This window comes from Vanellus vanellus (assembly GCF_965231255.1).
Source record: "Vanellus vanellus genome assembly, chromosome: 1".
Taxonomy (NCBI): Eukaryota; Metazoa; Chordata; class Aves; order Charadriiformes; family Charadriidae; genus Vanellus; species Vanellus vanellus.
The window spans coordinates 104,100,577-104,387,453 of record NC_138905.1 but is presented as its reverse complement, the minus strand read 5'-3'; the positions used below and the strand labels follow the sequence as shown (position 1 = coordinate 104,387,453).

Sequence of the window (286,877 nt, the reverse complement as noted above, 5' to 3'; positions counted from 1 at the left end):
AAATGTGCACAACGGTGTGTTATCCTCTATTTACCAGTTCAACACCTGTAACACCTCACTGTAGACAGCAATCGGGCATTACAGCCCCTGATATAAAGCAGGAGAGAGGTAAACAAAAAGACGACAGGAATAAAGCTGTTTAGGTATGTTAACTCCCCCGTTCCATACCCTGTGATTTTTTTTTTATTATTTGATTTTATGTAATGCCTTGCCTAGCTTTCCAACACTTGTTTTTGTAATATTTTGAGCAATCACTGACCAAATATTGTTTTCCAACAAAACAGAAGAAAAAAAAAAATCTACATCACTTTTCTTTCCTCCTGCTTTTAAAGCTTGATAAATTTAAGCATGCTTCAGAGCATCCTAAGATGTCTGTGTAGGCTTTTCATGGAGAAATTGAGGACAAAATACTTTCAAGGAAAATAAAAATGTTACCGGAACCCCTCAAACTGGAAAAACTGTCTCCCCTGATTCCTCCAACTGTATTGTGACAGTAAATCAACTAGTCACCAACAGGGAAGCTTAATGAGACAATCTTGACTTGGCGTAACCTTTTCTTCTCTGCCCTAAAGTCAGTGAGGCTAATGCCAAAACTAAGGAGATGGTACTTTACAAGGTAGGAGCTACAACACTTGATACGCCTCTCCCAGAAAGTGAGGCTCATGGTTATTTCCAGACCAGTTTCAGATGCAAGTTATGTTCAGCATCATGAGAATGAAAACATATTCCCTCTCACATTGGTGGGCTTTGAACTGTTCCACAATCAGGTCCCTACTGCCACTTACTATTTCATGTTTCCTTTCTTTGCTGCATGACAATTTCCCGATTTCTCTTTTTGTTTACTATTAAACTATAACATAATGATCCCACCTTAGTATTTTATACTCAAGTAACAACCCACAATTGACTGCCACATCAAATTCTTCCCATCTGTGTCCTCATGCTTTGTCTGCCCTCCCAGAGTTACGTCCACCTTCCACATCCCAAATATTCAATTGTCAGAGAGAGGCCTTTCTAGCCCCATCATCCCATCACCTACGCAATGGCCTCAGGACAGAAAGTCAGACAGCAGAGAAATACAGGATGCTCTCTCTCATTCTAGAAGCGGAGCCTTGCTGCTTGCATGTATCCACGTGTCCCATCATTTCCCAAAGCATTTGGGGTCTTCAGTGTCAGGTTTTCCCCCCCCATCATACAACCCCTAACCTCGTGAACTTGCAGCATCTCTACAGATTTAGCCTCTCATCCTATTAACAGCCTCACATACACCCCTTTGCAGTAGGTGAGGGCACATACTCTCTCCTGCACACACGCACACTGTTTCTTCTCTACCTAGCAGAAACTCCCAAATAAACACATTTCCCCTGCCTTCTTAGACAGTGCTCTTCCCTGTGATCCCTATACACAAGATCCCCTCCCACACTCTTTGTATCTCACAAACTCCTCTTGCACAACTATCCCACACATCAGTTTGACACTACATGCTTAGCTTCCCTGGATTCCTGCTTCCCTGAACCATCTACATTGCTTCCCAGCTCTGGACAATTCCCTTTACAACTCCATGCATCACTTCATTCCTGCTGAAAGCACTTCTTACCGTATATTCTAGCTCCCAGTGCTTCCCCATCCCACAATCCCACTCCCATATCCCTTTCCCACAATCCTATCACTACATCCATCCCCTCACGTATCAACTTATTTCTCCCCAGCATACCTCATACTCCACATTTCTTCATCCACCTCTCCACATCCTGTAGATACCTGTATTTCAGTTCTTACCGCAACAAAGCACTTCCTCACAGCACATTCCAGATGATCAAAGGCTCCAGGGAGACCTTATAGCAGCCTTTCAGTATTTAAAGGGGGCCTACAGGAAAGATGGGGAGGGACTCTACCAGAGGCTGTAGTGTTAAGATGAGGAGTAACAGTTTTAAACTGAAAGAAGGTAGATTTAGATTAGATATTTGGAAGAAATTCTTCACTATGAGGGTGGTGAGGCACTGGAACAGGTTGCCCAGAGAAGCTGTGGACGCTCCACCCCTGGCAGTGTTCAATGCCCAGCTGGATGGGGCTTTGAGCACCCTAGTCTAGCGGAAGATGTCCCTGCCTGTGGCAGGGGGGGTGGAACTAGATGATCTTTAAGGTCCCCTTCCAACTCTAAACTTCCTATGATCTAGTGTCCCGCGTACCATCTCCCACCCCCTCACTTCATGCTTCACCTCGCACCTCACTCCCTACATCCCTACCATAGACTTTTGTGCCCAGTCCCTCACTTCAACTCCACCCCAGAGCCCACACACCCAGCTCTCGCTTCACTTGCGCCAGCTTCCTTCTCCTAGGACAACCCGCACCCCCAACAGCCTAGCCCTGGCATTGCAGACCCTCCTATGGATCCTATCCCCTCACTGGGATTAAAACCTCAGAACTACCTCTCTAGTCCACCAACACCGTCCTCTCCATACAGCACACCCCAAGCACATCAGTGCACCTCAGCGCAGCACGGAGCGCACCACACACTTACTCACACAGCATGGCCTCCAGAGCACCCTAGTGCTGCAACCCCTCCACACAGCACAGACACCTGGGCACCCGGTGCCCCCGGCACAGCCCTAGGGCACCCCATGCAGCACAGCCACATGGCTATCCCATGCACCCCAGTGCAACCTAGAGCACCCCACACATCCCTCCACACAGCAGAGGCCCTAGGGCATCCCCTGCACCACAGAGCATCGCACACAGCCCTCCATGTCGCACAGCTCTTCAGGCATCCCATGCGCCACAGTGCAACCCAGGACACCCCATTCATCCCTCCACACGGCATCCCCTGCAAGCCAGAGCAACCCATACACCCCTCCATACAGCACAGCCCCCGGGGCAACCCCTGCACCACAGGGCAATGCAAAGCACCCCATATGTCCCTCCATGCAGCACAACTTCCACAGCTTCCCGTGCACCTCAAAGCACCCCACACATCCCCCCACAGAGCACAGCCCCTGGGGCACCCCCTGCACGCCGGAGCACCCCACACATCCTTCCACAGAGCGCAGCCCCAGGGCACCCCACGCACCTCAGAGCATCCTTACTCCTCCCCTCACTCCCCCCCCCCTCCCCCCCGCAGCACACCCCCAGGGCACCCCACACCCCTCCATGCAGCGCAGCTAAGCCCCCGGGGGTCACGCCACGGAGCACAGCAGAGCCCCGGGGCCGCCAGCAGAGCCGCCGGGGCGCCCCCGTCCCCGGGGCAGCGCTCCCCTCAGCCGCCGCCAGCGGCGGCCCCTCCCCGCGGCCCTCACCAACCGCCCCCCCCCTGCCCCCCGCCGACCCCGGGCCTCCCCCAACTCTCAAACTTTGGGCGGGCGGCGGCGGCCGGTGCCGGTGGTCGCCCGGTGCCCGCCGCGCCGCCTCCCCCCCCTCACTCACTCACTCACCGCCGGGCCGTGGGGGAGGGGCGGGGGCCGAGGCTCCTCTCAGCCCCGGGCGGGAGGGGGCGGCGCAGCGTCTCCCCCCGGCGACGGCGGGTCCTTCCCCCTCCCGCAAACACACACAGGCTCCATTGTCCGCCAGCGCCTCCCCCCCCCCCCTTCCCGCACACATGGTACCGCCCATCGCAGCCCCTCTCGCCCGCTCCCCCCGCCCGCTTCCCCCACCCCCGTTCCCCACACCGCTACCCCCCCACCCACACCCCCCCCGCCGCCTCTCCTCCCCCCTCCCGCCGCGTCCCGCAACCCGCAAAGAGGAATGGTACCGCCCGTCGCGCGCGCCCCGCCCCGGGAATGGTACTGTCCCCTACTCACTCCGCCGCGACGGGACCGCCTCTTACTCCCCGTTCCGGGCAGTGGTCTCGCCCGGCGCCCCCCCTCCGCCCCCCCGCTGCCGCCCCTCCCCAGCGAGAGGGGGGCGGAGACTGTACCCTCCCCCTCCCACACCCCCCCCCCCCCCCCCCCCCCCGCACGCGTTCTCCTCCCGCCTTCCCCGGCACGGCGGCAGCAGCCGCGCTCTTAAAGGGACAGGGCTGGCCGCGGCGCGCGCGCCCCGCGGGAAGCACCACCCCTCCCTCCCCGCGGCACCGCCCCCTCCATTAACATAGCCTGCCCCCACCCCTGGGGGGGCCCCCCCCCCTTTTAAAGAGACCGCGCGCCCACGGCGCTTCTTAAAGGGGCCGCCCCTCCCAACACCGCGGAGCCGAGAGTATGCCCCGCTCCCCGGGCGCGGCCGCACCGCTGTGGCGGCAGCGGCGGGGGCTCCGCCTGCCCCGGTGCCCGCAGCCGCAGGGGAGGCACCCGGTGCGCCGGGGAGGCGCGGCCGCAGGTTCCCCCCCTCCGCTCCGCTCCGCCCCGCCCCGCCCGGCGGCGCGCAAGCAAAGCACCTCGCGCTCCCTCGAGGCGGCGCGCGGGGCTCGCCCCCTAACGGAAACGGCGCGGGCCCCGCGGAGAGAGGGGGTCGCCCGCCGGCCGCTAAGCCCTGAGGTCTCGCACGGCCCCCGCGGAGGGGGGGGCACGGCGGGGCCGGGGGCGCTGCGGGAGGTCGGCCGCCTGGTCCGGAGCGGGTGCCCTGGCAGCCCCCTCACCGCCACCCCCCCCGCAGCACCGTCCTGCCCAGAGCAGCCCGAGCAATCGTCACCTTGGCCGGGCGCCGCCTCGGCCTCAGGGCAGGCACCCGTTGCCTGCGGAGGGGCTTCCACACGCTTGGGCGTTTGGAGGCAGCCGTCATCCCGAACCGGGCATGGCCCAGAGGTGGCGGGTAGGCAGGACCGTCATGGAGCAGCACGCTCGCGTGGCATTTCCCTTCCACATCCTTCTGGAGAAGGAAGGGGACGGCTGGCCATCGGCTAGGCAGGAGGACAAGCAGGAGGGAACTTCTGGAGGAGAAGCACGTTTCTCCTACCTGGTGGCTGAGCGACTTGACTCTGCCCACCAGCTGCCTGCGGGTTGATGGAGCTGCTCTGAGAGATCTGGGGGCCCTTTTCTGATGGGAGAAAGCACTGGGTTAAGCAGCAGCTTGCGACTAAACAGGGAGGAACCAGACAGTAATGACAAACAGACACAACCTATCAACTCCTAAATATGCTCAAGGGCCCTATCCTGAACAAATGTTCCATGTTTGGGAGATTAAACACCAGTGTAGTTTGAAACCAGCTGGCAGTTAAGAGTTTTGAAGATTTGTAGCAATCCCCCGCCCTTTTCAGTCTGCGACTTACTCTGTGAAAAGAGCGCTTTCAACATCCACTAGTCCTTCTTCACCTTCACAAAATGTTCTTAAAATGGGTGATCTTGTGGGTTGTAAGGAAGTTTTCCAAGCTACCAGTGGCACACGGATGCACAGCACCGCTGCAGTCTAACAAGAGAAAGCAAGCTGATCATTTTTGCATATCCAAGGTGCCTGAATAACCTGTTTTGCCAATACAAGAGAATTGAATAGAAATGCAGAGTGTGATCTCTCTCTCTCCCTTTAGCCTCAAATGACCCGCTCTTTACCCTGTCCAACTCCCACTTTTAAATAACCTGAGTCTTTGGAGGAAGACCCTTTCAGCACTGAGCATTCACACTGGGTGTCTGCTCTGGCAGATAAAACCACCTCCTCTCTCTGCTCAGCCCTCAACCCCTAAGGGGCTTTTCCTCTTCTTGTCCCTCTCTTCTCCTTCCCTGGTCCATGCCCACTGGGTAACATCTTTAAAGAACTCCTTACAATTTCCTCAGCACTGCAACAGTAGCTGATTCACACTCCTTACCCTAGATAGATACTCTTCCTTGAGTGGGATACTTCCTACCAGTGGGTTTCAATCCCTTCTGATTTGCAGACCAGAGCCCCAAAACATTACCCCACTGGACTGACTTTCAGCCCACTGATGCCTCTTGCCTCTGTTACCTTTTCCAGATGAGTCCCTCAGGTTAAAAGTTCCCAGGATCCTTGACCCGGAGGTGGAAACCCATTGGTCTCTGGCCAGTCCTTCAAACTCGTCCACTGATGCTAGCCCTACCTGTACCTTTCCACGGATCACGGCAGCACTTTCTAAAGCTGATGTGTTGGTGAAACCTGACTGATCAGCTCCACTTGAACCACCACCTTTGTTGCCATCGGTTCAGCCCGCTCCTTTAACTGACGTACAAACCTTCTCTATTTTTACAGTGGTATGGGTCTGTCTTTATCTAAGACCTACAATTCCTCCTCTCCTTTACACATCCCACACCAGAGAGGGCTCAGTGGACTGAGCTCAGGAAAGGCTGCAACAGCAGTAGCTGCATGGAGTAGACCAGCCAGGCAGCAAAACACAGTGTAAGGAACAGATATGCCTTGCAGTTCTTTAGACAGAAGACCCAATCCCACTCTCACTGACACCATGGACCCATCATTGCTTAAAAGGAAATTTGTTGCCCCTGGGCAGCAAAAGCTGGCATTTTCCTAAGGAGCCTAAGGAAGCCAGGCACCCAGCTTCCGTTTCCTGAAAGTACCTTTGAAAATCCAACCCTGTGCTTCAATCCTGACACATGCAACAGCAGCAGTAAAATATGAGGTGTTAGCGGACTGCCTTTTTTGTTCTCCACCTTCCTCTGACCCAGTACTTTGCTGTCTTGTCCCTTGCGGAGTTAGACCAGGGAAAAGGAGCATAAAATGCTACCAGTTCGCAGATGCTGTGGTTGCTCCAACTCCCCTCCCATCCCCCCGACCCCATCCCCCCACATTTCAAACAGTTATAAATGACTGTGCAACTCTGCAGGCAGCGGTCTCAAATAACCACACCAAGCCTCTCCCCTCCAACGGCTTTATGTCTCTTCCTTCCTCTCCTTGGGGCTCCGGATAGCAACTATCAAGGTGTTTTGCTTTACTCTCAAGAGTTAAGTTGCTACTTCACCCATCACCTTTGGGAATCTGCCACAGCAAACTGCCACCAGCAGTGAATTCCCAAGGCAGCGATTCTCAGCTGAGAAATCCCTCCTGCTGTCCTTGAAGGGTTTTACCATGGGAACTGACAACAACAGGCTCCCAAATGATCTTAACTGCGATGACAGGTTGTAAGGCAGGATTTCAGGTAGCAGAGCCCCAGACCACAGGACTGCCACTGCCAACCTTGAGAGTATCCCCCCATATTGGGGCCTTGTCCTCCCTCAGCCAAGCTCGTAAAACTTGCCCCACAGAAGCCAGCTGTCCTGGCTCTTTAGAGCACTCTGGCAAATTCAAGAACATCTTGGAAACATTACAGCTCTCACCACACTGCAGACACTCTCCTTACAATTCCCTGGCTGCAGCAGGGGCAGAAGATGAGCCTTTCTCTTCAAAAGCAGGGTGCTCTTCCGTTAGAGAGAACCAAACCTAAGGAAAGCTGCCACAGGAGCTCCAGTTCTGCAGAGCAGACAGATCAGACAGGATAGGCCAGCCAGCAAAATACATTTGCATTACACTTTCTATACATGGTTCAGAGCATGGCACAGCCCAATGGCGGCTTTTATTCTCTTTAAGGGCCCAGCCCTGCAAACACTTAATTTTACATGTGTAAGTAGAGTCCCACTGAAACACAATGGAGCTACTCATGCAAATAACATTAAGAGCGTGTAGGGCTGTGGCTCTGTTTCACTATTCCATCTGCAGCAGACCCAGTTTAAGAGGATCCTGCCATGCTCCCTCACAGTTTTTGCCGCTCACTTGTGCCAGTTAAACTATTTATGTAGCCACACTCATAGGTGAGCTGTCTAAATGATCCAACTTTTTTTTTTTAAAAGCCCTACTAACAAGAACGAATCCTTAATGCCAGACCAGCTCCGATGCAGATTTCATCCCCACAAGCGGCTGAACTGGCACAACTGGAGGAGGTGGAAACATCTGAGGAACAGGAACTTTTGAAGATGGGATTGAGGGCAGGTGAAATGGCGACATGGAGCCTTAGCATGTGAAGACTGGAGGCATTACTGTCTTCAAAAGTTACACCCTGCTCCTGACCATCCACTCTCTGAAGCGGAACCTCTTCTCCAACCACGCAGTTGTTCCACATGGAACAAGTTTCACCTCAAATGCTACAGCAGATTGAGCCTTTTCAGTCATTAATGCTCAAAAACCTTCCCTCAAGAAAATCTGTCACCATTAAGAAGAATCTGCCAACAGCTACTACACCCAGGATCAGGGATGTGCGCTCCTACTTGCAGGTGAAGGATGTAGTCACCGTACGCATCTGTAGCCAGTACACTGCTTCTTCTACAGTCAAAAGATTCCCTCGCTATTAGCTTTGACATGGCACATTTGGGCCATGCAAAGTGTTCTCTACAGTTTTTTTTTTCAGTCTATGGGCTATTTTATCTCTAGCAACTCTGTGCTGGAATTGCATCACATATTTCCTGTCTGCTGAGGCAAGATTTCCCTCTTTCAACGTGATTATAACCTTCCAACAGGGAAGCTCCACTAACTCCTTAAGAGCTTTGCTCTCTATACTGCCTCCTGACTCCTGCATTCATGTATATCTGCGCAAAGTGGGTGTAAAACGCTATCACTGTTGGAAGTGAAGAACACACACCATTAAGAAGATGTTTTGCTTTGTTTGTTTGCTTTAGGTTTGGGGTTTTTTTGCCCTCTTTTTGCTCTGGTGTAAATGATCAGAGGAGCTGCAGGACGAGAGAGATCAGGCTCTATGAAATCCTTTTCTTACCAGCTTTGAGTTTTACATGGCTGCCTGCTCTAATGAGCCTTCTCGAAAGGAAACAACCCATTTCTGTAAGGAATCCAGGTGATTATGGTTCACATACCACCGTGATCTCTCTGCATGGGCACAGGGGAGCTGCCTTCATCAATCTTGCTGCAGGATGAAGTCTAAAGCTGGACAATGGGAAAGACATGAGAAAGGACCACAGGGAAGGGTAGTCGAACATCCACTGTTAACTTGGAAAAAAACCCAACCCTTCTTTCAGAAAGTCTTTTATTTATTGTAAATCATTCCTAAAAGATTAGGAAATCAGGCCTGGGGGAGGGGGAGAGATTGTTGTGGCTTTCTTTCCAGTTCAGTGTCTTCTGGTATTAGTGGTATTAGATATTACCCTGAGTCTCCCCAGTTTTGCTGAACCTCAGTACTGCCAACACCAGAGAACATTCGTAACTTCGTTGGGGTGAACAGTCCCTCTGCACCCTGACTTGTGTGGGACTTTGTGGACTCACAAAGAAGGGAAATGCATGTATATCCGTATCAATGTCAGTATCCGCACACACGTCCCCCCTAGCAAAACAACATACACAGACCCCTACCTCTGTCCCCACTGCTGGCATAACACCACCTGTAGCTCTCCCATAAGGTTTACTACTGCCTCACTGGCTGCACAGAGCTCTGCTAGGAAGGAGACTGGCTGATGGATCTGAGCAGTGCTGGCTGCACAACATCACCCTATGGCAATAGCGTACAGGTGATGGCAAATTCAGCTGGGGAAGAAAGGCCTTGCTCTCACTTTTCTTATCTACACTGAAAAGAGAGAAACGTTTGATCTTGTGTTTTCCTATTCACACATGAACATCCAAATAATCTGAGCCTTAATCAAGTTTGGGTTGGAGCATGGGTCTATGGTTAAAATACTCTTCTGGATCTCCAGAGAGCCTTCTGGTTGATCTGCCCCCCTTCAAGACATTATCCCATACCATAACTCTGATGTGATGAATAAATCTCATGTATTATAACATTCCAATTGTGGGAAGCTCTTGCCCTATTTAGAAAGTCATCTCTCAAGTCAATAAGGAGGTATGAGGCAAATACTACGCAGCCATAGAGATAAATGCTCAGCTTTATCTCCTATGATTAAAAAAAAAAAGAAGAGGAGAGAGAAGAGATACTGAATCAGAAGGGAAATCAGGTAAACAGAATCTGGGGAAACATATGCTCATGCAATACATGAAAAATATGAATTCATACTAAAAAAAGGTGAGAAATTTTGGCACACAGGAGCCTCCAAAATTAATGTTTGCCCAGGAACGCTGCTCCCATTACACTGACCCCATGTTTTACAGGGAACTGCTGACACACAGCAAGTGCTGTGGTGCCACCAGGAGAATCTGGCTGTGGAATTGCCTGACCCTTCAGCCTTTCAAGATTCTCAGCCATGACTTTACGCTCCCTTTGTATGTGTCTGACCATCTTTGACCTCAACAAGAAAAGACAGAGCAGCAGCTCAAAAAATTGCCAAACTCACCTCCTGCTTCCATGCAGCCACCTACTGAGCCTAATCCAAGACAGCAAGCCCCCTTGCACAGCCACACAGCTACGTTCTCTTTAATGCCTGCCCCACAGTGCCAGGGCACACACCTGTGCACTTTAATGGTGTAAAACCAACCAAGCGAAATTTCATTCCCAAAGGAATATTTCTGAGAAAGCCATGACCAGCTGAAGAAAGCATCTTTCATGAGGAGCATCCTTCTCACAGGATACATAGAAGGAGGCTAAGTCTGCCCTCAGACAGACAGAAGTAGTCATCTGTCGCCAACACATACAACAGCCCTCTTGGCATAACAGGCTTTTTGTATCTTCCAGTGCTGCTCCTCCAGCATCCGGCTGTTCAGGGTATCCGCCTGCTGCGCAACAGGGCAGCAGTGCAGACGGGTCACACTCACGGACTACAGCTGCCCCTACAGTCAGTGCACAGGTGTTTGAGGGTAAAATTTTGCTCACATCCACCTGCAAGGCAACAATAAAATAAATATAACTTCAGCATGATTTCCCCTCTAGACTGCACATGAAAAAGAAACCAAGCCCCCACTGTACTGCAGACTGGCCCATTAAAGCGAATGGTTAAATTCTTGCTATGAAAAAGTAGGCGTTGTTGTCTGTTTTGTGAGGCAGAAATCAATATTCCCGCCTCTTCTCCTTCTGTTATTTCACCTTGAGATACTCATGCTTAGATAGATGAGATCTGAATCTTACACACTGTTACTGCAACTTTTCTCTCTCCAGCATTTCACAGGGTCAGGAGATGTTCTTGGAGTCCTAACCTGCCAGTAATTTACCACTCAGCTCCCTAAACTGAACACCACTGGTGACTGAAGTAGTGACTGATTTTCCTTCCAAACCACACCACTGCATCTATTTCTAACTATTTATCTACACCCTCTATCTCAGTCATTTTGTTCTCTGCGTGCTCCAATAACAACCCTCTCTCTGCTACAGCCGCTTTCTGCTCTGGACCCCTATAATTCACTTCCTGGTGCTAGCCTCTTCCATACCACAGCCATCTCATATAAACGATGTTTTATTGTGAAATGCCCCTTCTGCTCTCTGTCTCCCTTTAATTTAGCTGTGGGGGGTAGCTTGGTTAAGTCTATGAATTTGGGGGTGGGGAAAAAGGAGGGAAGGACCTGGGTGACTGATGCTCAGCCCAGGCAAGTCTGAAGCAATGTTGGCCGGGGAGAGATAAGCAGGGTAAAATAAGCTAGCACCGTACCTCAACAGCTGTCCCTTCGAGTAGCTTTCCCTTCGGCAGTTCAGATTCAGGGGCCTGGACTGATTCCCGCAGATCAGGTAGCAATAATGCCAGGCTGACTGGGCTGTTCTGATGAGTCCTCTTGGATGCAGCTCTGTCTACTATCATGCCTGCCTCTGTCACCTAAGGATTAGACAACTGCAATATGCTCTGTTTGGCACCATGCTTTAAATCCATTCATAAACTGAAGGCAGTGAAGAATTCAGCACTCTCTTAGATAAGCCGTGTCTCTCACCCACGATCGTTCTCACACTTGTGCTCCACTTTTATGCCATCTGACCACTGGTTTCCAGACAGATTTTAACATGTTTCTGTTGACCTCCTGTGCCTCACATACAAGAACCCTTCCCACCTGAGAAATCACCTCTTATATTTCCTAGAAGCTGTAGAAAAGACACTGGGTATTTTCACACAGGTACCTAGGAGAGCAGAGTTGAGGGTTGTTCAGTCTTTAATTTGCCATTGTTTGCTGGTGACAGTCTGATGAAATTGCTTGAGTTATAATGAAGACAGTTTTCATTATCTGTCATTTAAAAATGTCAAGGGAGCTTAGACTGAATGGATAGGTGCTACCTGTTGTTTCAAATAGCTTTTGATGAAGGAAATACATTTCAAAAGTACCAGTCACTGATTTACAGGTGCTGTACAAAGATTACATAAAACAGTGCAATCCCTCCAAAGAAAACAAGCAGATTTCCCCACTTGTTCTTTAGCATAGACATTGGCTTATCATCAGTATGGTGCTGACTTTCTTCTGCAGTAATCATGGGCAGCCTTCAGATCTGCAAGATCGTAGATGACAGAGGACTAAACCAACAAAAACAGGATTCTTCATTATCAGAGGACACTCAAGAGTTTTAGCTTAGCTACATAAATGCTTCACTCTCATTCTTCCGCATTTTCACTTGTGCACTTTTATGGTGCAAACTCTGGACCACTTTAGCAACAGATGTCATGACCGGACATACTTCTGCCCAAACATTTAGCTATTCCCTCTCTGCTGAAGGTGTTGGCCTCTCACAGCTGAACTGCAATAACAGACTGCATGAATGTTCCTACTCCATCTGAGCACAAAATCTGCCAGCTTATTTTAAATCATATCTGTTTATTCCCTAGCATCAATACATCTGCTTACAATACCTGCCTTGCAGGTCCTGAGAGACACCTACGACAGCATGTTTCTTTTCTGTCTATATCCTTACATCTTAGAGCATCCATTTAACATGTGAGATGGTGCTGCACAGGGAACCTGCCTTGGTAATGTAACTCTGACGGCATACACTCCGTGCCTCAGCTTCCTTACAAAATGGGCTGCTCCTACACACAACCTGTACCTTTTGCCTGTCCTTTCTGTCAAATCAAGACAAAATAAATGCCAGCAGTCAGCCAGCATGCAAAGAATGCAGGTAATACTCTGGCTACAGTGTCTTTAAGAACCACTTGCATTTTTGGTAACTGCTTTTATATGAGTATCCAGCATCAAAGACTGTAGCACAAATCTCTTGTAAACATTTAAATGCTGAAGCACAGGTGCCTTCCACTTACGAGTCAGATAACAAAGATTGCTGCTGCTTTGCCCAGTTAACACCACGTCAGCCTGCCTGGGTCCCACGGAAGTCAGCTGGCTTCCTCACCCAGGTCCCCATTTCCCCCCTGTGTCCCCCATGGTGTCCCAGCTGTTGGTGGTGTATATGATGTTCAAAACTAAGATTTGATGGTAATGAGGAAGGAGAGAAGGACTGAGCCTTAAGATGGTGGACTCTGAAGTCACAGATGTGGGGAAGAAATAGCAGCTGTTCTGAGACCCTACCATTTCCACATCTTGTTTCCATTAGGACAATGTTTCCCAGGCACTTACTTGAGCCATCCTTACAGAGCATCTCCCAAAGAAAAACGTTTATGTTCCTGGCAAGACATTCCAAAAAAACATGTCCCCATCTCCCTGCTGCCATAAGCAAGCACAGCTCCAATGATTTTAATAAAGCTGCACTTTCTGTGGCCCTAAGGCTACAACACTACAGTAAACAAAGCCAAATACCGTAAGCCAGATGCTTTAAGATCTAAATCCAAGTCTTCAACATCTTACACATGTGATCCACCAAAAGATGGCTGAACCCACACCTTCAGCTGGCTGACACAGAGCCCTTTCACCCACTAGCAGAACATGGATCCCAGGGCCTCATCCCGAGACAGAGCAATGGCTGGTGGACCACAGCCCACTCCTCACGGGCGCTTCCCCTTAAAAGGGCAGTGGTACCTTGCTCCTCTAGGCTCTGTGCTGCACCAATGCTCCCAGCCTCCCTGCCGAGTCCTCTGCCCTCTCCAAAAAGAAACCCCCCACCCCACTCTAATAGCCACAAAGATGAGTTTGAGCAATAAAATGCTGATATGAAACCCAAATGACCTTAGAATTTCAGCTGCTTACCACTCCAGTTTCTTCACTTCCCCATCATACAGCTTGTTTTCCCTTTCTAAAACATCCAAACAAACACCACTCGCTCCAAGGGACAGCTCGAGGCTGTTGCCAAACTAGGTGTGCAATCCAGTGGCACACCCTGAAAGCAGAGCCACGGCTCAGTTAGACGACGGCATACATCCTGGAGTAAGAAGGATGTAATGCTGGATAGTTGCTCAGGACTGAGTGAAAACAGCAAATGAATGGTCTTTTCAGCTTCAAAAGTGGTCCCTGAAGGCCAGCAGTAAGGGTCCTTGGATTGATAGTGTAGTCTGGGGAACATACTGCACACAGATCCAGTAAGTAATGTTGAAAATCCATAGACAAAGGAAATGTTTTAAAACAGAAGAGGAAAATCTACTTGAAATCAATACCGTGAAGGTCTCTAAAAGGAAACACTCTGCAAAAAAGGACACATTTGCCACACATAAATCTTTAATGATATCTTGTAGTTCTAACAAAGCCTTTAAAAAAAAACCCAAACCAAAACCAAAAACCTCAGATACTGTAATACACCTGATAGAGCAATCATCCTCACATGGCAAAATATGATTTTCACACCTGGTAAATGAAATGACTCTACTGCATCCCGAGGCCAGGGTTAGGGGCTAAGGTGAGCTGTTAATGGAAGGTTAGAGACCACATAACAGCTCTTCAGGGAGCACCTTTCAGATGCTCTTTTCATGTACAGTAGCGCACAGTGATCAGAAGGCACTGGCAGCACATACTCAAGTCACTGTCACTGACAGTGGTTCTAACTGTGCCGTCGCCAGTTGATAGCTTGGGTTAAGATAGCCAGCTTGCATGCCAGCGCTCCTCAGACTCAGAAGAAGGCTTGCTCTCTTGTAAGAGCAACCCTGTATTCTCTCATCTCCCTCCTGGCATGCCTTCTGCAGCACACCAGGGTTAACCACTCACTCTCTCCTCGCAGACAAAGAGTGAGCCTACAGAGCCGAGACAGCAAAACTTTTCGACCACATACAGCTAGAGCCTCTGAGCCATTAAAAGAAAAGCAGGCAGTGAAAATCAAGGAAAAAAAATGATCACAGGCCGTGCCGGTAGAAGCCCAGTGGCATTCAGGATCTGCCCTGTATCAGCACACCAGACTGCTAGATCCAGGCAGGATGGCTACGCAATTTGCCAATCACTCGGGAACAAGAGAGAAGCAAGACCTGTGGGGAGCCAGCAGGCCCCGGAGGTGCGGATATTTACAACAAAAAACCCAAGTGGAATCAGCAAGAGGAAGATGTACGGAGAAATACACTACGTGCTCTAGCACCGAACAAGACACATTGCTTAACAAGACACTTTAGAATATCTGACTCCATAAATTAGACTGCGATTCCCTGCTCTCTAGCTCCCAGCTCCTGCTGATTTCTGTGGATAAAGGGGATGTTTGTCACTCCCAAGATCAGACGCCAGATCGAATGCTTTTCAAGAAGTACGCAGACGAGCATGTTCCTAGGGAAGAATGAGCTAGAGCTAAGCCTTCAAATAAGCACAAGGAGAACCTCCTGCCCACAGACAGGAAAGTGGTAACCTCCTTCACTTCCTTTGTGGCTTTAACCTAAACCACAACTCCTCCCTTTGGGTTAGGAGTCTCTTCCACTCATTCAGATGTTTGTCAGCTTGTCTCTCTCTAATACCCAGCATCCGTTGCTGCCACATCGGAAAAATAAGCTCTCCTTTTTTGCTCTCTCCCACACCCCTTTTGCAGTTTCTTTTCTAAACAAGAATGGCTTCAGTGCATGGCAAAGCAAGTCTAAACTACAGCCTTCAGGCACAGGCACAGAAATCAGCAATTGCAACAGGAGCGAGCAGGGAGAGAGGATGCGATGGCATACAGGCTACATGAACATTTGGGAATGCTGGCAGTGAGGAAATGTTGCTGCCAGCAGGGTGATGTCAAACCAACTCACAGGGCTTTTCCATGAGTGCGAGCACTCCTTCCCATCCCGAGGCGCAACATCCCTCCTTCTCCTCCAAAGAACTTCAGAGCATGGACAAGGTGCCGAAAGCGGGGGCACAGCAGGGCGAGTGCAGGGAAGAGCTGTGCTGCCACACAGGAGGCTCTTTGCCCATGGATACGGAGGCAAGAAGGACAGGTCCCATCATCCCTAGTGTGGGACATCCATTAGGGAGAGGTGGCGGCTCCCCCTTCACTGAGATCCCATTATCTGCTGAAGAGAGGTTTAACAATGTGAGACCCAAAACTCTCCTGGTCCAAAGGCTTAACCTTATGATACCCAGGTGATATTGGTTGGGGTTTTTTTTGAGATAATTTGGCCTTGTAAAAGATTTGAGCAGTACTGCACAGGCATTTTTTTTCTACCTGACAACTGCCTATATACCAGGTAGGCAGAGAGGTACTCGGAGGGTAGCCTCTCCCACCGCAGCACACAGGGCAGCCACACATGGTGTCAAGTGATGCAGTCGCTCCCTTGTCACCCCAGGACAGTTCGGGACTATTTAAGGTGAAGGGGAATGCTTTTTATTCCTTCAAGGTTTTCAGAGATTTCAAATCATTGTTCTATATCTGATCAGGGAAAAAAAAAAAAAAGAAAATATTTTCACAGCTTATACCTAGAAACTATGACCAAGTGAATGAAACACGAGATTTCATTTTACCTCCTTGAGGCACTTTACTTCACTTTGAAAGCTTCAAAACTTTTCTCCACTTTTTTTTTTCAAGATGGGACATAAAACTGGAATCAACTTTTCCCGAAAATAGCAACAGTTTTGGCAAATCAGCAATTTTCTAAGAAAAATGTATCACTGGAGAAAAATTCTAACAAAACCTAGTTCTATTATTTCCTCCCAGCATTACACAAGAATATGCCTCTGTGGTGTAATTCAGCCTTAAGTTTCATAGCAACTCTGATTCAGACATATTGCACACACAGATATTAGAATATGCCTTTGACATCATGCGAGTAATGCAAAATAGTGTATATACAATATGGCCAAGCAGCACTGCTATGGAAACCCTTGCTTTGAATTCCTGTATATGGGGTGTTTAAATTCTTAGCCCTAATATTGCTCTTACAGCATTTTGTGTATTTTATTCCCTTGCTCAAGACATCTCCCTCCTTCTGGACTCTCCCCCTTGGAAAAGATGGTTTTGTGGGTGAAGCAGAAGGTGACGAAATCTGCACCGCATTCCTGGTGCTGCCATACACACCAGCTCCATAAGCTACAGCAAGAGAAGTAACTGATTTGTGCCTCAGTTTCTGCAGCTGTAAAATGGAAATAAGCTGACGTCTTACTTCGGATATGACTCGAGTGTGCTTTGAAACCTTTTGTGACAGCCAGAAGATGCATGCATCGTTAATCCTATTTGTTACTTTCTGTAGGCGAGGAGTTACTGTCCTCTACAGACCTATGCTGATGATCTCTCTATATTGAAGAACCAAATCAGGAAGTACAGTCGCCCACTCATGTAGCGAACAGATAAGTAATAAAGCAGTGCACTTGCCAACTTCTAAGGAGGTGGTTTCTTAAAAAGACATAGGAAGCTTTCATGTTTTGAAGCTGACTAATTTCAGAAAGTTCCCATTTTGCTCTCTTTTTCATAAACTTCTTCAAAAAACGTCTGTTTACCTGCTCTTCTGAAGCATCTTCTGCTAGGGAGGGTCAGACTGGCCAGATTAAAGGTAACAACGCTGGAAGAGAAAAGGACACTTTATCTGTCCATCTCCTCCATTTCCAAGGTGATCCAGGCGACCCCAGCCGTACCTTTGGGGTCTCACCCCGACAAGGGGATGATGCAGCGGCCACCTGAAACTCTGCTGACTGCTTCGGGGTGCAGCGCATCCCGGGAAACATGGTACCACCTCCTGCAACATTTGAGCAGAATGTGCAATCTAATAACCATCACCCAGCAGCCAAACAAACTCAACCGTGCAATCCAGTGATCGCAAATGCAGATTAAGTTACTTGCATTTGTCTGATAGTGTAATTGCCAGACTGCACATTCAAATGAGTATTTGTTTAACTGTGTGATATACAGATAGAACTTATGCACTTGAGGCCAAATTCACCCCTGTTGTAATTTCCCTAACTCCAGTAGCAATTACTCAAAGGATTAATTTGGCCCACAGTGTTTCCTAGTATATGTGATTCATCATTTCTTTCCTATAACAAAGAATAATACACTGTTTCAATCAGCGGTGATGTCCTGGCCTCCTTGAGGCTGCCGGACTCCCTGTTTAATCAGACATAAAACAAATCACTTGCAGAGGCAGAGGCGTATAAGCATGCTTTAATTACAATATTGTAACACCAATTAGAGATCTATCTAATCGAGGACTCAGTACTTCCTACTCGGGTATTACTCCCATGTTGGGATAATTAGTGCTAATTAAGCTTGGAACTAATTAGGCCAAATGATCTCATTTATACCAACATAGATGACTTCTAGGAGTTCACACACACAAGAAATCCAAGGGTGATTTTATCATTCCTGGACTCATCAGCACCGCTTTTGAAATGAACTGTCCCTCCCCAATGGGTAAACCCTGTTAAAACTCAAGTCCCAGATCTCAGATTCTTCCAAGGTAGAGAAACACACTCTGAAGGCATTTCAGTTGGTTGGCCCAAGCCACCAATAGACACAGTGGATTAACAGACCCGTGTCCCATCACGCTCTGGTTCATTCAAAACCTGCAGGCCACTCTTCACACAGTTATGGTTACAACTTCTCCGTGCACTTAGCACTACCTATACCACCACGATCGCTGCACAGAATAAGGAGGTTTGCTGTAGGGCGCTGTGCAGTGTTAAGATTTACAATAACTTAAAAAAAAAAAAGTCTTACACACACCAATAGCCATGTGTACTTGTTGCACGATTTGCATCAATGCTGCCTATAATTAGAGGTTACATCCCAACACTGTTTAGTAGCGGTAGCTCAGCTGTGCTGTAGGTGACGGCTGAAGGGAGAGGCTCACTCTAGCTAATGGAGCTCCTTGCAAAGCCCGTCTGTGCTACAAGACTCCCCACGTTCGTAGTCTGTATCTAACAAAGTTGGCTTTACACTGTAGTCAGAAAAATGAAGGACAGCCCATGACGCTCTGTTTATGTTGCAGCTTCTCCTCCTCCCCTCCAACCCCAAAATTTCTGCAACAGCTCAGCACTGAGATTCTCAGGCAGAAGAGACACCAAGACAACTACCCTTGGCTTATGGGAACAGTCGCAGGCAGTAGGGTGTTCCCCGCCTAACATTGACATGGCTGAACGGGTGGGTAAAACAAAACTTAAAAACAAAACCTCTGAGCACTGCATTTTTGTCTAGGTATTTCCAGGACTACGCATCGGCCAGGCTTTCAACTGTTGCTTCTCATCCAAAGATGGTTTGCACCAGTAGTGCAATGTCCTCCTGCAATATTTGCTGAGTGAAAGAACAATGCCACCTACCAAAATACCAGTCCCACCTCTCGAAGTGAATGGACATCTTTCAAATGCAAGGGAGAACTCGTACCCAAGAACTGGCTGGGAGCACCCATCCTGGCACCCATCCATCTGCAGGACAAACTTTACAAACCTATATGGCTCCCTGTCCCTGGGTGGTCAGAGCACCTCAACACCTCTGCTTAGCCTGTCACGTCTGACGGGACTGCAAACCAGCAGGTCTGTGCTATCAGATGGTACAGGTAAGTCAAGAATAGTTCCCTCATGTTCACTGCACAGGCCATCTCTTTCTGTACATCACTTCTTCCAAGTCCTGCCTCAATTTCAAGCCTTCCAGGATCCACTTCAAGGCGCAGCATGTAGTAAAACCTGCTTTCTCTTTACTTTTGGCTTTCTCTCACCAGCTGCCTTTATTACTCCTAAAGCTTCCTCCTAAACACTTCATTTTCTTACACTTTCTCATACTTCAGGCTGGAATCCTGAAGCTGCTGAAACCAGGAATTCAACATTGTCTGTAGGTCTTCTTCCCTTTATCCTCACAGCAATCATTGTTCCCCGGTGAGTCACAGTCAGCCCCCCTTCTCCCCTCCAAATGCCTCCTGAACAATCTTCTCTTTTCCAAAGCCTGTCAAAACTGAGCCCAGCAGGATTCCCTACACCAACCTGACCTGGTTACAATACCTCCTGGAACTGATCCTCCACCTGTCTGTGAAATCTCTGTAGAAGTGCCACTTCTTTATGCAGTACCATTAGCAGAAGATTAATAAATAATGCACAGAATAAAACAATCCCCAATAAACAATGCACTACTACTTCTATTTTCTTAAGTGAGCAACATGGATCCTAAATCTGATCTCCCCCTCCAGTTGTTACCCAATTCTCATCTCAGCTACCAAACTCTCTCCTCCCTCCCCTGGCAAGCCTGTCATTCCTTTCTTCCCAGCTGCCAAGGCCTTCGCTGCTACCTCCTCCAGCCCAAATACACCAGCAGACGTGAATGCAAGCATCCATGTGCGTATCAGGTTGCATGTTCAAAATGCACACGCTTCCATATGCAGCAACACTGTAGCCCACAGCCCACTGAATCGTATTTATTTAGGTATCTGCTGGAACCCTTGCAGGAAGAGGTGAGTTGGAGGAGATCTTCGAACAGAAACAAAATCACTGAACCTGAAGCCTAAGCAAGACAGCGGTAGACAGATGATCAGGGCAGTGTTCAGCAGAAGCACACAGTGGGCCCAGGGGGGCTCTCTGAATGGCATCTTCAGTGTTAAAAGGGAGGAATACAGGAGCTTTAGATCAGAAGTGCATCCCAGCTGGGCATTAGACTCTAATAAATAAGATGCTTTACACTGACAGAGTGCCAGAAACCTCCTAACGTCCCCCCCAAGCTCTGCATACAGGCGTCTCTTCAGTCGACGGTGGTTTGGATCACAGAAACCGAGCAAACAAACTCCCTACGTAACAGAGGAGGGAAGGGAAGCAATGTCCTGGTGTAGGAACGTCAAGTCATAACCACGACAGAAAGCACCATGAAGGCCCTAATCTGGGACTACAATGAGTCCTTCAGGACAGGGACTGTCTCTTTCCGGTGTCTGCACAGCACACTGCACAATGGGTCCCCAGTCCTGTATCAGCACTTCAGTATGCAGTGGACAAATATTTACTGTCACCAGTGGCCTGCAAAGAGAGGCCATCTCAGAAGGACCTCCCCAGGGGCATCTGCAGGGGACGATGGAGGTCTGAGTCAGTGACCTGAGACCCAGTCCTGGGGAGCACACTGTGAGTCACAGTTCAATATGTCACCTTTCCAGCTGGGTTTCCTCAGTTATTTTCAAACACCCACCAATCTGGGGGGAGGGGGGGTTAACACACTTTTGCAGAGCAAATCCCATACTCCCATTCAGGGTCTGCCTACATGCAGAGGTCCAGTTGGTGGCCAGTCCTGTATGTCCCTGTATAACCAACCCTATACGTGAAAAGATGAGGCTGAAAGTGCAAGGAAACAGAGACAGGCCAGAAATAATCAAACTCTTGTTCTCCTGGAGTGCTAGCCACAGGAGAACATCCAGGGTCCCAGCAGCAAGATGGCAGGAGAGTGGGGACACTGCCCCTGTCCCCTCCCATCCTGAACAACTGGGTTGGTACCAGCTGCGTTTCCAAAAGGAAAGCCCCTTTGGCTGTTGCTTACCGCAGGCAGCTGCCAGGTTCGGGTCCTCAACCCTCCCAGGAGCTCTGGCTCAGGCTCTTGTTGCATAAGGCAGCGACGTATCCCTAAGCCTGAGGTTTAGAAACAAGATGTATTTATTTGTTATTATTTTCAGTTATCTGAGTGCAGTAAAGGTCAGGACACTTATCTGCTGGGGTTGGTTCCTGCTCCCACTCATGTGATTCAAAACCAATTGAATAATTTTTTTTCCGTACTTCTCAGACAGAAAAAAAATCCAGTTGGAATGAAAGCTAACACAGGGCATTTTCTAAAGAGGATCTGTGGGAAAGAGGATCCACCGCAATGGGAGGAAGGCGAGGCTTGTGGGCATTCCTGGGTACCTCCTCTCTAGTCCCCATTAGATGCAATGAAACATCAATAAAGATGGGTGGGGATGCCACAGCTTTTCACCTAAGTTTTAAACTAAGCTGATGTCGAGGACTGGAGTGGGCACTATCACCTACGTGATACTCCCAGAGCTGCATTTGAGTGAGAAGACTCAAGGACGTAGCTGCGTGTCCTGTGCCCTGTACACGGGCTGGTCCGTAATCTCCAAGATTAATTTATGCAAAACACAGGAAGACGTGCTTTTTCCTTTTGCAGTGAATGATTTCATTAACCTTTCAGGAGCTTGCCAACAGTAAAGTAGAAGCAATGGGAAAATCACTCTCCTCGGGGAAGGGGACTTCTGCCATGTTGCTAACAGCACATACCTGGCAGAGGTCAAAGACACCAGCAAACGATGGACACTGATCTAGTCATACTCTGCCTTCCCGCTCTGCTCTCTGACACCCTCTGGTCTCTGCCCTGCTCTTACAATGTTCCTTCTCCCCTGGCTGCTGACAGCTCACGGCACAACCAAAGAGACAAGGAAGCCAGGTGGGAAGGCAAACGAGGCAGAGGAACACGATTTTGGAAAGAGTCTGGAGAGAGAGACCTAGCCCCAAGGCAGAGCAGGAGGGAAAGAGCAGGTAAAACAGGTGAAGCAGGCATGGAGAGGGAGAGAAATGGCTGTGGGAAAAATGTGAAAAGCTGTATGGCACCTTGCACGGCACACACGGGATACCATCTCAGTGTGCTAAGGAAGGGTCGGTCTGTTGCAGAGGCAGAAGGGAACTGTCTGGTTAGGAGAGCTGAGGCTCGTGACATTTATGAGCCTGGGGGCGAGTCATGCCTGGCAGGGGCAAATGTGGTGCTAACCCAGAAATGGAGCTAAATTCCACTGGAGGCCAGAAAGTCACCATAGCCTGTCCTGTAGGACACTGGATGAGCTTCAACACACAGCCAACTGTGTAACTTGTTCATTCCTTGCTGTCAGGAACACATGATGAGCCCTGATTTGGTCAGCTCTCCCATCAGCCTAGCGGCAACCACTGCTCCCTGCCCTGGGGAAAGGACTTCTCCATGCCACATGTCCCCATTGTGGGAGGCAAAACAGAGTCCATGAAGGGATATCCAAAAAACCATCACATTTCAACTGTCGCTGCTGGCGAGGCTCACTGCAGCCAAAATCCCGTCCCCGCAGGGAGGTGGTTAAAGAGGCTGCATCCACTCTGGCTGACTTGGAGGAAATTCTATCCCACGTCAGCTAGTGGGACAGCCTCTGCGTGGGGTCAGGTGGCTCCCTCGGGCAGATGGGAGAGGAGTTCTCCCTAACACGGTTACCCTGCTGCCCCTGTCCCATTCAAAGAGCAGCTCTCGTCCCCTGCTAAGCACAGGTCTCCCAGGAAGAGAGTGCAGCTGTCCTGACCTGCTGGGCACTGGCTTGTGGGCTCAATGCAACTCTCCAACAAGATGCAGAGGCCCCCCCAAAGTGTTTGGTGCTAGTCCTCTCCCCCTTCCATCACGGCTTTTCCTGGCAAAGCACGGGACCCTGAACTTAGCTGGAAATGACGCAGGGGGACAATCACCCTCCTCTTGACAACGGCAGATGTCTCCAAGCAGCCAGGCAGAACACAATCCACATTTTCAGGGCAGTGTCTAGTGCCAGGGGGATGTTGGGGGAATGGGAGTAGGACAATGAGCCAGGACCAGAACAAGTCATGAGGCCGTATCCAAGGAGGTAAGGTGATGTCCGGAAACAAAATTTGAGACTACAGACTTAATCAGGCTCCCAGGCAGAAATAAAGTACTTGGACATTGAAGTGACAACCATGCTGCAGCTCAGAACAAGACCCGAGGCAGCCCCGTCCAAAGCCGGTGGCACACAAGCAGAGGGAATCTCACCTTGCTCCGTCAGAGGGCAAGCTCCATCCTGCCTGGCCGGTGACCGGGCCACGACCGCAGCAGGGGGCTGCCCGGCCGATCCCATGCCCTGTCCTTCTTGCTCGGGCCCTGGCCAGCCAGCCCCACCAGCACCTCCCATGCGGCCGGGCTGCAGGGACACATAGCCGGGGACAACAAAAAGGGGTCCAGAGCGGAGAGACATGCAAGGCAGGAATTTGGGGAATAAACTAGAGAGAGGCAATAGGAAAAGTGTGCGGCGCATGAATAGTGGGGGAGGGTAGAAGATACAGGGTGAGAGAAGAAAATGACATGAACAGAAGGAAGGGAGCTGCAAATAGAAGGGGATGTGGAAACAGCAGAGAGAGACAGATTGCAAGAGCGGTAGAAGTAGAGGAGACCTAGAGGGACAGAATATAATAAGAACTCTTAAAATGATGAGGAGAGACGAGAGATTTATGGTCTCTCTGAGAAGGAGGAAGAAAACCCTGCACTTTCTTCTCCTTAGCTTTCAAAGGTTTTGCAAAAGCAGAGTGAAGAGTTGTCATCCTCAGTTCAAGAAGGGAGAAACTAAGGTGCAGAGACTGAGAGAGGCAGTGAACGAGATGGTAGACAGGAGCTTAGCTCCCTACTTCAAGTCTTCTGTCAAAGATACAGGTGAAGAACAGTCTTGACTTTCTTCTCCTGAGCACGCCAGAGAGAGCCCACTACCCAAGATGGTAGGAAGAGTAAAATAAACTAGAACACACCAAAACAAGCAATGTCTGAGTGCTTACATAGAGAATTACCCACGGGGAGAAGACGTTGCAGTGTGGGTTCAGGTACTTGCCAACCCTACCAGCTTACAGCCAGCTGCAAGGAACATAGAAGTGGGGTGCGTGGGAGGGAGGCTGTGCAACGGGGGCTCTGCTCCTGCAACACTCACTAACACCTTTCATTTGCAGCTTTTTTTTATTTTAAGTGTCTAATACTTATCCCGTTCAATTTGTACCACCTTTATGTTTCAACTGCCACTATGGAAAACAGGAGTTTTGTGCGCACAAACGAACACCAAGCCCCCAACGCCACGTACACCAGAGCCAAATATAGTCTGTAAGAGCCCTGAATAAACCAAATACCTGGTGCCTGTTTGCACTCCTGTACACACATGGGCAAACAGAGCTTCCCATTTACTCACTGCACACAGGAACCTAAAGGATCTGGTACTTTCCTAACCTCTGACAACACTACTTTACAGCTTGCTAGCACAGGAATTGTCTAGGATTCCCTCATCAATGAGTGACGGAGGTCCCTCTGCTATAAACTGATGTTAATGGCAGGTTGTGTACCTTGTTTGTTTATTGCCGAGGAGGAATGTTTGTCGTGGCTGTCAAGCTTATAAAAATATTTCCATGACTTCAGACAGCTTGGCATTTTTACATGCAGCTGAGAGAGTGGGTGAATGTACAGATGAAAAATTTAAGAAACATTATTAAGGGAGGAAAGCGAATATCTCCTAGCACCATCAAGACGGCTAGAAAGGCCAGGGAGGTCAGAGACATTTCTGAATAAAATGGTGGGGTTTTTTTCCCCAGGGGTTTTCTGAAGAGCTGGCAATAATTAAGCATTACAACACCTTTCAGGAGTAGATAAGTCAGCTGAGGTCATCTGAGGTTAAAGGACTTGCCCGTGATCACACATAGCAAATCAGTGGCAGAGAGGAGAATAAAACCCAACAGACTTAGCTTCCATTACCCAGGTCCTACACACCTGGCTGACATTCAGATCAAAGGATGGGAGCCGCACACTGTGGACCTGACTGCCAAGCACAGGTCTTCCAAGACAGTACAGCAATCAGGCAAAAAGCTGAGCGGCAGGCATCCACCCGAACTTAAAGATGGTAATTGTGAAAACAAGTGACAGAAGGCTGGGAAGCAGTGCCTAGTTACGAACCGTGGTGCCAAGTGGATTAAATATACATCGATAGATTCAATTACAAAGAACAGCATGCAAAATGGAAGTGACTGCAGTCAAGGACCCAGGATGGCAAGAAATAACCCCAAAATATAATCAGAGTTTTCAGCAGGAAGAAATCCATGCTTCCAGACCTCATGGAGAAGGTGCTGTCTCCAGGAGGACTGTCCCAGGCCACCCCAGGCAGTGAGCGGACAGTGACACCCAAGCCCCGAGGGCTAGCAAGAAGCCTGCAGGACTCAGGTTTAGCGGGCTGAGAGAGATCCGTATCACCTAATGCCAATCAGCCCTTTGTTTTTGCTGTCACCAGAGAAGCTGCCGGGAGAGTGAAGTGGTGGAGAAAGTGAGCTATTCCCTGTCCCCCCCCCCCCCCCCGGCTGCCCCCACCTTGCCAGGGCAGGGCACCCACTGAATGAAGAGGAGGAGGAAACCTGTTCCACACTTCGCTCCGCACTGCCCTGGGCTGGAATATCCAAAACCACCCTCACCGGTGTCAATATTCAGCCCTTTATCCATCTGTGCCCAAATGCACACTCTGTTTTGGGGGGGCCTGAAAGTACCGGATTTGGGAGAAAGTGAGGCCGGATCCTGACACCATCGACCAACTCAACGGTTCAATACTCCTCATCTGTAGCGGGAACAGAAGCTCACCTCTTCGCTCTCCTTCTCTGTCCATCCATTTCCCCAGGATTTCAAAGAGTTATGAAATTAGCATTGCGACTCCCCGCCCAAACTTCATCCTGCGCTTACCATGACACATGTACTACTCCAATCGCTAGTAATGATTTAATTTCCTCCTTCTTCCTGGAGCAAAAATAGCAAGGATAATCATTCAGCACTCCATACACACAGCTGCCACCTGAAAAATGCAGGTGAACGCAGTTTAATGGAAAGACGAATACAACCTCAGACCATTTTTTGTACCTGGAGAACTAGACCGGCAGTATTTTGCATGCAAGATTACAGGTCTGTGTGTAGTTGCATTTTCACATTCCATTACTGCAGTTGCACACAGCCAGTTACGTGCCTCAGCAGCAGCTTAGAAAAGCAATTGCTGCTAAACATACAAAATCCAGCCCCCAGATGCACACGCACAAGACTAAAAAACTGGCCCTTATTTTTCTGCTACAGAAAAAACATGTATTTGCTAGCTGCCTGCCCCCTGCGCAAACACCACACCAGTGTATTTCCTTGCACTTGTACTCGCATGTTGATCCGCATATTCATTCAAGCCTTGCAATAACCTAAAATACTACAGCATTTTGCAATTAGAAGCGTTCCAAAAATGCAAAAAAGCCCCAGTTTTTGCATAAAAAAAATCTTCTCCCAGCAAGCAACTGTAATCACCTCTCCAGCTAGAATGTACTGTCTGTTTAAAGCTCCAGAGAAACACAGTGCTAACGCTTTAAGACAGTAAGGGATGAATACTTTTTTTCATTTAAACTATAGGGGAGTTTTACCTAGATAGACTGCAATTTCCTGAGCTCGAGTCTGGCAAAGTGCCCAGGGCTAAGACCACCACCCCCCCCCTCCCCGCTTCTTTTGGCAAAAATTACCATGGCGTCTTTAATAGTCAGAAGTAGGTTTTAGGGGTTTTGTTTTTACAAAAGATGTCGAGACAAAACTCAGTTGTAAGCAAGCCCGGGGAACTGCAGAACTTCTTCCAAGAACTAAACTGATGCGGGACGTCCTGAGCGTACTATCCCCAAATACCCTACCAAGGGATGGTTCGGTACTGAGTCAGAGGGAAGCAGGCTGAATCACAAATAGCCATTCCTGCAAACTACTTCCCCCCCCCACCCCAAGTTTACAATCCGAGCAGTCACCAGGTTGTGGTTAGCTTGGGAAAGCTGATGAGATCACAGTCTGGGGAGATACAGCCTCAGACAGCCTCGAGTTTTTCTTAATCGCCTCCTTGTTTTGCGCAGAGACACGGACAGCAGTTGTTATACCAGGTTTACCATATGTTTATAATATTGTTGTTATGGGAATACATGTACAGTCCGTGTCACTGGCAAGTTGCGCTGTTTTCTGCTGGAAGGACAAAACAGAATTCACTGTCCAAGAGAGCGCCGAGTGTGCGCATACTTCGAGCAAAATTTATCGTACCATGAGTCACGCTCAGTGCAAAACCGCACACTTTGTTTGTGCGACGGTGTGCGAGCCTGCCATCGTGCCCGTGCTGAACCGCGCAGCCCTTCACAACCCCACACAAGCAATCTGGTGTGCTGCTCCTTCCCTGGGTAGCGGGCAAGCATTACCCCCATTTTACAGATTTCAGCAGGAAGATCGATCCGAGCTTTAAAGACATTTGCCTAAGGCTGCCCATCAAATCAGTGTCATGATCTCAAGTTCTGCGAGACCTCTGTGTTTGAGACCTCCATGCCCGAGACCACCAATTCTCAAGTGGGACAAGTGAAGGATAAAGCAGGGGTGGTGTTAACTCAAACAGTTAGGTACGTAACTCTGCATCACATAGCAAAAATATTTGCTTCCCCGTGTGTCTCAAAATGGCGTTTAGGGCAGTGAGTTTGCTTACAGGACACAGAAATAATTGGTTTTTTGGGTGCGAGACCATCACAAAAACTGTGATGCCCGAGATGCCCGCACCCTTAGGTGTAGGGCAGGGAGCATCATGGGTGCTTGCATCTCCAGCGGGTCAGAGCAATGTTGCTGGCTCAAGTGGCTCTGCCACAAAGGAGCAGCACTGAATAACTGCTGAGAAGAAATCTTCTTGTCTGACAGCCCCCAAACACCACAAATTCCAGACTGAAGGAGCGAAACACGTTTTGTTCACTGCCACCCTCACCAGCTCCTGAGCTGCCGCTGAAGATCCGGGAGGCAAGAGCAGCTGACCAGAGCAACGCACAACCAGTTCAAAGGGAAACCCATGTACCCGTTTAGGCTCCTTCTAGACATCAGCAAACAGCGTAAGAAATGGCCAACTCCCCTCCCCCCTCTCTCTCCACCAGCCCCCCCCCCCCCCCCGGCCCTGACACGTTGCCATTTTCTGTCCCCGTCTCCATGCAGCTAGTCACATCCCATGCCATAGTTGAGGAGCAGCGCGCAGGGTTTAATTGTGCACAGGCTCTCCGGGGAAGGGCGGCATGGGATGGAGCCGACTGCCCACAAAGGAGTGGAGGCAGGAGGCCAAGGCTGGTTACTGGCCTCCCCAGTCATACTCTCTGGTCGGCACGTCGAGGATTTTAAAGCGCATAGGGGATTGGATCAGCAGCTTGTCCTAGAAGGAGGAAAGCGACATAAAATACGCGCAAGCCTTCCTTCTGTCCTGGCAGCAAGGTTGAGTTTTCAGATGATGTGGAAACAGCAGCCTGCTCTCCTCCCCCCAACATGGTCTCCTCTGGCGCCTTTGCTGCAGCGCTGCCGTCTTGTTCCTGACTCCGGAGACTCCGCTCCCTCCCAGCCTTCACGCCGGGGCTCGGGCTCTGGCCGGGGGGGACTCCACGCCACCATTTTTATGCCCGCTCGGCCCTTAGCCTTTCTTCTCAGCATGCCAAGTGGGGGCTCATTAGTGTTGCCTGTTGTTAAGCTTTTGTGGCTCAAGCCCCGTCCAGCGCCAAGCTGGAACAGAAAGGGCATCAAATCGCCATCCGAGGGGGGGGAGGGGGAGAAGAAAACTTCCCTGCACTGCCAGCCCAGCAGGAATTCAAACAGGTGATCTTGCAGAGGAAAGGTGGAGCGCGCACGCATGTGATCTGCGTGTGCGGGAGCAGCGTGCGAGCTCTGTCCGTAGCAGGCAGGCGCTGCTTCAGCTTCTTCCAAAAGAGAGCAACTTGGAGGACGTTTGACCCGCGATCAGTCCCCTGTGTGTGTGCGTGCATAACATTTTTATGGCGTCGCTTGTGCGTGCGATGTCTGTGGTATGTGCCTGCTTCGTCACAGAAACACTGCTGTGGACGGAAAAGCTAAAACATGGCACACACTGGTTTTAAGTCTTAGCTGCCTCACGTCGTGATTTGTGCTATTGCGAAGTTGGCTGTCAAATACTACCGCTACCAGGCTGATAGAATAAGCTATTATGTAAACTGAGGAAAACACAAGAACTGGGCCATGTCCGTGCAGGAACCACGCTTACAACGTGTGCACGTTGCCCCTCAGGAGGAAGAATGTGCTACACAAGCAGGCATGTGCGCACCAACTTGCTGTTCGGTGCACGTGGAGGGGCTGGGGGCATGGCAGCATTCATGATAAAGCTTTATTTCATCCCCACACATATTTGCACAAGAGAGGGATGTTTTGCCCTTGCTGTTGCCAGATTCCAACGGAACTAACAGACATTTACAAAGACATTTTAACAGAAGGTCCCCCTACCAGAGAAACCACCTATGGAAAAGGCAAGCCACACGCTCTCTCCCCATCCCCTCAGCCGCAGTCCTTGCCCAAGTCGCCATCACCCCTTGAGCTGGCTACAAAGATCTTTTCCCCATGCCAACTCCCCCAAACTCCACTGAGTCAGAAAACTCAACCTCTGTATTATTCCATGCCGAAAAGTCCTGCTACATTACATTCAGCTTCACTACGTTCCACCCTTGCTCGTGTCCTGATTCAGTTCAAGATTCCCCCTCTTTTTAAAGCCCTCCAAGGAGCCGGTCCAAGGTCTTCCTTGGACATCCTTCTTCTCTGCTCCCCCATCTGTCTAAATGCTCTCTCCACAGGTTTTCCACCCAGCATCAGAACCGTAGGTGCTGGAGCTGCCTCCTCTTCCCCAGGTCCAGCTGCCTGGAACAGGCATTTTTTTCTCCCCACCTCACTGCCTGGTGAATCTCCTTTCAAACATGACCTGATACTTCTCCCCCTCCTGTGACGATAAACCTGAGTCTTTCTCCCTGCTTCTCACATACCTCCATCGCTGGACTCTCTGACTGTAAAGCATGCGGGATAAAGGTATTGTGGAAAACGTTACAGCAAATCATGGGGTTTTGCTTTGATTCTTTTCCTGCTTATTTATTTATTTTTTGAAGGGAGGTAACAAGTCAGAGAGAAGCTGGCTGAGATTTCTGCTGTACAATTTTTTTTTTTGCAGCAGCAGCAGCAGCAAGATCCTCCATCTTCCTTGCTGGATTGAATAGGGTCTCAGGACAATTTAGACTCCCTCCCCCATCTCCCATTCCTGCTCATATTCTTTAACACATGATGCTCTCCTCCCAGCCTTGACTGGGAAAGCACAGATCCTCACTCTCTCCCTCTCTTTCGGCTCCTGCCTCGCATAGGTTGTGTCAGGACATTAGGATGACAAACATTTGTGCCGCTCAGATTCTTGTAGCTTATTTTTTAACAAAACAACTAGAATCAATGAAACCTGAACAACGGCAGATGACAAACTTAAAAGACCTCCGAGGATGCACCCAGCGTACCGGGAGGCTTTCTGCGTTTCACGCCAAAAGGAAGAAAATAACCCTCCAAATTTTAACCAACCCCAGTGCCGATGCTGTAACGAGGCCGGGCATGAGGATCAGGGTTTCTCTCCCTTCTGGCTTTTATTTTTCTTTATTATTTTTATTTTCCCCCCACCCCGTTCTTGCACGTTAGCACCTCCCCACCGGCAGGTTAACAACCACAAAACCCCCCAGCAACCAAGAAGGGAGCGGGCAGGCTTCCCGCTGCTGCTCTCCCGCCGAGCCATAGATATTTACTCGCTGATAACCGGCAATCGTAAATACATCTCGTTTCATCTCCCAACATCCGGGGGGGGGGGAGAAAAAAAAAAAACAAAAAAAATAAAAAACGAAAACAAAACCCCCAAACCCCACCATCTCCCACCCTCGCCGCAGACTTCCCGGGGCTGCCCGGCTCATGGGGGGGGGGGCGGGGAGCAGAGGGAGGGAGGGCTGACAAAAGACCCCCGGCCCTCCACCCTCCCCCCGGGGCCACCCCACCGCCGGGGCAGCGGGAAGGGCCTCTCCCCCTCCTTCTCTCCCCCCCCACCCCCAAAACAAAAAACCCGCCGGGACAGCAGCCAACAGGTGGAAGGCGCTTTTTGTCCCTTTCCGCGCTCGGTCCCGGGTCTCCCCTCTTCAAGTTGATCCCGGGATCCCTCCGGCCGCCGCCGCCGGGGAGGGGGGAAACTGAGGCACTGCGCCGGGGAGGGGGGACACGGCCGCCCACCCACCGACGGCTGCAAAACTTTCCGCCCCCCCCCTCCCCCCGAGCCGGGCCGGGGGAGCCGGGGGGCAGTGGGGCCGGGGCTCAGTGCGGCACAGGCAGCCGCGCCCCCCCCCCCCGCCGCTCGCACACATACCGGCGCGCACACACCGCCCCCCCCCCCCCTTCCCGCTGCTGCTGGCAGCCCAACGGAGCCGGCGGCGGGGAGGCGGCCCCGGGGGCGGCGGCGCCAGCCATCCGCCCCCTCCCCCCCACCCCGCTTCTTTCCTCCTCCGCCGGCAGCGCGGCGCGCAGGCTGCCCGCAGGCGGCGGGGCCGGGGCCGGGCCCAGCCGAGCCGAGCCGGGGTTGGGGCGGCGGGGCCGGCGCTTACCTGCCTCAGGCGGCGAAGGCGCGGAGCGGCATGTCGGGGGGCGGCGGCGGGGAGCGGGACCCTTGCCGGCGGCGCGGCCTGGGCTGGCCGGGCGCTAGGGCAGCATCAAGGCAACTTAAGGGGAACCCTTGCGGGGCCTATTGTCTGCGCGGGGCGGCGGGGCGGCGGGGCGGCCTCCCCCCGCGGGCGCCGCGGCGCTTGGTACGGCCCAGGCATTCATGCCAAGCGGCTTTCACACATGGAGGCTTGTCTCCAGCGGCTGCTGACAAGCCACAAACAAGACGTCCCCCTCCCTCCCTCCTCCTCCTCCTCCTCCTCCTCCTCCTCCTCCTCCTCCTCCTCCTCCTCCTCCTGCTGCCTCCTCCCTCCTCCTCCTCCTCCATGCGAACTCCGACTCCGGTGACAGGCGGGCGGGCGGGCCGCGCCTCGCCGCCGCCTCTCCTCGCAGCCGGGGCAGGGAGAAGGCCGCCCGCCGCCTCGCCGGCAACATGGCAGGCGGACGGCCCCGCTTCACCCCCCACCCGCCCACCCCACGACGCCGAGCCGGCCCCGGAGGGGTGATGGTGATGGTGATGGTGATGGGGGGGGCGGGGGGGCGGCTTCCACGCGTGCCGGCCTCCAGCAGAAAGGGGAGCGGTAAAACCCGCGAAGGGAATGGTACGGCAGCCCCGCCGCATCCCATCCTGCCGCTGAGGGTGTCCTCCAGCCCTCCCGCTCCTCCAGGGCCGCCACCAGCACAAGAGGATTTGCCCGATTCCGTCTGTCCCTGCCAAGGTCACGCCAATAACGGCGGGCGCCAAATGGTGGAGACCCATCCCCGGGGTTGGGAGTGGGGGTGGTGGTGTGCTCGGGGTCAGCATCACCCCGCTAGCCAGCAGCCCTCCTTGCAGCAGGGGTGAAGAGAGGAATCACAAAAAAACAAGCCCTTGTGGGCCCCCGAAAATTTTGGCAGCCCCCCGGCACTGTAAAGGGGGGTGAGGGAGCCTAGTTCTCCAAGTGGGAGAGTCTGGGTGTCTCCAGGCATGGCCAGCGCTGACAGCCCGAGACACCCAAGAAGGGTCTCTCACCCAACAGCAGGTCTGGGCTCGCCGAGGTTTAGGCAAAGTTTTTTCAGTGACTTCAGCTGAGAGGGTTCCCTGGGCATTTGGGTTTGTACACCCTCCGTCCGGCAAAAGCCAAACCAAAACATCGCCGGCGTGAATCATTAAACTCTGTGCTGCCTTACGTATGGGTTCAGCAGGGTTCAGTCGGCCCAGAAAGCAAACCGCATGACCAGCTGTCATACGTTTCATAACGAAACCACAAAACTCAATCTCAAAAAAACACATCCCTGTCCAGGGACAACAAAAGTTTTTTGGTTTGGTTTTTTTTTTTTTTCTGTGAATCTCAGCAGAAAAGGTCTGCGGAGCCCAGAAGAGTGTTGCACAAGCATCAGCTGGTTTCATTTAATAAAAATAATTGCAATAATCATAATAATCACCACTTGGATAGCTTTTTTTTGTCCAATGATCTCAAAGACATTTTACTAACCCAGGCAAATATTTTTATCTAAATTTAACAAGTGGTAAAACAGATTCAGGCAGATGAAGTGACCTACCCAAGGTCATCTTCTGAACCTGTAGCAGAAGGGAGAATGAATATTTTTGAACTCAAGTGTTCAATAGAAAAGCCACTTCCCAAAAATAGAGCTCCTACTATCCCCCCAAACTCAAAAGTTTTATACGAGTCAGGGTTTCACTGTGAGAAATGTTAACCAGGTCTAATTTGTAGCTTGGATACTAGGACAGATGCAAATGAGGTGCAACCCAGGAAAGAGAATTAGAGGTCAAGCGGGGAAGGATGACTGCAACCAAGAGTCACTGGGGAAGAAGGGAGAAGGAGAAGAGCAAAGCCAGGAGAGAAGGCTAGAAAATGCACCATTGTACAAATTTCCCAGCTGGAAGAGCAGGGTAGCACCAAGAGGTATGAGTGAAAGGACTGAAGTCAACATGGATAATATAAAAAGGTGGGAGAAGGTACAGGCTAGAATTGCACAGGCAGGAAAACCAAATCAGACAGTTTGCAATCGGGCACTTGAGAGTTGGTAGAGCACCCTCTCACCAAAGCCTTGGTGTCAGTCAACCCCCCTGAGCCCACTGCGGGAAGCAGCAGGGACAGACACAGAGTCCTCAACAGGACTCTCACCTTGGCAAACGCTGGGAGCATGGCACTACAAGTCCTTAGAAGAGGATGGCTGCCACATTACTCCTATTGAAAGCAAAGACAGATTATGCGCAGAGTGGTCACCACATCCAGCTTCACCTCCCGCAGTCTCCGCAATGGGACGTAGGGCAGCAGGGTCTGCAGCCGTGCTTGCTCTCCGCAGTGGAGGCTCTGATGCATCTCCTGAGCCTAACATCCAGCTCAGTATTTCCGAGTCTTTTAAGAGAGAACAAAAGCCTCTCCGGGTTTTCACAGGTTGGAGCCTGATTATTTCAAGTACCCAGCTTCTACTAATGGGGAAAGACAACCCAGGGCTAAACTTACCTTCTCTGGAAATGGTTGTGCCCAATAGATGGCCCTTCTCCACTGCTCCAAGTCTCACTCCTTCAGGTCTTTTTAGAACCTTGATGTCTTGGTCTTCTTCTCCAGCCCCTGGACTTCCTACTGCCTAATCAGCTCTGGGTGAGGCCATATCTTCTTGCAACCGATCAGAGCGGCTGCTCCTTTTGGCAGGGTGGATTTTCCCTCTTCCTTCATTTCCATAACGTTTCTCTTCTGTTTACTTTCCCATTGCTCTCCTCATGGCCCCAATTCAGGACAGCATGTAAGCACATGCTTAATCTCATTGATCTCATGGCACTCCACGTACGAAGGAAAACATGAGTCCCTTTGCCCAGCGCCTGTTTATGTATTTTACGTTAAAGAGGCATGAGGTAGGAGTCAGAAGTGGTCGGTCGAGAGTGGATTGGAGCGTGGGCTTTCCCCTCCTCCCCACTGAAACTCCAAACAGCCAGGCTGGTGATTCCTGCGGATGCTTCCTCTCCGGTGTGTATGTGAGCCCAGGGAAGCCACAACTCTTTTAAGAAAATCATAATGCCTTTGGCAGAAGAGGTGAGCATGCCCTCTCTCCGAAACAGCCGGCAGCTCGGGAGCTGGAGCACATCCATGGGAGATGCAGACAGGAAAGCCCTGGGGCAGAAGAGGCAGCCCAGGCTGGGTCTTCCATATCCTCCATGGGTGCTTTAACCCCTTTGGACACTGCATCTCAAAAAAGAAGCATCAGCCTCTGTGGGGGCTTGCACAGAGCCCATCTGGAGGCATGCTCCGTTAGGCGAAGAGGAGTTCCATGTCCGGCTCCTCCTGCTGCTGCTGTTGTGCTTAGCCTTGCCAAGCGGGAGGCTTTCCCAGGTAGGTGCGAAGCAGAGCTGCTGAAGCTGTGGGGCCTCATTGTCAAATCTGATGGGCCTGAGAGGTCTGGGCATCCCCAGCACCAGGCATCAGCTGAACAAGGGTTTGCAGGATCATCATTGGGCTCAGATGTCTAAAATTCACCTGCGTCCTGCTTTAGGAGACAAAGAGCTTCCTTTTATTTGACTCACCTCTGGCTGGGATTCATTTCCCTGTGTGTCAATGCCCCCGTCTTGCACTAATATTAATTTAGATTATATGGCAGAGTATTTGGGGGGGGTCGGGGGGTGGAGGGGGTGAGGGGGGTGGGGGAAATAGCACCTTTTCACTCTGCGCATGTACAATGTCTTGTATAATAGGACCGTGACCCCGGTTATATTGTTTAGGTGGCTGCTGTAAAACAAGCAGCATGTAATAGGATAGCCTAGCTTCCATGCATATGAATATACCTAAGGTTCCTTGTCTACTGCACTGAAGCATTCAGCTCTTCCCTCCTCTACAAATATATCAAGGATGTGTAAAACCCTGATGTTTATCCTGGTTCCCAAGCAGGAATACACACACCTGCACCATCTAGATGTTCTGCGCATGCAGGGTAGACCAGACACCTTTACAGCGCGCTGGGCATACTGTACATATGCTGATCATCTGCACAGCATATGCACAGCAGGTCTGACAATTTTTGGATTCGTTAGACGTAGTGCGTGCATGCTATACAGTTCACCTCCCCAGTGTGCAGTCGACCTATCCTGAATTTCCGGATGTTCAGCAGCCCGACTATCTGCAAGGCCTGATGGGCATGTGGAAATTCTGGATAAACGCACACAGTATTCAGATTTCATCCCAACAAAATTCCCAGGTGGAGAAAGACGAGATGTCCAGGGAAATGCGCACACGTGGAAGCTCAGGATGCTGAAAAAGAAGGGGTGGTTCATCTGTACCTGTGCAGCAACCATCCATATCTCTTCTGATCTATGCTGCTCTGCCTCGCCTGGTGCTCATTCTGCTCAGGCAAGTGGCCAGGCTGTTCTGAAAGCTGGAAGTTTTGTGTCTGCTACTGTGAACTTGCATGACTCTCTGTGGTTGCCTGTACACATGCATCCCGTCTCACAATCTGTAGGCTGGTGGTGATTGCTCCCTGTCCCTCTGTCCCTGGGAGTAGATGTTCTGAAATGCTGTGCTTAGTCACATTTTGCAGCACTTTGGAGAGTCTTTTGCTCAGCCCCATTAGTTTTTCCCATTGTCAATACAGCCCATCTATTTCCATTGCTGTAGATGCTTCATTCCCAGTCAGACCTCAGACGATATATCCTTAAGAAAATCTTGGGCATCCCATTATTGCCAATTTTCAAGACATCTGTTACTTTTCTTAAAGTCCCTGATCTCGGATTCATGGGGTTGTGCAAGAATCTCAGCCTTCACTACAGAAGGAAAAGTAACTTTTCTAGCTCATTAAAGGCTCCAACACTGGACTAGCAGAAAAGGACCCTGAAGTGATCATGCATTTATTTTCAAGCCAGATTTCCGAGCTCATGCCCTGATTTGCAGGTCCCGCCTGTCAGAGTTGCTTCCTGGGGGTGACAGTGCACAGTTCATCTGGCTTTAGACCTTTCTGCTGGAGGCAGAGGATGCGCCGTGGAGTGTGGTTGAGAGGAGGAGAAGGAGGGCTCTGGAGCGGTGCACAGCAGAGGTCCCCTGAAGTCTTCTCAGCCGGAGGGGGGACTGTTCCTCTTGCAGTTGCATTGTTTTATGGTGGTGTCATGCAATGAGATGGTGCCGGTTGTGGTTGTAACCAGCAGGCGGAGCTGAGCTGAATAAACAAGAGTGAGCTATTCATAGCCATGAAGAGGGCAGAGCACTCCTCTCCTAGCAACACAAGCAGAAGAAGAGCAGAAGAGCTCTGCCCAACTGGTGAAGAACTGTGTGCACGAAATGTTGATGTTCCTCCCTTCCCGAGCCATTCCCGCTCCATCGCTATGCGATGCTGGAGACCTCTCACCTGCCCTGCTCCCTCACTCCAAAACCTCTGTTTGATAGAAGCGATGCGCTCCTGCAGGCAGTGGCAAGGTCCGTTTTCTGGGGTTTGATAACTGAAAATGTCCTTTTTTGGTTTAAAAAGGCAAACAGATGAGAGGTGAGAAGCGGGGTGCAAACCTGTGCCATGGGCTGCAGCAGCCCGGAGCTCCTCGCAAGGGTTAGGAGGAGCAAGGACACACACTGCCCTGATGTCTGTCCCAGGGTGGGTGCTGGACCATCCTTGGTCTGGAATACCCAAACTAGTGAGAGGGCTGCTCTATCATTTGAGGGTGACAGAGCACTGGAAGAGGCTGCCCAGAGAGGCTGTGGGGTCTCCTTCTCTGGAGATATTCAAAAGCTGCTGTAGGTGAACCTGCTTTGTCAGGGGGGTTGGACTAGATGATCTCTGAAGGTCCCTTCCAACCCCTACCATTCTGTGATTCATTCCTCTACCCACTTCTTATCTGAAGGCCAGTTGCGTCAACAGCTGCACATAGAGTCTGCTTGGGGTTTTTTGGGGGTGGGGGGAAATCCTAGGGCATAGCTCTGGAAGCTTTGGGTGGGGGAATGTGATGAAGCCCACAGCAGGGGAATAATACCAGGTAAATGTGCAGGGCCGTTTTGCAAAGGAAGCTAGCACTCCCAGCCGTTTGAAAATTTAGGCATGTAGTAGCAAGGTACTGACAAGTGTTCCACACACCTGTAACACCGCCAGTAAATCAGGCAAAAGCATTTGTCAGCTCGTCATTAGGAGAGTAATGAGGTAAGTACAACAGAATTTAGGGCGAGCAAAGAGGCCAGCATCTGTCTGCAGGAGATATCGCCAGAGACAAAGAGTCAACGTTTAAAAGAAAACTTATAGACTCCAAACAGAGGGAACCCAGTCGCTAATGAAGAGCGTCCCTTGCTCTGACCTCTGCATGGTGAAGACATACAGCCTCTGGAAGGACTGAGTCTGCCTTCGTCCTGCTACTGCCACGTAATGATAGGCACAGAGTCCTTAGCCCTCAGGACCACGCACTTTCTGATTTCACCAGTCCATACGTGTAACAAATGCCCCCAAATCAGCGTAACAGGTATTTTGATCTCTGGCACGCCATGATGAGCAGATTGTTGACAGACATCGTAGTTTTCCAGCAAGTTTTCAATGTGCGAATTTAATAAATCGTTGGGAACAAAAAAGGAGGGGGGGGGGGAATAATCATAAGCACAATTACAACGTCTATCTGAAAGCTGCATACTAGGCTTCCAGATCTCTCGCAAAACATGCCACCACTTGAACTCCAGGAGTAATTATCTTTTATGGAGTTTGGCGAGGAGAGAGGGCCTCGACTCACAGTTTGCCATTTGGTTACAAACTATTTGCTAAATAGCAGGAGAATGATCAAATCCAGGAATTCTGGGTTCTGCTCCTAGCTATAGGACCTAGGGGTAAAAATAGCAGAAGGGCCAAGCGAGTCACATAGATTTAGCCCATGCAGATGAAAGGCAGATTAGCTGAAGGGTTATGAGAACTGTATTCTAGTCTCAATGCCGTACTGTGCAGCTTTTTTCTTTAATTTTGAGTTGCAGGAGGTTTAGGTGTGCAAGGGGTCACAGACTGAAGCCTTGGCCAGCAAATAAGGTTAGCAAGTGCCCTGAAATGTAAGTGAAATAGCAGTAGGGAAAAGCCAGCAATGTAAGGTGGGCTTCCTCAGTGCAGCCTCCCTGAGTCTGCAGGAAATTCAGCCTGGGATTGTCACTTAGTGTACTGGATTCAGCTGGAAAAAAGCAAAAGCCGGGTACAGCTAGGAGTACGTGATAGAAACAATGATAAGATGGGAGAGCAAAGAAAAAGGAACAATTGATTTAATGCCTTTTTCATTTGTATTTAAATAAATAAAGATGCCAATAGAAGGCTCTAGGCACCTTACCACACAATTAACACAACCAAAGAGAAACCAAACTACGCACCACTCCCAAGCAGCATGAAATGATTATCCAGAATGTGCTCTGCCACCTCCCAGAGGAAAAAAAAAGACTTGTTCCAGCCCTCCCAATCTCTCTCTCTAAAGGGTGCCATTTGCAGCACGCTTTCCCTGTGGACTTCTGCTGGGAAAGAGAGACAGCACGCCCCCAAGAGCCACTGCTGCCCCGCCAGAGACTCCCCTGCACCCTCCACCTGCCCATGAACCGAGGAGGCAGGCGATGCTCCTAGTGGCTAACACATGGGAAGGAGATACAACATGCTGCTCTTCTTTCTCTGGTAGTGCTTAGCAGGAAAAATGTTGGCTCGCCCAAGACCCTGTTGACACTAAAGAGTATTGTTGGCCCTGGTGTAACAAGCTGGAAGATTTCTTTGTCCTAATGAAAAAAAAAAAAAGAAAAGGAAGAAAAAAGTTATTTCACCGGCAGTTATTTCACTAGCAGGACTGTTACAAGCTCCAAGCTCATAATGTTGTTAGTGTTTCCCCCACCGCCATGCAGTTTGAATTGTTTCTGTTTTCCATTAGCATCTCTTGCCCAATGCTGCAGCTCCACATACACCCCTCTCCCCTCCGGCAGGGCTGGGGATGGAGCTGGGGATGGAGTCCTCCTGCTCCCGTCCCTCAGCTCAGCGGGGACCATCGTCCACCTTCCCCCTGCCTGCGCCCAACACCTGCAGTGGGCAACCAGCACTGACACCACTGCTGGCGCCGAGCTCCATGAGGCAGGGCCATGCCTGGCACCAGGGGTTCGGGCAGGGCTGTGAGTGTTTTGGGTGCAGCACCTGGGTGCTCTCAGCGTGCCGGGTGCTTATCCCACCAGCAGGAGTTACACAACGGGCAGAGGTCAGCGCTCAGGTCCAGGTGGATGAGCCTACATTACAGCTGTTAACCAGAGACAGGTTTACCAGCAATCATGCTCCAGCGCTAAGCAGATTGCCGAGTCGCTCTCAGAGCCAGGGCAGAGTGCTCCAAAGTCACCTGTGAGTGAACAGTTTGTCCTGGAGGAGGGTCCCTCGTGTCCCCCTCTCGCCAGCCCCAATGATCCCCAGCCCAGCCTTTCACCCAGGAGCTCCTGAGATGATACAGTGCTGCAGGGTGAGCTAAGGGGCATGCATCAGGCCAGGGCAACAGATCAGGGACTGATGGGATGAGGCAGAGAAGTGGCATGTACCTCTGTGTGTGATGGTCCAAAGAAACCTAGCGAAGCTGGGACCCAGAGTAAGAGGGCACAGAGACTGGGTGCCACGAATGGGGACAGTGGGGGAGTTAAAACTTCAGGCTGCTAACTACTGTTTTATTGCTGATTTTTTTCCTGCTTAAATATCTGTTGCTATTATCAGGCAAATTAACAACCACAGTTGCTGGAAAAAAATCTCTGCTGCAGTAATGGCTCTCTGCTGTCATTAGCCTGAGCTACCTGCTCCGGATTCAGCATGACCTGGTATCTAGACCATCTACTGACTGCAGAGGTGCTGGGGGACAAGCCCAGACTGGCATAACGCATGGCGCTGAGCACTATCAGGTCAAATGAAAGAGCCTACCAGTGTGGGCATAGTAAGGACCAGAGCAGTAGCTAGTTCTCCAGACCTCTGGTGGATCTGGTGTGAAAAGGAGCACAGCCTCTAAGTCATGTGTGAGCTGGGTGCAGGAGACTGACGTCATCTCCAGCCTCAATAGCCTGGCAGAACTTGAAAGCACAAGTGGTCTTGAATCACAGATAGTGGTTTTGCTAGGTTAATCCTTACATCTCCTCATCTCTGGCTCTGCCCTCGTAGTTGACCTCCGACCATCTGCTCTGACAAACACGTAAAGTCCTGCAGGATGAAATTACAAAGAGGCTTTCAACACTGCAGTTACTTCCATTTGTCTTTGGGTTCTCTACAGGTTCACAGTCACCAACCATAGCAATAACCGGAGATGATCCTTATGAAGCAAGGCAGGGTTGCCAAACCAGGGGCAGGTCCGAAGGCACTTGGAAATCACAGCTAGATACATCTCTGCAGTGATGGGAATTATACCTGGTGACAAGGCAATCCTTATGAAAGCTACACCTCACACATCTGGCAGGTCAGCCAACACCCTGAAGAGCCAATCTCCGTGGTGCCTCAGTGTTTGCCACCTTGATGACGCTGACACCTATGCACTACAGAGAGTTATCTCTGCTGCTGCTAACTGTATCAGACCATATTAGCATAGCAGAGCTGATGGGACATGAGTTGTCATGGGCCCAGTACTAGTCCTGCTTCCCCAGTTCAGCAGTGTGCCTTCTGCAACAAGCCTCACCCTTATTACTTTGTGCACGGCTTCAAAAGGGTGCCATGGCTCCATGGGATCAAGGGCAGAGCTTAGAAGTCCACAGGGCTTTGTGGTGCTGCGTGGGCATAGTGACTTGGGTCTTCACTGGCACAGACATCCTTGCACCACCTCTTGTGTCATGGTGTCGAGCTATTTGCAGTATGCAAGGGGAGCAAAAGGAGGAATGAGTGACATCAGGAGATTTGTTTCTGATGGGGCAATCCAGGGGGCTCATCCCAAAGTGATCTCAGGTACGCTTTGTCACCTGCCCCTGTGCCAGGTATGCATCAGGATGCACACTCACACACTCCCAGCCTGGCAGCCATTGTCGTGCATCCCCATAGTGAGCACTGCCCGGCTCTCAGCCTTCTCCTCGAGTTTCCGTCAACTGCCAGAAAAGCTCCTGCTCTGTTGTCCCTGGTGGCCAGAGCTCACATTCGGCAAGCACAGCCTGGCAATCCTGCAGGAAGACATACTTAAGTCGAGGAGCTGAATATATATCCTCCCTCATCCAGCAATTATTTTTCCTTCCTCTCCTCGTTCTAGGTCCCCAGCCTGAGCGCTTCTGCCTCCTCGCACACTGGATGAGGTCCCAGCAGTGCTCAGCCCTGTGTGTCAGCTGGGAGCGCATGCAGCCGCAACGTCAGGCACGATCCCTGATCCCAAACAGCACCAGCTGTCACCACCTCAACCCGCTGGGACTTGCTGGAATGGGGTTTTTCTAGTTCACGCGTTCTGGCCACCCCGAGCCTCAGAAACCCATCCGAGCTGTGCATTACTCAGCAAGCCCCAGTCCTAACCACCGTCCCAGCAAGGACAAGCCACAGTTACTGTGCTGCCTGCTTGGGGGCAGGCGGTGAGCAGAAGGAAGGGGTGACCCTCCCATGGGTCGTGGAAGCTCCTGGCAGTCTCTCAGCAGGCTCCTGGGCAGTGGGCTCACCCCGTCCATGTGCTACCAGCGATGGCCACACAGGTGCCAGGCAGAGCTCTCTGGGGAGCTCCAGAGGCACACATGGAAGGGAGAGTGAGCCAGGGTGGGTAGTGTGAATGTACCGAACCTCCGTGGGACCATGCATGGGGGGAAACCTCTCCTATCAAACAACTAACCTTGAAATAGTATGGGCGACCTCGCCTGGCTCCCAGTGTACTCTAAACACTGGCGGGTTGATGTCAAAACTATGCTGCTTAGGGTGGAAGAGCCTGGTCCACTTCCAATGTATTTCCCCAGGAAGCTCTTCACTGACTCCAGGGAGGACTGTGTTGGGGTCTGAGGGAAGACGAAGAGACAGGATGCAGTGCTGTCACGGAGTAACCAACCTGCCCTTGTCAAAGCCATACAGCCGTTCTGGAGGCAGAGATAGCAAAGGAAAAAAAAATCTAGAAAGAGCCAAACAGACATCTGGAGCTATCTGGCTCCATAATTCTTTGTCTCTCCAGTATTTATGGTTTGTACAACAGTGGCGATTAGTGCCCCCGCCAATGTCAAGGCCTCCTCATACAAGGCACTGAATAGGCGTAATGAGAAACAGCTCCTGCTCTGAGCAGCTCGGCTGAAGAAGGGAGCGAGGGCACAGGTAAGGGGGACGGGGATGGGAACCGACTTGCTTAGCGTGGCAGGGGCCAGGGGAAGAGCTGGGATTGGGGACACAGGTCTCCCCACCTGCCTTCTCTCCCTCTCCCCCAGCCCAGTGCCCTCGGCCATGAAACCACGCTGACACTCCTCCACAGCTCTGTGCGGTTGCAGAGTTAATTAGTTAGGTCTGTGAATTAGTTAATTTCCAGGAGCAGTTCTTTCATTACAAACACCACGCAGCAGGCATTTTACATCTACAGCTACAAGAGCAGCCTTTAAGCCCACAACCCTTTGTCAAGAGTAAAAATAGAAACCAGTCACAGTAGATGGGAAGAGAGTCGGGAATAAGGCGAGGGCAGGGAAGATGGGAGCACTACCAGTTCTGCAGAAGAATGGAGGCTTTGAAAATCTGCAATTATTTCCAGAGCCTGAGTGTGCTGCACACTTGTTTTGGCACAACAAGATGGCGAAGAGAGTAGCTCAGGGCTATACAGAGCCATTTCTAACAGTTATTTGGATTCAAGCATCTTAGACTCATTCCTAAGTAATTAGGGAGCCCATCCTACCCCAGAAGTCATGTCTTTCCACGTGAAATTAAGCTGAACAAGGCCCTTGCCATTTCCATCCCACCAGGGTCCAGAGGTCCAGCGTAGTGGGGACCTATATCAGGGCCCGGGGTCATAGAATCATGGAATCGTCTAGGTTGGAAAAGACCTCTACAATCATTGAGTATAACCATCAGCCTAACACTGACAAAACCACCACTAAACCATGTGCCTAAGTACCACGTCTACCTGTCTTTTAAATACCTCCAGGCATGGTGACTCCACCACTTCCCTGGGCAGCCTGTTCCAATGCTTGATAACCCTTTTGGTGAAGAAATTTTTCCTAATACCCAGTCTAAACCTCCCCTGGTGTAACTTGAGGCCATTTCCTCTTGTCCTGTCGCTTGTTGTAGAGGGCGACAAGGTCTCCCCTGAGCCTCCTTTTCTCCAGACTAAACAACCTCAGTTCCCTCAGCTCCTCATAAGATTTGTTCCCAGCGGCGAGGGGCAGGCCAGGCAGGGGAAGGCAGCTGTGGGCAGGGGCAGTGGAGAGGAGCAACAACTGCCAGCCCCCCAAGAGCCCCTAGGAGGAGCGATGGGGAATGCTGAGGCAAATACATCCTTAGGGAAGGACTCCTCTGGGGGATGAGGGGCTGCAGGAGGGACACTCGAAGAAGGGGGCAGCTCCACCAGTAAGCACAGCTGTGCTGGGCCAGGTCAAAGCTCGGGGCAGCCTGGTACCCTGCCTCCGACTGCTGCCAGAAGGAGATGCTGGAGGAGAAGCAAGTACCAGGTTGGGCGAGAGGCCTCCGCACTGCCCATCCTCCCAGCCTGAGCCATGGCTGTTCACCTGTGATGGGGGTGGCAGCGGGTGTGCAGCCTGGTCACGCAGGGCACTGGATGGATGTGTGCAGGGCTGGAGTGGTGCGAAAGGCAGCGTTGCTGCGCAGTCGTGGCATATGACAGGCGTGGAGCGATGGCAAGGATGGGGCCGGGGGGGAGTGTTCCGTGGTGGGGAGCTGGGGAGGGATGGGTGAGGCACGGGCAAGTGTTGGGTGGCGGGAAAGAGGGAGACAGAGAAGGTGTTTTAGAAAATAATGGAAGGGGGAGATGAAGAATGGAGAAAAAGGAGATCAATAGGTCTCTGGGAGGTAACGCGGTAGGGAAGGAAGAGGCTTTGGTGAAAGGTGGTGGTGGAAGAACAAAGCAGAATAAAAGAGAGGCGGTGCGGGAAAGAGAGCATGAACGGAGTCAGGCTGAAATGAGAGACTGAAATAACGGTGGGGAGAGCACCCCTCAGACAGTCTTCAGAAAGGAAGTGACAAAGAGAAGAAAATGAAGAATCCCCCATAAAACGCAAGGGAAAAAATTGTATATAATTTTATTATCGAGTGTAAGGTGATGCTGGTGTGCAGAAACCCAGTGACTGAGAACCACAGGCGGAACAGCGAAATTCCCCAACATGTGCTTGCACACCACGGACACAAATAACCAGGGGATGCAAGGACTGCATGTTAAATCCGGGTGACCTCCAGAAGCATGGCCCACCATCTTTTATACGTGTTTCTGTGCTGGGCCTGGAGCTCAGGCAGGGATCCACCCCAGGCAAGAAACTCCGTTTTGGTGCCCCCCCAGCTCTGCCACCTGCTGGTGGGGGATGCTGCTGCCCTGCGGCCGTGGATGCTGACCTTGGAAGCGCAACTATCCTTCCTGCGGGGAGCCAGGATGCTGAAAACATTGGACTGCTTTGAACAGCGAGGAGCTTTGTCTCCTCGCCTTGGGTGCTCTGCCTTCCACCTACGCTGAAGGCTTAAACCAGCTGCAGGGAGATGACACGAACGCCCCTCAGGGTCTGCCTGGGCTCCCCAGGATAAGCGCGAGGCTGGCCTCAACGCATAAAGGCAGGAATCCCAGCACCACGTCTGTGGTCCCTGCTCCAATGCTCCTGAGAAGGTACTAAGATCAATTTCCCCCTATAACTTCCTTTTTAATATTGCTAGCTGTTTGGGATGGAAAACGTGGATCAGGAAGCCTGTGGACATCTCACTGAGCAGAGACAAGAGCACTGAACATCAGAGAACAGAAATCACGTCCCTTGTCATACAGACACCACCCAGGAAGGCCAGCCCTGCGGCTGCTTGGGAGGAGGGCTTGGGCAGAGGAGGGTTTGTATGCTCTGCCACATGCAGTGGGTTTCTTCACTGAGGGGATCAAACGCATCATTTACAGCTGTGATTATCAAAGCCAATCTTTCGGTTTCATTGGTCAAACTGAGGAAATCTCCCAAGTACTTGTACTGCTAAAATAAGATCTTGTTCCCTGGAGATTATGCAGAGCCATCTCTTTCCAGGCATATTTTGTTAGCAAGGGATTAACTAGGAATGTTGACATTTAAGTTGTTGTCACTGTGTATTTGAGGCTGAGTGTACATTAATTACAGGGCAGTACAGCTCCCAGTCTCAAAGCTCCTTTTTTTAGCAGGGGGAGGGACGCAGGACTGTGCATCCCCCATGGGTGAGAGGGGTCGGACCTACAGGGTGCTCCAGGAGGGATTTCAAGGTGGCTGATCAGGGAACGAGAGGAGAGAGTCCTGTGCTACAGAGGCAGCCTCAGCTAACACCATATTAAGGTGAATGGAGCAGTGCACACCGATCACAGCGGCTGTCGTTTCAGGTACCCTGCAGACATAAGCAGGCATCACCTTTTCATATTTAAGGAATTGAGCAATTACTAGAGGTTCTTTGATTGCAGAACCGTATCTATCTCCAAAACAAAAGGTTAAAAAAAAAAAAAAAAGAAGAAGAAAGGATGATGCCGCTTGATATGTCCTCTTGATGCTGGATGCTGAGGTGGCAGGTAACATTTGGGGGGGTGCTCTCCTTTCCTCCTGAAAGATCCCCCCATCAGTACCTGGCCTGGGCATCTCAGATGATTGTGAACTAAAACCAGCTCAAAATATCAGCACGACCATCCATCAACTCTCATTCACGCCGGATTTCAAATCTCATCACGATCCAAAAAGACACAGGCAGAAATTCACAGTTGCGTTATTGTCCTAGCCTTTCCGGCACGGATGCATTCAAAAAATACCGCAAGAGAAATGGTGCCTCGGCACGGGGACATATGGCAGCTACAGCAAAAGCTGCTCGGGTGCAATTGTTCAGCTCCATTTCATGGCGAGAGCTGCGCAGAGGGAGGGCTGCGCGGCGGGGAGAGAAACAGAGAAACACGCCAGGCTACACAGAGCTGACAGAGGGAGCCGGGGAGGGGGAATGGAAGAGGCAGGCGGGGAGGACAGCCAGAGGCGAATGCAACTCTGGGGGAGAGGCAGCAACAACGACACCCCTTCTTCCTCAAAGGGGGGGGGGGGGGGAATAAAATAAAAAATAAAAGGGGAAAATGGGGAGGGGGGGGGAGAAAAACAAAGGAAGAAAAAAGGGGGGAAGGGAAAAAAAGAGAGGGGAAAAAAAGGGGGGGAGGGGAAGGGGGAAGCCCGGTGCCTGCATCCCGCCCCAGCCCCGGGCTCGCTCGGCCGCCCCGGCCCTGCCGCCGCGCTGGAGGCGGGACGGCGCCCGGTCCCCGCCGGCCCCGCGCGGAGGGAAGGGGCGCCCCCTGCCGGCTCCGGGTGCCCCCCCCACCCCCCTCCGCGCCCGCCCCCCCGCCGGCACCCACCGAGCTTCCCCCCTCCCGCCAGCCGTGGTGAGGGGCCCGTCTTCTGGCCACCACTGCCCGCTGCTTTTTCGGAAAGCAGTAGCTGCAAAGCGCTGCCCAAATCTGGGAAGTATGAGGAGCACTGGTTTACCCAGTAAGAGGAACTGGATGGGTACCGGGGCCCTGGTTACCCAGTAAGGGGAACTGGATGGGTACCGGAGCCCTGGTAAGGGGAACTTTTTGAATAGGTAAGACCCTTCTCAAGGGCAGTGAAACAGGAAAACAGCTTTTCTGGAGGGGCTCAGAGAGCGCTAATGTGTCCTTGTCACCATGCAGGAAACGTAGCACCACCACCACCCAAGAGTGAGGAAGGGGTTGCCCGAGGAAGGCAGACACAAGCAGCAGCCCACAGCAGTGGCAGACCTCAGCCTGCCCTGTACCTTTGCTGCCAGCACATCTAACGCAAGGACGATCCATGGGATCATCCCGTGGAATAAAGGCCATGAAGCCCCAGCAGGGTACTTGGGCACTGCGATGAGAAAGGCCACCAGAACTGAACAGGTATTACTCCTACTGTGGTGGCGAGGGGCATCTTCACTTACAGGGATAACATGAGGTGGCCAAGGCATCTTGAATCATTAACCAAGTAGTACAAGCTTTGTGCATTTTATTTTCCTTTTTTTTTTTTTTCTTCCCTACATAAGGGATTCCCTCACTCCTCCTTCTCCTCCTCCTCCTCCTCAATTGCCCTCGCCCAGGTGCTGGTAGCCCATGTGCTGAGCGCCAGGTGCAGCAGTAGCAGCAGCAGTGTGGGTCACTGCCTCCCCAGGCCCTCCCACCTGGGCGCGAAGTGGAGACGTGAAGAAGGCAACTGCCTGTTTACAGTGAGAGGGTGCAAATTAACCTTCTGGAGAGCTACCCTGCTAATTTCTCTGCAGCTTGAGGTTGGGGGGGGGGGAAGGGGAGGGAAGAAAGGGGAAAAGACCTCCAGCTGAGGAAAACAACCAGGAAGGCGAGTATCTGCCATTTCCTAGGGGGAAAAGATTCAGAGGAGAACTGTCTGAGTCTATTAAGTGATGCTGGTTCCTGTGGAGAGATGGTGGCACACCGGTTTACTTCAGATAGTCTGTTTCCATCTCTAATACCACCTTCAAGCATTCAAACCCAGCCGCGTAAAGCTCCCTTCCTGCTACCTTCTACAGCATGTCGTGTCGCTTGCTGATGATTTTCCTTTCATAACGGGAGACCCGAAGCGGGGTTTGCAGTAAAAGAAAAGAACCGTGTCCATTTGCATGGTTGCATAATCACGTTATACAGGGATCTTTCAGACGCCGGAGAGCAGAGCGAGAGAGAGAGAGAGAGAGAGAGAGAGAGAAGTGGGACGTCACGAGCGGGAGCTAAAAGCCAGATCTTTCGATGAGATCAAGGAATAGATGTAAAGTCAGTCAGATGGAGAAATGTCTGGATAGCTCTTCCGAACAGCCAGAGTCGCAGGCTTAGCTCGGAACATAAACAAAGCAAGATGTTTCTGGGGGTTGGGCTAGGTTTTGTATAAACTCCGTTTCCTCTTCCATCATTGAAACCGGATGAGAAGAACAGCCTGTAGCCAGGATCCTTTGCCTCTCTGCCACGGGCTTCCACAGGGCTCGATTCCCAGGGCAGTCAGGCCGGGACCTTTCACCAACATCATGTTCACTGCAGAGTGAAAGAAAAATCGCTCGCCCCCGTGCTGCTGAATGAGAAGCTGAAGCTGAGCATGGCTGAGGAGCAGTATTATGTATTCCAGAATGCACATTTGCCTCTTACTAAATGGTAATTCACCAGCCCTGGCAATTTTCCCTTTCGGATTCCCCGGTGACCGTCGGTTAGCCCGAGCCTCAGCCCGGGGTCACCAGAACCGCAGCCCGCTGAGACGGAAAGCATCACTGGAAACATAAATGCTGTTAAACTGAAATGGCAAATTTTCACAGAAATGAAATATTCTCTGAAATAGGGAAACCAAAACCAGGCAAGTATAGCATGTCCTTTTTAAGGATGGGAAATTAATTTTGAAACCTAGCATCCCCCGTTCACTTTCCCGTTACCCTAAAATTCCCGCCTCCCCTCCCTTACCCTGTTATTTGTTCTGGTGTCAGTAGCAGGAGGGTAAGAACATCCCCACAAATATCTTGTGGTCCACTCTGTAACTCAGGCGCTTCTGCAAAATTTTTTAAATCTAGGACATTTACCCATCCAAACCATTTGAAATGTTTAACCATCTGAAGGGTTTCTCAGCTGCTTCCTCAAGTGTGAAGGCAAACATCGCCTATCCTGTGGAAAAGGGAGAGTGGGAGGACATGTTTTTTACATGTTGTACCTCCTTGCCTCCTTTGCACAGTCTGATTTCTTGCTCGATGAGTAGGTAACGAATACAGTATTTCAAGGAGATCTCTCCTCAGCCATAGAGGACAAGGGAGCAACAGGTGCCCGATCTAAATTAACCATCTTACCCCTAGGTGCAAAGCTGTCATCACCAGCCCCGAACTTGTTATGCGGAATAAAAGGCTAACGTGAGAGGCACAAGAGAGAGCCTTCCCTCCCCGAGCCACCTGCAGCATATGGCAGCGGGAGCCCGCAGGATTTCCAGCGGCACGAAGCACGGCTGCCGGGGGCCGCCTTCCCTTTTGACGCTTGGGCCTTTTTGCAGCATTTGGGAAGTGTGAGGAGGCAACAGGCAAAATGCAAACCTGGCCCGCTGTGCTTCGTGTTAAATTCCTCGACATGCAGTGTTTCATGCGAGTGGGATAGCTGTCAGACATTGGCGCCTGAGGACACGTTCCTCAGTGGGCTCGGGCTGCTCAGAAAATCCTGGATTCCTCCCCCAGGCCAGGCAGAAAATCCTGGATTCCTCCCCCTGGTTACCTGTCTCTGCACCGCTGCGCCAGGTTCTGCCTGTTGTAACTGCACAGTGACAACTGGGGCGTTTCTCTGTACCTCTGCGCCCAACGTGGACACAGCTCAGCTAAGTGCATCTCCTTTCACACCCTCACCACAGCTGCAGGCTCCCAAGGGAAGCAGCTAAACCTCCCAGGGAACATGAATGGCCCCGAGAACTGTACTGAAAAATAAGGTGAGAGGGGTATGTCCACAGTGTCCGCACTGCTGTGGAGGGAAGGGATACCTGAGTCACTACAAATGAATCTGGAAGCAGACGAGGAGCTCTGGAAGCAGACTAGGAGGTACGTACAGATGCCGCTTGCAGCTGCAAGCCATTTGACATGAAACGTGATGCAGTTGGCACTAAAAAGGATGGGTAAAACTGTCTTACAGATTTTGCAGGAAGTAATATACTGCAAACCCACTGCTTGAAATGTGAGGGGCCAAGTTATCTGCGACACAAAGACAAACAGGACCTTTGCATTGAATTTCTGACTCGTTTTCTGGCTGGGATGTCAAGAGGAGGAAAGAGACAGTATTTTTTCATTATATGAATCTTCCTTTTTGGCCCAGGCTGTGCCACATACACCTTATACACCGAAACAGGGATCTGGTACTAAGTAGGGGAAAGCTCTGAGCAGGACTTGGTGAGAGACCTTTGAAGGTGCTACAAAGAGCGAACATCCCAGCAAGCTCATACCATGCCCCAGGCAAAGGGGTTAGCCTGAAGCTGCGAGGGCGCAGAAGTGGGGAGGGAAGGTGACTTACTTTGCCTCTGCATTGCTCAGAGGCTTCTGCTCCACTTGTGGCTGAGCACATCTTCTGGATGGTGCCCATGAAACCAGTACAGAAGAGCACAAGGAACAGGCTCACTGCAATCAAAGCACGATCCACGTGGAGAACAGCTTCTGCTGCAGCAGCAGTCGGAGCAGGAGATCTTTTGTGGGAGTGGGACACCCCAGACGTGCTGAGCCGTTGGGAGTTGCTGATGGCTAAGGTTGACACTAGGAGAGCACGTACCAAGGCGCTCACCAAACCACGCAGCCATAGAAATCGCCCCCACTGCAAACTAGCCATCCTGGTTCATGACACGAGTACTGTAAACACCAGCAGAGAGCTACCAAAGCCACACAAGCCACGACAGCCAGCAGGACAGACTCCATGCCAGGATAAGTCACAGTGAATCAGAGCTGCATGATGCAGCCAGCGTAGGAAACGGTTTTCCTGTTTCGATAACGTTTGCCAGTGTAGCTGGAACAGAGGTAGGTAAATAGCAAATGTCTATGAGACAAACTGCCAAGGGAGTAACACTTGGGTGTACTGGATCAGCTCTAAAATTGAGCACTTTCCTCATCAGCGTCACTGCAAAGATGACCAAAACCACCGGGAGGAGTAACACTTGAGGGGACAGGTGGTGTGGAAAGCCTAGGAAAATTAATACCATTGTCAAGGTTTGATTTCCCATTTATGCAATGATTATTTTTTAAGCTACTGGCAAAACAGATGCAAAAAAACCCAATCAGTGTGTAGACAGTGGGAATATCCTGTGGAAAAAAACCTTAGCTTTTCTAAAGAAGTTTCCAAACAATGGGCCAGATCTCCTTCAAAGACATTTCATCAGAAGAAAGAAATGGAGCTACTCAGATTTAGTAAGGAAGTGATCCTATTGTTCTAATGTTATTTTGTTTTACTAATGTTATGAGAAATTGGCTCCCTTTGGTTTGGATTTTTCCAGACTGGCACAGGACAGATACAACAAATGAAGAACGCCAGTAGGACTATAAATGGAATACAACTGCAGTTTCTACAGTTAATTATGCCTGTATCTCACATACCAAAAAAAAAAAAAAAAGGCGAGGGGGTGAGCTATGTTGACATGGAGTTAGGGCTGAGAGTATGTGTTAGTAAATTCAGGGTGAGATATGTCCCAGATCACTGTAAACCCTCAGAGCTTAGCATTAACTTGAAAAAAAAAACAACAACCAAACACCAAAACAAACCCCCAAAACAAAATACTATAGCTCTGGAAATGGAGAGCTATGGGCACCTAAAAAGATGTGATTTTGTTGTACAGTGCCACTGTTGACCAAAAGCATGATTATAGTTACGGCATGTTGACTTTTGAAACCAAGGACCTTCCCCTCTCCTGCCAGCCACCTCAGTAATTCCCCACGGCAGTGGGAATCTGTCTCTGCACCTGCAGAAATCTCCATCTTTGGTTTAACCTTGAGCCTGAATTGCAAAATATCTATTCGTAGCACATCAAATGGTTACTTCTATCCACCCACAACAGTTTTCTATGAAGTTTACATTTCCATCTTCATCAATATATTTTCCAAATCTCTTGCATAATTCAAATGTTTGAATATTCCCGAAGATGTGCATTTCATACGAGATGAGTTCTGCCACGTCAAAGATCTCATGCTCACCGATTCCAACCTGTCTCAATAAATACTCACATGGGTATTTATTTTACTTAACCTTAAAGCAAAGCAGCTCAGCTTTGTTGTGTAGATGATCCTTATATTTTCTTGTTTTTGTGAATTTGTATACAGATAAACAACATTCAGGATCTGACATTTCACTTTGATTGCAAGTTGCTGTAATTAAGAACCAAAGCTTTATGAATTTTAATCATCAGCTGTAAGTGGTACATTATCTCTAGTTCACAATGAAAGCAATCAAGTGGACAAGATATTTTTAGAGACATTACTGTGGTAATATTACATTAAGTAGCGGTTAGTACACTATTTTCACACCCAGTGATTTCACACATTAATGCGGCTATAGATCAGCGTTAATGACAAGAGAAAGTTATTTTTCAAGTAGTATGAGAAGGGTGGTTAAAAGAGCTACTGGGGATTTACACTTCAGCAGCAGGAGGGGCACCTCAGCGGGGCTGCAGCTTGAAGACACTCCAGCAGCAGGAGCTGCTTCCACTTCTCCTGCATGCAGAGGCAGAAGCCCCGGTTGTCCCAAGTGAATGTGGGTTAACAACAGGGGCAGCGTTTTCTCCCTGCTTCTTGGGAGCGAAAGAAGGACAGGAGGGGAGAGCAAGACAAAGTCCCCCAATACTGGCACTTAACCCCAAAGCTGACAAGAGAAATCACATACCACATCTTGCCCAAGCCTGCCACTCAAGGAGCAACACAACACTCCCCCCTTTCGAGGAGAGCACAGTAAAGAGAAAAATCAGAAACACCCTGCGGCTTGAAGGAAAAAAAGGCAGGGAATCTGGCACATTTTAAAGTTTCAGTGTACTCTAGATGGATATGACAACACTGTTTAGATAAACCTGTAAATACAGACATCTCTGCTTTCAAGGCAGGAGGGCTTAATCCACGAAGTACACAGCCCCGAAAGGAGTGCATTTCAGGTTCAGTTGTCTTGCTGAAGGATACCAGTTCATCCAAAAATTGTTTGTCTGAAACTAAGGCTAATGAGAAATACTGCTTTGGGAAGGAGAAATTCTTCCTTCTTCCTGGAGTCTCAGATCTGGGATAACAGGAGAAGCTCCAGAAGCCTCACCCCAGACCTACAGACCATTTTATTTTACTGCAGAGGTCCTACAAGGATGGCAGGGCTGCGATTTGGAGAGCTCAGCAGCTAGTTGTACCAGACAGAGAGTATGCTACGTTGTCTGGGTGTCACGGTGGCAGATAGCTGTTGTCACGGTATCTTGTATTGGAAAAGCCCTCACAGAAAGCCAGTTCAGCTCTACAGAGGGTGGCACTAAGGGGCTGACACCTCTGCAGCCAGAACTTGCTGGTACCAGCATCATGGCAGCACTTTGCAACTCCAATTCAACCCACCTGATTACGTAGGACAGCTGTTGATAACAGGTCATTCAGAAAATTTATATGGCACCCAGATGTAGTAATATAATGGCCTCTTTTGCTACTTTCCCTCACACAGCACCAGCTACATTCCAGTAAGGGGCCTGCCTTGAAATTCAGTCCAGAATTATTGAACATTAGTATAGAAAGGTTGGATCACTACTGGTCTGTGATACAGAGAAGCAGTATGGAAATACTGATCAAACTTTACATATACATCAAAATGTCCCTTACGATGTTTGCTTGACTTGTGCTATAGGGTAACCCAAGCAGCTCTGCCACAGAACAAACTGCAGAGCTCCAGGTTCTGCACCCCAAAGTAAGAGAAGAATCCTACATTTGAGCAATAGGCAGTGCTGTCTGACCTACTTGAAAACTAAAGAATTATTTTTCCCTCGGGATCCTATAGGTGCCTTCAGAAAGCAGCATTTAACTACATATCGGGGACCTATCAGACAGATATTCACAGAAGTGTCACTGCAGTGCACACAAAGACTTTACAGCTTGGAAAAAAAGGATGTTGAAATAAGAAATAGACAGAACAGGAAAAGGTCTACCTGAGAACATGAAAAAAATACACACTGTTAATATACCTATACAGAAAAATCCAATACGCTGTTTGCTTATTCCCTAGCTTTTGAGGCTCTGGTGGGTTGTTTCCATGTGGAGAAGAAATCAGTTGCATCAGCAAAGCGTTTCTTGACACACAGCCTCTGTCTTTTGTTCCAGTCCCGTTTCCCTACATGCTGTGGAAACGCACAAAGACAGGCAGTTTCCCTATGCAGAAATTGGAGTATGCCTTTGGAGCAAGCACTGCCTCTTGCCCCTCACCAGTCCATGCTCCCAGCAGTTCCCACGGCCTTTCCCAGCAGCAGCTCCCCAGCTCCCCATCCCCTGTTTTTCAAACAGGTCATTTGAAACTAATGGGACCTTGTGCTCGGGGCTGTGGCTTGGGGCACTGGCTTCATCTGCTTCTTCTCCCACTACAGGAAAGAAAATGCAATTGCTTCATCATTAGGTCAGACTGAGGATGATTTGCATATCCATCTATGCCTGTAATTAAAAACAGATAATGATAGGAAAACATCAGCTATAATAATAAGGTGTATAACGGAGTGAGAGCATTCTTAATTATGTATCCAGACCTGTACATATAGAAAGATCTGCACTTACATCACACTGCCTCCTTTTGCCTTTCCAGAGTTGGTTATATGTAAAATGCTAATTTGGCATCAGTTGGCACATATAGAGGTGTCTTTGCTAAGTGTGAGAGACACAGGCAACCGACACCTTTCTCTCATTCCCTTAGATCAAAATGCAAATTCCTCCTTTGGACTTCTGTGCAAACTGGGACTCAAGTCAGTACCCTGTTTATGATGGTGCCACACATGGATGCTTCGGAGGAACATGTAAGAGTGTCCTCAAGAATCACGAAACCATTGAGGTGGGAAGGGGCCTTTGAAAATTGCCTAGTCCTACCCTGGTCAAAGCAGGGTCAACTAGAGCAGCTAGCTTAGGGCTGTATCCAGATTTTTAATATCTTCATGGACAGATGCTCTGCAAGCTCTCTGGACAACCTGTTCCAACCTGTTTAACCCCTTGCCCCCTCCCCACCCCCCCCCAAAAAAAAAAAAAAAGGGAAAAAAAGCGTTTCCTTATGTTCAGACAGAACTTCTTGTGTTTCAGTTTGTGCCTGTTGCCTCTTATCCTTTCACTATATACCATGGAGAAGAGTCTGGCTCGGTCTTCTTTACTGGTCATCCCCCTATATGGCATTTATACACATTGATATGAGCCTTTCCTTCTCCAGGCTGGACAGTCCCAGCCCTCTCAGCCTTTCCCCATATAAGAAACACTCCAAGTCCTTAATCATCTTTCTAGCCCTTTGCTGGACTTGTTCCAGTAGCCCATGTCTGTCTTATACTGGGGTTCCCAGAACTGGATACCACTGCAGATGTGTCTCACCAGCGCTGAGCAGAGGGGAAGGATCACCTCCCTTGACCTGCTGGTGATGCTCCTCCTAATGCAACCCAGGAGCTGTTGGCCGCCTTTGCCACAAGGGCATGTTGCTCGCTCATGTTCAACTTGGTGTCCACCAGGAACCACAGGTCCTTCTTTGCAAAGCTGTTCTCCAGCCTCTCAGCCCCTGTACTGGTGGCCTGGGGTTATTCCTGCCCAGGTAAAAAGCTTGGCATTTCCCTTTGTTGAACTTCATGAGACTCCCTTTGGCCCATTTTCTCCAGCCTCTTGAGAACCCTTTGAATGGCAACACAACCATTTGGAATAATCATCTGCTTTCTGCAGAGACCTCTTCCTGATACCAAAAAGTTAGAGGTTGTCTTATATCTTGAAGGTACAAAACATCATTACCTTGCAAAATTCAATCACTCCTTTTGGCCATTTGAATGTCTCAGCATCCTTAAGAAGTATGTCTGAAAAGTACTTAGCTACATGCAGATCAATGTACCATCACTGTGAGATCACTGTATGACTCAAAAGTCAAATGTAGCAAACCATGAGAGCTTTTTCAAAGAAATAAAACCTTTAAGGAATTGCCAGGCTTTCTATAGAGGTCATACCTGTTCCAAAAGACTTAAATTCATGGGTTTTTTTTCAACAATCTGCTGAGACTGTTTCTGTAACACTCTAGCTTTAAGGCCAGGAGGCTTCTTGGCCTGGTAGCTGTCTGGCAGGGTGCCATAAATACTTAAAGAATTTCCTTGAGCATATCGTCTCCCTTTAAATGTTTATGGATTTTACAGCTAAAGCATGGATCTTCTACAATATATGTGTAAATTCTGCTGTTAGGCGTATTCTACATGTCCCCAGCCTTCAGAGACTTTTCTTCATAACAGATTTTACGCTTGGAACATTTCACAATCTGTGAAAGCAAATTGTTCTTGACTGTCAGTTGGGGGAAGGGGGAAATTTCATACTCAGTGAAGTTACTACTACTTCTCCATCAAACTGGAGAGATGCATCAAGCTAGATTTTTGTAGAGAACACTCCTGGAACTTGTATTATTCAATATTTTCATTAATGACAAGAATGAAGGAACAGAGACTGAGCTTATTAAACTTTTAGATGGCACCTTGCTGGGAGGGGCTGCAAATACGCTGGAAAACAGACTTAGTATTCAAACCAGCTTTGATTATCTGAGAAGGCCTGGGAAAAAAATACAGATGATATTCAAAAAAGATGTGCAAAATTCTACAGTTACTTCAGAAAAATCAGCATTCAAATGTAGTAGACAAGGGTAGGACTAGCTACATGGGAGCTACAATACCAGCATTGGAAGACAGGATTTGTACTTACCATAGAAGCAAGCCCAAAATGAGCCAAAAATTCCTATTAGTCTGAGCAGGCTCCATCACTGCATGTCTTTAAGGGCAAATTTTGGTGAAGAATGACAGATACAGCTAGTCATGCTATCAGAGGGATGGACTAGAAGGCATCCCAATGCACGTTTCAGTCCTATTTTTTGAGTTTTCAGTGATACAGTATTTGACAAGAAGAAAAGTTTCAGTGCTTATTTCAGACTGGTGGGTGCCTCTAAGCCATGCCTTATCATCACTGACAGACTGCCTCAGTACCACTTTTAAGATAGATCTAGCCCTATGACAGTAGGAAGTAACAATACAACCAATAATAAATACTTCTTTTGGAAGTCTCTTCCAGAAGCTCTGCTCTCTGATCAGTAAAAGCCTTTCACAGATTTTCTATCTAAATAGGGTCAACATCAGTTTCTACCTTTTCTCTTTCATGCCTTTGCTTTAATTAGCATTTTTCCCCAAACTTCCTACTTCTCTTCTAGTCTTTTCAATATATTGCAGTAACCACCAGTGCTATCAGGCTCAGGATTTACCTTGCTTTGAGGTCCGAGTAAGCCAAGTGCTTTTAGCCTTGTGGGTACTCTATACAACACAGCTGCTTGCAGCACATGGTCCAAGGGCCTGGATTCCTAGCCCAAGAATATTTTTTCCAGTCCTGTTACAAGAAGATGTCCCAGGTTGCTGTAGAGGAGTACAAGCCGTCTGTTGAGTTCTGTGCCAATTGTTTCAAATCTCTTCTGGATGCATGCATCTCTTGCTCCTCAGATCTTCAATAGCTGGTAATTATTTACCCTTTATAAACTGTAGGGTTTACCTGATAGGTAAAATACAACTATTATTTTTGTAGCACAGGCAGTGCAGGGGGTACTCTGAGGTCATGTGCTTGAGTTGCTGGCTTAGGGCCCGCTACAGATTGAGGATTAGTCTACAGAAAAAAAAAAAAAAAAAGACAATAAAGAATGTAGTTTATGGTCTACAATGGCCTTGACAGCTTTTGAAGTCTCTGGTGTCTCTGATGACCCTTCTATGATTTCCTTATCCTTTCCCAATCTCCCTCCATGTGTCTCACCTTTTATTTTTCCAAATGCAGATAGAGACTGACCTACCTTTTCTACAACCATCCCCTTTCCTGTTGGTGATAGCTCATTCAAGATGGCCAAGTCCCTGAACTGCTCTCTAACCATCTGCTCTATAAGAACATCAAAGTAAGATGTGATGCTCTGACATTACAGCCAATGTAATATTCATTTAAATAGTGTAGTGGGATGCAAAGTTGCAGTGGAAGAGTCAATCTTTAAAACAAAACTCCAGCTCTGATAACTGTTGAAGTCAATGGCACAGCAATAGGGATTAAGTTAGCCTAAAGACTTTCCTCATGGCAAATTGTTCTCAGAAAGTAGGTTGTTGTCTCTCCCCTCAACTCACATAGACACAAGTACTGAAGAACCCAGCTGGTTCAAGACCAAAAGGTGCGCCAGACCTGAAAGAAGCCTACCACAAGCAAGAGGCTTAGTGAGAGAAAGGATTTTTTAAACCCTGGAGAAGTTCTGATTTGAATTTGCTTCTCCCTGTTTTTAATACAAGCTTGAGCTGAACCAGAAAGAACATTTTGTATGTCCAGCTAAGAAGCATATCACCGTGAAGGGAAAACCCTACTCCTGGGAAGACATGAACTAGTAATGCTTTGGAGACCTTCCTATCCTATTAGATACAGAATAAGAAATTGTCCATCTTACTGCCACTTGAGACCCAGCTCTTATAAAGTTTGAGGAAAGTAAACTAATCACCATTAGAAAACAAGGGTCAGTAAGTGATAATTAAGTAGCTTGGGGATCTATTAAAAAAACTTTAGAAATCAATGTTTACACTATGTTGTTACAAATTAGCTGCAATGGGCATTGTTAAGAAACCATTTTTATAAGACAAACACTGAACGTGTGCACATTAGAAGAGTTCTCCCATGATTAGAAATCACAACACAACTCATTTTATCCTGTCCCTAAATTAGAAACTTAATGTCTCAGTTTATTAGCAGAAGGAAGTTCTATTACATTCAAGCAATGTTAAGATACAAAAAAGCACAATTTTTGTGCAGCTCTGCAAAAAAAAGTAGTTGGAACAAAGCTGCTCACAATTACAGTTCAATGCTTCAGTGATTTAACAACTTGAATGAATTAATGTCTAAGGGGTCACAAACATCTAGGAATTCTCCAGCGATTACGGTCTTCAGGAAACAAAGTATTTGAAGCAATGACACTGGTAGTGACAAGCGCTGGGACCTTAGGAGGGACTAGAGCCCCCTCAACACTCAGCACTTCGTACATGACCACACCATTTTTTGCCAGTTTAATCAGTGTGCAAGAGCTCCCATATTCCATGTTGTTCAGGAATTACGCCTAACCAGGAACCCCAAAGAATTTGCATTAATCACTGTCTGAGCTCAAGCTGATTGGTGCTGTTCAGCTTGAGCCTCTGTGCAACGGCACCTCCTCTGAGAGCTTCTGAGAGAGGCGGGCGTAGGTCCCCAGAGCTTCCTTGGGGAGCCGAGTTCAGCTAACGGACAATGGCAAGTACATACAAGCTGTCTGCTCCCTAATAAATGTCCCATTGTCCCGGGTGTCCCATGTTGTCACCTGTGTTCTCCGGAAAACCCATATACCATGGTTAGTTAGCACAAAGCCCACTACTTCCAGCTGCTCAGCTTTCTGGACTACAGCTGCTCTAACCTGACACTACCATCACGAAAGGCAGCAATTTACGCTCTCCCGCTGCCTTCTGGAATTTGGGAAACGTGAATCTGTTTCTCCACAGCATGCACTGCCTACAACAACCACTTCACATGATCATGAATTCTCCACAGAGCACAACCCATCTGTAATTGTTTCTTGCTGTTACTATGCATCTATATCACTTGTGAAACACTGCCAACCCCAGACTACAAAATCATACCACGTTTTTGTTCCACTTTTTCTGTTTACTTATCTCAAACAACCAACCCACTCGTATATGATATAGGTTTCTGCTAGCACAGATGTGACAATCCACTGCAAATGAGTAGTGCCAGAAGTGCAACAGATTGACACTGCCCCCTTTCTGGCAGTATTTCGACATCGTTTTCCACCGGCGTGGTAGGCTTAGGCACTGGGGATTAGCTGCGATACACATAAACTTGTGCTAAACTGTAGTTCATTGAGAGACATTATTGTTATGTATATGAAATCCACTGTTAGCAGATACAAGCGACCTGCTCCTTTCTAATGCTGTAGTGCCTTCTCGTAAATACTACCCGGTGATACAAAAATGGCTGCTCAAGACTCCCACATCAAGCTGATGCAAGCCTACCTCATTAACTCCCTTCTAGAGGGTGAGTGTTTTCCACCAGCATGCGCTCCTCCATTTAACATCACTTGTATTTCTGACTATTGAGGGAGGCAGAGATGTCTCGCGCTGCCTTCAGGCTCTAAATGGCTTTCTGTATCTTTATTTTCCTGCAACACTTCAAGGATCAGTTTTCTTCATGCCTCAGAGAAGTGGTATCTAAATCGTTTTAAACTGAAACAGGGACAGAATAAGCTGTGCAAATCATTTTCTAGTAGAACCTTAATTACATCCTGCAGTGTCTCGTCCTCAGCAAACCACTAGCAATAAAAGTCTGCATTTCATTTGAGAACCGACAGGGCTGGGTTTTTCTGTTTTGTTTTCCCCAATTGACATATACATAATCTAGCCTGGGACTTTGTTCCACAGCATTTTTGTCAAAGGCACTAGAGAGTATGCCTGCAACTACTAAATCTTTCTCAGGTTCGCATTCAATTTGCAAGTTATACAACTGTAGCTAAAGAAAGAGACGTTCTGTTTGCAGGAAGGTGTTTGCCAGATCCCCACTGGCAATGGCAAAAAGTGATTTATGATCAGTTTTAGTTAACATGGCCTCTCAAACAGATTTTAAAAAGTCTTTACAGCCATGGCCTAATGCCAAGGCCTTTTCTATAGGAATATACTGAATTTTAGCTTGTGTTGGTGCCCTGTGACTCAAATGCAAAGGCAAATGGGTACAAATATTGAATACATCCTCCTGATGAGACAAAGGGCTTTTTACCTCCCAAATCTACCAGATCCTCCCATGCTCCACCATTACAAGTCTGTGCCTCTTCCAGTTTGTTGTTTGTGCGGGGGTGTTGATGACTTTTAATTCTTCAGTTCATCCTTCTGTGCAAAAGTCCTAAATTTTCTTAATTCCTCCCAGAAAGGTGGATTTGCCTGTTCCCTTTTTTAGGGGTACAAATAAAAAGACTTAAATGTATCCCTGGCCCCATGTTTATATGTGCACTTATACATACAGTTCACAATAAACAGGAGCCCTTCTTCCCTTTTGGGGCTGTTATACTGTGTTGCCATTGTGAAAAATTCTTTATAATACTGTCATCACTGTCATGAGCACAGGCATCCCCTGGCACACACAAATTCCTCAAGGGATGAAACCACTGTAGTTCTTGCATCTTCTCTCAGGCACCAGATGTAGTTGGCTTGTGTTGCTCCCACAGCATGCAGAAGTACTTAAACTTTGACCTCGGGCTTGAGCTACAGATGCCTTGCCCACTTTTTCTTGGATCCTGCATTGTTCCCATTGCCTTCACAAACCCTCAGGCTGGAAGGAGTTAATGACTTCCTTCATTGGTAGACTTAGATAGGGTTTCATCAAGACCAAACTCTGGGATCTCCTGCACTTGTTTTGCCCAGTCCAACGCAGCAGTTCTTCAGGCCCTGCAGAGTCTTAGTCTGAGTCTTAGTTCATGACCTTAATGGGTCATACCATGTTCTGGTACTACACTTCTCATGCGGTGTTCCTGTTGCTTGAACAGTTTCAAAGCCTCCTTTGCATAAAATAATTGAATATTCAATACCAAACATCCCCAAGCCAGGTACTGAAGATGTGGACAGCTTTCCTAAATCCTGCCAGCCACAGTCTAACACCTCCACAGGGCTGCATGTTACAGGACACAGCTCAGAGCCAAAGAGAAAAGAAGCTCTACAAGGAGCTCACCCACAGGAAACAGCCTTGACTCTCTAGAAGCCCCGTGGCTTCTTATGGGAAAGACTGGGCTCAGCCGCAGAAGCCCTGGTTATGTCAATCACATGTTTTGAACCTCAGCAGCCCGTACAGCTTCCTTCCTCCCTCCTCTGAGCTTTGAGACTACCTATGCCTTTTGCAGCAGCCTAGCTCCACTGACAATCAAGCGTGAAAGCTATATGAAGAGCCACACATCAGCTAGCTCACAACTACTGGAAGCTTCATTTATAGTGTTGGGATATTTTCCCTTTTACTAGCACTACCTTTTCCAGCTGCACATAAACCTTCTCTAGTTGTCCATGCTTCTGGAGGACTTCAGTGCAGGTAGGGTGGCCATTCTTCATATGAAAAATTCACCATTCGTTGAGAAGTTTGGTCTAGTGGAAGGTGTCCCTGCCCATGGCAGGGCAGTTGGAACTAGATGATCTTTAAGGTCCCTTCCAACCTAAACCATTCTATGATTCTATGAGTTCAGAAAACCGAGGACTTCCATTTAGCACAAAAGGATGAATTAAAGGAGAAAAGCCCCCATCAGCACCCCTGCACAAGCAGACGGCAGCCATTATAAAAGCCAGACCACAGCTGAGAGAAATGCAAGATCTAGAAAGCATGTTTTCTTTAGCTCAGTCCTATAACCAGCTTAGAGAACCAAACTCTTTCCCAAGCACGCTTCTTCTAACCTATGTTGAATATGTAAAGCAAGGACACTAGACTTACAGCCAAGTCATTTTCCACTCCAGGCATATGGAACATGATGAAAGTAAATTTGTGGGTGTTTGTGCTTGATTTGGCAGAGAAAAAAAATGAGGGAGGGACTGCATTTGAGGGAGGGTATCAAAGATCAGAGCCAGATGCTCTTGCACAGAGCTCTGGATTTGCAGGAAATTAAGAAGGTAGAGAAGGTGAGGCAAAGGCTGTGTTTGAAGTGAGAGTCAAGGGGTTCTGAAGCTTACAACCATCCAAGGTGCTTGGGGGGAAATACAACGCATGCCAAAACCACACCACAGTGGCCCCGGGTGCTTTCATTATACAAAGCCTGGGAGAGCAGAGGCTGTAAATGTAGCTTCAAAAGGAGCTTCATCTTAAAGTCTTAGCTCTCAGGGCCTATTAAACATTTATGCTGACTACCACTCCTACTCTTTGCCTCAGAGAAAGCACCCGAAATAACCTTTGCTACAGAGTGAACTACTACAGCTCTACCAGCTGTGTAGGAGACTAGTGGGGAGCTGTGAGAAACAACCAGAATTGGTGTTGGAACAGCCTGCTGTTGTCTCTATTCAGTCTGCCAGGAAAGAAGCATGAAAATCTGATCTGGAACCTGAGGTGGAAGACAGAAAACTGTGTGAGAAATAATGGGTGGATTAGCCATGTACAGATAGCTGAGACTGAGGGAGGCCATTGGAGGCAAATATAGATGTATAAGAGTATCAGCAATTTTTGCTTTTACCTTACTTAAAGTTCACACTTTTGGGGGAGCCTTCAGACCAGCTTCCAGTTTTGGATCTATGACTACTGCAGCTATGAAAGACTGTAGATGAAAAGGAAGAAAGCAGACTCTATGCAGAAATCAAAAGGAAGACAGAGGGACTACAGGAGAAGATGGAAAGAAAGGATTAATTCCCCTGATTTGCTCAAAAATTCTTTGGCTGTGCAATGGGAGTTTAGGATGAGACAGCCAGAAGCACTCAGTGTTTTCACTCTATGAAGCTGTTACTACTTATAGCAGATAATACACACAACATTCACTTATTCCCTCATAGTTCACTCATACAATCACCCAGTTACCCAGTTGGAGGACAACCCCAGCTGTATGCTCTGTAGATGACATACTAGCAGCTTCCAAGTAGGTGTTCAGAAAGTCCCCTTAAAGTCATTTATTTCAACGGATGTACACATAATCTGGTAGTCTTTGTCTGCACATAAGAGCCCCTGCCCTACAGTCACACAACCCACAGTTGATACCAGCAGTCACTTGTGGCCTTGCACAGATTGAGCAGAAACTTTGTGCCCAGAGTTTATCAGCTCTTGCAGATTCAGCAGGACTTCCAGTCTCTAGAATTTATCAGTCCTCAAGAAACCCTCACACTCCTTCTCAGAACATGCTTTTTCTCTTTGGTCTCTATTCTGGTAGCTATTTTTCCATCCAAACCTATGGACGGCTACAGGACCAATTCAGTTTCACACACAAGAGGCCTTTATGACAAGTTCAGTTGGTGGCTTTTGTTGGTGTCTGGGGAAAAACACTCCAAAGGGAGCGAGGGCCACCTGGCACACAAGATTTGCGTAAGGCTTGTGGGACTCCTGAGGGGCACACGAGTGGAGCTCGGAGGTTATGTGGAGGGACTATCACAGATGCACACTCAGATCCACTCTGGGCAGTGGATGTTTTTGCAGTACAGTCCCCATTTACTGTACACCCCCACACGAGTGCCTTTATTTACGTAAGCTACAAACGCTGCCTGCGGTCACGATGTAGCCCCCGCCGAGGACGGGGTGGGGGAGTGGGTCTCCACACGCAGCTCGTTGAGTAGGGGAGGGACAACGCCGCCACTAAGCCGCCGCGGGAACTACAGCTACCATCAAGCGCCGCCATCTTTGTGTGGGGCTGGTGGCGACCGCCATCTTTGGTCGGGGCTTCACCCCTCGCCGGCGCCTGGCGCATGCGCGGGCCGGTGCCGGCGGCGGCGACAATGGGGCGGGCGGTGCTGGTCCTGTGGGCTCTGGTGGTGGTGGCCGTGTGGCCGGTGGAACCCGCCGCGGCAGGTAAGTGGCTCATCGGGGGGTCCTTCGCGTCGTCTGACCGTAAGGGTGTTTGCTGGGGGTTGACGGGACGGGACGGGGCGGGACGCGGCTTCGCGGCCGGCGGGGGGTCCGGGCGGGAGCCTCTGAGGGCGCTCGCCGCCGCCGCCGCCGCCGCCGCCGCCGCCGCCGCCGCCGCCGCCCCGGCTGGGTTGCACCGGTAGCTTAATGGCTTCGTTCCTTTGCCTTCCCCCCCCTTCCCACCCCCCCACCCCCCCCCCCCCCCGTTTTAGATGCCAAGTGGGAAAGAATAACGGACCAAATTGAGAAAGCTGTGGAAGGCTACGAGCCGTGTGTGAAGGAGAATTGCAGCTGCCACCGAAGGTGAGAGGCTAGTATGGTTTCCTTTTGACTGCACACAGGCCTCTGGCCGTGAGGGAGAATACTTTTGCCAGCACCGATGGATGGGAGTTAGCTGTAGAATATCTGGGCTCTAAAGTGTCACGTCTGTCTAAAGTGTCACATCTGCTGCCATCATAGGTCATGGTGCTTCTTGCAAGAGAGAGGTTGTTAATTATTAGGAAGTTATTATTTTCGTTTGGACACAAGAGGAAAATTTTTAACAGTCAGAACAAGCATTTGGAATAATCTCCCCAGGGAAGTGGTGGATTCCCCATCATTGAACACTTTCAAGATTCACTGGACAGGGTGCTGGGCCTTCTTGTCTAATCCGTGCTTTTGCCAAGAAAGCTTGGACCAGATTATCCTCAAGGCCCCTTCCAACCTGGTATTCTATGATTAATGGCACTGTGTGAAACAGGTTGCTCTCTGTAGTTCTAACAGAGAGTGTGTCCACCTGCAAACTGGTCACTCTCCTTGTTGTCCTTTGTGATTGAACAACAGACAGTATGCAAGTGTTTCATATATGATCACACAACAAACCCATATGCTGTTTGTGATATTTCTGTGTTAATAATCCACTTCTACTTTCTCTCTCAGTGCAGTGTTGCTCACAAGTCATTCTGTATGTGCAAAATATTTTAAAATAGCTAGATTAAGAAAGGTTGTTACAGAACACAGATTCATTTGGTGTGATAGTGTGTTGTACTTTGCTCACTCCCTGGGCTTGGAGAGGGCTTCCAATGGAGGGGAGGTAGAATTGGAGGAGTGTTCTTTCTAGACAGTTTAGCTCATTACTTGTGAGAATTGGAGTGGCAGCGGGTATATAACTACTTGATTTTCACATAACTAAAATATGATCCAAGAAGAGCTCATTCAGGAAGACACAGGTCCTGTTTATTTTTTTTTTAAACTATGGAGCATTATGCAAAATGCCAGCACTCTGCCTAATCTTCCTACAGTGATCTAGTGCAGAGAGCTAGAGGCTTATAGGCGGATGCAAGACCACTGTAGGCAGTACAAGTGTAGACACAGCCAAACCAAACTTCCCTTCTGGTCCCACTGGTAGAGCATGACTTCGGCATGGAGAATATTACAGGTGTGTAGGTCATCACTGTTATGTGGGTAGGGACTGTAGGACTGTTTTTTTCTGATCTCTTTAAGCAGTATTTTTATTTAAAGGGGAAGAGGCAATACAGGGAACAGTCCAAATATCCTTTTGTCCTTAGGATTTGGATTCTAAATGCAGAAACAGAGATGCCCAACTTTAAGCCTCCTGTTTTAAAAACACCAGATGTGCTCATTCATTTTGGGGGTGAGATGGGTGCTATGTCAGCTTTTAATATCAGTTGAGTCATATTGGCCAACTGTTTATATGCTCTGGAGTATTTGATCTTCATCGCTCTTGAAATATTGATGAGGAAAAGTCTCTTCTAGTTTAGCCTACCAGTCTTTTTCTTCAGTTCCAATTCGGATACAGCCCTAAGACATCTCCTGATCTTTAAACATACACTCCACCGTCTGCTGCCCACCTTTGGGAAGAGCACCTTCCCAAGTGGTTACAACCTCCAAACCTGCTTCAGAATATGGTAGACAATAGTAACATGAGGTTACAGTTACTGTGCTTCTCCAAACCTAGTTTTCAATACAGCAGAAGTTCATTTAAGGGTTGTTAAGGAGCACTGCTATAGTGATGGGCATTACAAAGCAATCCAGGAAGATAATACAGCATGTACACTGTGTGACACTTAAGAAACTCAAATCATTTTGACAGCTGATTTGGAGGTCTGTAAATATGCCGCAGAATGCTGAAAGCTAGTACTTTTCCCCATATAACATATTCATTCTACTTGTGTATAGTCTTCTGTGACTCGATGGCCAAGGACTGAAGGTCCTAACTTACTCGTTACTACCTTTCAATTGTCACTTAGGTTGCAATGACATGGATGTGCCATAAAACTGCAGCTTTCTTCCTGTTCTCAAGCTCACTACACTTGTGTCCCTTCCAGACTGTATATCCTGTGGTCAGCCCATCATTTCAGTGGCAATTCTTTATGTAGTTTAATAATTTTCCACCTGATTACAAAATAGCAGAGTCCTGGAGGTTGGAGGGGACCTCTTGAGATCATGAAGTCCAACACCTCTGCTCAAGCAGGGTTGCCAGAACTATGTCCAGCTGGGTTTTGAATATGTCAAAGAACAGACATAGAGACTCCGCCACTGCTCTAGGCAGCCTGTGCCAGTGTTTGACCACCTTCACAGCAGGATTACCCCTACAGTGTTGTATTAAATCAAGGCATTGATGCAGTGTCTACCAAAAAGTGGGGAGGACGTCTCCGTGGCTGTTAAATCTGACAGTGTTAACTGCTCCGAGCGGGTAGATCTGAGGACCTTTGGACTAAATTAATATAAACTGTATCCTCCCTCTGTGTTTTCTTATATATGTTAGGTTTATGTTTTCATACTGTATTCCTGGAGCTCACTGGTGATGTGCAGATGTCACAGAACACATGCTGCATAGGCCTCTCCTCTGGGGCTGGCTTTCACTGCGCACACAGCATTATTTGGTGATGCTGCTCCTTGTGACTAGATTCTTGCCTTCTTTTTTTAATGTCTAAATTGCATGACATTGCTTGAGGAATTTGGTCTCGGTGTGGCCCATCATTCCTGAAAGGCCAGAGCACAAGCTTTGCAACTCAAAGGTGAAGTGAGCTGAAGGCTTTTACCCATTACTTGCCAGGATTTGTAATGTGCTTTCTGGGAGAGTGCCTAGAGCTGTCCATGTTGATTTAGCCACAGAGTCCTGCCTGGGGCTTTCTGTTTGGGCAAACAGCACACAGATAGCCAAAGAGTCAAGCTCGGACCTTTGAGTCTCTGAGTAACAGCTCTTCCAAGTGACGTAAATTAAATTCTCCATTATGCCACAGGGAGCACACCTCCTGGAAGCTACACGGAGCTTGTTTTAGCTAGAAGTCTGTTCTGTGTATTGCAGTAATTTAATGCACAGTATCCTCCCTATTGTACATAATAATGGCTGATTGTTTTGTTTCAGTGTTTGGAAGCAGGACCTGGCTCCTTTTCTAGGTGGCATTTCCAAGGAGATTATATCGGATGTGGTGAGCCGGAAGCTCGGGACACATTACCAAATCATTAAGAACAAATTGTACCGTGAGCAGGACTGCTTGTTCCCTGCAAGGTAAGAGCTGTGCAGAAGATCTCGTTTCCCTAGCTGGGATACAGGAGTACTTCCTAATCTGCCAAGTTGAAAATCACTGAGCACAATGATACTTCAGAGGTCTGAATTCCTTATCAGAGCAGGAGCCTAGAAAATTAGGTTTGAGGCTTAAATGTAGCAAGCGGTAAGTATCATTGTTGCACTTCAGTGTACAAAGGGCTGGTTGGTTGTGGGATCCCAGAGAAAGCTGCAGGTCAGGCCAGATATAACAGGATGGGTTGTTTCATTGGTGTCTGTGCTGCATTGTGGCTTAGTGCTGCATTGTGGCTTAGGGACTGCTGTAGGCAGTTCCCAGCCTGCATCGTGGTGTGGCTCAGGCTCACAATCTCTTCTGCTCCTGCACGGAGAGGAAGGCCTGCAAGAGACTGCAGGTTTCTGCCTTTTCCTTATAGATCTTTGCCATATGTCATTTCTCCACAGATGCAGTGGAGTTGAGCACTTCCTTCTGGGGATCATCAACCGCCTCCCTGACATGGAAATGGTGATCAATGTGCGAGACTACCCTCAGGTCCCCAAGTGGATGAAACCTATTATCCCAGTCTTCTCCTTCAGTAAGGTGTGTGCACCTTTAAAAGCTGAGCATTTTTGAGACATGCATGTCTTCCTTTCTCTTGGGAATGTATTTTTGAGGATGGTTCTCCACAGTTTTTCTGTGTGTTAAAATTCCTTTCTCTTTTTTGCTCTTTATGTTTCCTTTCACTTCCAGTTTTCTGGCAGACAGACTTGCAGATTTATTCAATAGAACAGTTTTTCCCCTCATTGGCTCCTCTTCCAGGTCAAAAAATGTACCTCTGCCACAGTGGAATGATGCACAGCTGGATGGGATATGTGCCAGCATCGCTGTCATTTGCTACAATGCCTCTGTTAAAATTGTAACCATAGTTTATCAGCGTTATTAAGGATTCTTGATCATCAGTCAGCTGTCATACAGTTAATCTCATTTAATATGAATATTTTAGTCCTCTTTTTTGGTACTACAGATATGCGTTTCTTATCTTCTCTTCTGTAATATTGCTGTCTCCTCTGAACCCTTTTCCCCTGGATTCCCTTTTCCATCTGCAAACATGTATGCACATGCAGAGGTGCGCAAACACGTAGAGACATTCGCTCTCTGCTTCTCTGTTCCCAGACTCGAGAGCCCTCCCGTATATTTTCCTACTTCTCCCATTGCTAAACCTGACTGTAGCATAGTGTCTCATCCTTTCCAACAAAATATCATTACACCTCAAGCTTCAGCTAATCTTGCTTTGCCTTAGTGTATATCCAATATGCCTAATTCCTGCACCCTTGCTACCTTACTCTGATCACGATCCTGTCCTTGGCTGGAGCCCAGCAGACAGTAAGACGCAAAAAGTAGCAATATACCATTTGCTGTTGCTACTTCAGGCCCTATTCTGTCTCTGCTAACTTCTAGCATCTTACTCTGAACCTGAGTCTTCAGCTTGTGCAGTTTGAACAATAATATGATCCATAACTATTGCCTAGTCCCCAGTCATCCTAAAGCTCGCTTTAGAATTTCAGTACAGCACTGCAAGCGCTGTCATTCAAGAACCATGTTTGCTGCCAGATGTAGTAGTAAAGCTGTCTGTCTTGCCCCTTGACCATTGCACAGCCTTAACTCTAGCCAGCAAAAACTCTAGCCACAAATTGATGCAGAGCAGGTTGCAGGAGTTTAATCTTTGCAGCCGTACTCATCATCTTGCCCCTGGGTGCCTCACAGGATCCTATGAGAAACTGAGTTCTCCAGTCACCGTTGTCCAATATCTCAGCTGTAACCTCAGTCCTATCCTTAGGTGAAACCCAGTGACCCAGGCACAGCTCACATTTAACCAGCCAGTGTTAGGAAGGCTCCAGGATGCTGGTCCAGGGTGCTTTCTGAGGCTGAAAGCATAAGGGATTGCAGGATTGTCCTATTCTGCATCTCAGAAGGCTGACCTAAGGGTGGTGGTGGAGCTGTCATGGTTTGTTATCAATGCCTGTTTATAGTAAGACTGAGAAGGAGCAGATCATAGAAGCACAAGCTTATTTAAGTTGGAAGGGATCTCAGGAGGTCGCCCAGTCCAGTACCTCGCTCAGAGCAGGACCAACTAGATCAGGGTACTCTAGGCTGTGTTCTGTGCAGTTCTGAGCATCCCCAAGAACAGGGTGTTCACAGCCAGCATTTGACCTCCCTCAGAATGAAGACACGTTTCCCAATATCTAATTGGAATTTGCCTTCTTGCAATCAAAGCCTGTTGCCTCTCATTCTGCCTCTGCGCTTCTGAAAAGAGTCTGCCTCCATATTCTCTGAACTCTCCTGTTAGGTAGTAGAAGACAGCATTTAGATTCCCCCAAGCCTCTTCTTCCCATGCATGAAGAAACCCATTTTTTAGCCCCTGTTTATATGTCATGTGCACCAACCTCCTAACTACCTTGGTGGCCTTGGACTCTCTCCAGTATCTCCAGCTGGCAGATGGATAATTGTATAGCAAGTTTATTACTAGTGCAAGGAGGTGGCCTATAGTCTGGTTTTATGAAAGGATTTGGTCTTACTTAAGTGCTGGTCTTCCCTCTGATTAAGTGGGGATTTAAGCATCCAAATAGGAGTGAGGAACTGAAATTCTTACATGACCTGGATATTTGTTACAGTGAATTGTTAAGTGATCTCTGGGAAGGCTGGGATGAACTGAAGTGTTGGAAACCTAAATATCAAAGTGTCTGTAAGTGTTTCTATCTCTGAGGAGGTAATAATGCATCTTAACTTACAATCAGTAGAAAACATTTGTAGAGACACAGAGGCACAAGTTTTTAGAAAGGTAAGTGGAGCTCAGGTCTTCTGCTATTTACAAATCAGCTATACCATGGATCTCTCTTTTTTTTTTTTTTTTTTTTTTTTTTTTAACACGAAAGTCCCATGTTGTCGTGCAGCAAGACAGCCTTTTTTAAATCACTGAAACATTTCAATATTGGGTTGTCTTCATATGAACCTCAGCAACGCTGTGGTGACCGCAGACCTCTCGTGGCTGCTTATGCAACAGTAATGGAGAAAGCTGACAGAGCTCCCTGAAGGGGCATTCATTACTGGCAGGCTCAGTTAGTAAACTGAAGTAGATACTACTCTTATTCTTACATTGCTCTCCTTTTTCTTAAGACACCTGAATACAATGATATCATGTATCCTGCCTGGACATTTTGGGAAGGAGGACCAGCTGTTTGGCCAATTTACCCAACAGGTCTAGGGCGCTGGGACCTCATGAGAGAAGACCTCAGAAGGTATGTTTTGGAAATGGGTATGTAGAGGGGGGGAGGTTTAATGGCAGATAAACTCACAGTAAAAGCCATCAAGCACTAGGCAGCACTAGGGAAACGTCGAAGTCTAAGACCATAAGTTTGTTGGCCTGTGATCTGTCCTGGTACCTCTCATTAACTACATACAGCCTAACTGATGTATCGGAGTTCTCCATGGAAACCTTAGATGATGTAACTAGAAGTTATAATTAGCTTCTGTTTCCAGCACTTTAGTAAGGAATGCAGAGGACAAAGTATGCACATTCTTCTTGCTGTCAGGGTCAGATAACTATCATTTTTGCTAGGATAGGGTTTGTCAATAAAGCAGCAGTTATCTTTTGCCTGCGGAAATCTCCCTTGACACATGGAAATATTTTCCTTTGTTTCCAACTACTTCTCTAAGAGTGGTGTTTTTTTCACTGCGGGGATGATCCAGGATGTTTGTATAAGCTTCTGGAAGGGTAAAGGAAAGCCTTCTTTAGATCTGCTTTTACTTGAGTATTTTGCAATAGAGGAACCTGGAATCGTTCCCAAGAATCAAGAGCCATTACTGGGCTGAGAGTGAGGCAGAAGACATTTCTGACTGGGAATCTTTCTTTTGGCAGAATCTTTGACTATTAGCAGAATAAGGGGCTGTTTCCCATGGAGAGTGACAAACAAAGTATGCAACAGTGAGTGAACATGGAAACATAACAAGAAAAAAAACAAACACCTTGATGTCAATCACTTGACATCAGAATGCAGTTGAATGTTTCCCTCTTCAAAATCTGAAGATCTTTGGGACTAATCGTAGCAGGAGCCTAATATGATATAACATAATGAAGGTCCAAAGCGTTTACTTATCCTGGCTTTCCCAGTGAACCCCACTTGTGTCAATGGATTACATGCAGATGCAAAGCTTGACATGCGCAGATCACTTTTGGGATCAGTACCTACATGTCAAGCCAGGTGCAACAAAAAAGTACAACAAAGAGTTCCCCAGAGGGAGGCAGGTGACTGCACTGGCACAAACAAAACATCTGAACAGCTATTTTGAAGGACTCACTTAGATTTAAAATGGAAGTTATTTGGGAAAACAATGAAACTTTGTGCTTTAAATACAAAAAAAAACAGGAGGAAGGCTTTTTTGTTGCTGTTGTCTGTTTTTTGTTCTTTTGTTTTTTTAAGGGGAAATGACAGTGATTAGAAACTCTAGGTATTTTGCACTGTCCGTGTTTGGTGAAGTACAGAAAGAAAGCAACAATGCAAAAAGTGGATTCAAATTTTAGGTAAATTTTAATACTCTTCAAGGTTTTCTGAGGGAGTTGTATGCAATTCATTGTTTTGACTGAAAGTTATTCTGAAAAGTAGCCTATATCACGTTGCTTTAAACACAATATTCACAGGAAAACCTGTTTCATTGGACCTGGCTGAGAGTTTTTTCTACTATAATGAAGAAAGTGATTTCCATCAAAAATGAAGAATAATAGAAAGAGATCATGCTGTGAAAACTCATGAGAGCGCTGTTCATGGTTTTATTAAATCATTTATTGCCATGTATAAACAATATTTTCAGATCTGCAGAAAGATGGCCATGGATGAAAAAAATCTCTAAAGGATATTTCCGAGGATCCAGGTGAGCATATTTTCCTATAGTAGGAAATTCTGCCAACATATGCTGTGACCAGCTGTCTGTATGCAGAAATGTCTACATCTCCAAGACCTAAACAAGTGTAACCCAGAAGGTATTTTTTAAAAGTAAGGAAAGCGAGATATTTTGTACAGCAACATTTCACTATTAGTGATTCTCCATAAGAATTGCCATTTGCAACTAGTTTATTATAGTAAGTATAATATTGGAAACAGAAGTTGTGATGGATTTGCTATGTTAGTTCTTAAGAAGTAAAACTGTCACAGTAGGAACCAGCATGTTTTCTTCTGTGAGGGGATCTGCAGGTGCATGATACAAATGTAAAGATTTTATATTAATGTGTGTGCTTCTTCTCAATGTGAATACTTTATTCAGTATGCAAGTGCTTGACAGTGAATCAAGTATTTTTGGATTAAGTTACTTGATTGGTGGGGGATAAGAGAGTAGATCATTTTTGCCCTTTCTTCAGTGACAGTTTGAAAACAGTGTTATCCCCTACTCCTTTTTGTTCCCCAACACTTTGTTCCTCCTCCATCCCCAACAGGGATGGATATGGTATCTTACTAGGTAGGCTCAGGAGATGATGGAGGAGTGAGTCTCGGGGATCTCATAACCTTGTTTATCAGTAGTGTTTTAAATCAGCGTCAGGGAATCAAGTGCTGAAGATGCTTAGCATCTTTAGCATCTCTTAGCTCTCTCTGACTTAGAAGGCAGTTAAATATTTGGTGCCCATCAAGATAAGGCCTGAAGGAAACAACATCTCTGCTGATTTGTTCTGGGAATTGCTTAAATAATACTATTAAATATTTAGTAAGTGAAATAAAGAAATAGAGCCTCAGATCATTTCGATACACATTAATGTTCTCTTTTGCCAATATGCCCTTAGACAGAAATACACTGTATGATAGGCACTTAATAATCTTTTTGGGGTTCACATGGAGGTCAGCCTCATAAAGAGGTAGGGTCTTGAGTCCTGTAGTTTGTTAGCTGTGTTGAGTCAGGTGGATTGGCAATGACTAATAGCATTTCTTTTTCAGAACGAGCCCTGAGAGAGATCCCCTCATTCTGCTGTCCCGAGAAAACCCAGAACTTGTTGATGCTGAGTACACTAAAAACCAGGCTTGGAAGTCTGAGAAGGTGTGTGGGTGTTGTCTTGTCTCCTGAGTGTGAAGGCCAGAAAGAGTAGCGTTGCAAGATGGCTTTGATGATTGAGAAGCGTCTTGTTGGAGAGTTGTGGGTTATCCTCTGGAGTGGGGGAGGCTTTTAGTTTCCTTGATGGTCACATCTGACAGATGAAAGGAAGGATCCTTGAGAGCCTGGCAGGCCAAACGTTTTTCTTCCATCTACACTTTTTGTTCAAGGAAACCAACACACATAAGAAAACTAACCCATGCCAATCCCCTTCTCTTCCATTACTACAAAAGCAGCCAACTCCTTCCCTTCTAGCCCTGAGCTGCCTGTGTGGTGTTGTCAGTCTTTTTTAAACCTTTTTCTGTCATCTCTGTTGCTTGGTCTTGTTCTTGGTAACCTTCTGATAACTGTTGCTGATAACTTTTTAGTTCCATACTTAGTTTACAGTCCAGGTCTCTCCAGACAGTCTTGGCTAATCCAGTTACACTTGGCTTCACATAGTCTGTTGTCCCAAGCTGTTTTCCACTCTGTAGCTGCCAACTAAACATTATCATTTAATGTGTTTGTGCTGGCATTTGCTTACAGGCAATGTGTAATTTACAGAACTTTTTTTCTTGTTTGAAGGGCTGCTTATTATTATTTTTCTTGTTGAAGGGCTGCTTATTATCTTCATAATAATTCAAAAAGCCCACCAGAGAAGATTTTTCTCAGAAGTGGGAATGGAAGGTTTTGAGACTTCAGCTTTATTTCTGACTGAGAAGGAAAACAAATATGAGATTGCCGTATAAAACTTCCTGATTTTTTTTTTTTTTTAATTCTCTTTATTTTAAGGACACCTTAGGGAAGCCTCCTGCAAAGGAAATTCCACTGGTTGATCACTGCAAATACAAGTAAGAGTTTTGATTAGTAAAGCTGTTAAAGGGCTGTGGGTTATTTCTTTCCTTGCATGGTGCAAGGTCTCATTTTATTTTAAGACCTGACTCCAGCAGCCAGCTCCATGCAGACAGAAAAGCTTGAGAACAAGCATAAGGCAGTTGAAAATTTGAGAGCTTAGCATGGCCTCTTTCAGTGTCAGCTTTCCCCTGTCATGTCAGGAGAAACAAAGTGCCTTAGGGAAAGTAAAGGTCTTAGATCACTAATAAACATATAGATTGAAAATTTTATTTTTTTAATCAAAAAGGCCTTCTATCATTTTTTCTTTATATTCCTGTACCAAGCTGTGTGTTCAAAATTATTTTTTCAGTGCTACAGTGATACCGTTACTGTCTTCAAAGACATACGGAACTAAGGAATCATGTCCTTATATGCGTACTGGGGCAAGTGTTGCCATTGGATTTATATAGTAAAAGAGAGAAGCTGAAATATGGTTAAGCAGATACAGTATTGATTCATACTTTGTATGTAGTTTGGGAGAATGTGGTTTTGATTTACAAAGGATTTTATTTTTTAACTACTTTAGGGAGGGTATTTTTGTGTAATATTATTCTGGGTTTCTGTGTAAAAATTATAAACTCGGTAGTGTGTACGCCCTTGCACGTCTGATGTTTTGCGTTTTGTTTTGCTTTAAAATTACCTAGTTATGATTCTACCAGCTAGAATCTACTGATATGAGAACTCAGTCGTTTGGCTGGATCTGTGTTTTTGTGCAAATGTGATTGACTTGTCTCATTTTGTATTTCACTGAACTGTTGCCCAGATTTCTCCCTTCTGTTCCACATAGACTTCCCAACTCCTCATGCCTCCCAAGCCCCTCATATTGAATGGTCTGAGACGTTCTCACATGCTTTTGTCATAGCCCAGTTTGGTAGGGTCAACATGAACTTCTCACTGCTTCCTTCAGTGTAGGTGCTACGGCAGGCTGTCTGAGAGCAGCCATCAGTGACGTGGCTGATGTCATGGATGGTGAGAGCTGTGTCTGGAATTGGACAGAGACATTTCCTCGCTTCCAGACTACTGTTCTTGTTACATCTCTACATGTACTTGTTCAGTTCCTAATATGATGAGCTCCTCATCCCTAACTTGAACTCCTAGGTAATGACAAAGAATGCAAAATAATTTCGGATTTACTCCTTGTCGCTTACTGCTGAACTAAGTTTAGCTATAATTCCCATCTCAGCCTGAATATATATAATATATAATCCCCATCTCACCCAAAATAGATTCATTAAAGGAAGAACTCCCTTCCCCCAGCCCAAAATGTTCAAAGATAGTTATATGTACTGAGGGGTTTTACCCACAGGAAAAACAGCTTTCCATGTAATGGGAGAAATGTGGGTTTAAAAAGCAAGTAAGCAAACAAACATCCCTCTGAGATACAGTTTGCTAAGAGAAATCCTCCCCCAGTCAAGTCCGCTTTCCTAACTTGGCAGAAAATAGTAAAAACAAAATTGTGGATTCTTTGTTATCTGCAAAGTCCATCTGTTGTGTGCTAGCCTGTTTAACCTCCTAGGGTTGCATTCCCAAGTTAATATGAAACAATTAGATTCAGATTAAAGCAGAATCCCAGAGAAAAAAAAAAAACAAACAACAACCAAAACCTCAACTGAGATAGGTGTGGCAAAGTGGAACAATGAATAAAAAAAGCTCACTGCAAGACAACAGAGAATTGGGAAAAAGCTCCTCATGGTAACAGTCTGAAGTGAAGAGTCACAGGATCTGCATCCATGTTGTGACCTTCTGTGCCTTGTTGGCAGTTGTCCGTGGTTTGTCGTGGTCAGGTAAAGCAGCACGCCGTGATTTTCAACCTCAGTTTTGACAGGCAGCAGAAGCTCACTTAGGTCACCTTTACTGTGAGGAGCTTCAGATAAATGTCTTCCCCGTGTTTCAGCAGCAGGTGCTTGGCTTGATGTGAGGGAGACCTCCCCAGCTGCTACCCATGAGGGAGGGCTGGCTGCTACTCCAAGCCCCATTTCTTAGTGTATTTCCTCACACAATGCCAGGTGTAATCAGGTCCCTCTCTTTGCTTCTCGTTTTAAAGGTATCTGTTTAATTTCCGAGGAGTGGCTGCAAGTTTCCGGTTGAAACACCTTTTCTTATGTGGTTCGCTCGTCTTTCATGTTGGAGAAGAGTGGCTGGAGTTCTTCTACCCCCAGCTGAAGCCTTGGGTCCACTACATCCCAGTCCAATCAGACCTCTCCGATGTCAGGTGTGAGACCTCGATTGTGCTCAGCGGAGCATTGCATGCCATGGAAAAAACACTGCTGTGTTTGGGAGGGCAGTTTGGTTTGTATTGTGCTAAGAAGTGCCTCTGCTCCTAGGCATCAGACAAATGCTGGTGGAGGTCGTGTTCTTTCCTCTTTATTACTGTCCCCAAAGAATACTTTGCTCTTATTACTTAGTCCAGTTTCACTGGGATATGGAGGTCTGTCACTCTCACTGAAAGCAGCAGGCATTAGGCACTTAAATTTGCAGCACAGATGAGGGGAAGAGGAATGTATTGATGGGCAAAAAAAGTGTTAGCTCCCAGATTTCAGCATGCCGTCCAGAACCAATATGGAACCACTGAGAATGGCAGGTTTATTCTGTGCTCTGAAATGAGGAGCACTTGTCTCTTGCTCAGTTGTAGATCCTTAATCTCATCCTCCAAAATACTTTAGCTAAGGGACAATGTTCTCCATTGAATTAGTTGTTTCATAGCAGGTTTTTTTCTTCATTTTAGGGAGCTGTTGCAATTTGTAAAGGAAAATGATGCCATAGCACAAGAAATTGCGGATAGGTAAGTTGTGTGTCCTTTCTGGCTATCAGGCACTCTTCTTCCAAAGCATTTTCTTATGCAGCTTTTGAAGGGGTTACCTATCAAAGACAACCTAGTATTAATAGGGTGCGATACAACTGGTCTTCTGCAATAACAGCAGGAGGGTTGGGGAACTTGTACCAAGCTGGGGGAACTGGAGAACAAGATTATATGCTCAGGTCTGGTTCAGATGTGACCCATGTCAGGAACCCCACTGAAAGCTATCAGAAGTTGGGAGCTTTCATCTCGGTATGAGGTGAGTTGACCCCTGGGAACTGTGTCTGCGTTACATATCCAGGCTGGCAGCGCCTGGCTTCTGAAGCAGCATGCGTCGGTGCTGCTCAGGCTGTATCTGATGTGAAATCTGATATTTATTATCCCAGATAACAAATACCATCTTGAGGATAACAAAAGCACTGTAACTGTCAGAGCTGTGAGCGTGAATGAAAATTGTGAAATTAAAATAAATGGTACAGAGCGGTGCATGTTGTTTCTCATTTGAAACACGGAAGAGTGAAAGTTGATATACATATAAAACAAAACCAAAGACTCTTGTAGGAACTGGAAATTGGTTCTGACTGTGCCTTGTGTGTCTCTAGGGGACGCCAATTCATCACCGAGCACTTGCAGATGGAGGATGTCTCTTGCTACTGGGAGCATCTGCTGTCTGAATATTCCCAAGCCTTGACTTACAAAGTGAAAAGGAGGAAGAGCTACAGCGAGATCACTTCTGAATGGCTGAAAACAGAACTGTAGAGACTTCTCTGTTTTTTCTCTTCAGCTCAAACTGATCTCTGTGGAAATCTGAAGATCAGTGTATCTTCTTTCTTGTTCTCTCAGACTTCTTATCCTTTACGCTAGAACTACGGACACCAGCGATAGGCCAACTTTGAAATTGTTCCCATACGGTGGGACTGTTGCCATAAGAACATTCAGTAGATTGTTGGATTATGGCTATTTAATGAGGTGGTTATGCTCGTGTCTGGAAGAGGGTTGTTAGCATTTGGGACTTAGTACCTGTCTCGGAATGATCCTAAATCCCATTCAGTCAATGAGAAGACTTACTGTTAATGTTACTGGACTTTTTACCAAGTCCCCTGTACTCGTGGGCAAGGTACACAGACTGTCAGCTACACTCAGCTGAGAGATACACGCCCCTTTTTTTTGGCAAACATTCAGTGTTTTCTCACCTGTGTGACAGCACTTGGGATATTAGGTGTTCCCTGACAGAAGCAGGTACTGGGATTTGGGGTAACCTTTCTAGATAGCTTAGACCTTAGTTTTCTGATGTTTATGTCAGTTTTTTGAAGAGGTTGATGGTAAGGCCTTGATGTGCCACTAAAAGGACAAATGATCCTCGCACAGTTAAACTACCTACCTCATTGGGGAGACGTCGGTGATGATGATGTTGCCGTAGTGAGTAGCAGACAGCCAAGCAGTTGGCAACCAAGATAAAGTCGGTTCATCCTCCAACAGATGAGCTGGGTGCCCACACAGCCTCACAGAATTGGGCCCCTGTTAACAAGCTGTCCCTGCTCAGATGGCCAGACATCCTTAATAACCCAGAGAAAGTATACGCAGAGGTAGAGTCAGGTCTTCTTTTTTCCAGATGTTCACAGATTTTCTGCTCTGATCCCCTTCTGTAATCTTTCTAGAGTTGTTTTTTTTGTTGGGGTTTGTGTTTTTTTTTTTTTTGAGGCTGTTTTTTTTGAGAGCCTTTTTTGAGGCTCTGCTCACTTCAGTATTTGCTTTTCTTTCCCACTGCTGTTACACTCCTTTTCTCATCTCTTTCAGTCTGGCTGAGGGAATGTCTTCAGCCACACAGCGGCAGCTACTCCTCACGTTGCTTGTTTTGAGTTCAATCACAGGGTGCTTGCCCCTCACTGTATTTATGCCCACTATGGGCTGCTCGGCCCAGAGGGAGTGCAATTTCCAAAATGCTCTAAGGCCCCTGAGTCGAGAGAGTCCTGGTTGGAAGCAGCATCTTCCTGGGCAGGAGGTCAGAAGAGCGTGAGGGCAGCAGCACAGGACCCCAGGGGGGCTGCTGCTTGCCAGGGGAGCACCCTTGATTGTAAAGTGTCCTCAAGGCATAGGAAGCAGCACACTAATGGCAGAGAATGATAGCAACAGCTCCTGGTCTCCTCTGCGGTCAAGTTTGGACCAGAGAACAAGAAAACACTATGAGGAGCAATACTGCTAAGTCCACCTCCACAGGCGTGTGTGTGGGTGCCAGGCACGGCTGCAGGAATGTGGCTGCCAGAGTTCTTCCAGCCTGCAAAGGAAGGGAAGCCAGGTGTTAAAATAGCCCGGTTCCTGGGGAAAAGAACTGTGCATGAGTGGGTTTTCTGATTTTTGTATTTTTAGTCAATGGGGAGACAGCACTCTGAGAAACTGAAACAGCTGTGTATAGTATTTTTAAACCGTTTTTAATGAAGTGCTTTTGGAATAAAACAAACAAAAATGCCGTTCTGTTGGATGCCTCGTTGGTTAGAAATGTAATAAAAGACCTGGATGGCCCTCAGCTCTTTGGTAAAGATGGCAAAGTCCATCTTTTCTGGGTTTGATCTGGCACAGAGATATTTAGGGCGTCTCCGCTTCCAGTCTTGAGTGGGGGTGCCTGGTGACTTCCTCCGGTCAATGGCCTGCCTGGACCAGGGGCCTTTCCCTCCGCCCGAGACCCTTTCCTCCTCTCCCAGAACCGGCCCTGACCCGCTGCTCTCACCGGAGCAGACCAGTTACACACACATAGCCCCCGCCCCGCCCCGCCTCCATCCGCGGGGAAGCCGCTCCCGGGAGGGGCAGGGCGGCCCGGCCCGCTCCCTGCCGTGCCCCGCCGGGGGGGCAGGGGGCGCTGTCGCCGCCGCCGCCGCTGGGAGGGCCATGGCGGAGGAGGTCGGGGCTCCGCCGCAGTTCGGCCGCCCCGCGCCGCCGCCGCAGACGGGCTGGGAGCGCCTCAGAGAGCTCTGGCGGCGGGAGTGAGGACCGGGGCGGGGCGGGGCGGGGCGGGGAGGGCTGGTCTGGGCCGGGGCGGGCCGCGCCGCTGCGGGCATCCGCGGGTGTCCCGTGGCCGGCGCCCAGCCCTGCCCTTCCCTTGCAGCGAGCGGCAGCGGTACCCGGAGGAGACGGTGAACATCATTAAGTCGGCCTTCACAGGGGGAGTCGTCGGCTGGGTGTACGGCGGGCTGCCGGCCTTCTACCAGGCCCGGAAGGCCTTCATCGAGGGCAGCCAGGGGGAGCTCTTCCAGAACCGCGCCGATGCCGTGGTACGAGCTCTACAGGCCCGGCCCGGCTGAGCCCAGCCGCGCAGGCGGGAGCCCCCCCGCCTCTGTGTGTGCGTGTATGTGTGGAGGGGGGACAGGGGGTTACATGGGGGGGTGTGTGGGGGAGCGAGGGCGGCGAGGCGTCCCCGGGCCGGGCCGGTGAGGCGGTCACCTCAGACAGGCCCCCGTGTTGCGGATTAAGTTGCGGGTTGGGGCCCCGCAGTTTGCGGTGGCACCGGAGGGCCGGGGAGGGCGGGCGGCCGTGGCTTGGTGAGATGGGTGACAGGCGGCTGCCGGCGGGGGGGGACTACTGCTGGTACCGTTTGGGGCAAACAGCGGCGGGGTGTTTCGCTGTAGGTGGGTACATAAGGTACAGGCTGCTGCGCTGGTTGTTGGGAAAGCGAGCTGCGCCCCGACACCCAAATTCTGCTGGGTTAACTTGAAAGAAGTCGTCCTTAGAGGAAAAAGTTGATGACAACGTTCACCGTTCTGTGCCATGGCTAATTAATATGTCTTGAAAAGCCTCCTGGCATTTAAATTTTAGTATGTTGGTAAGAGACTTCACTGCATAGTGTCGCACCGGTGCTGTCCTCTTATTAATGTGAGTTATTTAAGACCATTTAAAGTTGTCTTAGCTTATTACTACAGCTCATGACGCATTTGTAACATTTTATAGATGTAGTTGACCTTTTAAGGGGTTGCTATTCAATTAAAGTGTTGGTTACCTGGATTATTAGGGGGAAAAAACCCCAACCCATCCCTTAAATCTGCCTAATTTTACATAATTCACTATTTAGAGCAGCCTGCAGAGTACCGGTGCCCGGCTGCACTCTGTCCTGCTGCTGGCTCTCTTGTGTATCTGCCCCTGGGCTGAGCGCTTACAGGCACTGGAAAAGAGAATTTATTTTCTTTCATGGTATTAACTGGAAGATTTTTGTTTTTTATGAAGCTTCTGTTTACCACGTCTTTTTAAAAGCTGCCTGCTGCCAAACTTGTGAGCGCCAGTGCTAAACTGCGGAGCTCGATAAGTCTCTTAACGTTTAAAGTAGGTGGTTATTATTTACTTACTATGGTTATTTTTTATTAATGATTGTTATTTATTAATACTTATGAACTTGTAATAGCGAAGAACTAGTTTCTAGTTTGTCCCCCATTTCTTCTCCTCTGCTGCTTTCCTGTACTGTCCTCAGAATGCTCCCCCTGTCCCACCAGATGTATTTCAGCAGCAGGACTAGAAAGACCAGTTGACGTTACAAACTGGAATCAATTCTTGGTTTTCCAGTTGGTGGCTGGTGCAAACACAAGCAGCTTTTTCTCTGCAGATAACCAGCTTGATCCCTAAGGGTTGGGGCGTCATTCCCAAGTGACGCCAGTCCCACAAGCCATTCTGAATACACCAGATCACAGTGGACTGGTGGCGCTGGCGAGGGAGAGCAGGGCTGTGGTCTGTAATGTGTCTCCTCTCTCCCCCTAGCAATCCGCGCATCGGGCTGGTCTCAGGAGTTTCATCCGCTATGGCTGGCGCTGGAGCTGGAGAGTGGCCGCTTTTGTGACAGTATTCAAGTAAGTGTTTCCCAGTGGCAGTGGGAGAAGAGCTGGCTTAAACTTAAGCGCTCGTGGCAAGGAGCCCTTCCTCCCGGCAGCGCTCGCAGCTTCTTGAGAGGCTGCTGGTGACTGTGAGGCTCAAAGCATTGAGTTCACAGTGGGTCTGATTGATAAGACATGAGCGTGAAGAGGATTTAACTTTTTATAATTATCCCAGATTTCATGGAATCACGGAGTTTTCAAAGTTGGAAGGGATGTCTAGAGATCATCTAGTCCCACTCCCCTGCTAAAGCAGGATTGCCTAGAGCACATTACTCAGGACTGCATCCAGGCGGGTCTTGAAAATCTCCAGAGAAGGGGACTCCACAACCTCCCTGGGCAGCCTGTGCCAGTGCTCTGTCACCCTCACCGTAAAGAAGTTTTTCCGTGTATTTGAACGGAACTTCCTGTGTTCTAACTTGTGCCCATTGCCCCTCGTCCTGTCACTGGGAACCATTGACAAGAGTCTGGCTCCATCCTCCTTCAACCCACCCTTTAGATACTTGTAAGTATTAATAAGGTCTCCCCTCAGCCTTCTCTTCTCCAGGCTAGAGCCCCAGCTCTCTCAGCCTTTCCTCATAAGGGAGATGCTCCAGTCCCTTAATCATCTTAGATGCACTTCGCTGGGCTTGCTCCAGCAGTTCCCTGTCCCTCTTGAACTGGGGAGCCCAAAATTGGACACAGTATTCCAGTTGTGGCCTCACCAGTGCAGAGTAGAGGGGGAGAATGACCACCTTTGACCTACTGGCCACAGTCTTCCCTATGCAGCCCAGGATTCCACTGGCCTTTTTGGCGACAAGGGCACATTGCTGGGCCATGGATAATTTACTGTCTACTAGGACCCCCAGATCCTTCTCCTCAGAGCTACTTCCCATCGGGTCCGCCCCTAACCTATACTGGTGCTTTGCATTCTTCCTCCCCAGGTGCAGGACCTTGCACTTGCTTTTGTTGAACCTCATTAGATTCTTCTCTGCCCAGCTCTCCAGCCTGTCCAGGTCACGCTGGATGGCAGCACGGCCCTCTGGGGTGTCAGCCACCCCACCCAGTTTGGTATCATCGGCAAACTTGCTGAGGATACACTCTGTCCCCTCATCCAGGTCATTAATGAATATATTAAACAAGATTGGACCAAGTATTGACCCCTGGGGGACACCACTGGTTACAGGCCTCCAACTAGACTCTGTGCCGCTGATCACAACCCTCTGAGTTCTCTCCCGCAGCCAACTCTCAATCCACCTCACTGTCACCTCATCTAGCCCATACTTCCTCAGCTTCCTGATGAGGATGTTAAGGGAGACAGTGTCAAAAGCCTTGCTAAAGTCAAGGTAGATGACATCTACGAATCTCCCCTCATCCAGCCAACCAGTTATAACATCATAGAAAGCTATCAGATTGGTCAACACGATTTACCCTTGGTAAATCCATGTTGACCACTTCCAATAACTTCCTGTTCCTCAACGTGTTTGGAGATGACATCCAGAATGAGTCGCTCCATTACCTTCCCAGGGACAGAGGTGAGACTAACCGGTCTGTAGTTCCCTGGGTCCTCCTTCTTGCCTTTTTGAAGATCGGAGTGATGTCAGCCTTCCTCCAGTCCTCAGGCACCTCTCCTGTTCTCCATGACCGTTCAAAGACGATGGAGAGTGGTCTAGCAATAACATCTGCCAGCTTTCTCAGCACTCGCGGATGCGTGCCATCAGGGCCCATGGACTTGTGAATGTCCAGCTTGGCCAAGTGGTCTCTGACACGGTCCTCCTCAACTGAGGGAAAATCTTCCTCTCTCCAGGCCTTCCCCTTTGCCTTCAGAGTATGGGATTTGTGAGGGACAGCTTTAGCAGTGAAGACCGAAGAAAATAAGACATTCAGTTACTCTGCCTTCTCTGTCTTCCACCACTAGGGCACCTGTCTCATTCACCAGTGGGCCTACATTTTCCCTAGTCTTCCTTTTTCTATTGATATACTGAAAGAATCTCTTCTTATTGTCTTTAACTGCAGTGGCCAAGCTGAGTTCTGATTGAGCTTTGGCCCTTCTCATTTTCCCCCTACATAGCTTTGTTATATCTTGATAGTCCTCGTAAGTTGCCAATCCCCTTTTCCAGAGAATGTAAACTTTCCTTTTCTTCCTGAGGTCCAGCCAAAGCTCTCTATTTAGCCAGGCTGGTCTTCTTCCCCGTCTGCTCATTTTTCGAGACACAGGGATGGCCTTCTCCTGTGCTTCTAAGAGCACCTGCTTGAAGTATGCCCAGCCTTACTGGGCACCTTTGCTCTTCAAAACTGCCTCCCAAGGGACACTCTCAACCATGCTCCTAAACAGGCTAAAATATTCTTCTAATGAACTGACACAAAAACTAAAACCAGAAAAGCGCTGTTCTTTACATCTAATCTTTTCTGTTATTGACTTGAATACTGTTCTTCCCTGTACTTGATGGCTTCTTTCTGCTTTTGCTTCATCTCTCTTTTTTTTTTTTTTTTTTCATTTTTCTCTGGGAGGGTGTTACAGTGTTGTGGAAGAGCTTTCTTTCCCCGGCTATTTTTTCTCCTTTTTGTTATGTCTCATTACTCCTAGTTTGTATACACTGGCATTACTCACTCACTATTCTTTTTTCTTGTCCTCAAATGCTTGCAGATGGTCCTCTTGTTATACAGGAGTCACTGAACATCAGATCTACCGGTTGTGTATACCTCTTTAGGCCTTCAGATTTTTCCTACACACCCAACCAACGCTGAGATAGTGTTCCGCTTCCCTCATTTTCTCCCCTGGATGTGTCAGTGCATTTCCCACAACATAGCATCAAACCAAGCATGCTCTTCCAAATAAAGCCCTTTTAAACTAGGAATATCTCCTTCCCTGATGTTCAAAATGGTAAATTTATGTGTAGTCCTAAACCTGCATTGACTATATCTGCAGGTATGTTCTGTTTAAATTCCCCTTCTGCTTTTAAGATACCAGCAGTATTGAGTAGTGTTATTTTATATTTCTGTCACCCTCATTTTTTTGTTCCTTTCTGAACTTATTCCTCGATCTGTCTTGATTTCTTTGGTTCCTTTTGGTTTAGCATCTGTTCTTAGGCTTAGTTAGCGTACTGTTTGCTTTCTCTCCTGGAGTTTTGGATTTCTTTAGATTTTCCTGGGCATGACATGCAGCCTCGTCGTCTTCCACCAGATGTCTCTCCTGCAGTCACATCACTGCCCTTTTTCACCACCCCTTTGGAAAAGGCTTTGAAAGAAGATACCTGCCACTCCCTCTCAATTGTTTCTGTGAAGTCCGGGTTGAAGATTTTGTCCTGCGGTTTTGTGAATTTTGAGTTTTGCAATTTGAAACCAAATTGTTTAGTTTTTTTTAGGCGAGGGTGAGGTTACAGCGGTGGGATGGAGAGGAAGGTCATTGTTGACTTGCCGGTGTCATGCAGGAGGCTCGCTAAAGTGCTGGGGAGGATGTGGCTGCTGAACTGAGAACAGAGAGCATTTTGGAGCTTAATTGATGTTTTTGGAGGAGATGGTGCACGCACCCTGGTGGGAAATGTCATGCCACAAGAGTAGGTGACCCTGATGGTGTCATGAGTGTGACTTAGCTCTAGGGGTGGGGGGGACTGTTTATCAGGCAAGATCTTCCTGACACATGGATTCATCTTTTGGGCGTAAAGTTACTACATCAGGACTGACTGACAACAGGACCTTTTAATTGCTCAGTTCCTTTTGTCCTTGAATATCCAATGGAAAAAAAAAATATCCTTGAGTAAAAAGAAAAAGAGAGAATATCCCAGATGCAGGCTGGGAATGCTGGTATTCCCCGGCCCCTGGCTGCGCAGCTGCCTGCAGTAAAGCCCCAGAAATCAAGGCACTTGTGGCTGGCGCATGTGTGCTCTGGACAGATGGGCAACGAGGCAGTTAGAGGCAACCTGAGGGTTGGCTTAATGAAATCCAGCTTTATTTCAGGCTGTGTCTTGCTACCTGTCTTTTTCCACGTGCAGCTGCTGACTTCTTCTGTGCCTTATCTTTGCAGCACGGTGAGCACGGGTCTGTCTGTGTACCGCAATAAAACCACCATCAGTAATTTTGCTTCGGCAGGAGGTAAGACTGCTGTATCTTTGCAGACTTTTCTCTTTACGAGCAAGGGTCGTAAACGGAAAAGCATAAGCAGAAACCTGTCTCTTGGATTTGAGCAGGTCTCTAGCTTCCTTGCTCCTGGGTTTTGTTTCCTGTTCTACCGACTGCCACTGTGACTTTGCTCCGTTGTTTGACTGCTGCATACTTTTATTTGTAACACAGAGATATCGATGCACTTCTGAAACCGTTGGGGAGTTTTGTGGTTATCAGTTCATCTTCAAAGTACTTGCTGGAGTTTTTTTGGGTGAAAAATGCTTGTGTAGGGTAAAGGCAGCATTTAGTGTTTAACCTGCTCTCATAACCACCTGCTTAGCAGGGAAAGCATTTCTTATTTCCACTCTGTATAACAGTTCAGTGGCTGTTTATAAACTACCCTTTTTGTGCTAAGTTTTGCATGGCCGCTTTTGTAAACAGGGCTCTGGGTAAATGATCTGCGTGTTCAGTTTTACAGGCTTTGTAGCCCATGCAGTTGGATATGTGTTTTACTGATCTTTTCTACCTTACATGGAAGCTACTATTATTAGCTGCTGTTGAATAGAAAAAAAGAGAGGGGGGAGGGATCACGCTCCAGCCTGGAGAGAGCTCGGTTTTACCTTCATAGATACTTTTACTTCTTAGTGTTTCTTGGGGAGTTTTCCTGAAGCAGAAGGGGCTTTGTGCAATGTTTTAGTGCAGAGACCATGGTGACTGTATGGTGAGGGTCCCTCCCACTGGCCACAGGTTTCTCCTCTCTTAAGAAGCAAATGTCAGCTCACGGAGAGGAGAAACGCAGCAAAGCAGCTCCCTCTGTCTGTATGTGATGGCTGGTGGGGGGCTGTTTGTGGTTTCAGTGGGGTTTTGGTTTTGTTTTTTTTTTTAGCCTTCACAGGAGCCCTTTTCAGAATGCACTTGGGCCTGCAGGGACTGGCAGGCGGCTTCGTGTTCGGAACAGCGTTTGGGTGAGTTGCGACTGCTGCCAATGAGTGATGGAGGCGCAGCTACTCTTTAAGGGAGTTGGCTAGATGATAGCCTCACACACCAAGCCATGAATTATAGGTGGAGCCACAGAAGCTTCCCTTCCTCTCTTGCCTTGAGGGATTTTCTGTATTTCTCTTGGGACCTCATGATGATGACTTTTCTTCCAAACTTTAAACTGGTTTGGTTTTTTTCTTCTTTTTTTTTTCTTGATTTGTGTTTTGCTGCTTCCTCAGTGATAAGAACTCAGTGCTCTCAATAGAGCTTCTTACTTGCTGCTATTTGCTTATTAGAGGAGACACTAACTCCTGTTAAATAGGAAATTACGCTGATGGGTTATAGACATGTCTCCTGTCCCCCTTCCTTGGCGTGGTCATTGATGAGCTCAAGTGGTCATGCACAGAACCATTGGACATCTGTTCTAAGGAACTGTGTTGTCTGGGGGTAAAGGCAGGAGTGTAAGACACAGCTTCTGGGCTCTCTTCTCAGCTTCATCAGCAGCTGCTCCTGTAGGAGCTCGGAATCCAGACAGCGCACAAGGGGTGTTGGATGTCATGATGACACCTTTTGAAGAAGGGGGCACCCTGGGAACTGCCAGCCCCCAGGTTAGGAATTTGTGTAAAAGTGATTTTTTTACAAAATAGGCCCCATCAAAGCCAAAAGGCAGAGCAGCAGCCGTTAGGAAATGCTGAGGAAGAAACTGCGTGGTTGAGTTGCACAACCCAAGGCTGTAAGGTGGCACATCTCTTCATGTACGCCTTGCAGTCGTGTATCTCCAAAAGTATCTCCTAAAGCTCCCTGGGGCATGGTGGAACCCAAAGTTCTCTCTCGAGGGCTCTGTCCATCAGGACAGTGACCTCTTAACTCAGGAGAAGTCTGACATTTCAAGCAGAATTGGGATATCATCTCAAAGTACTGACTTGTGAATATCCTCACAAGTGAATTTGGGGATCCTGCCTGGACAAGAGAATGAGCTTTATATGTGCTACTGAGCACCATCAGGATGGTGTCAGCTGTGGGCATGCCTGGAAGCAGCCTACAGAGCTTTACTGATGAAAACACAGGTACTGGACAGAGCTGGACAGAAGCAGGGGTGTGACTGTCTGAATTATGGATTAGGTGATCTAGAGGGGTTATTTGGGCATCTTAAATCCTTCCACCCTTTTTACCTATGTGTGCCTGTCAATGAGTAAATTCAAAATATGTTTTCGAAGGGGCTACAGTGAGTCACAGCTGAAGACGGGCTGTGTTTGGTGGCTGACAGTAGAATAGGACTACCTTAGTTTGTGATGTGATGTGAGTATTGGGGAACGTTACGCTCCACTGATGTGGTGGCTGGCCCCCGCATGCTCCTTTTGGTGATGCCAGTAAGTTATTACTCTTGTGTGTCCCCTGGGTGACTTGTGACTTTTCTGCTTCTTCCTCTAGGATCCCTGCAGGGGGCCTCTTCATGATAATGCAGAAGCTTGCTGGCGAGACCCTGCAGGAGAAGAGAAATCGTGAGCGCAGGGAGCTGTATGAACAGAAGTTAGCAGAGTGGTAAGGAACAGGTCTGCCTGTTTGAGTCTTTGACTAGAAATATGTCCAGGTCTGTGTGGTTCAAACGTTTAAAGAAACCGTGACACACTAGGTTTTCTAAACATCGGTTCTTCTGCTCTTCAGTTTTTGGTGTGTTTCACATACCAGTCTGAGAACTGCTGATTTAGTCTTCCCAGCCTTAGATGTTGCTGCTTGTTTTGTAACTAGGTATTTTGTTAAAAATTCATGCCCCCTCCAGCCCAGTAACTGCATCAGTTTTTCACTTTTGCTGTGGCTGAGAAGACAAGCAGGACAAGCACATTAGTATTTCTTTACTGAGAGAGTCCAGAACTCCGTCTTTTTCTTCATTGCTGCCTTCTTTCCGCTCCTGTTAAAGAGAGGAAAGAAGAAGGACAGCTGGAGGCTTTGGCAAGAAAAGGCTATGACACTGGTTGCATGACGTGCTAAAACTCACAAATAGCGCCGGTTCTAGAAGAAACTTTTCAAGAGTAGGGATTTTGCAGCGATGCCTTTGTCAGAAGGATACAGGCATAAAATTACTTTGCACTCTCTGTTCTCTCGTTAGGCAATCCAGGCTCAGTGTGATGGAGGTCTTAGGCCAAACGGAAAGCAATGCCCAGGGAGGACCAGAGACAGAGCGAGCAAGAGAATCTACAAGCTACTGAGTCTTCCCCAGATCTTTGTTGTAAGCAGCTACAAAGTGTTTTGATTCTGCTGGTGAAAGGCTTCAGTGAAGGGGTCATGGAAGTCTTCTGTGAACACAGTTATATCCTGTGCACTTGTGAAAAAGCATTTTGCTGAAAACATTGTTCATGGATGCATATCACTGCACAAGAGCTTGAAGGGCCAAAGCTGTTCCACCTCAGAAGGTGGAAATGCAGACTAGGAAGTGTCATCTAGGTTTGGCAGGGCGTGAGAGCAGCCCCAGTGCCTCTTCTAGAACCCATTTCACTGCTGAAAATGTCCAAACCACTAGTGACGTAGAAATAATCAAAGTAAAGGAACCTATGAATAGTTTGGATGCTAACGGTACCCTGATTCCAAAAGCTGATTATGCTCTGGTGAAAGCTGCTCTCCAGACAGCGCCTGAAGACTTGCTGTCGAAGTGCGATACAGGCAGCACTGGAGCGAGCGGTTCTCTTCCTCTCACCGTCCCCCTCCCACAGCTTGACTTGGCCTGGCTGGGACCAGAGCTGTTTTGCTGACAGTGGTTTCTTCAGGCTTTTTGCAGAAAAAGACACTTGGTTCCTACAGTACTTGGGGTATTTTGCAATCAATGTTGAGGAAGGGTAGAGGAGCCGGGAATGATATGGAAATGCCCTGAAAAGGACATGCTTTGAGTTCCTCAATAGAAATGTGGCTGAGGGGGCCACAAGAAGGATGAGTTGTTTCTGGTGGTGGTGGTGGAAGAATTGGCACTGTGGGCAGTTTTAACAGCAATCATTTAATTTGAAGGTTGGAAATCAGGGGATTACCTTCGGGGGAAATGTGGTTCAAGATCCTCAATAAAGCCATCGAGCAGTGGTGATTGTGTCCATAAGATCTTTATGTTAGTACAGTATGTACTTTATGTTAATACAGTATTTACATTAGAGAAATGTACTTGAGCAATATCCCACGAGAAGAACTCTATCTGAGATCCTACCAGCGAGGCGTGAAGTCTCGTGGCAGTGTCAGACATTCCTCTGTCCGGATAGTAACAAAGACAAGAGCCAGAAAAGTGCCTGTTCTGTTTATTATTTTGTACCAGAGATCAACTGTTAAGTCATAGCTGTTACCTATGAGTAAGGCTGAAGTTAATGTCATAGTGGTGTGTACCCAGAAGGGCCAGTTGGCCTATCACCCTTTCCCTCGAAGCAGAAGGTCAGAATTCTGGTTCGCTTTCTTTGTTGGGGCTTTTCTCCTATTAAAGGGAATTATATCTAGGCAGGGGGTTCAGATCGCTGTCCCACAAGAAGAGAGTACTCAGTCTGTTCTGGTTGAATGCTTTCCTCTGTTACAGCTGATTGCTGTTGATTGAAATATGAACAGTCGATTCCACAGAGCGTATTCCACCCACCCAAAGCAGAATTTTGGCACAGCTTGCTTCCAAGAAGGTGGTGTGTTTTCTGACTTCTGAAATGAGCATTTTATTTTTTTAAACACCTCAGTGTAGTTCATTTTTCCATTGAAGAAATGTGTGTGTTTCAGGGTTGTCATCAACCGGCTTTGATTTTCCTTTTCTATGTCTAAATGAAGGATCTAAATAAGCAGAGCTATGTCTCTCCCCCTTCCAGTTTTAAGCTCTGCATTTATTGGTGATCGTAGTGTTATTGTCCTCTGCCCCCTCAAAAAACAAAATAGCAGGCATTTCTGAGTCAGGTTTTTGCCACATTGTGGTTACACACAGTGTTGTCTTTTTTTTCTTTTTTTTTTTTTTCTGTTACATCCCCACCCAATATCATAGAATCATAGAATGGGGTAGGTTGGAAGGGACCTCAAAGATCATCTAGTTTCAACCCCCTGCCATGGGCAAGGACACCTCCCACTAGACCAGGCTGCTCAAAGCCCCATCCAGCCTGGCCTTGAACACCTCCAGAGATGGAGCTTCCACAACTTCTCTGGGCAACCTGTTCCAGTGCCTCACCACCCTCACAGTGAAGAATTTCTTCCTAATATCTAATCTAAATCTACCCTCTTCTGGTTTGAAGCAGTTCCCCCTCGTCCTATCACTACATGCCCTTGTAAAAAGTCCCTCCCCATCTTTTCTGTAGGCCCCTTTAGGTACTGGAAGGCTGCTGTAAGGTCTCCCTGGAGTCTTCTCCAGGCTAAACAACCCCAACTGTCTCAGCCAGTCTTCATAGGAGAGGTGCTCCAGCCCTCTGATCATCTTTGTGGCCCTCCTCCAGACCTGCTCCAAAAGGTCCGTGTCCTTCTTGTGCTGAGGACTCCGGAGCTGGATGCAGTACTCCAGGTGGGGTCTCACCCGAGCAGAGTAGAGGGGCAGAATCGCCTCCCTCAGCCTGCTGGCCACGCAACTTTTGATGCAGCCCAGGATGTGGCTGGCCCTCTGGGCTGCAAGCACACGTTGCTAGCTCATGTTGAGCTTCTCATCAACCAACAGCCCGCAGTCCTTCTCCTCAGGGCTGCTCTCAATCCATTCTCTGCCCTGCCTGTATTTGTGCTTGGGATTGCGCTGGCCCACGTGCAGGACCTTGCACTTGGCCTTGTTGCACTTGATGAGGTTTGCACAGGCCCACCTCTCAAGCCTGCGCAGGTCCCTCTGGATGGCGTCTCTTCCCTCCAGTGTGATGACTGCACCACACAGCTTGGTGTCGTCTGCAAACTTGCTGAGGGTGCACTCAATCCCACTGTCCATGTCACCAACAAAGATGTTAAACAGCGCTGGTCCCACAATTTTATCTGTACAGCAGTTCTGATGACATTTAGCTGTGTCATTGCTCAGTCTTTCTCTATTCCTATTTTAATGGTATTTGACGTGATGTCTAAAGAATACTAATTTTCTTTTGTCTATGACCATCGATGCAAGGATGTTCTTCCATGGGAGAGTAGGAAGAGCCAAGATGTAGCAGTTGTGTGAATTTTCTCTCCATGTAAGGAAGGAAGGGCTGCTAGATATCCTTACGCTGCACATTAGCAAGGGGCAGCAGAGACTTCCATCTGTGCTCAACTCAAGATTAGCAGCCAGCCATTTTTTGCTCCATTTCCTGCTGAATTTAGTTCCCTGCACTTCCTCATTTCTTGTATTCACTGTCCAAATGGGGAGTGAAGAGTTGGTTCAGAGCTTATTTTTTAAATGCGAAGGTAAGGGATTCTTCACACCTCCATTCTGCCCCCCTCCCAGCAGAAGCGCAGCACTGAAGTTACTGGTCCACTTTCAGAGTAGGCAACACAAGTAGCGGGGATACAGTAAGAACATCTTACGCTGGATTTTGCTTTTGCAGAGAACCTCCCTTTTTGATAAGGAGAAGGAAGACCCGCTGCAAACAGTGTGGAACACCATAGCTACACTGCTCAGTTAATCCCTGACACATATTGACAGACGTGAGATACGTGGAAGTTACACTCGGGACGGTACCCGAGTGCCATTTTGTCATTGCCGTAGAGCACACCAAACAGAGCTGTTCAGCTGCATCACGTACCTTGATGCTGCACAGTCTACATTTTTAGCAGCTGCAAAATGGTGGCTGGGGCTCACGTGAGTAACTGAAAGGCTCTATCCCAGCATATAGAACAGACATCTTTTATTACTGAGGAAAGAAAACTGAGATTACCTTTTATTTTTTAATACAATTACAGGAGGAACCCCAGCAAAAAATTGTTATATACAAAATACTTGTGATAAACAAAGCAGCTCACCTGGTACAAAGCCCCAGATATTAAGCTGAAAAGGTCTCACAGAAACCATTTGTGTGCAATTCACTGAATACAGCATAAGGCAATAGAAAACATGATTCATAGTATTAAGTGCTTAAGGAAAAAATAAACCGAATAAGCTGCCCATCAAGAACATAAAACCAAACTGACGCTAAACATATTTTGTTTCCTTTAGAAAGACTTACTTAAAGCGTCACAGGAGTCTGCGGTGATGTAGAAAGGTTTGGCACAGTGCAAAAGACAAACCTTTCTACAGGATGCTGCGCAGTCATCAGTCAGGAGCAGAAGCAGAGCACGGGATAGAGGGGAAAACGTGCGGGTACAACTGTCAGAGCTGCGGCGTGGTGTGTAAGGTGGAAATGCATCGTCGTTATAGCAGGGAAGGAAGCACAATGTTGAAAACAAGCAAAGTAAAGACAAAAGAAGGGTGTTCAGCCTGCAAGAAGCCAGTAGTTTGTGCTGGAAAGGACAAGCGTCAACTGAAAGAAAAGGAAACATGAAAAGTATGAGGCACCATTGCCCATACACCAAGTCTTGCTATCAGGTCAGGCTGCCTTTTGGTAAAACTGCTTTCTGCGTCACCTGTGTTCCGCTTACAACCAGAACGCACAAGTGCAAAGGGTATTGTTTCCTTATCACCCACCTTACCACCTTTTCTCTGACAAAAAGCCCTCTGCAAGAATGTTCTGAAGTTCGCGTTTCACTTCATACAATGGAAAAGCAGTAAAAAAGCTGATGGGGCAGCATGACTCTGCAGGAGTAGAAAGGGAGCAGCACCTTATTTTTCACTAGCGACTTGATCCCTTAGCCTCTCATATCTCAATCCTCTATAAACTTCTTTTAGTGCTCCTACTTCCTCCAGCAATTTCTCTCTCAATATGTACCTGCTAAAAAAAAGGGAAATGGATGGAACATTTCTGTGCTGTGTCCTAGCAAGATAAACAGCTCAAGCAACAAAACATCCCGCAAAGGAGACAGCATGGTGCTTTCAGGCTTTGGTCTGCCCTGCTAACCACATGCATGGACAGCGCAGTAGGGGAATGGGTACAGCTTGCAGTGAGACAGAGCAAAAGAGAAAACCAAACTCGTCAAACTCAGGGCAGGGTTGAGTTAGGTTAGTATGCAGAGTCGCTTAGGAAGCTTGTTGGGGCTTGGGGCTTTTTCCTCTTTTTCCCCTCAAAATGAGAAACCACTTTTTCCTACACAGTAGGCAAGAATATCACCCAGATCAGATGAGTCCTATCCAGTGTTAGCATCCGGTAGGGAACTTCCGTTCTTCCAGTCCTGGCTGGGTAGAGAAAATGCTGGCAGAAAGCAGCAGTCTTCAATGCAATGTAAATCCCTATGTCTCTGTGAGAGACTCCCAAGAATCTGGGGAGCCTACCCTAACAAGCATTCCTAGGCAAAGCTACAAACAAAAGCAGACCTATATTTACGAAGCAAGGCCCTGAGTTACATTTCATTACAGTAGATACATGTGAGAGAACCAGTGAATGTTACAGAAATTTAAACGGGGCTTTACAAGTGCGGGTAGGGAGGAATGTGTGTAAAAGCTTGTACGTGTATGTGCAAAGGGGTGCACGTGCGTGTGCCACCACCAGTGGGCTGCGCTCTGTCAGATGTGCTCCTGTACGACTGAGTAATTTAATGGAGGAGCTGTACTTTGGTACCTGGGTTGGCGAGGCCATCCTTTCAGGAGAGAAGGGTTATGAGAACTTCTGCCACTGCAGTAGATAAGCAATATTAGTTAGCTGTTAGGTGTGCCGTCAGTAAGTATCATTCCCTAAAACATCCAATAGCACAGAATATAAGCATGAGGCATATAGTCCCACTTCAAGGTGCTTTTTCATGAAAAGTGTGTGCATTATTGCCTCTTTAGGGGAGAAGGGACACGTATCTCTAATAGTCAAGTCCAAATCAAGTCCTCCAGCACAAAGAAGAGTACTGGCAGATACCCACGCGAGGCTGAATATAAAAGAAGTTTTAGATGCTCCCAGTTGCAACATGGAGGCACAGCCTGACATGACAGTGTGTCGGGGTCTGGGGCCTCCCAAAGGCCAGCTCTACATTACTAAAGGGGTAGGTAGGCATGGGCTACCAGCTAGGGCTCTGCAGGCCCCCTGATTTTCATAGAGGCAGCATCAAAGCAAGAGGATCCCAAACTCTTGAACTGGTATGCTGAAGCAGCACCATGCCGATGACTTTCTTCTGCCCCGTTGCGGGAACACAGAGGGTTGTCCCAGTTGGAATTCCAGTGACCCCATTGTAATGAGACCACCCCACAGCTTCTGTGGCGTAGGTGGGGGTTTTGTATTCATTCATGCAAGATTACATTGTCAGTCTTCTTGAACAGTTTTCTACTGCTGTCATCCACATTCAGAGAGCCAGAGGGTCAACGCAATAAGCATTGCTGTACAACGAACGGTGGGGACTGCAGTGCAGAATACACAGGATGAGAAACCTGAGGGACACAAAGAAAAGGTTTTACTTATTTCCCCTTCCCTTCTTCTTAACCCTAAATGTAAGGCAGAACGTTGCAGAGCTGAGACAAACAGGGATCACTTGCAATAGCCCTCCACAAGAGGGCTCCTACTACAGTAAAGACAGAGCTGTTCAGACCTAGACAGCTCAAGATAGGCACGACAGCGAGCTACAGGCTGGCTCAACGCGTGCTGTGAAACTCTTTGGACCGCACAGAGGTGCCATTCCTCTGCGACGGGAGGATGACTAACGAATGCGCTACCCTATTTAAGCAGCAATAGGGCATGGCTCAGCGCATCCCACAGTTGCGAGATGACAGTCAGCTACTAAGGAAGCAATACTTTGTCCTAACTCACAGCTTCCACCCCTGTCCACAGGCAGCAGCCATTCCAGACACTGGAGCTGGTAAATACCAGCCACTTACAGAAAGAGCCTGGCAAATTTTTACAACAAAAGAGGAATGTGGCAGAATGGATTTATGCAGTAGGTGAACTCCCGCCACTCCCATCACAACCCCCCCCAGAATTCATGCTAACCAGGGCTCTAGTATCTGTTCCAGATAGGGCCTTTCCCAGAGGAAAACATGAGTGGGTGGTCTAGTTTGGAAATGAGATGAGTGGCCTGAATGATAGTTTCCCCTCTTTTCCATCTCAAAAATGTTAAGCTTTTAGATTACTGCAACGCACAGTGTGATAAATTCATGACTTCTAGGACTCTACAGCTGTTACTCTATGGCATTACCCTGGCAATTCAGCATGCTATGGTGAAAGCAGGAAATGCAGTCACCTGGATAATGATGTGAATAAGAACAGTTAGCTGCTAATCTTTCCTTAAGTCCCTTGACTTGAAAAATGTCTTTTTGGAGGACGCAGCCCTGAACACAGCTGAGCTTTCAAGCCCAAATGAATATAATGCTTTGTAGTCACAAAAGCATGGTAAGCCAGACTTTTCCCCAGCCCATCCTTCACACCACCTCATTATTGAAAGTAGCTCCTTTTAAAATACGAGTGTTTCCTGGGCACGTCTTGGAGGGGAAACTTTTCCTTCTCCATTTCTCCAGCTGCTGAAGGGAATGCAAGTATCTCAGAAGCGGGCTGGAATTGCTAATCTTCCTGGGAAAATTGGAATCATTGGCTCATCGTTCACTTCTGCCTCACGGTCATTTAGTCAATCCTTTATTTCTATCATCAGTGATATTCCCACGTTTATGCATCAGATCAGACATGTGGCTCATGCCATCCGTGCAGGGCCCATTCTATGGAGAAAGCAGCTTAGCAGCCCAGGAAATGTGGTCCTCTAACATTTTTCACTAGATTCACCTCTAGAAATTTGAAATAACCCAAACAAAGCAGTGGCCCACAAGCAATACGAGCATCATTCCTGTAGTTACCTGGCTGAGAAACACCACGCATCTGAGTTGGCAACAGGGCCCTACCGCTTTTATTTACCCTAAAGGACAGCACACACTCATATTAAAAGTCATACATGTGAGCTAACATCGCACAAGAATATAATAGTATTTGAGAAGCTATTTTGCCAAGAGAAGAATGGCGAAGAAAATTACCTGCAAATGGGATCTGGTCATACAGATGATGTTTCAGATGTCACTTTAGAGCTCAAGGGTGTCTTTGTACATTCTTTCACACCCTCTTCCACTGAATCCTGAGTCTTACAACAGTGAGAACAGACTGAAAAAGAAAATCCCTCATTAGTATCTGGAATTCCAGAAGACACGAAAGTGCTGAATCCAAATGTCTTCTTCAACAAAATAAAGTATAGCTGACAGTGGGGAGAGAGGAGAGCAGAAATTAAAGAAAAAGAAATCTTTTAGGTCTAGTTACTTCTGGTTTTCCTTGGCGAGACTCATCCCTGTGGTACATCTGAATACGACTGGCCCACAGCCATAGTCTGATCTGACAGAAAGCTCTGTTATATATAAATTTTATCTATATAGATTCATACGGATAAAAGAGTTCTTATTAGCACAGGGTTAGGACCTCAGCCTGGCACAAAGACAGGTTGCTACATGCTAATATAATGTCATAAGGGAAATAATGGTAAAAGTTACATGTCACTAAATGCACTTTACCAAGCAAATGAAAGAATGCCGGTGGTAGAACTCTTTCAGGGCTTTAAAAGTAGTTCAGATTAAACAGGTCCCTTTAGTATCTCAGTATCTATGAACAACTTTTGTTTTAACAATTCAAGCTGAATGCTTCTGTACTATTACAGTAAATGGTACTTTCACAAACTTTACAACATGGGTCCTAAGCTATTCTATAAGTGACCACAATCTTGGTCTAATCTTGGTGCTTTGTGTTAAATTAATTGAAAAGCCATTAAAAAAAATCTAGAGAGTTTTCATTCTTAAATTACTGCAAAGATAAGCAAGTTAGGCTGTGAGCTCCTCAAAGCAGGGCATTGTGAACCTCAACAAAGCATCTACATGTTTTGGTCACCACCACAATCACACATCTGAGAACCCTTATTTCCGTTTTGCGCTATCTTTCTATTCTTCCCTCCCACACTTCAGCTCTTTGAAGCATAGCTTTCTGAGCTCAGAAACCACTCTTAGCATCAATGCAGCTCCCAACACAGCTTTCCATACACCAGCACAACAGAGGTACGCTCAGACCTACTCTGAGCTCCCACAATAGCTCTTGAAAGGTCACCTGTAGCAACACCAGCAGCAAGCACTCTCAGGACAGATATTTCCCTTCCCAGCCAGGTGGCAATACACAGCAGCACCGAAATGCGACAACCATACAAACTGGGAAGTTGGATTGAAAGTCTAGCTTCGGTTTCTTACAGTTATGCCTGGTCTGGAAAGTGGCTGTACAAGATAGCACCACCTGACTCAATAAATCTACTCCCTCTGCATATTAGGAAAATAGGACTGAAAGGGAAATTCCAGTTTATGCAGCTATGTCCCATGCAGTTGCAGGTGAGCGCATTCTGCCACATTGGTATGCTTTTCACATCTACTTTAAAAGCAATTTGTTTTCTGTATAAAAGGTTATCTCAGAATGCTCCAGAATCTTACTAATTTAATGGTAAGGAACCTTTTCATTTCTAGCCTGTATTTATTTAGAACGAAATCCTCCAATTCCAGTTCATTTTTTCCTATAATTAGAAGTTCATTATCCATACAGCTAATAGCACAGGCTGTGGGTCAGCTGTGATTTTCTTGGTTTCAACCTGCTTGCTGCTTTCCCATTGACATAGCCCCAGGGAACAGCAGGGGAGAAATAGCACTGGTGTCATAGGGACACATGAGTGAAAAATAAGGATGTGCACAGGTGTAGCCAAGAGTCACTGCCTTCCAGAAGCTTCCTTTATTTGTGATAAAGCACCAAAACGAAAATTAGCCCAGGCTGACTCAGTGGTCACATTGGTTTTTGAAAAGCTGTGGTTGGTGTGGAGAGGAAATAAAAACAGTAATTCTACCTCCACACTTCTAACTTGGGAGTGAAGTTGTCTGAAGTTGGAATAGAGGTAGCAGAAGACACAAGCGTGACAAACTTACAAGTGTTCCTAAGTGAACCGAGTCCCTGCTGCCTAACAAATAACCTCTTTCCAATGGGGGATACTACTGTGACCGGGATGAGCTAAGACGCTCAGACTGGTGGCTTCTAGTTTAAGTCAGCTGAACATAGAGCACTCTCAGTCTGGGGTTCTTGTCTCCAGACTTGACTTCCCCAGTGACCTGACAGAACTTGATTGGGTGATATTTATAATGTGTTGCAAGGCCTGCTGTCTTTCTCCAGGACTGCTTTTCAAAGCTGCTAACAGGATGTGGATAGGACATCTACTGCTGTTGCCTTTCAATACTGGCTGGATGTCCAGCTGCCTTTATAAATCCATTAGCTGTCTACCCACATCTTCAAGGACTTTCTGGCTAGGTCATCTTAGACGTGATTAGGAGCAAGTGCTAACAGATGAGATTTTGGGTTTTTTTGAGCCACCAAAAAAAAAAAATCTACTCAGCTGCCAGCTAACTCTGAGATGCTCGAGGTCCTCTTTGGCACTGAAAAACTCCTGGAGACATATCTGGAATAACTGAAGACTTCATAGGGTGGGACAGGGCACCTCACTTGTACCATTTTTGGCCACACAAAAAACACAAATCCATCTCTCCTGATTGAGGTTCTCCTAAAAGTGGGACATTGCTATGCTTAAGTCCCTTTTGTGGCCATATATATTTTTGTAACTTTGGCTCTGTGACTTTTCTGAGGGATTGTCTAAGGAGGGTGCGTAGAGAGATCCCATTTTGAAATTGTCACTGCTCAGCTGTATCTATCATGATCATCAAGATTCTTGGCATCTTCAAGCATCTTAGTACATAAAAATGGACCTTTGTAAATCTCTTCAATTCTGTATACCTTTGATTTCGGAAATATTCTGCTGTCAAAACACCCCATCACCCCTTCACTCTCAAACCTGAACCTTAGTGCTGCCTGCACACAAAATGTAGGAAAGTCCTGAGCTGGACTTAGATTTTGTCACAGTAGATGCTGCATGAACTAAAAAAAAAAAAGGAAATGAGAAGACGGTACAAAAATACCTAGTGTGTCAGTATAGTTTCTATTAATGCATATTTTACATAGAAACTCCATAATCAGTAAAAGACTGTTTCTTGAAAAAGGAGCTACACTTACCATGCCTTGGGAGGTATCTTGCTGCTAGGGTGATAGCCAAAAGGAAGATGATAATGATGATACTTGAAGCAGTAATGACATTATAAGATGGAGGCACAGTAGGGACAATACAATCATTTGTTTTTTCTGAGACAGAAAAAAATAAAACATAAATAAAGGGCCCAATGACACATTGGCATTTTCATGTAAGAGCAGGTATCTGAATTTTGGTGGTTCTGGCCAAATTCTAACTCAGATATTCAACCTGAAATTTTACCTATTCAATAAACAAACTGACAAAGCTGGCACATTCTTCCATTCCCCCACATTTGCTATGTGCTGAACTTTTTAATACATCCACAAAATCTGAAATGCTGGATCTTTGTCCAGAACAGGACTGAGGCAATATTTAAACACACATAAGCTGGTTTTAAAGAAACTGGTTAGGAGAGGTGAAAAAGTCTGAATCCATTTCTGGAAAACTTCCATTCTCAAATGTACTCTGCTGTTCTTCTTACTGTTTTCACTAGATTTGTGCCTATTTTTTTTTCTTTCTGAATGCACAGTTGATGGAGAATGATGCATTAAATAGACTAGAATAGACATTTTTCTTCATGGCAGGAAAAGAGTTGTGGCAGAGTTCGCTTTCAGAGGGGGTTTTGTGACTGCTGTTGTCACTGTTGATTACACCCTCCTCTGAGAATCTGTGTGATAAGAGTGTATTACTATTATTACTTTTTTTGTTGCTCTCCTTTTCTATGTAGTATGATATTCATAACCTTCTTCCATTACCATCTGTAGGGGCATTATGCACTACATCCACCAATAAGCAATATTCATATAGCACTAATTTCTGGAATTCGTCCTGAAGCTGAATGGCACCTCTCCTCACGAGCCCCTTTAATTTTAGTAAGACTGATGAATAAGGTACCTTGATGAATAAAGTACAATTCCCTAAGAACAGTAGCGTTTTTCTAGCTTCCCTTGAAGGTGCCCTTACATCTCCAGTGAAAACATCAGACTCAGAGACATTTCAGAATAATTTTTTGGTAACAACATTAAAAAAAATTCTTTTGGTTTTAAGAATTTTCTTGCAAATCCCCTTCGACTACAAAACATCTGGACTGGAGTGTATTGCCTTCCCTCATGCTGTTTCCACTTGCGCCTCAGGCTTTTCAAAGCACAGACTTATCTATTATGTTATCACTTTTAAGCCACGCACAGTGATGGAATTTTTTCTGTATGAGTTAACCCTATATTAAATATGTGTATGAAAGCAGAATATTTTCTAGACCCCAGCTGACAGCGTCTGTCACTGAAGCAGGAACAAACATGCTTGTTAAATGAGGAAATTATTTTTAAATGCAACCTGTGGCTTTTAAGGCACACGCATTTCTCAAGGCCTTCCATTCGAATATCAGGTCTGTGTCACCCAACTGGCAGCAAGACTGTGCTGGTACAGAGGGGCACCCAATGGTGGCCACCGAGGCTGACATCACCAGATCACAACAGGATCCAGCTGCCCCGTCAGCCCAGCTGTGACTCACAAGAGAGCGGCAGGAAGCCAGAGCCATCTCTGCTTGTCAGTCACTGTTGTAACTCTCCTCTCCCACCCCTGCTGCTTTACAGCCTTTGAAATATTTTGGTGAGCAGCTCACAGGTGGAATCCTTGCATGAACTGATTCACAAAACCTACCACCTTCTCAGAGAGGCAACTCAGCAGGTTCAACAAAATAGTTTAGTTGTTACACAAACTATTAACAAAACCTACTCAGAAGCAAACTGGTGGACTTGGCAAAGCCATTGTATTCAACGGAGCAAGTGATGCTGACGTCTTTGGTCACGTTGAGCTGCAGTTTGCCAGTGACGTTGTACGGGCTGAAGCTGGACTCGGGCACCCAACTGACGTTCCACACCACGGACATGTTGTTGAGGGCTCCAGATATTTTGGGTTTGGGGAAACCTCCATGAGAAGAACAGCTTACCACCATCTCAGTTGATTCACAAGACTTAGCGGTTACTTCTGCTGTTATGCTCGGCTTACTGAAATCAGCTGAAGCAAGAAAGATTTAGTTACCATTCGGTCAGATTACAGTGAGGGCTGCAGTCCTGATCACCCACAGTCAAAGCAAAGACTCCCCCACAGGGCATTCTTCCTCTGTCATAATCTGTTTGGTCTTTCTTGTGCCTTAGCATTCTTCCCACAGCCTTGACTGGATACGGTCTTGGCCTTTGCTTCTGCTCCTCCCTGGGCAGTACACAGGCTTCATGACCCCACCTCTCCAATGCCAATGTTTCTTTCTACATACAGTAGTTTGTGGAACAACAGAAAGAATCATAAAACAGGTAGGAAAAATACAGGCCTGATTAGAAATCCATATTACAGGCAACGGTAGACAATTTCCTTTTCCCTCCCTCATTAGTCCCTTCCCAGCCAGAAGCTCACAAAGGGTCCATCTCTGGTGGGAGAGGAGATGAGTCACATGTTGGTCTCTCAGGCAGGATGGCCAGCAAGAGACTGAATTACATTTTCTGCATGACAGCCCCTCCAGAAAGCCCAGCTGGGAGGAAGACCCAGTTATACTAGTCTTTGCAGAAATGCATAGCAAACACAGGTCCTCCCAGACCATGTTTGCACTGGACCTTTTTCTCATCGCCAAAGCCTATTTTCAGAGATTTCCCACCCAGCCAGCTTGTTCTATGCCCTCCCTTCTGGTCAGATGTATTGCTGTGTTTGCAAGGCTGCATGGTGAAATGGATGAGAGGACTAATATGAGTGAAGAAGAAGAAAGGTGGTGTCATTTTTAGCCCACTTCCCTTTGCCAATCTGCTTCACTGTGTTACTGTAAACAGTTGCATTGGTACAACTGAGGATTGCAATTGGACAGCCCGGGGTGAGGAGGAGGAGGCAAGGGGTGGCAAAGGAACTATTTAAGGCAAGTCTCCCACTGGAAAAATCTCCATGCCACCACATGTTTAGCAAGAGAGGCACCAGTCGGAAAAAGAAACCTAGTGTGTGGCTTCCTGGTGGGCGTAAGTCACACCACCGCTGCTGCTAAAGGGACCAAACACTCCCTCCCACCCCTGCCAGCTGTAGGTCCGTAGCCTGCACACCCCCTCAGGCACTAGTCCCACCCACGGCAAGGCCAGGCAGAGGGCTGTAGCAGCTTGCTCAACTCACTGCAAAATGACCCTTTTTGGAGTAGCTAAGGTTTTGTCTGCCATTGCTCCCCGCCTGCCTCACCATTTGACCACATGACTGGTGGGATCTGTGCAAGGCAGATAGCCTTGCGGTCATAGTGTGTCTTCTATGGCTTCTGCTGACCATGAACCCATGGTCTAGGCTACCAAGTAACTAGTGAAATAAACATTGCATGCCCAACCAGTGGTGGACAAGGAGAGACACAGATTTCCTTCCAGGGCCACTATCTGTTGAGCAATACAGCATTGACATCCAGTCCGGAAAGGCCCTTCAAACCTCCCAGACAGCTTCACCAAGGCTTCCTGATCAGTCGTCGGGGAGTAACACCTTTTCACCTCTCTCAGGATAGCCAGATTCCAGCAGGGGCAAGGGGACCTCTCCCTTTCCTGATAGTCACAATAACTGATCCCACTTTTCCAAAGGGAGCAGAAGTCTACCACAGTTACAACTGGCCTATTAAGACAGCAAGGGGATTTCTGGGAGGAAAGAAACTGGAGTATTTGCAAGGAGGAAAAGAGAGCCATTATTTCATGTTTTTCATGCAGTTGACTCCTCAGCTCTCCTGGTTAGAGAGGGTGCTGGCTGTTCACTTCCCTTTTTTTCATATTGGTTCCCAGAAAGATCACTAAATTTGTCTCCTTGCACATATGCCCACCATGCCCTCAGACAGGCAGGCAATAGCCAAACTTCCGGAGCTTGGTTTTGTTTGCTGACAAATCTCATTCCAAATGGGGAATGCTCATTCACTGGCTTGTCTGGAAGATTCCTGGAACTCTCTGCTGCTAAAGGTATTCAAATGCATGGATATATTTATATATGTTACCAGTATCTCTGCCTTTGGTTGAAACCAACTGCCACAAAACCAGTGGTGGAAATGGAAAATAATGTCAATGGAACTTTTTGTAGCCTCCAAGAAAAGATTCAGATTCGTTTTGAGCAAAGGAACTCGGGTTGTTTTTTTAAGGTAAAAAGTCTCAAATCTCCAGCTGAGTTCAGCCTTTGGTTGTAGAGCTGCAGTGTAGCCAGCGAGCTGGTCAGCCCCCTGGAGACCCTGGGCTCCCAAGGGATTGGATGCAGGGCTGGGATGCTGCTGTGATCACAGAGGAGCAATGTCAGCCCATTCCTTTTTCGGCTTGGATGCTTCCCATGCACTAAGGGCTTGGTCTCTGCTTTGCCCAAAAGACAGCAAGGGGCAGAGGTGGCCTAGGGCACCTACCAGCAGTGGTACCTGGAGAGGTGTCCTGGGAGAGGTCCTTGCTCAAGAGGGAGGCATCAAGGGGAGGATGGTAGGCTGGTGGTGGGTAAGGTGAATTTTCTGTACCTAGGGTAGCTTTGGAAAGATAAGGAGGGAAGCTGCTAGAATGGAAATACATGGGCCTTAACACACCTTCCAGCACTCTTTTAGGCTTCCCGATGAAAGTCTATCTGCTACACTACGACTAAAGCTTGGAGGAGTGTCTCTTACCCCCAGAAGTTGGCATGGTAAAGCCTCAGGTGTTGGGAGGCAATCCACCTACCTGTAACAAAGAGGGTGACAGTCTCATCACACAAAACAAATGAGTTCTGTGAAGATCTGAGGTGCTGAACTACACACTGGTAAGGGCCATTGTCCAGGATTTCCACAGGGGAGATCCACAAGGTGAAGTTCCTGGAGTCCATCTCTGTCCGGTTCTCATACCGTTTGTGCTTGGAGATCTCCTTCCCCTCTGCGTAAGCAAGCACTACCTCTGTGGTATTCATCTGCCAGTAGACCCGGTAATTATGTAGGCTTTCCGAGCTGGGAATTTCATGACAACAAGGCAGGCCGACTTTTTCTCCCAGTTTGCTTTTGACTACTTTCTTCTCCAGTGCATAGCCTGTAGGTGGGGGGCAAACAAAAGTCAGTGAGACAGTGGCATAGCCTTGTCCCAGAACCTGCTGCATAGAGATCACCTTTTTCAGCTCTGTCTGCACCCACTAACGTCCCTCATCACCCACTGAGCTGTTTACAACTTCAGATCTGCACTGAGGGAGGGCTACCTTGGCAATGCCTTTCACGTGATGCTCCAGTGCTAATTAGGATGCCGAGCTAGCGGGTACACAACAATTTCTGCATGAACTACTGAAGGCAAAGGCAGGAGAGTTACCTGCCTGAACAGAAATTTTGCTGGCCCCTTAAAAAAAAACATACCTCAGAGTAAAGAATTGCCATTATTAATGTAAAGGGATAAAAACATACATGCCCAAACTGCTGTATCCTCTGGTCTCCCTTTTCAGAGCTCAGGGTTTGGAAAGTCTGTGTCACCCTCCAGTGGGTTCCCTGCATGCCACACAGGGCCTCAGTTTGGGGGTTTGGGATTTTTTTGGAAGGGTTTTTTTGGTAAAAGAAAAAAAAAAGCCAAATCTTTTAAGATTCTAGAAGCTAGAAGCAACCCTAATAATAAACAATTTACAGCCACACTGTTGTCAGCCTCCTAGTACTAGCAAATGAACAATTTTGCAAAGTGTAGATAAAACAAATTTATATTTGTGAAGGCCCAGGGGCCTCCCTTGGGATTACTTGCAAACCAGCACAGGCATTCCCCAACTCCTGCCCAGCAACCATGTCGCTGCCATACTTAGTATACAGGCATGTGCCTACAATAACAAGCTGAGGCCCTTGCAAGGAGGAAATTAGGTACAACTTTCACTAGGTTAGCAGTAATCCCCTTGCTTCGCAGCGTGACTTCTATGCACGCCGCTCCTGTGATCAGCCCTGCTTTCCCACTCCCCTTCCTCTTTCCAGGGGGTAGGCACTCGTAGGGGCCAGGACCTAAAATGGGAGGGAGCAGCCTAGCAAGGACCTCCTGCTGTTGCTGGAAGAGCAACACAGTACTGACGCGCAGTCCTGTGCTATAGCAGGGCCAGGGCAGACGGTTGGGCTTTTGCTTGGGTTTGTGCAACCTTCAGGACAATGCTTATCCCTGTGCACTCTGCTTTTTTATTCCAGAAGGTCGGGTTGCTTTACGTTGCTTTACGTTTGCCCTGCTTGCCTCAGCCTCACTACCTTAGCACCCATCTCCAGTAGTGAAAGGGGGATAACCAATCTGTTGCACTCCATTGATTGAGAGCAGAAAACCAAGAAAATCGCTGCCCTCAGGACAGAGAAGATTCAAGTTCCCTCTTCCCTCCCTGCAGAACAGATCTCAGTAAACCTGTCTGAGAGAGAAAGTGGGAAAGTCCTGACTAGGCAGTGTGTCACTGATGGGGAGAGTGCAGCATCACCAGTCAGTGGAGGTGGGATCCCATGTGCAAAGCCTCTGCCTGAAGTGTGAACTGAACACTTGACAAAGCTGAGCCTAAGAACTGCCACCCACCCACAGCAAAGTCTGGCTGATGCTGGCTCACACATTATTGTCACAGCTAATGTCTAACCACAGCCACACCGTACGCAGGCACAGAGCGCAGCGCTTAAGGTGTGAGTGGGGTGGTGTGACATTCAGATTCAGCTGAAGTGTCCAAAACAGCCACAAGCTTGTTGCCTGACAGGAATCGTTTGCTTTGCGGTGACTCACAGACCCTTGGGATGCCATCACACAGCCGGCAGCGAGACCCCTGTGGTGTGTTGACTTGTGCCCAGTGGCACACCCTGATGAAGTGGTTTGCAGTCCTCCAGATGCTGATGCTGGAGGGAGACAAGCAGATGCTCAGCCAGTGCCCTGGCACAGACAGGTCTTGGGGCAGCATCGGGGGCCACTTGCTGAAGTTAATCCCAGACAGAGAGCCTGGGACACAACATGAAATAAGCTTTCACCCCCCTTCCCTGTGGCACACCTACCCCTGTCCCACTTGCATGCTTTACATTAAATTTGTAGGAAACGCACAGAAAAATACTGGGGAGGTCCTGGCAACACTATGGCAAGTTTTAATCTTAATTTAATAAAATAGAAAATGTAATTAAATGAGCAGTTTCTCATTTAATTGGGTTCCCTCCACTCAACCACTTCACTGGTCTTCCAAAGGTAAAAGATTCAAATACATTTTTTTCCCCCCAGTACCTGTACTTCCCCTTATAATGCATCGCAGACTCTGAGCACCCAGAGTGGGGCAGACCAGGAGCCCACTCAGCCTGCTGACCTGTGTCAGCCAGCAACTGGTAGCAAAATGGTAGAAAAAACAGTTCTTACACACCACAGGGATAAGGATTGCCATACTTTGGCAGCCAGGAATTCAGGGATTTCTTGACATCAGCAGTTTAATTGCTACTGCTAAACCTACTCTTCAGGAATAGTTCTTGCCCCTTCAGGAATGCATGTATATTTTTGGTTTCCACAACATCCCGTGATGATGAGTTGCACAGTTCGATTACATATTGTGTGAAAAAGCATTTCCTTCTGTTCACCTTAAAAGCAGCCCACTTTAAGCTGTGATGCTTGAAGTTCCTCCTCCTGTGTGTCTGCATGCATTTCTGTTTTTTTCCTTGACCACATTTTTGCTTGTTCTCACAGTTCAGCTTTTACTATTGCTGGAGAGACTCACAAGAGCAGATGGTCAAACTTTGGGATTGTGGAGACTGATAAAGACAATTTTCTGTTTTCTTTTGCAGCGATAGGGGAAGAGTGGGCGTACAGTAAATGTCAGGGTGACATCGCATCATGAGTTGCATGAGGTTCTCCACGCCTTGCCCCTAAGAGTCTCCTTTGCAACCAAAAGGAGAACAAAAACCTCCTTGGCAGTACATGTGCAGGGGCTGGAAACTCCTGATGATGTCACATCTACCCTTAAAAGGCTCTGCACCCTTGAAACTGCAACCTGAGTGCTGCAAGCCTGAAGGAACCAAAGTCCACGAAGAGTCATTCAGCCCCACAAAAGTCCCCTTTCACTTTAAAGGTGAACTGCAAAGCAAAAATGAAAATTCAGTTCTCTCCCATTTCTGTGTTGAATGTTCTCTGTAACCAGGCTGTGGGGGAGGTACCTACCATGGAAATAATTTTGAATTACTTTTCTAGAAAAAAAAAAGATCCCTCCTCTTCCTACCGCCCACTGAAGCCCACCAGACAACAAGCTGTGCACGTATGTTGCTCCATCACTGGAAGCCTGCAGCATGTGGCAACACTGAACCGATGAAAGGGCTGACTTTCTGTTCCCCAGGCAGAAAAACATGTTTCATTCAAACTATGCCTGTGCTGCGGATGCCCCCCATGGCAGGGCTAATGAGAACGCAAAGGTGAGTGTAGAGGAAACCCGTCCTTTCTTGTTTGCTTCGAGAGTCAGCAAACAGGAGAGCTGTTGAGCCCATATCCCTATTTCCTTCACTCCTTGCCCAAGCCACGTTTCAGAAATTTCCCGGCCACAGAGAGCTTGGCTGTCCTGACCACACGTACAGTCAGGCGGTATGGGAGAGCAGATTGCCTCTAGGACAGAAGTCCTGCAGAGAGATTTCACTGTAAAAGGCAGTAAAAGACCGCGCCATGCTTTAGAGGAACAGCGCTGAACTCCTGGGAACCTTCAGATAATTCCTGGTTCTCTTTCCCCTCCGTCCTCTATTTCTCTGCCCTTCTGAACTGCTTTGCCTTTGTTTGATCTGACCTTGTGTTACCTTGTTTCACACACAACCCACAAAACAACACACGCGGAGAGAAAGGTTCTTCTTGGTGGGCCTGGATTCCTTTGCTCCCCTCCCCCCATGTAAGCAGCAGGTAAGACAGTGGATCTGCATAGTGTTTCTACCATAAGTCCTGCGGAAAGCTCTGAGGCAAATTGTTGGTGGCCCTCTCAAACCAGGAGGATCAAAACACCCTTGCATTGCTTTTTTTCCGTAAGGTCCCCTATTTATCTTTGCAACAGCGGTTGGGGTATCTACTCTTACATTATTGGCAACACAGACTTTGCCTGGACCAGGCACCTGGGACTCTTGCTCCACTGGGGTGCTGACATCTTTCTTGCCCTCTGCCTGTGAGTGGACTGGAAAAAGGGACTTGGGGCAGCTCTGGGAGGAGGTGCACATCATGTCATGGCGAGGCAAGGGCACTTCTGGCCAGCTGAGGAAAATACGTCTCGTGGAGCTGTGGCTTTCTCCTGGGGCCATCCCCTGAGGTCAGCGCAGGAATCACACCCAACAGTCCCCAGGTAATTCTGCAACTTGGGCCCCTCATTTTCTGTGAATAGCACATTTGCCCCACACTTGCAGGATTTATCCTTTGAGCATAGTGCAGTATTTTATGGGAACTTCCAAGACAGATAATCAGTTAAGAAATTGAGAAATTTTGAAAAGCTAGGTCTTTAAAGGTCTTGATCTTTTGTTTATCCCAGGTGATTTTAGCAGTGAGGAATCAGATTCTCCCAAAGCTTTCCATAGAGTTAAAATTCAGCAAACATTCTCTACTGCACTGGAATACATGAAGAAATGCTTTGTATTTAAATCAGCATTGTGTCAGACTCCTGTGAATGCACTGTTCACAGGAAAGACCCCATTAGATGCTCAGGTGACTTCTGTATGGAGACACTGTGAGATTTCAGCAGCATGTAAAAACACCGCCTCCCTTTGCTTTTTGCTGTAAAGACCCCGTGAAATGAGAAAGATGGGATGAAACAGAGAAAAGCAGGTGGTGGCAGGGCCTGCTGGCTGTCCTCTTTGAGGAGTCTGTGACTGCACATTAACCTGGGCACAAGCGCCTGGCAAGCCTCCAAGGCTCCTTCTACCCAGACTCCACTCCAGCAAGTAGGGGCATGCAAAGGCAGGTCTGGGCACGCAGGGAAAGCAGGAGTGGCCCTTTCCCCTTGCACAACCCTGAGCCTGACCTTCTGGTCACGAACCACAGGCCTGCTGCTACCCTTCTGCTGCTCTAGGCTGCTCCAGCAATGCAAAGCAAAGCAGCTGCAAACCCAGTTTGCTTCGCTCGTGTCATGGTGACCTCTTGCGAGGTCATGCTCCCTTACTCATCCCAAATGCGGTGAGAGAAGAGCAGAAGAAGGCATCCTGAAGAAAAGAAAAACAGCGATGTACTTCATTCAACAGTGGTTCCACTCAGTCTCGCTTCCCTGTACCCACTCACACTAGTCAAATGCGCCCGCAGCCATTAAGCGATGGAATTAATCCGAGTTTACGATGATGTCATGGCAGGCCTGAGGTAGGGAAACAGTTTGAAGAGGTTTTTCTAGAAGTTCATCTCTGCTTGCTTCTGCATCATCACCTTGGGGCACCCTGCTTAGAGAGTGGTATAGCAAGGGCACAGCACCCCTGACGCGGCTTTATGCACTTCCCATCTTTGCATTGCCACATTCCTCCTAAACAAAACAGTAGCCTTGATTTGCCCAGCTCTGTACTGCATGATTTGGCAACAATTATAATATCCCCATGGTGTTTTGGTGCCTGACTCTTTCAGCAGCCTTTGTTCCATTTTAAACCTATTTTGTTTCACAAGCAAAGGCTTTAGTGAAGAAATCATGAAGTCGTGAGGAAATCATGAAGTCATAAAGTGGCTGTGAAAACCAGACAGCCCATCTTTGGGGGTATGCACTAATCCCATTTGTTTTTCGAGCAGCATGTTAACTTGAGGCTCTGTTGATGACTATCAAACTTATTTGTCTTCCTGAGCACACTTTGACAAGCAGTGAGGTACTGTAGGTTACACTCATTTTAGACTGGTTCACAGGGAGCTCTCAACACATGCTGGTGTCCAATGTCATCCCAGTTTTAGACAAATAGTACTCCCGCTGAAGCCCTCCCTCTGATGGCAGTTACCTTTGCAGGTTGCAGACTGAATACTCTGCTTTCTCCAGTTAATCGCTGCTCAACAGAAAGCAGATTTCATGCCCCGACCCGATTGCTTTTTTGCCACGAGGCCAGCAAGGCAACCCAGCAAGGCAGGGAATGAAAGGAGCCCCACCACTGAGTCACTTCTCTGTCAAAAACCTGCCTTCAAGGGGAAAAAAACTCCATTAATCACGAAAAAATTCCATGACCGGCAATCAGCAACTGAGAAGATGAAAGGCAATCTGAAATGCTTTTGCAAAAGGTCTCACTGCAGTGCCAGGGCAGCTCCAGCCAGCCGGTACCCTTCCCGGTACCCGTCCTTCTTGCTCTCCCCCCGTGCCCAGCTTGTCTTTCAGTACCTCTTGAGATTAAGATCTACTGCTTTCTGAGTCACCGCTGCCCCACGCTGGGACAAGCCCACCACCTGGGTATGTCCAGCCTGCTTTGTTTATAACGTAAGACAGCAACTCTCTGCAAGCCAGTTGGCAAATTTCTAATCTTGGCACTAGCCGGGAGGTCAGATCCAAGCAAAGAGCTGGAGATGAGATGCCAGAGTACTTGGGGGTGGGATGGGGACTAATATCATGTCTTAAGATCTTCCTTTTTGCTGTGGAGCCCTCTGCATGAGTGTTGGTCGGGGAGGAGAGGAAGGAGGGTTTGCTTATCTCCTGTGCTGCATACCGGCAGGGACACCGTCCAAGGGGACAGAGGGATGCCTTTGACTTGGGGAAAGGAGTGAAGGGGATAGAAGGACGCCTTTGACTTGGGGAAAGGAGTGAAGGGAAGAGTCTTTCTGAACCTTCACCCTTTCTCTGTGAAGCACATGAGTGGGTGAATAAAAAGGGCAGGGGGGACATTAAATCTGAATGACCTCAGAGGATTTTCATATTTTAGTTCATTTCGAGATCAAATTCCTGCAACTGGCTCAGCACTCTTACGATTTCCCAGTTTGCGGGCAGAAACTAGATGTGAAAGTTGTGTGAGATAGGCCTTTGGGGGAGATTTATCGCACAAAGACAAAAATAAAAGTTGTTAATTTTTTCCCCTGCGGACTCTGTCCCTTGCTGACTGGATCACTTTGTACTTCCTCTGTATCTCCCAGCTGAAGATGTTCTCAGATAATTTTCCTAATTCCTCCAGTACTATTGCCCTGCGAACTTCTGTCCTCGCAGCACAGCTTTTGAAGTTGAGGTCCTCCCCACTGCTTCAGGCCCCAGTTTTATTCAATGGTTGCTAAATCTCTCTGCCTCACATGCTCCCCAAGTAGCCAGCCCACTCTTGAAACTAACAGAAGGTGAAAGTGCCCAGTAACCAGGAAAATCAAGTATGATACCTCTTACATAAGCTCACTCAAAATTAGAAAAATTACAGTGTTTGTTTTCTTCTAAAGTACTTGCCCACAGCCCTAGCAATATTCACCAGTGCAGCTAACAACACCACAGGCCTGCCAGCCATTATCTTGTTAGAAAAACCTGGTCCCTGCTCAGATGCTAACTCACAGACGCTCTGCAGACAACAACCTTGACAATAACCCCGCAGCTGGAGGACTGGCACCCAGAGAGGTTAAACAGCCCTATATAAGAGTGCAGCATGGCGAATAGTAACTAACTGAAGGATGACGCCACAGAGGGAGCGAAATGAGACTCGGGCAGGGGCGGCTGGAGGCACCGGCTGGGAGCATCGCAGGGCAGGGCAGCGCGGGGACGGGGCTCTCTCGGCTGGCAGGAAGCAGTGTCTGATGGGACAGTGAGGTCTGTTCAGATTGAAGCACTTCCCCTGGCGCAGGGATGAAATCCTTGTTTGCTGGGCATTTAAAACTACACCGGAGGGTACCTGCTATGGCAAGAACAGCGGCATGCAGAGGGACTTGCCTGGATGGTCTTTTCTAACAACTTTTTATATGATACGGTAGCATGCTGGGATCGCCAAAAGGTGGCCGCCTTTTGAGCGCAGTACAGCTGGAGATGCCACCATTAGCCAGCAGTCAGCACTTTTATTTTCAGCCAGGGAGTCCCCTGGGACCAATGATATTTTAAAAGCACAACAGTGAAAAAGCAGAAGCAAAGCCTGTGGCATTTCCGCGTTGGGAAAGATTTACATATTCTCAAATGACCTCCTGAGACTCCCAATGGTGATGTCCCTCCAAGGGGACAGAACGGCTACAATTAAACACAGAGTTCATCTATTTAAAAGCAAAACTGACCTCCTTATGCCAAGCAAACAGCCTTCTCTGCGTTCCGCACATTTGCCTTGCCATCTCATGAAAAATACCACATCTACATGCACACAGTGCTTATAGTAGGAAACACATGTTTGAAAGGAAGGAGAATTTCTCTGAACACGGAAATTCTCCAGCCTGGCACAACCTCCTGGTGCAGCCAGATGACAAACCAGTATCGATCCACACCTTCGCCACACGAGCAGAGGTGATTTGGCTCCTCTTTCCCTTCCAACCCGAAGTGTTCCCACTGCTTTCCTTGCCAGGCTCTCCAGAGGCTGGTTCAATACACCATGTTGGTGTAAAACAAAGGAAAAAGAAGAAACTTTCTGCTAAGCTGGGAGTGAAATTAACTCATCCATGGATCAGACACGTACCAGAACTAATACACAGGAGGGGAGGAGAGGGAAGAGCCGGAAGCAGAGGAGAGGGGAGCGGGATTGCACCTTTCCGTGCCAACGACCTGTTTGGCCCCCTCAAGTGTTCTGCCTGTCTGCATACCCCTCTGGGGTACACAGCGTTGAGTGTAAAAGCAGACTGGCATTCAAGAGAGTGGGCTGACCCCCACAGAAAACTAACTCATCGCAGGTGAGGCAAGGGGATAACTCCATCAGTGGCAGTCTTCAGTTATGTCAGATTAATTCTGCCCATTAAACCACACTTGTAACTCAGAACTGAGGGAGCAACAAGCAGGAAAGGTGTGAGGGCGTACTGGGTGGCAACTTCTGCCAGTAACCTACCGTACTGTGTAAAACTTCAGCCCCAAACTTTGCATGTTTAAATGCAGGAATGTCTGACATTCACATTGCAAAAAAGTTACAAATGTCTCAGTGATCCAAGAAATGCAAAAAAGTTGTTGCCCTCAGAGTAATGTGAGCTTACCGGAGTTATCTGGGTTCATTCTGATCTAACTGGAAAAAGGAAACAATGTGGGCGAAAGGAGTGTTTGACCAGTAGCTTTACAAACTCAGTATGCAGTTGGATAACTGTATTTTGACTGTGTAAGAATATAGCTTGTCTATGTTAAATTTTCTGTGTTTTTTTCTAAAGAAGTCTTTCACTTAAAAACACAGCAGAAGAAGTAAAAGAGTCTGTAAGCAAAAGCAGGAGCCTTTAGTTGGGTTTCTGTTTCTCCAGACAAGCTGTTACAGAAGGTTTCACTCTGGATAGAAAGACAGATGGAAAGAGAAGTTCCTTAGTTCCACTGCTCTTGTTTTTGAACCAAAGACATTACTTTTCTGCATGTCTGGCACAGCAGGAGACAGAAACTCATCCAAATAAAGAAATTTAAAAAACAGCTGAAGGAGCAAGAGCAATAAGACAGAAACTCAATTTGCATCCAGTGATCAAGTGGGAAAATCTGGTACATAAAGAAAAATTTCTGCCATCTCCACCATGAAATCCACCCTAGGCACAACCCATACCAGAGCTGGCATGGAAATTAGCCGCCAAGCACCTAAATCTCATTGCTAGACACTTCAATATTTTGGGGGTGGCCACGAAACAAGGAATCTTTCTCGTTCTCAGTCTTCTTTGTCCCTTTCTGAAACCCAGCTCCACTCCGAGCTCTTTATTGGCAGGAACATGTGAGAGGGGATTCCCAGAGTGAGTTACTTGTGAGCCAGCACTCGCTCGTGGTGGGGAGGGAAGTGGCTATTCCCCACTCTCCCGACTCTCCAATAACTCAGAAAAGCTGTAGGGATTTTCCTCAAAACTTCCCAAAAAATTTCACCACTGGGAAGAAACCAAGCACTAGACGGTCCCCAGTCAGAAGAAAAGACTCCAGGGAAGTCTAAAAGAAGTACTCCATGGACAAAAACGAGGCTCGCTGGGGCCCTGCAATCAAGGCTACGCCACGTTTGCACACAGGGCAGGGAAAGGTTGTACTGGGTGACTTCTAACAACATTTTCCTCCAACCAGGACACTAATACAACAAACTGGGTCTGAGAACATCCTGATATTCGTAGATAGGTGTGAAGGTGCAATGGCAGGTGAAAAACAAGCCCATGGGGATACCAGCAATGTGTTCAGATCATAAATAAATAAGTTTGTGCTGTAATCAAGGCTATAATTGCCTTGATTCTGCCACTTTTCCACTGTGCTGTGACAGCAGGGTGTTCATGCACATCAGTGTCTCCAGCAGCAGATGACATCTCAGAAGCAGCTCTAAATTACACTGGCATTTCAGTGGGTCACCTCAGGTGAACCTCAGAGCAACAAAATGCAACTCAAGGGGAAACAAATGTATCTACGTACCTTGGGCACACACCAATACCTATGAAATAATCCTTTTTGATTAAGACCCTCTTAAAGCTGCCTTTGCTACAATGTAAAAATTCATCCTGGCATTCCCTATATTACTATTTCACTCAGGTAGAGCATATGCAGAGTACCTTTCATCCTAGCATGTTACTGGACCTTTCGGAGCGCTACGGCATGGAGGTGTGGAAGCACCAGAACACCTGGGCTAAACCCAAGGATGCAGGATGTAGTCACAGGCTCTGGGTGCCAGCTTTGACTGTGCCTTCACGTGGTCATGAGCAGTCCCACACAGGGTCAGTTCTGTAAATGCTGGCCTTGGTGACTCACTGAACAACGCGTGGGAAGTCACTGGCAGGGAGACAGAAGTCTCCCAGTGCTTCACTATTTTGCCATGACAAGGTCAGAAGTCGGTCCTTGTGGTCCCTGTAGGTGACCTAGGGAAGGCATCTGGGACCTACAAGTCCCAGTAAAGGTTGTACTACCACTCGTTTGTGGGTACCATACCATGTATTTTCAAGGGTCACTAACGTAGGAATACCTCTTTTTGGAGAGAAAGGTGGCAGGGTGTGTATGCGTGCATAGAGAAAGGAAGTGCATCGGCTGCGCTGTTCTTATCACTCTGCCAAACAACATGCTCCTGAGGCACCAGAACTTCCACAGACTCATTGTGTAGGAAGCACCTAACAGTTATGCCCCCAAAGCTGATACAATGCTTTTTAAAAAGTTCTTTTTTGTCTACTCCGCCTCTTGCAGAATCAAACCCCAGAATTTTGTAATTGATCAGATTTGGAGAAGTAAGTTTAGTCAACAACAGGATGGCCAAAACCTGCTGACCTACGGATTTGTGCCTTGTGTTTCCCAGCCCAGGCACCTCTACCCATGCCTCCCGCTCCATTCCCAAGCCCTTGGTGCTGCCACGCTCCTTCCAGCCCCCTTGCAGCTGCCCCCTGCCCTTTCTTTCATCTGGGCGTGAGGAGGGCCAGCATGGGTTCTGGCTGTTTGGGTGCTGCTTGTGGCTGGACAGAGGCTTCCAAGTAGCAGGCAAGGACACTGCACCTCTGCCAGCTTGGCTCGCCTGTCAAATTTGGTTGAAACTGGGCAGAGGATTTAAAAGTTACAAGCAGGGGCCTAAGACACAGATGGAGAGACAGAAAGCAGGATAAACTGTCATTCCCTTAGTAAACCATATTGAAAAAAGCACAACTATAGGAACACCTAGTTTTCTATCATCAAACTCCCAGTTCTAGTACTGGATATTAGCATGTATCAGACTGTACATCCAAGTATTGTCTGTCTTTGGCCTTGGAATCAGCATCCTTTTCATAGAAACTACACAATCACCTAATTATCACTTGCTTGTAATTACATTAATAACACCACAAGCTCTTAAAGTACAGAGAGAGAAATAGTTCTGCATGTGGTTGATTGTTTGCCCATTGCAGTATCGGCAAAATACATCCATGCTTGACACGTGCTTCACAAGCACAGAGGTAGGGGAAGGAGTGTGGGGGAAGACAGGGGAGCAGAGATCTCACGAGAGGTGTTTGAGGTGGTTGCTTTCTCTAAAAGTAAGCTCTGCAATTCAATACCTGTTGAATTATCTGAGTTTTGTTTTAAGATTCTGAGAAAAACTCAAAATGAAACTCAGCATCAAATATCTCCCAGTTTCACAAAATCAGCATAAAAACCTCCTAATTTTGCATCACTTGATTTTTAAACAAAGCCTCAGTCCAGCCCAGGTTTGCTTTAGAGTATCGTTAGCTGCAAGGAAACACTAAAATTGCCAATAAGCACAACCTATTTTGCATCCACACGAAACCCGGCTCAGAAGTGAGTTCGGTGTGGTTTCAGAGTTAACATTTCACACAGCTGAGAAGACTCATCCCAAGCTTCTTGAGGTCAGGAGGGACCTGTGGACTTCAGTGAGCTTTGCAGCAGGTCCTTGGAGAAGGACGGGGGATAGCCCTTTACAGTCCTCTGATGGAGACTTGTGTTGTCGGAGAAAGCACCCACTGTGTGTGGTGCTGCCTGGGTGGCAGAAACCTCTCTGACCCACCACCCTGCCCCATCTCCCCCACCGCGCACTCACTTTTAGCCATCCAAAAAACTGCAGAAACCACCCTGCCACCAAAGCCGAAGCCCGAGGGGCCACATCACGTACTCCCCACAGATGTCAGCCGGCCAGAAAACACCCTCCTTCCTCTCACCTCAGCTGGGATGTGCGACCACCTTTGCCCCCTCTGGAAGCCGACAGCCCAGCGCGACTGGCCTGGGGAGCCGAGAGCTCACAGATCCTCAGTGCTCGCCGCCATGGTGAGCAGAGCCAGACACCCCGAACCCTGGCCCAGCCTCAGCCCTGGCAGAAGACACCAGAAGGAGTGCCTTGGGGGCCACCATCCCCTGCCAACTGGCACACGGATCGGGCCCAGCATGCCCCCTCCCGTGCTTCTGCACCAGCCCGTCCTACTTACCTAAACTCAGGCAGAGCAGCATAAAGAGCCCATGCCCCAGCCACCTCCTCAAAGCCAGCGCCGGCGGGGCGACGGGCAGGCACGCCATCTTCCTGTAGCTCCTGGGCCGGGAGGAGAGGGGGGACACAGTTAGGGGGATGGCGCCCGAAGGAGCCACAGCACCCGCCACCACACCCCTCTCCTTCCTGCCCGCTGCCGCCCCAACAAACCACGAGCCAGAAGCCCGGCCCGCTCCGCTCCCCTCCCCGCCAGCCCGGGGTACCTGTGGCTTCCCTGGGCGAGGGGCCCGGAGGGCCACCCCCTGAGGCAAGGAGGAGGCGGGGGGCTCAGTGCCGGGCCATGGGCGCCCGGCTCCTGCCACAGAGGCCGCCCAGACGCTGACTCCCCACCGGGGCGTGAGGGGAAGGCCGGGCGGCGGGCAGGCACTCGCCTTCATAAGTCGCCTCACGCCCGCCCACGGCTTCCTCACCGGGGCGTGCGCAAGGCAGCGGCGCCCGCCGCGCCCACTGGGGACAGGCACGGGTGCCACCTTTGCCCCTCGGGGACGGCTTGGCTGCGCCTCTGTCCTGGTTTGAGCAACACAGGACTAATTTCTCTTCTAATACTTGGGAAGACTGCACTTTTAGAAGACTCCGGTGTCTGAATTTGTGAAAATATTTACTTTACAGCCAGCTGTTGTGGGTGGGTTTCAAGGTCTCAGTGTTTTCGAGCTCACCAGGTGCAGGGATGAGGAGGAGCGAGACCCGGGCACTTGACCAAAGCTGGCCAACAGGGTTATTTCATACCATCAACATCACATTCACTAGGGGTCATCGGGTGATAGAATGATTGTCTAAAGAACAATAAATTGTTACGGGTCTCTCAAACCATAACAGCCTCCAGCAAGGGGACAGGAGGGTGTCAGGCTGAGGGGACCCTGTGGGCCAGTGACTGGAGGGCACTGAGCGGCAGTGTCGGGCAGCGCTGGCACCGATGGGGCTTCTCAAATCAGCGTCTAAAATGCGACAAAGTTAAGCACCTGACACTACTGTGGGAGTAATCCTATAAAATCATATTTGAAATAAAAAAAAAAAAAATAGCCCACACCATCATTTCAGGCCCAGCTGGAGGTAATCCATCAAGTCCAGTTACATACAGAAAATTTAAGACAGACAGCTTCAGCTGTATGCATTGGCCCTCATGGCCAAGCAGCTGCTGGCCGCACCACCAGGACCAAAGGGGCTCTGGAGAGCATCCGTCAGCCCTGGTGGGAGAGACTGAGGGAGCCCTTTTCTTCCTAGCACCAGGTCCTCTTTCCCCAGGAGGTACCCACTGCTCACCCATGGCACTCACCTCTCGCCCATGGTACCCACCACTCGCCCACAGCACCCACCACTTGCCCATGGCACCCACCGCTTGCCCATGGCACCCACCATCAGCCCCTTCCTACTGCCCCCTAGCTTGCCCCAGCTCTGACTCCAGAGTGTGGGGCCATCCTTGCCCTAAAGTCTGGAAGGACAGAGCCCTAGCAAACCCAAGCGGCCAAACAGAACCGGTCCGAAGCAAATCCTAAGCAGAAAAGCAAGCTGCTCAGAAAATAAGAGCCCGAGGGAGGAAGCATGTGCTAAGTGATGTAGATTTGTACAGATATTGCATACCCTCTTGCAAAATAAAACAAACCCCGGTGTAGTGTAAGGGGTTATATTTAGCTGTAATAATCACAGTGAGAGGGCTACACACCAATGAAAACATTATTTTCTTCAGGGAAAAAAAATAAAGCGCAAATGCAAATGAAGATTAAAATCATTTATTTAAATGCAGACTTCTGGCTTTACTTTGATTTAAAGCAAATTCATCCTTTTTATCAGAAATGATTTGCCACTCTGTTGCTCCAGTGTTTCTTCCTTGTCTTAGATGGATTAGGTGGACTGATGTAGAAGTGAATTGAGCTTATTGGATCGTAATAAAAATCAGAGTTTTATTTCAACATAATTAACCAGCTGGTATTCCATAGAGAAATCAAACACCAGAACTAGAACAGGTTGCAACTTTTCTGTAGAGAAAAAATCATTCTATATGATGAAATGGAGAGAGGATTTTGCTATTGAGTCAGACTGGGACTCTGTGTTTCTTCATTGCAGGGTTTCTAGTGCACGTTTTGTGATTTGGGCTCTGATTTAAATCTTGTACGTTTGTACTCCACCCATACATTTTCTAACAGGACCACCAGCATGGTTTGCAAATGCAGATGACACGAGGACCAAGTGTTTTCACAGCACTCAGAAAAGAAAAAAATATCATTAGTATAGTCGTTCATACATTGTTTTTCCAAGTCACAGTCTTAGCTCTCAGGCAGGGACTGCCTCTCTGCAAGTCAGATGGGCCCATGCGCTTTCTTCTAGTCTAACCATGTACCCTGCATCATTATGGAGTTACTGGCAACCCCGTTATAACTGTACAGTTTATCAACTCACTTTCAAGCTTTTTTATTAAAAAAAAAAAAAAAAATCTGTCATTAGTATGTTACAACTAGACTGAAACTCCAGCCAGTTATATCCACCTCTGCATTTTTTGCTTGGGGTTTAACCCTGCTCTGAGATGAGCAGTCCCAGGGAAAGCAATTGAGCTCATCAGCTGCCAGTCTGTAACGAGGAGGCATCATACCCCTTCTTCCTCACAGAGAAACCCGGAACAGCTAATGGCTTCATTAAGACTGCCTAGATTTTAGATAGACAGCTGAACTCACGGGTACTATTCTCAGTCAGAGCTCTTTCTCTTTTTCTGGGTATCATGGCTCTCAGTATCTTCTCCTTCAGAGAACTCGCTGATTGCAAGGACACTGCAATAACAGAAAGAGCGTAGTGGTCAAGTGCTGTGTTCTGCTTTGATCAGAGGCAGAAGTCACAATTTTTCCATCACTTAAGGCTTCCCTAAGCACATATCTTTGATTCTTGGAAGCCATCTTCAAGGGTGGAGGTATTATGCATCCTTAGGATGCTAACAAAGTTGAAGGACTCATACATATTGAAGTCAGAGTTCAGAAGAGATTCCTTTATGTGAGCACTGTAGCGGGTTCTATAAAGCCCACTAATTCACAGAAAAATCCCCATAGGAATAAGCTCTCTGGCACACTTCAATAGGCCTTCAGCATTTCACATATATGTGCTCCAGAAACAGGTTTAAATGGGTAGAGGTATTGCAGCCTGAAAAGGGAAGCTTGGATTTAATAAGAAAGGGCCTTTAAATTCTGCTAAAAGCAATTACTGTGGAAAAGAGGAAGATATGAGAGCATCACACACACCATATTTTTCCTTTGCTTTCACACAAAACCATGAGGAAAAAAGCAGAAAAGACAAGTGAAATTTTGCAGCGTAAGTGCTATGTAGAGGAAATTAATTTCACTAATCAGCATTTGTGGTAGAAATCCTTTGCGCTTAAAGGGAAGGCTGTTCAAATATAACGCTGCTAGATTTCTCCTGTAGACCCACTGACATCACCAACTTTTTCCGAAATGCACAGTCAAACATTATTATTTTGAACATTTAGTAAAAACAAACAAACAAAACCCAACCTCCCCCTGTTTCTCAGTCAACAGCTCAGAGAAATATCACAAAGGGCGTAACCGGGTAAACACTGAAACCCAAAACACAGCACCTACTCTCCAGTGAGGTTTCAGAACCACGTTCCCTCTACAGAACTGGGATCCCTTTTATTGGTTTTAATGTGAATGGACATTCCCATCTGTGTTAATCAGAACTAAAAGTACATCTACATGCCTTTAATACAAGAATGTCCAGGCTGAATGGGAAGTATCCTACATGTGTTTTCAGAGTCGTACATCACAAAAAAGTGATTGTGCAAGTGCCATAAAAACATCTTTGTCAGAGAAATGATCCCATTGCAAAGCATTTTGAGGAAGATTTTTTCTCTGCATTTGATGGCTCCAAAATGAGCATGTGGAATACGAGGTATACGGAGTAATGAACTGAATTCAGCTGATAAACACTCATCTGTTCATCAGTGGAAGTAAATGACACCTTTTTTGCTTTTCCTGTAAGAGAAGGGTGGAAGGCAGCCTTACCCCAGAGGTCCCAGCATCCTGAGAAGTTAAGCTGTCCACACAAAGGTAGACTGTCTCCTATGCAGTGTCAATAACAAATGTAAAACACTTTGTGGAGAAAGAGAAAAACCCAACATTTTCAGGTTACAGAAAATCACCTTCATCTTACAAAGAAAAATAACAAGTACAAAAACTTCACAGCTCAAGAGATTTCTTGTTCTCGTTTCCCCCCCTAACCATTCCCACCTTCAGACTGTAAAACTGGCAAGATTTGAAGAAGTTAAACGCTTCATCCCAGCAGAGATTAGAGCTCAAGTGTTGTCTTGTTTACAGAAAAGAAAAAAAAAATAAACAAAAAAGAGAACTTTCAGGAAACAAGAGCAGGTTTCACTTGTGCAACCTATTTTCAGCATGGCAGGACAGATGGCACAGACCCCTTGGAGCATGGTAGGGAGCCTGCCCCTCTTGTGTCCTAGTACCTTCACTGAGAGGTCTCAAAACTAATTTCATCCAAAGATGCTGCTGGGTGATGGTCCATTGTAAGTGGTTTGGCATTTGATGTGCACTGTTGCTCAGGCCAACTGAAGGAGGAAACCTCAGGCAGTGTTCCCATGCTGGGCTCAGTCTTCTCCCTGTGTTCAGCAAAGGTTGCACATGTTTGCTGGGGATCCCTCCCCTGGCATCGTCCCCTAGGTACTGTGCTCATCCACCACCCTGGGCCCAATGAAGTCCTCACTGGACCTGTGAAGGCCATTTTAAACCCAGGAGATGGGCTCAGAGCCAGTGTTTGCCCCTATACAGTGCTCTGGGCTTGGTGCACCGTTGTTCTGCAGCCTGTGCAGCATGACGCATCCTCCAGAGATCAGCGGTCTTCTGGCCTTCAAGAGAGCTTTGTATGTTGTGGCAGGCCTTTCAGAGGGCTAAAAGCTTTGCAATCAGGTAACATCCAAGCAAGCAGACAGACTCTGTTTCCCATTATCGCTCAGCTAGTCAAATCCACAGATTCCTTATTTCAGTACGGCCAAACTGAAGGGCCAAATTCTGCCCTCGTAAGACCAAGGCAGACAGTCACTGCTATCAAAGTGTGCTGGATGGGACAACTATCACAAGCACAGTGCCCAGCTAGGACCAGAGTCCAGGAACGCCTAGGGCAGGCAGCGCTGCTTGGCACCAGACTGGCCAGGCACAGGCAAATAACGTGCTTTGGTGACAACGGTGAATTGGAAGCACAGGTAGTATGTCTGCTGTGCCATGGTAAGACAGGAGTGACAAATAAAGCTAAAAAATCTTCTGAATTCAGAAACAGAGAGGGGGAAATGTGGCAAATTAATTCAAGTAAGGCAAATGCAAAATGCACTCACGTTGTTTGGCAAGTGTAACATTGTCCCGACTACTGTGTGGATATTTGATTTTTACTCCTCAAAGCACCAGGGCTTCTTGCTGTAAACAAGGTTACCTTAATAATCTGGGTTTAACCTTCTTCCATTACCCTCACAGCAAACTGCTGTATGGGACCCACTCGATCGCTGTACTTTGTTGTTGGGAGGCATCACTGTGTAAATACCACGCAGAAAAGCCCAGCATTCTCACATGGTCCACACAGGAAAGAGTGAGCGGGTCTCTGCCCCATGGCATGCAAGCTGGCACTCACAGTTGCCCTCGTCCACCCCATCTCCTCCCGGGCTAGTTCCAGTTCCTGCAAGCTCTTCCCTTGCAGCAGAGGTGGTTCATCTACCCATAAAGGAGAACCCAAGGATTCCACCTCAGTGTGAGAAGATAGAGCAACAGATACACTGGTTCTCTTCAACAAAGCAGGCTGCACTGCCTGCCTGGCCAGGGAGTCACAGTCCTCGGCAGTAGCAGGCTGTGAGGAAGACATGGGCCAATTTTCTTTTTTTTTAACACTCACACCAGCTATTTCAGTACATGGGTGGCTCAAACTCTGTCACTGGCTGTACTGTGCTGTGAGTTACTAGTTGTGCTGGTTGCTTTGTAGGCTTCTGCTGGCTCATAAGGGTCTGAGAGCCTTGGTCCAGTTTTCACAAGCAGCTTAGCCTGCCAGGGCACAGCAGCTCTGCAGGAGCATGACCGTGGCTGAGATGGCCTCATCCTGACTACCTTCATTGTGGGACAGAGAGCAGGGACAATGCAGCACCACATGCAGCAGCACTGGCTGCCACACCAGGCGAGCAATCAGGTAGACACCGCTGAAACGCAGCACCTGGTAGTACATGCTGGGCTGTATTTTCCATTTTCGTGCTATTACACAGAAGAGATTTAAATGCAGCAACGAGCAAGCATTGAAAAGGGACCTGCTTGACCTCAGAGGGCTGCTGCTGCATGGTAGGCATGTTTATAGCATGCTCCCTGCCCTGTTCTCCTGCCTCAGAGGGCTGCTGGAGCCCTGCCTCTCTGGGCTGGCAGGACACCTGCTCTCCCTGCTCCGGGTGTTAGCAGTGCCAGAGTGTAGCTGAGGACAGCCGGGTCCCTGGAAAGCCTGCCTAATCAGGCATTTTGCTAGTTGGCACAAGTGACTGCATCATTGGGAAGATGATTTTCAGTCTGATTCCTATCCAGCTAGGGCAGTAGTGCTCTGTATTACCTGGGGAACAGAGCCTGCCCTTGCATTCACTGGGGAAAAAAGTGTAATGCTCTGCGTTGGCTTTGAAGCGGACCACATGGAGGCAAGGTCTGAGGACTTTGGCCCTAGAGGTTTTGCAGAGGCCCACGGAAGTTCAAGCTGTCTTAATCATAAAACCACAGAGATAATGAGAAACTGGCACAGTGCAAACGTAACCAAGTAAATGTTTAAGTATGTGTGTCAACATGATGACCTGCAGATATGAAAATGCATGTGTAAAAGGAATGAATCAAGGTGGGAAGTAGCATCTTTGAGAAGTAGCTCTTTAGATCTGCCTACTACATGAGATCTGCTGGGAATTTGTCCTGCCAACTTCAGGAATTTGTCAATATGACTAAGAGCTGACAACCTGTAAGTGCATTTTGCTTGTCAGAACGTTGTTTTGATTTTAGCAATCCACAGCCGATTCACATGGTGCTTGGTTTCTAGATGCGGGCTTGCAAAAATCCCAAGAATTACTTCCATACTGTCAATCAGAGAGAGGGACAAATCTCACCCTGGAACATTTACCCCTCAGAGCTTCCTTGGAATCTGGTTCAACATGCTAACCCAGCAAAGAAAATAAATAAAATCAATCTGCTTTTCTTGGCCATCTTTGTGAGTTGTGTCCATTTACTGAATATCAGACGAGCTCAAAAACCAGCGTCAGCAGCAGAATCTGGTGGGCAGAGAGGAGGGACAGGTCCCTGTTGGCAAAAGCCGGGCATTAAATCAGCTCTGACTGTTATATATAATTTCACCCAAACCATTTGTTTGGACCTCTCCTTTCTTTGAGAGTGGAATAAGGCAAATCACACCTTGTGCCCACTAACAGCATGTAAATGAGGAGTTAATGAGAATTGATGAACATGCTGCTACCACGCAGCCCAGCTTCCTACCTGCAATTTCCCCATATGGACAAGCACAGTGTTTGCGAGTGTGAATACCATTCTGACACAGCTTTGTATATATAATGCAATACTGATTTCAATAGAAGTCATGCCTGAAGAGCAGAATTACACACTCTGTTAAAAGCAGAGCTGAAAGCACTACCTGTAATCAGCGCTGTTAGGCATTGTTATCTTCTGCTTTGGTTGTGCTTAGGCTTCATTTTAAAGGCATTAGCTCTGCTGGGGTGAAATTTCATATACCAGATATGGTTTAGACTGATCTATTAAAAAAAATCCACCAAAAGACAAGAAACATCTATTTCTAAGACTAACAGTAAGAAAATAAGAAGCTTTTTTTCCTTGTGCTGAGATTGTGCCTGTAAATCCTTACTGGGCTCTGGCTTGTTTCTGTGTTGGAATAAGAAACTCATTGGTCAGAAAAGCATTGTTAGGGACTCTGCTTTTTCTGTCCCTATTAAAAAATATGCCCATATGTGTGTTAAAAAGCATTAGCTAGTTTCAGTTTACATGAGCTCAGTAGAAGGATCAGTACAGAAAGCCTCCTAAATCTCCATCTGCAACAAGGTTGTGCTGGCAACCTGCGGACTGGCCACTCCTCACGTTGGAGTAGTTTTCTTGCCAAACACAATATTTTTTGGCAGATTTGCTTATTTGGAGACAGCTATGTATCTGTCCTTGCTGATGCATCCACAGACATAGCTCACTCTAGTGTATACACAAATCAGACAGCAACATGGGAAGTGTAAATTCAGGGCTTTCAGGAAGCACAGCTCAAAAGGACTCAATTCCAGAAACCTGCCAGGTTGACATTTGAAGGTGGGAGGGGGAGTTCAGGAGAAAACAAACAAAAGCAAAAGCCCCCAAAGCCTAAAACAAGAACCAAACCTGAAAATATTTGAACCTCAAACCTAAATGCGGTGTCCAGCTTTGGTTTGTTTCTTTTCCCTTCAAACCTAAAAAAGAGCGATTTTCTGTAAGTGCAAGGCATGGGACTTCCCCCTTTACATGGGTATCAAACTTTTTTGCTGGAAACTCTCGGACCTCTGGGGCATAAGTACCTTTTACTTGGCTGTGCCTTCCTTTAGAGGCACCATCTACTTGCTGTGAGGCTCGGGTGAGCCTGTCTGTTGAATTCAGCTCCCACACCAATATATTTTGTCTGCTACTTAGGGTGCTGGGAGAGGACAAAGACCGAGGGGAGGCCCAAGATCTAAACGTGCTCATGAAAAGCCACAAGAAGAAACAAAGCAATCCCATAGCACAGGTGCTGTGTTTGGCCTGTTTGGCAGGTGTGCTGCCCGTGCCCAAGCACACACAGGTTCCCTCTCTGGCATCTCACAGCCAAGCCCTGGTTTTCAGAAGTTTGCAGCCTTCAGAAGAAGGCCACACTATGGTGAGGACCTTTAGAAGGTTGCAAGCACCACTACCAACCCAAGGATCACCTTTGGAAATAAGCCTGAAGCAAACATATCTGGAAGCGCTCTCCTGAGCACTCAGCCCTGTCCCTGACACCATGGGAAGGATCTACCCCAGGGTAAGGTGGCACACTGAGCAGTGGACACCTGGCATCGCCAGGCCTGTTGGGTGAGTGTGGCTTTGCAGTGGGCTTGTGGAGAGGTGCAGGCTCAGACTCGCTGCCCCCATGCCCTGGTGAGACACTGGCACCGTGCATTTTCCAGCATCAGCACCCTGCTGTTACTGCCATATTGATTCTCCCACCCAGCAGCCATGCCTCTGCACACATCTGGGCACTGGCCATGCTGCTTTGGTCTCTCCCCACACAGCGGGCTCTCCTCCCAGCCTGGCCCTCTTTGCCCTGTCCTCTGTCAGCTTGGCATGGCTGCCCAGAGCCAACCTACCTGCCTACTGCATGGACCCCGCACCTCCATAGTCACCCAAAGGTGCCTTTAAACAAGCTGGGGAGAGCTCATCTGTGGTGACCTTCTTTTTCTTGGCTACTGTGGTGAGGACACGTTAATCACTCAAAACTCCCCTTCCTCTGTAATTTCCAAATTGCAGTGGACAAGCTGGGACCAAAACACCTTACAGTGACTCTCCGCATGTGCAAGCTTGCACTATGTGCTGCTTTCACCTTGTTTCCCCTATCCCAGTCCTCAGTGCTATCAGCTCTTCTGGTGCTGCAGCCTGAGCGGTCTCTGCAGTGACTAGCCCTTCAAATCTGACCGAACCTGATTAAAGCTTGTTTTCCTACTGGGTAAAGAAGATCACCCCTTTGAGGAGCATCGTTAATAACCTCTTTCCACCCTGCTCGCTTCTCTTTGAGGCACAACCTCCTGACATCCTTTCTTTAGGTAAATCCTTACAACGCTCACATTAATCACCTGTTTCTGCAGCTTAATGGCTTTGCCTGTAGCATTGTAAGGACTGCCTTTCCGAAGTCCTCTGTCTACACAGTCAATTATCTTATCAAAATAAATCTACTACGATAGCCTGGCATGAAATAGCCTTGGTAAACTCATTTTGCACTTTATCTCATTTCCCATTTACTGAGGTCAGGCTACTTAGCTGCCTGGAGATCCCAGCTCACATACCTCTCCAGCCTTGGTTTCTTAATGATAGAATGACCTTTGCTACGCTCCTCTCTGCTGGTAGAAATTCTTACCACTGGACTGTGTTTTCACATGCCAGTTCCTGAACCTGGGGATTATGTTGCCCCTCATTTCCCCCTACCACCACCCACACATACAACCGCCGCCTTTTCAGCAAGGAGTGCAATCAGCTCTTCTGGTTTGCTTCCTCCTGGCCACAGCACAAGGTGCCTACGGGTTCCTTATAACAGCCTTGTTTATGGCTGGACACATTTGTATCAGTCCAAGTATGGCCTCACAGGTTTCACTACGGCAGCCAAGACAACTTAAGCCACGCATGGCTAGGTTACATCAAAGTGGCTGGCATGTCAGTGGAAAAAATGAGAAGGCTCTGGAGACCAAGGATGGGATAAGCAACATTTCACTTCCCGAGCACCGGTGCCAGTGCAAGCAGGTGACTGAACAGCATGCAAAAAGATCTCACAGTCCTCTGCTTCTTACAGCACCCCAGCTACTCCAGTATGACGGCTGCTTTGACAGACTGGGGACCAACACGTTTCCCACACCCAGCAAACGCCTGCTCTGACGCTGAGACTGACCCCTGAGCTCATGCTCTTGTCACAACCATGTCAAACAAGAAGCTGTCCTGTGCTCCTGCTGCTGAGGGTTTGGGGTGGAACACAGCAAAGGGGTCTTCGATACAGAATGAAAGTGCAAGTGTTATATTCTCCTCTGCCCCAGGCAGAAGTGACTCCTTGGAGGCGGTGCAAAGCCACTGTCATTGGGGGTGGTACAGACTGCAGCAGTCCTGGACCTACAAGAGGGGCAGCATCCTTATTCCCATGCCTTCCTCTGTCTCCTGGAGTTGTGATTTTCTTAGCTTTCAGCTGGCTTTTGACAACACATGGTGTGACATATATCACCAGTCAAATAATTTTGGCTTTTTTTCCCCAAACCAGATTCTCTTACACTATCTTGCAGCGTTGTGCAGCCACATACCTGACAGATCAGTGACAGACTATTTCTTCACAGATCTCAAATGCTATCTCAGTTTTAAGAGCAAGAGGTTTCACAGTTAGCAGCTTCCTTTGCCTAGCGATTGTTGTCAAGAGCTTCCCCATCCTTTCTGGCAGACCAGGGCCATTGCAGGAACACACCAGAGGGCTAACCACAGCACAGTGGTGTCTTTGGTGGCCTTCTCAAAGGGTTCATTCCCCTGCAAGGTTGGGTATGCACACAGGGTGAGGGCGAAGCCAGAAGAGAGGAGGCCAGCAGTCAATGTCCTTGCAACACCTCCCTGCTCCTCCTTCCAGAAGGACTTCTTCGCACATCAAGGCTATGTCACCATTGAATTGCATCACACAAAGTGCGTAAGTACAGAAAGGAAGCAGGCAGATATTTTTAAGCCTTGTTAGACCAATGGATAAAACAAAGCATTCAGTGGTGTTGTTCATATGTTCCTCTTCTGTCACACAGCAGCACTTCCCAATTCTCTGAAATCCAATTCATGAAGAATGAAATGCAGAAGTAACCTTTCAAGTGTTGTGTTTTGCTGTGCCTAAGCGCTTTCCCGCTAATTCTCATGCCCTTTGGTTCTTTTGGTATATGGCCAAAAGTAGGAGTCATTCCCAGGAACAGCAGTGTTTTAGAGGGAGCTGATAAAGAAACAGCCAGAAGAGAGAGGCAGGAGAGAAGGCTCAGATTGCAACCCAGCATCAGAGAAATCGCTGTGGTGGAAAATAACCACACAATCAAATAACTCAAAGCCTCTACAGGGCTTTTCCTAACCTATCACACCCAGGATTTTGCCTAGTCTCAGTTTAGGTCATTCAAACTGAGGGAAGTCATCCTTCAGCCTGGCAGGTCCTGGTGCTATGACCGCTCCCTGACAAGCTAACAGGAATTTCTGAGCACCATTCTCATCCACCTGCTTCCCCAGACCTCAGCTAGTGCCTCCACCTCTTCCTGACTCACGTTTAGCTTTCATGCCCGTACGCAACCTGTGATTTCCTTAGACAGCTTGAACACACTTGCAACTTGCTGGCAGAAGAAAGAGGAGACCCTACTCCCCAGCCTTGCTCCTTTCCCACCCTTTTTTTTACACTATCTCTCACCTTCACCTAACTCCATCTTGGCAGGATGGAGGGCCAAATGGGTTTTACTCTGGAGGTGGATGACCCTCATATAGCAGGAGGTGGATGCATGCAGGTGGGAGAAGGGCAAGCTGGAGAGAAAAAGGAGGAGCAGTAGTTTTTGCAGGGGCTCAGTAGTTAATTTGCCTCTGCTGTAGCATGGAAGCACACATTGCCTGCGTGAACCACATGTGCTTGGCCACATCTGCTGCTGTTGCAGCACCAGGAGCCTCAGCAGAGCTGCCATATCTTTTCACACAGAAAGGAGAAACCTGCTCTCAAAGAGGAAAGCACATTTAATGTTTTAAACATTGCTGCTTCTGCAACGCAGGAAGAGCATCACATTTCAAAACCTATAGCATGATGAAACCTCTTCCCCTCCCATTGCCAAGCAGCCAGCCATGTTTAACCCACCACATCCAACTAGGGCTTATCTTCATTGGCAAGGGCCGAGAACCTTAAAATTGAGCCTGCCAGTGGCTGTAAGGTGAGCTGACAGTGGCTGTACGGCAGGCTTGATGGGCCCCTCTGCTCGCAGGCACGACACCCCTCCAATGGGCTCTGATGGGCTCCCCTGGCCCCTCCCCGATACACTCGGGAAGGACACGGATGCAACTGCCAGCAGCTTATGGAAAGAAAGTGGCAGAAGGGACAGCAATGTCTTCCTTCCCACAGACGCCTTCACCCTGCGGGTGGGGAGCACAGTGCCAGCACTGGCACACAACTGAAAATGAAAATGTCACTTGATTTATATCAAGGAGCAACTGGCCTGCCAGCCCTGGATCCTCAGGTCCACTGCTCAAGCCAAACCCCAGGTATACAGGAGCCGGCCAGGATTGCTTCACTGATGTCCCTGGGCTTGAAAGCAGGGCTTGCAGCCTGATGGGGAGGTCCCTGTCCCTACACACTCCTGTTTACCAACAAGCCAACTATAAACCTAATGTAGGGGCAGTAAAGATGAGTTTGCAGTTCCTTTTCCTAGATGTGAACGTGAGAGAGGTTATCGCAGCCCTCAGCTCCCCCCGGAGATGTTCCCTGTGCCATTGACCTTGCTGGTTGTCCCGAGTCGGCATTGCACTACCTCACTACCTCTTTCTGTGGTAAAACAATCTGCTTATCTTCTACTCTGCAGAATTATAGTTTTTTGAAACAGACTCAGTGGGGCGTTGGTGGTTTTTTTGTTCGTTTGTTTTTCTTTTTTTTTTTTTTTCTTTTTAAACCTGTGTTAAAGAGGGGTTTTGGAAGCATCCGGAGGAGAATGGCAGGTGCCAAAATGTATAGATCACACTGATTTTCCACTGTCTCCCTTTTGCCCTAGGCAGCAAGCCAGACCTTCTCTTGGACAGTTTGTGGAAGAAGGCAGGACTGGTTTCTCGATTAAGAGGCCAAAGTCCAATATTCCCTGAAATCAAGTTGGTCACCCAGAGACACCTCCTCTGCTGCCATCTCCGAAACTTGCTTGAGCCAAGCCCTTCAAACTTTCTCTCACTATTCCCCAAATATGCCCTTGCATGACCCCATATCCAGGCAAAAGCATCTTTGCAGCTGGCTTCCCCCCAGGCATAGCCTCTCACCTTCTTTTTCAGCTGTTCTTCCCTGAACAGGATGGCGGGAGGCAAGGGCGCCCCACATCATTATCACGGGAAGTCAGGCAACGAGTGAGGGTCACCACCACCACCACCGGGGTTAGCTGGAGAAACCGAGGCAGAAAGCACCCTGCCGTGCCTAGGGTGAAGGAAGCATAGAACCAGAAGCACCCGCTGCTTCTGGGTGCCCACCCCCTGCTGCAAACCTCCAGCCAGAATGAGCACAGCAGCCCCGAGCATCCTGCAGCAGCGAGCTTCTCCCTCACACGTGCATGCGGAGTCATGCACCGCTGCCTCACCAGCAATCGCTGCCCGGGCTCCCCGCAGCGAGCCAGCCAGGTCCTGAGCAGACCTCACGTGGCATCTGCTGCCCCTGTTTTGAATGCCCCTGTTATAGAGGATTATTATGTACTGGCCAGTGACAAAGACAGGCACGCACCTGGGGACTGAGAATTAGGGTAAGCCCAGAAATATTCCCCACTCAAAAAAAATGCCTGCTGTCATTACAGAGAAAAAGGCGCTATTAAAAGGATGAGGGACTGTTAAGAGGTTGGCACTGGTCCAAAATGAACATGCTTGAGGGCCTCAGAAGATCCCTTGGAAAGTCACCTTTTGAAGCTGGGGGGCAAAGAGAAGAGGTGAAAAATGAAATTTCCAGACATTCCCTTGCAGTCCCATTTTAGGGACAGCTGTAGGATCTAGAACAAGGGCACTGCTGTGTTTAAGAGGGTGCAACGTGCACTTTTAATGTTCACCTTTCTCCAGCTCTTGGCCTGAAGGCCTCGTGTAGTTCTGAGGAAACATCTCATGTGGCCTAAACCAGTATGTAGTTCCAGTGCTGCAATGCTACCCTTCACAGCCCCTCTGAATAGGAGCCCTCAACTAGCAGCTCATCTAGAAAGGCACATTTTTTTTTAGTCAGAAAGAATTACCCTTTTTTTCCAGATGAATATGAAGGAAAATTCTGAGTCTACATGAGTGCTAACCACAGTGTCCAACACTTGGCAGGGGCATGTCAGTGAGCCGCTCCAAGGTGGTACTTTCCAGAAGGCATATCCTGGTCATTGGTCTGCCACAGCTTAAATTTTCATTATAAAAAAGTACAACAAAACCCCCAGAAATGTGTAACCTGGTGAGTCTTTAAGTCTTTGCACGGCTCAGCACCAGAAGTCCACTCTTGCCAAGAGGGATTGTTCATGCCCACCTCTCTGTGCCATGGGGTAAGTCAGAGCAACGCTGTCCTGCACCATCTCGGAGCTGGAGGTGCTCCCTGATGGAGAACGCTCTCCTTGCCCACTAGCATCCCGTGGTATTCGCATAAGGAAATCCCTTTGGGATTAATGCATGCATTCGAACCTGAAAACTGCTGCCCTCCCCACCCCACGTTTGCAGGCTCCTGCTGCTGGTTCATGGTCCATCATCTGTCAGCAAGAAGCCCTCAAAGTCTTTCTGTGACACATCTCAGATGTCCCTTAACTCCATTGCACATCTTGGTTTCTTTTCTTAGGAAGTTGAAAAAGCTCAAGAACCAGGAAATAATGATGAGATCCAAAGATCTCACTGCTGCTGGCATTTTGTGCTGATGCAGAGGCACTCTCCCATTTTCCTGTCCCTTTGGGGTACCCTGCAAATTTCCTCTCTGCTCCTCTGCCCTTCGGGCTGCAGAAGAAGCCCTTCCTCACAGATAGCTAGTCAAAAGCGGGAGGGGTTTTCCCTCTCACAGGCACAAACCTTAGGAGAGAAAAACCCGGCTTTGCTTTTAAGTGCCGCACAAACCTGTGTAAATACAGAGCTGTTCTATATAAAGCAGAGAAGCAGAAAAGGTCAGCAGGCACCGCTGGCGGTGCCGAGGCACCGGCAGCTTCTTTTCCCACTTCCTTTTCTGTTACTATTTTCTCTACCAGATGCTTCTCAAACTCCTCATTTGCAGTGGGGTGCAGAGGAGCAGCAGATATCTGAATGGTCACGGCATACCGAACCTCCACAGCTGCCGGGGAGGATGGTCTGCCACAGCCCTTGTGCTCTCAAGCTACCTGAAATCCCCAGGTCCCTGCTCCAGCCCCCCGCTCTCACTTGCCCCCAAATTCCCCAGGGACTCTGCTCTGACCCAGTGCTACATTAGTGATTGCCCTGAAATCCCCCAGGGCTGCAGCTCAAAAACTACCACTGCTTTCTCTCACAGGCAAGGGGGGGATTTTTTTTTTTTTTCTCATAGTATAAGGGGCGCTGGTACCTTCTGGGGTGAACCGGGGGCTCTGGAGAGATGGTGTGCAGCACGTCAAGTGACCACTGGTTGATAAAAAGGTTTGGCCTCCACAAAACACAGCCTGAGCCATGCTCAATCCTGTTTCTTGCTCCTGCTGCCTGCTGCTGTCCCTTCCCTGCCCGTTCACGAGATGCCCTCAGCCACCTAACCACCACCATCATTAAAAATAAAGGATAAAGCAAGGCAATGGCATCATCAAGACCCTCCAGACACGAGGTAAAGTGGCACCACTGGAGATGGCGAGGACTAACCCTGGTTTGGAGGAGGCTGGGCTGAGCTGGGGGCTGACCCGGGCCCTGCTGGGGGCTGCAGGGCGAGCGCTGCCCCCCAAAATGCCCAGGGACAGGGCAAAGGCTCCCGGTAAAGGCTGGAGGCTCTGCTCAGGCTGCAGTGAGTGAATGCTGAAAAAGGATGGGGAAATAGAAACCAATGCTGAGAAAGGAGAGGGACACCCCGAGGTCTGCCCCCCGGCGCAGAGCCCACCCAGGGCCCACAGAGACGCCCTGCACCCACACAGGAGACTCGGCCAGGGGGGGACAGTTTTGGGCTCCTCACTAGAAGAAGGACATTGAGGTGTTGGATTGTGTCCAGAGAAGGGCTACAAAGCTGGTGAGGGGTCTGGAGGACAAATTTTGTGAGGAACGACTGAGGGAACTGGGGTTGTTTAGCCTGGAGAAGAGGAGGCTGAGAGGAGACCGTATCACCCTCTACAACTACCTGAAAGGAAGTTGTAGAGAGGTGGGGGCTGACCTCTTCCCCCTGGTGACAAGTGATAGGATGAGAGGAAATGGGTTCAAGTTATGTCAGGGGAGATTTAGATTGGATATTAGGAAACATTTTTTCACTGAAAGGGTTATTAAACATTGGAATAGGCTGCCCAGGGAGGTGGTGGATTTGCCACCCCTGGAGGTGTTTAAAAAAAGGGTAGATGTGGTACCTGGGGACATGGTGGGGACATGGTTTAGAAGTGGTTTTTGTCAGGGTAGGTTAATGGTTGGACTTGATGATCTTAAAGATCCCTTCCAACCTCAGCAATTCTACGATTCTATGACACACGCATGACAGACTGCTCACGCAACTAGTGAACAGTTTAAATAGAAAAAGCTGGGGAAATGCTGAAAGCGCCTTTCATTTTTACTACTTTTTTTAAAAATTAAAATTCGTCATTTCCATGCGGTGACTTCACTCCCATGTGGCAGCTTCATTTCCCAGTTGACTGCCGGGCCCCGGGGAGCTCTAAGCAAGAGACAGCCCCCAACGTGGAAGAAAACACCGTTCTCCTTCCCGAGCTCCCGGCCCCGCGGCCGGGGAACGAGCCCTCCGCCTGCCTCGGCGACAAGACGGGAGCGGGCTGCGGCGCGGGGGAGGGCTGGACCCCGCCGACCGACGTGGCGGGCTCCTCCGGTAGCGGCACCCCCGGGCGCGGCGGCTGGAGGGAGCTCCACCGCCGCCTCCGCCGCCGGCTGGCGAGGAGGGGCCTGCTCCGGCGGTGGCGGGCCGGTCGCACCTCCCCGGGAGGCCGCGGAGGGGCGGGGGCGGGCGGAGCCGCCTGAGGCGGGCGGCAGCTACCGAGGCCTGCGGAACTCCCCGGGGAGCCGTCTGCCGCTCCCGATGCGCGGCGGGCCCCGGCGGGCCCTGCTGGCAGGGCTGGCTGCGTAAGTACCCGGCCGGGGCCGAGAAGGGGCCCGCCTCACCCGGCGGCGCGGATGACCGGGCTGGGCCTCGGCCGGCCCCCGCCCGTCCTTCCCCGCCTCCGCTTCTCCCAAGCCAAAGGGCCTGGCCGTGGGGCGCAGCAAACCCTGAGGAGGAGCGTGGTTTTTGGGGGGGTTGAGGGAGAATGGGGGGGCCATGACTGAAAGTACCCGCTGGGATAAGGCAGCCCTGCCTGTTGTGGGCGGCCGGTGGAGCGAGGCCAGCCATTGCCCGGAGCCCAGAGGTGATCACCTCTGCCAGACCCTGCTGTTACCCCTGGGGTAGGAAGGCCGCTGGGAGCCTGGCCCAACCTTGCAGGTGTTGCAGGCTGCACTGGGCAAAGGTGGCGAATGTGGTCACGTAACCTGCACGTGTTTCAGTCTTTGACCCGGCCATGACAGGCAGCGTCACCCCGGGCTGCCGCCGCCGTGCTGGGAGGAGATGGCTGGCTGGGGGCTGACACACGCTGGCCGGTGGGCACAGATGGCTGGAGGCCTGTGGGGGAGCGTGTGCTTTGAAGGAATACATCCTCTGAGGGAGACACACAGGTGGTAGGCTGGGTATCCAGCCTGCTGGAGCTGAGCAGTAGAGGCTTGTACTGAACTGAGAGGGATTTTATTTTCAGTTTCCCTCTCTTTTGTGTTTTTTTTTTTTTTTTTTTTCATAGAGTTTTCTGCATTGAAGCAGTCCTGGGGCAAAACTTATGTCCTAAGGCGATGGAAAACTACGTGGCGTCGATGGTGCTGAGTGCTGTTGGTGACACGCTGGGCTATTACAACGGGAAATGGGAGTTCCTGCTGAGTGGCCCAGCCATCCACAAGGAGCTGGCGCAGATGGGGGGACTTGGGAACCTCAGCATCCAAGGTTGGAAAGTCAGCGATGATACGGTGATGCACCTGGCCACAGCCGAAGCCCTGGTAGCTGCCGGGAAGAAACCAAGTTTACCGCATCTCTATTCCCTGATTGCAAAGAACTACAAGGAGTGCATGAATGACATGAAGGGCAGAGCTCCAGGTAACCTCTCCATAATGCTGTCTGGGCAGGGCTGTCCTCTTGCTAACACCTCTCCCTTTCCTGCAGTTTGGAGCTGAGGCTGGCCCTGGCTCTGCTTTTGGCTGTTCATAGCATTAACTGTTTTTCATGTAAAGGTAAAAGTTTTCCACACTGAGTACCTGTTTCAAGATGAACTAAAGAGAACAGAAGGCAAACTGAAATGGTTTGGGCTTCTCTGAACTACATGAAAAACATCCTGTTTTGCCCATGCTGACAAAACATTCTTACAGGCGTGTTTGAGGATTGGCCTTGAACTCAGGGGAAGGATGCTGGCTTTTGTGCTGGGGATGTGTCTTCTCCTACATGCAATGGGTGAAAAATGCAAATTCAACGTTGTATAATGTGCACCCTGAGATGCGGTGTTAAAGCAACACATTTAAACAGAGAATTAATACAGAACTTCTTGTAATAAATGCAATAAATTACACATAAAATATATTTAAAGGCATAAAGAGCCTTGCTTGGAATAATTAAGTTCATTAAACCCAAAGTCTCATTGTGGCTAGCTCCGCCTTTCTGCTTTCTGTGCCAGGACAGTCAGGCCACAGTTGTGTTTTTTGAACCCTGTACTTCCATCATCTCTCTTTTCTCTGCATAGACACAATGGTGCTGAGGTGGGGTCACAGGCAGCAGGGACTGGTAATGTGTGGCAGTATTGAGGAAGGGCACCTTGACAGGCTGCAGTAGCCAAACCACATGCAACGTGTTCTTGTAGTTTCTAGTTCACCCAGCCCTGCCGACCCAGCTCTTCTCCAAGGACCCCATCTCTCTCTGTGCTCATGGGCCAGAATGAAGTATCCAGGAAACATTCAAATTCAGCAATCCTATGCAAAGTTTATACTTTATACCCCCAGCTGATGAGGTCTGCCAAGGTGGACTAACCACAGCTGGCAGTGAGACAGCACCTGGAAGCTATTTTTGCTTCCAATATCTAAGACTGGTGACTAAAACCTGAGATGAAAAGGAGAAGAACTGAAAATTTAAATGTTAGTAATTAATAGCGAAGGATAATAGTACACCTGCTGCGGTCCTTCTGTGAGTAACTGAGCTGCAATATGCCCAAAAGCAGTTCCTATTTGGAAGTGAAGGATTTTAAAGTAAATTTGCTATGGACGCTAATCAGAATGACAAGAAGGTGTCAGGTTATCTAGGTGAACAAAGAAATGCAACTTCTTTAGTGGGTCCACAGACACTTAAGCTTGTAAAATTTTGGGGGAAGTGGGGAAAGCAACATGGAAACAAATGGAAGTCTGTTGGGAATGTTCTTGCAACAGCATTCTGGAGTGCTCCTGCTGCAGCCACACGAAAGGCTCTGAGAGCTTAAATCCTGATACTTAACAGTTTAATGCCCACTGATGTACTACCAAAGGGAATAATACCTAATCCATATCCTGAAAAGCTGTCTGCTGTGTGGAGTCTCCGTGCTGTATTGATAAATCCTAAGGATAGAAGTTGCTTGTCAATAACTTCTTTTGGCAGTTCAGAGTAAATGGATTTTAACTGAGAACATAATCCAAGGTGATGCTGTTCTGGCCAAAGTAAGTACTCACTGGGGAATTTCAGCCCTTAAGGCTGAGAATAGAAAGTTGCTGCTGCAACTTTCACCCAACAGAGAAGATTCCCCCAGAACAGTGGGGGATAGTCATATTGCTCACCCACGCGAGGGAGTCCAAACCTGAAAACCAAAACCTGCAGTAACAAAGGGACTCCCACAATGTTATGAGTCACCAGACAGCTACGGTGACAGGGTCCCTGGAGTATGCATACCCAGGAGAGAACTTGCTAATTCAATGGCAAGTTAACCCCTGCATCCATTATTGCTCTTTGTGATGTGCCACAGCCCCAAATTCATTGTTCTTTGCAGATAATGAAGCCAATGAATTAAGTGACACAAGCATGAACATAATTCTTTTTATATTGTACAACTACATCTGCCTCCACAGCTCTCCAGGAAACCTTCTGCTTCAAAACTCTTTTGATCCAAGTCCTCCCCCTGTGTAATTATTTACCACTATGTGGTTGTTTTAACTTACCTTTTTTATGTGTATTGATTGATCCCAAACAACTGTTATTCTCTGTGCTCATGAAGAGTCTAAATAAGTGGAATGGAAGCCTATTCCAGAAATAATGTCCAGTCATACTTGCAACTTTTTCAGGTTGTCTTTCTTCACGCACTGCTTTTTGCTTGTATTTCTTCTTTCCTTAGATCACTAACCTCCTCAGGTTACTTTTAGTTTCTTTTTGTTAGTACAAAGGATTCCTAACCAGGATTTGGTGGATTTCCAAAACAGAATTTCCTGATTCAAAAACTCCTACAGCAGTTTTATTTTTAAAACCTGTTTTTTAAAAAAGACCTGATGTGATTTCAGCTCAGTCTTCCTAAATCGGCTTTCTATTGTTTTAAAATTTTAACTGTTTAAAAGGTTTAAAGCTGTAAGTAAATTGTTATTGCGAAATAACCACTCTTTCCTTACAGTTTAAATCTTGTCATTTTCCTCATTTTCTTCTGACTACAGTTAGTGCAAGAACAATCTCACTTTTTATCAAGGACTGAGTTGCCTGCTCTCAACATGCACAAACATGTCCTGAAGAAATGTCTTTCTCACAGTTCCAGCAAGATTACAGAGTTCATTTTGCTTTTGTTATGCAGATTTTGATTTTAATCTACCCTAGTCCCTTTGCTCTCTCCCCTTCCCTTGCCTTCCTGGCAGAAGGTCTGTTTTAGCAGGAACATATGAATAGGGTAGTCAGCACAGCTTTTTAAAAACGTGGCTTTGTTTGACAGGGTCTTTTTAATGCCCTATTATAGGTCATAAGCGCAATGCTTAGTATACTTAGATTTTTGAAAAAACGCCTCCGTTTTCTGTTAATCATCATGAAGTTGGAAATTACACTGATATCTCTCTTAACGATTTTGATACAAAGCAGCCAGCACTGAATTAATAAACTACATGAAAAGCAGATTTAGAGGCTTGAATACGTTCCCACTTTGAGACATCACAAAAACAAACTCCCAGGCAGTTCAGTTAAGAGGTTGGTGGTGAACAGTCCCAGCAGAGCCTAGTGCTACCCACACCAAATGCTCTGCCTACTGCTCCTTCCAGCAGAGAAACACGGCCCCGCAATTTTCACTCTGCAAATCACCAGGAAGAAGGACGCGTAAGGAATGTCTGGACTGATCCAGGGGTTAGCTGGCCGTGTGGCCCTGCAAAAACAGCAGATCTCATCTACTGGGAAGGCCGTGATGGTGGCGTTCTGTGAGAGGCTGGCGTGCCAGCACAACAGGCATGGATGAGGCTGGTGAAATAGCAGGTCTGGTTTGTGCTTGGGTCACTGTGCGGAATTCAGATTCACGAGAGCTGAAGTGAGTCTGACCTTGTGGGCTGAGCTCATCAGCAACCTGTTTTTTCCTGTGGGGAAGACTTGCATAGGCTACTTCCATTCTCAAAGTTGATTTCGGTTGAGAGGCTTGCGGGGCAAATAGCCCAACAGCCACAGGACCGAGCTGCTTTTTCAGTTTGAGACAACCTTTCATGGGGAGCTGGTCCATACGGTCACACTGCACAGAAGGCTGTATCCTGAGCTGATCTAATAAGCCTATAATGTAACAACACTGTCGGGAAAGAAATACACTAAAGACACTTAGACCAGAACTGTAAAAGAACCCACATGACCTTATTCCTGACAGCAGTCAGCCATTATTTATTTTTAGCACATATCCAGATGCCAGTCTTAAAGCTGTGCTTGGATGTGGAGGTATTGTGGTTACAAGGGTGCTGTAAATGCCGCGGGCAGGTAAAACAGGCTGCCATATACCAAATCCTACTGCCAAGCGCATGTGTGACAGTGCAGAAGTGAACAGCTCTGCAGAGTAATTAGTGCAGTACGTAGCTGTGATTAGCAAGCTCCGAGATCGTGGTCATCAAATTGCACCAAAAGTAATTGAATTGTAGAGTTAAGTGAAGTTTCTAGACCAGGCTTCTTCCTTGCTGCTCTGTTCTACTTAGTTTGACTTTCAAAGTAACAGAGGACCTGCAAGTTTATCAGCTGCCTGTTCCGGTTAGGCAGCAAAGTATAGGAGCAACAGTCTAATTTTGGGTGCATTAGCAAGTCAACTGCTGCTGTTGTCCTATGTGTCTGAGAGAAGACTGGGCATGTTGTGGTTAGGAGAAGGACTAGTCTTTTGAGTCCACTTTTGCTGTTGTCCAACACATTAAAACTTAAATGAAGCTGCTTGAAACCTACCCTTGATTTGCCTTTCTGCTGGAAAAGAAGTACTTTAGATTTGGCCAGAAGAGAAGTCTAGGAGAAAAAGGCAAGGTAGAAGAGAATCAAAGATAATTTCATGTTTCAAACCTGTTTCCTCTTCCTTGCACACGAGCATTTGGGCTTAGCTCTCAAAACTTGTTTCACGCTCTTGGCTGGGGAAGCTGGCTGGGCTCTGAAATTTGGATGTGTTTGTGCAGATGGCTTTATCCTATGAACATGCTGGACTAACAAGTGAGTTTCTCAAGAAGCAGCATGGGAAGAAGTAGAGTCATTTCTTTAAAAAGTAAATAGCAGAACTGGGAAGGAGATGGATGTGGGCAAGGAGGAGTTACGGTGTGGTTTACCATCAGAAGAGAGGCAAAATTGGACTAGGGTGTCAGCTCAGAGCGGGAGAAGGCTGACAAAGCGGGACAAAGTATCTCATCTTGAATAGTGTGGAGCATGAAAAATCATTATTTCTTGTAATGTAAGAATTGGAGGGGAATTCAAGGAAATTGTCAAATAGCAGTTTAAAACAAAAGGAAATGCTTTGCATAACAAAATCGTGGCTCCGGGTACCATGGGATGTTATAGGAGTCTGAAGGCATACATGGGTTCAAGCTAAGGAGACTGGTTCATGTTGGCTGGGTCCACTGGGGGTCATTGAACGCAGCATTTTGCATCCATCTTCTGACTCAAGCAGGTTGTGCTCCTCTGTCTGTGCGAAGCCAGGTGGGTCTTCCTGGGGAAACATTGTACTTGCCTCGTTTTTTATAGTCTTTCTGTAGTTACCTGTTAGTGGCTGTGTTTGGTGACGAGCTAGTGGGCTGGACAGACCTTTGGTCTGACCTAGTGCAGTTGTTCTTCAGCTTATTTAAGTGGAGTACTGTAAAGCCAGCTATGCAGACCATGTTGTGGTGAGGCAGATACTATACTCACCGCTTTCTGATAAACTGAAACTGCAGCAAGGGAGATCTGGAAAACATTTCGTATCAGCGAGGCAACGGGAAAGATTCCTGGGGAGCATGTGGGGTCACTGTCTCTAAAGGGTCCTGTAAAGGGGCTAAACAACTGTCAGGAAAAAACTGCAGAGGTACATAGGCATGCTGTGGATCGGGGGTCAATGTGATCTGATGGCCCTCCAAACCTCCTTTATATTTATGTATGTCTAGCTAGGTATCTAGATATATGTGTACATAATATACCCAATATATATATAGTATATATGTTTTCTAGATCAGTTATTAAATAAGTAACATGAACTGTAAATATAAACAATGTAAATTACATAAATCAGCAGTGGAATGTTTTTTTACTCCCCTAGACTTCTTAATTATTTTCACAAACAGGTATTATCAGGTCTGCTTGGGAATATGCAGGATGCACTGGCACTTTAAGGCAAGAAACATATGTAAGCAGGCAACTGATGTTCTTATGGGAAAGCCCGAGCCCCTTAAAAAGAGTAACACTTCCTTCCCTGCTACCCTGCCTGTCTTTCCTCGGTTCCTGAGCTATGTGACCCTGTCGCCTACTGCTGCGTGTTTCTGTTTCTTTATTTTCCTTCTTTCTCTCTGGGGCTCTGTCACTCCTGTCCAGGTGCAATGTGTCAGGAGAACGCACTGAAGCTGGATCCAGGGCGGCCAGATGGCTGGAGGATCCCGTTCAACCCCCGGGCTGGAGGCTGCGGGGCTGCCATGCGTTCCATGTGCATCGGGCTGCGTTTCCACCACCCCGACGAGCTGGACACCCTGGTACAAGTCAGCATTGAGAGCGGCCGAATGACTCACCACCATCCCACTGGCTACCTGGGGTCCCTGGCTTCGGCACTCTTCACGGCTTTCGCAGTGAATGGCGTGCCCCCCCTGGCATGGGGGAAGCGGCTGCTGGAGGTGCTGCCGCGGGCAAAAGCCTACGTGCGGGACACCGGCTTCTTTGTGGAGGAGAACATGGGGCAATGGTCAGCTGCGCTTCCAACACCGTGTTTTGTTAAAATTAGGGCAAGTTGGGTTTATACTTAAGCTTCAGTAATCACATTATGGTAAACTCTTAGAGCAGCACATGCCTGCCATGGGATCAAATCAATTCAGAAAGTCTCTGAAGTCCCCCAGGGGAAAAACATACCCCTAACTTATTAAAAAAAAAAAAAGTCAGATTGTGTTTGGGTCATGTCGTTGTGACATTTTTTGGATCCAGTATGAGGCAGCTTGACTTGTCATCTCAAGCAACCGTGATCTGATGAAAGATGGGAAGCAAGGCTAGGGAACAGCACCAGGCTTAGGGCTGAGCTCAGTTTGAAAGTTATAACCAAATCTGGCTGTACATTCAGCGCAGCTCTGTGCACAGGGGCACACACAGACAGGGGTGGAGGTACTCTGAATTTGGGAGGATGACTCAGTTCTCACTCTGAGCCTTTGAATCCTGTGCAGCGCGACAGCAGCAGGTGCTGGGCTGCCTTCTCCCATGTGGCTGGAGGGAGGGGAAATCTTAACTCACTGAAACATGTCCTTGTGCCTCTTTACTGTAAATCATGTCCCTAGTTTGACAAATGGGGGACGCCTACCATTTTGCCGAGCGATCGCTCTGGCCTCCTGACGTGGCCGGGAGCGCCTGCGGGGAGCTCACGTATATGCTTCTGCCGTGGGATGTCTCTTACAGCCCCTCCATCTTGTCTCGTGTTTTGCAGGCATTACTTTGAAGAACGATGGGAAAAATACCTGGCGCAGAGAGGCATATCAGACGGGGTCTCGCCACCCACCTTCCCCCCCAAGTATGGCGTGGAAGAGAGAGACTCGTTCTACACCTCCCTCAGCTACGACGGCTGGGGGGGCAGCAGCGGGCACGACGCCCCCATGATTGCTTACGACGCGCTGCTGGGCGCGGGGGACTCCTGGGCAGAGCTGGCTCACCGGGCTTTCTTCCATGGGGGCGACAGTGACTCCACTGCCGCCATCGCAGCCTGCTGGTGGGGGGCCATGCACGGCTTCCGAGGAGTCGGTGCCTCCCTCTACGCCCACCTGGAGTACAGGGACCGCCTGGAGCAGGTGGCCAAAGACTTGTACCGCATCGCCTAGGCGGGGGGGTGGCAGGGACCCCCCAGGGGCCTGCTTACCGCTCCTGCCGCCCCTTGCTTACTCAGGGTTTTGCAAACTTTGAGCCAAAGCCAGGCCTGCTTTTTCTGTTTGTGTGTTGGCTTCAGCGGGGAGGCCATTTTGGATCTCGCAGCTCGGGGCTTGTGGGTGGTGGGAAAGCAGTTAGAAGGGGGTTTTGATGGGAGCACGCAACGGTGCGTCTGTCCCTCGAGCAGCCGAGCCCTGCGACATCCCTCCTCCTCAGCATGGCAGCTGCACGTCGTCCGGTCCTCGAGAGGAGCAGGAGCACCCACTGCTTCATTGCTATCGATGCGCCAGCAGCCGGGCAGGCAGCAAAACCCACGCAAGCTGCCCCAAAGCAGGGCCCTGCCCGTACGAGCATGTCAGTGGGGGTGAGAGACGCACGCCTGGCCGCAGGGAGTGTACACGGGCTGGCAGAGATACCTCCCGGCAAACCCACGACGGCTAGCCCTGGCTCGCCACTCTGTACCGCTGGGGGGGGACTGCCAGGGACACCACTTGCCAGCTGGCACTGAGCGTGTGTAAAGCTAAAACTTCTGCACCTTAGAGATTAGAGCAGGTACATCCCAAAACAACCGACCTGGGGTGGGGGGGAGCAAACAGCCAGTTGTGTTCGGGGACAACAGAGTTTTCTCATACAGTTATTTTAGCAGAGGATATTTGTTTTGTTTTTGTTTTGAATGAATGTGGAAGAAACCCAAACCCAAGCCAACAGCTGTGTCGGCAGTGCATTTTGCACAATTTCACAGCGCTTTTGCTATACAGGTAAGAATGTATCATGCTACTTCCCTAATTCAGTTAATGGGGGAGTTCAAGACTACTGACCAAACCCTTATTCAAGGTAAAAGTGGATAATGAGAATTAAAAGGTTGCATTTTACATCAACTTAAGCAACTTCTGTAGTGAACTATATTATTCTGCTTACATCGAGGTTACTAAAGATTATTTGCTTAACATTTGCTATGGATAATTTTATAAAAAATAAGTTTTTTCTTCAAATCCAGACTGTGACACAGCAAAGTACTTATTATTTTCAGAGCAATTTCCAACTGGTGCACCTCATTCAATAAATAGACCTGACGTGCCTCTGTTAAATGTTATGTTCTATTATGGGATGAATTACGGGATGGGAGGGAGAAGTATGAAGAGCCAGAGGGTGCAAGGTTTCTGCAAGCTCCGGCTTGTAAGAGAGAGGAGATGCACTACCAGGGCAGGAGGAGAGATGATGCATCAGGGAATTGGGGTGGTGGGAGGGGGAAGAGGCTGCCTGAAAGGGGGAGCGGGCTTGGGAGTTCAGCACACCTTTATGCAGGGAGTGCGCATAAAGGCATAGTGAAAGCCCAAATCTGACAAAAACCAGCAGCAATAGGAATCACAATTTCAACACAGTTTACTACAGCTCTCAGGTGTGTTGTATAAAACATGTTTTAGTGCAATATAGTACAAAGTTTTTTGTTTTTTAAAAAAAATCCCAAACATTTTTCCACATCATGCATGGATAGGGTGTCTCTCTTTCTTCTTGGGTTCGTTACAGAAAGTTACAGCAGAGAGTAGTTTGAAAAGCTTCACGTTAAAACTTGTTACAGGAAGAGTCTGCCTTATAAAAACAGAGAGAAGTTTGAGACTGGGCAACACACTGCCAGAGTAACGGAGACATGTCACCGGCAAGGTACATTCAGGGACCACCATGGGAGCCGCTTCCTGGGAAAGCCCGGGCTCGGTGCAGGAACTGCCAGGCTGGGAAGGGACTCGTTTCGGCCCGGGGGAGGACAGCCCTCTGGGAGAGCCCTGCTCCAGGGTAGACAGGCTGGCGAGGAGGAGCATGGCTTGGATGCAGCACAGTGCTCTCCCGCAAAAGAACGGCTCCTGACGACTTCATTTTCTCTTTTTTTTTTTTTTTTTCTTTTTTTTTTTTCTTTAAAGCTGAAATGAGTTGCAGTTCCTGCCCGGGAGCAGTATGTACAGGAGATACTACATTTATGAAACAATACCCACTGGCTGCAGCTGCTGCTGTTTGCGCCTCGGTTCTTCATTTCCCTTCAACTTCTCATCCCACTCCTCTCTTTGCAGACGCCTTATCCAGAAAAGGGAAGACAAGTGTGTGGGTGTGTGATACATATATATATATATATGTATATATACAGGAGCCTGATATTATGCATATGCTGGGGCCAGTAAGCAGTTATGTCTTGAGAAGGCGTATTTTGCAGAGGGATGAGTGAAATTTGGGCTTCCCAGCGGAAGAAGAAACCGATGCTGTTCTGGTGGAGGAGCAGAGGTGGCTGACTTCGAATGCCCTGGCACGGCACCGTCAGCAGCCACGTGGGCCCCCTCCCAGTTGGGAGAGGGGATGCACGGTGCAGATGTCCCACCTGAGGCTTCACCACCTCTGAAACATCAAGGCATAAAGGTCTAACTGACCAGTGCTACAGAGCATCTGCTGAGGTCCCCTTCTCTTCACAAAGAGCAGTCCGAACCTTCTGAAGAGGACAGAGGCTGTGGGTATGGCACCTCTCTCTTGCGAGGTTGGGGGGGGTGTCTTGCAGCTGTGCCCATCCACCCCAGTTGGCTTCAGCCATGCTGCAAAAAATAAATGGCCGGATTTGCCAGGAAGACATCAAGGAAGACAACAAAAGGCCATATTTGGCAAACATTTTCTTCCGCCACACATAACGCTTAGGGCGTATGGGGGAGGAGGCGGTTCCCTCCACAGGACAGGGCAGGGGTACTTGGCATTACGGGGTACGGGAGCTCCGGTGCCCCATGCGGCAAGAGCCCTGGTTTGGTTTGCGAAAGCCATATCTTTCACAGAAAGAACAGCATTTCCTGCCACAGCAACTGTCTACGACAAGAGCAGGTGACTTTGCCAGGAGGGGGAGCTTATGGAGAAACAGTTTCTCCTCCTAAAGCCCCAGGAACAAAAAGTGGCAGATGCACACGCACGCACAGGGGGAAATTTCTTGTGGCCCAAGGGGACAGGGAAGCCCCCAGGGTGCCAATGTGCTGCAGACTCCTTGTCTTGTCCAAGCTCGTGCCGGGAAGTAGTGCAAGCCACAGGGAAACTTGTAAGACACGGTGGTTAATTGCATGTCCCTGCTGCGTGGTGTGGCTGCACCTGGGCTCCTTGGCTGAACCATTCAGGGGCTGCGAACCCAACCGTGGAGCTTTCTTTCCCTTTCCCCCTTTCTGGAGTCATTACTTTGGTCATGTTGAAGTCTTCAGAGACTGGATCCAGCCACCTGCCCCCAGGCGACTGGGGCACAGAGGGGACCTGCCTCGTCAGAGGTGGCAGCATGGACACCAGGGAGAAGCACAACTCTGGTAAGCTGGACCGTACGAGGACCCTCTTTGCTACCAACAAAGTCAGGGCTTTCAGGTGTCCTCCTTCCATCTCCCCCTTCAGTTCCTGGAGACAAACTAAATTGCTTTTGTCCTGACCGCAAGTACGCTGAATAGGCAGTCTCTCCGGGAAATGCTCCCAAAAGGTGAGTTGTCCCCTTCTGAGAGAACAGTAAGATGGAGGCAAGAAGATACTGAGGCTACAGCCAGCCTTTGAGATGGACCTCCCAACAGCCCAGCTAACTCCTCAGAGGTGGACCTGGCTTTGTCTGTTTTGGAAGAGGGAGGAGCTAGCTCAGCGCACCTAGGGAAAAGACCTCCTTCACCATGGCACTGAGTCTGACGAGGAAAACAACAGTCTGTTTTGGAAAACATATACATTTACTTCCAAAAAGATTGCCCCTGGACCAAAAGCCCCCTGGGATCTCCTCACTGTGCAGAGGGCAGGGGAAGCCTACAGTTCTTGGAGTGACCAAAAAAGAAACGACAACAAAAAAGTAACAGCCCAAAGGACAGCAATTGGCGGGAGCAAAATTAATCCGAGAGGACCATCCGCTATGTACAGCAAGTGTAGGGACCCTCCATCTGTTGGGCTGAGGGGGTGTGTTCCCACAGGCGCTGGAGGAAGCCTTGGACCTTCTGTCCCTGCCAGCTGGGCACTCCACAGAGCTCAGCCGCCATGCTGGAGCACAAACAGTGAAACAAATGAAACAAGAACAACAAAACCCACTCTGATCCTTAGGGATCCCGGTGTGTCTCTGCTTCTCTCTCTCTGCATGTCCCTCCGGGTGCCTCTGCCTCTTTAGTCTATGGTTCCCGGGTGGATGCTGAGGACCGGTGGCTCTAGGCAAGTGGGAGAGTAGTTGAGGTGAGGCTCTTTGATCCACAGCAAGGGGACTCCATTCTTGCCCTCCGAGTTCTTGCTGGAGTTTCGGCTCTTGAACCGCACCAGGAGGATGGTGATTATTAAGATGCCGAAGATGGGGAAGGGGTAGAAGAACACAAAGTAGAAGAGGGCGTCGTTGGAGCAGATGACAGACTGCAGGGTCGAGCCTGGAAAGAGACACAGGACGGTCACATTTCACAGCTTCTCTATAACGTGTGGCCTATAAACTTCTTCAGAAACATAAAACCCGGATGTTCGTTAATCTGTGTCAACGTAGGAAGCGAAGCTCTGAGAAAAATACCAATATTGGTAAACAGAGCAGCAAAAAAAAAGCTATTGCGTGGCATGTTTCAGTTTATTTCCCCCAAGAGTTTCATGAGTGCCAGAGAGTCCCCCCTGGACTTTCTGTGTGGATTTTCTGCTGTCTTATAAAGCTGGAAACCTTGCAAAGCATCGTTTCCCTCAGTGGTGGTACACAGAGGCAGGACCCCAGGGTATCTCCCTTCACAGCCCACAGAACTCTCATGACCTCTCTGGGGCTTCTAAACCATCCGATGGCTTCAAGAGTTGCTAGGAGGACACCCTTGTGCCACAGGTTGTGGTGTTGTGCAGAACTAGGCCAAATTCCACATGTGTTTCCCAAAGGGAAAGGCTAAACCCCAGTGGGGCACAATGTCTGTCCCTGATGACCCAGACACACCAGGCAGTAAGTGCTGTGGGGTGGGCAGCCCCAGCACAGAGCTAAGCGCAGCGCAGATGTGCAAGCTCAGCCAAGAGCTGGGCTACACGCCACTGAGCTGACTGGAAAAGCACCGGCACCGCAGATTAGCCCCGGTGCAGGCGAGACCCCGTCCCACTCACTCCTTGAACATTTTATCTTGGTTGAACCAAAGATGTGGGGGATGCCAGGGCCATGCCCCCAAGAGGGTTGTTGCCTCTTCTCACCTGCATCCTGCACGTGAACAGCGACTGTCCCCGACTCCTCCTCCGCCAGCTGGTACCACACGCCGTTGGGGTCTGCCAGCCATTCCTCCACGCGGCATGAGTAGTTGCCTGTGTCGGCACCGCCGGCTTGCAGCACTGTCAGCCGGAAAAGCACCGCTGAGAGCCTCTGGAATCGCAGGCGGCCCTCCCAGCGACTGGCCTCAGGGCTGAAGACAGCATCAGGGCCCACGCTCAGCACTGCCTCCCTCTCCTCCGCCTCCTCCTCCTCGTCCTCCTCCGTGCGGCCACCTGCCTCTTTGGCCCGTAGGTTGAACCACGTCACTGCAAAATGGGACTCTGGGCTGGAGCGGGACAGGATGCTGCAGTCCAGCGGGAAGGATTCCTTCTCCTGCACCGTGAGGTTGGCGGTGGCCGTGTCCACCTGCAAGGTGGGATCTGAGATGACAAATGGGAGAGGTGAGCGCTGAGCAAAATGCTGCCATCGAAGCCACCCTGCCCTGGCACAGACTGACTGTCACAATGCCGGTGCTGGGCACAATCCAAGCAAAACCCAAAGGCTTGATGCAGCCTGCCAAGTCCCATGGGTACCTCTGTGGTCAACCCTGCAGGCTCAGCATCCTCACCTCACCATGCGCCCCCTGGCACAGGGTCAAACAGGAGCTGGCTGTAAGCGCTGTGCTACCACCCTGCCCTTGCAGACCCTCGCACCAACTAATGGGCACGTGTGTGAGAGGAAAAAGCTGCTGCAGCTCATCCAGATGCACTACAAGAACACATCAGGAAATACCAAGGTTTGGTGCATGTGCTGAGGAGCGACGTACTACTACTCCCCAGCTACTGGTGCAAAGAGCATTGCACTCCACACTTATTTTTTATTTCTTTGAGAGCGCTCAAAGAACTTGAAAATCACTATGACAGAAGAGGAGAGCATTTTTTCCAGCAATTTGGGAAGTTATTTACGTAAGAGGTTCTTCCATGGAGATGTCCTCAGCATAAACACAGCAAGGGTGCTTCCAAAAGTCTGCCTCTCATTTTTTTTCTAGTCCTTGCAGCAAGGCTAGAGACGCTTTTACCTAGCTGAGATGCAGTGGCCAGAATCTAAGATGAGTTGATTAAAGGCTGACTTCAAGAGCAATTAACATGTGGTTTAGTCATCTTGCCAGGGAACACATACTCCAGGGATCACAATCAGTCCGGATCTAAGCTTTCATTTAAAGATTAAAAAGGCCCTTCCGACACGGGGGCTGAGACGGAAGGGCAAGCTGATAGCTCGCCAAAGAGAGAGGCGCTTTCTCTTCCAGGGAAGGTAGCTGGGCAAGCCCTCCCTCGCGCAGACCCCGGGAGTCCCTGCAGGAGGGGGCTGCTGTCCCCCAGCTCTCATCAGCTGCGGGGCTCCTCATTACAGCACCTGCCCTACACGTTTTAAATGGTCCCACAAGGAAAATCTTCATTAAAGCCAGAGCTCTACACGCCATAGGCAACACGGGTGTTTTCAGTTCACATCTTCCCCGGCATGACTCCTGAGCAGAAACAGGAATGAGGTAAGTCCCGAGATTTCAGAGACTACCGAGGTAAAAAGGAGGAAGGGAAGGAAATGGCTTGTCAAAACCAACACAAAGCCTCCCCCACCTCAGCAGGCTAAGCAGAAAGAGAAGAACTGCTGTCTGAAGATGCTGAGAGGGTTTTTTTTCCAATTGCTCATGATTACAGCCCTGAAAGATAAGCATAGAGATCCTAACTGATGAGACATGAGTCACAAGTTCCGCTATTTTTAAGGTTAGTCATTTTGTTAGCTACTGGCTGCCATGAAAGTAAAACAAACAACAACAAAGCACTTTTAGAAAAAAAATTATCTCCAATTAGTGCACCCCCAACTCCCTCTCTTCTTCCCACTTCGCATCCTTACGCAATTCAAAATGAGCCTCGAGGATTTTCCTCCTCCATCAGGGCTGGCAGTTCTCAGCCTGGATGAAGAGCTGCATTTACAACCACGCAGGCATGCAGGGTACAGGGATTGCCTGGGGTTGGTCTCTGCTCAAGCCACCTTGGCCAGCAAAGTTTCCCAAGCAAGGACCTGCAAGCAAGGACCTTTCCCAAGCAAGCTCCTCCTCTGCAGCAAAAATCTCTGCCAGTAATGACCACTAAAATCTTTCCAGAATCTTACACTCTTGCCAAGCTGACACCTCGCTGGAATGGACAGGCATAAAGTACCACAGCAGTATTTGCAGAGTGGTTGCTTTACATGCTGAAAAGTACCCAGCAAATGAGGACCACAAGTGTTATTTGACCTACAGCCTTTAAGACAGATATTTAATCTTGAGTCATTCGTCTCAAAAACTAGGGAACCCATATTTTCCAAGGTAAATTGTCCTTGCAGCTTATCTGTGGTTAGAACAGACGAAACTTAGCAGAATACCCTGGGAATCTGCTTTTGAGGGCTTAGGAGTCCATGAGTGCTGGTCAGTCTTTAAGAACGACCTTTTCGAAGCAGAGGAGCAGGCAATCCCATTGCATCGTAAGTCAAGCAAGCGGGGCAGAAGGCGAGCTTGACTGAACAGGGAACTCCTCATGGAGTTCAAGCAGAAAAAGAAATTGTATGATCTCTGGAAGCGAGGTCAAGCTTCACAGGAAGATTAGAGCTCTGTTTCATATATGCAAGAAGACATGAAAGGCCAAAGCTCAATGAGAGTTGAAACTGGCCAGTGTTTTGTCAGATAATAAGAAGGGCTTTTTAAAGTATGTTAATAGCAAGAGGAGGTCTAAAGAAAACATTGGACCGATATTTGTTGAAGATGGTCATCTGACTGATAGGGATGAAGAAAAAGCAGAGGCATTCAATGCTTTTTTTGCCTCAGTCTTTAATAATACTGATCAATCCGATACGATTACTTTAATAATAATGGGTGTTAGTATAACACAAGTGTGGAAACAGTGATTTTTCCATTTGTGGATACTGAAATTGCGAAAGACCAGCTGTATCAGCCAAGGGGCCTGATGGGATCCAGCCCAGAGTACTGAAGGAACTCGTGGATGTTATGGCAGGATCCCTCTCAATCATCATCCGAAGGCCTTGGGAGTCTGGGGAGATCCCCACTGACTGGAAGCTAGCCAGTGTTACTCTGATTTACAAAAAGGGCTCGAGGGAAGACCCAGGGAACTACAGACCTGTTAGTCTAACCTCAGTTCCTGGAAGAATTAAGATTATACTGGGTACTACTGAAAGGCATTTAAAGAATAATGCAATCATCAGGCACAGTCAACACGGGTTCACAAAGGGAAAGTCCAGTTTAATTAATTTAATATCCTTCTACGATAAGGTCGCCCACCCAGTGGATGAAGGGAAGGTGGTGGATGTAAGGCTTCTGGTACTGTCTCTCACAACATCTTCCTGGACAATCTGTCCAGCTGTGGGATAAGTGGGATCATGGTGCACTGGTGAAGAACTGGCTGAAAGGCAGAGCTCAAAGGGTTGTAGTGAATAGGGCTACATCTGGCTGGTGACCTGTCACCTGTGGTGTTCCTCAGGGCTCAATTCTAGGGCCATTTCTGTTCAATATGTTTATCAACAATCTAGATGCAGGAGTTGAATGCACCATTAGCAAGTCTGCCGATGATACCAAACTGGGAGATGCTGTTGACTCTCTTGAGGGACAAGATGCCTTGTGGAGGGATCTAGATAGATTGGAGTATTCGGCAATGATTAATGGGATGAAATTTAACAAGTCCAAATGCTGGATTCTGCATCTAGGATGGAGTAAGGCTGGGCACAAGTATAAATTAGGAGAAGAGTGGCTGGAGAGCAGCCCTGCAGAAAGGGATCTGGGGGTGCTGGTTGACAGCAGCCTCAATACGAGTCAGCAGTGTGCCCTCGTAGCCAAGAGGGCAAACTGCATCCTGGGTTGCACCAAACACAGCATAACCGGCCAGTCAAAAGAGGTAATTATCCCGCTGTATTCAGTGTTTGTGTGGCCTCACCTGGAGTACTGTGTGCAGTTCTGGGCCCCACAATTTAAGAAGATGTTAAGCTCCTTGAATGCATCCAGCGGAGGGCAACAAAGCTGGTGAAAAGGCTGGAAGGAATGTCCTATGAGGAGCGGCTAAGGGCTTTGGGTTTGTCTAGTCTGGAGAAAAGGAGGCTGAGGGGTGACCTCATTGCTCTCTACAGCTTCCTGAGGAGGGGACATGGAGAGGGAGGTGCTGAGCTCTTCTCCATGGTACACAGTGATAGGACGTGGGAATGGTTCAAAGCTGTGCCAGGGGAGCTTCAGATGGGACATTAGGAAGCATTTCTTTACCAAGAAGGTGGTCAAACACTGGAACAGGCTTCCTAAAGAGATGGTCGATGCCCCAAGTCTGTCAGTGTTTAAGAGGCATTTGAACAATGCCCTTAATAACATGCTTTAGCTTTTGGTCAGCCCTGAAGTTGTCAGGCAGTTGGAGTTGGACTAGATGATCATCGCAGGTTCCTTCCAACTGAAACATTCTATTCTATTCTATTCTATTCTATTCTATTCTATTCTATTCTATTCTATTCTATTCTATTCTATTCTATTCTATTCTATTCTATTTCACAAACCTTTGAAACTGGAGTTTCCTCCTTGGTTTGAACTTCTGTAGCACTTTTTACCCCACTAGACCCTGGCAAAACCAAGAAGCACCTGCAGCGATCCCTGATGCCTGCCTCCCTGTGTCTGGGCATGGCTAAAACAGTGGTGTTAGGCAGCAGGATCTGCCTGAAACACTATAAACAGCAAAAGGGTGGCCAGGAAGTCCGTAAGTACCGCCTTGTCCATATAGAGGCAGGCTCTTCATAGCCAACTCCCACCCCATAAAGAAACCTGAGCCCTTGTCCCAACCAACAGATGAACCCTTGGAGCTGCACACCCCGCATCTGCTTCTTCACCCACAGAATGGGGAGCATCAGCGTGGGAAACTGCCCGGACACCAGGAAGGGTCTCGACCTCCTCTGCTGCCCCCTTTTCATGCAAGGATCCTGCCCCTGGGACACACGCCTGGGAAGTACAGATAGCTTGTCCCATCTCATCCTCAATCAAAATGTGAATAAAATCAGAAGCCTATCCTATTGAATCTGCCAAAAGTCCTGTAAAAAACTAAATTTGCAGATGCAGTGGTGACAAAATCCCAAGCCCATCTAGCTGTGTTTGCCAGGCTTGCTCCACGCTCCTTCCAGAAAAGCAAGGGTGCACCCAAGAAGACATGCAAGAAAGCGTCAGCACGGTCTGAAGCACAGCGGCCCTGCCCTCTGCCCAGACCTGCTGTCAATGACAGACAGATGGTGACTCATGCCTTCGGTCCAAGAGGGCAAAGCGCTGCTGAAAGTTGTTGGCACAAGATCCTCCTCACCTGGCTGCTTGACTGTGAGGGTGATGAGTCCAGAGAGGTCCTCTGCCCGCTTGTACCACCGGTCGCTGGGGTCAAGGAGCCACTCCTCCACACGGCAGTCATAGGCCCCACTGTCCCGCACAGTGGCGTTTTGGATGGAGAGGAGGTAGAGACCTGGGGATGGGCTCTCCAGGTGCAGCCGGCTCCGCAGGTCACCCAGCGCTGCCAGGTCCCCGTAGCGCAGGGTGCTCTGCCGGCTCAGCCGGGCCACCACCTCCTTTTCTGGGTGGCCCGGCCGCCAGACGTACCACTCCACTGACAGCTGGGATGAGGGGCTGGTCCGGCTGCTGACCAGGCACTCCAGGGTCACCCACTGGTTCTCCAGCACAGTGATGTTTTTGTGGGTCTGGTTCACCTTCAGGCGGTTATCTACAGGAAAAGGCCATCAGAAATACAAGGTCACCGAGGGCTGCAAGGGTCCTTTGTCTCCCCACAAGCCCTTCCCTCATGGCCACAGTCCTGGGGTGTGGTGAAAGAAATGAGCAAGGGGAGAAAAAGAAAAACAGAGGAGGGAGGGGAAGAGGGGGAAAGGCAAATAGGAATTGTGTTTTTTAGGGTCTTCTGAAAATCTCAGGCTAGCCACCAACAATGCCCCATTCAGCACAGAGAACTGGAAACCTACAATCTCCCAGTAGGACCTGGGGGTCCTAAGTGCACAGACACCATATGAAGGGAGGTCACACCTCAGTCTTTACTCATACTCCTGCTGGGGCAGGGTAGTAGCCCAGTCACACCCTGACCAGTAAGCCCTCCTGCAGTGGGAAAAGGGAAAAAATCAAGGCAGAGAATGGATGGCTGATTATAGGGAACCACCACTGCAAAACGAGAAGTGGCATGAGGGCAAAGTCACATACAGTGTTTTGCTGCCTTGGGAATGTCCCTGGTTTTTGCTCCACAATTTCATTGATACACGGGGAGGGGGTGACTGCAATCAGCTCTTTTATGTGAAATGACGTGTCGTACACTCCTAACTCCTTCATAACTTCTTTCCAGGGGCACAGTCTGGACTTCCCTGGTACTGCCGCTGCAGCAAGTGATGGGCACTGTACTTCCCAGAGAGCGGTGGGCGATGCAAAGGAGAGGGCAGATCACAGCTCCCCTCTCCCTGACTGCCCCACAGTCATCTCGGGACTCTGCAGACAGAAACAAGGAGCTGGGACTGGCAGCAAACGGCACACTGTGGCCTGCTGTGGTCCCTGTGCGACCAGGCAAAGATGTGCTGGGGACACTGGCTGGGGACCATACCCAGTATCCCTCTCACACCCCCGTCCAGAGCCTGCGTCTAGCCAGCCAAATCCAGACAGAGAAAATGCATTAAGCATCCTAGTCCAGCCCTGCTATCCCGAGTGTGTCCTTGCTGCAGGAGAGATTTTATTCTCCAGAAACAGGCACCCAGAGCAAGTGGGGACAAGGCAGGCTTCCTTGCGAAGTACTGACGCTCTGCTTCAGAAGGACACATGGTCCAGGCTGCTCTCAAAGACAGTACTTACCCACCTGCCTTCCCCCTTGGCATGAAATATGGGCTCTGTCCCCAGATCATGGGAGCCATCTTTAGCTCCTCCAGCAGCCCATCTTTACAGTGATGTCTGCTGCCGCGGAAACCACTAGTGGAGCAGATTTCTCTTTTCCTGGCAGCCAGCTCCCCACCTCATTAAACTTGTTACTTGCATCGCATGTGCACAGCGCAGAGGGAAAAGAGACAAGGCTCCCCGCGCCTGCCAGGATGCAGGCACAGAGTAAAATTAAACTGTGTGCAAAACATGAAAATGCTTTCCCAGGCAGGCACACACCAGTTCTCTCTCAGTAGGTCGCTAGTTGACACTCTTGCTACATGATGCTCTTGTGGATAAAGACACCTGGCTGGATACAGTGGCCCTCTAGATTGTGGGGGACGGAAAACCTTCACGTGGGGACACTGAAACGTGCACCAACCCAGCCTAAATGGAGGAGGGAAAATGTCCCTCTTTGTGTAGGGATGTGCAGGCACGAGGATGCAAGGAGGGGGTGACAAGGCTGTAGTGGAAAGAAGAGCAGAGGATCTGTGTTGCCCTAGGAAAGCCCAGCGAGCTCAAGAGCCATGCACAAGAGCCCATGCCAAGAGGACCCCACCAGTGTGGCACGTGGTACCTGGCTGCTTGACAGTGACCTCTGTTCTCCCTGACACCTCCTCCGCCAGCTTGTACCAGGCGTGGTTGGGGCTGAGCAGCCACTCCTCCACGTGGCAGTAGTAGCTGCCGCTGTCTCGGACCTCTGCCCGCTGCACTGTCAGGCTGAAGAGCCCCCCCGACGCCGAGCGTTCGAACTGCAGCCGGCCCCGCAGCCCTTCCTCCTCCGCGTAGGTGCCATACTCGAAGGCCGAGCTGTGGGTGGTCTTCAGAATGAGCTTGCCATCGGCATCAGAGGGCTTGTGGACATACCACAGCACAGCGAAATGTGAGTCAGGGCTGGTCTGGGATTTCACCGAGCAGTTGAGGGGGATGGGCCGGTTCTCCACCAGAGTGATGCTCCGCTTTGACTTGCTCACCTGCAGCTTGGTCACTGAGGGGGAGGAATGGAGAAGAAAGAGGAGAGTTGGGTGATTAACACAGAAAAGAAACTCACCTGGTTTGGGGAGGACCAGAGAGTCACAGAATCATAGAATAGTTTAGGTTGCAGTGGACCTCAAAGATCATCTAGTTCCAATCCCCCTGCCATGGGCAGGGACACCTCCCACTAGACCTGGTTGCTCAAAGCCCCATCCAACCTGGCCTTGAACACCTCCAGGGATGGGGCAGCCACAACTTCCCTGGGCAATTTGTTCCAGTGCCTCACCACCCTCATAGGGAGAAATTTCTTCCCAATATCTATTCTAAATCTCCTCTCTTCCAGTTTGAAGTCATTACCCCTCGTCCTATCACCATATAAAAAGTCCCTCTCCAGCTTTTCGCCCCCAACTGCAGGCCGACTGCTCTTGCCTGGGTCCCACTTGCACTGGACCCTTAAGACAAAGGCATTTAGATGTTCTCCTACCAAATCTTTTATCTTCTTTCACCCCCTGCTCTACTCCTGGATCCTCCCACCGTGTCCCTCAGCAAGAGGCTGCTTTTTCACAGTTTGACCTTTGAAAGCTTCCCTTTCTTAATTCAGTGTGGTTTGAGGCACCAAACCTAGCATGAAGGCTACACCCAAACTCAGCGGGTTTTTTCATGGTGAAATCATATCACTTGCACCTCAAGGCAATGAGCTGTTGACCACGTCCCGAGAAAACCATTTCTACGAAGAGTGAATTAAACAAGACTTTACCGCTGTCACATGCCAGCCACCTCACTGACATGTAGCCCAGAGACACATAATAGATAGGGAAGCAAACAGGGGCACAACCAGAAAAGAAAAAGAGCATCAGACTGGAAAGGATCAGCAGGAGCAAGCTCTGCTCCAGCAGCCAGGAGCTCTGGCTCCAGGTCCCATCATGGATTGCACAGCCTGGACAAGCCACAGGCACGTCACCTCCCTCGGCTTCCCAAGCTTGACTGCAGCTCCCACGCGGGTAGCTAAGTGGTCACACAGCACTGAGGATGACACAGCAGTGGCATTAGCTCTCGTCCCCGCAGGGAGAGACACACACTGGTTTCCGATTCCCCTCTCCCTGCAGGAGCAGGAGATAAAGCCTCCCTTGTGTGTGCTCAGGCTGTGCCTGCTGCCCAAGTCTCGACCCAGGGCAGAACACAAAACGCCGTCCTGTGACACTTGTGCTTGGTGTTCCCTGGAGCCCTGCTGGCTACAGACCGGAGGGGAGGAGCAGCTCCCAGCCAGATACACCACTTCTCCCAGAAGCTCTGCCACCACCTCCCCTCCTTCGCCTCCCCTCACATGGCAGCTTCCCTCTGAAAGGGGGCATGCCAGCTTACTGCCAGGTGAAGGGATTCTGCTGACAACCGGTAAATCTCCTGACAAAACCGAGTGAGCACCCTGGGCACGGATGGCACGACAGAAGCGTGGCACCACAGGCATGAACAACCTGTGCTGCCAGGCTGCCAGGGGAGCTGTGCCCATCCTCACCCTGGAAACCCGTCCTACGCATCCTCTGTTTGCAGGGAAGCAACGTTGTCTCCTCTCTCTCACCGAGACACAGGCTCCTCACTCTGCATCACGCTTTGCTTCCATTGCTTCCAGCTCCCCTTGGGCCCCAGGGTCTCGGATGCCTGTCGGCACAGGCGACGAGCGACGGCACCGAGGGAGAGGACGGGCACAGGCAAACGACATCAAATGGGAGGGAGGAACTCCCACCACAGCAACGCTTTCTGCTTTAACACAGCATCTGAGATAGGCATCCTGGTATCGCATTAGACATTCCCCTGGAGCCTGGATTGCCTGTGGCTTTAATCAGTATGCTAATAAAGACTCGATGGCTGCGTCACGCGTATGGCACACAGACAACGGAGGGAAGGAAGGAGGGAAATAGTCCCTTGTTTTTCCTCCCTGGGGACTTCAACCTAATGGGACAGACTTAGCATCACCCTGTTGTATTTCTGCCGTACCCCAGACGCACTCCCTCCCCTTTGTTTCGCTTCAGGACGGCAGCTTTAGCCACCACACCCACACTTGTCCCACCTTTTTGGCTCACCGTTGGTTAAGAAAGGTTATTTCAAGCATTAATCAATCTTCCGAGTCCCTGGGAGATGAACCAATAAAGGGGAAGGTGATTCTCAGCAGTTTCCTTTCTCTCCCAGCCCCCTTTCCAAACAGTTTATTTTTAATTGGTACTGGATTATTTTCTGCAACCGTTACTAAGGAAACCTCTGTTACTATAGCAACCGTGTATGTTAAGTCAGTAGCCCTATATCTATTAAAATGCAGTATATACACATGCTGTGTGTGGTGGGGTTGCTCAATATCAACACACGCATGGAGACAAAGCCAGGGTACGCACAGACCAGAGCTGCTGCGATGCAAGCATTCCTCCCACTGCTCTTCCCACATCATGGCACCTACAGGAAAATGAGGGGGATAGGCACCCAGTAATTTTAAGGCCGGTATTCGGGGTAACAGACCTGCACCTCCTATGTGACAGATGTATTTCACGGAAGCGGTGAGGCCGTGTTCCTGGGCCACGATCATGGCAATTCTCACTTTGTACAACCAGCACGGACCCCTGAGGTCATCCAAGGGCTCTTGGATGGCCTCCATGGAGCTCTCCCTGCTTCCCTTTGACACTTGAGAAGATGTCTTCTTTTGTGGGGGTGTGAGTGATGGGGAAGAAAACTTACTAACTCTGGCAAAAATGAGATCTTTAATTCCATGCAGGCAGCCCAGTCCTCCGAGCCTTCCTTAGCAGCTGTTGCGGGCAGCGTTTAGGAATTTGCCCACGCATCCACAGAGACCCCCAAATCTTGATGAGCTGATTGCTTCTACTGCTGCAGGCCCTGGCAGGGAACTACAGGGCTTCCCTTTTCTAGATTGCACGCACTTGCACAGGTTCGTAACACCACGTGTGAAATTTCGTCTAGATTAGAGGTATTGGTGATACGTAATGACACCCCTGTCAATGCACGTCTCATCTAACATGACTTATTTTCCTAACAGAAGCCCACCATGGAAGATGCAAGTGCAGGTTTTGTTTCCCTCTCACAGAATCAGAGAGGACATTCTCAGTCTTTTCCAATCTGTGAACATCAAACGCTTCCCCGTCCAGGCACCGGCTCCTGCACAGTAAATGTGCACCTATCTCTTCTTCATTACCTTTTGCAGATCCTATAGAAATATCTCACAGCTTTTACAGACCACAGGCTGAAAACTGCTGAGTTGCAAACACTGTGGCGCGCAGGTTAGCTTGGGGCAGTAGGCTGATTTGCTTGCTCGTGCAGGGCAGAGATCCTCCACCCACACTCTGGTTGAGACACGGGAAGCTTCGTGGGGCGGCTCGCACTCCTGCTCTCCCACAGGGATGACCATCAGCCACCACTCACGGATACACAAACTAATCCAAAAGGCTTGTTCTGCATTTGGGAAAAATGATTTAAAAGGGGGGGGGGAAATCCTGAAGTCAGTGCTCCAGGGCAACAGTAATGGTACAATACAACACCAGGGAGTCCATCTCTTTCCATCCTGGTGGTAAGTCTCCTCCAGTGCAAAGTGGGTCTCTCTATGCCCCGTGCAGCTCGCCAGGTCGTGTTTAAAGATGCCCGCCACCACATGGAAATGACTGTAGCTGCTGGTGCATGAGTGAGATTACAAGAAGACTGACACCCCAGGCACTGAGCCAGCCAAACCTCACCCTCCTGACGAGGGGGAAACTCCCTTTCCCGGCTTGGGGATTCGCCTGGGCAGAGAGCCAGGAAAGGGCTCAGCCTTCAAACCCTGAGTTGATCCGCTCTGCCCCAGGGGCCGGGGTTTCGGTGTGCCAGGGTAGGGCTGCTCCGGCACTCCGGCGAGCGGCAGAGGCGGTGGGCGCAGCGATGTGAGCAGGCACGGTTACATGGCATTTTCTGCTGCGCTGTCAAGAGGCTGATGTTCTCTTAACAGCCTCCCGAACATCTGCTTAGTGAGGGGAACAGGTGCATGTGTCTAGGTGAAGTTATCGTGCATATCATCTGCAAACCATAATCCTGTTGCCACAATGTCTCCTGGCTCCCTTGAGGGTGCCAGTAAAGAGGATATCATACCTTGATGTACTGTAATTGGCCCTATGTAGGCTATTAAGGCTTTCAATTTACACTGGCAACAAGTCATGGTTACAACCCTCCTATTTTTTTTTTTTTAAGCCAGCCTGGTCTCTCAGCCCCTGTGGAGCCAGGCAGCCCCTCTGAAGAACGTGTGCAGGCGCTGAACCCTGCAGTGGTGCTTGGGCAGGGGCTCTGCAGGCTGTGCCGGGACAGAAGACATCACGTCTCTGACGGCATGGAGAGATGCTCTCCTGCAACACTGAAAGCGTCCTGCTGCATCTGCTGGAGGGGCCGCAGGAGGCTCAAAAGGTGATGACTTGCGCTGGAGCCTGCTCAGGACACGGGGGATGTTACATGCCTCCTAGGACGGAGAGGCTGGCAAGACGCTAGATGTCCACAGCAAGCCCATACGCTACTAGGCACCTCACTTTACAAACCGTCCTCCAGCATCATAGTCCCTTTGCACTAATTCCCAGGCCAAGGAAAACGTCCCCACTCACTTGCAGGGACACGCATTGTCTCAGGATACCTGTGGCAGCCTCTGGTCCTCAAAGGTTGCATCTCCGGGCTGGGGGGCCAGCTCAGACTCACCTTAGAGCCACAGCAGACTACAACATGGCTACAAGCTCTACAAGCTGATATATATGGAAGGGGTTGTCTACACACCATCAAGCAGGCAATTGGTCTCCTCAAGCTGGGCATGTGGTAAGCATGGTTATACAAACGTTTGGGGGAAGGGAAAGCGCTCATCAGAGGAGGAGGACAGAGGCAGTGACGTGATTCACAGCTTTTCTGCTGACTCGCTGCCTTGGTGAAGCCACTTGGCTCCCTCCCCTCTGTTTCCTAATCATCAAGCAGAGGTTACAACACTTTCCTTCACCATAGCACTTTGCAATCTGTACCTAAAAATGCTGTGATAAAAAGACGCTATGTCTCAAACTCCTTACCTCATCTTCCCTTGTAGGCAGTAAGAAAATACAACAGCAGGAGTTTACTTCCCACCTGGGAGCCACTCTTACCAAGTGCTGAGAATGGCGATGTTTAACTGCAGCTGAAGATACCCTACCCCCAAAAAGCCCCATACAAAACCCCTGCAGTGAAGGAGGAGAGGGCTTCCAGCCAGGGAAAGAGCCAGCTTCGCATGAGGCCATGGTGCAGAAGGGGTGGGCAGGAGGAAGGCCACCACCAGCCCACAGAGTCCCCTGGGGAGCCCTGTCACCGTAGCGGGGAGGTCGTGTCCCACTTTGGAGGCTGTTGCCCTCTGGGGAGAGCTCCTCCAGAAGACGTTCTCGCCGGGAGAGAACTGATGAAGTGTTGCAAAAAGTTTTCCTGGGGAATGTCCTACTTTTAAAAGCCTCCGTCGGGATTTCCCTGTGCTGAGGTGGGGGAGGGCAGGGAGCAGAAACGAGGCCAACCCAACCCAAATCCAGCCCCAGTTTAACACCAGATACGGGGTTGGCTGAGCTTTTGGCATAGACTGAGCCGACCCCTCAGCCTGTGGTCACAACCCAGAGGTGCCTCATCAGTTGCCTCACCAGGGCCCGAAAAGCACCCAGTGCCCAAATTCTTGCCTGGGGATGTTCGCTTTGGATTCAAGGGACCCACGTGCAGGTCACTGCCCTGCCACAGGCTTAGACATGCACTAATGCTCAGCCCTCTGCCAGCCCTTCTCCCTTCTACAAGGCAGGGCTGAAGAGCCTCTTCCACCTCCACACACGTTGCAAGGACACCCGCGTTAACAGCCATGGGGAACTGGGGCAATGGGAGTCAAGCAAGTACAGGCCAGCCTCCTGACTCAGCGTGGCGAGGGGTGGGTCACTCAGGTTTACTAAGCTAGCTGAAAGCAAACCAGTGTTCAAAAGGGAAAGATGTGCGAGTCCTTTCAGAGAAGAGGCATCAGTAGAAAGGCATATGCAGAAGGGAAGATGAGATACTCCTTGGAGGACCTTGCTCATTAGGCTTAACTGTGGCATAGAAATCACAGCAAAGTAAAGACAAAGACTTCCAGCGCTGGGGCAGCCTCCCCAGAGATGGCAGGAACATGGCAGCATAGCTCCTGACTCCTGTTATTCTCTTTTAACAGAACACAATTCCTCCTGAAACTGGATTAGCAAGGCTGTAAATTGCATTAGCCAACATGGGAGGCTGCTGGTGCAACAGGAGCAGGAGAAAGGGAAATAGCATTAGACTTTGCCTGCCATTATTACTGCCATTATTAACTTGTCACTTTACTGTAGTGTTCCTATAACAATGAATTATTGCCTGCAAACAGGCTGACATGATTGAATTACTGGGAGAGCAGCTCCATGGGAAGGAGAGACAACCTTAACCCTTTCCCGAGGAAGGCTCAGCTGCTGCCCCCTCCCAAGCGGGCAGACAAAAGAGCTGAGGCTGAGGCTTTGACTTTGAACACCAACCTGCCACCTTGACCTTCAGCAGTGCCCATTTCAGAGCAATGCCAAAAGTTTCTATTATCCCCAAAGTGCTCAGGTCCTGGTTGCAGGTGGGCTGCTCTGGGTTGGACATGCAAACAAAAGCAGAATATATGTCTGTCTGCAGCAGCAATAAGGAGCCCCAGCTGGAGCTCTCTTATCTTTGCAGGTCTTCCTGCAACCTCTCTAGTCTACTAACCTCATAAAGCTAAATCCTTGCTTTTGCATGCTGCTTCTTTCTCATATAGAGAAGACTGGTCCCTGGACAAGCCACCAAACTGACTGACTGCCCGTCTAGATGGATATGGGTCACCTTTTTTCCCCTCTCCCCCCTTGCAGGGTCAGTACCGTCTGCTTGCAATCAGGCAGGCTGTTAATCCGAGTCTGCTCTCCCCTGGAAAGACGATGCGATGGCCCTTCCACAGAGGGCTGTGCCAGGGCAGAGCCCCTGCACGGAGTGGGAAGGAGCAGCCATGCCTTCGCCCACCCAGGCCATGCCCCTTGGCATCACCCTGGGTGCCACCCAAGTGCTACCCCCACGCCCCTGGGGTTCGAGAGGCTTGAGCCTGCCTGCCTTTGGTCTCCTCCTCCCTACATGCACTGCTCATGTTTTACTAAAATTCAGCTACACGACACTTCTCTCCCAGATTTACAGTTCCTTATATGAATGCTGCAAATAATGCCTGCTGCAGCACGGACTGGTGGGTGCTCCCAGCCCTAGGAGCAAGCCTAGGAGCTGGCTGTGACCCACCTTTTCCAAGGAACAGAAAGAGGCTGGGAACAAACCACCAAGTGATCTGCATTTATATACATTCAGCAAGTTGCTGCAAAGTCCATAGCCCAGCAGGCGCAGACATTCCCCTGCCTCCCAGCCTGCTGCTGCAGCAAGAGGAGACAGGCACTTAAGTAGCTGTGCACATCCACGCTGATAAGCAGCTATGCACATCCATGCTGACTGTCACCCATTCCAAAAGCCCCAGCCCAAAGTTGAGCCCCAAGCACAGGCACATGCCCAGAGGCACACTGTACTACTGTAACTTGGGGAAATGCAGCTTGACGAACTCAAAATGCTGCCAGTGGGTGCTGTGGCAACGCTGAACAGGCATCTCCCCTCGTACCCTCTGCTGGACCTGCCTGCATCAGATGCTCCACTGTACCCACACCAGCTTCAGCCCCACAGAAGGTGAGCATAGTATCAGCCAAACCGATTGACAAGCTGCCTGATGCCCCCCTCTTAGCCCCCCCAAAAGCAGCACAGTCAGACCGCTGACCTACCAAACACATAGGTTGCGGGTCAAGTCCATCGCTGCACACCACACGCTGTGGCGCAAGGACTGCAGGCGGTGACAAGGACATCTGCTCAGCTAGGGGACAGCCTGGGATTACCAGCCGTGTCACACTGGAGCTGGCGGAGCAGCTAACAAAGTAGCAGGTAACCAAGCGGGGCCTCGGGGAAGCATGCGTATGTGACCCAGAAAGTCTCTTTCAAGCCCAGAGGCCATACGTCTGTGAGCATATACAGAGAAGGTCGTGTGTGTAGCTGCAGGTATGAGGAAAGCTGGGAAGCCCACAGCCCCCAGGTCTGACCATGGCTAATTCAGAGACCACTGGCTGGGACATGCCGCTGGCCTGGGAAAAGCAAGAGCTTCCCTGAGAAGCAGAAACTAAGTCTTTCTGAAGGAAAGCAAGGACTCAAGGCCAATTTAAGAAATAAACAAATATGCCCCAAAGCAAAACGCCCCCCAAACCTAAACCCAGAAACCTTCCTGCCAAACTCTGAAATGAACGTAAAAGTTCTGCAGGAGAGAGAGGAAGGGAGGGAGGAATAAAAGATTCCCAGCATGAGTTGTGCCTGCTGTCAGAAAACAATATACGGCTCACTGATCACTTGTAAATTAAAATATGGAGATAGGATCACTGGAAGATAAATTCAGTAGCAAGCTAAAGCCACAGAGGATAAAGAAAGAAAAAAATAACATACTGAGATATTTAATCAACCCCTCATCAGAAAGATTTCAAACAAAGGAGCGCTCTGTCAATTAGGAAAAAAAGTAATTAAATGTACCCAAAGAGCAAGCTGTAACACATACGGCAGCACCACACACAAACTCCCATGCCATTCTGGAGGCTGGCCATTAACAGCCGAATTTCCTAACAGGGTGTCAGAAAAATACTTGAGAACTTTGTGCAGATACATGCTAAGAGTACAACTGCACCCTGTAGCGCATGGCTGACTTTTGCATGCACGGTATTTAAGGTGAGCATTTTCAGTGGCTACTGCTGAAAAGCTGGCTGCTACGCAGAGAGAGGTGGGATGCTGAGGGTGGTATGAAGTGCCATTTTCTCATCACCCGGAGATCAAGCTCACCAGACAGACCTCAGGCAGGACCACAAGATCTTTTAGACACCGCCCGCACCAGCCCTGCCAGCCTGAGATTGTCAGTGCTGCCCTCCGTGAAAAGATAAAGTCCCCTGAGAAGGACTCAACCGAATCCACCCAAGAGCTTGCTCGCTCCACTCACCTTTAACTGTTCCTTTCCGCTGGGTTTAGTAAACTGAGCTGGCACACAGCGGGATCGATGCTGGCACAAGGAATGGGAAAGGACCACAGAACCAGCAGCATGCATCAATGATAAGGATCACCTTCTGCTGCGCAACCAAGTGCTAGATCAGCTCCACCTGCACCCTAAAGGCTCATGATGCTGCTGCCTCCATAAATTAACTGGCAAATCCGTCTACTGTGTGGAAGAACAACAAAGCAAAATGAGCCATCTGTCATTTCTCAAGAAATTGTCTTCTTGAACTTCTTAAGGATAGAGGAAGTATTACAGCAGGATGGGCTACAGATCCATCATTAATTATCTGGACTCCCTGCTTCTCTGTTACATGGGACAGGGAAAACTGTAGGAATTTTGTTTAACAGCATCCCAAATTCCTATTTAAGCAAATAAGATGATCCTGGGAGACAACTTTTATGTATGCATGTTAAGATAAAAGATCCTGAGCCATAGGCTCAGCATGTCCAAAGCCTGCCATTTCACTGTAAGGAAGCAGATCACAGGTTCAGTGAAGCCAGGAATTTAGTCTTTGACTAATGTCAGAACAGGTAAAATTATAAGCCCCTTATGAACCGAAGTTCTGGAAAAGTAATCAGATAAAAATTGCCCTTGTTTATTCTGCTGACATGGAGATATTAATTTCAAAAGGTAAAATCGCCATGGGAAGAAATGGGTGACTTTATTTTACTGAAGTTGCTTCCTTTATGTGGGCATTGCCGCACCACCCGGCTATGCAGGTCGCTGTTATGTTGAAGAGCAAAGCCACTACGTCTAGCTAGCTGTGACCCACCAGCAGAAGACACCCCCACACCATCAGTCAAACAAATGCTCATGAAGGCCAGAGGCAGGGGATTGACAGTACTTGGGGCTGGGCCACCTTTCTGCCCGGCTGTTCTGCACCATTCTTCTCAAAACAGGACACAGCCTGCCTGTGCAAAGGACTTATGGGGAATATGTAGTTTCTCATCCGATGAGAAGTATCTCATGTGATACAGAAGCTAGAAAAATGGTAGAGGTCCCATGAACAAGGATGGACAGCCAGAGCTGCTGTTTGGGAGTGCTGGGAGGAATGCTTGGGCTGGGTACCGCTCACACTGGAGGGCTAAGACTGCAGCAAGAGAAAAATAGTGCTGCTGCAGCACCGAGCCTGCTGGCCCCGATGCCACTCACCTTGTGGAGACCAGCAGGGCAGCCGAGAGGCTGGGGCTCCATGCATGGACCGGGGAAGGAGAACGGTGGTCAACACACCTGGCTGGAAACCCACTCATCACCAGCACTCCCTCTCCCCCAAGGGCTGCCCCTACTGACTCTGCTTTTGAAGTCTTCAAGGACATGAGGGATGCACAAAGCTTTAGAGATGCTTAAGGTCTAACTACTGTTCACTGCAGAGTATTTTAGTCCAAGAAGAGCAAACAGGGAATCAATGAGAAGCTAAAGTGTGTGGAGAGAAGACATTCAAGACAACATCAAAGAAGTTGCATGTGCACAGACTGCAAACAGGCTGACACTATGGTTCCGTATATGCATTCTGCAAACAAGAGTGGAAAACCGCTCAGGAGATATCAAAGAGAGAAGCAGAGAGTGCTTTGAAATTGAAGTGAAAAAATTGCTCCTAAAAAAGTAACCGTGAAGAGAGTTAATTTCAACAGAGCAGCATATTCTGAATACAGCCCAGGTCTCCTGGCATGGTTGGTCTTGTTAGGGGGCTGAAAAGCAAGACTGCCCACAGTGAGATCGATGGGCACACCCAGAGCACGCTGAGCCGGGTTAGGGTCCCACTAGGTGCCAGGATGCAATCCCTCTCCCTTCACCCTCAGGAAATGCATCTGAGATACTTCACACGTTTAAAATCCAACTTCTCGGGTTATGCCCTCGGGTGCATTTTCCAGGCTAAAGCCCCACGGGATGCCCTGAACATAAATGACTGCAATCAGTTCGACACACTTGGCTCCAACAGAAACATTTCACGGGCAAACCTGCAGGGGAGCCAAGAATCACTGCTCCCAGATGGGAAACCAAAGGCAGGGGGAGGTGAAAAGCAGCTTGGGCCCTGCAAGGCCAGTGTCAGCATCCCCAGCTGGGGGTCGGGAATGCTGCAGCACATCCAGTATGAGATCCCCCCCACCGCTGTTCAATCTGATGGGCTCATTTCGATGTGGCAGTCTTTTTGTGGGATCAATATGGTATTTGCTGTGGGTGCTTTGGCTCTGTTCACACCAATGTAACCCCACGCCAACGCGTGACCTGCATTGGGCCAGATTCGCCTGGCTGGGTGATGTAGCAGAGGATGTCTCCCATACCCATAAGTGCAAAACCACAGCCAGCTTGACAAGGCCAACCAAGAAGCACACCACTTGGAGCGGGGCAGGGAGAGCATCCTCACGTGGATGTGTGCCCACAGGGGAAGCCCCACCTCAAATCTGTATTTAGTGCCCCAACACTAGAGGCTATGTTATGCACCACAGCAGCAGCGAGAAGAGGAGACTCTCAGGTGTGTGTGGTAGTGATGGTACATGGAGAAGACAGGGGACAGGGATGTTGGGAGCAGGGTGTGATGGCTCAGTGGGGAGAAAAAGCACCCTGGGGTGCCAGTCTGGGATAAATAACTGTGCCAAGGAGGCAGCAGCAAGTCTAAGTGGGGAAGCTGTCCCAGAGGACCTCACAAGTGTGGGACAGAGCTCCCCAGGGCAAACGTGCAGGAGTAGGACACTACCAGCGGTATGAGGTGGAAGAAGCAAACCCACCTGTGCTACCTGGAAAAGAAAACGGGCTCTAGCTGGGTCGCTAATGCAGGTCTATGCAGGAGACAGCCCTGGGTGACACAACACTGAACCCCTTCATTTCGTCTGTTCAGAGTGCTGGAAGCAAATAGGAAAGAGCAGCAGCTCTGAGGCAGAACAGCAGGTCTTACCTTCCTGGTGGTGAAGGAGCAAGTCCCCAAGCACCCAGGGGAGAGAAGAATGCTCTGCACCGCAGTCGCAGCTGCTGATGAACAGTCATCTCTCTCCTGAGCACTTCTTGAACTCCTTCATCACTCAAGCAAGAGTACAACTATTTGCCAGATGGAGCAGGTGGCTGTAAAACAGGGAAGCAGTGCTATTCTACAGAGCAAAACCACTCTGCAATCAAGCAAGCAGCAAACTTAAGTTTCCAGACTTCACTTCCGTAAGGAAGTTTCCACCTCATTAGCCTTCCTTGTTTAACTTCATTGCTAGATGCTGCCAGCAGCAAAAAGTGTCAGGTTTTTAAGCTGGCACTTTGTGGCACTTGAAAACACTTGTTTGAGCCTCCATTCAAGAGTCTGGTCGATACCCCACTGGCCATCCATCATAGAAAAGGCATCTTTCATATCCATACATGAGAGGATTCCTTGCACGCAGACATTACATACAAATGAGACAGCAGAAAGTCATTAACAGTAATATCTGATTTTCATCTGTTAGGGAAAACCTCTCCTTATACTCCACAAGTGTCTCAGCAATTGTTTGAAAATCAGCACTCCTCTCCCAGCACTAAGTGTGCCATAAAGCAGCCCGTTCCTCCACTTCTCCTCTGCCTCACCCCCTCCTCCACATCCTCCCAGCACTCCCAGCTTTCATGGTCACAACCATCCCCTGCTTGGCCATTCACTGAGTCTTCAGAGGGAAGGACGAGCGGATACGGAGCACTCTCCTGCGGCTGCTGGGAAGGGGCTTGGACAAAGAGGTAAGGGTCCTCTGCTTTCCGCTCAGGTTTCTCTGGCCACCGCTAGCCCAACGCAGCCAGGCTGCTGCCAGTGGTGGTTTCTCATGGACAGGAGGAGAGCAGCAGAGCGCTCTGCACCCACCCAGGTGCAGGGTTTCAGGGGAAGCACAGGTCTGGCTCACCCCTCTCTCAAAGTAAGGTTCAGGCACAAGTCTCCCCCAGCTTCTCCAAGGCAAGCTTGAGGAGCCTCCACCCTCCCCTTCCACGATGCTTTCAACTTGACAGCTCCTAATAAAGCAAACTTTAGGAAGCAGCCCCTGGAGAGCCGCTGGAAGCTAATTAATGCTCTAATGAAGAACCTGACTGCCTTGTTTGCTCGACGGCTCCCAGGTCAATCAATCTGCCACAGCCCGGCTTGCAAAAAGCAGCAAGGAGCCCAGCACCCCTGGCATCTGCTCGGTTATCATCCCCCACCACCCCTCCTCATCCGTCCTCCCATGTTCATTACTGTCAAAAACCAGGCAGCAAGAGGGCAGATTTATATAGGCAATTGCAGCTTCTCCCCCTGCTCCTGCTCCAGGATTAGCCACAAAGGAACGACGCAAGGACAGAGGGGTGGGAAGAGCGCGGAGACATGGGGCGGTGCGTGCCCTGCAGGTCGGGATGGGCAGGTATGCACCTGAGTATGAAAGGGGTGAGGGGTGTTCTCAGGGGGGATCTGCCACAACCTGCTGCTCGTGTGAAAGCCCTGCTTTTTTATTCTGCTGTTGCCAGAGAGACTCCCCAGCACTCAGATCCCAGGCCCTCTCAAATCTCTGCCGAATCACCCTGTTGCTTGTGCTGTGAGGTAATGCACACAAGGACAATGGCAATCTAATACAACAGCACAAATCTGTTCAAGCCTGCTTGCCAAAAGAGTCCTATCCAGATGTCCCAGCCTGCCCGGATCGCAGCACAGTCCCCATCATGCACTGTGTCGCCAGAGACTGTCTGCTGCCCTTGTCTGAATCCCACAGACCGCACTGACGCACGCCACTCCCAGACAGCACCTCCTGTCTCAGCTGCTCCATCCCTGAAAACCTGGCATGGAGAAGCAAGATCCAAGGAGGAGCTAGGAACAGAGCTGCCTGACAGCCCTTGGGTCTCCCCTTGACTCACACGCATTTATCTACCATCTTACTCCCTTGGGCAGGACCCAGAGTGCGGGCACCATTCCCCCTCCATGCTGTGTGAGGAAAGGAGCAGAGGGGGTACTGCTCAGCTGGTATCCTTACACCAAGAGCTCAGCCCAAATCCAAATGCTTCCAGGGTCACCTGGATTCAAAAGGAACCACCTGCACCTCTGCCTCCCCTAAAACCCGAGAGATCAGCATGTGCCAGGGAGCCACCACAGCTGTTCCCTCCAAGGACAGGCCATGTCTGTCCTGACTGATCTCTCACAAATCAGCCTGGTAAAGCTTGCACGGAGGATGCTCTTCTCCCCCTGGAAAGGGGCAAGTGTGCAAAGGGCAAGGACACTCTCTAGAAGGGAAAGGGGTGGTAAGTCCTCAGGGCAAGCCCCAGCTTTGAGGGATGAAAGAACCTGGGTTTCAGAGGCAGGCCAGATAATGCAGCGGGAGGGAAGCCCCGAACACAAGGATGCAGGTGGGAAGAAATCTCCACGCCTGCACTTGGGGCTTGCTCCAAGCTCAGCTCGCACTCCTGTGCATGTCTCCTGCCAGCTTTGGCTTCGGGGAAGCAGCTGGTGTGAACCGAGTCGTACTTTTATTGTTCCTCCCTCTCTGCTGCAACATGGGCTTATCAAGAAAGAAACAACAGGCAACTCGAGAGACAGAAGTAAAAAGGAGAGCACTGTGTTGTAAGGACGCGAAACAGCCACAGGCAAACTAGCTAGTCTGGCCCACAATCCTGCCCAACAGACCCCCACACCAGCCTGGAGTTCTGCCCCAGCCTACAGAAGTTAAAACCCCGCACTCACCCTACAGCTGTGCAGGTCTCCCTCCCTGCAAAGCACACACGAGCTACCTGGGGCTGCGTGCCCCTACCTGTGCACAACCTTCCCTCTACTTTGTAAGCCAAGGTGTGTGTGACATCAAGGAACAGGCCATGAAAGGGAGTTTCAGATCCCTCTGCTGCCGTTGGTGAGTTTTCACACACTAGCAAGGGATGATCACCACACCCTTGTGATACGTAAATTCTCCATAAGCTCTCAAACACACAGCCAGCACCCTTTATAGGGCTTTTCCTCACACTGCCAGTCCTTATAACGGCTTCATGCCCAAGGGGCCAGGAATGTCACACTCAAAGACCAAATCTGGCTCCAGATACCATGCAGGACACTCGTGCCATCCTGCCTACAGACCTTGTATTCAGAACTGGGTTAATGCTGCCATTGCCTGCCTTATTCACTCCCTCATTCAGGAGCTACGTGTTTCATTTCTCAAATACTGCTTGTTTCTTCTCAGGAGTAGGAAACTGGAGTGTTTCAAGCTGCTAGTCTTTCCTCAACATTATCTGTTGGCCACAAGACAGCAGCAGGTGAAATTACATTGCAGTCACATTAATACATGCAATTCAAAAGCAGTGCTACCACCTCTGCCGTTACCACTGCAAGAGTGCCAAGAAGAGACAGCCTGAGCACTGCAACAGCAAACTGACACTCCAGGAGAAGCTCCAGCACCCTGTCCTGTGAGGATGTGGGATTCCACAAAACGAAGAGATTAATGAAGCAATCAGGTAGCCACTATTTTACCTTCTCACCTGAACACACTTTAAAGGCTGACATATATCGATTGCCACGTCTGCACCTGGAAAATAGAAACCTGTCAAATAGAAAGGTCACTCTGACAAACAGGGAGCAGGGGTTTAAGTGGAAACTAGAATCCCAGCATTAACTTCAATCTGGAAACACACGTTGGCTCAGTTTGCCAAAAGACCTTCTTTATTGTGTCCCTTAGTGGATTGGTAGCACAGATAGGTCACCCCAAACGCACTGGCATATGGGTCAAGGCAGGAGCTAGTGGCAAAGGGACGGAGAAGGCTAGGACTAAGGCATCCAGTAGCAGCCAGAAGTTATGTGAGGTTGAGGTGACTACAGAGCCACAGACTTAGACTGACAGCACTCTCAGGTGTTCAGTCTTTCAGAGGTCATTAATGATACCTTTTGAAGAAGCCTTGGATATTAACCTGAAAATCAGCACAGGTCTGTCTGTGGGGCCACTATGACATTCATTCAAAGGTGACCAAGAAGGTGACTCCCACATCATCCTGGATACCCCCTGGAGATCATCCAGGCAAAGACCCAGCAACAGCACAACATGACCTTCTGCAGATTCCAAAACCAGAGGGAACCACAGCAGTCACTGGTACGACTGCGAGCATTGCATTCGTGGAGAGCATCAACCAGCCGCTCTCAGAGGCTGCCTGGGACATAGAAACAGAACACAGACAGCATGTAACTGTGGTGCTGGGGATGCTCTGAGGAGCCCTCCTCTTCTCCTCCATCCTCTTGTGGGCCATAAAACCACAAACATTATGCAAGGCTCATTGGACTGACAGCTAAGATTTGTGTAGCAGTAGTTTGTTGAGCAGCAGGGAGATAGTGAGAGGTAAAAAACACAGAGACCTAGATGACTTGTTCTGTTAAGGTATCACTTGACGGTTACTCGTCCAGTAAATAACTGGCTGCCAGAGCACGGTTTAAATGCCCTTAAATGTCCTCTGGCCACGCTGAGCTGTGACACAGAGGCTCTCTTCTGGAAGCTGTTATCAAGGATTTCTCTTTCTCTCTCTGTCTCACGCACATGCATGCACAGAGATGTGCCATGAAGAAGCACATTACTCCAGGGACCATATCCAGTCAATGCTGTTTCCTAGGGAAATAAGCTAAAATGATGAACATCACCAACCTGACGTTGCGAGCAGTAAAACATGTATTACAAGGCAGGATAATCAAGATAAATGGAGAAGATTAACCTGGAGATGAGGGCAATGAAGGAGGGAGGGAAGAAAGAGGATGGGGAGCTCATGAGGCACCTGGAGCTTGCAGCATCCCCTGACTTCTGAAGTCACGCTAAGGACTGGGGAAGGTGGAGGAGAGTATGAAACGAGCCACTGAGGTGAAAAACACCAAAACCCAAGCCAGAAGACAGACCCTAGGAAGGAGTCCATCTGCACAGGGACACGAAGTGAGGACTAATCATGCAGCAAGGACCTGAGCCAAGAGTCCTGAACATGCTAAAAGCCTCACTCCAGACATCAACTCCAGCCCTAAGGCCATGACAATGGCCAATCAACTGTTCAGTTCAGCGGTGTCTGAGAGCTGCCCTAACCACATATTTTTGCACCCTTCATAGACAATAGAAGGCACCACCAAAATATCAGTGACAAGGCGTACAGAAGGCATCGAACTCTTTCCGCCGGCTGTACAAGGAGCATAAGCACCTTGTAGGTTTTCTGACTCTCCCTGCCTAGTCAGGTGTCTGTTGCCTAGCTGTTGCACACTCTGTGCACATGGCCTTGGTGACTGCTGGAAAGGGCTCTTTGGTCACTAGCTGCTTTTGAAGACGCCTCCAGCAGAGCGAGAGATGGAGCCAGTTACCAGACAAGAGCTCCAGTGCCTCACCTATGGCGCATGTGCATGTGCAGGCTGTGGTGGGAGCATCACTCTCTTCTTTGATCCTGTTTGCCCTGTCCCTTTCCTCTTTTCCCCAGGTTAGTCTGCTCTGATGAATAAAGGTGGCAACCTGAAAGCCATCTCTGTCTCACAAGACCAGCCCAGAGGCTGGACTGAGCTGCACTCACCTCACCTCCCAGAAGAAAACCCCACGGACAGCATACAGGGAGCAAAGAGAAAACTCAGTTCCCCAGAGGTGGATAAAGGGGCTCAAACATATCTGCAGCTCCAGAGCTGAGCAGTCCTACCTGAGCCATGGACAAGTGTGAGATGTCAGTTGCAGCCACAAGGGCTGTCCTTGCTCTGGAGAGACCACTGTAGCACTGGTATGTACCCCATGCCCACGATGCCCACCCCAGCCCCTCTCACACGCCCTCGGCACTCACCTGGCCGCAGTACCCTGATTTCCAGCAGGTTGGAGGTCCTGTCTGCCAGCCGCGTCCAGCTGCTGTTGTAGTTCTTCCTCCAGAGCTCGGCTACGCACTGGTACTTGCCAGCCTCCGTGTCGCTCGCCCTGCTGATGCTCAGGCGCACGTTGTTGCTGGACTCGGCCTTCTCGATGGCGGTGCGGGTCCGGAAACCTGTGTACCTGTCACCCCACTGGACCCCGCCGTCACGTGTGAAGGTGACCAGGTCGTGAAACTCGGTGCTGCCCGCTGGTTGGAAACGCCATGTCACTGACACTGGCACCCATGACGGGTAGTGGGGCTTGATGATGCACTGGAGGTCGAAAGACTCGTTGTAGGTCACCCCGGGGGTGCGGGAGATGGCTGTGACAGCAAAGCCGGCCTCTGCAGAAAGAAAGAAAAGAGCTTTGAGAGACACCTGCCTAATAAGGCCCTGCTGTTAGCATGCAAAAGCTAGAGCATGCTCATCCAGTTGCAGGCCTGGAATAATCAGCCGCTCGCGGTGTGTGGGTTCCTCGTTTGCAATTGCAAAGTGGCGCGAACAGCAGCGGCAAAAACCACACTTCGGTGCCTGCGTAGCGGTGACTGCCTGCGTGAGCACTGGCTGCGGCGGCAGCAGGATCGTGCTTGATTTCTGCCCAGAGGAGCGAGATCCCCTGAGACCCGGGGGATGAGCAGCCTGCCTCTACATGCTGCCAAAGCCCTTATGGAAACACAGCAGCGTGGTGGCAAGGGAGCAGTGATGGGCAGAGCAGCTGCCCAGCGCCAGCCTGACCGCTCGCAGACCCCACAACCCACATCCACCTCTCGGGCAGGGGATCCCCGCCCCATCCCCCACCCCAGGTCTGAGGCTGGTTGCTGCAGGTGAAGGGAAGATGAGGAAAGTGAGAAGTAGCAGCCTTTGTTCATGCATTGGAGAGCTGGCAGTGGTTACGAGACCCCGGGATGGAGACAACTGAAAGAGAGAGAAGTTGGTTGCTCCTGTTCTTCACACAGCATGGCTTATGTTCTCTTCCAGATCGCAGCTCCAGGACAGCTTTATGCAGTTATCCTCACATATTCATCCCTCTGCAAGCTGGTCAATACATTTTGACTTGTCTACCCTCAGCACTTTGTTTATTTAGCGGCGTTTCCAGTAGTCTATTAGTAATCTGAAGATAACATATTCCCAGTTGACCGGCTTACATTTTGGGTTAGAGAATTTCCATTGCTCATTTGTTCCGAACTGCAGAGAGAAACATTTTCTTCTCTTCCAACCAGTTCAGTGCGGCCAGCAGATTTAGCAGGGACCTTGTTTCCTACTGGCAACATCCCCAAGAAGTGCTCCCTTCCCAGGAGGCTCCATGGGGTGTCCCACACCAGTCGCCAGCTCTCCTCCCTACGCCTGCAGCGCCGACCGTTCTGGTACCCGGCACAGCCACCGCTGCAGGGGAGAGCCTGGCCAGTGTCCAGTAAAAACAGGAATGTCTTCTGGATCAGTACAGAGCTTCAGCCCATCACCGGCTTGAAATTATAGTTTGAGAGATGAGCCGGGAGCTCACTGAAACCCACAGAGCTGCTGCCATAGGTCAGACTGGTCGCAGCATGGACACTGCTGTATCTGCATGCTTCCAGCAAGTGCCTCCACAGCCCCATGGCATCACCGTGCCAGAGCTCTGGTACATGTAATTACTGAGAAAACAGGTCAATCTTTGGGATTAAAGCTTCTTGCAACATGTTCAGCGATTACCCAGGAGAGGAGAGTGAGACCCAGGCTGTCTCCCCTGCAGGACTGCTGCATCTCATCCCCACGGAAGCCCTTTACCTTCAGGCCCTGCAGCAGCCCCCCTGCCCCAGCAAGTGTGTCGCCGGGCCCAGCTCAGAGCACCACTGAGCCAGCGATGGCCCTCGACAGCCAACTTCATTTCAGCAAGATCAGCTGATTTCATAAAGTTTAATCTCCAGTTGGCACGGGCAAGGAAGCTTCATGAAGGGACTTCTCTCGACCTGCTGTTCTCAGGTCCTCAACGCAACCAACACTCTGATGGCATTTAGGTTAACACACAAAGGCCCTTCTTCCTCCAGAACTTGGCACAAAAGGTGAAAAGCTACGCATAAAAGCGGGCAGATTTTCTGCAAGACCTCCCTACAAGAACACAGCAGCCCCCCCTCACCCTGCCTGCCCCTCCTTCCCTGGCCAGCCAGGGACTGCAGTCCCTGCCGGGCACTCAAGATCCTCAGAAGTTCAGGGACATCTGGTCTCATCTGACAGCACATCTCTCTTCTGGCTATTGCTTCTGAACCACCCTGTAGATAGATTTATGGGTTTGAACATCATCTGTGCTGGTTCAGCTAAAGAGTTTCTTACCCTGGCAGACTGGCAAACGATTAGACCTTAACTTGAAATGTGAGTGTCACTAAATTTACTGCATTTTTTTCTGCAAGCAATTTCTGTAGCCATAAACCTCTCTTGCTCTTTCTTAACACCTTCCATTTGAGTTTCTTAGGATGCTTCAAAAACATTACGCTGAACAAAAAATATCAGATTCAGCAGCAATGAAACAATACTCAATATTTTCTCCACTAAATTTTCATAAGCTACTTCAGCTTTGCTAGTTACAGGAAGAGGACCTAGGAATTTCTTAGGACTTGACAGAACATGCTCAATAACCATCAATTTATCTGGGATAAGGAGTGGAGGAGGAGGGACACCCACCCTTCCATCACATCTCCTGGAACTGCTAGGCAATTCTGAGCATCTTAAATTTTAATAAGAGTAAAAGTGATACATTTAAAATCTCAGCACCTAATCTCAACACTTCTACAAGTGGCAGAGTAAAGAGAAGGGCTGCTACATGGAATTACAGCAGCCCAAATACTGCTGACCTGATGAGGAAGGCACCGTTGAAACTAGATGAGAATCTGCCTTTAGTTCTTTACAAACTAATGTCCCTACCTGGTTTTGGAAGATATATGGCAAAGATTTGGCACAGAACAGACAGAACAGCTGCTGAAAGAAGGTCAAAAGTGAAGGGGAGGGAAGGAGAAAAAAGGCAAGATTTTAATCAGAACATGATACAACTTTGAAGTCTGGTCTCACATATCTTGCCAAAGCCTAAGAATAATACTGCAGAGAACAAAAAGAAAAAAAACACAACCCCAAACTCAAAATATTCCTATCTTGACCTTTCAATAGAGTTCCCCAATTGTTTATAGCCTTGGCATTCTGCAAATCAGGGGCCACATATGAGCAGTCATCCCTTCTTCAGTCACCAGCAGAGCACTTCGGGAACTAGTCCAGCACTTAATATAGCAAGGCCTGAATGGGACCAAAGTAATTCACCATCCATGCAAAATCCCTAATGCTCTACCTGCCCTCTCCTAAACCGATGTGTTTTCACTGTGTTTGAAATGGAGGAGGCCTTTGGCAGAGAAGAGTACCAGTTGCAATGATCCCAGGTCCTAGTTCGGTTCGGTCACAGACAACGTTGTGGTTTCAGACCAGCAGCTCAGTGCCTCCTTGCAGAGGCAGCGAGGACCATTCCCAACCCACGTCTTCTGCAGGCTTCTGACGCTGTCAGAGATACTCGCCATTTCTGGTGGACAGGCCAACAGATGCCCAGCATTTTGCTCTCCTGGTCTAGCGAGCAGAGGTAAGGTTTACCCAGGGCAGGAGGCTGCCGATGGAGCACCACCACCGCACTGTCCATAGCCCGGCTCCAATGCTGGGTGGACAACACACCATGGGACTGTCAGCCTCTCTCCTCAGAAGGATGCTGGAATCACTGCCCCTCTCCTTAGCCACCCCTGCTTTGCTCCTTCTACAGCCACCCCTCAGACTTTGGCCCATATGCAAAGGGGCACGCAAGCGTTTTGCACCAACTTACCGGCAGCTGTGGGTGGGCTGCCTGGTACCTCCATTTTGCCAGCAAGCAAGGGTGGGAGTGCTGAGAGCAGCCCTGGTTACTTGCAGGTGACCTCCTGGGGGGGAGCAGACACATGGGGAGCATAGTCCCGCAGCCCCCACGCCTCGAGTACTCACCCAGAGCAGTGATGGACACCGGGGTGCCCGCGTGCCGCTCCCCAACCATCTGCCACTCCCCATCCAGCGTCCGCGTCCACTCAGCCACCCGGCACTCATAGTGGCCCTCGTCCGCCTTGATGCTGTTGAAGATCTCCAGGGTGAAGGAGCCAGGCCGGACCTGCTCCACCTGGATGCCCCCGTAGCTGCTGCGCTCGGCATACGAGGGGCCCGGCTGCAGGGTGCCCTCCCGATCCAGACGCACAATTTCGCTGCGCCGGTTCAGCCTGTCCACCAGCTGCCAGGCGACGGAGAGGCGGCTTTGAGGCCCGAAGCCCGAGCGCACGTTGCAGCCAAAGCGCAGGCTCTCCCCCTCCAAGACATTGCTGGCGTTGTTGATAATCTCCAAGGAGATGCTGGTCTCTAAGGAGAGAAACGCATACACACAGGGGAGATGACACACACTCGCCACTTCTCGGTCTGCAAGAAGGATGCTGCCGGCCAGAGAGGCTTTCTACCAGGTACAGGAAACTGCCCACGCATTTGGGTCCAGGCACATCTTAACTTCATGTGTGACCACATCCAAAACCAGCTTGTGGGCAGCGAGCTGCTCCTGGTGACTTGCACACTCAAAGCATGTGTAGGCCAAAGCTGGGAGAAATCTCTCTGCCTATGGCTTATGAGACATTGCTGCATCTTCTGGTTGCAAGTCCAGGATGGAATCTCAGTAAAACTTGAGGGAATTTGTTTTGCTACAACACGCACCGCATGCAACTGGCTCTGCCAAACAAAGCTTCCAGCTCCCTGGGTTTTTCAATTCACATCATCCTGATCACCATCTCGCCACGTCCATTGCTACAACACCTTTGGGGAGAAGCTCTCCCAAACTCCCATCGCTAGTGACACTAGAGGTAGCTATCAATGTTTGGTAACATCAAAAAAAAAAACCCTGTAGCCTGAGCTTCCCAGAGATGTAAGGCTTTACAGCTGTTTTTTCAGAGATACTGAGTGCTGGTTACTCCCGCTGTCTTCCATCGAAGTTATGGACACTTAGGCCCCTTGAAAAACCATCACATTTGTTCCTAGAGATGGTGATCTATCAAATAGCAAGAATGAAATCTGTCTGAAAGGTGCCTGTGCCTAGGAGCACTACATTTTAGACATTTGTCCGGTGCAAGATTTCCAGCTAGAGTAATTTTCAAAGCCAAACATATGAGACCAAATATTGGTAGGAGAGAAAAGAAATGGAAAATTTTTTGGAGAAATGAGGAGGGGGGAAAAAAAGCTAGAGGAAAGAGCTGCATTTCCCTACAAACCTAAGAGATAGGAGACAAACATCACACAAAATTCTCTTGCAGCTACCCTCTGCTTGGTCAAAGCCCACAGTCAGGGTAGCCTGGACAACAGGTGTATGGCTCATCATGCCACAGCTGCCTGAGTTTCAGAGAGCAAAACAAGGAATGAGTCAGTGGACTACCTCCTCTCACCCTGATTTTTCTGTATTCATCACGTTTGTCTGACAAACATAAAAAGCATTCAGGCAAGCCTCCGGCAGGGTTGTTTTCATCAGCATTGGCAGATACACAGTGACCACGACAGAGTGCCATGCTGAAGAGCTGGGGCTCGAGGAGCACATGAAACCCTCGTTTCTCCCAGTACAGCTGTCTTGCAAGACAGCTGAACAACAGCCACTGAACGGCCTGCAGGAACCTAGCAGCCCTTACAATAAACCAGGGTCAAGCTGGTCTCCCTGTTACACCTGCGGACTACTTTAGAGCACCTAGCTCCCTGCAGAGCAAGGCGAGAGGTGTGAGGAGCAAGTCAGAGGCTGTCACACGCACCTGCAGCTCAAGGCCAGAACTGCCAGCTTGGAGCCATTATCAAGATGGGCGCATGTTTCCCCACCTATGAACCTGACACATATTCCTCCTTCTCTATCATCCCCTTACCATCAAAGAAAAAATCTTTTCAGTTGGGATTTCAAGCCTCCACAGCATGCAAACTTTTATCCTCCCTCTTCCCCACTGTCGAAGTCTGGACAAATCACGGTCTCACCACCAGTGAGCCTCAACACCCAGTAGAGCAATGGCCCCAGGAGGGGATGGGCCAGTCTCTACTTACTGAGCGGCAGGACAGTGATGGGGATGTTCTTCGGCCGCTTGCTCTCCTTGTCGATGAAGTCCCCTGTCACGGTCTTCTCCCGCTCAGTCACCCGGCAGTTGTACTTGCCACTGTCCTCAAGGCGGAGGCGGTAGATCTTCAGCACAAAAACGTTGTCGCTTTCTTTGGCTACCTTGAGCTGGCCCAGGGCCTCACGCTGGGCAAACTCGTTGTTGAGCACCGGCACAGCGTTGGGCCCCAGGCTGGCAATAAGAGAGCTGTTAAAGGCCCAGGAGATGGAGAAGTAGCGGTCAGGGACGTTCTGCGCCTCCAGGATGCACCGAAACTCCACTGGCTCACCCACAATGTACGTCCGCTTCTCCGTCTCCAGCCGGACACTGAACTCCTTATCTGGGAAGAGACAGACCAATTCACGTTAGCATAGCAAAGCACTCTGGGACGGCCAGCACGCCTCGTGTGAGGTATTTACAACTTGCCACTCTCTCTGTAGTCAACATCCCTCAGACACATGCATCCACAGGTAGAGGGGTGAGGGGCTTGCTTTTGCTGTGAGAACCCAGATTGGTCATGCTGCAGGAGAGGCAGCATGCTGCCCAGCACACAAGAGCTGCAAGGCATCCCCACTCAAACCTCTTTCCTCCAGTCTTTACTCCTGGAAGCAGCTCTGCTGCGACACCAGCACCCAGTGGCACTGTGGGATGCAAGACGGAGCTTAGTCCTACTTGCCCCCTGCTCAGCCTGGGTGAGGAGGCAGGGCCTTTGGGGGTATCAGAGAGGAAGAAAGAGCTCAGATGGGTCTTTAGACTCAGCAGGTTCCTGTGCTGCGGGCTGGGAGAAGGATTTTGACTTGCAAATGGACCCTGTGCAATACAGGAGTGCTTGCTGAAAGTTCTTAGTGTTATTTTCTGCTGTGTCACTCTTCTCACTTACCAAAATTCTTATTGCCTGTGCTAGCGCCAAGTGCCTAAGATGTATGTTTTAGCTCCTGTGTCAGCCCCAGAGTGCTGGCTGCATCAGGAGACGAGCCCTGCCACCCAAGTCCCCTTGCTGCCCCATTGTCCCCTTGCTGCCACTTGCCCTGCTCGCAGGCAGCGCTCGGGCCCTCCTTTGCCCTGCTTCACCCTGCCAGCAGCCTCCCGAGCGGGGCACGTGGCAAAGGAGGGAGCCAAGCCCTAGCCACCTGAAAAGGCGCAGCCCCATCTTCCACCTCCTCCCACCACCCGGCCGAGCAAGAAAAGGCAGAGGAGACACTGACCAGTGGCTTGCACGTTGACGATGGCCCCCTGGGAACGCTTGCGGGTCATGGCATACCAAGACTTGTCTGGGTCCTGGATCCACTCTGCCGCCTCGCAGTAAAACTCGCCCTGATCCGATGGGTGGAGGTTGTAGATGGTGAGCTTTGAGGTGGTCTCCCCAACTTTGTCCAAGCGAACATCCCCTGTGGCCTGCCGCTGGGCATAAGCGCTGCCGGCCCGCAGCACGAAGTCACGGCTAAGGGAGATGACCTCCACAGGCGCCTCGCTGCCTCGCTGCCGGTACCAGGCGATGGAGACATGACTGTGCTGAGCCGTGCTCTTGGACACCTCACACTTCAGCTCCAGGGAGTCGCGCTCCACTTTGTTCAGCGTCTGTGGGACCGCTGTCACTCGCAGCGAGTCCGGGATCACTGCAGCAAAGCGGGACAGGGAAACACAGCCCACGAGTTAGCGACGCCGAAATGCCCAGAGGTGTTAAAGGAGAGATGGGGAAGAGGTTTCTTTTTATGGTTGTAATTAATCATTAAGTATTAGCAAAGCCCTGTTGGCTCACATTTATGCCCCAAAAAGAGGAGAAACGTACCCCAAGCCCTTGGCTGGGACAGACCATGATCTGCAGCACATATTCCAGCACTGTGCTGAAATTCCTGCTCAATGGCCCCAGTGACTACACAGGGTTTTCCATCACGCTGCAGTGCAGCACAGCCTAATACATCTGCATCCTGTCGAGGCATTTTGTCATGGGTGGCCTCCCCTTCATCGTGTGCCCCCCAGCATGCTTTGTGACCCCCCTCCTGCCCACATCCCTCAGCCATTCCTTAGCCCTGGTGTGGTCTTCGCCCCTTGGTCACTGCTGGGGCCATGCTGAACTTATTTAGTTCCTTTAATCTTCCCTCATCAAAAAGTAAGGAGATCCGATTCCCCTCTCCTTTGTTTATATGGTTTCATGCTTTAATGACCCCCTCAGGCCAAATGAAGGGGTTTCTGCATTCGGAGAGAAGTGGCTCCTCTGAGGGCAGCAATGCAATTGTAGCCTGCCCAGCGCCCGCTCCCGGGACACAGCCGTGTCAAGGCACTTGGTAATAAAACTGCTGGCTACTTTTCCAGTTGATTAACTGGAGGAAAGGAAGTACAGCCATTAAAATCAGGATGAAAAAGAAATTGCAGCCCCCTAGCCTTGCTTACTTTAGCAAGCATCTTAATTTTAGCAAGCATCTTAATTTTAGCAAGAGGTTCTACTACCAGAAGACAAGACTTTCCAAAGTCTATGGACTCTGTTGTCACAGGGAACATCACACGGAAAGAACGTACACCTTCTCCCCAGCTCTGCAGACAAGGCAGCGTTAGCAAGCCTATTATGTCCACAGTTTTACCATGTACTGGTGGAATATAATTAACATATCTCAGTTCAGTTTCATTGACAGCACTGGAAGGTTTGATGAAATTAGCTGAACTGCCGAAAGCTGCATCTGTTTCATTCGGGCAGGGCTACAGAAAGCAATGAGCTGCAGTGAAGACAACCGCTGGGACTATTTATGGCAGCAAAGTCAAAAGCAGAAGAGGGGAAAGAAAAAGCCATGAGATGGAATAAAAAAAGAGGGAAATCTTCCCGTGTCCAGCGCAGATGGGAGCATTAGCTTTTACCATGCATTCACTACCCAGGGAATTTACTGCCCTGACAGGGAAAGTACCTGGTAAAGCCATTTACATGGCAGGCCATCGTCCCTGTCCCTGCAGTCGCATCACCTCCTCCCTCACTTCCCCTCATCTTCCTCGCTGGGGACCCAAGGTGCATCCCCTGCCCACCGGCCATAGCTTCTGGCAGTCTACAGCCGGGAGCCCACCCCGTTTCGCCTTTCCCCCTTCCCTCCAACTCCCAGCAAAGCAGCAGCAACAGCAGCAACTAACCTTGCCAGTTCATGCCGCCTGCACGATAAGATTTAAATTTCTCATTTCAAACCTTTCTGAATAATTTCCAGAGCTATGCAACTCCTTTCTCTTTGCCCGCCAGCCATGGGCTCTTATAACTTTTCTTGCGTTATTTAAATAAATTAAACCTGATCATCATCATCTTGCTGGAGTCCCTTTCCCACTGAGCTGCTTTGAATGCAGAGCTCACTGCTACACCAGCCTCCACACAACAGCTTACGGGGTCGAAGTGAAAAAAGTGTGCCCGTCCTCTTTCCCCCAATTTGAGAGCCCTGTGCCCCCCGCCAGCCTTGCTCAGCAGCACGGCCGCTCTCTGGCTAAGTACAAGACAGCGAGCAGAGAGCTGCTTACCCCGGGAGCCTGCCTGGCTCTGTGGGACAAGTCAGGTCACGCTCCAGTAAAGGGCAGGCACTCGGCTCGCCAGCCATGAAGCTGCCCGCTCCCCGGGAGTAATGCCGGGAAGTCTGTCTGAAGGCTGAGCCTCCAGCAAGCACTCTTCATGCCGTTCCCCAAGCAGGTTAGAGGCTGTCACAGGCAGCGTTTTGCCAGCTGGAACCGTGACTTTGTATTTCCAGGTCATAACCTGGCTGGAGGATTAGCATCTTTTACACTACATGGGCACGCTATTGCAAAATGCATTCCTGGAGAAAACTCAGGAGGCAGCAGCATGCTGTTAAAGGCTGTAATTTAACTGTGGTAACACCTGACACGCTGTGCTGCGGTCCTCCTGCTCTTTTTAACCAAAAGCCAACCAAGATCTTCCCAGTAAGAAGGAATCAGTAAGACCTTTTGGGTTGCATGCAGCCTTGAGGCCGTTCTCTTACATCCGCCTGGCACGGGCATACATTCGGTCGGTGTCACCTTCCTAACCAGGAGGACCGGAGACCTGCTCGCTAAATGAAAGCCCAGTTTCCCAAGGATCAGACATCGCGAGGGACAGACAAGAACCCTGAGCTGGCCGGGCCAGTGGGAAGGCTCTGTGCTTCGCACCACCGCTCTTGCGCTTGGCCAGTGATGCACAAACGGCTGTTATAGTTACAGTGCATGATGCGCCTTGGGTACCAGGTTTGGGGGGGGGGGGAAGTGGGTAGGAGAAAGGGGAAAACGCCGTTCTCAAGAGGCAGACGAACGTGGCAGCCGGTCACAGCTCATTTCAGAAGCCCGACGAGCATTTCATTCTGAGTGCTGCGGAGCACCGGGGACTCCCACAGTGGGGCTGCAGGTCTGCAGGGGCGCACGCACCACCCCAAGGCACACACCCCGCTGACCCGCTCTGAGAAGAGGGATACAGGCATGGCTTAGCCCATCAGGCTGGAGCAGATCAGCCCTGGAAGTTACGGAAGGAAAGACCAGAAGGGAACGCCACAAAGGGGCTCGGCAGGGCACGATGGGGAGCTGCGTTATCAGACAAGAAGCTCCTCCCAAGCCAGTTGTCCTTCAAGGACATCAATTTGCATATCAGGACATGAGTAACTCTTTGCATGGTGTTCACCTGGGAGGCCTGGCTCTGCTGTCAGACATCACTCTGCCAAGCTGCCCACACTCATCCCACAGCCTCCCAGCACGGAAAGTCCCATGGTTTCTGGGGGCACTCTGCATGCTGAGCTCCACTTGAAAGCAAGGGCAAGCTTAGATCAGAGTCATCACTGTGTGAAGGGGAGTGGGGCCATGCCTGGATCAGAGCCAACGTGGATGCTGCAGGATACATCCTCTTGCCTGCTCTTTCTCACCCAGCTCCTGCTTGTTTCTCCCCTCTTTTCAACGCGCCATCCAGGCAGCCAGCCTTGTACTCCCCGCAGCGTCCAGCCTTGCCTCCTCCTTGTCCCCCAACACAAGTGCATCCCTGCAACTGCTATGAGCCCCCGAGGTGTCAGCAGAGCTCCCATCTCTCCAGCATGAAGGTTAGGTTTGGCAGTGAGTGGCTGGACAGGGAGATGAGCAGCTGAAAAACACTTGGTAGGAGCAAACCTGTTGCTCTACAGCCATCCCCCCGCCAGTCTGCCCTGGCCACAGGTGACAGCATTGAGTTTGTACTTACAGCACTGAAAAAAAAAGAGCAAGAAATACAGGATTTCCTATTAGTCACCAAGCTGCAGGTTACTGCAGAGGGCACTGGAAGAGGTACTCAGCAACGGATGGCCTGTTAAGCAGAGGGTGCTCAAAAGCACCCCCAAGTTTTGAGAGCTCCTGAAATATTAAATGTAAATATTGCCACTAGAGGGTGTCAGGCACCCAGCTAGGGAGAGTCCCAGGGCCCTGCTGCCGGGACAAGGAGGAGGAGGACAGGGGAGTCTGGAGATGCTCCCCTCTTCCCCAGGGTGGTGACCACAGGCATTCCTCCTCAAGAAGTCTGCACACACAGCTCCAGTCAAGCCCACCTCAAATGCACACACCCCAAGTGATGAGCACTAGGTGAACTACATAAAGCATTTACAGATCCGGAATTAAGGCCGTTTACCTTTGATTAAGGAACTGCCTTACAGTCTCCCAGAAAACAAGCAGGGAGCAGAGCCTGGAGTTCCCAGGTCTGGCCTCTGTACACACCTCAAATTCTCCAGTGTGTTCTCCCCCGAGCCCCAGGACCAGCTCCATTTCCAGCAGCTCCTGGTGCCGTGGGGAACTCTGCCTCAGGCAGACAAAGACAACACAGCCATCTCTATTTTCCTTAGGCTGGCTCTGGTTTGTCCTTGGGTATCCAAAACCCCAAGCACCCCCAAGGGGTAGCTATCAAAGCTTTTATGTGCCAGACACAAACCTGAGAGCTACCAACATTTCATCTACTCCCAGAAAAGGCAGCAAACCTGCCTGAGATGCCGTTTCCTTGTTAAGCGATGCAGGAGGACCGTCAGGCTGGGAGCCAGAGGCTTCCTAGCTCAAGCTGATAAAACAATTCTGTGAAAATCACTTAGCAGCATGGTAGGTAGCCTTACACTGCAGGGTCTTCAGGAGTACAACAACTTACACAGGCTACCCAGCACAGTGGGACCATCTCAGGCAGGACAAGCAAAACACACCAGCCTCTTCTTCCCTTGATTTCGTTACAGCTTTTACCCACTGATACATTTTAGAGGCACCCTATAATGCTACCCTGTGTCCCCAGCTGCCCACTTCATACTACCTGGACAGACCTAAGCTTGCCAAGTGTGAAGTGTGAGCTATTTAGGAAGAACAAATACACGCGTTCCCTACTCCTAGGGAGCTGCTTCTGGCTGAGAAATACCACTCTGGATTTTGCAGGGAATTAGTGCAAGAGTTATGTTCCCATCTGCCCCACGACATCTTGCTGTCCCGCAGGGATCCCAGCTCAGCACCATGAACCTCCTTCCCCAGCCCCTCTGGTTGCGTGTGCAAGACAGAAACAAGCTGCTCAAGAGGAACCACAATGCCAGTGCCACCAGTCCAGAGGTTGAGCACTGGCTGGCACCAAAGGGCACCACAGGTGGGAGCGTGGGGATGCAGCATTTTGTTATTATCCTCTGCAATCTGCTAACCCTCCTGCAGCCCCCCCCATATCATCCCAGGGAAGGAGGGTCTGCCACCAGAGCCACCCCAATGCCACAGAATCAGCTGGAAGGGACCTGTCCTCTCCCAGCGGCTGCAAGCTTTCAGGGAGCCACGGTCCTTATAGCCCTCCACAACACCGCTATTGATTTCCCTTCCTTACAGGATACGTGTGCATGTGTGTGGCAGGAGGAAGGGGGTGGTGATAAGGCAGGAAAGATATCTAGATTAGCAATGTAATCCTCTCAAGCCCTCATGCCCGGCAATTAGCTGCACATGCCGATCCGTACCTGCTGCAGCACACCAGACACTGCTCCTCCTCGTCAATCAAAAGCTCGCGTAATTCCTTCAGCACAGAGGAAAACACATGCTGTGTTATGCTGCAAAACCGATGAAGACCCTCAAATGTCACCTTTGCCAGTGGACAAAACTGAGCAAATCATGCCTCCAGTAGTGTCCTTGCCTGCCTTATTTTAAAGTCCCAACTAAAAACTCGCAGGTGGCACGGGGCAGGCACAGCTGTGTTCCTGTTCTTGCTGCTTATAAATTTCCGCCACTACCCCAAGCCCTACCTGGGACCCAAATTTGAGGAGGCAAACCTACCACCCCAAGATGTACTTTTGCTGTGACTGAGTGTGTGGGGTCTCTGTGCAAAACTTTCCTCCTCCTCCTCCTCCTCCTCCCCCACCAACACACAACAACAGGCTACTGGTCCCACGGGGAAAACGTAAAGCAAGTGTTAAAATCCTGGCTGGTTTGGGGATTACTTTGCTTCAGTAAAGCCCCACCTGCACTAAGAAATAAGGAAGCTTTAAGACAGGTTTAAATGAAAGGCAGCTACTAATTGTTTAACTAAATTTAAGTCATATGCTTTTCTGAATTAGGGAATTCACTTCAAGCTCCTGAAGGGGTGAGCAGAACTTGCGCTGTGGGCTAAAGAAAAGCAGTCAGAATATACTTTTAATCCTGGTGAAAATATTTAAGCCTTATTTTAAATGAGAAGTTGAACTATGAAGCCACCTTCAGTTGCTGCACAATCAAGAAATACAGGGTGAAGCACTGCAGTCACCTGCAATTCTATCACCGTAACATTCTGCAGTAAGAGTAGGAAAATAAAATAAAACAACACATCCCCAGTTTGCACACTTGCAGCTTCTTAAAAGGGCAGTTTGTTACTGATTCAGCTGCTGGCAGAAGGCAAGAGGGGAGCTGAAGAGTTAAGTAAGACGGCATGGCAGTTGTTTCACAGCAGTAGTAATAAATCCTCTCATTACAATAATATCCTTGTTTGTACATTAACCACTGGCTGGAACAATTATGCCGATAGAAATGCATCTCCCAAAGAAACTGAGAGAGCTCAAGCAGCCAGTGGGAAAGGGCGCAGGAAAAAAAAAGTAAATCATGTAAAAAAAAGTAAATCATGTAAAAGAAAAGGGAAAAGAGAATCAGAAAGAAGACGTGAGAATTGGAAATTAGGTCAGCTTTCAGACTCAGGGTCTGAACTTCTTGCTTGCTGCAGGCTCCGTTAGTCGCACACACAACCTGCCCCGTGCGCCCGTTCCAGGCTGTCACGATGCTCCTTGCTAGGCAGCAGCAGAAGATCCCGTTGCACAACCTGCTCCTGCTCCATGATGCGCATTGCAAGAGGAGATTCCCGGCCAAAGCCGTGCGCCCGAGCTGCGCGGGACCCCCAAGCCTGATGGTGCGGTCACAAGCCAGCGTGCCTGCCCCAAGCACGTGGGGCAGTGATGCTCTCCCGCAGCTTTCCAAGCCCCACACAAACCCACAGGTGGTGGCAGTGGGCACCCCGTGGCCCCACCAGCAACCCCTTCCCTGTGTGCCCAGGGTGGGTGTGCAAGGGGAACAGAGGAGCACAGCCCCAGCTCCGGCTTGTCCTTGATGGACCCAGGGGAGCTACAGCTTTCCCAGCTGCTTGCAGACTCCCGAGTGCTTCGGTTCCAGGAGAAAGGACACCCCCACCCTCCCCTTCCCTGGGCTTTCCTCTGGGGCGCCAGCCCTGACAGCACAGTGCTGTTCAGAACAGTTCTTTGAGCCTCCTCCCACCGGCAAGCAGTGGATGCTCCTCCAAAATTGCTGGTTCCCTTCCCTCGACTGCTTCTGATGCAGCGTGGTGGATGCCAGGGGCACATTCACGCCTGCTGCCTCTGGTATGCTATCCCCCATCGCCACCCTGCCCTCAGCTGAAGCAGCTTCGGGGAGCAGGGGAAGGGAGGCTCCTGCTAACAAGCTCCTTTCTGCTCTCTCCACCCACTCCATCCCAAAACACCCCAAGGAGCATCTGGTTATTAGGACAGCTAATTTAGGTGGAGAAGTTCAAGTGACCTCATTAAAAGAAAAAAAAAAAAAAACAACAAAAAAAAAGAGAAACCAGATAGGGCAGGGGTGTGAAAGGACGAGGCAGCACCCAGCAGGGAGAGTCATCATTTTTTTCATCCAGCAAAAATTAGCCGGAGCATGGGTGGAGTGAACCCTGACAATGGGGGGCCCGTGGGGCAGAGATGCTGGGGACACACAGGTGCCCAAAGAGTACGGCGAGCTGGGTGCGTGGCAGGGGCAGAGAGCACACGCCTCGCGTCTGCCTTCATCTCCCCACCACAGCAGGGAGGAAAACCTTTACTCCCTCTCACATGCACGCTTTTTTTTTTTTTTTTTTTTTTGCAACCCTGCTCTGCGGGGAAGATGGTCTCTGTAAGGAGAAGGGTGCAAACAAGCCTGCAAGGAAAATAAAAGGCATGAGGTGGTGGCAGAGACAAGAACCCAAGGGACAGGGGTTTCCCCTTCCCCGCAATGGAGAAACCCGTGCTGTGTGACAGGCTAGATGTCCCTGTACCTGACAAGATGCTGTTCCTCGGTGGGCTCTGTATTTGAGCTCCTTGGTTGCAGCGCACCCCAGGCAGACCTGGACGAGGTTCAGGCATGCTGCAGTGCTGCCCTGCTCCTGCAGCTCTGCTGAGGCTGATGCTCCCACGGCTGGCCTCTGCCTGGCGTGTCCCCAGCCATGGGATCTCCCCCTGCCCCAGCCACAGTGCCCAGTGACACCCAGCCGGGCAGCACCGCACCGCTGAGCACCCTCACCGACAGCCTGGGGGACACATCCAGGGGTACACAGCAGGCTGCAGACTACCACGCACCACACTGACCACTCACCTGCAGCGGCAATAACCTCTGGCGGCGAGCCAAGGTGAGTCAGCTCACAAATCTCTCCTTCTCCCTCTCCCTCCCTCTTCTACAATCTCACCTTTGTGAGGGTTTAGCTCTCCCGCGGATCCCGAGCACCGGCGGCGAGCTACCACAGCTTAACGCAAGCCTAAGCCACCGCAAACACGAGGGCAGAGCACATCGGCGCGCACCTCTTCCACCGAGGGTTAAGCTGATGCGTTTTTACTTAACAGCACTTGTGAGCTAAGAGCAGGGACGTGGGAATTTGCTGTGGCTTAAGCCGGCACAGAGCAACCTGCTAAGCCGCAGCCTCCAGGAGCCCACAGGACAGCCAGGGAAAGCAAAAAAAAAAAAAAAAAAACAACAAAAAAACCAACAAACCAACCCCAGCAAACATGGAGCTGAGGAGCTGATACAGCCTGGGTTCCTCCGAAGCTGTGCGTGCAATGCTGTCTTCATGTTTTACACCTCTGAAGCTGAAGTTAAGGACTTATGGAAATGGGAGGCTTACAAAATCCTCTTTTCTGCAACTTTTTAAAGGCCTTATTTCATTCAACCGAGCACACTTAGGCAGGCGGGCAGTACAAACAGCCGAACAGGGAAAGAGTAGAGCAGTATCATTTCAAAACAATCAAAACACATCTCAGGCTGTATTCCCCCTGGACTATAATAATGTTTGTAGTGCTTTATAGTCAGGCGAGTTGCCCTTCTCAAAAATCAATTTTCAAGGAGGATTCTCCTCTACTTCAACTATACAAGGAAGATCAGGAGCAACACTGGAGATAAGAGTGCAGAGCTGGTTTCAGAGATTAGTGCCCCTGGTTCAAGAGCTCAGCAGAGATCACACAGGAGGTCAAGGCATGCGCACGAGAGGTGTTTTTCCTTCATTTATGCAATAATGAAGGTTTTGAGACCTTGCAAACGCCTTTCTCCCACCTGCCTTCTGGGACCTGACCTGTCCTGAGAGCTGCAAAGCCTGGGACCAAAGTTTCTGACAACTCCTTCTGGCCAGTCACTCCTTAAGCTCAGCAGCAGGGATTTGCTTTTGCCTCTGGGGCAAAACGGCACAGAACAAAACACGCTTGGGAGACAATTTCTGTAAGCAGCATTATTTAAACTAAAAACTCTAGAGGATCCCAAATGGAGAACCTGGGTCTATCCCCTCCAAAACCCACCTTCCTGCTGAACACACAAGAACAGAGCATTTCAGCCCTCACAAGCAAAGCACCGAAGGAAGCACAGAATTAGGCTTTATTCCCTACTACAGCCCAAATTTCTGTTCAGCCTAGGTCTGGGTGTTAAGTTCCCATGGGAAGACAAAGTGAAAATGCTGTCGTCCTGACAAACGGACAGGGAAGGAGAGACCAGAATCGCATCTTCTTCACACGTAGATTACTGAGAAATGTGGGGTGGCTAATAAGTAGATGAGAAGAAGTTTTGAAATCGAAGAACAAAAAAATCCCCCATACAAACTAAGACAGTGGAAATCTTTTCTTTCTCTAACAGTCCTGTTTAAGGCACAGAAATTGGTCATAGCATATTATACAAACATACATCTTCACCAGACAACAACCATCTACTGAGCCACAAAGTCAGCGTGAGCTGGAGGGATTTCTGGGAGCTGGAATGCAGGATGTCGGTTCTTTTGGGTATTTCCAAGCTACTTTCCTCCAACAAGGTTTTGGCAGCTCAGAACCATTATTCTAAAGCTGGCACTCCCATGATGAATGAAAGGCACAGTCTAGCTCTTGCAGGATGGAGTCCAAGTTCCCCAACCACAAGGACCACCTGCTCTCCTCCTGCACTAAAGACTGTGGAAAGCAGAAGACTAGTAACGAAAATTCAGCCTAACAGTTGACAGACTTATGCCACCTGATCACAGGTAAAACCAGGCAACACTTCTGCAAATCTATTTTCCTGATGAGTTTTTTCTCTACTGTACTTCTGCAATTTTGCCTCTTATGTACAGGACTATGGTCATCTCTCTTTAAGCTCTTCATGCTTCAAGCTGCTTCTAGTTTAGGAAGAGCGGAAGTGAAATGCTGTGCTTGAACGAGCTTTTGAGACTGTGCAAAAAGGTGTTCTCCTGCTCCAGCACAGCAATCAGCTAATCTGGAAAAGCTAGTCTGGCACTCACAACCAGTTGACTTTCTGCATGAGAGTGTTTGGCATCTTTATATTGAAATCTTTTAATAAGTGTATTTATTTTTATATTCATTGATCTGGCCATTTCAAAGCACACAGTGCCCTTCCTTCCTCCCCCTTCTCCCATTGCACCTTCTCTCAGATTTCCGTGAACCTCTCTGGTTATCACCCCAATGACAGATGGCCATCACCAAGTTGCTCTCCCTGCAAAAGGTCATTGTCTGCAAGGCTTGAGCAGCACACACAGCTACAGAAGGGGACATCACTTTTCCCTTCAAACCGTGCTATATTTGAAGGAGATGAGGAAGATGACAGAGCTTCTTGAGGCAGTGGGAAGAGCTGTGAGTAAGGATCAGTTGATGGAAATAATGACGGCTCTCCATCATGAAGTTCCATGCTACCTTGTCAAAGTGTGTGAAGAAACCATCATGTTAACCACGGCAGCAGCTCCTAAACCAGACAGACAGGTGGGAAGGATTCACTCAGTAGTTAGTTCCTGCCATAAAAATTGTATTCCAAATGTTTTTGGAATGGCCCTCAGACTCTTATGTGGAGGGGGTGTGATGACTATCCAGGGAAAGCTTTACCCAGCAGTGAGTGCTCCACACAACCTCAGTGAACTGACAGCAGAGTTAGCCACAGAGAAACCACCAGGTGGTCTTCCATGACACAAGCTAAATGCTCAATGGCAGCATCATTTCAGAAAGAGAGGACACTGCAGCCTGTGGGAGGGACTTATGTTGGAGAAGTTCATGGAGGACTGTCTCCCATGGGAGGGACCCCACGCTGGTGCAGGGGAAGAGTGTGAGGAGTCCTCCCTCTGAGCAGGAAGGAGCGGCAGAGACAAGGTGTGATGAACTGACCGCAACCCCCATTCCCTGTCTCCCTGCATTGCTTGGAGGGAGGAGTTAGAGAAATCGTGGATAAAGTTAAGCCTGGGAAACAGGGAGTGGTGAGGGGAAGGTGTTTTTAGACTTAGGTGTTGTTTCTCATTACCCTATTCTGACTTCTAATTGGTAATAAATTAATTTCCCCGAGTTGAGTCTGTTTTGCCCATGACAGTAATTGCTGGGTGATCCCCCTGTCTTTATTACAACCCATAAGCCTTTCACTATATTTTCTCTCCCCCATCCAGCTGAGGAGGAGAGTGATAGAGCGGCTTTGGTGGTCACCTGGCGTCCAGCAAGGGTCAATCCACCACAGTCTTCTAGGGCACAGTGCTCAATGTTTTCCAGGATACTCCAGATCCTTTGCAGGAGCCAGTGGGCATTTTAAAATAAGCATTCAGGAAATAAATCTCACATTAAAATAGGGAGAAGACGCTTTTGGTGCACCTATCATTAACCCGAAGGCACACACTGGATCAAAGTAGTGCATTAAAAAACCCACTTAAAACGGTAAAGAAAATAAGTCACGAAATAAACTAGTAAATAGGAAGTTCCCATGATGTCTCCAGTGCAGGATCAATATCACCGACTCCAGCAGAATCCAGGATTTTATTTATAGCACTTCCAGCCTTCTACTGGTGAAACCTCTGAGTGAGAGCCAAGCACAGCTGACGCGCTGCTGTCCCCAGGTCTCCAGGCAGCTCCAGGTTTCCCAGTCAGTGCTTGTTTCACCATTGCATCTGAGTGCGAAAGGCTCTGCAAGCTGCCAGCTTCCCAGCTGCTATCCGCTACCCTGTAGGTAAATGGCAAAATGACCAACACGAGGCATTTCGCTTGCGCTGCTGCTTCTCGGGAATGCCCTTGGCAGAGGTAGGCTCTGGAGTTTAACTGGCTGAGACACCAAGAGAGGCATGACCGGGAACAGCGGCAGATACTCTGCTGGTTGCTGTCTGCTCAGCAGATTGAGGAAAGCACAGCGTAATGGAAACATCGCCAACTCACATAAGCCTGAAGAGGCTCTTGAGCAGAAGGAGGGAGAGGGAAGCTCTTCTCAGCAGTTAACAAGAACAGGGGATCTCTATAGGTCCTGGACTCCTATGAAATAAACATAAGGGAGCAAGACCGAAGACTTTTAGACTGCTGAAAGACAGGATGGGGTTCTCATCACAGCAGTATTTTTGGACAGTATCTTCTTGCATCTCTACCTTTTGTATCAGCCTCTGGCTGGCAGGCATCCTCAGGTTAACCCCTTCTTACAGCTACTTAAGCTTCAAGAGGAGACAACAGCAGGAAAGATTTTCCTGTAAAGCTCCAGCCACCTAAGTTTCACATCCAGAAGTGCCACCAGCTCTGCTTGATCTGCGCCTCAGGCTGAATCTGCTCAGGGCCTGTTTCACCTTCTCCTGCACTAAGGTAACGGCTTGTCTCACAAGTATCTGTAAAGTTTGAAAGCCCAAGATATCTCACGCAGATGAGCTATGGTATGCAAACGAAGAACATATTGGGATCCTGATAAGATACTTATTCTTGCATCGCCCTCGCTCTGTACCATCTGTGAGGGGAATAAACTTTCCACAACTATCTGATCCAAGTGGCTTTTTTACAAGCAAGTAGAACTGGAAATCAAGATGGGTTGATCTGCAGAATTATGACCGATTAGTCGATGCAAGCGATCACCGCATTACTAAAGGCAGAGCGCACCGATGGCAAACGGTCAGAGCAGATTAATTGTTTAACGCATGGCAGGTGCATGGACCCACAACCCATTTAACAGCTCTTCTCCTGCCACGTGGAAGGAGCCTGCGTGGGAGCCTGGCTGATTCCCTCTTAGCACTGCTGTGGGAACTGGGAGTCTGCTGTAACTCGGTCCCTGTGCACAGCTTAGTGCCCGGGCGATGGGGCTCGCTGCACGCTCTGCAGAAGCATCACCCTTCTGTCTCAGCTGAAAGAAGAGCAGGATATGGTGCATGTCTCCACCGACAAAATGAGACTGTGCAATTACAGTGCGAGTGTGTGTGCCTGCCTTCCACCTAACATAAGCAAGTGCTTTACTGCTTCGAGAAGTGGCTAATGCTCTCAAACAAATCCTGAGATGGACAGCAGTCTCAGAACAAGTTTCACAGGTTTCATGAAATAGCTGGAGAAGTAGAGGAGATACCCACTGCCTATTACTACTTCTCTGCGGGCATCAACCCTTAGACACCAAAGAAGTCACCGGGAAGACAACCCCAATCAAGGAAATGCAGTGATTGCACTTTATTAGATATCTAGGAATTCAACCATGAAGCAAAACCCACAGGAAACCAAGCTTCACTAGTTCCTCTGCTCACATTTACTCCTCTTCCTTTTATAAAAGAAATCCTCTCCAATCTCAGCACTGTTATCAGCACGCTGTCCTGCCTAAAACAGGGGACCTGCTCATCCACCCAAACAAAAAACCCCACCGAAGCCAGACTCAGGAGCCTTGTTTTGTGGCATGTTCTCCCTCCCTCTTTGCCTATCAGTGTTTTGATCCCTGTAACCTAGACATACAAAGCAGGACAGTTTTAAAGGCTATCTTATTTCAGATCACAGCTCGATTCCTGTAAACATGACCTCCAAAAAGGAAGAAGAAAAAAGCTTTTTCCATTACATTAAAAGGGCAAGAAAGACTTTTTTTTTTTTTCCCTTAATTATTCTGTTTTGGTTTTTTTTTTTTTTTTTTTCCAAAACCCTTGCTTGAGCACATTAGGTATTCAGGTCTCCTGTGCCCTGGTAGACTCAAAGGTGACTGAAGAACTAGTAGAGTCACAACAGCAAAGAAGGGAGAGTGGGGAAAGCAACAAAGGAAGGGAGCCTCAGTCCGTCTCTCACAGCTCCCAAATACCAGCTTGTTTCTATTAACAGGCACACTTGAGAGAAAACTTCCTTGGAAAAGACTCACTACCTGCGGCCTGTTGGCAGAGATGGGACAACACTCCCAGCTCACACCTGAGGCTCCAAACAGCCCTTCCAGGCACATTCTTCCAAATGCCACCACTCTATAGCAAAATGAATTACACAGCAACACTGCACACTACTCCTCCAAAAATAAACAAGCAGGGAAGTGATTTAAATAAAGAAAAAAACAAACACCCTTTTTTAAGAAAAATGTTCATTCTTCTAGCCATCACAGAAAAAAAAAAACAACATAAAACAGACAGAAAGCTATTTCCCCTTAAAATTCATTGCAAGTTTATTTGAGTACTCGATCATCCTCAGACATTCTGGATCTATTAAGGACTGGTTTATGCCAGAAAAATCCATGCAAAGTGATTTCAGTTAAACTAATGCAGCCTCTTACACTTGTCTGTTAAAATAGTTTTGCAGCAGACTTTAATCCATGAAGTTTACTTTGATAATTTAAGGGATTTAAGGGTGTCCATATAGTGGGGGGTTAGTAAGATTGCACAAAAGACACACAGGCCAAATGCAAAACTCACCATCTCATATGTGGCAAGTGAAAAGCCAATTCCTTTCATGCCACCAATGCAAATTCAACCCCCAAGAGTGCCCCAAAACAATATGACAAAAATGTGAAGATTAAATTCCTAGGAGGCTGACAAATGCTCCTCCTTTACCCATAGAGCTGCCGAGGTGCACACCACCACGTTGAGAACATAGCTTTCCATCGGCTTCAGCTAAGTATGATGCTGGAACCCTTTGCCATGGCCCGCGAGACATTTGCACCCTGGAAACAGTCCTGGTTTCAGCTGCGACAGAGTTAAATTTCTTTCAAGTGGTTCAGATTTGGTACGAAAGGAATGTCAATAATGCATACTGGTTTAGTTGTTGACAGGTAATTGTATTTTTTCAAGGACTTTTTTCAGCTTCCCATAGAAACTGGGAAGGAGCATAGACAGAGCAATGGCATGGCCAATGGAATATTCCCTACCATAGATGCCATGCTTGGTATATAAACGGGGTTAGCCGGGGGGGCGGGTACTCGCGATGGCTGCTTGGGAAGGTACCAATTCACTGAGTGGTGAGAGTGACTTGTGTCATTATTATTATTTTCCTTTCCTCTTATTGTTCTGTTAAACTGCCTTTACCTCAACCCATGAGTTTTTTTCTTCCTTTCCCTTTCCCCTCCTTTTCTCCCTCTTCTCCCTGCCCTTCTGGGGGGTGTAAGGGGAGAACTGCGGCTGCGTCGTCCTAGCTGCTGGTTGGGGTTAAACCACAACAGAAGCTCAGGCCGAGAGTAGAGGCAGTCACATCCCCTACAAACGTACCACGTTCACCCCGAGCGCGGCAGCGGAGCTGGGGGCAATGGATGTGCAGCCTAGCAGGGGCTAACAGCAATGAACGGCTTGCTAAGTTTCACCTCCACCAGTCTCCTACTTCTTTTTTTATTTTAAAATAGTCAATCAGGTCCCCTGTGACTCAACATTTTTCCTTTAAAGAAAAGAGTCATACATCTGCTTTCCACCTCTAGAATTCATGATTGCTGTGGTCCTACCCTGGGCATTGACTAATACACTGTTCATGCAGGTTTTGAGACAGGACTTTCCAGTAAACTATGCATCACCAGCTCCCTCCTGAAAACGTTCTCTCTGTGGAGGGACAGACACACAGAGACCCATCCACGCACGCACAGCGTGGATGGCAGCAAGACTGTCCCTGGTGGGAGTCAGGCACACCCTAAAGAGACTCCTCCACCAGGAGAGGAGGAAAGCCAAGGTCAGTGAACTCAGTCTTTCCCTGTTTTGCTGTGCACAGCTACTCACGGAGTCGGTCAGCGCTGAAGACGTCAGGCAGGCTTGGAACAACCACGCTCTCCTACTTGCCTGCCTGTGGGTTAGACCTGGCCACAACAACTACAAGCAGCATCACATCTCCCCAGGGCAGTCTGACTTCTTCATCTATCAGAGCTGCGTCCCACCAAGCCAAGAAACTCCTCGCAGTGCCAAGGACCTAACGAGGGACAAAAGAGGTGACCATCTTACAAATCCTCCCAGTAGCCCAATGGGAGGTTGACTCCTCCTTAGCAAGCAGGATGCCATGTTCCCTCTTTCCCAAAACCCCCAACCACCTCCATCGGGACACAGCAATACAGACCAAACCATGACAAACAGCCCCCTGCAGCCCAACACTTTTGGGCGGAGAACGGTGGCACTTTCCCAAGGTAAGATCAAAGTCCCCTTCTTTCCCTGCTTGGTGGGGAGCGCCTTGCTGGCCATGCAACCCCAAGCAAACACTGAACCACTGCCTCTCCAGCCTCCCCAAATGTGGAGCAAAAGCCAGTGGTACCCCAGGAGAGGCTGTGCTTACTATCGGCAGCAGCAGCTCCTGACATATAGTCCCCCGGGAGGGAAAGGTTGGATTGTAACCCACAGCCAGGGAGACCCACAAAAGGAAGACACCATCAGCTTTACATGCTCAGGAAACTTCACCTCACTGAAAAAATAATTGCAAGATTTGGGCTTTGTTTGTTTTTACAAAGCCCCCAGTCACCGTCACATTATTAGAGGAGATTACGGAGCATCTCTGCTGACATCCTCAATAGCATACACCTGCAAAAAACCTCTCTCCTTTTCCTTTTAATTATTTCCCTCCTTCCACTTTTTTTTTTATTATTATTATTTTCATTGTTTCTTTGCAGGCTCCTCATTTATCTTCAGACTCGGCCATTTAAATTTTAATAGAGGCTTCACTGTCTATCCCTTTTTTCTTCAAAGGCCCTGCTTTATTTTTCTGCCTCTTCTCGGTCCCCCCAGCCTAATTGTTGTTATTATTTTTAACCTTCAGTAGTTTCCTTTGCTTTCTTCTCCGTTCTAATCTCTCCCTGCTCCCGTTTTCCCCCTCTACACTAAGTCCCTTTCATCCCTCACCTCCCTCTCGCCCCCGGCCAAGCATCCAAATACATGTGGAGCAAGCGTAACCAAGCATAAATATGAAAGGGATCATCCAATTTCAGCAAAACGCTTGCCCCTACCTATTCAAATATTGACTTGTAATGATTAAGTCCAAGAAGATCATAAATTTTTTTCTTTTTTTTTACAGAGCTCTGCAGGTCTTTAATAAACCTCAGCCTCTGCCTCGACGGCAGCCAGGACTGCAGTTGCTGAGCTGTTTCCTATGCATTACAGCAGATTTGCTCCAAGGTAAGCGAGAGGGATGCCTGAGCCGGGAGCGTGAATTATAAGCGAGGAGATTTCATTCCCCAGTTGCTGGTTTATTGAAATTCAATGCCTGCCTCTCACCTGCCGCTTTGTTACGTTAACCTCTTCTGGCTGGCCTAAAATTTCCAGTCCATGGCGCAGGCAAGCAGCCGCACTCCCATCAAACCTGGGGAACAGTGCCATGAAGCAAGACCTGCTGGAGGAGGCACCGGCACAGCCTCTTGCAGGGCACATCTTCATCCCATCGCCAAGCGGAGGGGCCACCCCCCCTAAAGGGAGGTAGATACAGGGGTGTCACTAAAGGCCAGCCTCAGTGCCAGGGGACACCAGGTGATGGTCACACCACACACCAGCTGATGAGAAGGGCTGTGGGGAGCTCCTCTTGCTTCAGAGAGGGACCTGCCGGGGTTTTTAAATCCCTTGCACAGAGCACGCACCAGGGTCTCGAGCTTTTATTGCACACAACCTCGCTTCCCTCCAAACAGCACGAATGACCATTTCACCCCCTGATAGAGGGGAGGAGGAGGGGAACCCATCTCCTACTGGCAAGACACAGCTCCCACCAAATTTCCATCTTCTGAAAAGCACACGGGCTTGCGAGCTGCACTTCACAGCCCAAAGAGTGGCCGAGCTGGAGGAGTCCAGGGCAGAACTGCCAGCTGGCACCCGGGATGCCAGCTCCCCCTGGCCCAATGCCCCACAGCCCCGTATCACAAGCTGACATCCGAGAAGAATTATTAGGATGGATATTAGGGAAAATTTATCCACTGAAGGGTTATCAGGCATTGGAACAGGCTGCCTAGGGAAGTGGTTGAGTCGCCATCCCTGGAGGTATTTAAAAGACATGTAGATGTGGAGCTGAGGGACATAGTTTAGTGGTGGACTTCGTGGGACTGGGTTAACGGTTGGACTTGATGATCACGGAATCACGGAATTTTCAGAGTTGGAAGGGACCTCTAGAGATCATCTAGTCCAACTCCCCTGCTAAAGCAGGATTGCCTAGAGCACATTACTCGGGACTGCATCCAGGCGGGTCTTGAAAATCTCCAGAGAAGGGGACTCCACAACCTCCCTGGGCAGCCTGTGCCAGTGCTCTGTCACCCTCACCGTAAAGAAGTTTTTCCGTGTATTTGAACGGAACTTCCTGTGTTCTAACTTGTGCCCATTGCCCCTCGTCCTGTCACTGGGAACCATTGACAAGAGTCTGGCTCCATCCTCCTTCAAATCATCCTTTAGATACTTGTACACCATAATAAGGTCTCCCCTCAGCCTTCTCTTCTCCAGGCTAAAGAGTCCCAGCTCTCTCAGCCTTTCCTCATAAGGCAGATGCTCCAAGCCCTTAATCATCTTAGTTGCCCTTCGCTGGACTCGCTCCAGCAGTTCCCTGTCCCTCTTGAACTGGGGAGCCCAAAACTGGACACAGTATTCCAGTTGTGGCCTCACCAGTACAGAGTAGAGGGGGAGAATAACCTCCCTTGACCTACCGGCCACACTCTTCCCTATGCAGCCCTGAATTCCATTGGCCTTTTTGGCAACAAGGGCACATTGCTGGGCCATGGATAGTTTACTGTCTACCACAACCCCCAGATCCTTCTCCTCAGAGCTACTTCCCAGCAGGTCCACCCCTAACCTATACTGGTGCTTTGCATTCTTCCTCCCCAGGTGCAGGACCTTGCACTTGCTTTTGTTGAACCTCATTAGGTTCTTCTCTGCCCAGCTCTCCAGCCTGTCCAGGTCACGCTGGATGGCAGCATGGCCCTCTGGGGTGTCAGCCACCCCACCCAGTTTGGTATCATCGGCAAACTTGCTGAGGATACACTCTGTCCCCTCATCCAGGTCATTAATGAATATATTAAACAAGACTGGACCAAGTATTGACCCCTGGGGGACACCACTGGTTACAGGCCTCCAACTAGACTCTGTGCCGCTGATCACAACCCTCTGAGTTCTGTCACGCAGCCAACTCTCAATCCACCTCACTGTCACCTCATCTAGCCCGTACTTCCTCAGCTTCCTGATGAGGATGTTAAGGGAGACAGTGTCAAAAGCCTTGCTAAAGTCAAGGTAGATGACATCTATGACTCTCCCCTCATCCAGCCAACCAGTTATAACATCATAGAAAGCTATCAGATTGGTCAAACACGATTTACCCTTGGTAAATCCATGTTGACCACTTCCAATAACTTCCTGTTCCTCAACGTGTTTGGAGATGACATCCAGAATGAGTCGCTCCATTACCTTCCCAGGGACAGAGGTGAGACTAACCAGTCTGTAGTTCCCTGGGTCCCCCTTCTTGCCTTTTTTGAAGATCGGAGTGATGTCAGCCTTCCTCCAGTCCTCAGGCACCTCTCCTGTTCTCCAGGACCGTTCAAAGATGATGGAGAGTGGTCTAGCAATAACATCCGCCAGCTCTCTCAGCACTGGCGGGTGCATGACATCAGGGCCCATGGACTTATGAATGTCCAGCTTGGCCAAGTGGTCTCGACACGGTCCTCCTCAACTGAGGGAAAACCTTCCTCTTTCCAGACCTTCCCCCTTGCCTTCAGAGTATGGGATTCGTGAGGGACAGCTTTAGCAGTGAAGACTGAAGAAAAGAAGGCATTCAGTTACTCTGCCTTCTCTGTCTTCCACCACTAGGGCACCTGTCTCATTCATCAGTGGGCCTACATTTTCCCTAGTCTTCCTTTTTCTATTGATATACTGAAAGAATCTCTTCTTATTGTCTTTAACTGCAGTGGCCAAGCTGAGTTCTGATTGAGCTTTGGCCCTTCTCATTTTCCCCCTACATAGCTTTGTTATATCTTGATAGTCCTCGTAAGTTGCCAACCCCCTTTCCCAGAGAATGTAAACTTTCCTTTTTTTCCTGAGGTCCAGCCAAAGCTCTCTATTTAGCCAGGCTGGTCTTCTTCCCTATCTGCTCATTTTTTGACACGGGGATGGCCTTCTCTTGTGCTTTTAAGAGCACCTGCTTGAAGTATGCTCAGCCTTCCTGGGCACCTTTGCTCTTCAAAACTGCCTCCCAAGGGACACTCTCGACCATGCTCCTAAACAGGCTAAAGTCTGCCCTTCAGAAATCCAAGGTGGCAGTTCTGCTGGCTCCCCGCCTTACTTGATCAAGAATTGAAAATTCTATCATTTTGTGATCACTCTGCCCAAGGCGACCTCCAACCTTTACATCCCCCACAAGACCTTCTCTGTTAACAAACAGTAGGTCCAGTAGGGCACTTCCCCTAGTTGGTTCCTTCACCAGCTGTGTTAGGAAGTTGTCTTCCATACACTCCAGGAACCTCCATGACTGTTCCCTCCCTGCTGCGTAGTATTTCCAGCAGACGTCTGGGAAGTTGAAGTCCCCCACAAGATCTTATAGGCCTCTTCCAACCAAAACGATTCTATGATTCTAAGACAGATTAAACCCATGCACAGCTCACTGTGCTCTGAGATAAGCACGTGTAGGAGCTGCCAGCCCCTTTCGCTGCTCCTCCTGGCCAAAAATGCAGAGGCACAAGGAGGACAAAGCATGGCCCACGCCAGCCTGGCACATGGTGCAAGGAGGGCATGGTGAGGATGAAGACAAAGAAACCACACTTGACATATAACAGAGCCCTTGCTGGAGAATCATACTGCATTTTGCAAACGTTTCATTACAAGTAAGCCCTCCTGAAGGGAAGAAAATAACATTCCTTTTCCAAAACAGGGGAAAACGTGCAAAGACTGAATGGTACATGCCTCTAGGTGAGGCAGTAAGACGCAGCACATCCTATAAATGTTCACCAAGGAGTATGACCATTTTGACATAGCACTGCCATGGCACAGATAAAAATACGGCGTTTGCAAAGAGTGGAATGGGACTAGAGTACGAAGTCAACTCCTAACTCTCCATGCTGTCTCCCTGTTTCTAGCAGAGACAGAAGGCTGCTGCAAATGGTAGCGAAGACTTCACGTCTCGCCAACCTGGGTGCACAAACCCGCCTGAAAAAGAAAACAGACTACACCTGGTTTTGTTTTATCAATATCTTCATTTAATTCTCATTCACTGAGGTTTTAAACTAGCTCTTTACGCCTGCTCCCAGCCCTGGAGATGCCCTCAGTAACCCAGAAAGCCTTGGGTGAAGATTTGCTGGAGCAAGCCTACCACACCCTTCCAGATGCTGCCCCAGCGCTGGAAGGGGCCGGCGCACACCCCTACACCAAGGTGCTCACGTTTAGCCTCCCGCAGGAAAAGCGGGTCTCACCGGTGCAACCAGCTCCGCAGCAGCCGACTGCAAGCTCTGCAGAGGGGAAGTTTTTGAAAACACCCCAAATTCCCCAGCATCCCCCTGGCTGCTTTCCCACAGGGCAGACCTCAAATCGGTCTCTCACTGGGAGGAAATAAATAAATAAACCAAAATACACCCATGTGTGGGCTCATGCAATTTTAATCAAACTAATGTCTGCAAAAAGGGGGGTAGAAGGGCGGGGGCAGGGAGGGATTACGGTGCCACTTGTTCAAAGCGCTCCCGTTTATTCCACATCTGCGATCCCTTTTGAGCTCCCAACAGCAGCGAGGAGTACGAGACGTACAAAGCGAGCGTGTGGCGTGCGCTGAGCTGTCTCTTTGTTTTAGTCACCGTCTGCTGCTAATGTCAGCGAGAGAGCACTCCGGGGATCGACGCCTCGGTGCCGCGCCAGCTAATTACACACCGACAAAAGCACCCGGAGGGGAGAAAATAAAAAAGAGAGGAAACCGAGCATCCTAAAAAACATCGCATGACTTAATGGGAGGCCAACAGCTAGGGAGACCAGACCTGCTTCCCACAGGGCTGGGGGAGAAGGGGTAATGCACCAGGGGCAGACAGAGAGCACCCTGAGCTCCATCGGGAATGGTCTTGCCCCACAGTGGCACTGAGGGCACCGGCAGAGGGGAAGGGGACAGTGTGACAGCCCTGCCCAGGCAGCAATGCAATGGGGTGGCAGAGGAACGCTGAAAAGGCAATTGTGGGCATCTCCAGGGGTCCTGGCAGAAGGGGATGGCAGCAACTTGGAGAAACGGCCTGAAAAGTTTGGGGACTGTTTCCCGCAGAAGCGCCGGGCAGAGTTGGAGCCACAGGAGGGAGAGAGGAGCTGGCGGCTTGCAGGGGCATAGCGATGGTTGTGCCAGCCGTGTCAATGCCTGGTGTGTTTTGGAGGTGGAGCAGAGGAGTTCATGGCAGGAGCAGGAGATGGGGAGCTCTGTCCCTCACCTGACGGCACAGCCCGGCCAGCCCGCGTGCCTGTCCCTCAGCTGCCCAGCTCCTAAGCTGGCAATACCGATGTTCACCAGCCTCGCAGGGAACACCAAATGCTTAATAACTGTGTAGGGGAAGCGGTCCATTCACTACAATACCTCCCCTGGAGATACCTGAGAGCCACCTGCCGCGGGGAGAGGCAGAGGCGAGAGAGCTGCTCAGGAGCAGGTTCCCGGGAGGGCTCAGGTATTAACTAACCCACCCCCAGCCCCTGGGACCCGGCCACAGCTCCCAGACGGGGATTAAAGCCAGCAAAATGAGAATTTCAAACATCCATCCGGCAAACCCATGTGCATTCCCCGCGGCGGCAAATAATCAGGTACCAAGAAGGAGATTAACCCTGCGGAACTGAAGGAAACAAAGGCATGAGAGCTGGTCTGTTTAAGAAGCTGCTGCTGCTGCTTCTCGCAGACAAACACAAATCTGACGGCAGCGCCTGCGTGAGAAACATTGATTGCAAGGAAATATAAGCCTCTGATTGTATGCAGGTCCACAACAAGCAGCACAAAGAGCCCTGCAATAGCTGTTACAGCAGAAGTGGTGAGCCAGGTAGGCTCCTACCCAGGTTGTACCACGCACGGGGTGCGCTGCTTTAGTGTTTACTTTAGCTGATGGTGAGCAAGCCAGTCCCTGCTCCGCTGACTGCCGGACCTACAGCATGCTGCACCCTCGGGGACCGGCTGCCATGCCCTGGGAAGTGGGCAACAGCTTGTTGCTGGGGGTCAAAGCGACGCAGGCTACTGACGGCGCAGCAGGTCGCAGAGCCTGATTATTTTGGGACACACACACACACACACACACACCCCCACACACCCCCACACCAGCCAAGCTGGAGAGGTCGCTGTACCTGCAGAGGTGGAAGAGCTGTGTCCTGGCCAGCGTTCCCTTGTTCAGGGGACCACCCGTTCAAAGCTGAGACAGGGCATCACCCAGTGCAGAAGGAAAGGTTGCTCTTCACTTAGAGGCAGTTGCAGCCTGTGCCTCTTTTGGGAGAAGGCTCTCCCTGCGCGCTGCTGGCAGGCTAATAACTGCAAGAGACTTTCACATACTCCCTACTCAACAGCTAGATGTGTGTCATGACAGGCTTCAAGCGGCACATCCCTAACACTCGTGCTGCTGCAGTGGCAACTCAGTTCCCAGTCGAGCAGCCTCCAGCGATACCACCTTGGGCTGTGATCTTGTCAGGTTTCATAAGCTTAATCAGGCTCTGCTCTGGCTGGCGTACAGGGGTTTCACCAGCAGGCTGGCTGTCCTGCGGCTCCAGACAGTGGCCCTGAACGCTCAACAGCAGCGCTGCGTCCTGGCAGTCAACAGGAGCATCTGCATTTCGGTCTTGACAACTTCAACCTGTACATAATAAGGGACAGGATGGGTGGCCCTTCAGGCATCAGCTTGGTGGACCAGTAATAGATCAGGGACTGCTGTGGCTGGCTTAAACTTTAGCAGCAATGGAAAGCACCTTCTAGCCTTTGGGAGAGGGGTCCAAGGAGCAGAAGGTTCTGGGGTGGTTCCTGAGGCACACGTGTCATCTAAACATCTTATTAGTGCAAACTGTCCACGGTTATCCAGCTTGACTTGGCCCTATCAGAGCAGGCTGTGACACAAACACACCACAGGAGATGACAAGTCCATCTTTCCGTACCGATGGTCTGCGACAGGGCTGCCTGCAGAAGCTCATCCTACTGCTGCCATGGGGCATCGCAGCACCCTGAGCTGGCGCTGTGCTTATCTACAGCAACAGGCTCTGGCTAAGCCCGACCCCATGGACTCGACCCGAAGCTCTGCATTGCTGCCCGGCCCAGCATGCCTCTGGTGCCACAGTTCCTCCTCTTCCCTTCCCTCCATCAACATCAGACCCTCAGCAGGAGCCCCTCAAAGCAGATGAGATCTGACATGCCCAGTGTGTCCGAGGACAGGCACGCAGCACGCACGGCTCTGGCCACAGGCATAAGGGAGCAGAAATGATCTGAGAGTGCCGGGTGCCTGCATCTCGTTCCCCACTGCTTGCCAGCCCTCTGACTCACAAAGTCACTTCAAAAAGAGCTCCTCAAAGCACGGCATTGCTGCCTCTGACTTTCTGGTTGCAATGGGAGAGGAAGAAAGAGTAGGAGGCAGCTGTGCAAAAGTAATTACTGAATCCCAGTGGTCCTGATCGATGACAGTCCTGAAATCCCCATAGCCTGCTCTGGGGTCAAGAGCCTAAAACAGCATCTAGGGCACTCGAAATACGTGTGGAAAGGGTGGGGGAAGAGCCCCACAGAATGAGGCCAGGGCCCTCATCTCTGGCACCTTTGAGGCCTCCTTCCATTGCAGGAGGGAGGAAGGACACTCCTTCCACTCCAGCTACAGTCCCTCACCGGTCATCCCCACATGCAGCTCTCCCTGCTCCAGCATCTCCAGGATGCCACCCTCCTACACACCCCGCTGCTCTTCATGACACAAAACCTCCTGTCCAAGGTCTTCCCACCTGCCACTTCCACACTCCCTCCCCCTCTTGCCTTCCCAGTGCTGCTGTTCCTTCTTTCCTTCCTGCTCCCTTTTCAACCATTTGCTTATTTTTAACTCCCTCACTTCCAGTCTCCCTCAATCTGCTCACTTTCTGCCTTGCACACCTCCACTTGCTCCCCTTCACGTTGCCCAGACCAGCACTGGGATGATCACCACTTTCCCGTTCCCCAGGAAGGGCAGGAGCCCCTCGATTCCACCCAACCACACCGAAGCCAAAGGGCTCCATCTTTGGCTCAGCTTACCCTGCACCCCAGGACCCAGCCTGGAGACAGAAGCCCCTCATGCAAAGGGACGCTTATCTCCCAGGGCCACCTGTGCCAGTCACTGTGTCCTCTGGAGAGGCTCAAACACTCATGTGGCTTCAGCTTCCGCGCAGCTTGAGTGGGGCTTTTTTGGATGATGAGCAGTGCTCCTACTTTACTCATTAGATAAGCTCTGCAGTCCCACCGCGCAGGTGTGGCCTGAGCAGCATCCCTCGCTGGTGACACATTGGCCCAGGATACCACTGCAGAAAAGAAGGCGCTGGAAGCATCCCTGCGGCCATAGTGCATCTCCACCCTGTCCCAGAGCTGCTGCCCTTCTCAGGGTGGTTTTTTGGGCGAGCACCCCCAGCCAGGGAGCTCCTCCAAAGCACAGTCTCCCCAGATGAACAGCTCATGCTTTTGGCAACCCCACCTCTCCACCAGCTTCCCCTTCTCTGTAGGCTAGTGTTGCTGGGCCAGTGCTCCCACCTTCCAGCCACAGTGCCAGGTGGGCCATCCATGGTGCACGACCGTCGCCTGCAGTTTTGCAAGGAGTCCTGTCTGCAGACAGGTGGCATCACTACACCTGAGAGAGCTCAAAAGGTGACAACAGACTGCCAAAGCGCCTGTGGTCATCTGTGGCATGCTGATGCAATTCTTCAGCAGACAAGGCTCAAGAGCCTCACATTAACCCTCTTTGATAAGTAACTGGCTGCTTTGGAATCTTCTCTTCATTTCCATGCAGCAGCACAATACCATAAAAAAAAAAAAAAAAATGGACTCTCTAAATCTTCTCACCCTCAGTGAATTTAGCATTACAAGTTACAGCCGTGAAATGCATTTGGTAAGGAGTGGCTTTATAAAAATCTTGCTCTCTTGAATAGGCAGCTAAAAATTAAGAAGGACATGGTCTGAGAAAGTTAAGCGCTCAGAGCACACCATGCCTAGGGACAGAGGCATCCCTGTCCAGAAAACACTGCCCGCTGTGACACACTTCCAAGGCAGGCATCCCTAGCTACAACATTTCTTTGCAGAGCCCTCAGTTATCATTTTAACTAGTATGCAGTAAGGAATAAAGCCCTAAAGGGCTCAATATGTTGAAACACAGTGTCAGGGAACCAGAGCAGGACAGAGCAGGGACACTGAAGGGCATCCAGCCCATTAGTACCAACACAGTAAAGACCTACCCCTTAAGGCAGAGGCTCATTCAGATTTTAAATGGGGGAGCAGAGCAGCCCCACCTCTTGTCTCCATAGGGCCAGAGGGTAAAAATCAGATTCTCTCTGCATTCAAATGCGCCTTTGTTCAGGTTCACCTCCTTAGCTCTGGCTTTGCTCTTCTTTGTAGGCTCTCTAGAAACGCCTCTTGTTGATGGCAAGGGCAAGTGGGGCAGCTAATCCCATCCCATTAGCATCCTCTGAAATACTCCAAGGACTGTGGACCGTCTCTGGGTGCAGGCGGACAGAAGACGGCTCTCGCTAAGCGAGCAGGACTTCTGGATGTGTGCACACACATACAGCCCCAGAGCCGTTCGCCATCAATAAAGCCTGCTGGAGGGAGGGAGAGGATAAAGAAAGAGTCCACACGTGGCTCGAAAGGAGACTTTTCTCCTACAGGCACAGCTTTCCCAATGCCAAGGGTCACCACTGCTCTTCTTTTCTGAAGGCAGCATGAAGACCTTTAATTGGGGGACACGTTAGTGTAACTAACCCCACTGAGTAACCTGACTGAGCACCATCCCACAAGGGATGGAGGGGGGGGGGGGGGGGGGGGGGGGGCCACAGGGCACCAGGCATGCAGGAGCGCAGGCTCTGGTAACCCCATGGGGCAGATACATGGTTGACAGAAGCCACCCCATCCCCAAATGATGAGCCAGCACTGCCTGCAGCACTCTCACGTTCCTTGCAGCTCTCCTTTCCATTACAGCTCCTATTTATAAACAGCTGTTTGGCGGTATTACTAATCAGTGCTGTGTGGAATAATATTACATTTCCCTCAACATTACTATTTTATCTTCTTTCCTCCCCACCTCCAGCTGCTGTTTTCCTTCCACCACCCCCAGGCCTGGAAAGCAGTATTACATTCCTTCATTTTATCCAGGCTCCACTTCTCTGATAATGTAAACAATTTACTTATAACCCATGCAAAAAAAAAAATTAAATACTGTTAAACCCACTTAAAATAAATACTTGCTGAAGGAATATCAGCTGGAGACTGCTCTCTGACTTATAATAATCCCACTGCGCCCAGGGAAATCCTCTTAAACCTATATCAGATAAAGATTGTAAAACTGTTATAGGGCTAAACTGTCAGGGCAGCCACAGAATCAAGATGGAGAATTTCTCCTCCCAGCTTCTCCACGCTGAGGAGCAGCTCCACCCCAGTGCAGGTCAGGCTTCCTTCTCAGCACATGAAGCAAAACCACTTGTGCTGCAGAGCTTAGCGGCGTGGGACCCTGCACTGCCTGGCAGGAGCCAGAGGGAGTGGGAAAGGTCAGTCCTGCCCGGGCTTCAGGCTGGAGGAGGAGGCAGGAGGTAGGCAGCCTTGGGATCCAAAGACTCCCTCTGGAGCACCAAAGCGTTGTTCTTCCCTTCTTGCCCCTCTCCCAGCAGGCAGCAGAAGCAGGGCAGAGACCCTCTGATGCTTTAAACCAGAAGAAATCTACCCCCCCAGGATGTTCAATAGCAATATCTCTAAATTAGCAGATAAGGAGCCCAAACCTGAGCCCTCCTGGGGACAGGATGGAAGCAGTAGGCTTCCAACTTTTGTGCTATTCTATCTGATAGGACAAAAAGGACCTGACGTATTATCGGTAACGGTGCTAGGGGGTTTTGGGTTTGTTGCTGCTCTCTGTTTTCCCTCAGCACCGGTCCCCAGTTCAACTTTATTTTGCTTGTTTTGTAATTCTTCAACAAAAATATGTGCATCCACACCATAATGAGCATGCAGCTTTGTGGCACAGAAGCAGACTGGCTCAGCAAAGGGCACCGCGCTTCCCCTCTGCTACATGGGGACACAATCATTCGCCACCAGATCCACTTGTTCTCCAAGATGACCCAAGAAAAGCATTGGTGTCAACGGCAGAAACAGCTGCCCCTGCCTCTCAGGGCAGCGGACTGAGAAATGCAGAGCACCAAAGTCTAAGGGCAGAGAACTAGAGAACAAATAAAGCAATCCTCCAGGGGAAATGAATTAAAACACAAAAAAATTCCCCAAAACACAGAAAAAAAAAGGAGTGGGAGGAAGGAGTAAGCACAGCAAAAACCTCCCCAGAGAGGCAGCATGAAAAACAGGCAACGTGGAACGTGAAAATTTCCACTGGTAATCGAATAACGGGCTGCTCCATCGCAGGATTTCTCAGTGCTGCAGCTGGCTGGAGCCACGGGGACCGTATTCCACTTTCAGAGTTCACTGAGCAATTGCTAAGGCAGGGGACGGGTGCCATATGTTACCAGCTGCGCTCACAGTCATCACTTTCCTCTTTTAATGCTGAGAGACTGTTTGGAAGCACAGAAGCAGAGAAACCTGCCCACTTCGTGCCTCTCCCCCGCCACCCGGTATTCTGGCAAAGCTGCCAGAAATGCCAACAGGCTCTGCCGGCGAGTCCAGGAGCAGGTCCCCATGCCAAGGAGTCGCCAGGCTGTGCTGGCCGCTCAGCCCCACCGGTGCCCACCACAAGTAGGGAGGTACAGAGATGGGTACCCAAGTAGGGAGGTAGAGAGATGGGTGCCCCACAGCCGCCCTCCAGCGAGGTGGTCCATACAGCCAGAGGCAGCACCTGGAAAGCATTTGAGCGTGCAGGAGGTAGACGGCAGGTACCAGGCTCTGCCCATCCCACATTACAGCCCACTGGCTCCACCACCCGCTTGCCTGACCCAGCCTGGCTCCTTCTGGCTCTTCTTTTGTGCTCTTAATTTTTTTCATCCTCCAGAGCTCCTCTCAGTTGTGCATGTAGTGAAGAAGTAATCATTTGGAAGGGGGGAGGGCGGGGGGAAGAGTTTGGGGGCTGCCCAGATCACACCAGGAGGAAATGTTAAATTCAGGATGGGAGGTGGCACCAGACTATTTCTAAGACCAAATGACCTTTTGCCTCCCGTGATTAGCAAGCAGAGCCCAACCTGAAAGAGCTCATCACATGCCAAGCTCACTTTCTTGGAAAGGATAGAGAACCCAAGGTTTGAACCCAGGGTCCCAAGCAGTCCACCTGTGGTAGAGCTGGCCTTTGGGGAAGGAGTTTTTACCAGGGCATGTAGTGACAGGACGAGGGGGAATGGCTTTAAACTGGAAGAGGGCAGGTTTATGTTAAATATTAGGAAGAAATTTTTCACTTTGAGGGTGGTAAGGCACTGGAACAGGTTGCCCAGATAAGTTGTGGCTGCCCCATCCCTGGAGGTGTTCAAGGCCAGGCTGGATGGGGCTTTGAGCAACCTGGTCTAGTGAGAGGTGTCCCTGTCTATGGCAGGGGGGTTGGAACTCTATGATCTTCAAGGTCCCTTCCAACCTAAACCATGCTGTGATTCTATGAAATGCACCAGGATCTCTGGCTAAAGATTTTTCTATCCTAGTTAAAAAACTTTGCATCCTATCGGCACTTAACACCCCGACATTATGGCAATCTGCAGAAACAGCCTATACCACCCATCGCTCATCTCAGAGGGACAAACCGAGAGACATCCTATAAATCTGTAAGACATTTAGGATTACCAAATACCTCATTTTACTAGGAACCGGCAAAGAATATGAGAAGAGTCATCAAGAGAAGCAAAAGGTGCATGTGGGCTGAGCAGAGTGTTGCTTTTGCAGCAACTCCTTTCAGGGCACCAGAGGACCCCCCACGCCTTGTAGCCCCGCTGACACCGAAGAGGCACAGGGCTCAGGGGAAGAGCGAGCACCATGGTCCCATCAACCTGAGAGATGCCCGAGTGGAGCCAAGCACGGCTGCAGCCCACGAGACAGCAGACTAGAGGGCAAGGCTCCTAGCCTTCAGAAAAGAGGCTTTTGCAGGAAAAACTGCTTTAGTTTTCAAGGATCATTTTAACTGACTGGTCTGATTTACTGTTCAGGCTCAGCGCTGCACAGAAACTTACCCAAGCAAAACACTACAGCTCTTTACAGTCTGAAGGCAAGTCAGCATTTGGGCTTCTGCGCCTCCCTTCCTGACAAGTAAGAGACAGAGAAAGTCTGGAAGAGAGAGGGCTCATTCTAAAGACCAGCCTAGATTTGCAAGCAGAGGGCTCTGCAGTTGCCTGAGGCCACATTCATTTACATTTTTAGAAATGCATTTTGGAATACTTTTTTTTTTTTTTTTTTTTTACAATGCATACAATGCATTTTTTATACGTGTACAGACACGCATAAAAAAGGACACATTCTTATTGTAATCCTTCTCCACACACTAACCAAATTTAAATTTAAAGAAGTACCTCTACCTCAAAAGGGACAATGTAGGAAAAACATATGGAATACAGTGATGTGCCCCAAATGTGTCTAATGCCAGTTTTTTCGAGAAACAGGTAGGTGGACAGGGAAAAGAAAGAAAGAAAGAAAGAATTAATTCCACAACTGAGAACCCCCTCTGCAAAGCATGTCACCCCACCAAGTTGTCTGCAGTTTTGAGGGACAGCACAGGAAGGTGAGGGAGAAAAAACACCAACAGCTAAGAAGGGAGAGAGAGAGAATACAACGGATTATCCATTTTTTTCAGGTATGCTCTGCCTGAAATTAGTTCCATTTCTCCTGCGTAGATAGAGGTAGAGAAGCGATGTCATGTAATACAACAATAAAGAAGGAAAAATCAGGCAGGCAATTCCAATGGGAAAGAATAGGAGATGGCATATTGCAACAAAACAGGAGTAATTGGAAGTGTTTAGCAGGAAAATATAACAATAGGGGACGAGATAAAGATACACAAAATAATGAATGAACCTTGTCTAGCAATGTAAGGGCACATTCAGAGATTTCTGTTAAAAGCTTTCAGTTGTAACCTGAACTGTATCTACAAAAAAAGGTGTTTTAAAAAATCCCAAGGAAGAACTAGCCCATGCAATTCATTGCCAGACTGTATATGACTAAAGCCAAGATTAATATTAAAAAAATCTGGAAGGGGCATAGAGCCTCTAGACTGGCTTCACACATGCCCACGCCACAGGAGGCTCTATGCCCCACAGCAGCCCCTCCAGCCAGCTTCAGAGCCAGCGCCTGCGGGGTTGCCTGACTGGACCCCCCGGCACCACGGACCACCAGCCCCCTCAGTCCGGCAGCGCCTATTAGCCTCACACCTTCTGCAAGGGCAAAATTGGGTGAGCTTAAGCAGCTACACTTTCAAGTCACCAGAAGTGACTAAGCAGGACTGGAGATGAATCCTATTCAGCATCATTACCAGGCAGAGCTGAAATATAAGCCTTTGTTTCTAACTCCCCCTTATCTGAGGAGCTCAAAGCACTTCACAATTATTTAGCTTAGACTTTGTGAAAGGCTTGTATGCTATTATCCCTAATTTTACCAGCTGGAAAATGGTGAGGGAGACAGGGAGCGCGGTACCCAGGGACACGCAGCGAGCTGGCAGCATGATGCAGGATAGGACCTGATGCCTGCAGCCCCCACTGCTCCGCAGCATCGGAAACAGGGTACTCTGGGACAGCAAGTCCCCAGGCTGTGTCCATAGGAACTGCCAGAGGTAAATATATTTACCCCTTCTCATCTGTCTCTCGTTAACAGACAAACACTCCCTTTCCATCCATAGCAGGAACAAAAGACAAAGCAGAGCAGCATAGGTCAATTTTTTTTTCAAGGCTACTACAGAGAGATTTAGGAATGTAAAGGAGGACAGTAAGAACAAAATACCCTGTGTCTAGCTGCAAAGGACCACCTAGGAGAATGTATTTGATTTTTTTTTTTATGTCAGCTAAAGGGGAATTTGAAAGTGAAGGACATTTACTGCTCTGGGGAGCTAATTACTGCAACAAGCAGAGCCCAAACAGGCAAAGATGAATGTAATTCACAAAGGAGGAATTTCAACACCACCAACCCTAAAACTCACTTTGGTCAACTGGCAGCTTGGCCAAATAACACACACACATGCTTCACAGAGGTAGCACAGCCACCGAGATGGCCTCAGAGAGATTAGGACATCTTAGGATCTCCAAATTTTACCTTCGTACACCAGAGCACAGCAATAGAGACAAACTCCTGCAACCTCTCTAAATAAATAAGAAATACACGAAATACAAAAAATATGCCAGAAAAAAATATGTGGGGATGTACAGTAGGTCCTTGCTGGTCTCACCTGGTTGAGATCACCAATGTTATGCCATTATTTAGCACTGACATCACCACTATATACCACTTCAAATCTTTCTAAAACACCCTCCCTTCAAACTGCTGCCTAACAGTGGTTTCTACTGCACAACAGCCAAGCTGTTCATCATGGGATCATAGGACAATTCAGGGTGGAAGGGACCTCAGGGGGTCTGTGGCGTAACTACAGGGTCAAGCAGGGTCAGCTATAAGGTCAGACCAGGCTGCTCAGGGCTTGATCCTGTCAGGTCTTGGAACCCTCCAGAGATGGAGCCTGTGCAACCTCTTGTGGCAGTCTGAACTGCTCGTTTCGATTTTTGCAAGCTGATGCTCATCTGCAAAAAGCCTGGCCTCCCCAGGACATGTACAGTGACAAACACTTTCCCCTGTCTCTCAGGAGAAGAAGAAAAAGACAGCATAGAAAGAAGAGCCCCCAAAGACTTCTATCAAAACCAGTAGATCTTTGTCTGCAAGACTGCCTCCTTCTCCGACACCTACCTCAAGCAAGGCCACCTTCAGCCCACTTGATGGCTGGAATAAACTACCAGCCACCAAGGTCCACGCACACCACATGAGCAGAAGTGACTGCTCTCACCGAGCCCCCCCCAGGTTTCCAGGAGCAAACGGTGCTCTCCCAAACTCGGCAAACCTGCAACATGACTTTCTCCCTCTGCTCTGTGCACAGACAGATCACGTATGGCAGCACTTGACAAAGAAGAGGGGAAGCTGCTGGCAACAAGCAGCAGCAGCTGGTACAGACTAATAAAAGTTCATTTTTTTTCTTTTTTGCCTGCTATATGCCCTTCAGCGCTCCACAGAGAAATTCTGGAGATTTTTGCTTGCAAGTTCAGCAAAAGAGACCTGCTTTCTTCTCTTGAACGCTTGTCTGAAACACAGGCAGCTCCTTCCCTTCCAGTGCTAAGTGTCTGGCTTGCATAAATCTTTCTTCCACCTCCTGTGCCACCAAAGCCTCTCAGATACACCCTACAGCTATCCCTGTCCCAGCCACAGGCTTGCAACTGGCCACACAATTACACGCCACAGTTCAAGGGCACAGAGGACCCCTACAAGACACACTCCTGAAGGCACAGTGAAAGTATCTATGGACTGAGTTCTGATCTGCACAGAGCTGCAAGTGACTTGGGCAGCTCAGCATTTGGAGATGAGACCCACCAAGCACAGCCGCAGCCAGCACTGACCTCATGCAGAGAGGTAGCTGGCTCTTCATCCCATCAGTGCCCTTGCCCACCACCGCTCCCAAGCCTGGCACGATGCTCAAACTTCATCGCAATGGGGCTGCCAGCCAAGAAAACACACCCAGCCCCTGGGAGCCGCCACAGCCAGGCACGACCCAGGGGAACAGGTCTGAGACCAAGGCACCAGCTTACCTGGGTAGGGCGAGACCAGTGAGAAACAGCAGAGAGCAGAAGTGCGGCTGGGCTGAGAGGGTGGACAGGGTGCCACCGAATAGCACCTAGTTAGTGTGAATCCTCTCTGCCCCCTTTCACCTACACCTGGCAGGAAGGAGACACCAGTGACCGTCCCTGCAGGCACTACCAGCTCCACAGCAGCTCCTGCCAGCCACCGAGACAGCCGTGTCTGAGTACTGCTTGTTTCTCAAGCCTGCACCGAAATTGCTCCTTCCCACTCTGCGGTACCGTGGAGGTTGTGGTTTCTCCCCCTGTCCAAACCCCTTTCATTATTTTCCTTTAACTCGTTTAGGATTGATGCTGTACAGCTGCTTCCCCCAAAATATAGAATACAAGAGCTGCAACCTCCTCAAGCGCTTTGAAACCCTTTCTCCCGCCCTGTCACTACCTGTTTAAGAAAAACCTCAAAGCTTGATTTCTCCCCTCACATCACTAACTCTTTCAGAGCTCAACGTTTTTGGGAGCACAGATAAAAAAAAACCCCACCGAGATAAAAGTCTGAAGCTTCTGAAGAGGCCTCTTCGCTATTATCTAAGTAAGGGTACAGGCACACAAACAACTCGATGCAGAGATATAGTGGAGTACAAATTTGCAGTGACTCATGCACTCTGAAGTAACTGCCATGTGCTCACTTCTACCCCACAGCAAAACACAAATTTATTTACCCATCAACATAAGATGAGAAGCACAAACCAGCATCTCAGATTGCACAGCACCCCTGGAGCTTTACCACCTAAAATTCCTGCACAGAAACCTCCTCCACTGCCCATATTTCAAGAGTTAAGACGTGGGGTAATTCCAGTGACAATCTGGAAAATACTGCTGTCCTGCCAGTGGTGACACTATGTTACTGGGATGCTGTTTTCCTTCACCTGCAAATTCTTTGCTGCCCTTAACTTCAAAAAGCAGCAGAGCAGCCCATATACTTCTCAGCCAGCAACAAGCAGGCCAGGACCCTGACACAACTGCCAGCCAGGTGTGCATGGTCCCCAGATCCCTCATTTAAGCGATACAGTTCTGTAACTCCCTTCTTCAGTATGCCCTAGCATCTTCCCAATTCAGCCACAAAGCCAAAATTTCCATACCAGTTGCTTAGGAACGCCATGGGGGAAGTTTCCAAAAGCAACCAAGTCTTCAGCCACTACTGGAAGAATTCATTTCACTCAACACCAGCTGCCTAACCCAAGTCTAACATCTAGGCTCTCTCTTTAGTCAACTTAGAGAAGGACGCATTTCATTTAAACAAAGATGGCTTACTCTCCAGATTTGTCCCTCGCTGTCCTCTGATCCCAGATATGGCCTCAACATCTATCTTAGGCAACGTGCCTGGTGTTAGCTGAGTGGGAGGCCACTCGTGCGATCTTCTAAAAATCTTCCCCCCACACCCCCAAGTGAAAGAGCATAAACTAGCCTCAGCCATTTCATGTCAGCCTCGGGGAACTGAACTCTGAAGGCAAACAATGGAGTTGCAGACTTTGTACATGAGCTATTCCTTTCTCATAAATCAATTACAAGGCCATGGTTCCAAAACATCCTGCAGAGCTGCACCCTTTTTTTTTTTTTTTTTTTTTTTTTTTGCCACCTCCCTCAGCCCCTGCAACTCAGTCTGGATGTCCTATATTCTTCGCCCTAACACATCTCACAGCCCAGGTATAACTCCTTCTTCCCAATGACGTAGCTCAGGAGGAGATGAGAAGAGGTGTAACAAGATATGAAAGACTTATTTTTGAAGCAGCTGAAGTAAATTGAAGACTGGTAAAAAAAGTTAAGCCTTGATACACAGCTCCCCACAGCAGAAGGCCCTTGAACCACATTACTGGCCTCATTCCTAGCTTCAGTGAGATTAGAACTTGCACTGCATGCCTAAATTCAGATAAGAGTCTGACAAAGTGCCTGGGGAGCCCTTATTACTCAGGCCATCAGAGATTTCAGGTCTTCAGAGCGGTACTAGATCCTGGCCAAGATCTCAATGAACAAAAAGAAACCTCAAGTGGAGACACCAAAAATGAGGGAGGGACCACCAACCATGTTTGCTGCTTGTGAGGTGGATAGCAGCGTCCTTTCAAGCCCTACCTGTACATCTCTGAAGCTGACAAGACTATTCTTTAGCAGCTGCAGAGTCCTGGACACATAGCCCTCAATGCTGCTCAGATGGAAGGAGCAAACACACATCCCAGCTGCTCTGCTGCAAGTTGGGATGTCCCAGTGCAGACAGCAGTCCCACGTGTCCCAGCCAACTCCCCCAAAACTCCTAGCTCCCCCCTCACAGGGCTGTATCACCCAGGTGAAAAGGGGAGACTCTTCCTTCAGCTCTTCCCTCAAACCACAGGACACAACAACTCAAATATCCCAGAGCAGCAAGTCTAAAATCAACAGTGCTCCAAACCCATCCATTTCACGCGTAAACGGAGAGAATAGAGATGCTAACAAACCTGTCTCCCTCCAGGCTTTGCCGCTGCCAAAAAAGAGCCATTCAATCTAATGAGTCAATTAAAAATTCATAACTGGATGAGAGAGGAAAAAAAAAGTTTGGTTCTGTTTCTGAGAAAATGAGCACAATAACTCTCATTTAGCTCTCGTGTACCTCTTCTTGTGTATTGTCTGCAGCAAGAAAGACAGACTGAAAACTCATGACCTGTAGCCTAGAGCTAAAACGACAGGAAAAGAAAAAAAAAAAAAAGAAAAAAAAAAAAGTGTGTGCTCTGTCCAGTCCTGCAGTGAGGAGCCCACTTCCCCCCACTTCCCTGGCAGGACTTCAAGGGCCCAACGGGGCTGAAGTCAGCCCTGATTCACATGAAGAGGAGCCAGAGGGGAGGCCCTCCATAAGGGCTTGCTGTCTACAGGTCATCACAGTGGGCACTCTGGAAAATTCAGTTTCTGTCAGAGTTAGGTTAAACCACAGAAAACACCTATGCAGCTACACACATTCAAAATGCAAGTGACTGTAAGTCACTTCTAAAGTGAATTTTCAGAAATGAATTAAGCTATACTAAATTAGGGCCCCAAATTCTGAGCACAAGCATCCATGAAAGGGCATAATGTGATTTAGCTAATCCACTAAAAGTTACTTTAGATGAATTTTCTTGAACATCCCAGACACATGTAAGCCCCAAAGCTGATGTCTTCAAAGCACTATTCATGGGTGTCTACAGAGTCCCAAATCTTATGTGTCTTGTACCAGTGGCAAGGGTGGGACAGAGCAAAACCATCTCACCCCAAAAGCCCCACGCTGGCCACCGAAGCAACTGCTTCAGTTAGCTACAGTTAAAACCTGGAGGGCAGTGGCTCCTCAGCCCCTGGGGAGAGCAGTGGAGGAGAGCTCCATCGGACACGCGGGCTATGCTCACTTGCATCCTCGTCCCATGCCTGCCGCTAAGGCAGGTACTCCCACTTGCTCTAACAGCTCTCCTGTAAGGACCCCAGTTCACGGGCTGGTTTCCACCGGGTGCAGCTCCCTGGCAGAGGAACCCAGCTAAAAACCCAGACTGCCACAACTCCACCCTGCCCCCAGGCACTTTTTTTTTTTTTTTTCCACCGGGTGTTGGTTTTCAATGGGTTTCACTCCCTGAGGTGACTTTACAGTGGCAGCGCTGACTCAGTCTTGTTTAAACTAAAGGGGGAACTGCAAACCTGGACACCTGAAGCAAATCACAGAACTACGAAAAAAAAAAAAAAAAGGAATAGAAAAGAGTATTCAGGCATCTACCTCCTGACTTCTCATGGACATCAGATGGGAAAGCCGGCACTTAAATAAGCGCCTGTACCCAGGCTGTGGGGCTTCACCCGTGAGAATGGCTGGGCTGGCACCTCCGAAGGGAAGGAGCCAAGGCACACACAAGCAGGTGGCAAGGAGCACAGCCCAAAGGAGGGCTATTGTGATTTAAACTCACACCTCAGCTCCTTTCACAACGGGTTTCCTGTGTCAACAAGGCCTGAAACAGCAACACCTTGACTGGCTAGCACGTCTGGATAAAGCCAAAGTGGTTTCCAAACCGGAAAACCGGAGACCAGCAGGCTCACAAACCTCTCCCAAGGGAAGCAAGCCTGCTGTCTGTGTGCTTCAACTTGCTAGAGGGGCACCTCTGCGCTGTGGAGGAGCTCTTTTAGGAGTCCTTCAGCCAAAGAGTTTGATGGAAGCTATTTGACCACTGCTAGAGGAGTTAGAGATTTCAAACCCAGCCCCATTTTGAGATACAGAAAGCAAGCTGAAGCTTGAAAAGGTCAAATCAGCTAGTCAGAGAGGTGCTGTGGAACTACTCCAGATTTTAAAGAACCTGTTTTCGATTTTTATAACGCAGACAAAAAAAAAAAAAATAACCCGCAAACCAATTCCCCCACATTCATCTGCAGACAGCTCAATTTGATCAGTGTGCTGGTTTCAGGACACATTCAGCACTGCCCTCTGTACACAGCCTGAAGACAACCGTCTCTCCCGTTCCCTTTATGTGATGTTCGTTATCACTCCTCTTCCCTGCTCTGCTATTTCACCACCTTTGGCACACAGCTCTCTCCTCTGCAGCTTGTGCCATCTGGAGCAGCATCCCTTACCCCTCTCTCTCTCTCTCTCTGCGTAAATCGGTTCTACATCCTTTTTGCTTTCAGCCACAGCTTCACATGTTACTCTCCAGCTATGCTGCCTGGTTTCTCTTCTTTATAAGGGTCTTACTACTAGAGAAAGCTTGATTTCTCCTACACCTATACCATGATTTCCTGCAATTCAAACCACTGTGCTGTCTGCTCTCTGCTCCTATTCTCCTCCCTAGTGTTTTTTCTGATGGCTTAATGAGGACCACATCGCACATGGAGGGTTCATGGGCTTTTGCTGCATGCTGGCTGGGAGATTCCCCACTGCCCCCAGCCATGCCGTTAGCAGGACAGCTTACCCACAAGGTTCATCTTGGCGCTGTAACTCCCAAAATACCTCTCGTCGGTGTTGGGCGTGTGGCACTCGTACTCCCCGGCGTCCCGGTCCTGCAGCTCGGTGATGTGCAGCAGGACGGCGTCCCCCTGCACCCGCTCCACATAGATGCCCCGGCTGCGCACACGCTGGGTGTAGATGGCGTAGGGGAAGGAGGGGTCGACGGTGCTGACGATCTGCACCTCCCGCTCAGGGGCCGAGGGCAGGTAGATGGACCACTGGAAGTTCTGCTCCGCCGGGCCCTGGTAGCCGCTCACCTTGCACCACAGCGTGACGTGAGACCCCTCCGTGCGGTAGAGGGGTCCTTCCTGCACCGCCACTTGCCGCTGGGCCAAGGCCATGCCTGCAGGAGAGGAGCCCAGTGTTATTTCTTGGCAAGCAGCCCCCATGCCTCCCCCTCCCCGAGATGTACCAGTCCCACCCCTTCCACAGCCACGCTCGGCAAGGCAAGCCCTCGCACCCCATGGCACAACTGCACCTTGGGCTCTGGCACAGCACCCCCCCAGCTACGCTGCAGCTTTCTTGCTGACCCAAGTGAAGTTGTTTTTCTAAAACTGCCCATGAAAAAAAGCCGTGTTGAGATAACATGCAACCTTTCTTTGACAGCGGTAAGAATCCAGGCACGAAAAGGTACTGCGCCACGTGGCAACAAACCAGAAACTCAAGCTGACAGGGTTCTGTTTTCAGTACTATTATTTTCCAACCTCATCATCCTGCAATCCCAGGCACAGGTTGCTGCCAGAAGGCACTGGGAGGTGGCACACACCCACTCCACAGCACCCCAGTGACGCTGGTGGGGCTCCCCAGTTTGGCAGCAACTCCCTCTTCTCCTACCGCAGCCCAACCAGGACCGTCTTCCACCAGGAGAGAGACCCACATGCAAGCCAGGAGGCTACATTCCCTCTCCTTGGGTATCCAGGCCACCCAACAGCAATGGCACCAGCACTCATCCTCCATCAGCAAACCCACCATAGGCTTTGGCTAGTACAAAATCCCATTCTTCTTCCCCCCCAAATCCAGCAAGCCTTCTCCAGTCTTTCTGTTACACTTGCAAAGGCACACAGGGAAATACCACATTTCCGGCACTGCCTTCCCAAGTCTATTTGAAAGGAGTATACTTAGTACATAACAAAAACAATTAAAGTTAATGGAGGGAGTGGGCATATTACACTAAGACTTCCCGCCCCTGGCTGCTGGAAATCGAGACCCAGTACTGTGCATTGTACACACGCAAACTCTCGCGGCACGGAACAAAGACAGTCCCGCAGCACGGCGACTGCGATCTGCTGTATTTTTACACAGATTATGGATGGCTGGCCCTTGGGCTCATGGCACATTACCAGCACAGCCCTCCAGGGGCCAGATAAATTACAGCAATCTATCTTGTTTGTTGCTACATCAAAGGCTCGAGGTCTGGAGACCACGGTGGGTGTTCATCAGTTATTGAGTTACCAGCAGCATGCGCACATGGCGAGGCCAATCACCCTGGCTTCTGTGACTGCTTGCTTGCCATCATAAAACAGCAATAAGCCGATTTAAAGCGAGTCCTGCATAATCACGTTTCCAAATTTCATCCTCTGTGTGCGCCTACACGTTGGGGTGGGATTTTTTCCCTCCTCCCCTCTCTAATTTTCGACAACAATGCTCGAGTCCAGAGAAGAATTCCACCTTTCAAAAAGTAGCAACTTGCAGGTGGAAGAGGTAGCCCGGCATCTGGGGATTACCGACTCAAGCCCGCCCTCTGGACACGGATGTCCAGAGACGAAGTTTTTCTCCACAGTCAGCCTGGACCGGAGCCAGGAGAGACGGGTCTTACCAGCTTAAAACAAATTGTGAAAAATGGGTTCAGCACATCCATCAGGCCATGCAGCTGAACAGATGGAGTGCAATTCAAACTATTAACTTGGGCTCAGCTCGCTGCTGCTCCAAATTATGTTTCTTTTTACTCTTTATGAAATAATGTGATTTAAGGGGAGGACGGGGAAAGCTAGCACAGTCGAAACGAACGGGGAGAGGAACAACAGAGGCAAACGCTCCCCCAGTGTTTGCAGTAGCAATCTCTTCATCCTGAGGAAAGATACCGCTAGAGACAACTAACACATCTAAGGTGCAGACAGCCTCTTCTCTCACCCCATAAAGGCCAAAGGACAAAGCAAATTCTACAGCCTTTGAAGTGAACTGGTTTTAAAGCAGCAGGAAGCGTAAGATCTTTATTGCACACCTAAAGACAGCTCATAATTCAATTTTTGTATGCACATGTAGCCTTGCTACAGCATACAGATACCCTGCACGCAATGACATAATTAGAGTTGCACCACAAGGCAAACATGCAGCGGTAGGAATTAAAAGTTGCACACGCAACACTCATTCAGGTATTTCTCATCTTAGTTCACAACCTTGTTTTTTTGCAGGCTTTTAACGCAATGCTGATTTTTTTTTTTTTTTTTAACATAGGAATTCTTTGAGGCATTTTCCAACTATCCAGTTGAAAAACATAATTTTATCAGAGACGTGTGTCGGTCCTCCCAAAGCTCGCTGGCAAGATCACAACCTCAGGGACCCACAGCCCAGATCTCTGCACACTGATGCACGCAGCTTTTTGGCAGATGTCAAATCCCACCACCCTCATGGCCAGCGCTAACGTGAGCTTCCTTCTTCCCTTGCTGGTGGTTTTTGGGACCTTGCCTGTAACCCTACAACCTGGAGTCCTGCTCCAGGTTTGGAAGAGACGCACCTTCTACATTCCTCCTATCCTACTCCTTCTTGCATTGGATTACTGCACCTTCATGATCCAGCCAAAAGCAAGAGAGGCAAGAGCCGAAGAGCACCTTGCTTCCTGGCTCCAGGTGTCCAAGCAGCTGAGGGACAGAAGAAGCCGGTGCAGAAAAATCCCTGCTCAGCTCAAGCGTGGAAGGAAAACCATTCAGGGTCTTGCTACAACTTGCAGCAAGTTGCCATTCAGCCTCCAAGAGGTGAGACACAAAGGCTCAGCAGTGGGTTGAACGGGGTGGATGTCCAGAAGGACAGTGAGTGGCACATACACAGTGCTCGTCCCCCTGCATGGCCGCAAACTCCTGCTCCAACACAGCTGGGCACAAATGCTTTCCAACACTTAAAAAAAAAAAAAAAACAAACCCACACGGCAGAAGCAGAGATACTTCTCCAATAAATCATTTTAACTGAGAAAGGGAAAGAGAAAAACAGCCAGCCTGAGACAGACATCCACCACTACAAGTTTTTTCCTCAAACAGTTAAATTGAAGGGTGTTTGTCAGTTTTCCAGCTCTGGGAATTGCTATATCCGCAAACATGCAGTATCAAGAAAAGAACTACAGTTCTTAGCAAGCAAGCATTCTGATTAACAAAAATAATGTGCCTGAGATCCCATTTTAAACTCTTATCTTCCCCTCTCGAAGTGAGAGAAGAGCTCACTGGAGGAGGAGCTGTGTGCTCCACACCTCCCTTAGGACGCCCAGGAGACAGATATGGTGGCATTTGGCAGGTACTTCACTGGCACAGCTGGCTTTTAATTGCAAATCCAATATAATTTACTGACAATGCAAGGGCTGATATGGAGGAGGTAGCGAGCCAAGAGCTACTTTAAAATTAATAAGAAATGATAGGTTTGTGCATCTGTTTTTTTCCAAAAGGCAGCAAATCCCCCATGATAAGGAGGAAGTGTTCCCTGATCCTTATCCCCTACAGATGAGGGTTATTGTCGCCAGCCTTTTGAGCTAAGAGCAAGCCAAACAACAGCCAGGCAGCTCTCAAGACTTCCGCTGGCTTACCCATCTCCCAAGCCATGTTTAGAAGACAGGGGATGCATGGGGGAAAGAGGAGGAGGCAGCGGCAAGAGGGGATGGTGCAGCCAGGTGATTAGACTCAAGGTCTCGCAGCAAGGGGACCATGCAGGACCCAGGCACCAGCAGATGCCCGGTCTGGTCCCTGCACCTCCCCTATGCCAGCCTGCCTAGAAGGCTCCAGGGCCATGGCCGTGTCATGTGAAGTAGCTCTGAAAAGCAGGTGAAAGGCAAGGGAGACATGCAACGTCAAGAGTCATCTGGTCATTCGTGTGTTCCTTGTCATACCACAGCCAGGACTTCAATGACTCTCTGTTCAATCTACAGATAAGAAAGGAACGTCGAGCATCCCTGCCAGCCAGGCATCTCGCTCAGAAGCACTGTAGCTCAGCTTCCGAGTACGCTTTGTCTTTGCAAAATCCACATCCTCCCAACGACATCAGCTGACTACAGCAAGATCTGACATTTCCACGGGGAGACATGCAGAGCTCAGATTTTCTAGACACGACTGGTCATTTCAGATGCCTGATTTGAAATACTTTGAAAATGCCCCATTTCAGAAAGTGCCAAACACTTACTCTTTGGGAAGGAGGTGGACCTTCAGGTCCCTTTCAGAAGAACAGGTGTGCAAAATTCCATCTCAGAACATTGATTCAAGGCTTACCACAAGGGATAGGTGAGTGTAATGAAAGAAAGGATGTCTGGGCACACAGAAACTCTGCCACAGCATTGACACACCAAAAGAATAAATAAAACTTAGGGACAGAATGGCGAGGAATCTCTTGCACGAACACTCCTACCATCTCCGAGAGTGTGGGCTTATGCCTACACCACACCCAAAGGCACCACAGCAAGTTACATCAAGGTATCTTAGATATCAATAATCACTGCCAGTATACCTTTAATCTAAAAGAGAAACTTGAGCTCTTAGAAGGAGTATTATCCTGGGTCTCTAATCATTAGAGAACAATTAAAAAAAAAAAGTATTTATATTTTTCCATATCTTCCAGAAGCATAGGGCTGACAGTGCTGAACACCAAATGGATTATGTAGCTTGAGGGGATGTTTCTACCCCTGCAGCTTTACAGCAGTATTCCTTCACTTAGAAGCTCTAAAGAAGTGTTTGTCAATAACTGGTAACACTAATCCTAAATTTCATTTAAAAATTACTTTATGCCTTTGACTACAGTTACTAGACAGAAAACGTTTCCAAAGAGATCCCCCTCCTACCTCTCCCCATACTTTGCACAAATACACAGAGCATATTTGGGTTTTTTTGTCGTCACTATTGTTTGTTCAATTTATAGGTGCTCCTGAGAAAGTGTCAGAGAAGAGCAACAATGATGACAAACACTAGGGAATGGCTTCTACGTAAGAAATAATGGAGCAGGTGAGGTCTCTGGCCTGGAAAAGAGATGACTTTAAGAGGATCTGGCAAAGATCTATAAAAATACCTGTGCCATGGAGAGGACAGTAAAGAATTGACCATTTACCATCTCTTCTAGTTTAAAAAACCAAGGACTGTCAACTGAAACTGGTCAGATCCAGTTCTATAACAAGTGAGGCAGTTCTTGCAGCTGCATATAGCAGACCTGGGGACATTCTAGCCAAGGGATGCTGTGGACATGGAAAATTTACATAGGTCGAAATGTGGGTGGGACAAGTACTTGAAATAGGACTACTAAACAGGTAGATCACATCAGGTTCGGGAGGCTCCCCAAACAAGCTACAGTTGCGTATCTGTCTGCCTACAGCTTTTTGAGCCGTGACCTTGAGCTAGGTGGAAGAGCCTTAGTCTGAAGTGGTACAGCTGTCCTCATGCCCCTTCACAACCCGTGTCACTGCAGGCTATACTCTTCAGCCATACGGGTCACATCTGGTCTGCAGAATATGCATTGGCTATGATACAACAGAAGCTAAAAAAAAAAAAAAAAAAAAAAAAAGGGACCATTTTAGCTTTTTCTCTGGAAGCGTGGCTATCCGCTCTGAACACAGCTAATTGAGTTGGTTCCCTCAAAACACTGTCAGAACTGAAGCAGGAGCCTGTGCCCGCATGCAGGGAAGGGAAGGGGAGCGTGCATAAACCCTATTTGGCTATGACAAATTAGCATCTGCAGCAAACCACAGGACCTGGCAGGAAGTCCCCCATAATGAAGACAATTCAGACGCAAGTGCTAAAGAGCAGTTACGCTAAAGCGCCTACTTCCTAGCTTAGGAGATGCTTTGGGCATGCACAGCCCAAGAGCGGGTGCCAGCACCGAGTGCATCACAGGCGGTGGCAACTGCTGGCCTCCCGCAGGTCTGGGGCTTGCTCAGGCAAGAGCGGCGCAGGAGCCCGGGCTCACCACCCGGCTGGCCCTGGCCTTCCTGGCATGGCGTGGTTTGAGGTGAGGCGAGTGCCAGCAGACTCTTCCTCCGGCTGTGCTCGGCGCCTTCAGCCCAGGCCCGGCACCACAGGAGGCAGCAGGCATACCTGCACTCCGTGCTGACCCGGGGGGCGAGGAAAGGGATGCCATGCCCACAACAACAAAACAGTGTTTTCATCCAATCCAAGGCCGCTCTTGCTTTCTTAGCCAGCGCTGTTAATTTGTTGCTCACCCCCTGCCTCCCCTACACTGGCAGCCCACCCCAAACAAGGACGGCAGCGCTGCGGGGCAATGCCACAGCCTGCAGTTTACAGGCCACAGGCCATGGGCAACAGCAGGGCCGGCAGAAGCAGCCTTCGTGCCTTGGCTGCTTTCACAAAGTACATGCGTTTAATTGCAGCCCAGCAAGCAGGGCTCCCCCTCAACTCGCTCCTCCTCAGGGTTTCCATTCCCCTACCCCAAAACAGGAGCATTGTGCCCTGAGCAGGCCTTTGCTTCCAGCGAGTTGTTCAGGGACAGTTAACATCCTCCGAGTTCACGTTCCGTCTTAATTCAGATTAATTTTCCAGTTTCCTTTAGGCATGATGCTTCCCAGGGGATGGCCCTTCCTCTCTCCCTTCTGTCCCCCAGGGAGGAACAGACACTTCTTGCCAAAACTTACTTAGCTCTGCTCTGGAGTCCAGAGAAAAATCAGGGACCAATATCCACAAAATGGTGTTTCGTCTCAAGAAGGCTCTTCCAAACTCACCGCTGTCCAGCCACCAAGAACACTTCCCCAAGCATCCGTCTTTCTTTTCCTTGGCTGAAGACTACCGTAATCTCTATGGGAGACTCTGCCCCAACAGGCAACACCAAAACAGAGACACATCTTCTAGCAACATGCACCTGCTATTCTGTGAAGTCTCCTGTTAACGCATACAAATAAAAATTAGGTTCGAGCTTAATTTTTGCATAAATGAGTCACAGCAGGGGCAATCTCTGTACACTGCAACCTGCTGCCAGATGGAAAAAACACAATGCTATCAGAAGAAAACATGTGGTAACACCACCCCCCCACCCCCCCTTATTACTGTAAAGCCTCATTCTGGGAAAATACAGTATTTTGCTTGATGTATTTTTTTGCCATGCCAAGAGAGTTCACAGTACTGAAAGGCTGGCTGGAGTCACCTGCAGAACAACAACTCTGTCCCTATCCTCCACCCTTTTTCTTTGATGTTTAAATCATGCTACCAAGGGTGCTTGATCCCCTATCTTCCTCCTCCACTCCTGCCACCATCCCACCACTCCCAGCACATGGACCATCTTTCCTGAACTGACTCAAAAAGCTATTCATTCCTCATTCAAATTCCTCCCACTGCTGAGCCAACTAAGGATGGCTAAGTAGGGAGGTCAGCCAGGAACAATTTATACAATAATTGGTATGGAAATATCACAATCAGTGGGGAAATATCAAAGCACGGGCAAACGAGACAGGAGCCGCCAATGAAGCTCTTTGTTCTTCCAACACAACTGCTTTCACTCATCTCTGCTAGCTGCTCCGTCTTACAGCCGCTCACTGCCACAGCAGATGTTTACTGCCTTTTAAGAAAAATGTTTTCAATAAATATGAAAGAGGTGACATTTCTTTTAATCACCATAGATTGTTCTGGCCTGTGACTAGCTTCCCAAGTTCTGACTGCAAAAGAGGTCTTGTACCTCTGCTATAATTATGCATCCAGTCAGACATCCAACCCCCTCGCCAAGATCAGAGCCATTTTTCATCCTTTGGTTCTTCTCAGAACTGGTCCTCATATTGACAGACGACTTCCTTACTTTCCACAGTACAGCATTGGTATTCTACAGCTGCAGAGTGTTAAATGTGATCTGCCCTTCTGATTTTTTCTTTTTTTTTTTTTTTTTTTTTAAGCAAACCTCATACTGTATGGATGTCACATTCCCCTAACTGCTCCTTCTCTGTGTTTACAATTAGGCCAGTTAAAATACACTAGCTTTAACACCACCTCAGAATGGCATATTCTTAAGCCACAGATCATCTCTGTTACTAAAACCTTTTAACTTCTAAAAATGTTGGAAGGAGGAAAGAATAATTCATTATCTATGTTGGACACTGAGAAGACAAGACACAATAGGCTTGGACTTGAACAGCACAGATTCAGGTTGGACATGGGAGCTCGGTATATTTTTAACTTCCCAGCAGCAAGGAAAGTGAGGCACCAGAGAGACTGCTTTGTGAAACTTAAGTCTCTCACACTGCAGCTCCCTCTGACAGACATTTACTTTAGAATCATAGAATCGTCTAGGTTGGAAGGGACCCTTAAGATCATCAAGTCCAGCCACCAACCTAACGCTGCCAAAACCACCACTAAACCACATCCCCAAGCACCACATCTACACGTCTTTTAAATAGCTCCAGGGATGGCGACTCCACTACCTCCCTGGGCAGTCTGCTCCAATGCTTAACAAGCCTTTCTGTGAAGAACTTTTTCCTAATATCCATCCTAAACCTACCCTGGTGTAACTTGAGGCCATTTCCTCTTGACCTCTTCTCGCTAGTAACAAGTGATAGGACAACCCCCACGTCTCTTCAACCTTCTTTCAGGCAGTTCTAGAGAGTGATAAGGTCTCCCCTGAGCCTCCTTTTCTCCAGGCTGAACAATCCCAGACAGAATACTTTCTGCAGGAATAGCATAGGTGGAGATGAACCTGCCCTGGAGGATAGACTACACGGGATCTCCCTGCTCTTACAGTTCTATCATTCTTGATCATCCCATCACAGTGTAGGTTTAAAGTTACTTGGCTGCACTAAAGTCTGAAAACTACTCTTCAATCTAGTATAGCTTTGAAAAGTCACAGAGCCAAGTGTCCAGAAGCCAGGCAGCCACACCTGCGGTCAGAGAAAAGAGCAATACTCCATATTAACAAAAGGCAGGAGGATGGCAGGGCAGCCTTTCCGCACACAGGCCCCGGGGCTCGGCAGCTCATGCTGCTCACCCTCCTTACTTCACATAGGCTTTGAAGAAGCTGGTGGATCAAGGTGTACCTGATGTAAAAGGTGAATAACAATACGTGCTGATGTACCAGGGAAAGACTGAGCTCACTGTCCCACTGGCTCAGATTCATAATGGTAAACAAATGTTGGGGACTCAAATATGCTTGTGCAACACGCCTATTGCTTATTATAGTTTGACTATTTTCCTTCAAAGATGCTGAGAAAGAGAGTCCCTTATAATCTGCAATCCTTGTATTCGCCAAAGGAGATACCAGTTTGGACTAATCCCACAGAACAGCAGAGCCCTCCAGTAGCACTGTAGGCTCTTTTCTGTATGTAAGGTAGAGCCTGTTCCATGAATCTATTTAATCAACTATTTCTCTTCCTTCAAGGTCAGAACAGAACCTTCTCAGCCCTTTTCCAACTCTCAGATCGCCGTGTTCTTCATATACTATACCATCATTACCCTTATCATTATGGGAAAAAAACGCAAGCAGAAGCTCCCTGGCAGATTATACTTATATTGGGAATATGCAGGCAGGAAGTGTTGGTTTGCCCACGCACTACTTCTAACTTGCACTGCTCCTTGTGTCTTATCCTCAGGAGTTTCTTTCCTACATCCCACTGAATACATGTCCTAGTGACTTATATCACTACTGCTGGTTCCAGGTCTGGTTAAGCACAACGATACACAGCAGCATTTACAGTGGCCTGCTGGAATGCTCAAGGCAATGCCTGCTTTTATATCTTCCCATGAAAAGCAGCGATGGCTTCATTACTGCCTTCCCAGCCTGAGCTTTGAAGCTGTAGCCACAGGTAGTCCACTGTAAGATTTAGTGTAGACCTGCACAAAAAGTGAAGTCTCCCAAGATTCCTATGTGTGTTTGGGTTTTTTTTTCTTCTATTCTTTTAGCTCTTAAAATACATGTAAGGACACACCATTTACCCTGCTGCCTCTAGTACTGCTCCCAGACCTCTAAAAGATTCAGAATTGTCGTGCTAGTACCAAAGCTATGAAGCGCCAACAGACATTTCAGATTGCTGAACTCTTAGCCGGTATGTGTTCCCAACCTATTAAGAGGAGGGGGGGGGAGCGAAATGAAATTGTTCGAGCGACAAAGCTAGGCAGGAAATTTCTGACATAGTTCATTATGCCCTGCAGCCTCTGTATTTCTTTTTATTATCGTTCTTTAGTCTTCAAGTCCTACATGTTCAACAGCCAGGGTCACTCTTAGAATTGTCAAACGTTATTCCCTGTGCAATCACTCACTCTCAGACAATAAGAAACTTCATTTTGTTTCACAGTCAATAATGTTTTAATGTCACTTCTTTTTTCATTTTCCTGCATGCTCTGCAATCCCTCCCAATACTGAACAACTGAATGCCCCTGTTATTGCTTTAATTCACCTCATAACAACCCAGATGCTTAAAATACTCTCCCAGGGGAGAAGACTGTGGAGTCCCAAATCTCACCTTCACATTATCCTTGCCAAAAGGAAATAGCATTTACTACCCAGTCTTTCATTAAAGGAATTCCCTCTCTTTCATGAAGAGGTCTCTTAAAGTACTACTGATCCATGGAGAGCTTGGTTCCTTACCTTCCCTCCAATTTGCTTTCCCTGAAGAAAGCAAAGCTGCTTACTCTCTTCATTTGAAACAAATGGAGGGAGGGAGCACACAAAAGTGCTTCCCGTTACCTCCAATGAGAAACTCCAGTGTTTTGGTCCATCTTTCCATGCTCCTGGAAGTTGCTTATATGGCTTCCTTTCCCTCCCCTTGCTCTGTGTGACACTAGGTTTTCCCTTACTTTGGTAAGAATGACATTTAGGAGTTGAACACCCTGACTTTCTCTAGGACCTTTACTTGCATGCTTGTTCTTCTGGGACAGGGCCAGAGCACCTCCTTTCCAAACTCCAAATCAGCTCCCTCAATTAGCCATTTATGAATTGCTCAACCCCAAATCATTTGCTTTTTAAGAAGATACTTAGATATGGACAGGTCCGAAGAGCTGATGACAAACCGCATTGCTGCACACTCCTCCCTCCCAAAGCTCACTGCTCCTCCAGCTCACCCGCCTTACTCTTAGGCACGGGCTCCGCGCCTGCTCCCCACCTCCTTTTGAGCACACCGTTCTGCAGAAGTGCCACTGCAAAAAGTTATGAAGTGTAATATCTAGAAATGAATGCAGCCACAAGCAATCTCGCCCGCTTCCTTCCAGCATACTAAAGAAACATTCGTGCCCTTCAGCCATGGCCATTAGCATGTGAGAACATCCAATTTGCAAGGCAAAGCTGCCACCTTGCACACCTTCTTCAGCAGAAAGAGCTTTCAGGTAAACAGTAAATTAAGTTGTCCCCAAAGACAAGTGTATTGGCTAAAAGCATGCGTTTCTCTAAAACAATTTTCCCACCCCACCATAAAGGATCACAAGAATACAAAACATGGCAATACAACAGCAGACAGCTTCCATTCCCCACTCCCCACCCTCCCAATTCTTCTGGTTTCTTCTCTGTTTACTAAGCACCAGCAAGATGCTGCCTCTCAAAACCTCTGTGATTCAAGAGATACAGATCCGGGGAGATTCTTCAGCTACCTGCTGCCTCTTATTGCTAATTAAGATGTCAGAACTCTTCATCTCCTTACACTGTAATTTATTAGTTTGACATGCTACAGAGACTATCAGCAGTTGTCACCAAATTACCAAGGCTCCCATTTCAAATGGGAGGACAGGTGCTTTCTGGCATTTGGAAAGGAAAGAAGAAAGAAAAAAAGAAAAAAAAAAAAAAGAGGGATGCAGAAGCATTTACTTTACTATCGCTTTCAGTCTGGGAGGGAGAAAGGTACAATCATTCCCTCTACGCATATTCGTAACACAATACTACTACCAATGAGTAAGAAGGACAATCAAACGTGATTCTCCTCTCTGGGGAGGAACAACCCCACGCACCAGGGGGGACTGACCAGCTGGAAAGCAAAAGAAAACACTTTTTTTTTTTTTTTTTTAAATAAACTGTGAGGGGCAACTCTGCACTGGCACAGGTTGCCCAAAGAGGTAGTGTAGTCTCCATCCCTGGAGAAGTCAAAAGCCATCTGGACATGATCCAGAGCAACCCGCTCTAGGTGGCCCTGCTTGAGCAGGGGGTTGGACCAGATGACCCCCAGATGTCCCTTCCAGCCTCAACTATTCTGTGAAAGACGCTCCAACAGGATTGCATTCGCCGCTGCTGCAGGCTCTTAGCTCAGCACCATGCACCTACTCAGAGCAGCCTCACCATGCCAGCTCCTCTACAGAGAAAACAGCAGCAGAAACACCCTCATCCCAGGAAATTCAGTTTAGGAATGTGGTTTCACATCACAGTTTAAGCTGATCTAGGGACCAGCTGCCATGGGGAAAAGAAAAAAGCAAGCAGTCTTGCTTTCTCACTTGCTTTATTGCTAGCAACATACTCTGCCTGTGCTTCACCCCCATAGTGAGCTGAAAGAAGAACGATCCAAGGAGTTACCTGTTTCCACTAAGACAGCAAGAACGCTTTTTTCTTTAGGGTTTGGGGACGGGGGGCAAACAAACCATTTCATTAGCAGCTGGGATATTCCACCAGCTCAGCCATACTGTGAAACGGCACCTTCAGACAGGCAGCAGATGGGTCGAGAGAGGCCGGGGAGCAGGACAGAGTGAGGCAGGTATGCGGGAGTGCCGTGGTCTCACTCTGCCAGGAGACCCTGATGGCGGGTCCCTAACAGGCCTTGTGGCAAGGCACCAGGTGAAGCAGTGCTGCAGGTGCCTGCTGCAGGTTACTCCCAATCACAGAGAAGAAAATAAAAGGGCTCCAAGCCACCATTTTTAGCACACAACCCTAAGTGAAAGAGGCTTAATGAAGCCTGGCTTCCTGTGCCTTTGGGAGGGAGGTTGTCTCCGAGACTAATGATTTGACTGCAAGCTTCAGCTGGAGCTTCTCCTACAGCTGCCACAGTCATTTGGAGGCACTGCTAGAGCCCTTGAAGAAAACAGACTCCTTCAGTCCCCTGCCTCCTCCACCCCCCTCCCCTCCCCCTGACTCAGCTACCAACTCTTCACAAGACTTGCAGGAACTCGTTCATCTCCAAGCTTTCTACTCCCAGCAAATTTGCGTGAAATTGGCCAAAGGGCTGCCGAGTTATCCAGGAAGGGGTGGCAGAGGAGGCAGCACGATCAGATAAGCCATCTTTCTCTGAGAACCCAGCCTGAGGAAACCCAATGAGAGGCAGAGGCTGGGAATCGAAAACCACACAGAGGGAAGAAGCGCTAGAAAAGACAAGGTAGAACAAGGCTAAGAAGGGCTTTTAAAGGGAAGACAAGCATCTTGCATTTGGCAGGGCAGAGGAGGGAGAACTAATTTGAGAGTTCAGGGGAATGAGCAGACAAGAAAAAACCTGAACAAATTTCAGAGACAGGGATGGATAGGACATGCTGCAGCTTACACTTCTTGGGCAGAAAGCCTCAGGTGCATGCACATAAGTAAGCACCAGAGACAGAGGTCAAGATTTTAATTTGTACAGAAATAGGAACTTGTAACATCGGCAGAGAGAGGCCAGCTCCGTTTTTATTAGTGCATTAAAATTACCAAGAGGCAGAGACTGTAGGAAGAGGTGGACAGTGTCACAGAATAGGCCCCTTATAACCACAAAAAACTAGATGCTGAAGCTGGGCAGGGTATACCCCTGTGGATGTAAGAAAAGTTCTGCCAGAGAGGCAGGAGAAGGCAAAAACAACAGGACTCAGAGGAAACCGATCCAGAAACAGAACAAAACTGGTTATCGCAAGGGCAATTGCTAAGTCAAGGAAGGTAACACTGGATCACGGCTGAGATGTAGAGCAGCGGGGGCTATTAAGAAAACCCTTGCAAAGTAAATCACAGAGACAGACTAAACTGGCAGAGAGCTGGGAGGCAAGAGCTCCAGACAGAGCATCCCATGGGGCTTGCGGAAGACAGAGCAGCTGCTGAAGGAGGAGGGGATAAAGCAGCTTTGCACTGAGGGAGAGAGGCTACCAGTAGCAAAGCAAATGAGAGATGAGGGAAAATGAGCTGGGACCCTTAAAGCATGCGAAAGGGTTAGAAAATCTACCTTTGTGAAAGGCATGGAGAAGGAGAGAAGTGCAGGGCAAACCCCCAGGTAAAGGCAGGCCCTTATGCCAGTCCTCTTTGTACAGTCACTAAGGTTTGAGGAGCAAATCTGAAGGTGGAGAAGGGGCTATCCAGGCTGGGGGTTGGGAGGAAGTATCATTAGCAGTATTCTGTAAAGCAGGAGAAGTTAAAGTGTTTATGAGGAACAAGGCAGAGGGAAGGAGCCGAGTGCTCTCCTAGATGGGGAGGTCGACGCGGTCAGGGGAACTCATGCCGGCTTCACGCCAATGCACAACAGCAGGAGCAGAGACAGCAGATGGTGGGGCCGGGAGAGAGGGTGGAAAAAGTGTCCCAGGGGGTGGGGGCAGATGCCACTGCGTCGGTGGTGTAAACAGGTATGGGACACAAACACTGACAAAAGAAGAGAGCTGGGGGGAAATCCAAGTGCAGGGTGCAAGTAGAAAGGTGGCACCGGGGGCAGCAGGGGAGGGGGAAAGCAGAAAGACCCCAAAGGGGGGAGAGTGGTGTTGGCTGAAAATCAAGACAAGCAAAAGTCTGGCTGGCAAGCCAGGTAACTCGTTACAGCATGGGTGATCTAGGCACAGGGAGGAAGGACCCTGGACTAACCAACAGCACTTGCTGAACAAGAGGGGGCTCATCCTCCAGCACCACAACAAGAGCTACACATGAGAGATGCAATGGAGAAAGGGATGTGCCCTTAATGACCACAAGTCTCATTTGATGTATGGAGTCTGGAAAAAGCTGCAAGTTGGATTTTTTCAGGATTACAGCATCAGCTCAGCAACACCACACCTCAGGCACCAGTCCAAATGCCCTCCTGCCTCCCAGAGCAACACATCTCAGCACACACACGTGACAAGGCAGGGCAGCGAGGCCCAAGAGATGCTCCGAAGGCGATACACCCGACTTCAGCAAGAGCAGACTTGCCCCTTCGTAAGGCTGCAGGTTTATCTGAAGGTCTGGAAGAAAGCCCATTCCCAGTTTCTAGACACAGAATACGTGTCTGAGGGTGACTAAACAGCATTTGTCACTAAACAAAAAAATCGTTCCCCATCAACTGAGAAAAGCAGGGTGTGGGACAGGTAAACCCTTCCTCCACCAATATACCACACTGAGTGTCCTCCTGCCTAAACTCCCCGATGAGCAGATGTATGCAGAAGTTTTGATCTTCAGCTACTTACTTAGCAGAGCCTAGTCCCCTCTGATCGGGGAGTTAAGGAAAGGCTTACATAGCTACCAGGGAAGGAGGCTTTTTATTTATCTGATTTCAACATGCCCAAGTTATCAGACTCTAGAGGAATTCAATTAATGAGAATAAAAATCTTGTTTGATGCAAGTCTGGAAGGGTGGTTTGGTTTGTTGGTTGGTTGGTTTTTTTTCTGTAAATAGCTGCACCCCAGAGATTTTACACTGATTATAAGCCTTAACAGCAACTGACTGATACAAGTTGAACAGATACAGCAACTGCACCAAAACACCATGCACGCTCGAGACCTGTCGGGGATGGACAGAGCTCAATGAGACCAGCACAAAGATGGGGAGAAGGGCAGGAGGGAGGGAGGGGAAGGCAGGGCAGGGAAGCAGAGGGGAATGAGCCCAAAGCAGCTGCTGATGCCATCCCCCCTCCCCAGTTTACTGCAGTGGGCTGCAAGTGGTGAGGGTTGACAGTGGTTGCATTTAAGCACCCGCTAGTACAGCTTCGCAAGTGCTGGCCCATGGCAGCGATGAAATAACCACCTCCAGACACAGGGGAATTATTAAATGCCCCACACAAGCTCGCAAGGCAAGGGCAGGGCACCGCTGGTGTGTGGCTGCTCCTGGTAAATGTCCCAAAGCATGTGAAAGCCACCCCCAGCACCCCAAGCTGGGTGCCCCTATGGAGGCATCCCCAGGCCCCTGCCACCACCACATCCCCTGGGTCTCCCTGTCAGGAGGGAGGATAACCCAAGGGGGCAGCAAGAGTGAAGGGATCATAGCACAGGTCGCCCCAAATTTCCGTCTCCGGCCAGGCCACCAGGGGGAAGGCACTGAGTGGATGGAGTACTGCCAATGGGGTGGGAGGGGCTGGAGGCCCTGACGCAGCTCCCACCCTTGCTGTGGCAGGGAGCTGGGCCCAGGAGGGGACATGGCACAACCTGCCACCACCGCCCACATCTAGGTGGGAAGGGGGACACTACCATGGCAGGGTGGCTGTGCACGCACCCCATGCCAGCGACAGGCCCTGCCCTGTGTTGAGGGCTGCCTTCCCTGAATGACTCTGGGCCCTGTGGGGGTGGATTTACAGCCAGAGACAGCAGCACTGAAATAACTTTTGCAGCCATGATGGCGTAACGAAGTCCTATGCCTGCTCTGCTCTGTGCCCAGGCTAAAAGGGTGACCTGAGCCCCCCAGTGTATGGGGCAGGCAGCCTGGCTGGCCAGGGCCCTGTGACATGTGCTGGTGGCCGTGCTGCTGCACCCAGCAGGATGGGGAATCCCCTTCGAGGCCCCGCTGCGCCCATGCGAGACAGCATGCTCTCTGTGAGGGTCCGTCTGGGCAGGCATGGCTGTGGGGACATGGGGGTCAAGCATGTCACGGGGTGAGATGAAACAGAGCCACTGAGACCCCAAGACCGCTGCTGCATGCTTGGGGTTTCTTTTTAAAAATGAATGTTTCCTGTACCACTAAAACGCATGCAGAAGCACGGCCCTGCATCCCTCCCATGAGCACTTCGCAGGAGCCAAAAAGGAGAAAATTTCAGCAGTGACCGCCCGAAGCAGCGAGGGTGCAGAGGCGGCCAGGCTGCCACGCTGCGCCTGCTCCGGCATCGCTCAGCTGCTGAAGGGCTGTGAATGGGGCACAACCCCTCGCCCGAGGTGGGACTGAGGGGCTCCAGCAAGCCCGGTGTACAACCCCAGCACATTAGTCCAGCAAAGGGTCATGCCTGGGACCGGGTTAGCCATCGGCACTGTGGAAGCGAGGGAAAGAAGGAACTCTGATAGCAATATAGGCTTTGGAGAATGTTACTCTGATACTCCTCTCCTCAGGTCGGCTTACTGGCTTTAAAGGGAACAGTAAGGAGGAACATTACAAATCACTGAACTGATGGGAACCAAACACAGGGTGCAAAACTCTTCTCATACAAACATTGTTTTAAAATCCTGCCATGAAGATAAGCACAGCTCCCAACACCAGCTTCCAGGCAGCTCTTGTCCTGGGAGATTTACCCAATGTTTATTCAATGCACATTTGACTGAAACTTGCCTCCTTATATCCAGCCAGGAGACCAAACAAACATCCATAATTTCCTCTGACACCTCCTAGCTACACTGCTCTGACAAAAGCAACCAGAGGCATCCAGTACCATTACATGCCAAAGAGAAAAAAAAACCTCCAGCTCCCTTACTAAACCACTTCAACACAGCAAGCGAGAGGGAAGAATCGCAGGCAGAACCAGCTCGAATTCATCAGCTGGTTAGGACAGCACCAAGAATACCTCCTGGCTGTATACTTGGGAAATACACGTAGGTATTTCTATAGCCTACTTACGCAGAAACCTCAGGAACTCTTCCTCCTCTTCCCTAAGGGAGATTCAAGACATTTGAGGTTTAACAGCTGCAACAAACAGTCTCCTCTTACAAGAGAAAATATTCAGGAACAAGATAACAAGAGACACAGTTACTGAAACAGGATGAAAACATGGAAAAAGCCTCTGGGGTCTAAGCACTGGCCTAATGACTGCAGACTGCTACTCAGAAAATCTGAATTCAAGTATACAGCTCTCATCACCACTTGCAGATCAAACAGGAATGGCAAGATGCAATTCTTGTCGCCTGCGAGAGAGGTAATCTAAGCTACCATTTGTGAGCAACCTGCTAAGCAATGCCACAGTCCCTGCAAACACACAGAAATAAAAACCTGCAAATGCTCTTGATCTTGCATTCATTCCCCAGTAGGTCACTGTGCTTAACACAAACGTTACTACTCTTCTGTTTTGGGGAGTTGAGGGCACGGTCCTTATTACACTTAAAACAGCAAGAGAATATATTCTCTATTCAAATTTGATGGCAGACATGGGAGATGGGTTAAAAAAAAGAGGGGTGGTTAGAAGGGAAATAACGCCAGCTATGCTCCTTTAAAATAGTTTTAAGTATTTTACTTATTTCACAGTCAAAAGGTATAGCAATTCCACAAAGCCAGCTCAAAATTAGCAAATACATTTTGGCTGTACACTAGAAAAGAATGCAGATGCTAAACCCATTATATAGACAGCAAAGTGTCATCAGAGCAAAGAAGGTAAAAATAGCAGAAGTTATCTGTAAGATGACTAAGCAAATGGGTTTTCAAAAATATGCTTTCAAATAAGACACCCTTTTCTTAGAGCTGCATACATCCGTTTAGCTTTGTTAATTTCTCAATTCTTTCTTTTGATAATTTATTTTTGGCTTCCCGCTAGCATACTTCCCCAGAAGCCTCGCTTCACCCTACCCACACTCAAGACTCGCATCCACATACAGAGGACGATTTAGAAACTGATGCTGATCACCCCAGTAACTGCACAGAACCTCTACTGCAGCACTTCTAGGATCACATATTGGAAAACTGGATTCCTGCTGTCTCCCACCCTCATTTCTACCCCCTTCCTCATTACCCCCAACTATCTCAAGGGTCTTCATGGCTCCACTGGCAACTTCCAGGACTGATGAACCCTCCTTCCTCACAGGACCCTTGCTTCCAGCACTTCTGCAGGCAAGAAACAGCCCACTTCTTTTCCAGGCCACCACCAGTGCTGCGGTTGGAGTTGTGTCCTCTAGCACCTCTCCTTCCCACACATGCTGCCAGCAGCCAGGCTTAGAGGCAGCGGGCCTCGGCTACAGCCATGCTGCTCTGCACATCTCCCTCTCTTCCAGCAACACCCAGATGTCTCCGTAAAGAAAATTACCCTTTCTTCAGCTTAAATCTCTTTAGGGACTTAGTTGGCCTCCAGACAGCTGCAATCACTGGTAATCTACATTTCCGAGGTAACAGCGGTAGCTGGTGCTTGGCCAAGCCTCTCAAGTCATTCCTCTGCCATGCCAAAGCCCTGCATATGGCTCCCCTCCAGCTCTTTCTCACAGAGGAACGGGTACCTGCCGGCACCCCAAAAAGCCAGCTTGTGCTGCATGCCCCAACCCCTGCCAGGAGCCCAGCCCTCCTCCTCCAGGAGCAGCGCACAAAGTCCTGGGCTGCCCTTCCCAGCAAGCGGGTTTCCAAGGCTCAAACCCATTACGTCGAGATCATTAGGATGCTTTTAGCAACTTATCCCAGTGGATCTGCTAGAGCAGCTATTAGGTATTTGACGCACAGTAAATCTTCCCTCACACTCACCCCTCTCATCCTTCCATCCTCCCCCAAAACAAACCAGCCAAAAGACAGGGACAGACTGAACTACACAGCTTTGCAATCCACATGAGAGCCAGAAGCAGCAAGGTGGCACCAGTCCAGAATGGACAGGGCTCTGAGAAGACGTGACACACCTCTGAGAAGACATGACAGACCTCTCCAAGGTATGGCTCCCTGACCCCTTGGCTGCCCTACACCTCCCCACGCAGCTCAGGGCAGTCTCAGATGGCATGGCCACACAATAACTCCCCACTCCATGAGGAAACCAACCTCCTTCCCACCACACGTTCACTGCCACTTTCTCCCCTGCAAAGGTTGGGGGAAAAAAAAAAGTCAGCCCGAGCACAAATCTGGGTAACTGCTGCCCTTCCTTTGCACAGTGGTCGCAAGGCAACAAGGGTCCCCTGCCAAGCTCCCTGGGAGCACCCAAGCCAAAGTAAACAGACAGCAGAACCATGTGCATAGCAACTGGCAGTCTTCATCCTTTACTTTTTGAAAAGTTATTCCATTTAAAAGATAAATGGGATGATCTCCCATGAGTTGCCCCACAAAGGCAGAGGAAGCTGCAGTGGAAGCAAGTTTTTAGCCTCACCTCTCCCAACTTCAGCAGCAAAAGGAGGTGTACTTCCAAGCACATCACAGGAGAGCTCTCGCTATGCAGGGGAAAGGGGTTAACCTGGGGTCGCAGCGGGACCCTGCCGGCACAAGTGGAAAATTCAAGAGGAGTGGATGTGCTGTAAGACCAGTGGAAACCAGAAAAGAAAAAACAAAAGTAGGCATCTTAAGTGAGACTTAAACACATCCAAGAGGGACACGATCCCTCTATACTCTAATGATGATGGCAGTACATGAGAGGCCACCTCTGAACACACACCTCTCCTTACACATAGGCGAGGGGGTGGGAGAAAGAGTAATTTGAGATGAGAAAAAGGAAAGTGTTTTGATATCTACACATGAGGACAAGCAGGTAGATTAACACCCATCTTGCAGCCCTTCAGACTCTGGACAACCTCTGCCCCTCTGCAGTACAGGCATCCCAGGCGGAACTCTGATCCCTGCCCGCAGGCAGGGCACCTGAAGCTGATCTTGTTCAAGTCTGCCTTATTTACAGCATAAAGGAGCAAGCGCTTGGCAACTTAAAGCATTTGGCAGCTACACACTCTGGATTAGATTTAACTGCTGACTAGCTCATGGCATGGGAATGATTAGACATAACAGCTCCTTACATGCCACTGACCCATAGATTAACTGTGCTGCTGGAACACTGATGGCTGGAATGAATCACAGCAGCTCCAAGTTACAGTCACGTGGGCTATGTGCCACGAGCATAACAGGGTAGGAAGGAGAGGCTGGTCCCATTCACGTAGGGTAAGTGAGAGAGCTTGTGCAGGTAAGTAACACCATAGAGCTCAAAGTAAAAATCAATTTTCTTCTCCTCCTAACACCAAGAGTGAAATCAACTGGGGCATAACAATCCCTTCCACACTATGCTCCCAATACACCTAAGAAAAAAGCAGCCTGCTTGCTTAACTACAGCAAGTGAAACATCAGCCCTAATACTGCACTTTTCCTCCAAAAACAATCCCATGACACCTTTTAAGCCAGTCTCTCTACTTCAAGGAGCTGAGAGCAGACAGAGCGACTTGCCTACAATTACATCACAAGTCAGAAGAAAGCACTGGAATTTGCATGCTGTGACTCCTGCTGTAGGCACCGGATAACACTGCAGGCACAAAGGTCAGACCCTTCAGCAGGAGCTCTTAAGATATTGTCTGCAGGCCACAAGCAGTCAGCAGAAAGCTGGGAGATGGCACGCCGCCAGCTTGGTTTCTCTTGGTATCCATGCCCTTCGTTGCAAAGCGCCTTAGCACCTGGTGGGGTAGTTAAACCATCATCCCCTGCAAGACGGAGCAAACATCCCTCCTCCGTACCAGGATTAGACAGCAGAGTAAGAAGATGGGGTATGGGAACCTCCAGGAGAGGAAGGCACAGCTTGACAGCTTATTCAGGAGACGGAGGAAGCTGAGGACCAAGGATTATATGAGAAGGGAGGGAGCAGAAAGCACTGAGCCGGGGAGATGAAATGATATGGTGAGAAGGGGCAGAGTACTTTGAAAGCACACCAGAGATAAACGCATTCAGATAATTGCTTAGAAGGGAATAAATATTAGTAAGTACTATAATTACCTCGAATGCTTTACAAAGCTGTAAGAAGAAACATAACTAGAAGAAGGGCTGGCACGCACGCTCATTGGGAGCTCCTATTTCAAGCTAGCAAGAAGGAACCAACAGGCCTGACACCCAGGTTGGTAATTTCAGCCTGGCAGCCAGCCACAGCCCTTTGGCTAGATCCTAGGTACGGGGTAACTTGAGTTAATAAGTGCCAGATTCCAGCAGTACGGTTTTCCGGAGTAAAGAGCTTCTGGACAACTTCTGGCAACAAGCACCCGCCTTCTCCCGTGGCTCTTACTCGAGGTCCAGCTCCACTTTCAGAGAGATTTGGAGGAACCTGGGCAGATTCCTATATCCATGGTAACGATGCTGAATGGTGACAGAAAGATTCACCCAAGAAGTCAAAAATCTCCATTTATCTAAGCAGCCAAATCTTGATACCTGCGCTCTAATGAGAGGCTGGAGCCCTTCTTTCCCCGAGAGGCAAGCAGAAACCTTTTTGCTTTTTTAGGGCTCCATATGTCATCTTCAAGCCTCCATTTCTCTAAAGGCCTCAGAAACTATCCATTTCACACAGCAGCCTGCGTCAGTGCTGAGCTCCTCTCAAACACAGATATTTAGCGCCACAGAGTCCATAGAAAAATGCATGTACCTCACCCTGTCCTGCCAGCTCCCTTTTAACAAGCTTATCTACTTCCATACAAAGCCCAAAAGCCATAAAAGTGACAGTGTGCCTCGGGCAGAAAGATCAGGGGCAACCACCAAGAAAGCAAACAAAACAAAACAATCCCCTAAAAACCCAGAGGCATCACCCATTCCCTGCTATTCCCCTATAAACACAGCGACTCCAGAGGGGAACGCATTTGCTGGGAAGTAAGTCTATCCGCTTTTGTGTGTGGAGTAGAGAACACTGGGCAAATGATACTAATTCCAGTCTCACGCCACTAGTTAAAACAAACCAAAACTTAGCAGCGCCACAACAGCTGTACATCAAAATCACCTCCAACCATGTCAGACCCTGATGAGCTGTTTTGCAAGGGCCAGAAAAACAAAACCCAGAACATCAAACCAAAGAACCGGCATCAGAGTAACGCTCAACGCTGCTAATGGCCATGAAGTTACTTTATCCAGCATATGCTCTGGATCCAGATGGTTTCTGCTATCCCGACGGGGCCAACTTCGTTGCCAGAAACTGCACAGGAATCTCCTTATTCCTGCACTTCAGCAGCAGCCTCAGCCCTTCCCACTAGCAAAGTCTTACAGCTGCCCAGATCAGAAGAGACAAGAGAAGCACTAGATGTTTTTTCAAGTCCCAAATGGAATCAATAGCTTGGTAGGAAAGGAGTCAGCCAAGAGGGGTGGTAAGCATGTTGCTCAGGAACAAGAGAACAAATATGGATGGATCTGCATTACCCCCGTTTCTTTTCTACTCGGGAGTCTCTGACGCTTTAAAAGCTATGGTGTTGGGTGAAGGCCAGCGCCTGGTAAGATCCATCCTCCAGAGCCTGTTCTCATCTATCTTTCTTATCAGTTGGGTTCTTTACCTTCCTTCTTCTCCCAGTGCTTTCCCTCAGCTCATCTTTTTCCCCTCTCCTCCACTTAACAGTTGGCCACCTCTTCCCTCCCTGTGCACCTCTCACCCAACAAGAGCGGGAAACAGACCTGGAAACACCAAGGAACTAGCTGCAACAGACAAAAATTAGGAAGAAGGAGCCACAGGAAGTGGCTTCAGCCAGAAACCACAGATTAAACACTATGCAGGGCAGAGCAGGCAGCCTCTGCCAGGAGCTGGTAACAGTTGAGAGCGGCTGCAGTCCGACCCTGGACTCACCTCACCCCTTTGGCAGGGCTGAGCAACTGGTCGCACCTCCTGGACCCATGGTACCAAGGCCCTGGTACATGAACAGCAAACTGGGGTAACCCAATGAAATGAATCCAGCGTGCCCTCCGGCCACCTGCCTCCCCAGTGACCCCCCTTCCCTTGGGCCCCTATAAACATCTCCAGGACCACATGAAAAACAGATCTACTCCGAACTCAGACAAGCTGCCCAATCATCTCTGTATTTACTGGTTTTGCCAAGTTATTTTTCAATCCAAGCAAGTCCCTCACGTAAGCCCCCTGGACTGCACCCTCCCCTTTCCATGCCAGGCAGAAACCAGCCTGGAATAACTCCTTTCAGGAGCAGTGCTGCTTCTTAGCATTTCTGCAAGTGCCGTGAAGCAACAGTAGAAGTCCTGACTGTCAAAACCTCTCCCTTTTCCAGAAAAGCTTCCCATCACTTAACTGAGATGGTCTGGGTTTGTACTTGTGTTCAATTACTTATTGAAATGTGACTTTAGCATCAGCTAGAAAGGCAAGATTTCCTCTTGTCTCGTTGCCATTTGCTAATTACACCTCCTAATGACAAAGAGCTTACTAGCATACATCATTGGAAACATGTCCTTAGTACTCTGATGGAGACAGGGTGAGCAACAGGTTTAGAGCCAGAAGTGACATATATGCAGGCAGACATCCTAGACCCACCGAAGGCAGCTGCAGATTTAATTTCTTTGTCTTGCCATCTGATCAAACCCCACTTTGTCAAAAATGGCTCCGTTTTAGCCTCTTTATAGCTGATAAGAAACAGATGCTAAACATCTCCTAACATTTAACCAGAGAACCATTCCTTAAGAGGGTTTTATATGACTAGGAAAGAGATGCCAATATAAAAATGGAGTTGAAACCAATTTAGCAGGTTATCATTAAGGAGTATTTAGCAACTTAAAAGCCAGAGGCAAATCACAATACTGCAGTTTTCCAGACAGTGGCTGGAAGGCCTAAATGTCCTTGATACCAGCAGACAAGCCAAACCACGAGCAGAAGATCCCTAGCAACAAAAAGAAAACCCAATTGTGCTTGAAAAGCTCCCCCCTTCATTTCCGGTAATCTTCCTGGTGCTGTAAGTTTCTGGGCAGGGTCTGCAGATTGCTAACTATCAGCCAGCAAAAAGCACTCTTTCAGGTTATAGCATACTCCAATTCATCCGAGTTAAACCAACTAAAACACCTCTGGCTTCATATTAGACTGTATATAACCTTTAGGACAATGGCTGAATCTATGACTGATTTTGTAGGGCTAAGAAAGAAGCCAAGAGAGACCAAAAGGAAGAACTTTAAAAGAATTTTTATTTGAAAAAAAAAAAAAAAAAAACAGTTTCCTGGTTCAAAAAATTCAATAAGCCTCCCAACACAGAAGCGATGTTCTCCTTCCCAAGCTCCCTATGACCCTCTCTCTCCTGCCCCCCTCTCCGTGGTCTGCAGCGCTGTTTATTCTGCCTTTCACTTTATATAATGGGTCTGGTAAAAGTGTTCCAAGTATACATTCGATTTACAATAAAAACTGCTTTAATAAAGACATCTAACTTGATGGAAGGTCAACTAAAAGACGACAATTCACATAAACCAAAACCTCCAGTGTAAATAAACAGGATCTGCAGGAGCCTCAGGATGTCAGGCAGTCTGGCCAAGACTGCAGGGAGGGAGTCTTCCTCTGAAGAATGACATTTGGGGATGTGCAAGAGCGGAGCCTGCCAGCCCGGCACCGACGGGGCGGCAGGGCATGGTGAGGCAGCCTCCCACCGCACTCGGGCAACCCAGAGGGCCAGCTGAACCTCACTCAGAAACCAGGTGACAACCAGGGCCACCTGCAGAGCCCCCATCCCACACATTCCTCAAACACAGCCCACCCTGGCCCATGGGATCGGTCTGGGTCCGGCACCGCACACCATGGTGATCTAGAAGCAGCAAAGACAGGAGGTGACGGCAGCACAATCCGCTTGCAAAACGAAGCTCGCGGCAGAGCGCTTTGGGCAGACGCAGATGGAGAAAGCACGATCTTGGCCACTGTTGCTAACCATGCGTCGCGGAGCAGATGAGGCGCCGGCAACATCCCTGGGCCGCTAGCTTCGGTAAACAAAAACAACCCGAAACCCCGTGTGTGCAAACACCCACTCTGCCGTTTTATCCGTCTGTTCCCCTCCAGCCAAGCATCCTTCAGCCCTATCGCATCCAGCCTCGTGTTTCAGCCACTGACCCCCCCCAAACCCCAGCGCCCGGGCAGGCAGCAGAAGAGCAGGAGGGTACGACAGCAGAGCACTGGAGCGGCATTCAAGGGCACACTGCTGCTCCCCGGCCAGCACCCCTTCCCCTCCGGGAGCCAGGCCTTCAAGATCATCTCCAAGAGCTGCCCCTGCATCATTATTTCACTCCAACGTGCCATTTGCAAGTGAGCTGCAGTTTCAAGACCTTACGAAGGCTTTACTCCCCTCTAGGAATCGCAAATAAATCACCAATTACTATGCATGAATAGAGAGAGGAAGAGGGTAATGAGTCTATGTACATATATACATATGCAATGTTTGAACACAAAGAGCTGTAAATTGCATTCACAGGTGGTATTCTGGAGACTGCAGGAGACTCAAAAGCAGAACTATTCATAAACCAGTCACCGACATGAATGAATTCAGCATTCCCCAGAAGCCTATTGTGTTTCCTATATATTACACTATAAATATGAGGAGTATCAGACTTTGCATCCCTGCAAAAAAGAAGGTAAATCTTACCACTACACATAGGATTAGCACTGGCTGGCACAAGTATTAATGGTCTCATCGCTGCATGAGGATTATTTACAGCACTTGCTCTATTTTCCCATTTTGTACTTGCTGTGATGAAGTGCCACTTGTTTAAAGAACCCTGTAACAAACACTGCAGCAAGAGGGGAAAAAACAGCCGAGATCTACAAATGTTACACCCACATGCCAGATGTGGGTTTTCAAACCCTGGTTTTGCAGTTACTTGGATTCTGGTAGCTAGTTAGTGCTTGGTATATTACATTAAATCATCCACCGGCTCTTTCCATAACCACGATTCCTCCTTCAGCAATGCAAATGAGTTTGCAAAAGGATAAGGAAAAATTGAGTCGCGTTTCTTTTTCTGCATATTCAACCCGTAGTACCTTACTGTATATTCTAGCATTAACATTACTTGTTTGGAAAGCAACAGTCTTTTCTTAGCCAGAGATCCGTGTTATGACAATAAGGCTTTTTTACTCCAGCCTCTTCCCCGCTAAGTCAAACGATGTCTCAGTTTTACAAACAGCAACCTAAAGCACTTTTGTGCAGTCAAAGGTTTTGAGGCACGGTCACGCATCCCCAGCTTTGTTAAAACCAGGAGCTGGGCAAATGCAGATCAACCGTCTAAAGAAATCCAAGTGATAAAACACCAAAAGAAAACTAATTCCAAGCATACACGTGGCAGGCTTCCTACCCCTAAAAACAGCCTCATGTTTAACGCAAGGAGACCAGCACAATGTTTTTACAAACGAAGCATGTCCATGGGATTTGGGGACCTCTGAAAAGCAACCAGTTCTCCGGGCAATGGAAGGCACCTTGCAGGTCATCCCCCGGGGAGAGCGAAGGCTCATTAACAGCCAGTTTGAGGTCAAACCCAGAAAGCCAGTTCCCGCAAGCAGGGAGTCGGGGCGGCCTCGGCAGCCAGCCAGGCACCGGGTTAGCCCCGACGCGGGGTGTACAGAGCAGGCCTGCGGGTCCCACTTCTGTACCGCCGCGGGAAGCCTTCGGCAAGACGATGCCCTCTGCTGCTACGCCGCCGCATCAGCCAGACGCGCTTCGGAGCGGCACGCAGGCAACCCACCGCTCTTGCTTGCTCACTCACTCGCTCGCTCCATATTAGGAAGACTTAATCCAGAATGGTGTTATTGTTCTTCAACCGGAGAGATTGAGCCCGTGAAGCGAAGGCAGAAAGGGATTGCCGTTCGGCTACACCCATCTTGCAGGCTACGACAGACTGTCTGTACTCACGGAGCAAAGCCACCCTTGATAAACTTAGCTTTAAGATGGCTTTTTTCAGGGAACCCAAGGAAGCAAGCTACTGGTTAAGGGAAGTTTGAACCTCCTCCAAAACCATTTCAAAGAGTTATCTCTCTTCCTCTTTCCTAAAGACTGACAAAGAGCATGAAAAACCACACACACACAAATTGGAGATGTGGAAGCACGACTGCAATTCAAGTAAAGATGTTGCTTCCAAATCAGCAGAGCAGGTATGTGACAATTCTCAAGACAGTAAAATTGCCAGCCTTGCTGCTTCTTCCCTCAACAGCATTAATGCCAGCAGAAAATCTTACCAGCAAAAAGGCAAATCAAAACAACGCTGAGGTTGCTCCATACACGCACAAGCAGTGTGAGGGTGCCCTACTGTATTTTCCACAAACGTTCCTACCAACTCATCAGTACTCAGCCAGGCACATGGGCTGCCACAGGAAAAAAAAAAAAAAAAAACAAAACGTAAGAGGCATTTTGATTGTCTCGTATTCTGCTTTTCCCAAATTTGTAGGAAGGGATCTTGGATAGCTATGGCCACCCAGCAGTGGTGGGTCCCAAAGGACCTGACAGAACTGCGTACAGTCGTCCCCTGGGCAGGCACTTGTGGGATGGGACAAAAACACACGTTTAACGGTTCACGGGGTACCAAACGCAGGCAGGCAGAGAAACAGGGACTATAGGAGGAGTTCGGAGAGACAGCACAAAGCAAGTAAATCGCGTTTTACGACAGCAGGGACTGCTTTCCCTCTACATTTCAACCTACTCTTCGAGAGCCAAGAAGAGGACTTTGTGTCTGCAGCCTTCCTGACCCCCGGCATTTCCTCTGCCGTCCCCGTACCAGCCCAGCACCGACCCGTGCCTCCCTGCCCTCACGATTCCCCTCCGAGACGCCCCCCGACCCCAGCAGGGAGCAGCCCCCGGGCCCGGCCGCTCGCCTTCCCAAGTTGATGCCGGAGCCCGGCGCGGAGGAGGTGCCGGTGCCGGTGTCCGTCCCCTCCGCTCCCACGCCGCGGCAGCCCGCTCCGGCCGGACACCGGCGCCGCGCCCCAGGGCTCGGCGAGGATGGTCACCGGGGTATCGCAGGTGGAGATGAAACCCTCAGTTGCTTTTATATATATATATATATTTATTTATTTATTCCTCCGACCGCAGAAACAGCGCGGGCAGTGACAACTCCCAGGGGAAGGCGCTGGGTATTTTCGCCAGGGGGGACCCTCCCGGGAGCCCAGCGAGGGGAGGGCACCTACCCGAGGGGTCCCGTCCCGTCTCACCCCGCCCGGGGGACCCCCATCCCATCCCGTCCCGTCCCCGCCGGCGGCCGGCACTTACCGAGGAGGAGCAGCGAGGCCAGTTGCGGCCGCAGGGTCCGCATGGCTGCCGGGGCGCGGGGCGGCGGCCGCCCTTACCTCCCGCCGCGGGGCGCCGCGGGCAGCCGGCTCCCGGGGCAGGCGTCGCGCCGGGCCCGGCGGCACAAAGGGAAGGCGGCGGGGCCGGCACGGGGAGGCGCCAAGGCAGGCGGGGGCATCGCCCCCGCAGCGGGGCGGCCGCCGCGCCTCCCCTCCTTCCCTTCTCTTCCCCTCCCAGCCGCTCCGCTCTGCTCCCCGCCGCCGCCGACGGCTCCTGGGGGAGAGGCAAGAGGCGGGGGAGAGATCGTCCGAGACGCGGAATAAAAATAAATAAAATTTAAAATAAAATACGGGGAAGGGGGGGGGGGGGGGGGCACAAAACCAAAAAGACCCTCGCCCCGCAAAAGTTATAAAAATAAGCGGGGCGCCGTAGCCCCCTTTCCCCGGCTCGCCCCAACCCCGCCGCCCTCACCTGCCCGCCCGCCCGCTCGGCGCTGCCGCCGCCGCCGTGGGGTGCCCGGCGCTTCCTCCGCGCCGCCAAACTCCTCCCCCGGCCCGCCCCGCCGCCGCCACCGCCCCCCGTTCCCCCCACCCACCCCCCTGCTTCCCCGGCGGCGGCGGGCGAGGGAGGCGGGCAGCCCCCCCGGGCGGCGGGCAGGCGGACAGGGATAGGGGGGGTTGCGGCTGGAACGGGGAGGGTCGGGGAGGCCGCGGCGGAGCCTGTCCTTTGGAGGGTTGTGGAGTGGAGCTGTGAGGCCGGGGGTGAAGCCGGGGTCGTAAAAGAGCGCGGGGATAACCCGGGTTCCTTTGTTTTAAAGGGGGGGGGGGGGGGGGGGGGGAGAGAGTTCTCGGGCGCTCCTCGGAAACCCGGCTGCTTGGGAGATGGCATAAACGCTGCCTTTTGTTCCCATGCAAACCAAAAATAACAGCCGGGCTTTCCAAGTTTCGACCAAGTCGTGACTGTCCCGCTGCGATGCGCTGATCCTGAGGCCCGAATCCAGGGCTGGTATTGATGCCGGGTTGCCAGATGTGAGCCCTCCCTGTGTGTGGGTGCTACCGCGCTTGGGATGCAGCCCAAGCAATCAACACTACAATGTGTCAACGCCAAAAATGCATCGAAAGTACATCCAGGAAACACTGAAATGTATAAATATGGCAACACTGGGGACTGGGTTTTATGTTGTTTGTAAATAAAAGATGAATGAGAAAGCCCTTCTCAAGGGTGCAGATGTTCAAATGTCCTTGCAAAGGAAACCCCCAATTGCTTGTTTGCTCACAAGAATAAGAAAAGGGGCCAGGAGTGACAGCAATAGCAGACTGAAGTACCCTCCAAGTGCTCTGATCCTGCAAGGACCCTCTGCAGGAGAACCTTCTGCCAATACACAGAGTCCCCAGTGAAGTCTTGGTGATGCAAATGCAGGAACCCAACCCTTCTGTGCCACAGAAAGGCAGAAACCAGCGCAATCCCAAGCCGTCTAACAGAAGATGCCAAGTCCTTCAAAACCATACCCAGCAGAAGTCAGAAGCTGTCTGTATTACCATATGGACTCGCTTCACAACGTGGCTGTCGTGGCAGATGCATTGGTAACCAGCTCCTGGTGACCCAGCAAATTCTGTTTCTGCAGGCTAATAATGTTAAGCCCTGCCATTTTCAGAGTGGGAGGTTTCGTTTGCAGCTTTGTCATGCTCTCTAAACGGAGAAGCCAAGGAACAGAAGAACCAGAGACGTGTGGGAGAGAAAGGGTTAGCGTTGTATTTGCACTGAAAATGAAACTCACGCTTTTGACCCTTAAGCTTTAATTACATCAAGTCTGCCTTCAATGAGACTTGGAAAAGGAACAGAGGTGATGATAGGAGTTGATAGAAAATACCAGTCTATTTGCCTTTTCTCTTAGGTGATTTGAGGGCTGAAACGTCATCCAGTGTAATATCGCTCAGCTTGCTCAATATTTTTCACATGCAGTCTCCTATTATAAGTCCTCACAGACAAGCCCGTGAGTATTTAGGCCTACTTGGAAGTAAACTTCCAGCATCTTTAAATGGATGCAGGATAAAGATAATTTAATGCTTCAGAAGATGTATAACTAGAGAAATAAATAATAGCAAAAGAAGAAAAAAAAAGCAAATTAAGAAACACAGGGCACAGGCAGCAAAAAGCCCCTTTTTCAATAAAAAGGAAGCATTAAAGCTTGGTGATACAAGAAAGCTTTTCTAGATGGCAAGGGATATTGACCATGGACCCACTACATTCCTATATCCTAGAATCATAGAATCATAGAATGGTTTAGATTGGAAAGGACCTCGAAGATCATTGAGTTCCAACACCCCTGCCATAGACAGGGACACCTCCCACTAGACCAGGTTGCCCAAGGCCACATCCAGCCTGGCCTTGAACACCTCTAGGCATGGGGCCTCAACAACCTCTCTGGGCAACCTGTTCCAGTGCCTTACCACCCTCAAAGTGAAAAACTTCTTCCTAATGTTTAATCTGAACCTGCCCTCTTCTAGTTTAAAGCCATTCCCCCTCGTCCTATCGCTACATGCCCTAGTAAAAAGTCCTTCCCCAGCTCTCCTGTAGGCCCTATTTAGGTACTGGAAGGCCGCAATAAGATCTCCCCAGAGCCTTCTCTTCTCCAGGCTGAACAGCCCCAACTCTTTCAGCCTCTCCTCATAGGAGAGGTGCTCCAGCCCTCGGATTATCCTCGTGGCTCTCCTCTGGACACACTCCAGCAGGTCCATGTCCTTCTTATGTTGGGGACTCCAGAGCTGGATGCAGTACTCCAGGTGGGGTCTCACCAGAGTGGAGTAGAGGGGCAGAATCACCTCCCTTGACCTGCTGGCCACACTTCTGATGCAGCCCAGGATACGGTTGGCCTTCTGGGCTGCAATCGCACACTGCTGGCTCATGTTGAGCTTCTCGTCAATCAGCACACCCAGGTCCTTCTCCTCAGGGCTGCTCTCCAGCCATTCCCCGCCCACCCTGTATTTGTGCTTGGGATTGCCCCAACCCAGATGTAAGACCCTGCACTTGGCCTTGTTGAACTGCATGAGGTTGGCTTGGGCCCACCTCTCCAGCCTGTCCAGGTCCCTCTGGATGGCATCCCTCCCCTCCAGCATGTCTACCTCACCAAACAGCTTGGTATCATTGGCAAACTTGCTGAGGGTGCACTCAACCCCACTGTCCATGTTGCTGACAAAGATGTTGAACAGTACAGGTCCCATTACTGACCCCTGAGAAACGCCACTCATCACTGCTCTCCACTTGGACATTGAGCCATTGACCGCAACCCTTTGAGTGAGACCGTCCAGCCAGTTCTTTATTCATATGGACAAATTATTTCCATCTCCAGCTGAAGAGACAGGGAGGAAAACACTGGCATGATTCAGGTGAGCTCCTGGCACACGCCAGGGACAAGCCGGGAGCAGACCCCTGGTTTCTTGGCTCTAAATACATTGCTTTCACCAGCTTTCACCTGTCACAAGGTAATTCAAGATGAATATGGGTGCGTCCTTGCTATTTCCAGGCACTGTGTACAGTGTACAAGCCTAACAAGAGCACAAACATGCCCTGCAAAAATGTTATCAGAGATTCACTAAACATTCACATCCTCTTCTTGGAGCTCTTGCAGGGTATTGCATTAATGCATAGTAACAATAAAAATATAAAAAGACCATGGAAATGACATTATAGCATTATAAGATTAATCCAATTCCAGTCAAATTAGATTATAATAAGAACTGTGTGTGCTAAAGACTATTAATGGGAACCTGTGTTTCAAAAGCTTCGTCACCTTTGCGCGTGTTCTCCTACCTGACCCCAATAATAAAAATAGCTTGGCGTTCACGAGAGCGCCCTTCTTCAGAGGACTTCGCAAACACTCCGGCCTTTTGAGGAAAACATTGGCCTCGCTCCTGCATCAGTGGGGAAACTGAGGCTCAGGCAGGACGTCTTTCTCAAACCCAGGGAAGCATCCAGCCCTTCCTTGGGGTCGGCTCCAGCATTTCGAGCTCCCACATTTGGGCTCCGACTCCCTGTGAACGTCTGTCCATCCACGTGGTTTATTCACGCGGCTGAATGGGAACGAATGCCACAGTCGCCTCAAAGACAAAACCATTTCAAAGTACAAGGTTACTGCAAAGCAGCTTTCCAGGAAGACAGATCTGGGCTGCCTTGTACTCCCAGCACAACTGAGTCATTCAGGAGCGCCGTCCTCAGCAGCAGCCGGATCATTTTGGTTGGGCCATGCGGTTGCTCTTTGGCAGCAGGATGGCTGTAATAGCTGGAGGCAGACGGGCGTGACTCAAGCGAGCGATGCTGATGATATACACATTAGGTCGCAACCCACACCACCGTCTTTCTTGTTGCTCGGTCACTAGCAGCAGTCTGCTCGGGCTTGCTTCCCCATTGCTCGCCTCTGCAGGCAAAGGGTAGAGGCCAGACAGCGGGAGCCGGCTCTCAAGGCGAAGGAGAAACGATCCTGCCTGCCGCCGTTTGCTGAGCTGCTCCGTGCCTCCGTGCTCGTACGGAGTCACAGGCGCTTTCCGTCGGCCCTGCCTTTTCTTACAGGGGAATCAGAACCGAGGGTGCCCACAGCCCGGGAGAGAGGTGAGACTGGGCGGCTGCTGTGTGGCCAAGGGCCATCAGGGTAGATTACCAAACCTCTGGGCTGCCAGAGGCTGCTGTAATACAACAGCTGTGACTGAGAGCTGCATCCTTTGCCCTAGGGAAGCAAAGTGACGTCAACATCCAGTCACCGAACGCTGCTCGCCCGATGTGCACAGGCTTCCCGTGACCCACAGATGAAGAGTGAAGTTAGACTGCTGCCTGCCCCTCGGAGAAAAGGAGTTTGGCAGAAATGCAACATATTTACGTTATGAAACAAGAATACTGGTCCTTCTTCAGGACAAAACACTGCACGCCCTCAAGTAGTGGACCCAGTGGGTATTTACCCCCACTCCTCGGATCAGCCGGCAGGGGAGGGAACAAGGCACAAGACAGATTTGCAGCCTTTAGAATTGGGAGCAGGCAGTAACTTGCGTGGCTAGTGGTATAGCAAAAGGGGACTGGACTCAACCAAGCAAGGCAAGCCCCTGTCTTGTTTTCAGCAAGGCAGGAGACTCCTGACTCCTCCGCAAGTCAGGAGGAGTGATTTCCTTCCTGTGCGGGAGGAAAATGGGTATGGGGGAAAAAGAGGAGGGGGGGATTTAACTGCAGTCGAAGGAATGACTCCCTCCCTGAGGGCAGCAACTCCAGCCAGAGCTGGAGAGCAGTTTAAGAGTCTGTATCGCTCAGAGGGGGGGGGGGTGCATCCACGTCTCCCTCCTCTCAGAGGCCACCTGAGCGTTTCAAATTGAGCAATCAGAAACCAAACCATCCAGAAACAGAAAGCACTTTTAAAAAATTGCCCTGTGTGATTTGCCCAAGATCACGCAACGCAATCCACAGAACTCAGGGTCTTCTGGTTATTCCCAGCCTGAAGATGTGCTTGGGGGAAAGTCACAATCAGGTCAGAGCTCCTCTGCCACATTGTGAAAGGGAGAGGAGACACACCTAGAGCTTGGGGCTAAAGGCGGGGAGGAATGGCCAGAGCCATTTAGTTTGACTGAAACATTGCCTAAAACATTTTCTGCAGACCTTATTTACGCTGCGAAGTTTTGAACATCAGTTTCACTCAGAGGAAAAAGAAGATATTTATATTTAATGGCCAACATTTAAGCTCCTTTAAAATGAGCTGAGAGGTTGCAGTTGGAACAGAGAGAAAATCCTGACTGCCCCGGCCCAAAGCAGCAGTGCTGCCATTGCGGGGAAGCTGGCATGTCTAACTAGACTGAGGTCTTGGGTCTAGCTCAGCTTAGATTGCAGCCCAGTACCAGTGTGCCGGTCCATGGATGGCACCAAGGCAGTTCCCAGGCAGCCCCGTGGATGTGAATGAATCCTCATTGTGTGCCCTGGGCAGAGGGATGAGGAGAGGGAGAAGGAGGGAGAACAGAAAAAAACCCTGTGTAAAGATAGATCGACACATTTCCAGATTTTCAGGACATCTGTCAGCAAGCCCCAGAGTGTATGGCAGCTAATCCCTTTGCAGATTTTCTTTTAACTGTTGCTTGACAGAAGAGTATGCCAATTTTTTCATAAACGTGCCCATGTCTGAAGTTGCGCTCCGCCTGAGGTTATGATCTATCTGTGAGGAAAAACATTACACTACCAGCTTGGGAAATGACATTAGGGAAACATCTCACTGAGATACACGCAGCAGCTTCATGCTTAGGAGTATGTGCAGACCAAAAGGTGTTTCCTAAAGATGAAGAAGGGCAGAGGCGAGGCGACTACCCGTCTAGATAACCACAGTTCTCCCACCTTCTCCGACACCTCTGCCAGCTGCTGGCTCGCTCCCAGGCTGGGCAAAGCCGGTGCAGGGGAGAGGGCTGGTGCTGCAGGGCTGGGCTGTCGGTCTGCTGTGGCTTCAAACCCCTGCTAGAGAGCTGCAGAAGTTACCCGCATGTGCCCTCCAGACACAGCTGGAGAAGCAGTGCAACTTGGTGCACACTTCAGGTTCTGTGAGAGCGAAGAGGCAGAATAATGCGAAGCTTCATTTGTTCCCAATTTATTTCTCAAACGCTGTGTTTTGTGGAGTTCAGCCATTGCATCGTTCATCTGCTAAGGGCAGGCAGAAAGCAGACCATAAGACTATCCTTCTATACTGCAGTGGTAAAATGTTTTGGTCCTGGCATGGGCACACACAAATTACAGGGGCAGAGAGCCCTTCGGTGCCAAGAGGACTAGACTCATTAAGCACAGATGACACAAGCAAGGCCCCAGGTACTCCTTGGCAAGCTGCTGTAGGCTCTGCTCTGTGGCCAGCCAGACCTGCAGCTGCTGCTGGGACCTTCCAAGCTTCTATAGGCTCTGTCTGAAGTACACGCAGGAATGAACACATTGTTTTTCTGTTTTCTAATCATACCTACCAAAATCAAGCTCAAGTCCCAGTTTTGTGATGTTTTACTGCTTAATTCAGACCTTCCCCACACTTTGAGCGTGTGCCAGAATAAGGCAAGTGAGTAAAAGGTTGACTCCAAGTGTCACGATGACTGATGGAGCAGCAGTTTATCTTTGTTTTCTTTCCTCCCTGGGAAGGAAAGAGGAGACTTGGTCACCCGGGATATGGACACGGCTGAGGTACTCAACGACTTTTTTGCCTCAGTCTTCACTGGCAAGTGCTCCATCCACACCACCCAAGTCGCAGAAGGCAAACGCAGGGACTGGGAGAATGAAAAACCACCCACTGTGGGAGAAGATCAGGTTCAAGACCATCTAAGGAACCTGAAGGTGCACAAGTACATGGGACCTGATGAGATACATCCGCGGTCCTGAGGGAACTGGTGGATGAAGTTGCTAAGCCACTATCCATCATACTTGAGAAGTGGTGGCAGCCTGATGAAGTTCCTGCTGACTGGAAAAGGGGAAACACAACCCCTGTCTTCAAAAAGGGAAAAAAGTAAGACCTGGGGAACTACAGGCCAGTCAGTCTCACCTCTGTGCCCAGGACAATCATGGAGCAGATCCTCCTGGAAACTCTGCTAAGGCACATAGAAAATAAGGAGCTTATCAGTGACAGCCAACATGGCTTCACTTAAGGCAAATTGTGTCTGACAAATTTGGTGGCCTTCTATGAGGGGATTACAGCATTGGTGGATAAGGGAAGAGCAACTGACGTCACCTAGCTGGACTTGTGCAAAGCATTTGACACTGTCCCACATGACATCCTTGTCTCTAAATTGGAGAGACATGGATTTGATGGATGGACCACTTGGTGGATAAGGAATTGGTCTCACTCAAAGAATTGCAGTCAATGGCACAATGACCAAATGGAGACTGGTGACAAGTGACATTCCTCAGGGGTCAGTACTGGGACCAGTGCTGTTTAACATCTTTGTTGGTGACATGGACAGTGGGATTGAGTGCATCCTCAGCAAGTTTGCAGACAACACCAAGCTGCGTGGTGTGATTGACATGCTGGAGCGAAGGGATGCCATCCAGAGGGACCTTGACAGGCTTGAGACGTGGGCCTGTGACAACCTCATGAAGTTCAACAAGTCCTGCACCTGGGTCAGGGCAATCCCAAGCACAAATACAGGCTGGGCAGAGAATGGACTGAGAGCAGCCCTGAGGAGAAGGACTTGAGGGTGTCAGTTGATGAGAAGCTCAACATGAGCCGGCAATGTGCACTCGCAGCACAGAAAGCCAACTGCATCCTGGGCTGCATCAAAAGCATCATGGCCAGCAGGTCAAGGGAGGTGATTCTGCCCCTCTACTCTGCTCTGGTGAGACCTGACCTGAAGTAGTATATCCAGCTCTGGAACCCCCAGCACAAGAAGGACATGGACCTGTTGGAGTGAGTCCAGAGGAAGGCCACGAAGATGACCAGAGGGTTGGAGCACCTCTCCTGTGAAGACAGACTAGGGTTGTTCAGCCTGGCAAAGAGAAGGCTCCGGGGAGACCTTATAGCGGCCTTCCAGTACCTAAAAGGGGCCTACAGGGAAGATGGGGAGGAACTTTTTATCAGGGAGTGTAGCGATAGGACAAGGGGTAATGGTTTTAAACTGAAAGAGGGTAGATTTAGATTATGTGTTAGGAAGAAATTCTTTACTGTCAGGGTGGTGAGACACCAGAACAGGCTGTCCAGAGAAGTTGTGGCTGCCCCATCCCTGGAAGTGTTCAAGGCCAGGTTGGATGGGGCTTTGAGCAACCTGGACTAGTGGGAGGTGTCCCTGTCTATGGCAGGGGGGTTGGAACTAGATGGTCTTTAAGGCCCCTTCCAACTCTAACCATTCTATGATTTTATGATAGGAAAGGTGACATCATAGAAAAATGGGTAAATGGACTTTTCCATTATCAACTTTTTTCAATGGCAACCAGCAAAAAAATGGTGTTTCAGCAATAAAAAGAAAAAAAACACCTTTGCTAAAAACACTTTTAGACTCCCATCCCACAAGACTTTCAGCTCCTGGTTGCACTTCACATTTTTCCACAGAATCATTTTGAGGAAAGAAAATCTATTTCCTGGCCTGATCTAACAATGTGAGACTCTGGGTGTGTCTGAATTCTTTCTAAACAGTCCCAGGCAACTGTACCAAAAAAAAAAAAAACAACCCACAACAGCACTCTCTCAGCTGCTGTCATTTATCTTAAAACATTTCTTTCACCTGTTTAGCTATGGTAAGCACTTTGATTGTTACTCTGAAAGAAATATGTAATCATTAGGTTTCAGAGTCCACACCTTCATTTCTGTGATTGAAGCCAATTCATAACTCTTTCAATATTGGCCTGACAGCAAGATAGCAGCTGATACTGGAAGATAGCAGCAATTCTGCTTGCATTTTGCTGTGGGCGTTGGTCACCTTTATGTAATAACCAAATGATTTGGGACACCATGCCCGTACTCCCAGGATTGTTCTGCATTTTACATTTAAGAATCATCATATAAACACTAAAATATTCATGAGAGCAGGAGTGAAAGCCCAGGAGTCTCACCTTCTAGCAAGGTTCCTGAATGCTAAATTATGAGACTTACTCCCCCGTTACATCCCCTCCACCAGCTTGTTCTCTTTCTCCCTCAGCATTTCAGCTCCCACTCCAGGGAACACACCTCCATGGGATTGCCATTCCCAAACAGAGCAGGCTTTGCTATCTCGCTTCCAATCCGAACCGAAAGCACACAGCGCACAGGCAGCAGATACCTGCCTGCAACACGGGCAGGCAATGAATGGCTTCTCTACTACACTGCAAATGACTCATCGCCTCCAACTTTTCAGCTCCCAGAGTCTCCCGAGGGAGGCAACAGGTTTTGTGCATTAGGGCTGCAGCCAGGTATTTTAAATTAGTGCACTGGCAGAGCAAACACTGCCCCTTCTCCTTGCGGTGAGCTATAGGTAGGAGCTTGCCCAAGCGTCCCTGCGCTGCCCTTACGACAATAGAGGAGGCAGGCCTGCAGATGGAAATCAAACCTACACCCCCAGAACAAAATGGAGTCAAAAGCCCTTTCCAGAAAACCAGGAATACCTCTCTCCCCCTCGTCTTTACCATTACCCCCTTTAAATTCTGTGCAAAAAAGAAACTGTGTTGGGGACAAAGCCACCGGTTTCAGTATGGAGCAGGGGTGGCCTTGGTTCACCGCCTTCCATCTTGCCCACCTGACAATACCATGCACCCCTAGAGGCACTGTGCCTGGGGGAGGCGAAGGGGCCATCCCGCTCTAGGGCTTCCTCAGCCCTCTCGGCTGAGCCTCCCGGCAACATGCCATCAAAACGTCAACAGCCACCACGGTTTTGTGCTGATTCTTCAATTCCCAATGCTGTTTGCTTGTGTGCTGAGAAGAGCTCCTCCGCCACATGGGTGATGTGATATTTGCTGCTCAAGAATAAGGAAGAAATAACTTCCCAAAAGCTTGCTTGGTGTCATCCCCCCCTCCCTGCACCCTGTCACTTCTTCGTAGAGGCCCCAGCCACTATGGGGGGGGGGGAGAGACCCCAGGCAGCCTTCTGCTGCTGCCCTCGCTGTGCTCTGCCTCCTGCCCCGGCAGCGGCTGCATCGCTGGAGACGAGGCGGGCGCAGGGCGAAGCTGGGAGAAGAGGCAACAGGTCTGCAGGATGCTCATTGCCAGGCTGATTTGCTGTCCTCAGCAATTTGCTCCCTGAAAGCAACTGCTGTGACTAAAGCTGGCCCTGATACAGGCGGTTTCCAAATCCCAGGGATATTATCTTACTCCCACTTTACCCCAATGGAAAAGACAGCTCAAGGGACAGAGCAGGAGAGAACCGAAGTCGTGGGGTCCCCCGTGGTAGGACCGAGTAATGGTCCCCTCACTAACACCCAAGAGATGCTGGCTTAGACTTGCTATCAGCCAAATCACTCTGGCCAGTCAGCATGGACAGGTTTTCGTCTGCAGCGCTGGAGCCATCCAGATCATCCTGCCCATGTGGAAATGTGATTTACAGCAGGGCTGCAAACCGAAAATCTGAAACGTTGCTCGGGTAAAACATATGCCAGATTCCCTCGCTAACCTCCCTTGACAGTTAAGCTGTAGCAGAGCCGCCTTCCCTGGTGGAAAAGGGGAACTGTCACTTGCCCTAAAAAGGGCAAGCCTGAAAAGGCTTCTGGCTTCAGCCAGTGGAGTTCACCAGCTGCTTTTCAAGAAGAGCTGTTTGCCCTGCTTTGTTTTCTTTCAAGTACTGTTTGAATTCCTCTGCAGACACTGAGTTTCAAGCCAGAGCTAACGCTGCCGGAGCTGATGAAGGAGTGTCATCTGCTGCCTGTCCGCCGGAGCCAACCCCCACCCCAGGGGGGGCACAACAGAAATGGCAGCAGCCAGCCCTGGCAGCAGGCAATAGGGCAGCCCGACCCCTGCGCTCTAACCTCAGCTTTCTTCCTGGCTTGCTTTAGGATAATCAGCTGGCTACTGCACCCCTCTTTGCCTTGGTTTCCACCCCATAGGAAAAAGTAGTGCTCGCTGCAGTGTTTCATGAATTTTCTGGCAAGCACCCGTGCCACAAGAGGAAGAGCTGCCAGTACCTGCGCTAGCACTTGGACCGGGCGGCACGGACGCAGAGACAGACCTCACCTGAAAGGTCTCGACAAAGCCACGAAAGACCAGATTTGATGTCATCGTACTCCCAAGGCAAAAAACAATGAGAAAAAATACCCAAAGCACTCTGGTAGAAATACAACAGGATGGGATTTCTGCAAGTGTGTCGCAGACCGGTGACAGTGCCTGAGAAGGAGCAAGGCAGGAGTTTTGCAACCTGGTTAGAAGCTAGTTCCACTTTCACCTCAGCAGTCAAATACAACAGCGTTATAACACAAGCACAGTGTCATCATGTTGTTTCACAATTCACACGGATGGGATGGTCCTTAACATTCATAAGAGGAAGCTTCCTGGTACCACCAGGACATGAGTCACCCTGTCTCTGGGGAACAGGGTGATTTTGGAAGCTGTCATAGCCCCCAGGAGCAACAGACGTGGACCGGGGCCCCAATGCTGGTGGGGTGGAGAAGGGAAGAGGAAATGCCCCGATTCACAGTTATCGATTGGTAAGCAAAGCAACAGCAGATGGATGTAGATAGATGAGCATAAAGAAGCCATGAGGCAACGTTAGTCATCATGATTAAGCCACAAGAGTGTCTACACTTGCAGTTGTTTAGTTTACATGTTTGCAGACACACACGACAGGAACTTAAAGGAGATGTGAAAAGGGATGACAATAGAGTATTGTGGATGTCCACGGAGGGCTCCTCCCTGGCAAGAATGGTCATACAGGTACAACCCAACAATGTTTGTGTGAAGAACTGTCGAGAGTCTGGATGGAGTTCAGCATCCAGATGGCTAGGGAAGACTGCATATCATCAACGTAATACAAGACAAGGTTGTGCGGATGGGAAGACAGTAAGGCAGCCAGGGTGGAAGGACAAGGTGCATGGTGGCTCTGAGTGCAGGCCATGTGGTGTGGTGTGGAGAAACCATGAAAGGCATCAGCAGGGAGGACTGTGGGCAAGAACAAGCTGGTGTTAGCATTGCTGAGCTTGAGCTTTTCACAGCCATCCATAAAGAAACAACAAAGAAAACAGAATTAAATTTTAATTTGGACTAAAGAAGATGGATGTAAAGATGAGACACAGGTTGACTTGTGTTCAGCATAAAGGTAGTGGTTGGACTTTTGTTGGTAGATGAGGTTAGGGAGCTGAGACAGGTCCTATTCTACCCTCTCAAAGAGGCAAGAGAGTCATTGAGGAAGGACGGTGGCAAGATGAAGGATAGCAGGTTTACTTAATCTCCACAGCAGCATTTCCACCTGAAGTGCTTCGCAGGGCCTGAAATGAAAGTACCTATGTTGAGAGAGAGAAGGAAAAACTAAGAGAGTGGGATCCATGGCTTCATATTTTGTGTATCTTTCTCTCCCTCACAGGTCAGTCAGCAGCAGCAGTTCCACAGCAGGTACATCCTAAAAAGAACACCACCTATCCTTCACCTTCAGCTCACAGTGGTCCTACATCTGCTTGGTGAAACCACCAGCCCTCTTGCAGGGCAACACATGCATAAAGTTTTGCAGGATGGGGCTCGGAACAGGATGTAGTGGGATACGTGTTAGGAAGGACTCATCACACTGAGCTATCCCATTTGCAGCACGGACCTAGCAGCCCTGCCAGACAGAAAGCAGCATAACTAGGTAAAGCTTCCCAGAAGGGAAATTACAGTCCAAATATGTTTTCTGTATAGGAAATCCAAAAGAAGAAGAAGGAAAAAAAGAAGCCCTTATCTATATTTATAAGATGAAGCTTTTCCTACACGAATAAACCTCTTAACACATTTTTCTGGGCGCTGAGGTTATATATTTAATAGGTTTTTCTGGTATCACTTAAAAGTAGATCACCACCATGCAATGACGCCTGCTGCACTCTTTTTCTGGCATCCTCACTAGCTCCCTTCACCCGTGCCCCCAGTAACTAGAGCACCGTGTGTTATTCTCACCAGACTGTGAGAGAGGATTTTTCCTTTACTTAGGAACTTCGCTACAGAGCTGCTTGCTCACCTCCTTTTTTTGGCCCTCTGCGCTTTCTTCTTTTCCACTTAACAAAGAACAGAGGAGACACTCTCCAGAAGAGAAGGGAAAGCACATACCCCACTGAAACCCTCCTCCTAGCTCTTCATTAGCATCCTGGGGCTGCAGATCATCTATTCTGCCCTCGAGCGGAGAGCACGAATAGCAGAAACATGCACAGGCCTCCGTCAGCCTCAGTGCAAACGAGAACCCGGCCCCTTATGCCATGGCCATTGTGGCTAATACCTATATTGCACCTTTACAGAAGTTTATAGAGCAATGGAAAAGCAAGTAGTTGCCTTATCAGCATTCCCAGGTTTTTCCACTCCCTGCTTTTTAACTACCTCCTTATCCAGAGAATAGCTCTCGAGGCCCAAGAAGCCCTTCCTGTGCATCACTCCCCTGCCCTGGTGAGTGCTCCAGCACAACCACCCTTTCGAGCAAGGCCCTGCAAATCACTGATGCACGTGTTAAAGCATACAAACCAGATCCTGAAGAACTAAACCCTGCAGGGCTATGTCACCCCTGAGCCAGGAGTACTTTGGTTTCCTCCTTCCCAGTGCCAGCAGTTCGGCACTGCAATGCAAAAAGCAGAGCTCTCTTGCCATGGCAGAACACTTTAATGGGAGAGATGTTAGCTGCAGGTAACCAAAGAGAGAACGCATCCGTCATGTTCCGGGCCAGCTCTGTGAGTAAGTGCTTTGTAACCAGTACACTCCTGCTTTCCACTTTTCAGACTTGGCATTTGGACTTTTGTCTAACCTCTTTCCCCTTCCTGCTATGTTGTGGGCAGAAGTTTCATTTTGTTGCTTTATTGTCTCTCACCTCCTTATTAAATACAATAAGTTAAAACCACTGCCTTTACAGCCATCTCTCAAGAGGGAAGAAGTGAGTTACTGTGGTGTCACTCCCGTGTTCCTGACCTAGGAGAAGAAAAATCGTGGGACTGCTCTCTTTTGCCTCTGCAAGGAATAAATATCTTGCACTGATCCTTAAGCTGTGGCTCACTGCAGACTTCTCTCCGTTTCCTCCATCCACTTCCCACTCTGTAGGACAAAATAACTGCCTCTTCATCTCAGGAGATTTATCTGTTCACTTTCGTGCACGGACAGAAAAAACATTTCTTCCCCCGCAACAATGCAGCTAACTCTGGGTAGAGCATGACAGCTATTTCACAGCACAGAAGGAGCGGCAGGGAAAATGCAGTTGTTTTTGCCTGCAGAGATGGAACAGCAGATTGGAATGGCAAAAACTGCAATTTAACTGGAACCTTGAGAAATCCTTCACGGTTTTCATAATTTAGCCCAAAGAAAAAAAAAAACTGCCTCTAAGGACTGGATCGCCAAAGCACGGGCTGACTCAAAGGGAAGGGCTCTGTTTAGTGAAGTACATCACTATCTACTATAGCACCCACATATTTCTTAGAAGTCTTTTCATCTACCTAGTGAGTAAGCCCTTTTCTGCTTACTCGTGAAACTGGGCAAGCTCAAAGGCGGGAGCACCAGGGTTGCAGGGGAAATAAGAGGTGTGGGTCGCTGCTCCTTCGCATGACCCACATGCAGCTCACAAGGCACCCGTCTCATCTTACCCGATTTAGAGGGCGTGATACTCATGTAAGAACTGATCATAAGCACTTTTTCTCCTGGTTTGATTTCTAATATAGGCATTAGCCAACACTACTGCTTCCCCCCCACCATTTTCCTGCCCAAACCTGCTCCAGAAAATGAAAGCCTCAGCAGAACTGTATCCCCACTGAAGCTGGTTCAGGGACTGCACCTGACTGAGAGCACAGTAAGGTGAAAGTGCCTAGGTATCACAGCGATTAGCTCCATATAATTATGTGCTCAAGGCATTACAGATAATTTGGGGGTTCTGAGCTTCTGAACAGGCAAAAGCAAACCTACACTGCTAAGAGTGGAAGGTCGGGACACGGGAGAGGTAGGTTAGTTAAGCAAAAACCAGCCTTCAGCAGGAACTCATATATCAATGTCATTCATGTATACCGTAGTAAATAGAGTAGATGTTCGGTACGTATCCTCAAGGAGAAATCCAGCCAACAGCACTGCGCCGTCCCTGCCTGCTGCCTTCATTCTCTGCTCCTTCTCTGGGAGACGCACCGGGAATTACACACACAAACACATCTCTGCGTGACACTGGGAGTCAGAGGTGCTCCTCGATTTTGCACACCACCAGGAATCCCAGCTCCTGTACAACTCAGAGGAGCACTGGATGTCCTCGCTCTTCCTGACAAGACCTCTGTGGACTCAACCTCCTTCAGCGGCCATGTCTCTGCTGGAGGTAATTTTCAGTGCAGCGTGCTTCTCTGCCCAGCAGCTTCATGCAGCATAGTACCAAACATCTGCTGCACGGGAGCAGCTTGGCAAAAACACACCACACAACTGCTCAGCGTTATCATCTCATCCACCAGCCCGGCTATCCTGCTTTTCATGGTCCTGGCTCATAGTCCTGGCTTTTGCATGTTACAGCATAGAGCTGTATGAGGAGACAAAGCAAAAGATCTGGGGACCCCTGGGGATCTGGGGATGTTATAAACAAGATCTGAAGCTTCAGAAAGGGAGACACCTCTCCCATTGCCAGAAATCAGCTCTAGGGAAGATGCAGGATGTGACTTCCAGTTACTTCCAAGCCACTTGTGCCCTCTCTCCAGTCCTGGACATTTTAAAATTCATCTGCCTGGAAGTATTTTGCAGCAGAGGTCTCTGACTGAGCAAAAGAGGCTGAATCAGAAGCAAAAGAGTGACTGTTGCATTATGCAGCATCCAGTCACAACAAGGGAATTAAATTTTGATCTGCTTGCTGAAGTTTGCTATTTCTACGCTGGTACCTGATGGTCAATTCGTTGCCAACATCTGTATAACATCAAACATTTGCATCCATATGGAGAATGTATAATTAAAGCTTGCTGCATACAACTGTGAGAACTTTCTCATATCCTCCCTAAATTGCACTGCAACCCCCAGATGAGGGCTGGGAGCCAAAATGGAAAAAATCTGGCATAAATATTTAACTAACTTGAGATACGTATTCCTCAACTATTAGCTAATTATTTTGTGCCAGGCATAAATGGCATCTGGTTCGTTAGCACAGGACACACAAGGATGCTGCAGGTTGGACACACAAGTGGGAAATGAAACGTGACTCCATGCTAATTAATATTAATGAATGGATAGAGAACCAACATCTCTTTGAAAATACGAGCTCAACAGGAGCCTGAGTGTGATTCATTATGATTATTGCTGGTGTGACAGCCATTACCAATCTCAGAAAAGCCTCTGTTTCATGTAGCATCTCTTTGGGAAGTACTTAATTGGCTTCTGGAAGAAGTGAGGATGAACAAGGAAGGTGGTTTCAGGCCAACCTGCAGGTATGTGTTTGATTATCACCCTGGAATAGGAGTAAATAGTAACAATCCCTTTTGTGCGTGTGTGCTGAGGTTTCCTTGCTTCGGTTGGCTTGCCGAGGCAATAGCTGTAGCCTGCTTGTCAAAACCCTGCTGTACTTATTCCTGTCCCTCCAAGATCAGTCCTTTCTTTCAGCCCTCAGTCCCTCTTCTTCCAGACTTGGTCCCTTCTTCCCTAGACACCACCCACTTTGCTGCTGTGTCAGACTGCCTTGGCAGCTAGCTAGCTCAGCTCCGAGGCCTTGTACCTGAATTGAGTGCATTTTGCCTGGGAAGGAGAGAGTTTGTCCGCTCTTTCACATAGCATCTCTCTGGGGTGTGCTCACCATGGCACCGGGGGAAAGCCTGGACAGTTACCAGGGCACTTTTCTTCCTTAGCTAATATACAGCCGTGTGATAGGAATTGCCAAACACTTCTCTTCCCTTCTTCCAAGTCTACGTGGGTTGCTTCCCATTCCTGGAACACACTAGCCATTAACAGAAACGTTTGTCCTCATATGGAGAGCTTGTACAATCATAATTTGATAGCCAGCTTCTTTGCTTAGCTATCATGTCTGTACATCACTCAGCTCTAGCACTGAGCGCCTGTGCTGATAGATCTGCAGCTTTAGCAGCAGGGCTGGAAAGGAAATGCCAGACCCTCTTTCTTTGGTTAAGCCTGTTCAGTCAAGGAAAAGGTCTCCAAGTTGGTTTCTGCCCTTGAAGCAGCTCCTGAGCTTGCATTATTATATACATTTGGGAAGTATATTGGGCTTCTTGGATTGCGTCAATCTTTTTGCTGTCTAGGAATTACCACTCATCCCATCATTCACCAACTGTTTCTTTACTGCGTTCTCCGTTTCTCAGTCAATTTTCTACTCACACCGACTAGTCCAACAGCTAATTTGCCTCTGGTCTTGAACAAAGATCAGCAAAAATCAGCTGAAGCTGAAAGCCTGGTGCTGCTTTACACTATAATTTTCCTGAATCAGGCAAGTCCCAAAGACCCACTAGCACCAATCGTATATCTCCAGAAAGGGAGGAAGACCACCGTCTCTGAACCATCACTGCAGTTCCCATTAGTACGGCCTTAACATTGCCACTTCTGCTTTATCTTCACCGCTCTCTCAAGTCTTTGTAAAATCAGTCATGTCACTGAAGACTACCAGAGAGACAGTAATCGATGTGCAACTTGTCTTGTGGGCTTATAATGGGAATCGGAAACTGGATCTAGGAATCCTTCCCCAAGGTATTCTGTCATGTCTTGTGACTTTATGTAAAACCCATATATTTCCTCCCATCTTGCTCAAGACTGGATGGAATACTGGGTTAACAAAAATGTAGAGAATCTCTCAATGCAGCAGAGACTGCTTCAGAGCCAAGCTTCCCCAGGGAAATAAATGATGAACAAAAACAAACAACAGCACAGCTCAAATGATTCCTCCCCTCACCACAGTCCTGAGATTTCATAATTGCTCCCTTCATGGCCATTTTGGTTTGTAATATGCAGAGTAAAGATTTCCATTATAGCTGTGTTTACTTAATCACTATAATTTTTTTTTAAGTGAAGTTCAGGCTGTTGAAAGCACCAGGCTGCCAGCCCCAAGCAAATTAGCCATCAGCTAGTTGCACTAGAAGCTGCTCTGATGTGATCCTTAGCAAAGGGTTTGCTCCCCAGCAGTCTCTTGATTCTCAGACGGATCACCCACCTTCAGGAGTGAGAAGGCTATTTACCATGTTACACCCTTTGCCTTATCAGGAAAGGTAAGGAGGGCTTTGTGTGTGTGTGCGTATGTGTGTAAAAATATCATTCCCTGGGAATGGGATGATCATGTGGACATCTGGGGCTAGTCTGACATCCATCAGAGGAAAGCTGGACAACTGAGAAATGCAGAATTCATTTCAGCAAGCAGCAGGACACTGACTACATCTGCAACATAGTCTTTCCAGTGAGGTTACATTGAATATTCTCATCGTGCATGGCAGAATATCCTGGCATGAATATTTAATCATGAAGGGCAAATATAAGTAGATTGAAATTCTAGGTGATGACAACTTTCAGATGACCTGGGCTCAGACTAGAATTTGTGATTTCAGATGGGAAGGCTGCATCTCCCATTCCTGTCCTCCTGAGCTGTTGGTCCCCTGCTATGGGAACTGGGAAACACCTTAACCTTTATAAAAGCAGCAACAGCTACTGCACAAGGGACTTCAGCCAAATGGGACAAACATGTGGAAACAGAGTCAATACCTGCAGCTGCTGGAATTAAGTCATTTCCTTGGTCGGGGTGCATGAGACTCGCTGTCACTTGAGGCAGTTGGCAACATCAACGTCTTCTCAGCACTTTCATGGTTTCCAGCACCCCAAATCACTATGCTCAAAACCAAACCAGATTTCCACTGCCATTTTCAAGCTGGATTGACCTGTGCTTTTAACCTTTTGGGAATAAAAGATCCAGCCGCTGAGACAGAACCCAGGAGTGCAGTGGATGGGCTTCCTTGGTCCTAGTGGATCTAGGATCCCCAGCAGAGATCCCCAGCAGAGATCTCAGATTAGTCTAGCGGGCCTCCTTCACGCAGGCCTTTTGGCAAGTACTCCACCCTCACCCACCACACTTCCCAAAATCTTTACAGATGAAAATGAGATAGGAGAAATAAGAAGTGCATGTGCATTGGTTTTGGGAGACACTGTAGACCAGCTCTATCACAGTATCAGGTGCCCAAATCCCATAGGAACAACAGAAAGCAGAAACCTCAGTTCTTCTGGCCTGAAGCTACTACAGCACTGGGACGCAGTGCATGATCAGACAAAAAAGATGTACATCGTCAAGAAGACAGGGCATTAACAAGCTTAGTCTTTCCTGTAGTTAGAAGTGCAAATTACTCTATTCCCTTGTTTAAATAACTGTAACTCATTTCATACTTTCTGCTGATAGGAATAAAATTCAGTCATTTCAGCAAGGTTGTCAGGCGCCATGAACGGTCCCTGCATTGACAGCTCCAAGTATTATCCTTGTTTCCTAGTGGGAGAGGTTCAGAAAGTTCAATATCATCTCTGTTTGCAGAAACAAATCCACATAAAGTGAAGCTATCATGGCAAATTTTAGTGAACATGTTTGCGTCACAGAGAGGTGGAGGAGGGATGCAGGAGAAATGTCACTGTACAGGCAACAGGCAGAGATTAGAAGAGCACCAAGTGGCCAGGTGGTGAGGGAACCCACTTCTGATTTACAATTGCAATGATTGCGATGAATAGGGAGAGCCTATGATTAAAGACATGTCTGAAAATAACAGTAATGATTTCCACTTGTATGCCTTTGATCAGACAATCTCACAGTATTGTATAAATGAAATCTCCCAATATCTCTGCAAGGTTGGAAAGCCTTCTACTGACATGAGCATGTCAGAAATAAATAGCAGCTGAATGGTGTTAGACAGGTGACAGCTTAGATAATTCATCCTCTCTTGGAAGAAGAGCTTCTAGAGATGGAATTTGCCCCAATTATAAGAGAGGAATAGATCCTCAATATGAGCTATATTGGACTACATGCATAAATTACTATGCAAAATGATCATCCAGGCCGTTCGGTTCTCATTTCCGTAGGTGAAAGTGCCAATAAGGGAACTAATCACCTGTCTGTAGGGATGATTTTAAAAGATGGAGACACTGCCCGTCAAGAACACCACTGGGACTCATCAACGCTGTACAAACAGGCTGCTGGTAACCACCAGGAGGTAAGAACTGCACTTTCAGTCACTGTCTCCATAGGATTAATTTGAATTAGCCATCTGGAGTGGAAAAATGTATATCCATTACCATGCCCTTGTGCACTACATTCCCCGGAACAAAATTGTACAGGACCATCGCATCCAGCCACAAGCCTGATCTGGAGAGTCCGGAGAGTCCTGGGCCCATCACCACTCCTGCCTCTTTGGAAACTAGGAGCCATCTAGGCAGCTTTTGCACAGGTTTCACTTTGCAGCTAAATCCCATCCAAGGGCGGGAGACATCACTGAATATTTCTCTTGCAATAGGGGAGGTAGACCCCAAACAGAACAGAGTATATTGTTTTCTGTGGTAAGGCAATTTTTTATGTTTGGAAAGCTTGAAACAGTTATGTTTGGTCTTGCTGGAGTGCTGAGAGGGTTAAATATGGCTCGGCACTTATTTTGCTTATGATTATGTTCATCCTCCTGTCACCAAGAAAACACCCAAAATACATTCTGATATTCAGATCTGGCTATTTTAGTTTGCGTTTTTCTCTATTATTCAGTGAATATGAAATGACGTTTCACTAGTTCAGAAGCTATTTGTGTAGTATTTTTCAAGGATAAGTTACAAGGGTCAGACACCCCAACTTCACTGTTACGGTTGATAACCATAATTCCTGGTCATCCTCAAGAGCCAGTAATAAGCTGCCTGCATTAATCCTATTTAGATGTTTGATTTGGGTATATCTGACAGCAGACAGATTATATAAATACAAGGTTTGATGAAAAAATCCTCATACTAAAATATAACCAAGTGCAGTTTTACCCCTGGTCAAGCAAAAGAAAACATTACCCCTCTAGTAAAACGCTGGAGATGTTATCCAGGGGGCCAGAGGGACCCCTCTCCAAACAATAAGGCAGTCATTAATCTATTTAGGGCAATGTCAAAACACCACCCTTTAAGAACTTAGAATTTAAATATATTTTGTGAAGAAAGATTAAATCTGCCTGAACTCCCCAAAAGCCTTCACAAAGGAGACTAGATCTAAACCCAGTTCCTCCCCCGCTGTCAGCATCCCCTGCCCTGGGGACGCTCTCCTCCAAGTGGGCACAATGACATGGATAAAACCCAAATCTGTTCTCACCTGTGTGCCACCAGCAGCAGCTGTAGTTCCTGGCATATGCGCACACTATAGCCCAAGCCCCCCTGCACGTTGCCTGTCCGGGTCCCCCAAGCCTGCCTGGCAGAAGCACCTCTTTGGCTCCTTCCTTGACCTGACCTTGATTCTGTTTCGCTACAAGAAACCCTCAGGAAAATGTCCACTTGCTTTTTGAGAGGTCTTTATCTGCTAGATTAAAGCCCCAAGCACGTCAGATGAATGCCAGGTGGATTTCAGCAGCATCATTAAGCTGCTTTAGCCACCAGGCGAGCCTCTCTCTGGAGAGGTGCTCTTGGTGGGCTTTGGGGGAGGAGGGCTGGTGGACACGTAGCCCTGGCCCCTGCTGTGGCTGCATTGAGGGATGGAGCAGGTGGTTGCCCTGGGCACGGCGCACAGGTGGGGCTGTTTGAAGAAGTGGGTTGGTTTGGCCACAGCAATGGAAACACTGAGGCAACGCAGAGCCCAGAGCATGGTGGGGGCTGCGAGGACCAGGTCCAGCCAGGAGGGAGGAATGGATGGGCCACGTGGCCCAACACCCACCTTGTATCTGCAGAAGCAGGACATTCAGGCAGGGTTCCTCCACCCCAACCTTTTGGGGGCTGTGGGAGCCAGCTAGGCACAGCACCCCTCTGCACGCAGAAGGGACATGCGCTCCTGTAGCAGAGCAAAGGCTTTCCACCAACAGCAGAGAAGAAAAATTAGCTGTGTGAGCCCTCCAACCAACCAGCCAGCCCAGAGCAATGACTGTAGGAGCAAATTTGAGCTCTCTGATTTATTTATTTGGTAAGCAGTCGTTAGCAGCGCTGGTCTCAGCGAGCATCAAAACACCCTTGGCTCCTTCTCTCCCAGCCTCCCTCGCCGCCCAGCTTCGCACGCTCCTCTCTGAGCCTGGCTGGGGCTTGTTAGAAAGAGTAAAGCTGCGTAGTTATTGCTCTCTCCGCCCGACTCATCCTCTTACCGCTTTCTCTTCCTCTAACAGGTGCTCTGTTAAGTGGGTCCTGCTGTGTTTAATGGTATCACCCGCCCTCATGTAACCTACTTACATATTTTCTGTGAGCCTGCTGATATTCCAGTTGTGTGGTCTCTGACAGCTGCTCCAGGAAGGGTCACACGGCTCCTGTAATTAAAACAGTGTGAAAAGGCAATTCCTGTGCTTACAGAGAGCAAAAAAAAAAAAATGGGGATGAGGGGAAGGAGACCCTTAGCTGCTAACATGAGGGGTAACGAAACAAGGCTGGAAGGTCTTTAATTTAATTGTTAACACAAAGTTGGACCAGAAGTCATCAGGCCCAGGGCTATCAACAGATCACTCAAGTAACATTAATGATTATGCTTACGTATGGAAAAGGTATGGTCACGTTTGACTTCTTCTGGCCTTCTTTGCTCTCCCTTGCTTCCCTGGAATAACTCACCAAGTCTGGCACACCAAGCAGAGACTTCTACCCCTCATTGGCACACCCAGTTCTGCAAACAGCAGAAGGAGTGCTCCTTTAAAACTTCATTAAGCACAAATCTCATTTGAGTTTGTCCTTCCAGTTCAATACCTGGGATTTTTATAAGGCTGTGTATATGCTGCTAGCATTCTCTGTGTTTCTTCTAATGTACGTCTATGTGATCTCGATGTATTTCAAGTGGAAACTTCTCAAAGCAGAGAGATATCCTCTTGAGTAGCACATGCAGACCATGTCCCTGCTAGTGGGAGAGTTGGGGAAAAAAATTCCCAAATGCATGGGTGTTCAGTTGGTGGAAGACACAGATCGGTGTTGTGCCGACATTGTCTCCATCCTCTGGACCAACACACATTGACCTCCCATTGAAGGTGAACATTACGTGGTCGTGTTTGACATCATGGTGGCATCGCATGTTGTTAGGCGCCACCTTTGTATCTGTCCACGGATGCAATGCAGGGTGTGTGGGAGCTGTGGTGCAGAGCAGCAATGTTTGCAACGCATGCTGTAGAAAGGGACTGTGTTCCTGCTGGGGTGGGAGCACGGAGAAGGGCACGACAGCTGGGTTTCAGAAAACTGAACACTGGGATCTGCCAGAGAGGGCTTGGGGCATGGCTGCAAGTTATGAAAAGGCTGGGAGAAAGATGGGACCTGAGGGGAGACGGAAAGGTAGGACAATGCTAGAGAGAGTTTTCATGAAAGAAAGGCAGCCACAAAAGAGGACTGTGAGGTTAAAGCTCAGTCCAGACTGATGCTGACAGCTGGTCCATCAACGCAATGTGAGGGAAACCTCTGTTACTTATAACATGACAACAGGGGGAGATGGTCCTATGCCAGGGGCTGAATCAGTCAGAGGCATCATTAATAAATCTGTGCAGTCTCTGTGCGAGAGTCATAGGGTAACTCTGGTTGTGGGAGTCAGAAATAGTCCATTAATTATGGGGGAGAGAGGGTGGAAATCAGAAAAAAAGTATGGGATTTTTCTGCAGGTTATTATGAAATTACGAGAGTGCGTTACAAGTCATTCTGCCGAGAAATAGAGGATTGAAAAGAGAAACTGCTGTAGGATACTGAAGAACTCATATACTGAGTAATTTGGAGAAAGGTGCAATGCAAGTTTATGAGTACCCTTCAACTGACTGACTTTGATAAGAGATGGAAGCAGATGGAATCAGCAGTGCAGAGCCCCTCTTCCCAGCAGGGCCGTCTGTTTTCAAACAAGCTTGCGAGTACTCCATTAGTGGTCTCACAAATGTGGGATGGCTGAAGCAATGCCACTCTGGAAAGAGTCACCCTAAATTAGCATAAAATAAGGGGATTGTGGAGACCTGCACTGAAACATCATGAGTGCCTGTAAAATCCCCAACGATACCCTCCAGCACTCTATTGTCACTCTACAATTCTCCTGAAAAGAGAGGAACATATATAATGGACTGTGAGGAAAGAAGTGGTGGCTTCTTGAAACTTCCCTCTGCCAGGGGGAGCGTTGCTAGAATAAACCCTCGGTTTGGGCATTGAATGAAGGAAATTGGGATCTAGTGGGCAGGATGGAGTTAAGGTTGCAGGCAGATGTTGGTGGAGCCTTCTGCTGTTTTCTCTCTCCCTAACCTTGTTTCCAGAGATAGTAATCAGATGTTTTACTTTTATTTTAGTATAGTAAACTAACCTTGCTATTAACTCTGTCTGGTAATAAAATGTGGTCTCTCTATAAAGCAGATTTGCAAGTAGTCGTGTCCCCCCTGTCCTCCCCACCTTTTTGTTTACAGGGCTTAGAGATCTTTTTTCAAGAAGAGTAAAGTGCTTTCCAAGTCTTTGCCAGCCAGAGTTAATTGTGGCATTCCCAAGAACTGGGACACAAGTTTTACATCTTCCCGCAAGGGTGAGGGCCCAGTAACATTTGTTGCTACACCCGGAGAAGGGAATTTCCTTCAGCGTGTAGCAGGAGAGGCAGGAATGTGGCTTCTGATGCTGAGAATAACCTGCTCATAAAAAGCGACTGTAAAGGATCTTCCAGGCTGGGGGAGCTGAAGGTACTGTATGTGCTGGACAGGCTGGCCCCTATATATTAGTCCAATGGGCCATGAGGCTCAGAAGGAAATTTGGCCATTATTTCTCCTGACAGGGATTGGAGGTAGCATGGGGCCCTAGACACTGAGTTACCCATCCTGCCACAATAATTCTTCCCAAAATCCCATCATTCCTGAAGCCATTTAGCATTTCGGCGGTTGTTCTGATCTACTCTGGGCTAACACTTGCTCAATAAACTATAATAAACCTATTAGATAGGTTTGCTGAAGTGTACTGCCAGATTGGGCTGGAGTCATTTTTCATTGCATTCAGTTACATCCGAAGTAACGGACCAACATGAATTAATGTTCATGTGATGGAGTGGTGCGGTCTGAAAATGACCTTTTCCTTTTATCCTCACACTATTTTCTGTAAGCTCTTCTTCTGTGGGGCAGAGCTGGTCTGCGTGCCACTGCAGAGGGGTGTTCTCTCCAGATGTGACATGCAGCTGCTGTTATCCCAGTCTATGGACAGAGAAACTGTTCTGGCAGTTTCTAAATTATAAGAGAAAGAGGTTTTTTCTCCTCAGTATGTGAGGGCTTTTAGTATCTACACTGTACCCTTTTCTTTATTAATTAATGTTATGTTTAAAACATAAGTAGGTTCTTATTTCTGCTCGCTACTTATTATAATGCCTCGTCAGCACTTCGCTGCCTCTCCTTTCCCGTCAGCTTCAGAGTTAGGTTCAACCCTTGATGTGTTAGCCCTCATCAAAATTGCAGCTTGCAACACCGGCACCTGTAATGCATGGATCGGGGTAACTCGTAACCCGGAAAAGTGAGCCTTATATTTACCTGCACGAGTGCAGGTGGGGGGTGCCCGGCCGGGCTTTCTCACCTGGCCCCATGGCTGCTGCAGGGTGCCCCGTCCCAAAGCTGGCAGGTGCCCACCCAGCCGTCCCCACTGGGGTGCTCTGCAGCCTGTGCCCCTGCCCGTGGCGGGTGGCCGGGGCCACGCTGCATCACTCCCTGCCGAGGCTGGCATCTGCGGCGGGGGTATAAACGAGAGCACGTTCTTTAGCACGTTAACTAGCTGAAGTGATGAACGCAGCTAGTCTTTTACACCAGTCTCGGTCTTACACTTCTGTTAGGACTAATGCAATTAGTGCACTTTTTGCTAAAAAAGAAAAAAATAATAATAATATAAGAGGGGGGAAAATAATCCTCCCACGAAAGCTGATTCTCTGGGAAGGGGTTGTGCTTGGCGCACCCAGGCAAGCCGCCAGCCTCGTCTGGGCAGGACGCTGTCACCAGGCTGGGCTGGGGTTTAACCACCAGCCCAAGAGATTTAGGTGTCATCGCCGCCCTTCTCCAGCGAGGCAGGGCACGTGGGGGATGCGGGACAGAGGAGGTGCCACGTGGGCACTGCCATGCCGACGCAGTCTGCGCGGCCCCTTCTGTCCTCGGCGAGGAGAGACCCCTCATTAGCGAGTGGGAGACGCGGGCAGACGGGCGGGCGGGAGCTCGCCTTCCTCCTTGAAAGCACAGCTATATTTAGAGGCAAATTGCAAACAAAGCCACGGTGAGTTGCTGCCGCCCATAAATTATCCAGCGGCGTGGGATGCGGAGGGGCTCACGGGCATCGCCTGCCGCTCCTGCGCTGGTGGGAGCAGGAGAGGGACCCAAAGGGAGGAGATGTCGCCTTCCCAATACTTGTGAGGTTTCCCCCCCCTGCATCACCCCCAGCCCCCATTTCACCCGCACTCCCCCTCCCCAACCAACCCTGGCAGCGGGAACGGAGGTTCGGCAGATGGTTGCCATGGGTTACCTCTGCACCGCAGATATTCCCTTCCGAAATAGCAACGCTAATTGAAAACAGGGGCTCCACACTGTCACTTCAAGGTTCGCTTCAGCAGGCTCGTGGTCCTCGCCGGCAGGGCGCAACCGGAGCTCTCTCGCTGATGAGCTGCAACGACACCGACAGGGCTCACGGGCCCCAAAACCTCCTCGCAGCCCAGGTTGGCCTCACAGCATCGCTCACGGGTGATGTGCTGGGGACCAGCGTTGCTTGCCCACAACATGACCTGGCCCAACGGGGAGGACCATCAGAGCACAAAGTCTCATGAATAGGGCCATGAGAAGGGGAGGACAAAGGAGGGACGGTGACCCCTGGCAGACAGTGGCCCCGCTGCACAAGATGCACAAGGCTGTGGGCAGGGATCTCTAAATTACAGAGGTGAAGGCCATGCCCAGGGTTACCCAGGTGGTCAGCAGCTGAGCGGGGAACAGACCCCAGCTCTCCTGAGCATGGCCCCATGCTCACGCTCCCTCTGGTGAAACAGTGCTTTTAAGAGGAATTTAGCAGGGCTTTTCGAGGCACTTTGCTACACTGACAAAAAGCTGGCAGGGTGACCACAGCACAAGCAGGACGGTAATTAGAGAGATGGGATACTGGAGGAGGTGCCTGGTGCTAGAGGGATCAGTGGTGGGTCTCATCTTACTTTAACCCATTCCTTTTTTAGGATGATTAATGCGTAATCAGTAGGCTTGCAAAATTTAGATAGCGTAACCTGCTGCCACCAATTAGCAAGATATTTCCGTTCTGCAGAGGACTCTCAACCTGTAGCGTGGACTATCACTACAGGTAAGTCTGCAAGCAATGAGGAAACTTGCTCTCCTGCTCTTGGAGACTGCTTCCCCCCCATCTCCCCATCCCACATTCAGGGACTTCCCAGCTCCTTTTCATGCTCTGTTCCCCCCGTGCTGCGAGGACACTGTCCCTGCCTGGCCTAGGGCTGCTCTGAGGATGCACCCACCGCTGCCTGGGAGACATGCGATACGGTGGGGATGAGCACAGGAGAATCTGTGCAGCGCTGTTCTTGCAGTCTGAGCAGCATCAACGCCATTTCTGCATTATTACACTTCTGATCTATTCAACTCCTACGCTAGTAACATTTTACCCAAGGCTGCACCACTTCACATGCAGATAAGACTTTGGCTCTAAGGTGGCAGATAGCCTGGTCAGTGTAACTCTTCTTGTGTGATTCCTTCCAAAAGTTCAGCTCTGCCTTCCTTGATGCCAAACCAAACCCTCTCACCTCTCACTGTTTCAGTCCTAAGCACCTCTGGGTTTGATTGCCAGTGCTGCAGGCATCTCCTAGATCTGCTCCAATGTCCTGTCAGGGTTTCTTGGTCTTTTATGTGATCTCAGTGGGACATATGCAAAACTCTGCTGCCAAAATCAGGGCCTAAAGGGTACCTTAGTATCTCTTCTCATCACATCCCTAAAAAATGAAAGTATAGAAGTGGTAACATCAATCTTTGTATTTTGCCAATCATTTGGGGGGACCAAATTCCTTGCCAGGAGTTTTTGTGCCCTCCCAGCATTGCCTGTCTCATTTTGTTGCCCTGATTATGTTTTTAGTCTACAAACTGCTCAGCAGATTTGTAAGAAGTTCAGCTTTAAAAAAAAAAAAAAAAAAAGGACCTACTCCAATTACTCCTATGCCATCTTAACCAGCCCTTTTAACTCCTGCAGGGTTTACTTTGCTCTCTGCTTGCACAGACAAACACTGGAGGTTGGCACTGTCCATGTGAGACGTCTTTCCTGGACAGATGTCAGCTAAGAGTGCATAAGATCCCATTCTTCAAGTATCCTAGGAGGTGCTCTGACCACAGTATTCTACATCCCACTCTGACAACAGTAGAAAAGTAATTGCATCCAGAAACCAAAAGGAGAATTGATAAGTTGAGCAAGATGAATTTGAGCTAAAAAAAAAAAGGGGGGGGGGGGGGGGGGATAAATATTTTCCTAACAGCAAAATCTGTTGAGCCATAAAAGAAGGAGCTCCCCTGGTTGAGCTGTTTAAGAGTAGACTAGAGGACACAGCCCACCTCGCTCTCTGGAGCGGTGCAGAGAGTACACGCCAAAGAACAGATCTTTTTCTTTAGTCACGAGCCTGTATCGTTGGGAAGGCAGCCTGTTATTTCGCTTTTTACAGCCATCAGAGAACCAGCGCTGGATTTCCACGTCTACCTAGCTCAAGTCTGGCAGGACATGAGCAAATTTTAGGGAAAATAGCCAAATCTTACAGCACAGCATTGCCAATTGCTCCCCAGAGCAGTCATCTCTTGCTCTCAAAAGCACGCGCTGCAGTGCAGGGCCGAGAGCAGCCGGGCCACGGCCACTTGGCTGGCTGGCTGAGCGAGCGTGTCTCATTAACAGGGATTCATCAGCACCGTTGTTAATAATGCAGGAGCTGCTTGTCTCTGGGGGAGTTCCTCAGCAAAAACTGCGCTGCTTCTGTATTTCAAACACAGCCTCTGCTGGCGTGATGGGCTTCCAGGCTGACAAAGCGTTTTGGTTATTTGTTATTCTCAAACGGCATCTCTGTGCTCAGCGGTGACAGAGCTGAGAGGTACATCCAGAGCAGAGGAGAGCAAAGCCAGCCCTCTGCCAGTCTTGGACCTACCCATGTCTTGGCATCAGCAGGGTACCAGTGCGATTGCTGACGAGAGAACTCTGGTCCTGAGATCATCTTTGGGGCAGGCAAGAGCAGGAGTTCAGTCTGTCCTGGCACTACACTCTGCTCCAGTCACTCCACTGTAGGGAGAGGGGATGAGCTTACAGTGGTCCTGCTGTCTCCAACCTCCTCCTCTTTTAGGATGATCTCCCTGGAGCCTTTGTGGTGGCTTTTATGGTGCTGCTGGCACAGGAGAAACTGCAGCTGGGGCCAGACTCTCACGTGAAATTGCTTAGTCCTCCCAGGATTGCAGCCTGTGTGAAGGATGGAGTAGATGTTAGAATTCCCTGTTAGAATCACTTGGAAGCCTTCTTTTGTCATTACACACTTGGGTATGGCAGCACGTGGGATCAGGGGTAATTTCACACTGTATGATAGGGATGCTGTACCATGCCCTCTCTAAGGCTAGGCTGCCCACTGCCAGCCTGAGAGTTCTGCTGCTGGTGGGGCTGGGCTGCCTCAGGATGGAAAATGTGCCCTTTAACACTTGCCCAGAGAGAAAACCTAATAAAAGGAGACTTTAAAGTGATCAACCTAGCAAAGCAGCCTATTAAAAAACAAAAACAAAACCAAAAAACCCAAACAAACAAAAAACCAAAGCTGCCCTTTGGTTGCCGTAGGCTGTTTTCCAGCCAGGCATCTTTGGGCATGCATAGAAGCAGCAATCTCATAAAGAAATAATTGCCAGGGCTTGTATGGTGGAGTTCCCCAGGAAGCGTGAACCTCCAGCCAGGGCAGTGTGCCCATTAAAAGCAAATGTTTTGATCGAGGTGAGATACCACCACCCCCTGGGAGGACTGAGCATGCCCTCTCTCATCCTGGCCTGGAAGGTGGAAACAGCTAAGTTTCCTGGCTCGGCTATGGAGACATCACATGGTGGGGTAGGTCCGCGCGAGGACGCCTCTCTTGTCCAAGGTGGGGAGATGCTCTACCCTAGTTACTGTGGGCACCCAGCCCAGCAGACAGCTTGCATGCAGGAGGTGTGTGTGGTCAGTTCAAGCAACCCAGTGCCTGCTCCGGTACCAGCGCAGAGATTGCATCCCTCTGCCCTGAGGCATCACATGGAGCGATGATGGCAGATGGCTGCAGGGATCAGCCTGCCATCTGGGACTTTGTCATACGTCCCGCTCTGTCTGCCACAGACAGATCCCAGCTGATGTGACCAGTGTAAAAAAGGGAACGCCATGGGCCAAAGCCCAGGAACATATCCGGTCGTAGGGTCAGCTTGACCTCTTCATGCAGCACAAGGTCCGAGGGACACCCACCTTCCACAGCACATTTGGTGGTTCACCCTTAGAGAGAGGAGATCTTCCTTACAGACACGCAGTGTGCATGGATGGGTGACCCCGGCGGCAAGTGGTGCGATCCCCTGCCTCGGAAATGAAGGCAGCACCGTCCTGGCCTTGCTCGGGTGAGCATCTCTCTCCCTTTTGCAGTTAGACCAGGAAAAGAAGGGGGAGCGTTGCTCACAACACTCTCTGAAAGCTTTGGGGAAACTAACAATGTGTTTGTAAAGCCCTGCAAAAATTCAAAATATTGTGATGATTTTAGCTAAATAAAAGTCCTTACCTCCAAGCCTGGTTAATGCTCATCCTGCTGCTGAGAGGGGCAACGGCTGTGATTCACATGGACATCTCGGTGAACGTAGGGAGGACATCAGAAGAACAGCTGTGGGACCAAGCCAGCCCAGCTGCTTGGCAAGAGATTCATCAGCTGATAGTATATTTCTGTAAGGAGCCAAGAGCAGTGCAGATGGGAGCCATACGCATGGCTTGCCTGGGGAGTCGGAAAGTTCACCCTCTTCTAGCCCAGGGCCCTAGGGCTGCTGCAGCCCCGGCCAGGATGGGAGCAGTCTCAGGCTGCTCCGGCATTGGTGGCCTAAGACCCCAAAATCTCAGTGCCTGGGAGGAAGCTTACCTTAGATCCACGTTTCCCCGCATGGGGTGGGTCTGTGCTAAGGTATAGTCAGATAACGGGCGGTTGCAGACAACTCTCACTGGGAGATGATGCTTTCCAGAGAGTGGACGCTGCAGCCCTTCACACCTGCCCTGCTCTGCGCTTTGCTCCAGCCACCACCACGCTATAGTTCCTGTCCCACCTCTGCTTGTTTGGGCAGGTTAGGCAAACGAAGGTGCATCTCTGCTCCATCATCCAGATCCCCACGACTCCTCTTTCCGGTGTCCATACACCTGTCTTTGCATCTCAGTGTTTCTGCGACTTCTCCTGTCATGCTCAGGTCACCCCAGCAGGCTGCCCTCCTTTGTGGCATGGAAGAAAAGCTTCAGGAGCTTTCCATTGGGAGCTTTGAAAGAAAGGCCTGGGGGACTCCCAGGAATGCTGCTTCCCTTTAGGGAGGAAGGGCTGCACCCCCTGTCGTCCACACAAAGCCCTTTCCATCACTGTTGTCACCTCCCAGCAAGCCCCCGTGGCCACTCAGGGAGGAGGCCCCGAGGTCCTTGCTGTACCCCCGCTGATCTATCCCAGCCCGCGATACTCTGTCGATGCTCTGCCAGTGCCTGCAAGCTCTCTGCCCTCTTCTCCACTCTACCCGTGCTGCTAAGTAAACCATATCTAAACATAGAAAACTGGCTAGCTTGGGTTTGGGAAAGCACCCAAGAACTCAGATCGTTTCCATTCCCTCATCACACCCACAGAAAACTCACGAGCTGTCCAGCCCGCTATACCAGGCACTTTACATGCCAGGCTTTGAGAAATTACTGTGAATTCTCATTTTGGTTAGGTGTTAGCACAATAGCGCTAGCTTTTCACCGTTAGAAAAAAAAGGAAATATAAGGAAACCACAAAAAAAGAGTGATGTGAAAAAATCCCATCAGAATCTTCCTAAAAAGGTCCAAATATAGGCATCGGTCTGGGAAGAAGATCTTATTTTCCAACCTCTCTCCACCAGTGTAGTAACTTGGACTCCTTGAACTCTGTATCCGTGCCTGGCAGCCCGCAAGAGTAACGCCTTGTTCCCACAGGGACTTTCCAGATAAATGCTTGGAAGAGCATCCATCAAGACCCTCAATTTCTGTGGAGCCTTTGAATGTGCACGCTCCCAGACGCTGCCTGAGGCTCCCTGGGAAGGCTTGTGGGTCAGTGGCGGCAGAAGGACTCAGCTGCTGCCATGCAGACTCCCAAACCTCTGCTTTCCCAGGCCGGGGCAGCACAAGGAGACAATGAACAATTGTTCCTTCCCCATCAGGACTGAAAAACAAAGCTGAGAGAGCCGGGACTGAATAACGTTAACTGTGAAAGCTAGTTGCAGTAAGTAACCCACAGGACCACTTGTCAGGTGCCCACTGTTGCTTCAAGCTGTGGGAAGACCCATTTTCTCTACGGGTTTCTTGGAGCAGGCAGAGGAAGAGCAAGGTTTATCTGGACAGAGGTTAGACTTGGGAGGAAGGAGGCAGAGAAGGAGCCCTGGCTACCAGCCTCACTGCTGGGACTGTACATGCCTGCTTTCAGAGGCCAGATGCTGCCAGGCAAACAAAGATCTCCTTACATTTGTGTTAAAGCTCGAAGAATCTCTTGAGATAAACATGCTAAATTAAAGATAAAAGCACTGTGGGTTTGCCAGCAGCCTCTGTCCCCCTCCCTGGGGATAAGCTCTTGCCCGAGTTCCCCGCTCATCTTCCGGCTGTGTGCCCTGACCGAGGGTTGCATCCAAGGGTGCCCCGCTCCTGGAGAGCAAGGAGGCAACAAAAATCCCTCTGCCCTGCTGCCTCGGCTCCGTCTGATGACAGGTCCATCCAGAGCAGCCCTCTGTCCCAGTTTCCATTTTCAGGATCTCTCGGGAGGATGTTAAATCCCAGCTAGCCCTGGCTGTATTTAAAGTGATTGTAATTCACATGGATTGGGCTGTGGTTATAAGCTGAATTACATTCCGATTTAGCAGCAGGGATTAAGGCTCTGTATTTTAACTTATTAACCCAATCCAAGTTAAGGAGAATTCCTCTTGCTGCCCCAATAAGCTCCTGCGCAAGGAAGCACGAGGCTACGTGGGGGGGGAGCGGTGAGGATGGGGAAGGAAGGGAGAACTGTGCCCAGGCTGGGTCCCAGCTGCACAGCTCCTGTGGTAGCGGGAAAGGAGAGGAAAGGAAGCACACAGAAAAGGCTACAGCACTTGTTTAGTGTTTCCTATGCATGGGAAGTTTCCTCCGCATTAAACCTGGCAGAAAGGGGTACAGGAGTGGTTAATTCCCTGGCCAGCAACCAGGGAGGTGTCTGCTGCTCGCAATTGTCGCTCCAGCCTGGGCCAGTGATGCTCTGGCCCTAGGACCTCAGTTGT

At 49.1% G+C, this 286,877-nt stretch overlaps 5 protein-coding genes across 5 annotated transcripts; 3 read left to right on the top strand and 2 right to left on the bottom strand.

Moving 5' to 3' along the window:
• Nucleotides 1–65,463: 65,463 nt before the first annotated feature.
• POGLUT1 (protein O-glucosyltransferase 1) lies at nucleotides 65,464–81,371 on the top strand (the record flags this gene model as incomplete). Its single annotated transcript, XM_082498725.1, has 11 exons — nucleotides 65,464–65,536; nucleotides 65,806–65,896; nucleotides 68,964–69,107; nucleotides 69,567–69,702; nucleotides 72,277–72,398; nucleotides 73,969–74,028; nucleotides 75,081–75,180; nucleotides 76,006–76,064; nucleotides 78,152–78,319; nucleotides 78,833–78,889; nucleotides 79,507–81,371. The coding sequence occupies 11 exons, from the start codon at nucleotides 65,464–65,466 to the stop codon at nucleotides 79,661–79,663; spliced, it is 1,167 nt and encodes a 388-aa protein (XP_082354851.1). The 3' UTR covers nucleotides 79,664–81,371.
• Nucleotides 81,372–81,779: 408 nt separating this feature from the next.
• On the top strand, nucleotides 81,780–91,873 carry TIMMDC1 (translocase of inner mitochondrial membrane domain containing 1). The gene is made up of 7 exons (XM_082498742.1): nucleotides 81,780–81,882; nucleotides 82,005–82,170; nucleotides 83,642–83,730; nucleotides 87,755–87,822; nucleotides 88,718–88,796; nucleotides 90,241–90,351; nucleotides 90,917–91,873. Exons 1-7 carry the CDS (start codon nucleotides 81,788–81,790, stop codon nucleotides 91,014–91,016), a joined length of 708 nt encoding a protein of 235 aa, XP_082354868.1. The 5' UTR covers nucleotides 81,780–81,787; the 3' UTR covers nucleotides 91,017–91,873.
• A 6,917-nt stretch (nucleotides 91,874–98,790) lies between these two features.
• Nucleotides 98,791–119,802, bottom strand: LOC309676811 (T-lymphocyte activation antigen CD80-like; the record flags this gene model as incomplete). The annotated part of the gene is made up of 5 exons (XM_082489459.1): nucleotides 98,791–98,897; nucleotides 101,868–101,993; nucleotides 103,618–103,899; nucleotides 106,566–106,904; nucleotides 119,715–119,802. 5 exons carry the CDS (start codon nucleotides 119,800–119,802, stop codon nucleotides 98,791–98,793), a joined length of 942 nt encoding a protein of 313 aa, XP_082345585.1.
• Nucleotides 119,803–137,426: 17,624 nt separating this feature from the next.
• Nucleotides 137,427–146,051, top strand: ADPRH (ADP-ribosylarginine hydrolase). Its single transcript, XM_082484396.1, has 4 exons — nucleotides 137,427–137,472; nucleotides 138,177–138,523; nucleotides 144,407–144,767; nucleotides 145,494–146,051. The coding sequence occupies exons 1-4, from the start codon at nucleotides 137,429–137,431 to the stop codon at nucleotides 145,879–145,881; spliced, it is 1,140 nt and encodes a 379-aa protein (XP_082340522.1). The 5' UTR covers nucleotides 137,427–137,428; the 3' UTR covers nucleotides 145,882–146,051.
• Nucleotides 146,052–149,707: 3,656 nt separating this feature from the next.
• IGSF3 (immunoglobulin superfamily member 3) lies at nucleotides 149,708–252,841 on the bottom strand. The gene is made up of 10 exons (XM_082498230.1): nucleotides 252,729–252,841; nucleotides 223,673–224,050; nucleotides 184,267–184,677; nucleotides 183,012–183,401; nucleotides 180,912–181,313; nucleotides 176,870–177,274; nucleotides 158,621–159,031; nucleotides 156,455–156,862; nucleotides 151,091–151,525; nucleotides 149,708–150,312 (listed from the first exon to the last, which is right to left on the bottom strand). The coding sequence occupies exons 1-10, from the start codon at nucleotides 252,769–252,771 to the stop codon at nucleotides 150,062–150,064; spliced, it is 3,534 nt and encodes a 1,177-aa protein (XP_082354356.1). The 5' UTR covers nucleotides 252,772–252,841; the 3' UTR covers nucleotides 149,708–150,061.
• Nucleotides 252,842–286,877: the final 34,036 nt, after the last annotated feature.

What these genes read in the sequence shown, in the direction of transcription:
- TIMMDC1 (XM_082498742.1), top strand. Translation starts at nt 81,788, where the DNA reads ATGGCGGAGGAGGTCGGGGCTCCGCCGCAGTTCGGCCGCCCCGCGCCG. An exon ending in AGAACCGCGCCGATGCCGTG is followed by an intron (nt 82,171 to 83,641) that starts GTACGAGCTCTA and finishes CTCTCCCCCTAG; the next exon opens with CAATCCGCGCATCGGGCTGG. An exon ending in GCTTTTGTGACAGTATTCAA is followed by an intron (nt 83,731 to 87,754) that starts GTAAGTGTTTCC and finishes TTATCTTTGCAG; the next exon opens with CACGGTGAGCACGGGTCTGT.
- ADPRH (XM_082484396.1), top strand. Translation starts at nt 137,429, where the DNA reads ATGCGCGGCGGGCCCCGGCGGGCCCTGCTGGCAGGGCTGGCTGC. An exon ending in CTGCTGGCAGGGCTGGCTGC is followed by an intron (nt 137,473 to 138,176) that starts GTAAGTACCCGG and finishes TTTTTTTCATAG; the next exon opens with AGTTTTCTGCATTGAAGCAG. An exon ending in CATGAAGGGCAGAGCTCCAG is followed by an intron (nt 138,524 to 144,406) that starts GTAACCTCTCCA and finishes ACTCCTGTCCAG; the next exon opens with GTGCAATGTGTCAGGAGAAC.
- IGSF3 (XM_082498230.1), bottom strand. Translation starts at nt 252,771, where the DNA reads ATGCGGACCCTGCGGCCGCAACTGGCCTCGCTGCTCCTCCTCG. An exon ending in CGCCAAGATGAACCTTGTGG is followed by an intron (nt 184,678 to 223,672) that starts GTAAGCTGTCCT and finishes GCTTTGCTGCAG; the next exon opens with TGATCCCGGACTCGCTGCGA. An exon ending in AATCAGGGTACTGCGGCCAG is followed by an intron (nt 159,032 to 176,869) that starts GTGAGTGCCGAG and finishes CCTCCCCCTCAG; the next exon opens with TGACCAAGCTGCAGGTGAGC.